The 233,712-nt window shown below is 41.3% G+C and overlaps 2 protein-coding genes across 4 annotated transcripts; both read right to left on the minus strand.

Moving 5' to 3' along the window:
• Positions 1-45,804: 45,804 nt before the first annotated feature.
• LOC109895031 (leucine zipper protein 2-like) lies at positions 45,805-205,857 on the minus strand. Of its 2 annotated transcripts, XM_031830656.1 has the most exons (12): positions 205,614-205,856; positions 113,686-113,803; positions 110,830-110,900; positions 109,230-109,311; positions 99,138-99,200; positions 90,656-90,718; positions 85,057-85,119; positions 70,963-71,037; positions 68,988-69,155; positions 65,189-65,296; positions 56,237-56,311; positions 45,805-49,574 (listed from the first exon to the last, which is right to left on the minus strand). In XM_031830656.1, exons 1-12 carry the CDS (start codon positions 205,673-205,675, stop codon positions 49,470-49,472), a joined length of 1,053 nt encoding a protein of 350 aa, XP_031686516.1. In that variant the 5' UTR covers positions 205,676-205,856; the 3' UTR covers positions 45,805-49,469. The 2 variants fall into 2 exon arrangements, with proteins under 2 accessions (XP_031686516.1, XP_031686517.1); XM_031830657.1 differs by lacking the exon at positions 56,237-56,311 and having other exon boundaries at positions 205,614-205,857.
• Positions 205,858-226,219: 20,362 nt separating this feature from the next.
• mrpl21 (mitochondrial ribosomal protein L21) lies at positions 226,220-231,496 on the minus strand. Of its 2 annotated transcripts, none has more exons than XM_020489302.2 (7): positions 231,363-231,496; positions 230,948-231,005; positions 230,676-230,764; positions 230,258-230,421; positions 229,901-229,953; positions 229,655-229,758; positions 226,220-227,310 (listed from the first exon to the last, which is right to left on the minus strand). In XM_020489302.2, the coding sequence occupies exons 1-7, from the start codon at positions 231,457-231,459 to the stop codon at positions 227,246-227,248; spliced, it is 630 nt and encodes a 209-aa protein (XP_020344891.1). In that variant the 5' UTR covers positions 231,460-231,496; the 3' UTR covers positions 226,220-227,245. The 2 variants fall into 2 exon arrangements, with proteins under 2 accessions (XP_020344891.1, XP_020344892.1); XM_020489303.2 differs by having other exon boundaries at positions 230,676-230,761; positions 231,363-231,490.
• Positions 231,497-233,712: the final 2,216 nt, after the last annotated feature.

Here is a 233,712-nt window from a genome sequence, read left to right on the forward strand (position 1 = left end):
AATAAACTTGCTTGTAACACAATGAATGGTCTTTTATTTGATAAAATCCATTTTTATAGATTTGTTGTGAACCGCTTGTGTCGTGAATTCAGTCTAATTCAATTTTCGATGACACATTCAATGTAAATACACACACTAAACGTGACTTTTCAAGTCATATTTGGATTCATTGGAATCAACTGGTTTGTTTGTAACACAACCAAATGTGATGGGTCATTTCGCGGGACGTATTGACTGAAAGAAACCGATTTGAAGACAACAAGTAATGACATCATTGTGCACCAATGATATGACCGCCGTTTCGTTGATTGACTGTATTTTAACCCAATGACCACTGATCGTCTCGAAATCTAGCTGGGTAGATAGCCAATGAGCTGAGGTAAACGGCAATATGTAATGGTTATGTGTTGGAAGACCAACCCATGTAGTAAACTCCGGCGTAAAGAGGGTCATTCGCCATTGAAGATTCATACCGGAAGGAGCCACGCATGTTACGCACAGCATTGTTTTGGTAAAGCGCATCTTCAGCTGTTTATATATCAGTCAGTATGGCGACTAGGTCAGGGAATGCTAAATCTAAGTCTAGATATACAGATGTACACACAATTTTAGAAGAAATTCATCGGGAAAGTGAGACAGAGATTGTTGGAGGACGATTCATTTAGCGATTCCCAAATGGAGGAATATTTTTTGAACGGAGAGGACATCGTTTTGGACTGGTAAGTTCTTCTCATGCTAATGCCGTTGTTTGAAATTAATCATATGAAATATTATTTGTGATTTCCCCCCAAAATTTTGTAGCAATATATACAAATGTAATGAAATGTGTAAAGTACACGTTGGCTATACATTGTGGGTGGGGGTATGTTTGTATGTATGTGTATGACCCATAGCCTATGTTTGTGTGTGTATATATACATATTGTGGATAAGAGGAAGCATGGCCGAGATGCGCGTGTCTGCCGCTCCACCCCACCCCCACATGAAATAGCCTATTTGAGGCTGTTGAGGGGAGGGCAGGCCCACAACAATGGTCAAAGTGAAATGGAGACAGTAGATAGAGCTGGTCTGTTGTAATATAATAAAGACAGTATATCTAGCTGGTCTGTCATAATATAATAGAGACAGTAGATCTAGCTGAAATGTCATAATATAAAATAGACAGTAGATCTAGCTGGTCTGTCATAATATAAATGAGACAGTAGATCTAGCAGGTCTATAATAATATATTCAACCGTATGTTCCCTGTACTCTATACAGTGCCTTGTGAAAGTATTCGGCCCCCTTGAACTTTGCGACCTTTTGCCACATTTCAGGCTTCAAACATAAAGATATAAAACTGTATTTTTTTGTGATGAATCAACAACAAGTGGGACACAATCATGAAGTGGAACAACATTTATTGGATATTTCAAACTTTTTAAACAAATCACAAACTGAAAAATTGGGCGTGCAAAATTATTCAGCCCCTTTACTTTCAGTGCAGCAAACTCTCTCCAGAAGTTCAGTGAGGATCTCTGAATGATCCAATGTTGACCTAAATGACTAATGATGATAAATACAATCCACCTGTGTGTAATCAAGTCTCCGTATAAATGCACCTGCACTGTGATAGTCTCAGAGGTCCGTTAAAAGCGCAGAGAGCATCATGAAGAACAAGGAACACACCAGGCAGGTCCGAGATACTGTTGTGAAGAAGTTTAAAGCCGGATTTGGATACAAAAAGTTTCCCAAGCTTTAAACATCCCAAGGAGCACTGTGCAAGCGATAATATTGAAATGGAAGGAGTATTAGACCACTGCAAATCTACCAAGACCTGGCCGTCCCTCTAAACTTTCAGCTCATACAAGGAGAAGACTGATCAGAGATGCAGCCAAGAGGCCCATGATCACTCTGGATGAACTGCAGAGATCTACAGCTGAGGTGGGAGACTCTGTCCATAGGACAACAATCAGTCGTACATTGCACAAATCTAGCCTTTATGGAAGAGTGGCAAGAAGAAAGCCATTTCTTAAAGATATCCATAAAAAGTGTCGTTTAAAGTTTGCCACAAGCCACCTGGGAGACACACCAAACATGTGGAAGAAGGTGCTGTGGTCAGATGAAACCAAAATTGAACTTTTTGTCAACAATGCAAAACGTTATGTTTGGCGTAAAAGCAACACAGCTCATCACCCTGAACACACCATCCCCACTGTCAAACATGTTGGTGGCAGCATCATGGTTTGGGCCTGCTTTTCTTCAGCAGGGACAGGGAAGATGGTTAAAATTGATGGGAAGATGGATGGAGCCAAATACAGGACCATTCTGGAAGAAAACCTGATGGAGTCTGCAAAAGACCTGAGACTGGGACGGAGATTTGTCTTCCAACAAGACAATGATCCAAAACATAAAGCAAAATCTACAATGGAATGGTTCAAAAATAAACATATCCAGATGTTAGAATGGCCAAGTCAAAGTCCAGACCTGAATCCAATCGAGAATCTGTGGAAAGAACTGAAAACTGCTGTTCACAAATGCTCTCCATCCAACCTCACTGAGCTCGAGCTGTTTGCAAGGAGGAATGGGAAAAAATGTCAGTCTCTCGATGTGCAAAACTGATAGAGACATACCCCAAGCGACTTACAGCTGTAATCGCAGCAAAAGGTGGCGCTACAAAGTATTAACTTAAGGGGGCTGAATAATTTTGCACGCCCAATTTTTCAGTTTTTGAATTTGTTAAAAAAGTTTGAAATATCCAATAAATGTCGTTCCACTTCATGATTGTGTCCCACTTGTTGTTGATTCTTCACAAAAAAATACAGTACAATACAATACAATACATACAATCTTTATGTTTGAAGCCTGAAATGTGGCAAAAGGTCGCAAAGTTCAAGGGGGCCAAATACTTTCGCAAGGCACTGTATATATCTGTTTATTATACCTGTTGATACAGGGCTCATATGTGAAACTATTTTAACTGAACATTTTCTTTCACAGTGACACTGACTCCGAATGGGAGCCCCCAGTGCCAAGGTGTCCATCCCCCACTGAAGCTGGTTCATCCAGCCGGATACCTGTGAAAGAAAATAGACCGCAAAAAATGTCCCCATTCCAACTGCAATAAAGGACTACAACAAGAGCATGGGAGGTGTGGATCTGTCAGATGCGCTGATAGGCTATCACAATGTTCTCTATAAGACGATGAAAGGATACAATACCTTCTTCTGTCATTCCATCAACATTGCTGTGGTGAATGCATTCATCCTACACAAGGAAATGGCTAAGAGCTGTGGAAAGCCCCCCCATCTCACAGCTAGCCTTCAGAGAGCTGCTCATCAAGGAGCTTGCTGGCTACAGCACCACTGCACCACATTCTGGCCCCTCCACCTCTGTCACTTCTGCTCCTGCCACAAGTGGTGTTCATCTGCCCAAATTAATTTCTGCAGGCATGGATGTGCCTCAGGGCCAAAGGGCACAGCATGGAGGAGTCGCTGTGTTCTTTGTGAAATGAAGTCCCCCATCACCTGCACCACATGCTTGGTGACCCTCTGCTTTACAGCAGAAAGAGACTGCTATGGCACCTGGCATCAGCAGCACAATATTGTGTAGAGGACTGAGGTTCTTCCAAATATTGAAAGTGTTATTTTGTAAATGTATATATATTTTTTTCATATTTTCTCTCCATTTTTTGGGGGGGTGTGTTAGAATACCATTTTGGTATTTTGTATATAGTTATTCCATTCAAAATGTATAACTTCACCAATTTGGCCACTTGGGTACATTTTGGCCACTTGTGTGGGACACCTGGGTGACTTCATGATAAATGTCATGTAGCACACTCATTTCGGAAGTTATCATTCTGAAACTTTGCACAGGTACTGTTGCCCTCTATCTGAATGTTTGTTTTGTCTTGTTCATTTTAAAGATGATGATACAACACTAAAAATGAAAAAACGTATGGTTTTTTCATTGTATTATCGACCCCAGATCTATTGTGTTATTTACATTTACACAAACTTCAGTGTGTTTTATTTCAAATGAAACCAATAATATGCATATCATTGGTTCTGGGCCTGAGCTACAGGCAGTTAGATTTGGGTATGTCTTCAGGCGGGAATTGAAAAAAGTAGGGGGGTAGCTGTAAGAGGTTTTAATGTGTTGAAAATAGTTTGTATAGTCAACATACACCTAGCTCTGACACACACACTTATCCCATCAGACATGACACCAGGGATCTTTTCATAGTCTCCAAATCCAGAACAAGAACAAATTCAAGAAAACCTACATTATACCTTCCTTCCATCTCATATATGCTCAAATAAACAGCAAACCTGGTTTCAAAACACAGATAAAGCAACACCTCATGGCATGTTGCGTCACCCGTTGTGTGTATGCATTGATATGTAGGCTACGTGTGCATTTAAAAAAATGTATTTAGTCTGTTCTTGAATTGTTCTTGTCTAATGATGTTCTGTATTATGTCATTCTGTATTGTTTCATGTTTTGTGTGGACCCCAGGAAGAGTAGATGCTGCTTTTGCAACAGCTAATGGGGATCCTAATATAATACCAATAACAGTTCTTGGTTGGCTTGCTCCGACTGGCCTTTGGACTGGTGGTGAAATCAGGAGGACAGGCTGGCCGACGACCCAATGACTGTGCAGAACGCCTTCCAGAACCGGGATGAGAACTGAGGAACCCCATCGGAGTCCATGAATCCAGAAGACGTGCTGCACAATGAACTTGCCCGTCTCTTTGGCAGAGGGTAACTTGGGTATAGGAATGAAGTGGGCGGTCCACTACTGTCAGGATGGTGGTGTTGCTATCAGATGTGAGGAGACCTGTGACAAAGTCCAGGGATATGTGAGACCAGGGATGGTGAGGGACAGGCAGAGGTTGAAGGAGACCAGCCGGAGCTTGCCGAGGAGTCTTGATCTGCGCAAAGATTGTGCATGCGGCGACGAATGCGGAGACATCAGGAACCATGGTAGGCCACCAAAAGACGGTGTGGAGATATTCCAGGTTCTTGTGGTCAGTTAACACAATGAATGGATGTTCGCCCCCTCCAGCCAGTGTCTCCACTCCTCCAACGCCATCTTCCCCGTGAGAAGCTCACGATTCCCCACATCGTAGTTCCTCACCGTGGCGTTGGGGTGATGGGAAAAGAAGGAGCAGGGATGTAACTTGAGGTCCAGGAGAGAACGCTGGGACAGGTCGGCCCCGGCCTCCACAACAAACTAGCATGACGGGTCAGTATGAACCAAGATGGGAGCTGTGGTGAAACGTTGTTTGAGATCCCGGAACGCCCGGTCAGCAGCTACAAGGGTGCTTGTACCCCCGGATAAAGCGGCGATAAATGTTGGAAAATCCCAGGAAATGTTTCAGCTGTGTCCTGGATGAAAGGCTGGGGCCAATCCACCACCGCTCTCACCTTCCCGGGATCCATCTGTACACTCCCTGAAGCGATGATGTAACCCAGGTAGGAGATAGTGGAGCGATGGAATTCACACTTCTCTGCTTTCACAAAAACTGGTTCTCCAGGAGGCGTTGGAGAACCTGTCGGACGTGGAGCACGTGTTCTCAGGTGGAGCGTGAAAAGATGAGGATGTCGTCGAAGTAGACGAAGACGAACCAGTTCAACATGTCGCAGAGAACATTATTAACCAGAGCCTGGAACACAGTTGGGGCGTTTGAAAGGCCAAATGGCATGACCAGATACTCGTAGTGACCACTGGTCTTCCACTCGTTCCCTTCCCGTATCCGCACCAGATGGTAGGCGTTCTGTAGGACCAACTTGGAGAACACAGTCGCCGCCTGGAGCGGCTTGAAGGCCCGAGGAGATGAGTGGTAGCAGTTCTTCACCGTTATGTTGTTGAGGCTTCGGTAGTCTGTATCACATCCAGGCTGTATCACATATGGCCAGGGTAGGCCGTCATTATAATTAAGAATTTGTTCTTAACTGACTTGCCTCCTTAAATAAAGGTTAAATACTTTATTTTAAGTCGATGCATGTGCGCAGGTTTTTGTCCTTCTTTACAAAGAAGAACCCTGCGCCGCCGGGGGAGGCAGAAGGACGGATACACCCTGCAGCTTGGGAGTCTTCAATGTAGGTCTCCATAGCCTTGGTCTCCGGACCCGACAGAGAGTACAGTCATCCCCGGGACGGTGTGGTGCCTAGGAGAAGGTTGATCCCACAGTCATAGGGTCAGTGCAGAGGAAGTGAAGTGTCCTGGGCCTTACTAAAAAAAACCTGGAGGTCCTGGTCCTGGTACTCCACGGGAATGGTGGAGAGGTCCGGGGCAACATCCAAGCCCACAGGAAGACGTCCCAGGGCAGGCTAAGCTGACTTCAGACAATGAAGGCACCAGCACTCCAGTCTATGAGGGGATTATGTCGCTGGAGCCAAGAGAATCCCAATACCACAGGAACCTGAGGAGACTTAATTATCATAAATTGGATTGCCTACTGTGGTTCCCTGACACTAGTAGGTTGATGGGAGTAGTATTGTGGGTGACCCGCCTATAGAGCGCACGTCCAGCTCTCTAACGTTCATGGGAAGGAAGAGGGGCTGAGTGGGGATGCCCAGCTCGGAGGCCAGGGTGGCCTCCAAAAACTCTCATCAGTCTCAGAGTCGATGAGGACCCGGAGAGAATTCAACCGGTTACCCCACAGCAGGATGCTATTCAAAGGGGTGCGAGTAAGGGGAGAGGAAAAGTTTTCCGTATGGCCCACCAGTGTACTCGCCCCTACCAGTGAGCCTCGTCTTTTAGAGGACAGGATGACACAAAATTACCAGTAATACCACAATGCAGACCACTCTTTGTGTGAGCAGGTGTAGACATACGGCTGGGCACAGCCTAGCTCTGCCTAGTTGTATTGGCTCGGGAAGAGGTGAATCGGCAGACTTCGGAGACACTCGGTGGAACTCGGGTAGCCTCAGGTCCTCTCGCCAACGGAGACATTGGGGACTTCTGGGATGCCTCCTTCCTCCAATAATACTTGCAGGAACATGTCGAACAGTGATTCCGGGTTCCAGACACTCTCAGCTGCCAGCGTGTGGAAATCCACAGCATAGTATGACACAATGCGGGAGTCTTGCCCAAGCTGGAGTAACCTCCGGGCAGCCTCACTCTCTGACGAATGGAGAATCAAAAACCTTCTTCACCTCTGCCACGAACTCCTCCATACTGAAGCATATGGACGACTGTTGTTCCCACATGGCCATAGCCCAGGCGAGAGCCCTCCCGGACATCAGTGTGATGAGGTACGCTATCTTCGAGTGGTCCGAGGGGAAGTAGGAGGGCTGCAGCTTGATAATGAGAGAACACTGTGTGAGAAACCCCCAACAGGTTCCCGACTGCAGCGAAGCATTCCGGGGGAGGTAAACAGGGTTCTTGGGAAACTGGGGTGGCTGGGGAGGCCGTGCTGCTAACAGCCGGGTTACTGAGGGGCTGAGAGGTTACCATCGTGGTAGGCTGCCTGACAGACAACCCCCGGAATTGCTCCACCAATGTGTTCAACGTGCGGTCCTGGCGTTCGGTCAAGGTCTGGAACCCTTCCATAAGACCACGAAGCAACTCCTCGTGCCTTCCAATGGTGGCTCCTTGGGAGGAGACGACATTGCGGAGCAGGTCCGAGTCTGCTGGGTCCGTCAGGACCAGTTCGTACTATCAAGGCTCGGGAGAAGGCCCAGATACAGAAAATTCCAAAGTAACAAAAGTTTATTAGAGAAATAGAGGGGCAGGCAAAGGACAGGTCAAGGGCAGGCAAAGGTCAGTAATCCAGGGAGGTGTGACAAGGTACAGAATGGCAGGCAGGGTCATGGCGGGCAGAATGGTCAGAACCGGGAAAGCTAGAAAACAGTAAGTAGAGAAAGACAGGAGCATGGGAAAAACGCTGGTAGGCTTCACGAAACAAAACAAACTGACAACAGACAAACAGAGAACACAGGTATAAGTACACTGGGTATAATGGGGAAGATGGGCGACACCTGAAGGGGGGTGGAGATAAGCACAAAGACAGGTGAAACAGATCCGGGTGTGACATTATGATATGTAATGTATTGTCATAAAGAGTTTAATTTTACACTCGGAAATATGCAAATAAGGTAGAATAAATTCTGACTTTGAATTGTATCTTCATTCAACCAAAAATTAAAACTTGAGTGAACATACAATTAAGCTTGAAAATGTATGTTGGTTCAGCTATATACCCAAATGTTGAGCAACCTCAAAATCCTATTGCAGCTGATTGCCTTACAATTGTACATTGAATAAAAATTATAATTTTTACAGTGTAACAGTTGGTCAGTATGCTGCTCATAGTATATCTTCCTCCACTGTTTCTGTCCTGATACAGGGTTCAAACCAGTGATCCTCTGCTCACAAACAAACATGATCGCCTTCCTTGACACCGTGCGAACCGATTGAGCTATCCAAAAGGTACCAATTGGATAGCTCCAACGGCAACATTTCAAGCTAGCTGTGGAGTGAGCTTAACTCTGTTACAACCAAGCCAATGTAGAGGAATTACACATTGGTGGGGGAAATGTCAGCCTGCTCATCTCCTTACTTGGAGGTATCATTCACCCTGTGTAGTAATTGTGCGAAAGCCCAAAGTGAACCTGATGCTGAACCACTGAAGTAGATACGAGTAGGTTGGATGCTGTGCTATTTAGAATAAGCAGGTCGTTTATGGGAGAATCCATTTTCCACCAGGTACTAGATTACAGCTAGATCTATTTGGGTCACAAACAAGATCAGGGAGGATGTTTGCGACACACACACTGGAGCAGGGGGATCTATTTGTTAAACCATCCGTCAGAGTGGCACTATCACACTGAGGATCCATTACCATGGAAGAAAGAGGGCCGTCTGGCATTCTCTAATTTGTCACTTGGCTTTTCGACGACGGAGGACAGAGAACCTGTGTGCTAAAGAGTCGGCGGAAAGAAATCTGACAGCGAAATGAAATGTCCCAGATATGACATTTTGGACTCATGAATAAGCAAAGGAATTCAGGACTTTTGGCATGGACCTCCCCATGTTTGGGATGGCCTCATTCGAATAAGCCAAGCAATGTCTCACTATGTCTGTCTTGAGAGTTTGGACTAAAAATAGTGACACACTAAAGAAAAAATTGAAACAAAGACCTGAAGAGTGTCCTCATACAAGGTCACAGGTATTCAGGATTGGTTCAGGTGTTCTTCAACAAACTGACCTCTCACACTGTAGAACTATCAGGCCAATAATTTACTGGTTCCTTTTACCCCGCCAACACATTCCAGGATCACAAGTGTAAAAATTGTGCTGGTATTGCAGAAATTCATCAACAGTCCTGTAAAGAATATCGGCTTGGAAGAAGTTGGTCCACTGCAGCATTTGCACAGCTGTAAATCCAAGCTGTTATGTTATGTGGGGAATTTTAACAATTGGGCAGTGGTAAAATAGCCATAGTGGTGCCAATATTCATGATATTGAAATCTATTTGTAATGCATGCATCCACTGGGGCCAAACAGTTAGCGACAAATGCACCCAACTGTTGTTAGGTGGGAAGAAAATGTTAATTTAATGTTTGGCCCCTATTCAATTAAACATGGACTCCAATTTAACCACAAAACATAATTAATCTAGCACATTCAGCAGTAATAAATGTGTAGATACATGTAGACAAACAAAACAACATTTACAGTCATTAAGGGAAACCCAGCTGTGAGCTGCCCAGTGACTCGAGCCTGCCAGACAAGCTAAATCCCTTCTATGCTCGCTTCAAGGCAAGCAACACTGAACCATGTGTGAGAGCACCAGCTGTTCCCGATGATTGTGTGATCACGCTCTCTGTAGCTGATGTGAGTAAGACCTTTAAACAGGTTAACATTCACAAGGCCACAGAGCCAGACAGATGACCAGGATGCAAACTCAGAGCATACATTGACCAGCTGGCAAGTGTTTTCATTGACATTTTCAACCTCTCCCTGACCAAGTCTATAATACCTACATGTTTCAAGCAGACAACCATAGTCCCTGTTCCCAAGAACGGCAAAGTAACCTGCCTGAATGATTATCGCCCGTAGCATTCACATATGTAGCAATGAAATGCTTTGAAAGGCTGGTCATGGCTCACATCAATACCATCAAGCCAGACACCCTGGACCCACTCCAATATGCATACCGCTCCAAGAGATCTATTGTACTCCACACTGCCCTTTCCCACCTGGACAAACGGAACACCTACGTGAGAATTCTGTTAATTGATTACAGCTCATCATTCAACACCATAGTGCCCTCCAAGCTCATCATTAAGCTAAGGATCCTGGGACTGCACATCTCCCTTTGCAACCGAATCCTGGACTTCCTGATGGATCGCCCCAGGTGGTGAGGATAGGCAACAACACATCCGCCACGCTGACCCTCAACACGGGGGCCCCTCATATGGGTGTGTGCTTAGTCCCCTACTTGTACTCCCTTTTCACCCACGACTGCGTGGCCGTGCACGACTCCAACACCATCATTAAGCTTGCCAATGACACAACGGTGGTAGGCCTGATCACTGACGACGATGAGACAGCCTATAGGGATGAGGTCAGAGACGTGGCAGTGTGGTGCCAGGACAACAACCTCTCCTTCAACGTCAGCAAGATAAAGAAGATGATTGTGGACTTACAGGAAATGGAGGGCCGCGCATGCCTCCATTCACATCGATTGGGCTGCAGTGGAGCGGTCGACATCACTAAGGACCTATCATGGTCCAAACACACCAACACAGTCGTGAAGAGGGCACGACAAACCTCTTCCCCCTCAGGAGGCTGAAAAGATTTGGCATGGGCCATCAGATCCACAAAAAGTTATACAGTTGCATCATTGAGAGCATCTTGACTGGCTGTATCACCGCTTGGTTTGGCAACTACTCGCACCGGCTTTATGCACACTCAGTGGTCTCTACTCACACACTCACTCACACACATACACACACACACACACTACATACACTCACACACACAAAACACACACACACATGCATATTGACGACACACACAAACACACACTCAATTATAGACACACTTTCACACTCTTTCACACACTTCACATACACTGCTGCTACTCTGTTTATTATCTATCCTGATTTCCTAGTCACTTTTAACCCTAGCTTGTATAATTGTATAATTGTTATTTTATTGTGTTACTATTTAATAAATTTTTTGCAAAATTTGCAAAAAATAGAAAAGGACATTGCAACACAAAATTAAATGCTTACTTGATGCAAAATGTAATGGGTCTTCCTTTTTAACTCTGCATTGTTGGGAAAGGGCTCGTACCTAAGCATTTCATGGTAAAGTCTACACTTGTTGTATTGGGCGTATGTAACAAATACAAATGTATAGGATTTGATCTACATATGGGCATCTTGGCATTGTTCCAATGCTCTTCTAAACAATAACTGTAGTAACTGTCTTTCCTTGTCTCCACTCCTTAGATGTTTGATCTCCTGATGTTTGATCTTTTGATAGCAATATGGTGGAGACCAATCCATGAAGAAAAGGAGGCAAATTCTGCATCAATGATGTCCTGGCTCATGTACTGTCTATTGGTTGGAAATTGAGAGCCTTCAGGCCTTTAATAGTCTTTAACACAGTGTAAATGCCATTACAGACCTCCTGCCTGACTTCTCCATAGATGAAAGTTGTACATGATCATAGGCCTTTTAGATTATCAGGAATATCTTAGACTTTGTGTTAATGTGTAGAATTACTGTGTAGATATGACATTTTGGACTCATGAATAAGCAAAGGAATTCAGGACTTTTGGCATGGACCTCCCCATGTTTGGGATGGCCTCATTCGAATAAGCCAAGCAATGTCTCACTATGTCTGTCTTGAGAGTTTGGACTAAAAATAGTGACACACTAAAGAAAAAATTGAAACAAAGACCTGAAGAGTGTCCTCATACAAGGTCACAGGTATTCAGGATTGGTTCAGGTGTTCTTCAACAAACTGACCTCTCACACTGTAGAACTATCAGGCCAATAATTTACTGGTTCCTTTTACCCCGCCAACACATTCCAGGATCACAAGTGGAAAAATTGTGCTGGTATTGCAGAAATTCATCAACAGTCCTGTAAAGAATATCGGCTTGGAAGAAGTTGGTCCACTGCAGCATTTGCACAGCTGTAAATCCAAGCTGTTATGTTATGTGGGGAATTTTAACAATTGGGCAGTGGTAAAATAGCCATAGTGGTGCCAATATTCATGATATTGAAATCTATTTGTAATGCATGCATCCACTGGGGCCAAACAGTTAGCGACAAATGCACCCAACTGTTGTTAGGTGGGAAGAAAATGTTAATTTAATGTTTGGCCCCTATTCAATTAAACATGGACTCCAATTTAACCACAAAACATAATTAATCTAGCACATTCAGCAGTAATAAATGTGTAGATACATGTAGACAAACAAAACAACATTTACAGTCATTAAGGGAAACCCAGCTGTGAGCTGCCCAGTGACTCGAGCCTGCCAGACAAGCTAAATCCCTTCTATGCTCGCTTCAAGGCAAGCAACACTGAACCATGTGTGAGAGCACCAGCTGTTCCCGATGATTGTGTGATCACGCTCTCTGTAGCTGATGTGAGTAAGACCTTTAAACAGGTTAACATTCACAAGGCCACAGAGCCAGACAGATGACCAGGATGCAAACTCAGAGCATACATTGACCAGCTGGCAAGTGTTTTCATTGACATTTTCAACCTCTCCCTGACCAAGTCTATAATACCTACATGTTTCAAGCAGACAACCATAGTCCCTGTTCCCAAGAACGGCAAAGTAACCTGCCTGAATGATTATCGCCCGTAGCATTCACATATGTAGCAATGAAATGCTTTGAAAGGCTGGTCATGGCTCACATCAATACCATCAAGCCAGACACCCTGGACCCACTCCAATATGCATACCGCTCCAAGAGATCTATTGTACTCCACACTGCCCTTTCCCACCTGGACAAACGGAACACCTACGTGAGAATTCTGTTAATTGATTACAGCTCATCATTCAACACCATAGTGCCCTCCAAGCTCATCATTAAGCTAAGGATCCTGGGACTGCACATCTCCCTTTGCAACCGAATCCTGGACTTCCTGATGGATCGCCCCAGGTGGTGAGGATAGGCAACAACACATCCGCCACGCTGACCCTCAACACGGGGGCCCCTCATATGGGTGTGTGCTTAGTCCCCTACTTGTACTCCCTTTTCACCCACGACTGCGTGGCCGTGCACGACTCCAACACCATCATTAAGCTTGCCAATGACACAACGGTGGTAGGCCTGATCACTGACGACGATGAGACAGCCTATAGGGATGAGGTCAGAGACGTGGCAGTGTGGTGCCAGGACAACAACCTCTCCTTCAACGTCAGCAAGATAAAGAAGATGATTGTGGACTTACAGGAAATGGAGGGCCACGCATGCCTCCATTCACATCGATTGGGCTGCAGTGGAGCGGTCGACATCACTAAGGACCTATCATGGTCCAAACACACCAACACAGTCGTGAAGAGGGCACGACAAACCTCTTCCCCCTCAGGAGGCTGAAAAGATTTGGCATGGGCCATCAGATCCACAAAAAGTTATACAGTTGCATCATTGAGAGCATCTTGACTGGCTGTATCACCGCTTGGTTTGGCAACTACTCGCACCGGCTTTATGCACACTCAGTGGTCTCTACTCACACACTCACTCACACACATACACACACACACACACTACATACACTCACACACACAAAACACACACACACATGCATATTGACGACACACACAAACACACACTCAATTATAGACACACTTTCACACTCTTTCACACACTTCACATACACTGCTGCTACTCTGTTTATTATCTATCCTGATTTCCTAGTCACTTTTAACCCTAGCTTGTATAATTGTATAATTGTATAATTGTTATTTTATTGTGTTACTATTTAATGAATTTTTTGCAAAATTTGCAAAAAATAGAAAAGGACATTGTAACACAAAATTAAATGCTTACTTGATGCAAAATGTAATGGGTCTTCCTTTTTAACTCTGCATTGTTGGGAAAGGGCTCGTACCTAAGCATTTCATGGTAAAGTCTACACTTGTTGTATTGGGCATATGTAACAAATACAAATGTATAGGATTTGATCTACATATGGGCATCTTGGCATTGTTCCAATGCTCTTTTAAACAATAACTGTAGTAACTGTCTTTCCTTGTCTCCACTCCTTAGATGTTTGATCTCCTGATGTTTGATCTTTTGATAGCAATATGGTGGAGACCAATCCATGAAGAAAAGGAGGCAAATTCTGCATCAATGATGTCCTGGCTCATGTACTGTCTATTGGTTGGAAATTGAGAGCCTTCAGGCCTTTAATAGTCTTTAACACAGTGTAAATGCCATTACAGACCTCCTGCCTGACTTCTCCATAGATGAAAGTTGTACATGATCATAGGCCTTTTAGATTATCAGGAATATCTTAGACTTTGTGTTAATGTGTAGAATTACTCAGTTTTGTAATGACATGCATAAATCCAATGATCATATGGATCCCACTGTTGGCTATTTTATATGAATATGAAAGGGATCACATGCTTTTCTTTTCTCTCAGTACAAGCACACATACACACACCGCCATGGTACATCCTGCGTGCAATCGCTTCTGTCATGGGGGCGCTCTGATCAACACACTCCTCTTGCCAAGAAAACTCAGAAACAACATAAACACAGGAAATGATACAATCTCACTGACACATTCACCGATAGCTGTTGAGATTGGAGAAGGCAGCCGCCTGTTTTCTTGCTCAACAGAACCACTCCTCGTCACCTTCTTCTCCCAGCTTGGGATGATGATGGCGCAAGCTATAAAGGCTGCTTTGAATAAAAAGGAATATGAAAAGGAATTGGATATGAGGCCCCGTGAAGAGAGGAGTGTGGAGCTGGAGAGCTCCCCGAAGCTGTCATATAATTAGATAAAGGTAGATGCTGCGATGCCGGTCCAGCCCCGTCGAGAATTCCCGTGACCCCACAGGTCAGCCTGGAGATAGCGCTGCGGGGAACTGTGCAGTGTTGCTTGATTTTTGTCAAGATCACCTCACAACAATTAGGGGGAAAGAAATAAGTGCCTTGAATATTCCCTTTGAGTAATTGACCGCTGCGTTCTATGATAAAAGAGATGTGGAGTCATCTATGTGGTATGGTTGTTAAAACGTACACGTTCCTAGCTACTCTCTTCTAACCTTCCTGCTAGCAGCCGAGCTACATGTCCCAGTTTGCTGAAAGCCATGTTGGGAATAGCAGAGTATATGTTAACTAATTTGACGAGGAAGTGCATATGCTTTTATCTGGTACTTTTATTAATACCTTTGTTCCAGTGCTGTTGGTAGTGCGAACAAAGTGAATCAAATCATTTGTGCTTTTGATATGAAATAGCTACTAAATTAAGTGAGGAAATACCATGATAGTTGTTTCTACAGTACAGTCTAAGAAAAAAAGGTGCTATCTAGAATCTTAAGCGGTTCTTCGGCTGACCCCATAGGAAAACACTTTGAAGAAACATTTTTGGTTCCAGGTAGAACCCTTTTGGGTTCCATAACCCTTACACAGAGGGTTCTACATGGGAACCAAAAAGGATTTACCTATGGGTACAGACGAAGAACCCCTTTGGAACCCTTTTTTCTAAGAGTGTAGATACGTTTTAGTTGTATTGTTGTTTTGGACTTTCTTGTTGTATTTGGTCATAAAGGCTGGGATTCAATCCGAGCCCTGCTATAAGCACAGGTCACTATACAGCTGACAATGCAGTCTAAAGGCTTTTTCCCAGGGAGATTACATTTATGGTACATGCTGCATATAGTCAGGTTAAAACATTATTGGGACCCTTGATAAATTCGAGTAAAAAATACTATAAAATAAATCAAACAAATACTCAGCTGTAAAAAAAAATGGGGGAAATGATATTATTCTCTACTGATACAATTGATATTTTGTAATAAATTAAGTAATTATCACACCCTGATCAGTTTCACCTGTCCTCGTTATTGTCTTCACCCCCTCCAGGTGTCACTTGTTTTCCCCGGTGTATTTATCCCTGTGTTTCCTGTCTCTCTGTGCCAGTTCGTCTTGTATGATTCCAAGTCAACCAGCGGTTTACCGTTTTCCTGCTTTTTGCAATCTCCTTTTACTATTCTTTCCGGGTTTTGACCCTTGCCTGTTTCTGGACTTTGTACCCACCTACTTGACCATTCTGCCTGCCTTGACCACGAGCCTGTCTGCCACTCTGTACCCCCTGGACTCTGAACTGGTTTTGACCTTTTGCCTGTCCACGACCATTCTCTTGCCTACCCCTTTTGGATTAATAAACATTGAAAGACTTCAACCATCTGCCTCCTGTGTCTGCATTTGGTCTCGCCTTGCGCCCTGATAGTAATAATTTTATTTCAATACCTCACCTTGTACGGATAACAGCACTGAGCTTTTTTCAAAAATGTTCTCTGAGATTGGAGAACAAATTTGGAGGGATCTCAGACCATTCCTCCGTACAGAATCTTTCCAGATCCTTGATATCCGTCATGTGCGCTAATGGACTGCCATCTTCAATTCAAATCACAGGTTTTCAATAGGGTTCAAGTCCGGAGACTGAGATGGCCATTGCAAAATGCTGATTCGTTTTTTTTGGTCAATGAACCATTTCTTTGTAGATTATTATTATTATTATTATTATTATTATTATATATATATTATAAAAATAAAAAATGTAACCAGATGTTTAATCGGTTTATATTTTTTCAGAAGGCGGTTACAGGTATAACATCATATGAATTCAGATATCTTCATACATACAGTTGTATTTCATACTTTCCTGTACCTGTGGACTGAGACTCGAAAGAGTTCCCCTCCCACCCATCCAGCCCCTGAGTCTCTCCTTAAATTCCCCCCAATCCCCCCACCCCACAACGAATAGAGAACTCTCCAAACCCTGCTGGAGAGAAGAATACCCATAACATGATGCCACCACAATACTTGAAAATACAAAGGAATCAACAACATTGCATTCACTCCACAATACTGATCTGTATGACAAAGTGAAAAGAAAGAAGCCTGTGTTAAAAATCGACTCCAAATCATCCATTCTATTTTCAACAGCAAAGACATTCACTTATTGAGTAAATTAAAAACGACATTTTTGGGTCGTATCCAAAAAAACTGTGTAACCCTCTGTATTTTCAAGTATTGTGGTGGCAGAATCATGTTATGAGTATTCTTGTCATCACCAGGGACTGGGGAGTTTGTCAGGATCAAAATAAATATGAAAGGAGCAAAACCCAGTTAAAAGGTTGAAGGAAAGCTCACCTCAGTCTTTTGAAAACCTAACCCTGGGATATAGTTATATTTTTCAGTGAGACAATTACACACACTTTTATGCCAAAGGAACACCAGAATGGCTTTCCATGAGGTGTTGAGTGTTCCTGAATGGTGGAGTCTGAGTCCTGACTTATAAGTTTGAATATAGCTGTCCATCAATGATTCTCAACCAAATTTTCTGAGCTTGAGTGACTTTGACAAAAACAATGGGCATAGGTTGCTCTAAGAGTTGTGCAAAATTGGTAATATTATTCCAAATGATTCACCGATATAATGGATGCCCGTTGTAGCGATGAGACAAGATCAAAATTGGGGAGCAAAAGAGGGGGGTAAAGATGTTATATAATATTTAACTTTGAACATGTGGAGTAGGTTGTGTAGATCTGTAGGAAATGTAATTTTAAGACAGACAATGTGAAGACTGTGAAAAGGGTATATAGACTTCCACTAATCACTGTACCTCAAATAATTTAACACAATATTACACCTTGTTCAGGGCAGTTCTACCTCAAGGCCAGAAATGAATGCAATTGTTTAAGTAAACAATTTCAGCACATCACAGGGGTATGTGAAGGCACGAGGCCAAAGGACACAAATAAAATCTTCTGGATTGAAACATTTTATTTTTTTCCCTCTGAGAATTATTATTTTTGCAAAATAATCAAGTATTTTGGGGTCGCGAGAGTTCGGTTTAACTTCTGACAATTACGTATCCCCCACCACTCTCTGTTGCGGTGTCACTACACCACAAAACAAGTTGTCCCATTATGCAGATGTTGACAGAACAATAAGCCTTAGTATTCTTTAGTTGCTAGTAATGGATAAGTGCTACATACCCTCCTGGCTAGCCAGTCATTGGAGCAGGAAACGTGCTGCAATTGCATGGCTTCACCTTGTCCTCTCTGTGTTGGTTGCTATGAAAGCTGGCTGAAGTTCTTGTCACTTCACCTGCTAGTTAGTTAAGTTTCTTCAGCAGAGTCATGTCAGACTATACAGCTGGAATGGAAACTAACTATGTTTGCCTAGAATTGCAATGACTGCTACAGTACCAGTCAAAAGTTTACTCAGCTACTCATTCAAGGGTTTTTCTTTCTTTTTTACTATTTTCTATGGTGGCATAATAGTGAAGAAATCTGTAGTAACCAAAATGATGTGAAACAAATCAAAATTTAAACTGCTCAAAAAAATTAAGGGAACACTAAAATAACACATCCTAGATCTGAATGAATGAAATATTCTTATTAAATACTTTTTTCTTTACATAGTTGAATGTGCTGACAACAAAATCACACCAAAATTATCAATGGAAATCAAATTTATCAACCCATGGAGGTCTGGATTTGGAGTCACACTCAAAATTAAAGAGGAAAACCATACTACAGGCTGATCCAACTTTGATGTAATGTCCTTAAAACAAGTCAAAATGAGGCTCAGGAGTGTGTGTGGCCTCCATGTGTGTGGCCTCCATGACCTCCCTACAACACCTGGGCATGCTCCTGATGAGGTGGCGGATGGTCTCCTGAGGGATCTCCTCCCAGACCTGGACTAAAGCATCCGCCAACTCCTGGACAGTCTGTGGTGCAACGTAGCAGCGATGGTGGATGGAGCGAGACAAGATGTCCCAGATGTGCTCAATTGGATTCAGGTCTTGTGAATGGGCGGACCAGTCCATAGCATCAATTTCCTTCCTCTTGCAGGAACTGCTGAGACACTCTGAGACACTCCAGCCTACATGAGGAGATCCCATTGCCTTGCATTAGGAGGAACCCAGGGCCAACCGCACCAGCATATGGTCTCACAAGGGGTCTGAGGATCTCATCTCGGGACCTAATGGCAGTCAGGCTACCTCTGGCGAGCACATGGAGGGCTGTGCGGCACCCCAAAGAAATGCCACCCCACACCATGACTGACCCACCCCAAACCGGTCATGCTGGAGGATGTTGCAGGCAGCAGAATGCTCTCCACGGCGTCTCCAGACTGTCACGTCTGTCACATGTGCTCAGTGTGAACCTGCTTTCATCTGTGAAGAGCACAGGGCGCCAGTGGCGAATTTGCCAATCTTGGTGTTCTCTGGCAAATGCCAAACGTCCTGCACGGTGTTGGGCTGTAAGCACAACCCCCACCTGTGGACGTCGGGCCCTCATACCACCCTCATGGAGTCTGTTTCTGACCGTTTGAGCAGACACATGCACATTTGTGGCCTGCTGGAGATCATTTTGCAGGGCTCTGGCAGTGCTCCTCCTGCTCCTCCTTGCACAAAGGCGGAGGTAGCGGTCCTGCTGCTGGGTTGTTGCCCTCCTATGTCCTCTTTCAGGTCTCCTGATGTACTGGCCTGTCTCCTGGTAGCGCCTCCATGCTCTGGACACTACACTGACAGACACAGAAAACCTTCTTGCCACAGCTCGCATTGATGTTCCATCCTGGATGAGCTGCACTACCTGAGCCACTTGTGTGGGTTGTAGACTCCGTCTCATGCTACCACTAGAGTGAAAGCACCGCCAGCATTCAAAAGTGACCAAAACATCAGCCAGGAAGCATAGGAACTGAGAAGTGGTCTGTGGTTATCACCTGCAGAACCACTCCTTTATTGGGGGTGTCTTGCTAATTGCCTATAATTTCCACCTGTTGTCTATTCCATTTGCACAACAGCATGTGAAATGTATTGTCAACCGGTGTTGCTTCCTAAGTGGACAGTGTGATTGACTTGGAGTTACATTGTGTTGTTTAAGTGTTCCCTTTATTTTTTTGAGCAGTGTATTATACATTTGGGATTCTTCAAAATGCAACCCTTTGTCTTGATGAAAGCTTTGCACACTTTTGGAATTCTCTCAACCAGCTTTATTCTACAATATAGAAAATGCAATGTGTTTCAATTAACACATGTGCCTTGTTAAAAACATTTGAGCCAATCAATTGTGTTGTGACAAGGTAGGGTGGTATACAGAAGATAGCTGTCACATCTGCTCCCGCTCTCTGGCGCTCCAGGGCACCATGCTGCCCTTCATAACGCACAGCTGCACTATATTGGACTCGCCTGGACACCATTACTTTGTTGATTACCCCCTCTATATTTGTCTGCTCCTCAGTTTGTTCCCTGTGTCAGCATTCATGTTGTTATTTTTCCCCTGTCCAGACTCTGGTCCTGTTCTGTTTCATGTCCATTGTTTATTAAATGTTCTCCCTGTACCTGCTTCCAGCGTCGATCCTCACAATAGCCCTATTTGGTAAAGACCAAGTCCATATTATGGCAAGAACAGCTCAAATAAGCAAAGAGAAATGAGAGTCTATCATTACTTTAAGACATGAAGGTCAGTCAATCCGGAACATTTCAAGAACTTTCAAAAAGTTTCTTCAAGTGCAGTCGCAAAAACCTTCAAGCGCTATGATGAAACTGGCTCTCATGAGGACCGCCACAGGAAAGGAAGACCCAGAGTTACCTCTGCTGCAGATGATTCCCGCATGTGTGTTTCCCACCATGAAGCATGGAGGAGGAGGTGTGGGGGTGCTTAGTTAGTGACACTGTCTGTGATTTATTTAGAATTCAAGCCACACTTAACCAGCATGGCTACCACAACATTCTGCAGTGATACACCATCCCATCTGGTTTGCACTTAGTGGGACTATAATTTGTTTTTCAACAGCACAATGACCCAACACACCTCCAGGCTGTGTAAGGGCTATTTGACCAAGAAGGAGAGTGATGGAGTGCTGCATCCGATGACCTGGCCTCCACAGTCACCCGACCTCAACCCAATTGAGATGGTTTGGGATGAGTTGGACCGCAGAGTGAAGGAAAAGCAGCCAACAAGTGCTCAGCATATGTGGGAACTCCTTCAAGACTGTTGGAAAAGCATTCCAGGTGAAGCTGATTGAGAGAATGCCAAGAGTGTGCAAAGCTGTCATCAAGGCAAAGCATGGCTACTTTGAAGAATCTGCTGAAATCTGAAATATATTTTTCTTTGTTTAACACTTTTGGTTACTACAAGATTCCATATGTGTTATTTCATAGTTTTGAATTCTTCACTATTATCCTACAGTACAATGTAGAAAATAGTAAAAATAAAGAAAAACCCTTGAACGAGTAGGTGTGTCCAAATTTTGACTGGTACGGTATGTGGCTAGCGAGCCACAGTAGTGGGGCAAATTGTCTGCAATTTGTGTAATCCAGTGCTTCTTGGGTTGATCACGCAATCACAATTAGCTGACTCACTTGGCTGCTGCCTGGCCATTGAGCCAGCATCCTTCTAAATGCAGTGGCCAGTGAGTAAGGTAGCTATGAGTTGAACATACAGTATTTATATGAACTAGTCGGCAGTTGTTGTTTCCCATGGTGTATAAACATAGATAATCAGCTGGTTGTAGCCCATGTATCAAACAGCAGCATAAACTCAAAGTCCATTTGAATTAGCTTGCTAGCGTTGCAAATTATCCAGCAATAATCCACTGCACCATGCAGACCTTACTTGCTACGAAGTTACAGAAAACTGGCCTCCCGGGTGGTGCAGTGGTTAAGGGCGCGAACCCAGGGACTCTGATGGCACAGCAGACTCTGCACAATTGGCCTAGCGTCGTCCGGGTTAGGGAGGGCTTGGTCGGTAGGGATGGCCTTGTCTCATCGCGCACCAGCGACTCCTGTGGCGGGCCGGGCACAGTGCGCGCTAACCAAGGTTGCCAGGTGCACGGTGTACCCTCCGACACATTGGTGCGGCTGGCTTCCGGGTTGGATGCGCGCTGTTTTAAGAAGCAGTACGGCTGGTTGGGTTGTGTATCGGAGGACGCATGACTTTCAACCTTCGTCCCTCCCGAGCCCGTACGGGAGTTGTAGCGATGAGACAAGATAGTAGCTACTACAACAATGGGATACAATGAAATTGGGGAGAAAAACTAAAAAAATATATAAAAAAAGAAGTTACAGAAAACTAAACCAACAATCAAACAAACCAAAATTGGATACATTCTAAATGCAGGACCCTCGAAGGAAAATGTAGCTAGCTAGCTAGCATTCCTTTGTTTATGCAGAGACATCTTTGTTGCATAATCTTATGGTGAGTCACGAGTTGTTGTTGTCCATGTGAAATCATAGCTAACCAGTTGGTTAATGTAGCTACAAGCTCCTGAGTCTAGCTGGATCTAGGTAGCTGGCGTCGTCATGAACTAGAACTTCACATAGACTGAGCTGTTTTATTAGAAAACGTCTGAGATTACTCAAATCCTGTAGCTAGCTAGCAAGTCTACCTTGGTGACAGTGTTATTGGGGTGTGGGAATGTTAGATGAGTCTTTAAGTATGTGGTTTCTACTGGTTATGGATCCAAGACGATTCCTTTTCCGACATGTTTTTTTGTTTTGTTCAGGGCTCTGAGTTGGAATATTGATATTTTGAAAACTGTCACTACTTCCATAGTGCGGATAACATGGAATAATCAATGGCTTGGAACCCCATTTCATTCAATCAGATTGCAGATGTTCTAAGTTTAGGCAAGTTATTCCAATCAGTTAAAGTTAGAGTAAGGAGTTGGGTTAAATTTACTTGCAACCAGACTTTCCGATAACTAGTTAATTTAATTGAATCCCAAAGAAACACACAAAAAAACTTTATTTCATGATACTGAATATACTATTTTTCCATGTCATTTCAAATATACATATTACATTGGCACTTTAAAAATGTCATCCTGGAAATTGTTTGATGTCGCAATCATGTGTTGTGTGTAGACAATGCAGCATTCTGGAACCTTGTTACAAGGACAGGTTTTGTCTGCTGCGGGGTTACAGCACGTTGTGGGGAGGCAAGAACGGTGGGTTCCTGTTTCCATGGCAACCATGTGAGTGAGGGAGAGAGTGTGTCGTTCAGCGGATGCCTGAGGTGAGTTCAGGATGTAGAATCATTTGAACCGTGCAAGATTTTCCATTAAATAATCTGCACTGTTTATGCCATTTTAGTAGTGTGTAAAATCCCTCTATGGTATCTTATTCAGAAAATCATGGCTTGCGTTTGACCCACTCTCTGAACTGTTCGCTAACCACTAAGTACAGTAAATGTGAAGGCTTTGGCTGAATGGATGGATACAGTGATGAAGGCCAATGGACTTCATCTACTTTTTTGGTATATCCTTATTTTGCCCAGCTGGCCATAAAAATACCCTCAAATAAAAGTTGACATTCTGTACTGTCACCTCATGCGAAATATTTTATCTAAAATACAAAATGTTGGAGTATAGAGCAAAGTTTTTAAAAATGTGCTTTAGTGTCTGAATACATATGGAGGGGAGTGTAACCTATGAACACAGATAAAAACTGTATGACTGTGGAAACTAGTATTTAAATATTCATGGTGAATTGAACCCATAATATATGTAGCACCTTGGTGAGTACAACACTAAATCTCCACCCCCTGAGGGAACAAATGTCAGTTTTAATTGTGTGTGCATAATATTTGTTTTAGTAATTTACATTCCCACCTTTCACGTTTTATTGGGTAATTAGTTGCAGTGGCACTGCAGTGGCAGTGCCTTTTAACCTTTGGCTAGTGTTACTCTGTAACCATGTGGCTTCAAGTCTGGTTCCACCATTGTTTTTGTTCATCCATACAGCAAACAGCCCTCACAACCAAACATCACTGAATAGAAAAGGTGTGGAGGGCACAGGCTCTTGCAGGCCTGAGGGAACATGCGGAAAGACATGGCAACCACAGTCTCGCCTCCAGCTAAGTACTTGTGCTTCTCTATGATTGACACCTCATGTTCTCGACAAAAAGTGATCTTCTGAAATGAACCACAAAAGCCATTTAATGGATTGTCCTTCTCTGGCGACCATTATAACCTACAATTGGTGGTAAAACATCTTTGTCCCTCTGGCATTTCCTCTACCACTACTCCTTCTTGGCCTCGTTATTGGCAGATCTCAACTGCATGGTTTCAGCGGCAATAATGTCAGACAGGACCTGAGGTTGGGAAGATGCTCAAGGCATGTTTAGAATATTCCATACCTGCCCAAGGCCTCTATTAAAAACTTCATAATTGCAATGTGAACAAACCAATAGTTTTCAATTGAATTGGTTGTTTGCATGTGCAGTGTTCCAAGGTCTCTTCCCACGGATCGATTGATTTAGGCAGTGGTCGCCCACCAAATATGAACTTGACATAGGCCTGTGTCTAGTTTACATACTTTGATTTCCTAAATAGAGACCTATGGGGAACAATGTTAATTATTAATTTCTCATTCTCAGAATTCTTAATAGAAGATGAGGAAGATCAAAAATGTTCCTGGCTAAGCAGTTAAACTAATTAATGACACTTCTCTTAAAATGGCCCACTATTCTTTTCACTGGTTCATCAATTAAAATGTTTATACGCAAGTCTACCTTTCATCATATATCTGTAATTTGGGGGGGAACAGATTCTCCCAGTATCTCAGTTTTGAACACACATCTAAGATGAAACATTCCTTGGGCACAAATAGTGTCAGTACTAAGAGTTGCAAACACAAGGTTCAGTTTTCTTCCTTCAATTAGCAGTTCTGCTGCGCAATATCTTTACCTCAGGCTGTAATGTCATGCGGCTTAGTTGACAGGCAACTTTTTCTTCCCCACACAATTAATGCCTTTTCAATTGCTGCTGGCAAGTTGATCCTCAAAAAATAAAATGGTTGATGTTTATTATTTGTTTTTGCATATCACTATTTTCTATTTTTGCATATTACTAATTTCTGTCTTCCTTAGATTCAGGGGGATAAGGGTAAGGATAGATGTTTATTTTATGTGCTGGTGTGGTCCATAAACAAGAATTGATCAGCCCTTGATAAAACCTAATGGTCATATTGTAATCCCAAAATATCTAATATACTAAAAGAGGCAAGACAATTTTGGTGTAATAAATGCTGGCTCTACCTGGTCCAAACAAGAACGACAGAACAAGCTTCTGCTGTTAAAAATGGATTGTCACTCACACCGCTCATGAGAAATCAATATGCAGCAGAGTGAGCGGACTTTGTCTCCAAAGCAAGTTCAGCAGAGGACTCTCTTTTCACCAAGCCTATAGGGGAGGTAGAGTGTTTGACATTCATTTTTGCCTGAAGCTTCCACTGAGAGTGACTCGCAATTACTGAACGCAATTGAGAGTTCAAGGAACGCGTGAGTGCTCAGTTGCTAGTTTCATCGGGGATTTTGCAAGCAGGTGGAAAAGGAACAGCCAAAAAAGGACTTCTAAAGAAGGCTGCAGTGGGGACTGCTCATTAACTAGGCCTAACCTTAGCCAGTATTGAGGCTAAGGAGAGTTTGTGTCTAATCTCAGGAGGGTGGGAATTTTTTTTCTTCTTAATTAGGTTTTCAAGTTTGTTGACAACTAGGTGAAAGCAAACAGCAGCTTGCTCCTGCCAAAATGAATGAATACTGATCCACTTTTAGTACGATATGACAAGCTTTTGACGGTGTCCTTATAACCATAACTCTTAATTAGTGTAAAGTGGTTGAAATGCCCTATAGTGATGAGAAATTCAAGCCATGACAAATAATGCAAATGTTGAAGATCTGTAAATACTGAAAGTACAAATGCTTTCTTACATTGTTGGTGATTGTTTTGGTATCTGTGTCACACCCTGACCATAGTTTGCTTTGTATGTTTATAGGTTTTGTTTGATCAGGGGGTGATCTGAGTGGGCATTCTATGCTGTATGTCTAGTTTGTCTGTTTCTGTGTATGGCCTGATATGGTTCTCAGAGGCAGGTGTTAGTCGTTGTCTCTGATTGGGAACCATATTTAGGTAGCCTGTTTTGTCATTGTGGGTTGTGGGTGATTGTCTATGTGTAGTGTTTGTATCAGCACGATTGTTCATTAGATTCACGGTTGTCACGTTGTTGTTTTATAGTGTCCAGTGTTTCCATTAAAATTACGAACACTTACCACGCTGCACCTTGGTCAAGCCCTTCAGCCAGCCGTGACAATCTGTTCATATTTGATCACATACAACCAAATTACAGACGTGGAATGGGAGTCAATAATAATATTCTTCCCGCACAGCGAGAATGTTGAAATGAATATGCATTCAGGCTTCTATTTGTTTTTCACTGTAAACATTGATCATTTGAATCGCGATTAACATTCGTGCAGCACAGGGGGGCTGATTGCTTTCATTCTGAGAGCCTAGTTTACTTCATATAGGGACCATTTTTATCATACTTTCTCTTGATGGATCATGCACTCTGTCTGTGATACAGGCATTTAGTGTTGGTTTGTCATGTGGTTTGTGACATGCATTATTTTGCATGGTGTATAAAGCATGAGCTGGGGTGATGGCCATGTGTTGGAAACAAATTCTGAGTACACCCATTACACATGAACGTAATGTAACAGAGTACAATTCTGTTCTGCCCCAAGGGGGGCTTGAAGTCCGAACCTTCTGCACAACGTCACATAATCAAATTCCAAGCCAACTATCCTAGCCAGCAGAGCAAGAGGCATATTTGACATTCTGTGAGCTACTGTTGGCTTTCAGATCTCAGGGAGGGTGACATCACTGATGTACTCCGGCCAACATGCTATGGGTAAGATTGCAGTTAGTGAATGCAATTGTAGGTTTGTCTAGAAGTTGGAGGACAATACAGTATGTTCTGATTGTATAAGATTGGGCTTGGATATGTTGTGTACTGTACTTAATTAATTCAGAGTATTTTTGTCCTGAAACATGTCTCTTCGGCAGTTGTTCTCTCAAGGTTAAATATTGGGGATGCAACATTTAAAAGAAAATGCAACATGTAAAAGAAAATGTTGAGGTTGTGACTTTTCAAAACAAGGTTTGAACAAGCGTTTTCAGGTGCAAGTCTCATTAAATGTTTATTCAGCATTGCCAAATGTATGCTGAATTCGGCTACAGGACGACAAAATCTGTCTCAAAGAGATCTGAAATGTATTCCCTTTCTGCATAAGCAGTGGAAAACACTGTCACTCATATTTCTCGTGAGACGATGAAGAGCAACCCCTTCTCTGAGGGAGCTTATTGATGTCTCCCCGCACCTTTAATGCGCTATTCTAAAAAGGCCTGTCTTATTCCCGGAGTGACATTTCTGCTGTCGCTAGTCATAATGTGCACATGCACAGGCTAATATCGAAAACATGAATGTACAGTAGAGAGGAATGCCAGCGGCAATTCCCATGTGTTTCTCATTTGGCTTGAATACCGGTGAAAAAAATAACTGCTATTTTACAGTCGCTGAGTACTGTCCATAGTAATAGCCTCGTGTCATGACGTTGGCCTGGGGGGTAGGTTTATGACAGTCATAAATATCTCTTTCCCCCTTTTTCCTCTCTCTACCCTACTGATGTTACATTTGCAAAACCCTTGGTTAACATAGAGATTCTGGGAACATCAGAAGGTGGGGGGGAAATGAACTATATTCTGGTAATCCGACCAATGGAACATATGCGGTTGTACTTAATGAATACGATGTCAGTTCGGTTGTCAGCTGAGACATTCTCATCAATGATAAGATGAAAAACTCTACAGTGGAGAGTCTACACATCAGAGTTATCGGATTCACATGGAATTGTTGTTCAATTTAAATATTTTGAATATTAAATTATTCGTGATGGGATGAAATGTGATTTTAGCTTCTAAAATGTGAGATTTGGGTTTTCATGAGATAGGGCTCTGCTCAATCAGTGGCCCGCCCCTGTGAAGGGACATGGGCTATAAAACTTTTCAAACACGCCCTCCTCTCCCTTCCTATATAAGCCGTTGACGACAATATAACCTCCGGTTCCGAGGACGTGAGGACGACGGTCCTATGTCAGAATGGTTCAGATAATAACTACAGAACGAAGCCAACATCAGCGTGAGCTTTGGTTGCGAATGGTATGAACTTTGAACTCTTATTCACTACAGATGTGATACCTCCTAGCCATTGAGTTAGCAACAGCAGATGCAATCTGCTATCACACAACGACGTTACTACAACGTATCCAATTGACCACCAGAGACATTCTTCAAAGGACTCGGTTGGGCAACACGGCCTTCCATCTACCACCAACCTACCGAAGCGCAGCTCAGAGTAAATATTTATTGCATTTTCCTTTTACAAATGGGTGGTAATTTAGAATGCATAAAATACTGTATTTACGATAGCACAGCTTCTTCTCTTTGTTCCTCAGTCTTCCCGCTCCTTCACTCAACCAACCCCTTTTCTTTTATGTAATAAGCTGTCATATCTGTTCCGCCCGCTAGGGACGTTTTCCTTAATGATGTAATTTGTAATCAAGTTATGATTTAATTATGTGTATGTGTAATTCTGTGTGATTAGTTAGGTATTTAGTAAATAAATAATTAAACCCAATTTTGTATTGCTGATTCAAATTGTTTGCCAGGGTTCGTGCAGATAACCAAGAATTTACACCTTTCAGATGAGACTGAATTAAGATGCCGATTAATATTGACTGCCATTGATGTAAAATACTACTAGGTCTTTAAGAGTTTATTCGGAAGACAACAGCTCTATAAATATTATTTTGTGGTGCCTGACTCTCTAGTTAATTACATTTACATGAATCAGGTAATATTAATTACGGAGAAATAATTTTATAGAATAGCACTTAATCCGGCATAGCCAAAGACACGACACTAGTAAGTGATAGATTGCAATGCAGGAGCATACTTAACATTGCACTTGTGTAAACTGCTGAGACTGCAATGAAAATAAGGTCATCTATTAACATTCTACAGTAAAAACAAACAGCACTGTTATTTTGTCTCCTAAGCAATTGTTTGTGACAAATCAGTGTTTTTCGATCTGGAAAGCAACTTGTTTGCAGTGGAATGGAGAGGAAGGCGCACAGCATGTGGGCTACTGATTAATAAAACATGTCAGTTTCACTGATTATCACATTTGTGCCACAAAATGAAATATTAACAGGAAATGTGTTTTATGTTATGAAATGTTTCTTCAGTTACACTGTAGACTACTTATGAGTTAGATGTGCCACACAATAATTTTGCAGAAAAAACTGCTTACTGAAGTGTCGATTGCTTTTGTTTTTAGACAAACTAAGTTTCTTGCTCTATAAGGAATATGAAATGCATCTCAATGCTTTTGGTGACATTCAATACTACAACTTTTTTTTGTCACCCACACAGTGAAATTCACTGTTCATTTTCATGTATTTTGGGAAAAAATTCTCAAATACCAGTGGAAGTGGGACTGTAAAAAAGCATTACTAGCAGACAGGGGGCCAATGATTTCAGTGCCAACCCTTTTTATACATTTACATTTTAGTCATTTAGCTACAGAAAAGTATTTGGGCAAAGTGAAGAGAAAAAATAAAAACGGAAATGGATAGTACTTAAAAAACTCGAAATACTTTGAGAATAAAGAGGACATTTTAATGAAGTCAAAATAAGATGGAGAATAAAGTCGAAATATAATTTTGAGAATAAAGTCATCATATTGACAAATTTGCAATTATATTTATAAATCAAAGTAGGGGATTTGGTTAATTGCATGCCTTCCTGGCTCCCTGTTGCTGTGCACGCCACTGTTGAAATGCCTGGGTTAGATTGCCTGGAGATAATTTCCAGCTATTCTACACATTTTGTCATGATGGTAAGAGAAAATGTTACAGTTTTACAGCTAATTTCTTGTAATTCTAAAAGAAATTGCCATGCCATGTTCATATGCTATCTGTGCATGTGGTTTTCCCAATGTACAGTTTCGGGCAAGGGCACGGCACTGGATAGTTTAGATGACACCCGCAGAGGCACAGGTGGTGGTGGTTCTTCTGTCTGATGGGTTGGTTGGTTTTTGGATGGGGGAACTGTTTGAGTTTTAGCGATTGTGTGCACAACGAGCGCATATAACCCGGAGAGATTACTGCTTCCAAGGTTTTCTTTTTCCAAGCTATACGGAGGTTGCTCTAGCAAACAAACAGCGGAGACCTGAGGACACCATTCCATCCTGGAACTGAGCTCCCAGGCTTGAAAGGACAGATCAGATACAAATTCAATTAGCACTAAGGTGTGAAGTTAAAGGGCTTTCAGCCCAACAAGTGTCAGGAGACTTTGAAGCGTCCCCTGAAGCCCCCTCCTGCTGTTCAAAGACCAATCACTGGCATTTTCTACAAGAAATCTGCCTCCAGAAATAAAAGCTTTTTCCAAGTGGGTGTGACACACACCTACTCCCGTTGCCTGCTGAACTGCTGTTTGGATTCCACCTGGCGATCGGTTCGCTGTCTGCCCTGGCCTGTCTCCCCCTGTCTGGTACAGGTATCCCCACCACACTCACCTATCTCACCTAGCTTTCACCTAGCTTTCGCTCGCCTCCAGCACACAGGCACTGTTGGGACGAGTGACTCTGAACTTACAATGGCTAGCCCCAAGTCATTTAAATATATATATGTTTTATTGTGCATTTAGATATTTTGCTATTTGCCTCATGACTCCTGCATACTTTGTTGACTACAAACTTTCTTTACCCAACCGTGGGATAGACTGTTTGTTCCCACATTTGAGATTCTGACTCTATTGGTTACACAGACTTTTGGCCTATCTTAATCTAACCACCTCTCGCCAGCTTTGTATTCATGTTACCTGATGAAATTGCTGTACAATAGGATCTTGTTGCCATCTGATGCACATTCAGATGTCCTAAGTCAGCACTGCAGATCTCTCCCTGTCCTCTGCCGTGCCTTGATTGTATTACTGTTGATAATATCTGGAAATGTGCAAGTATACCCTGGCCCACCTACTGTTGCTAGTCCCAATTCTGACTCTGATATCTGCTTCACTGATTTCTGCTCTTGTAAAAGCCTGGCTTATTACCTCAAATGGATCAATTGAAAGTGTGGGTGCACAGCTCCCATCCAGATGCCGGGGCGGCAGCGTAGCCTAGTGGTTAGAGCATTGGACTAGTAGCCGAAAGGTTGCAAGTTCAAATCCCCGAGCTGACAAGGTACAAAATCTGTCGTTCTGCCCTTGAACAGGCAGTTAACCCACTGTTCCTAGGCCGTCATTGAAAATAAGAATTTGTTCTTAACTGACTTGCCTAGTAAAATAAAGGTAAAATAAATTAAAATAAATGTGTTGGTCATTACTGAGACGTGGTTAAGGAAGTGTTTTGAATACTGATGTTAACCTTTTTGGTTATGACCTTTTTCGGCCAGACAGATCTTCCATAGGTGGGTGAGTGACAATCTTTACCAAGGATCACCTTCAGTGCTCGGTTGTCACTAATAAGTCTGTCCCCAAACAATTAGCTGGTTTTAAGCACTAAACTTTCAAATAGTTCTTTGTTGACTGTTTCTGGGTGCTATCGCCCTCCATCAGCACCGGTCTGTACCCTTCCTGCACTAAGCTTTGTCCTGTCCCCTTACACTAAATCTGAATTTGTACTGCTAGGTGACCTAAAATGAGACGTGCTTAAACCACCTGACCAAGTCCTAAAGCAATGGGACTCCCTAAATCTTTCTCAGATGATCACAAATCCCACAAGGTATGACTCCAAATACCCAGAAAAGGAAACTCTCCTTGATGTTATCCTCACAAATAATCCTGATAGGTATCACTCTGGTGTTTTCTGTAATGACCTTAGTGATCACTGTTTTACAGCCTGTGTTCGTAGTGACTGCTCAGTGAAACGACCTGTCCTGATTTGTCATAGACGCTTGCTAAAAAACTTTAATGTGCAAGCCTTCCTTCATGAACTGGCCTCTGTAAAATGGTATAGAATCAGCTTGATCCCCTCTGTCGAAGACACTTGTACCTTGTTTTTAAAAATATTTTTAGTGGTATTGTTAAAGAAAATTAGAATTAGAAACAGGTTCAGCCCCTGGTTACTCCACCTCAAGAATTGCATTTGGCGAAAGGCTCGGCACACGCACACTCAGGCTGACTGGCTATTGTTCAGGCAAATGAGAAATAAGTGCACTCATCCTATCCGGGAGGCCAAAGTTAGTTACTTTAAGGAGCAGTTCTCTCTCTGTGGGTCTAACCCCAAGAAGTTCTGGAAAACGGTTAAAGACCTGGAGAATAAACCCTCCTCCTCACAGCTGCCCATGTCCCTTAATGTTGATGATGTGGTTGTTACTGACAAGAAGCACATGGCTGAGCTCTTTAATCACCACTTCATTAAGTCAGGATCCCTATTTGACTCAGCCATGCCTCCTTGCCCGTCCAGCATTTCCTCATCTCCCACCCCTTCTAATGCGACTATCCCCGATGCTTCTCCCTCTTTTTCCCCTGCCCCGCTACAAAATTTCTCCCTGCAGGCAGTCACTGAGTCCAAGGTGCTAAAGGAGCTCCTTAAATTTGACCCAAAAAAAACATCTGGGTCAGATGGTTTAGACCCTTTCTTCTTCAAGGTTGCTGCCCCTATCATTGCAAAGCCTATCTCCAACCTTTTTAAACGTTCTCTCCTTTCTGGGGAGGTTCCCATTGCTTGGAAGGTAGCCACAGTTAGTCCTTTATTTAAAGGAGAGATCAAATTGATCCTAACTGTTATAGGCCTATTTCTATTTTGCCCTGTTTATCAAAAGTGTTGGAAAAACTTTAAAAAAAATAATCAACTGACTGGCTTTCTTGATGTCCATAGTATTCTCTTGGGTATGCAATCTGGTTTCCTCTCAGGTTATGGATGTGTCATTGCAACCTTAAGGGTCCTCAATGATGTCCCCATTGCCCTTGATTCTGAGCAATATTGTGCTGCTATTTTTATTGACTTGGCCAAAGCTTTTGATATGGTAGACCATTCCATTCGGCTAAGGAGTATTGGTGTCTCTGAGGGGTCTTTGGCCTGGTTTGGTAACTACCACTCTCAAAGAGTGCAGTGTATAAAGTCAGAAAATCTGTTGTCTTAGCCACTGCCTGTCACCAAGGCTTAATCCTAGGCCCCACGCTCTTTTAAATTTACATCAACAACATAGCTCAGGCAGTAGGAAGCTCTCTCATCCATTTATATGCAGATGATAGTCTTATACTCAGCTGGCTCCTCCCTGGATGTTGGGTTAAATGTTCTACAGCAAAGCTTTCTTAGTATCCAACAAGCTTTCTTTACCCTTAACCTTGTTCTGAACACCTCTAAAACAAACATCATTGGTTGGTTTGGTGGCCCCTCTTCCCACAGGTGTTATTACTACCTCTGAAAGTTTAAAGCTTGAGGTAGTCACCTCATACAAGTACTTGAGAGTATGGCTAGACAGTGCACTGTCCTTCTCTCAGCACAACTCAAAGCTGCAGGCTAAAGTTAAATCTACACTTGGTTTCCTCTATCGTAATCGCTCCTCTTTCACCCCAGCTGCCAAACTACCCTGATTCAGATGACCATCCTACCGATGCTAAATTACGGAGACATAATTTATACACCAGCAGGTATGGGTGCTCTCGAGCGTCTGGATGTTCTTTACCATTCGGCCATCAGATTTGCCACCAATGCTCCTTATAGGACACATCACTGCACTCTATACTCATCTGTAAACTGGTAATCTCTGTATACCAGTCGCAAGACCCACTGGTTGATGCTTATCTATAAAACCCTCTTTGGCCTCTCTTTGGCCTCACCCCCCCGTAGCTGAGATATTTACTGCAGCCCTCATCCTCCACATACGACACCCATTCTGCCAGTCACATTCTGTTAAAAGGTCCCCAAAGCACACACATCCCTGGGTTGCTAGTCTTTTCAGGTCGCTGCCGCTAGCGACTGGAATGTGCTGCAACAAACACTCAAACTGGACAGTTTTATCTCAATCTCTTCATTCAAAGACTCAACCATGGACACTCTTACTGACAGTTGTGGCTGCTTTGTATGATGTATTGTTGTCTCTACCTTCTTGACGTTTGTGCTGTTGTCTGTGCCCAATAATGTTTGTACCATGTTTTTGTGCTGCTACCATGTTGTGTTGCTACCATGTTGTTATCATGTTGTGTTGTCATGTTTTACTGCCTTGTTATGTTGTTGTCTTTGGTCTCTCTTTATGTAGTGTTGTGTGTCTCTCTTGTTGTGATGTGTGTTTTCTCCTAAATGTATATTGTTTTTATTTATTTATTTTAATCCGAGGCCCCTGTCCCCGCAGGAGGCCTTTTGCCTTTTGGTAGGCTGTCATTGTAAATAAGAATTTGTTCTTAACTGACTTGCCTAGTTAAATAAATGTTAAATCAAAAATAAAAGAAATATGACATGTCCTACAGGAGTTGGGATAACATCAATATTTTTTTTGTGTGGATATGTCCGATTTGAGTCGCTGAGGTTGGTGTTCCAATATGTGAACTGTGTGGTATCATTATCCATTAAGGTGCCACCAACCTCCCGTGTTCTAGAGACATGTTAGCTTCCATCCACAAAGCTGCCTGAGGAAGACCAATCGAAAAGAGTTGCAGTTGGCTATCCTGTTAGCAGGTTGACGTTTGGACGTACTGCCAAATTCTCTCAAACAACATTGGAGGCATTTATGGTAGAGAAATGAACATTCAATTCTCTGGCAACAGCTCTGGTGGACATTCTTTCAGTCAGCATGCCAATTGCACGCTTCCTCAAAACTTGAGACATCTGTGACATTGTGTTGTGTGACAAAACTGCACATTTTAGAGTGTCCTTTTATTGTTCCCAGCACAAGGTGCACCTGTGTAATGATCATGCTGTTTAATCATATTCTTGATATGCCACACCTGTCAAGGGATGGATTGCCAAGTTAAAGTCCACTAACAGGGACGTAAACAAATTTGTGCACAAAATTGGAAAGAAACAAGTTTTTTGTGTGTATTTCCGAGATCTTTTATTTCAGCTCAGGAAACATGGGACCAACAACTGACATGTTGCGTTTCTATTTTTGTTCAGTATACTTTACTTATAGTGCATGTAGACCCCCTCAGGTTGCGCCTATTGTAGTGTGTCTATTGATCTATTGTTTTGTGTGTCATTGAAGCAAGAATTACATTGCTGCATCAAATACAGCTCCGACTCCAAGTCTTGTTTAATTTAGTTGTGTTCATGTGGGTACAAACATGACAAATTGGTGTCGAGATTGAACCTGCTTTTTTACCAATGTGCCATCCTGGTCTGAGATTACAGCAAAACTTGAAGGAGAAGACAGAAAAGTCCAGAGGAGTTGGATGTCGAAATCATGCAATGTCAGAATGCTCCGTCTGTCACGCCCTGATCTGTTTCACCTGTCCTTGTGATTGTCTCCACCTCCTCCAGGTGTCGGATATTTTCCCCAGTGTATTTATCCCATGTTTCCTGTCTCTCTTTGCCAGTTCGTCTTGTCTGTTTCAAGTCAACCAGTGTGTTTTCCCTTGCTCCTGCTTTTTCTATTCTCTTTTGCTAGTCCTTTTCTGGACTCTGTACCCGCCTGCCTGACCAGTCTGCCTGCCCTGACCTTGAGCCTGCATGCCACTCTTTACCTCCTGGACTCTGATCTGGTTTTGACCTTTTGCCTGTCCATGACTATTCTCTTTCCTACCCCTTTTGGAACGAATAAATATCAAACACTCAAACCATCTGCCTCCCGTGTCTGCATCTGGGTCTGGCCCTGAGCCCTTATACCGGCTTAGCTAGCAAGAGGGATGCGTAAGTCAATTGAAAAGCACATAATGACTTTGAAATAAAGTTAGCTTATGAATGTTTATTTTTTTTCACCTTTATTTAACCAAGTAGGCTAGTTGAACACAAGTTCTCATTTACAACTGCGACCTGGCCAAGAATAAAGCAAAGCAGTTCAACAGATACAACACAGAGTTACACATGGAATAAACAAACATACAGTCAATAATACAATAGAAAAAGTGTATATACAGTGTGTGCAAATGAGGTGAGATAAGGGAGGTAAGGCAATAAATAGGCCACGGTTGCGAAGTAATTACAATATACCAATTAAACACTGGAGTGATTGATGTGAAAAAGATGAATGTGCAAGTAGAGATACTGGGGTGCAAAGGAGCAAGATAAATAAATAAATACAGTATGGGGTTGAGGTAGTTGGATGGGCTATTTACAGATGGGCTATGTGCAGTGATCTGTGACTGACAGCCGGTGCTTAAAGCTAGTGAGGGAGATATGAGTCTTCAGCTTCAGTGATTTTTTGCAGTTCATTCCAGTCATTGGCAGCAGAGAACTGGAAGGAAAGGAGGCCAAAGCAGGATTTGGCTTTGGGGGTGACTAGTGAGATATACCTGCTGGAGCGCGTGCTACGAGTGGGTGCTGCTATGGTGATCAGTGAGCTGAGATAGGGTGGGGCTTTACCTAGCAGAGACTTGTAGATGTCTTGGAGCCAGTGGGTTTGGCAATGAGTATGAAGCGAGGGCCAACCAACGAGAGCGTACAGGTCGCACTGGTGGGTAGTATATGGGGCTTTGGTGACAAAACAGATGGCACTGTGATAGACTGCATCCAATTTGTTGAGTAGAGTGTTGGAGGCTATTTTGTAAATGACATCGCCGAAGTCGAGGATCGGTAGGATGGTCAGTTTTATGAGGGTATGTTTGGCAGCATGAGTGAAGGATGCTTTGTTGCGAAATAGGAAGCCGATTCTAGATTTAATTTTGGATTGGAGATGCTTAATGTGAGTCTAGAAGGAGAGTTTACAGTCTAACCAGACACCTAGGTATTTTGTAGTTGTCCACATATTCGAAGTCAGAACCGTCCAGAGTAGTGATGCTAGACGGGTGGGCAGGTGCGGGCAGCGATCGGTTGAAGAGCATGCATTTAGTTTTACTTGCATTTAAGAGCAGTTGGAGGCCACAGAATGAGAGTTTTATGGCATTGAAGCTCGTCTGGAGGTTAGTTAACACAGTGTCCAAAGAAGGGCCAAAAGTATACAGAATGGTGTCATCTGTGTAGAGGTGGATCGGAGAATCACCAGCAGCATGAGCGACATCATTGATGTATACAGAGAAGAGAGTTGGCCCGAGAATTGAACCCTGTGGCACAACCATAGACTGCCAGAGGTCCAGACAACAGGCCCTCCGATTTGACACACTGAATTCTATCAGAGAAGTAGTTGGTGAACCAGGCGAGGCAGTCATTTGAGAAACCAAGGCTGTTTAGTCTGCCGATAAGAATGTGGTGATTGACAGAGTTGAAAGCCATGGCCAGGTCAATGAATACGGCTGCACAGTAATGTCTCTTATCGATGGCAGTTATCATATAATTTAGGACCTGCTCTGAAACCAGATTTTCATAGCGGAGAAGGTACGGTGGGATTCAAAATGGTCTGTAATCTGTTTGTTAACTTGGCTTTCTATGACCTTAGAAAGGCAGTGTAGGATAGATATAGGTCTGTAGCAGTTTGGGTCTAGAGTGTCTCCCCCTTTGAAGAGGGGGACGATCGCGGCAGCTTTCCAATCTTTTGGAATCTCAGACGTTACGAAAAAGAGGTTGAACAGGCTAGTAATAGGGGTTGCACCAATTTCGGCAGATCATTTTTAGAAAGAGAGGGTCCAGATTGTCTAGCCTGGCTGATTTGTAGGGGTCCAGATTTTGCAGCTCTTTCAGAACATCAGCTATCTGGATTTGGGTGAAGGAGAAATGGGGAGGCTTGGGCGAGTTGCTGTGGAGGGTGCCGGGCAGTTAACCCGGGGTAGGGGTAGCCAGGTGGAAAGCATGGCCAGCCATAGAAAAATGCTTATTGAAATTCTCAATTATAGTGGATTTATCGTTGATGACAGTGTTTCCTAGCCTCAGTGCAGTGGGCAGCTGGAAGACGGTGCTCTTATTCTCCATGAACTTTACAGTGTCCCAGAACCTTTTTGGGTATGTGCTACAGGATGCAAATTTCTGTTTGAAAAAGCTAGCCTTAGCTTTCCTTACAGCCTGTGTATATTGGTTCCTAACTTCCCTGAAAAGTTACATATCACGGGGGCTATTCGATGCTAATGCAGTATGCCACAGGATGTTTTTATGCTGGTCAAGGGCAGTCAGGTCTGAAGTGAACCAGGAGCTATATCTGTTCCTGGTTGAACATTTTTTGAACAGAGCATGCTTATTTAAGATGGTGAGGAAGGCATTTTTAAAGAATAACCAGGCATCCTCTACTGACGGGATGAAGTCAATATAATTCCAGGATACCCCGGCCAGGTTGATGATGTGAAGTGTTTTAGGGAGCGTTTGACAGTGATGAGGGGTTGTAATTTGCCCGCAGACCCATTACGGATGCAGGCAATGAGGCAGTGATCGCTGAGATCTTGGTTGAAAACAGCAGAGGTGTATTTGGAGGGCAAGTTGGTTAGGAGGATATCTATGAGGGTGCCCGTGTTTATGGATTTGGGGTTGTACCTGGTAGGTTCATTGATAATTTGTGTGAGATTGAGGGCATCAAGCTTAGATTGTAGGATGGCCGGGGTGTTAAGCATGTCCCAGTTTAGGTCACCTAGCAGCACGAGCTCTGAAGATAGATGGGGGGGCAATCAATTCACATATGGTGTCCAGGGCACAGCTGGTTGGCAGAGGGTGGTCTATAGCAAGCGGCAACTGTGAGAGACTTGTCTCTGTAGAGGTGCATTTTTAAAAGTAGAAGCTCGAATTGTTTGGGTGTGAAAACACTTAGATGAATACAAATGTTGGGATATATTGGATCTATTGGGCAACCTACATTGAAAGAGTGGAACTTGTTTGTGACATTAAAGATGTCGCTGATGGGAAGAAAGTGTCTGTTGTGCTTAACATTATGGTTGCAAAGACATACAGCTTGCTACGCAGCTTGTTTACACCAGAAAAGCCAGCCGACATGTCATTCGAAGACATTGTTGACACATTACAAAACCATTTAAGCCCAAAACCTTTGGTAATAGCAGAGAAATTCTGATTCCATAAACGGAGCCGGTCAAAAAGTGAGACCATATCAGAATACATTGCAGAGCTGAGGAAAATATCTGAATATTGCCAATTTAGGGCAGGGCTGTCAGATGCATTGAGGGACACGCTTGTATGTGGCATGTAAAGAGAAAGCATACAAAAGTGGTTGCTAACAGAAAAGGACTTGACATTAGGACGTGCACTGAACATTACAATTCCAATGGCGAGCGCAGCAAAGGATGCATCTGAATAGCAAAGAAAGGGGCTTGAATGTGGTAACAAATAAAATGTAATTTAAAATATAAAGGGAGAAACATGTTTTCCCTGTGGCAAGACATCACGTGATGCAAATTACTTTTGGTTTAAATCAGTGATCAACAACCGGTAGATTGCACTCGACTTGTCAATATCCAAGGCTTTCTAGGTGATCGCCAAACATTTCTGAAAAAAACATTCCTATTTGTTTTGTTTTTTTGCACTTTTGCACTTTGGGGTAGGTGCACTTGATTCAGCTGCCCTGTGCCCCGGGTAGTCAAAGTTCCCCCGTTTTGAACCATTTTCATGTGTCTGAAGGTACAAACTCAGCCTACCCAGCGGGCCCGAAGAGCAAATCAAGTGCACCTATAGGTCTACCACTGGCCAATCAGAATATTAGTTATTGAACCTTTATTTAACTAGGCAGATAGCTTAGAGCACCATGTCTGTAGCTTTCTTGAGCCCACAGCAAAGTTGATAGTTGACTACTGTGTGACTCAAGTAACGGCCGTTGTTGGTGGAAGAAGGTGAGGACCAATGCTCAGAGTGGTAAGTGTCCATATTGATTTAATGGAATAAATGAACACTCAACAGAAAACAATAAAGTGACAACGAACGAAACAAAACAGTCCTATACGGTGAATACACAAAGCACAGAACAGAAAATAATCAATAAACAAAGGTGAAATCAGGCTACCTAAGTATGGTTCTCAATCAGGCACAACGATTGACAGCTGCCTCTGATTGAGAACCATACCAGGCCAAACACAGAAATCCCAAATCATAGAAAAAAAGAACATAGGTAACCCACCCAACTCACGCCCTGACCCATAATAAAACAAAGACATAACAAAAGAACTAAGGTCAGAACGTGACAACTCAACATGACTGGAGACACACTGTCAACGAATAGCTGCTGTTTTTATCAGTTAGCCATAAGCCATAAAACGCCCTCTTCCTATCCACCTGCTCTACAAAGTATATTGATAGACTTGCGTTGTTCTTAGCGGCTTGTGTCTTTCTAATATTGCGGAGTAGCCTATTTCACGCTCTCTGGTCATACCAATAACAACAAGAATTGGTGCATGAGTCAGAAATAATGAAGGGCGACTCAAGTTTCGCCATCAGCTGGAAGACAGTGTCCCCTTTTTGGTCAGTTAAAGGAGGGAGGAAGAGCTGAGGGACATTGAGAGGCAGCCTCTCCGCCTCTCTCTTGCTCTCTCCCCCTCCCCTCCATCCACCATCCATCCACGCATCAGATTAGTAAAGAAAAAAATTGTTGTATTTCATAACTCACAAGTAATACAACAACTGATCTATTGTCAGTGAGATCTTACACCTCATGTTTTGAAATAAAAATGTTAAATGGTCTGAGAAGAACAACTTTGGCAGGGCAATTCAATAATAACCAATATGCAGTGCTAACGTATTGAACCTTTAGCCTACTGCACAAACCTCATTGTTACAACACTGGTTTTAATAGGTTAAAGTTTGCGTAGGCTCATGTTTTTTAAAGTCATGTTTAATAAAAGATCTTAGCGGTAGATCTTGGCCTGCATTTTGACTCAAAGTGATCTTGGTTTGTGCCACAAGCAGGAGAGAGTGTGTAAAAGCAAAACAAAAAAGCACACACAAAGCAAACAGAAATTGCATAGAGAGAGAAACGCAAAACTACAAATGTACACAAAGTGACTGAGAGTGAGTCAGACTCAACTGGAAACAACACAAACTCATAGAAAGATGCTCTGTCATTCCTTGAACTGCATAGCATTACAGAAACAGACCGCAGAGTAATATGGATTACTCCAGAGAGCTGACAGGAGTCCATTTATAAATGGAGATAGACACCGGGTCAGCGTTATCAGTAATCTCAGCTACAGATTACAACAGACTCTTTTCAAAAATACCATTACAGAAGACAACAGTGATGCTCAAAACACACACTGTGGAAAAGGTTTCTCATTTGGGAAAAATGAATGTACATTTTACAAAGGCAAAACACAGCAGCTAGACCTGTACGTACTACAAAATGGAGGACCAGCACAGCTGTCAACTGGACAGGCACACTATCAAAGCACTGCACTGAATGTGTCATCACTAGGCAGCAGCAGCACTGCTAAGAGGCTATCCAACTGCTCACAAATTCCCAGGATGTTTTCAAAAAGGGAATTAGAAAACAGAAAAGAATGAAGGCCAGGACTGAGAGAGATGAAAAGGCTACTCCAAAATTTCACAAGGCCCATCCTGTGCCATCCTGTGCCATATCTGACCTAAAGTGGAGGCAGAGTTGCAGATCTTAAAGAATTCTGGGATTCTGTCCAAGGTGGACTGGAGTGAGTGGCCATTGTTACAGTTTTGAAGAAAGGGAATGCTGGAATCTGGAAACGTACGCATCTATGGGACTTTAAACTGACAGTTAACCCCGTATCCACTGTCTCGCATTGAGGACATAGAGTTGAAGTCGGAAGTTTACCTTGGCCAAGTACATGTAAACTCAGTTTTTCACAATTCCTGACATTTATTCCTAGTAAAGATTCCCTGTCTTAAGTCAGTTAGGATCACCACTTAATTTCAAGAATGTGAAATGTCAGAATAATAATAGGGAGAATGAGTTATTTAAGCTTTTATTCTTTCATCACATTCCCAGTGGGTCAGAAGTTTACATAGCCTCAGTTTGTATTTGAAAGCATTGCCTTTAAATTGCTTAACTTTGGTCAAACGTTTCAGGTAGCCTTCCACAAGCTTCCCACAATAAATTGGGTGAATTTTGGCCCATTCCTCCTGTCAGAGCTGGTGTAACTGAGTCAGGTTTGTAGGCCTACTTACTACTACTACTACTTACACACGTTTTCAGTTCTGCCCACAAATTTTCTATGGGATTGAGTTCAGGGCTTTGTGATGGCCACTTCAATACTTTGACTTTGTTGTCCTTGAGCCATATTGCCACAATGTTGGAAGTATGCCTCGGGTCATTGTCCATTTGGAAGACCCATTTGAGACCAAGCTTTAACTTCCTGACTGATGTCTTGAGATGTTGCTTAAATATATCCACATAATTTCCCTCCCTCATGATGCCATCTATTTTGTGAAGTGCACCAGTCCCTCCTGAAGGAAGCAGCCCCACAACATGATGCTGCCACCCCTGTCCTTCACGGTTGGGATGTTGTTCTTTGGCTTGCAAGCCTCCCCCCTTTTCCACCAGAGATAACAATGGTCATTATGGTCTAATAGTTCTATTTTTGTTTCATCATACCAGAGGACATTTCTCCAAAAAGTACGATCTTTGTCCCCATGTGCAGTTGCAAACCATAGTTTGGCATTTTATGGCGGTTTTGGAGTAGTGGCTTCTTCCTTGCTGAGTGGCATTTCAGGTTATGTCGATATAGGACTCGTTTTTACTGTGGATATAGATACTTTTGTACCTGTTTCCTCCAGCACCTTCACAAAGTCCTTTGCTAATGTTCTGGGATTGATTTGCACTTTTCGCACCAAAGTATCTCTAGGAGACAGAATGCTTCTCCTTCCTGAGCGGTATGAAGGCTGCGTGGTCCCATGGTGTTTATACTTGCGTACTATTGTTTGTACAGATGAACGTGGTACCTTCAGGCGTTTGGAAATTGCTTCCAAGGATGAACCAGACTTGTGGAGGTCTACAATTTTGTTTCTGAGGTCCTGTCTGATTTCTTTTCATTTTCCCATGATGTTAAGCAAAGAGGCACTGAGTTTGAAGGTAGGCCTTGAAATACATCCACAGGTACACCTCCAATTGACTCATATGTTGTCAATTAGCCAATCAGAAGCTTGTAAAGCCATGACATAATTTTCTGGAATTTTCAAAGCGTTTTAAAGTCATAGTCAACTTAGTGTATGTCAACTTCTGATCCACTGGAATTGTGATACAGTGAATTATAAGTGAAATAATCTGTCTGTAAACAACTGTTGGAAAAATTACTTGCAAAGTAGATGTCATAACCGACTTTCCAAAACTATAGTTTGTTAACAAGAAATTTGTGGAGTGGTTGAAAAAAATGAGTTTTAATGACTCCAACCTAAGTTTATGTAAACGTCCGACTTCAACTGTATTTGCTTTCCTATCAGGAGCGGGACGCTTCACGGGGATAGACCTAGTGCAAGCTTACTTACACATGGAAATTGAGGAATCGTCATAATAGTTTTTGACAATCAACACACAAAGGCTTATTCTCGTACAACCATCTTGTTTTCGGGATAGCCTCAGTACCAGTTAACTAACAAAGCAATGGACCAAGTGCTTCAGGGGATATCAGATACCGCTGCTCCCGAGAGGCGCAGGGGTTTAAGGCACTGAATCTCAGTGCAAGAGGTGTCACTGCAGTCCCTGGTTTGAATCCATGCATGCAACGTCTGAGCAGGGGACCATTGTTTGCTTATGGCCCCCACCCCACAGAGGGTGTGCCCGAGTGAAACATGCCAGTGAGATGTTTCGCTCTGGGGCACCCCCTTCGCGGCAAGGGGCAATAAGCAGACCAGAGTGGCCCCACCATGACCAGAGAGAAATTAAGGGCTTTCTCTACTGCCCCTGCCTCGGATTTGATACCTGTTGTTCGCTAGCGATAGCAAAGATGATCTATTATATTGACAAGATATATTGACAGTACATGTCTTCAAAGGGAGGAGACGAGGACAGGTGGGACCATTCTAACCAATGAGAGGGCAGATATGGGTGTGAACCACAGGCACAACTAAGTTGTTTTTCTCAAAGTTAACGAATGCCACGTCCATATATATCAGTACATTTGTAACAACCTAAACATGAATCTATTTGATGAAATAAGCCTCACGTAATTTGACACACTCTCATAGACCTCCATGCAAAATGGTCTGCTTAGCTCGTGGGGACAGATTTTGGGTGGAGATAATCCTCCCTGGTGGTAGCCAGTCATAGTGATGCACAAGCTAGGTCTATTTTAAACACTACCATCCATAAAATTATGCCAGCTGATTCATGATTTCGACTGGCTGAGAAACGCTGCCTGCCTGTCTGTCTCGTCCTGACTCCCGACACATTCATTACTATGGCACAGGCTGGAGATCGAATTTGAATATTGAAACAATGTTGCAAATGTCAGAGAGACAGACAGGAAGGTTTATACAAGTCTCTGCTGTTGAAAACTGAATGTCAGTCTCAAAGAAATGTGAGATAATGTCTAGATGCTTTTATATAGTGGAGATCAAGTTTATAAATGCCTGGCTGGGCTGATAAGACAGTGGATTATGCAGTCAGATGGAGCAGAGTAAATATGCATTTTAATGTCATAGATTTAGCCGGTGGTAACTTGTGGAATAGACACTGTCTGGAATGTGGTTTTAACCAATCAACATTCAGGATTAGATTTACCCGTTGTATAAAAAGGTAGAAAACACGACGCCGCCATTTAAATCCCTGTAAGGATACTGACGAGTTCATTCAGATTTCTTTGAAAATGTAATAAAATTGTTTGAATTGGTAAACTGTCGTTTTTGTAAACCTGCCAAATGTTTTTGACTAAACTACAGTATGATTCTCAAAGTACAATAACTATTCCTCTCTAGCAAACACATGGAGAGAAATCAAAGCAATACTAATTGGACAAATTGAAGGGAAAAGTTCAACATGCTTCATTACCTTTCACAACCTTTGTTTTGCCATGCCTAGGGAAATGCACACCACAAATCCACACACATACAATTTGAACTGCTGTTAACGTGAACAAGTGGGAGTAGATAGTGAATGTATGGTACACCCACCTAACCATCCTCCCAATTGAATTGTTTGCCCTCTCAGTGCATTAAGCATAGCTTTAAAAAACTGGGAATAAATAGTGGATGAAGTCAGCAATCTCGACACACTCTCCGGCACACTATGTTCAAAGATTTTGCAATTGCTCATGCGCGCCTAGTTTGAGTATCAACTGACAGCTGAAATACAAAAAAGGAGCTGGGGGAAGCTGTGTAATTAATGTGAGTGTTTAATTGGGTTGTGTGTCTAGTGTACCGAATGCTATTCACACGGATATTACCGCTGACCTTCAATATCTAATGCGGGCATCCCTTCAATTTTCTATTGTGTAAGGAACTTAAAATCTTCACAATTGGCTCGAAAGATTCTTGAACAGCGTTTGTCATTCTGACAGTTGGCTGTCTGCCAGATACAATACTGCCACATACATTGTGGGGACTCTTATCTTGAAGTGGCACCGTAAAGTCTCCTCAATACAAATGTGTTTCATTACAAAAAGTAGTTATGGTGTAATTATTACATAGTACCCACAACAGTCATACCTGTTTTCAGTTTGTGTAATTACACTTTTGTATGAACATTTGCATTGCATTGCATTTATGTCATAAACGTGTGTATAGGTGGCAGGGAAGTCAGGCGCAGGAGAATCGAACTTGGTAAAATGGAGTAGTTTAATAACTTAAAAACATAGCTCCAAAACCATGACAATAAATCAAAACAAAGTGGGTACGAGGACCAGTCGCGCACCAATACAAACAACACGATAAATGAACAACAAACAATCTCTGACAACAGAGGGTTAAATACACAACAGGTAATGAATGGGATTGGAACCAGGTGTGTAGGAAGACAAGACAAAACAAATGGATCAAATTATGGCTAATAGACCGGTGACGTCGACCGCACCACCCGAACAAGAAGAGGCATCGACTTTGGCAGAAGTCGTAACACATTTACTACAATTGTGTCTGAGCAACCACCTAAAATTACATTGCTAAGCCTTGTTTATACATCGTTTGTCCTGATCTTGCCCACATTCTGATTGTACCCACATTTTCCGAAATATGTCTACACGTGTCTCATATCCGTCCACAGTGTCTGCATTGTGACCACATTTCCTGTTCCCTCCCTGTATGCAAGTTATTTGACAGTTATTCTTTCAAAATAATATTATTTATTTATTTGAAGACACATATTGATGCCATAAGTCAATGGTGCCACCTGTCAAAGATTTAATGATGATTTTAAATGGTTTCACTGTCCAGATCCGTCTACACTTGTAAGACACAATGCGTGACTGACTTCCTCCGGAGGTGGTCAAGACCTGATCACAATCAGACCACAACTAGTCTTTTAATTGTCTACACTTGTCTGAAAATGTGGGCACAAACAGAATGTGGACAAGATCAGGACTAAATATGAATGTTAGAATCAGAACAGGGCATAAGATCACTCAATGTTCAATCTCTGTTATTGTGCATGCTGGAAACAGGAATACGAGGTACTATGGTACAGTATGTAACAATATGTTATGTAACTACCACATTAGTACATAGATATGGGGAGTGACCCAAAAGTAAAATCTGAATGTGCTACTTTTGTTTAGCGTCTAATTACATGACATACTGATTGCAGCTCTTGTTTCCTTAGAAACGACATAGTTACACCAGCACTGCCTCTGCCCTCGGCACTCATGGAATCTTTTTCCAGCCAAATCATGGGGAGGAACCCTTGTTGCTTTGTTGGAAAGCTATCCACTAGACCCCTGGGATATGCTATAACCTGCCACAAAGAAGGATTAGAGGACCAAAAAGAGTTGTACACCTGTCATCCCATATTTTCCTGCTCGGTCACACTCGGATCCTGCTGACTGTACCAAATATCACAGGGAAAGGGATAAAACATTTTTTTTTTTTAAAGATGTGATACAGTAGGCCTACTGTGTCCAGTATCACAATTACTGACAACTAACTAACTATATACTTACTTATACATACTGTCATGTTCCCAACATTTTTGGGGGCGCTCAGCAGATAAAGGGAACTAATCAATAAGTTACTGATAACCAAAATGAAACAGGTGGGGTTTTAAAATGGGTTCTGAAAGGCATTAATTGGGGGGGGATTTGCCTGAGAACAGACAAACTAAAAGAAAATCCCACACCAATTTAGGTTAGGGCAGGGGGCCTTCCCTGGGTGCACGTTTTTAGTTTCATGCACTAGCACTACCACAACTGATTGAAATAACTGACTCATCATCAAGTTTTGTTGATTTGAATCAGCTGTATAGTGCTGGCACAAGACCAAGTTTGGGAAACCCTGGGTGAGGTAGGAAAAAAAACTAAGCCTGTAACACATACTTACGTACTTATGTATCATAATGGTTAGTGTCATTGCTATTTGAATGATGAATATATTTTCCATATTACATGTAATTGACAAGTCCTCATCAGCTGTATACCGATGTAAAAATTTCTTCGGGACCCACTCCTAAATTACACAGTAGTTCACGACACTGCTATTGCAATATCTAGGTTGCTTATAAAGGTGTGTAATTAAAATCATGTAAAATTACACACCTTTTGACATTCATAACACATCTGTTGTGTATCATTCTACTTCATTTCAAGTGACGCACATACATTCATAACAGATCCGTGATGCTGTTGTATCATGTCAACAAGAGACTCCCCACAATCTGTTCACTTTGTTTTTAAATTACCCCCCCAAAAAAATTATATTCAAATGGTATTCCTAATGATTAATAGCTCTAGCTTCCTTGCTGTCTTGTTTTGATTCATTTGAGAAAGTCAAACAGGGTATCTGGCGCATGTTGTCGCTAATGTCATTGGTCATGGATATGCTAAAAAAGGCGATGATGGTAGCCCTATAACGGTAGCGGCATTAGCATATTATAAGCAGTATTTTTATGAATCATTACGTTCCAGTTATATTAAGCGGTCAAACATAGCCTAGCTAATTAAAAAAATCACACCAAGACTGATTAAATACTTGACTGCTTTACTTTTCTTTTTAACTCTGCTTCTTTTTAAAGTCTGAAATAATTACTAGCTGCCCTCCTTTGAGATTTCTTCCATAATGAATTAGTATGCAACTGCCAATGCTGGAGTGAACATAACTTGAATAAAAATATATATTTTGGTGTACAGCGACAAAAGAGTAAGTATTTGCTTTAATGACAACGGTTGGTTTTGTTTTAACCTCACACAAAACAACAACAAAAATATCAGTTGCAGTGTTTTCTTCAGGTCCTTCTTTATGTTTCATTGACCTTATGCCATAACATTATAAATACCCTTGGCCTAAAAAATCGTATATAGTAACTACTGTGATACCTAGTTGAATTTTCTGTAATTAACATGTCATTTGTTATACACATATTATATTGGCAAGCAAACTGAAATACATTGTTTGATTCTCCCCGTACATTTCCGGCTACCTATGCTGCAATTACACTGCACTTACAAGGGTGTGATACATTTTTTACGGAAGTGGTATAAAGTCCACATTTTGTAAATTGTTCTTCACACTAAAGGTTAAAAATAGACCAGTCGATTCGTTTTCTCCACAAATATCCATTTAATCTTCACAAATTTACTGAAAATCACAGTTTATTGAAAGAAAGGTCAAATAACACAGATCAATGTAGCTAGGAGTAACTACTCAGTGCATGGCACATTCTCAGGGAGACGACTCATTGTGAGTCTTTGGCTCTTCACCTCTAGCATGTTAAAGGCAGAAAGAGCTCTGCAATATTAAATGTTGAAAGAAGTTGGCCAGCCAACTTGAGAGCCTATATACTTTAAAATATGGAGGAGATAGTAAATTAACCTTGCTACAATGAGTGACAAACCATATTTGTAAGTTTGGTGTTACAGCAGTTTTTGTTAATGGGACTACTTATATTACAGAATATCATGACCTCACCAGTGCAAAGGGATTTATTTAGAAATAACACACATTTACTGTAGAAAGTAGTGTCCTCGCTCTGAAAAAAAACAACAATGAACAATCATAAAACAAGTTACCAATGCCATTGCTACCTTTTAAAAGAAGTCTAGAATGCATGCCATGTTATTATGCAGGTTTTCAATCGAAAAATTTAAACATTTCACGGTTGAGAAGTTTGTTTTCGTCCAACAATTCCTGTGTCTCTTTTGCAAACTGTGTGTGTGTGTGTGTGTGTGTGTGTGTGTGTGTGTGTGTGTGTGTGTGTGTGTGTGTGCGTGTGTGCGCACAAGTATGTGCTCTGAAAAAGATCTCCAGGTAACGCAGGTGTTCTGCATCTCCAATGATATCCCATCCATTCAGTTGTTTTTGTGTAGTTTCGTGTTTTTGCTGCCTCCCTCTACTTCCTCCCTGCCATCTGAGGGCTTTGCATTTGATTTTCCAATCTGCGCTGCAGGCCTTTGCTGTTGACAATACAAAAGACAAGAATGTATAGTTCATAAACAACAGCGGCAGAGTAACAGAGAAACAACGGTCTACTGTACAGAAACAATACTGGATTGATCACAGTAGTACTAACAATACAGCAGTATTACTTAAATAATACAGCAGTATTACTTTAACAATACTGCAATCCTACTTCACACTCATGTTGATTAGCCTATCCCTTTTACTGGAAATATACACTCCACATACACTTAGGTCTGGGACAATACCAGTGTTGCAATATATATTTTGTTCCATGGCAAAATAGAAAACTTGAAGCTGTCCTTTAAAAAGCTGCTGTATGTAAAATATTGTGTGATTATAACTACGTTTCCATCCACAGTTTTTATGCAAGTAAAATCATACTATATATATATATTTTTTTTACAGCTGTGATAGAAACAGGTAGTTTCGATACAATTTAATAAATGCAGACAGATCATTTGAGATTAAATCTTTTAGTGTCGGTTAAATTAATTATGCGAGAAATGCTGGTGGAACCACTTTTATGTACAAATATTGATATAATAACAAAAGTTGAGCTTTAACCAAAATGTATGTTATTTTTCATTTTTTAAACAACTAATTGACCAACATTAGTAAAAAATTTGAATTCCATTTAAAAAAAAATCTGAGCTGAATGCGCAGTTTCTCTAGAGATGAATTAGATCAAGCCCGAACTGTGCTATGTGGTAGGGGGTATGTAGTTTCCAACAGGCTAATATTCTACATACAGTACCAGACAAAAGTATGGACACACATACTCATTCAAGTGTTTATTTTTTATTTGGACTTATCAAAACTATGAAATAACACATATGGAATCATGTAGTAACCAAAAAAGTGTTAAACAAATCTAAATGTATTTATATTTGAGATTCTTCCAATAGCCACCCTTTGCCTTGACAGATTTGCACACTCTTGGCGTTCTCTCAACCAACTTCACCTGGAATGCTTTTCCAACCGTCTTGAAGGAGTTCCGACATATGCTGAGCACTTGTTGGCTGCTTTTCCTTCACTCTGCGGTCCAACTCATCCCAAACCATCTCAATTGGGTTGAGTTCGGGAGATTGTGGAGGCCAGGTCATCTGATGCAGCACTCCATCATTCTCCTTCTTGGTCAAATAGCCCTTACACAGCCTGGAGGTGTGTTGGGTCATTGTCCTGTTGAAAAACAAATGATAGTCACACTAAGCAAAACAGATGGGATGGCGTATCGCTGCAGAATGCTGTGGTAGCCATGCTGATTAAGTGTGCCTTGAAATCTAAATAAATCACAGCAAAGCACCATCACACCTCCTCCAAGCTTCACGGTGGGAACCACACATGCAGAGATCATACGTTCACCTACTTTGCATCTCACAAAGACACAACGGTTGGAACCAAACATTTAACATTTGGACTCATCAGACCAAAGGACAGATTTCCACCGGCCTAATGTCCATTGCTCGTATTTTTTGGCCCAAGGAAGTCTCTTCTTTTTATTGGTTTCCTTTAGTAGTGGTTTCTTTGCAGCAATTCGACCATGAAGGCCTGATTCATGCAGTCTCATCTGAACAGTTGATTTTGAGATGTGTCTGTTACTTGAACTCTGTGAATCATTTATTTGGGCTGCAATTTCTGAGGCTGGTAACTCTAACTCTCTTATCCTCTGCAGCAGAGGTACCTCTCGGTCTTCCTTTCCTGTGGCGGTCCTCATGGGAGACAGTTTCATCATAGCGCTTGAAGGTTTTTGGGACTGTACTTGAAGAAACTTTCAAAGTTCTTGAAATGTTCCGGATTGACTGACCTTCATGTCTTAAAGTAATGATGGACTGTAGTTTCTCTTTGCTTATTTGAACTGTTCTTGCCATAATATAGACTTGGTCTTTTACCAAATAGGGCTATCTTCTGCATACCCCCCACCTCGTCACAACACAACTGATTGGCTCAATCACATTAAGAAGGAAAGAGATTTGCCAAATTAACTTTTAACAAGACACACCTGTTAATTGAAATGCATTCCAGTTGACTACCTCATGAAGCTGTTTGAGAGAATTCCAAGAGTGTAAAGCTGTCATCAAAGCAAAGGGTGGTTACTTTGTAGAATCTCAAATATAAAATATATGTTGTTTAACACTTTTTTGGTTACTACATGATTCCATATGTGTAACATCTTCACTAATATTCTACAATGTAGAAAATAGTCAAAAAGAAAAGAAAAGTTGCAGTTGCTTTGCGAGGTGTTAGTACCTGAAATCGAAGTGGATCGAAGTGATTGATAGTTGGTATTCAGTAGTCATAAAAGTGTTCCTTACAAATACAATTTTTATTTTGTCAGACAGGATAGGCAGCAGCTCTATAGAGATGAGATGATGACTTGGGATGAAATAATGTCAGCTAGCATCTGTTTACTGTTAACCAACACTGCATTGGGCTCCCGAGTGGCGTAGTGGTCTAAGGCATTGCTTCTCAGTGCAAAAGGTGTCATGGCAGTCCCTCGTTCAAATACAGGCTGGATCACATCCAGCTGTGATTGGGAGTCCCATAGGGCGGCACACAAATGGCCCAGCGTCGCCGGGGTAGGCTGTCATTGTAAATAAAACTTTGTTCTTAACTGACTTGTCTAGTTATGTAAAGGTTAAAAAAAAGAACAATTGCTGGATACCTTGAGGCTTCTGCATCTCACTTTCTGTCAGTGGCCAAGCCTTTCATTGTCTGAAGTAAAGCCAATACAAAAAAAAACATATACAGTGGGGCAAAAAAGTATTTAGTCAGCCACCAATTGTGCAAGTTCTCCCACTTAAAAAGACGAGAGAGGCCTGTAATTTTCATCATAGGTACACTTCAACTATGACAGACAAAATGAGAAAAAAAAATCTAGAAAATCACATTGTAGGATTTTATATGAATTTATTTGCAAATTATGGTGGAAAATAATTATTTGGTCAATAACAAAAGTGTATCTCAATACTTTGTTATATACCCTTTGTTGGCAATGACAGAGGTCAAACGTTTTCTGTAAGTCTTCACAAGGTTTTCACACACTGTTGCTGGTATTTTGGCCCATTCCTCCATGCAGATCTCCTCTAGAGCAGTGATGTTTCTGATGTTGAGGGAGAGGTTGTGGTCCTGGCACCACTGACCTCCTCTTTATAGGCGGTCTCATCATTGTTGATGATCAGGCCTACCAACATCATGTCATCAACAAACGTAATGATGGTGTTGGAGTCGTGCCCCAGTGTTAAGGGTCAGCGTGGCGTATGTGTTGTTGCCTACACTCACCACCTGGGGGCGACCTGTCAGTGTTCAGTCCCAGGATCCTGAGCTTATTGATGAGCTTGGAGGACACTATGGTATTGAATGCTGAGCTGTAGTCAATGAACAGCATTCTCACATAGGTGTTCCTCTTGTTAAGGTTGGAGAAGGCATTGTGGAGTGCAATAGAGATTGCATCATCTGTGGATCTTTTGGGGTGGTATGGAGTGGGGTGATGGTGTTGATGTGAGCTATGACCAGCCTTTCAAAGCATTTCATGGCTACAGATGTGAGTGCTATGGGCGATAGTCATTTAGACAAGTTACCTTGGCGTTGTTGAGCACAGGGACTATGGTGGTCTGCTTGAAACATGTATTGTAGGTATTACAGAATGGGTCAGGGAGATGTTGAAAATGTCAGTGAAGACACCCGACCAGCTGGTCAGTGTATGCTCTGAGTACGCATCCTGGTAATCTGTCTGGCCCCGTGGTCTTGTGAATGTTAACCTGTTTAACACTTTGGCTACAGCAAGCGAGATCCGAGATTAATCCAGAACTGCTGTTGCTCTCATGCATGGTTCAGTGTTGCTTACCCCGAAGCAAGCATAGAAGGAATTTCGCTCATCTGGTAAGCTTGTGTCACTGGGCAGCTTGTGGTTGGGTTTCTTTTTGTAATCCGTGGTCGGTTTTAAGGCCTGCCACAGCCGACGAGCATTAGATCCGACTTAGTAGAATTTAATCTTAGTCCTGTATTGATAGCTCGTCGAAGATCGTAGCAGGAAAATGGTAAATTCCTCAATGCTATTGGATGAATCCCAGAACATATTCCAGTCTGTGCTAGCGAAACAGTCCTGTAGCTTAGCATCCTCTTCATCGGACCACTTCAGTATTGAGCGCGCCACTGGTGTTTCCTGTTAGAGTTTTTTGCTTGTAAGCAGGAATCAGGAGGATATCTTTATGGTCTGCTTTGCCAAAGGGAGGGGGAGGGAGGGCCTTTAGTGCATTTCTGTGTGTGTACTAAAGGTGATCTACAATTTTGTTGCCTCTAGTTGCACATGTGACATTCTGGTAAAAATGAGTTAAGACGTATTTCAGTTTCCCTGCATTAAAATGACCAGCCACGAGAAGCGTAGGATAGTCTTCAACGGAGCTCGTCCAGTTTCTTCTCTAGTGAGTCTATATTGGCCAACAAAAACAGAGGATATGGCAGTCTAGATGCTCGCCGACGTAGTGTAATGATGACGCCGCCGCTTCCTCTTTCAAGACCTGGGGATCATAACGTCCAGAGCTGCTGACTTACTGAATTCAAAATCTTTCTCCAAATTGAGGTTAGTGATTCTGCTCTGATGTCCAGAAGCTGTTTTCGATCATAGGAAATGATGCAAAGAAAGTTAAAATCATCATAAAAAAAACATAATAACACAAAATAAATGCAGAATTGGTTAGGAGCGTGTACATCTTTAGGTCACCTTTAGTGATGAACAAACTAAAATCCGTTTATCAAGCAAAACACACCCTGAAAGGAATATACATTTAAGAAAAAAAAATACAAAATCGTGTTATTCTCAGTGTTTTCGAATAGTGACTACCCAACATGGCAGTGGAATTTAGGTTGACGTAAGGTCTATTTCGCTCCCTCAGTCAGGCAGTTGAGTATCACATGCTCTGGGTGGCTGGCTGCCACATGGCCTTATCAGTGAGGGATCAGCCCCTTTGTGAGCACCTCTCCCTTATAATCAGTCAATTTGACAATGACCACAGGAGGGAGAAAGCACTGGGCCTTTGCTATTCCAAAGCTTTCCCGTGACCTAATAATATTGTCATGTTCATTCCATTCAACCTTTTCTCGTCCCAGGTTCGTCTCTATTATAATATAATCTCTTTTACCAGGGACCCTGGTAAAAGACTCATAAGGTTAAGAATGAGGTTAAAGAATAAACACTCGTTTGAATGTGGGTGGTATTACATAGATCATACTGTAGGCACGGTATAGGTATTAGCCATTTCCCCTGCAAATGGTTATAGAATCGATGGTAGCTGATCCTATTTCAGCATGACAGAGATGGAGAAATCTCACTTAAAATGCATGACAGCGGCTCAGTTACACAGTGTTATACTACATTCCAATGGGATCTGTTTCGCTGTACCATCTGCCACGTCCAAACAGGTGTGACACTGCTTCCTTATGATTGAGTGAGCCAGGCGTGGATTTGTTTGGCAGAGCGCAATACAATCAATATCACAGTTCAGTAGATTGTGGTGGTATTTGCTGTAACAACGTGTATGTGCATGCAATGTATTAATTTCACCAAAATATCCCACACTGCCCACATTGTTATTCCCATGGGGAGAAATGCAAGAGGCACCTTGTAGAACGGTTCTTATGCTTTGTACACCACCGCTCAAAAGATTGGGGTCACTTAGAAATGTCGTTGTTTTTAAAAAGAAAAGCACATTTTTGGGTCCATTAAAATAACGTAAAATTGATCAGAAATACAGTGCAGACATTGTTAATGTTGAAAATGACCATTGTAGCTGGAAACGGCAGACTTTTTATGGAATATCTACATAGGTGTACAGAGGGCCATTATCAGCAACCATCACTCCTGTGTTCCAATGGCACGTTGTGTTAGCTAATCCTAGTTGATCATTTTAAAAGGCTAATCGATCATTAGAAAACCCTTTTGCAATTATGTTAGCACAGCTGAAAACTGATGTCCTGATTAAAATAGCAATAAAACTGGCCTTCTTTAGACTAGTTGAGTATCTGGAGCATCAGTATTTGTGGATTCGATTACAGGCTCAAAATGTCCAGAAACAAAGACCTTTCTTCTGAAACTTGTCAGTCTTGTTCTGAGAAATGAAGGCTATTCCATGCGAGAAATTGCCAAGAAACTGAAGATCTCGTACAATGCTGTGTACTACTCCCTTCACAGAACAGCGCAAACTGGCTCTATCCAGAATAGAAAGAGGAGTGGGAGGCCCCAGTGCACAACTGAGCAAGAGGACAAGTACATTAGAGTGTCTAGTTTGAGAAACAGATGCCTCACAAGTCCTCACCTGGCATCTTCATTAAATAGTACCCGCAAAACACCAGCCTCAACGTCAACAGTGAGTTCCTTTGTCCTGTGTTTGTGTTCTTTTGCCGATCTTAATCTTTTCTTTTTATTGGCCAGTCCGAGATATGGCTTTTTCTTTGCAACTCTGCCTAGAAGGCCAGCATCCCGGCCTCCCACTCCTCTTTCTATTCTGGTTAGAGAGAGTTAACAATGTTTACACTGTATTTCTGATCAATTTGATGTTATTTAATGGACCAAAAATTATATTTTCTTTCGAAGATAAGGACATTTCTAAGTCACCCCAAACTTTTAAATGGTAGTGTATATAAATATTTAAATGCTAACCTTCTGTTCAAGCAGCTTTTTACTGTCGAGAGAGGATTCTGTCTCCGTCTGGTTTTGGAAGCAACCCCCGCCAATCTGTTGTGATACAAAGAAACACAAACTTAAATGTATTTCTTTATTTGACGGGGACAGTACACATGAATCAAAATGTCATTGTAAATCTATGTAACTGTACCAGAGTTAGCTAAAGAGATCAATTTCATAAGGCCTGAACAAACAAGCTGGTCTAATGAAAATGCATGAGTTGAAAATAACTATTATGCTGCAGATTAAAACAATTTTCACGGTGTGTGTCCGTGCATTCATGCGTGAAAGTCATACAAGGACATCATTAGCGCCAGCGTGAATATTTCAAAGACCAACTTCAATAAATAGAGGCGGGATCCAGATCTCTCACAACCTGCATCCTTTCATTGTTGGACGAAAGTAGAATCCAACATTTCCCTTTGAACAGAACTCTACTCATTACACCTACAGTGCTGTACTGTGGCTAAACGACCACAGATAATATAAAGACATACACCATCATCTCTGTTTCTACCCTCCAGTGTGGGTCTTGGCAAATAGTATTTGAATGATGTGAATGCCCCATAGTTTTTTGCTTTTGTGGACGGTTGCCACAGAATTGATATAGATCAGTGGCAGTTACATTTGCGAGTACTCCTCAGTTTACAAACACAAATGTTATTGGCTCTGTGGCCCATCTCTTGGTGGCGGAGAGAAAAAAATTGCAGTATTAATGTTAATGTCCTGCAATTCTACACATTTTACCATGGGGCGTAGAGATAATGTTGCAGTTTTATAGCACATTTTCTGCAATTCTATACATTGTGTCATGGGCCAGAGAGAAAATGTTGCAGTTTAAAAATTAATTTAATGCAATTCTACTCATTTTTGCCATGGGGAGAGAAAACATTACAGTTTTATGTCATGTGTGCTCCCTCTCTGGCCTCTAGGTCACCAGGCTGCTTGTTATGGCGCACACCTGTCACCATCGTTACGCGCACCTGCGCGCCATCAGGTTCACCTGGACTCCACCACTTCCCTGATTACCTTCCCTATATATGCCACTCCCTTTGGTTCCTTCCCCCAGGCGTTATTGCTTCTGTTTCTTGTCTCCGTGCTGTTAGTGTTTCTTATTATGTTCTGTTTATTTTATTAAAAACACTCACTCCCCGACTCTCAGCGCACATTGTTACATTTTAAAGCAAATTTCCTGCAATTCGACACATTTGGCCATGACTCATGTCATGTTAATATGCTACATGTATCTGAGTATGCATGCCCAGTCAGTAATTCGGCCATGATTAGGACAAGGTTTAGATACCGGGCTAAACTAACTTACCTAGCAATCTATAAAATGTTAGTTGACGTGGGCTAATTCAGTGACTGACATAACTACAGGAAAACTGCTGATGCACTACCAAATGTCAAAATTGCACCTTTCAGAACTTGGGACCAATGTTCCCTCAAATGTATTTTGTCACTGAGCAAATGTCAGGTCTGCTGAGCTCAAAGTTGAATGTTGTGAAAATTCTGTGTGAGTTTACTGTGAACATTGATGATGTACCTGCTTTGATGTACTGTTTTAACAGCCGCTACAGTAGCAGCCAATGTGTGGTGTTCCATGAGACTTGAAACAAACATGCAGGGCTTGACATTAACCTGTTTTTCCACAAGGAGGTGACTGAACATTTTGTTGTGTTGATAGATCCACTTTACAAAATAAAATGTATTATTATTCCCATATCATTATTAGACAGAATTAGACAAATTATGCTACCCACTGCCTATTGGCTACGCATGAGATGAAAATAACTATTATACTACAGATTAAAACAAATTTCACGGTGTGTGTCCGTGCATTCATGCGTAAAAGTCATACAAGGACATCATTAGCGCCAGCGTGAATATTTCAAAGACCAACTTCAATAGAGGTGGGATCCAGGTCTCTCACAACCTGCATCCTTTCATTGTTGGATGAAAGTAGAATCCAACATTTCCCTTTGAACACCCCAATGGGCTCGGGAGGCGAAGGTCGAGTCATGCATCCCCCATAATGTGGCTTGCCACCCGCCCGCACCAATGTGTCGGAGGAAACACCTTTCAATTGACAACGAAGTCAGCCTGCAGACGCCCGGCCCGCCACAAGTTGCTAGAGCACATGAGACAAGTAAAGCCCCCCCCCCCCGACAAACCCTCTCCTAACCCAGATGACACTGGGCCAATTGTGCACCACCCTATGGGACTCCCGGTCATGTCCGGTTGTGACTCAGCCTGAGATCGAACTCAGGTCTGTAGTGAAGCTGTAGACGGCTGCGCCACTCAGAAGGCCAACACTGCCCCTTTATAGCGCGTTATCTGACTCGCTTTTCAAAGATGGCTAGAAATGTACACCTTTTGTGCTCTTGTAAGAAGAAATCACTCCCACATTGCTGACTACAGATGAGCTATAACTGGGCTAACTCACTATCTAAAAAAGAATATGAATAAATGTGCACACCTGGCTACATGCAGTTCTCGCTTTGTTCTCAAAACAAGCGCACAATAATCGCGACTGCTCATGCTGTAAAACAGTCCAGTTCAAAGTAAATGGCACAAATCTATATATGGCAATGGTCTATTTGTATATAGACCTACTGTAGCTCTGATTGGTTATAGCGCACCCGTCTGTGTAGAGTACTGGCCTGAGTTGTGCCTGTCAATGCAATAGAATCCTACTCCGAACAAAATCTCTTGCATAGTTTGTTTTGTTTTGGTATGTTGAAAGTGGCTAATATTGCGTTTATTCGATCACAATTCCCACAGTAAAGGGAAAACTCTTGAAAGTTGAGTGAAGTTTAATCTCGAGCTTCTCTGTGCGGACTGATATTTCCTCTTCTTGCTTAGGCATAGTTAGGCAAAGCATAGTTCTGAGATATTGAGCATAAATGTTTTCATATCCCAGATCTCAAAAATGTATTGAATTTTTCTTTCTTAACCCATTCATCTCATGACTTAAGATTGCTGTACATCAGCGGACAAAAATACCAGTGGCTAGATGTGCCAAGCTTATAGAGACATACTCCAAGAGACTGGCAGCTGTAATTGCCGCAAAAGGTATGTCAGCATGCTCAAGTTCTATATTTTGTGTTATTTCTTGTTTGTTTCACAATAAAACATATGTTGTATCTTCAAAGTGGTAGTTGTTGTGTAAATCAAATGATACAAACCCCCCCAAAAAATTTATTTTAATTCCAGGTTGCAAGGTAACAAAATAGGAAAAATGCGAAGGGGGGTAAATACTTCACAAGCCACTGTATTTATTTGTTTTCACCATAAACAGCTTACATTATGGCCATTCAAGTAATTGAAAAAGAGCACATGATATATATGATATAAATAATGGGACTACAATGTTCTATCTGAGAAAAATGTATCGTTTGAGTCCTAGATCTCAGAACAGTTTTGTGATGTCTTCCTCTTTCATGACTCAATAAGTACATCACCTTATATCACAATTATTTTTGATTGATAACCATCATTGTGTGATTGGATTGGATTGCAAATAGAACCTTAAAACACCCAGTAACATTTTTTTTTGCGCAGATAGAACTTTGATGTAAAAAAATATATATTTGTAAATTGACTTTAAATATCTCACATTTAAAGGGCCACCTAAAGAGCAATTCTATGTGAATAACTTATTTCTGATCAAAATGTCAGATAGAAACTTATAGTCTCAAAGTCACGCATTGTGTATTCTACTATTCTTACAGTAATACTGACTTGTATTTATTTTATTTTTGGGAGCCCGAAGCCGCATAAATGGACTCCTTTCAGGAAACTAGGTGTATGTCGCATGTCACTACTTCACAGGAGAGGCATTTGAACATAAACATATTTAAAAAAAAATCTACATGAGTTTTTGGACAGAAATGCCTTCTGGAACATGTGAACTTTCATGTGCCTTTATAACAAACTTGTATGCCATCTGTAAATACAAATAAATTGTTAAATTACGAGCCTAGTTGGTTTAGCCACGGAAAAAGACAGGAACATTTCCGCTAGCCATTGTCACGATCGTTATAATGAGTGGACCAAAGCGCAGCGTGATCTGGGTTCCACATCTTTATATTACTAGATGAAACTCACAGCAAAACAAAAACAATAAATCTCAAAATGAAACGTGAAGCTAACAATAGTGCTAACAGGCAACTATACATAGACAAGATCCCACAAAACACAAAGGGGAAATGGCTGCCTAAATATGATCCCCAATCAGAACCATACCAGGCCAACATAGAAACATAATTATCTAGATGACCCAACCTAGTCACACCCCGACCCAACCAACATAGAGAATAAAAAGCTCTCTATGGTCAGGGCGTGACAGTACCCCCCCCCCCCCCCCCAGGCTGTATCACAACCGGCCGTGATTGAGAGTCCCATAGGATGGCACACAATTGGCCCAGTGTCGTCCGGGTTTTTACCGGTGTAGGCCGTCATTGTAAATAAGAATATGTTCTTAACTGACTTGCCTAGTTAAATAACAAACATTTTTATAAAATAACAAAACATTCCTGTGCATGTGACAAATAAACGTTGATTTTATTTGATAATGTGTGTGTTAACCAGAGACAGTAATGCGAAGAACCACATGACCTGCACCAAAGTCAAATTAGGATATATAGTTAGGCCAAAGAGACCGTGTCCAAGTTAAAAAATTCTCCATTAGAATGTCCTGCTTATATTTTGTCACACTTAGAACCGTAAGCAATTTTCTGTAATTAGTTCACCATTAACTTGTAAATAATGATCTTGTTGTGAGTTTATTTTCCTGTACTAATGAATAAAATGTGCTAAAGTTAAGACGTTGTCAGCTATGATATCGTCATTATTTGAACTGGCTAGCCAGCTAACTTAACATTAGATAGCTAGCTAGCTAGCTAGCAAGCTACAAACTAACCAAATCAATGTTTAGAAAGTTGCTTTTAGTTGCCTGGTTTGCTAGATTGACATATCCTAAAATAATGTTTAAATGGATGGGTTTGTTGATGTTAAAATAGATCAGTTATGCTATTTTGGACCACCAGGCATGTCGGTAGACATATAGTATACCAAAAAACATTCAAGGGCCATTTTCTCAAAAGTGGGGTTACAAGTTTATTAACTTTCAAAGCAGAATTACTTTCCCATTTCCCCTCAACCGTAGTGTATGATATACCATTTTCTAGCTCTGAGTCTCTACTTTTATCCAATGTAAAAAACACAATTTCATTTTTTTCTACATACTGTGTACTCTGAAAGTACTCAGACCTCTTCTTTTTCCACATTTTGTTGCATTACAGCCTTATTCTAAAATCGATTAAATAAATATTTGTCTTCCCTCAATCTACACACAATACATCATAGTGACAAAGTGAAAACAGGTTTTTTGACATTTTTGCAAATGTATTAAAAATAGAAACAGAAATCGTATTTACATAAGTATTGAAACGCTTTGCTATGAGACTCAAAATTGAGCTCAGGTACATCCTGTTTCCACTGATCATCCTTGAGATGTTTCTACAACTTCATTGGAGTCCACCTGTGGTAAATTCAATTGATTGAACATGATTTGGAAAGGCACACACCTGTCTATATAAGGTCACATAGTTGACAGTGCATGTCAGAGAAAAAACCAAGCCATGAGGTCAAAGGAACCGGATGGAGTTTCTCTGCGGAGATGGGAGAATCTTCCAGAAGGACAACCATCTCTGCACCAATCAGGCCTTTGTGTTAGAGTGTAGAGTCCTACACAAGAATACTCTAGGTTGTAATCGCTACCAAAGGTGATTCAACAAAGTACTGAATAATGGTCTGAATATGTGAATGTGATATTTAAACTTTTTATTTTTAATAACTTTGCAAAAACGTCTAAAAACGTGTTTTTGCTTTGTCATGATGGGGTATTGTGTGCAGATTGATGAGAGGGGGAAAAACAATTGAATCCATTTTAGAATATCGCTGTCATGTAACAAAATGTGGAAAAAGTCAAGGGGTCTGAATACTTTCTGAATGCACTGTAGGACCAAATCCAGGTGGTTGGTCACAAATGAAAAAACACAAGGTGATAGAAGGTTATGGGAAGTTGCATTTCACCTACTGTATATATACCTCTAGAAACTATAATGTTTATGCCTTTTTCTTCACAGTATATAATCTTAAATAAGACCTAATAACATAACACCTAAAGAACATGTTTTGGCTGAAGCCTGTCAGTAAAACCAATTATTCTAGTCTTCTGGTTTTTTTCGATTCTCAAATAGCTGATATTTCTCCAACACTAGCCTGACCGACTATACCAGCCAACACAACCATCTACTGAAGCTGATTAAGTGAGTACAAATACATCTTATGATATTACCTGTGTGCAGAAGTTTGAGCCCTATAATTTCAGCTGGAGGCAGCTTTCTCCTATAGAGCTTCATTTTTATGGAATGGTCTGCCTACCCATGTGAGAGACGCAGACTCGGTCTCAACCTTTAAGTCTTTATTGAAGACTCATCTCTTCAGTAGGTTCTATGATTGAGTGTAGTCTGGCCCAGGAGTGTGAAGGTGAACGGAAAGGCACTGGAGCAACGAACCGCCCTTGCTGTCTATGCCTGGCCGGTTCCCCTTTCTCCACTGGGATTCTCTGCCTCTAACCCTATTTCAGGGGCTGAGTCACTGGCTTACTGGTGCTCTTCCATGCTGTCCCTAGCAGGGGTGTGTCACTTGAGTGGGTTGAGTCACTGACGTGATCTTCCTGTCTGGGTTGGCACCCCCCCTTTGGGTTGTGCCGTGGCAGAGATCTTTGTGGGCTATACTCGGCCTTGTCTCAGGATGGTAAGTTGGTGGTTGAAGCTATCCCTCTAATGGTGTGGGTGCTGTGGCAAAGTGGGTGGGGTTATATCCTGCCTATTTTGCCCTGTCTGGGGGTATCGTCGGATGGGGCCACAGTCTCTCCCGACCCCTCCTATCTCAGTATTTATGCTGCAGTATTTTATGTGTCGGGGGGCTAGGGTCAGTCTGTTATATCTGGAGTATTTCTCCTGTCTTATCCGGTGTCCTGTGTATATTTAAGTATGCTCTCTCTAATTCTTTCTTTCTTTCCTTTCTCTCTCTAGGAGGACCGGAGCCCTAGGACCATGCCTCAGGACTACCTGGCCTGATGACTCCTTGCTGTCCCCAATCCACCTGGCCGTGCGGCTGCTCCAGTTTCAACTGTTCTGCCTGCGGCTATGGAACCCTGACCTGTTCACCGGACGTACTACCTGTCCCAGGCCTGCTCTCTAGAGACAGCAGGAGCGGTAGAGATACTCTGAATGATCGGCTATGAAAAGCCAACTGACATTTACTCCTGAGGTGCTGACCTGTTGCACCCTCGACATCCACTGTGATTATTATTATTTGACCCTGCTGGTCATCTATGAACATTTTAACATCTTGGCCATGTTCTGTTATAATCTCCACCCGGCACAGCCAGAAGAGGACTGGCCACCCCTCATAGCCTGGTTCCTCTCTAGGTTTCTTCCTAGGTTCTGGCCTTTCTATGGAGTTTTTCCTAGCCACCGTGCTTCTACACCTGCATTGCTTGCTGTTCTGAGTTTCTGTACAGCACTTTGAGATATCAGCTGATGTAAGAAGGGCTTTATAAATACATTTGATTTGATTTGAGCACTCTGCAGAAATATTGTAAACACTCATCGCTTCACTGAAAACATCACAGAACTTGGTGAATTAATTGTCTGTTTGGATAAACATGATGTACAAAAATGTTTATTGCTCTAGGCTTCTTTAGCTGTAAAACTGTTGGGATGCATGTTCTTAAGCTCAAACTTTGACTGGTTAGAAGGATCCTAAAAAGAGTACACGGTTGTTTCAGAACACCATTTTGCAATCCCCAAGCTCATTCATTTTGTATGATACAGGAATAATACAAGTGCTAACGGTGGTTGGTGAAGCTGCCTATGAAGAAGAGATTTAAGGATTGCAGTAAAACAATTCCTAAATGTGCACATTGTAAGAGAACACATGATAACACTTTCTATGAGGCGCGGGGCACACACACACACACACACACACGCGATGCCTTATAAATCCATTTATCATGCCTTGATGTACACTTACAGCGCATTATAACGGTTGTTATAAACTGTCCTCATTTCTAATCTCTCTTCCCTTTCTCCATCTCATCCAATCACACAGTGGAAGAAAAGTAGAACTTGACGGTGTCTGTGGGGGACAGGTCTCTTTGCTGCAGGATTTCCACTTTTACGGGCCCGCCAAAAATGATATCATCAATAACACGACAGGAGCGAACATTGTTTTTGGCACACGGGTTCATTATGGGACTATCTTTTTGACACGTTTCTCCATAGAGGGTCATTTAGTCTCTGGAAAGGATCCCTCTGGACAGTGCACTGTCTCTCCCCAGCATCCCCCCCGCCTCATTTCTGTCATGGTTATTGATAACCACACGTCAAGGAGAACCTTCCTCCCTGGAACTGTCCCTTCCCTGCCGCCCAATCCAATAGAGTCGGGGCAGTCGTAATTTGGCTTCCTCGTCCACGGATCATAACCATACTAATAAAAATGGCTTGAGTTTGTTTGTTTGTGTCTTCAGCGAAGACCGGCTGTGTATTTCTGGTTTCTTGAAAATACAAACGTTTACAACAAATTATTTTTCTCCAATTTCTCCAATGACACTGAAAGCCTGGCCCAAGCCTCACAGACTAGTTGTTGATTGACCCAGATCCTGTGACCTGAAATTAGCCACAGTGCCGGTGTAACACTGTGCAACGGAAAGACGTTTTTGGGTTAAAAGTTGCCAGTGATCCATAATGACTGAAGGATTAAAAGGAATTTAATGAACAGATGAACCTGCTGGATTGGGGCCTGAGGGTCACAAATAGGCTATTACAGATTAATTAGTCCAAAGGTTCTCACCTTTTCCATCTGGCAGTCCTTGACTCCGGGACTACTGTCTCTCCTCATTACCCCAATGTTCGCAGGCGATTTACTGGCTGTGATGATTCTCTGAACTTTCGGGATATCCTGTGAGAAAGAAGTGCAGGAGAGAAAAGGAAATTCTAAATATGGAAGGTGGAACATGACAGGTATGGATAAGATTGGTATAAGTCATGACACACAGTGCCTCTCTGTTGAAATAGACCATGACAAGAGATTCGGTACTGAGGTGCATTTAAAGTGGTTTGTTTTTCATTGAACTGGACAGAGCTGAGCATTTTATTTTGCTTATACCACAGCTACTTTCCAGAAAAAGAAAAAGACAGATTTTTTATTTATTTTGAATTTCCTCTTGAAGTGACCTATTTCAAAGTACGTATCATGAATTATTTCAGTTCTTTTTGACAGAATCCGTCAGGGCCAGGACAATTCAATGGAACAGCGATGGGGTATGAGTGCCTGCTGAAATGGTTTTCTGCTCACAACGGTCCTGCTACTCAAGGGACACAAGAGATGTCATGTCTTTAGAAATTCATGCATGGATGGCTGGCCTGGAGAGTTCATTTTCTGTTCTCTTAACAGCTCTCACAGCACATAGATCTTACCAGAAATATTAACAAAAACATCTAGAACATTTAAAATAGACAGAAATATGCAAATGGCAGAGATCTTACCAAACTCAACCAAAACATTTAAATAGTTCTCAATACTTCACTCTGCAGTTTCATGGCATGTTGCACACTTCCCTTTCAATCCGCATTAATTATTCCTGTCCATCTCATGGACTTCGTTAAAAGAGAAATTTTAAGTCATTCAAATGAATGTTGCATATTTTAAGAGATCCAATGCGTTCTGATCATAGCAATACTTCTCTACACTGTAAAAAAAGGACAAAAACAAACTCACTATTTAACCCCACAACTGATTTCAGCTGGAGAAACCATCAACAAGTCAAAAGGGAAGCTTAGAGAGGAAGCCAGCAAATAAATATCCAGCTGTTTCTTTAGGCAGTGAATTACTGCCCCAAGCATTCCACAGAATCCACATTCCACACATCATCTTCCTTTACTTGGTTGAAAATTGCATGCTATCACCACCACATGACTTGGCTTCCTCCCTCGGCCTGTTAAATATGAAGAGACTTCCACCCTGATCTTGCTGATCCCGGCAACCTCTCACTAATGAATCTTTCACCAACAGGGGATTGTGTCTGCAGCCAAAGACTGGAGTCTTATCCAGTAATTGTTGTCTAGTGGAGCTTAAGGCCCATTACGTTTAGAAACTCAAACACCAAACATGATGCTGAGAGGGTAGCTGGTACACACAAATATCCCAGCACTTATCCACTTTGGAATCCAAAGACAGAAAGTGGGTTTTAGCATAAGAGTGCTTATATAAGCATTATATTTTGTAAAGCTGTAGAGGAAATAATGGTAGCCCTTCAAACCTTTCTCATTTCAATGATGTAATATCATATTGCTTTCTGTGCAAATTAATTGTACCTTTTTAAATCACAGACAATAATGGCCCTTGTCAGGCTAGTCAGGCATACTAACACATATCAGCATGTCCAGCAGAATGTTTTTAGTAGCTATTCATTTCTATTAAATACCTAATAGATAACCAAATATGCAACGGAAACTGGGCCACAAAAGGGCTGATGGAATACATTTGGTTACATTTGTAAGAGGCCCAGCTTGCCTTAGAATATTGAGCCCATTCGAGTTGTCCTCCCGCAAAAGGAGGCGAAATGTGGGGTGGTGTTAACGTTTGTCAGTGGTCCCCAGTTTTTGTCCATCTTTGACAGTGATTTATATTAGATGTGGGCCCCTTTACATTGAACAGACAGCGAAAAACAGATGGGCAGGTCTAGTTGTCTTTACAGTGAGGAGAACCATCTTTGATTCACCCCGCAGACAGTATCCGTGGATACAGCAGCGGATGGCCGTAGTGAGTGCTCAGGATGGAGTGGAGCTATCTGTATGCTAATCAAGTGAGAAGTAAACACTTGGTTTGCATAATCAGATCCCTAGCACCCGTACGTATGTTTTCCCTCAGTTGTCTTTCCTTTTGTCAGATCCCCCCCAACCTCAACCCCCACACAACCCCCTTAATTTGGCTTGGAACATGAGACGACGCCCAGAACATTTCACTCATATCGGCTGTAATAGAGTCATCTTCTGCCATTGTGAACATTGACTATAGTTTATAACTTTGGAGATAAAGTCTCCATTACATCTTTTGCTTTATGTGATGCTTCCGTGTGGAGGGGTATTGGAGCGTTCTCTGAAAGAGCTGTAAAGTCCTCTGGGTGGCACACAGCTAACGTCAAGGCTCTTAGCTTGACACCCAACACACAGAGAGGCAGAATGACTTCCGACAGCATCAGGGATTAAAGCCTCTTTGAAACAGGATTGCTCACTAGGATCAGGGCCAATAAGAAGCCGCAACGGAGCTGTGATTGACTTCGAAAATTCTGATTTTGATATGACTGCAGTAGTTGACTGATATGACCTGTGATTAGGTCCGACATGACTTTGCACAGCGTATAAAGAAAGTGAATGGGATGTAGAAGACGTGGATGTCAATTATGGCAGTCCTCCGCACCTCTCTGATTCAGAGGGTTTGGGTTAAATGCCGAAGACACATTTCAGTTGACTAGGTACCCCCTTTTCCCTTTAGTTCAGAACAGATGAATGTGCCGGAAGAATTGAGCTCAATTTCGTTTTCATGTGAAAAAGTACAGTCACTGAGAGGGAGGCCGTAAATCTTTAAAAATAAATTAAAAAGCTGTGCCCTCAAAGGGTTCATCCTCTTGGCAACGCTGCTGACAAACTTTTCTACATATCCTTGGGCAGAGTGAGTAAGACACAAACCTTCATTTACACTCTTTATGAGGTAAATCACTTTTCTATTTACTGTGGAAAGCTACTAATGATAAGCTACTCATCATCTAGAAACCTGCTCCATTACAATTCCTATGTTTATTTATTTATCATCCATTTTTGGGTGGGTGGAGGATGTTGAGGCCTATGTCTTGTGACAGTACCTACTCAACTAATCAGGGTGACAGCCAGGTGTCAGCATAACAAATCAGCTGTCAATCCTGTAAGCTAGTTGCTAATAGCGCCCCTCAAAATAAATCCTTACTGATCTTCTCTATAAATCACTCACGACATATCCAACTTCGAGTTATTGTGGCCTGTAGGTGTTTCACTGTGCACTCTGTCATGGTGACCGTTTTGACTGAAAATGTGCGTATAGAGGTTCCCCAGGTTAGTCCTCCATAGATATAATCCTGTTTTCAATAGATAACCTTCCCCTTACCACTGTCACCCTTGGTTTGCTCCCAGGGGATTAAGTCATTTTGTTAAGTGCTCTACAAAGATGACTTTGAAAGACATTCAACAAAGAATGTGTCACATTTAATTACGGTTTTTATTGAAAACAAGTGCCGATAGCACACCCTTACATTTCAAATAATTGGGTCTTATATTCCTGGCAATAGAGTGTGAAGAGTAACATAAATTACACAAAAGCCTGCTGTATTTGGACATGTTATTATTTTGAACAACTTCTGCAATCCTATTTGCCCGACTATAGTCTTTAGTAGTAATTATGTTCGGAACGACTCCTCCACAGGGAGTGACACTGGGTGCATTCGATTGAGAAATCGGTACTTTGCTCTGTGGTCGTCACCCCCTATAATCTGCTGCAATGTTTATGTTGCTGTTTCTCTTAACTGGCGGGAGTTGCATGGTGTCAGAATGTGCATTACCTTAGCGTGTGGCTGCTGAAAGGTGACTCTGGAGCTGTTGACGAGTGAGGAGTATCTGAACAAGTGGGTGGGGGTGGCGGGGAACCTGTGGCTGCTGGTGGGCTGGTTGTGCAGAACAGCAGAGAAGCAGATGTGCACTGTGTCCTTCAGTGCCTTCAACTGAGACTCCTGTTCCAAACAACAGAAGCAAACAGATATGAGTCTTTGACCATCCATCCATGTAACAGCAAATAACAATCACTGGGGCTTCCCTTTCTACATTAATCTGACAATTCCCTCAATTACACACCAATTATTGTATATCCACCCATTGATAAAATGTAACCGTCTTGAGATGTTGCTTCAATATATCCACATCATTTTCTTATCTCATGATGCCATCTATTTTGTGAAGTGCACCAGTCCCTCCTACAGCAAAGCACACCCACAACATGATGCTGCCACCCCCGTGCTTCACTGTTGGGATGGTGTTCTTCAGCTTGAAAGCATCCCCCTTTTCCCTCCAAACATAACAATGGTCATTATGGCCAAACAGTTCTTTTTTTTCATCAGACCAGAGGACATTGCTCCAAAAAGTACGATCTTTGTCCCCATGTGCAGTCGCAAACCGTAGTCTGGCTTTTTTATGGCAGTTTTGGAGCAGTGGCTTCTTCCTTGCTGAGCGGCATTTCAGGTTATGTCGATACAGGACTTGTTTAACTGTGGATATAGATACTTTTGTACCGGTTTCCTCCAGCATCTTCACAAGGTCCTTTGCTATTGTTCTGGGATTCATTTTCACTTTTCGCACCAAAGTACGTTCATCTCTGGGATACCGAATGTGTCTCCTTCCTGTATATAACAGCTGCGTGGTCCCATGGTGTTTATACTTGCATACTATTGTTTGTACAGATGAACGTGGTACCTTCAGGCGTCAGGAAATTGCTCCCAAGGAAGAACCAGACTTGTGGTGGTCTACAATTTTTTTTCTGAGGTCTTGGCTGATTTCTTTTGATTTTACCATGATATCAAGCAAAGAGGCACTGAGTTTGAAGGTAGGCCTTGAAATATATACACAGGTACATGTCCAAATGACTCAAATGATGTCAATTAGCCTATCAGAAGCTTCTAAAGCCATGACATAATTTTCCAAGCTGTTTAAAGGCATAGTCAACTTAGTGTATGTAAACTTCTGACCCACTGGATTGTGATATATTGAAATAATCTGTCTGTAAACAATTGTTGGAAAAATTACTTGTGTCATGCACAAAGTAGATGTCCTAACCAACTTGCCAAAACTGTAGTTTGCTAGAACAAACTTTGTGGAGTGGTTGAAAAACGAGTTTTCATGACTCCAACCTAAGTGTATGTAAACTTCCGATATATAATAAACAGAGTAGCAGAGGCGTGTGTGAAGACTGTGAAAGTGTGCGGCTTCAATATGCATGTGCGTGTTAGCGTATGTAGTGTGTGTTGGAGTGTCAGTGTAGTATGTGTGAGTAGAGTCTAGTGAATGTGCATAGAACCCGTGCAAGAGACGTCAGTGCAATAAAATAAAGAGGTAAAAATAAATCATAAAGGGCGACAATATAAACAGTCTGGCCATTTGATTAACTGTCCAGCAGTCTTATGACTTGGGGGTAGATGCTGTTCAGGAGCCTTTTCACCAGCCATTCCACAATTACGCATTCATCCCTACACCTACTGTAGAATAGCACAATGAAACTCCTTCTCCAAAGCACCCATAAATATAGATAGAGCCGTTGAAAACTGTAGGGCGCAAACGTCGTCTCATGCCATCCATTTATTCATTTAGTAACTAAGGAGTAAAAAGCTACACTTAAAATAGTTTGGCAGAGCAAAGCATTTCAATAGGTTAGACTGAGAACACTATCCCCAGGAAGAAATGAAGAGGAGAAACACAATACACCAAATATCAAAGTGAGAGACTGAAAAGTGATGGATTACAAGGAAGTAACAGTTTAATGACATCCACCTTGTCCAGTGCGGCCTTTTCCAGCTCTTCTTTGGCAATGGTTAACTTGTGCTCCAGATCCATTAGCTGCTGTCCCTGCGGAAAGACAAGATACTTGAGCTGAAACAGTTGAACTCTTGCAAAGACAGCAATTTCCTAAGCTACCGTGTCTTGACTACTAAATACAGGTTAGGCGGTCACTTCAGTCAGAGGCGCTTGCTCAGACTTGCTCTGCGTGGGTTCATCACTTTTGGCTGAAAATCCCAGTGATTGTGTTCCTCTCAAAATTATTACCCCCAAAAGCCTACGATAAAAACGTGACAGAATCAAGAATATTTGATTGAACATGGCTCAATTACAGTACATACCAAACTGTTTGAGCAATAAGGTGAATTGGGGTAATGAGTTTTACTTTAATCGACTGATATATCACCAAACTACCTTTTTTTTACAATCCATGAAAAAGGCTGAATATTTCTGCAATTGCAAGTTCCAGTATTCCAACATAATGAAAATGTAGCCTACAGTCTGGCTTTTAGGATTACGAATACCCTTCTGCTTTTAACAAAATATATACATATCCACGACTTATCCCTGTGCGATGTGGTAACTCTAAGCCAAGCTATAGACTGCTAGACACCTTCCCCTCAAAAGCGTCTCAATGTGTAGACCAGTACATTTCAAGGTTCAAACTTCAGGGTTACATACTATAGGAGGGATAAGGGGGAATAAAAGGATCCACCTAAATTTATTCAAGACCGTCCCGACTAAAATAAGATGGCTCTTCACCAAGGGTTTGATCTTGTCAACGAAAAAAAATGCCACCGGTGAAACCATCACGCGTGCTCGAGAGCAGGGTTGAGGCCAACTCGATCTCAACGCAATTAAAATTCCATCCATAAATTGAACATTTCAAAAAGGCTTGTTTATATTCGCCCTATGAACCAATTTAATCTGATTCATTATGTGAATTGACTGAGTTAAAAATGAATTTGATTCATGAAGGACTCATTACAATATTGAGGAAGTCATCAGGGAGGGAGGACATGCTTAATAGGAGGGGATTTACAGAGGGTGTGTAAAACAGCCCGGGTGATGGACTTCACATTGTGAAAGTTTATAGCGCGCCTTTTACAGGGCTCTCCGACTGATATACTGTACAGGCGTACGTTCACAAATTACAAGGTCAACGTCTTCTGGCATGGAAAAAAACTCACGTCTAAATGATCGACCATGAATATGTGTAGGAGACTATATGTGAGGGTGTCAGTTCACGTAAGACCTATGGCTATTATGGAGATGTGGAGTGTTGCATGGTGTACATTAGCACATACATGCTACATCAGACTCTAATCGAAAATGTCCTAATATGTCAAGGGACGGCGAAAATATTTTTTTCATAGGATTGCAGGATTTTTTAAAAGCCTAGATAGTTATGTTTCTGCTTATAATTTCAGACATTTAGGTGGCTACTTATTGCTCAACTTGGCCTCGCTAGACATTTAGGGACCGGGGCGAAAATCTTAACACGGGAATGAATATTCCCACGCAAAAGGACATCCGTTTAACTGCTTTTGTTTTTAAGGAAATGAAGGCTGTGAAAACGATCCAACGTGCTTCTGATAATATTTCAGTTTGTCTTGGATGCATAATGTTATGTATCTTCCCCTTCCCCCAGGAGACTGAAAATATTTGGCATGGGACTCCAGATCCTCAAAAAGTTCTACAGCTGCACCATCGAGAGCATCCTGACCGGTTGCGTCATCGTCTGGTATGTCAACTGCTCGGCATTCAACCGTAAGGCGCTACAGAGGGTAGTGCGTACGGCCCAGTACATCACTGTGGCCAAGCTTCCTGCCATCCAGGACGTCTCTACTAGCCCCCCCCCTTTGTTTTTACACTGCTGCTACTCGCTATCTATTATTTATGAATAGTCACTTTACCCCTACCTACAGTACATGTACAAATTTCCTCAATTACCTCGACTAACGTGTACCTCCGCACATTGACTTGGTACCCCTTGTATATAGCATTGTTATTGTTGTTGTGTTACTTTTTAAAATCTATTTGTTGGTTAAGGGCTTGTAAAAAAGCATTCCACGTTAAGGTCTACACCTGTTGTATTTGATTTGATTACATATTTCTCCACTCCTGTTCCCGAGACAAAATTGACATTTGCAAGAAATACTTAATTTTGATCATTTGTTCAAGTTCATTTTATATTTGACTACATGTGAGAGGTTGGCCTACAGTCATTGTCCAGTTCAGTCCAGTTCATTTAACCCATCTTAAATTCAAAGGTGCGGTAGACCATGGGGTGCTGCCGCACCTGCTACACCCCTACTTCCACCATCGCTTAATTGAAACTTCTAGAGATAGCACCCTTTTTTCAATTTTTGCCTAAAATGACATACCCAAATCTAACTGCCTGTAGCTCAGGCCCTGAAGCAATATTCTTGGTACCATTTGAAAGGAAACACTTTGTGTGAATTGAATGAAAATAATATAACACAATAGATCTGGTAGAAGAAAATACCACCATCTTTGAAATGTAACAGAGAGGTCCCAGTTCTAGCCATCACACTGTTTGTAATTCTGATGGTGTCCACAAGAGGGCAGCAGTGTAAGTGCAAAGTTTCAGAAGGATAACTTGAAGTATGAGCGAACTACATGACATTTAGTGTGAAGTCACCCAGGTACATTTGGGCAAATCGTGAAGGAGACATTTGCATTCATATTACATTTTTCTGCAAGAATATCGCCAAATCTGTATACTTGGACTTTGATTTAGCTTTTTCAGTATTAGTAGCCATATTATAAGTTCAACATTTGCAAAACATCCAGTTTTCATAACTCTGAATATTCTTCTAATTTTTGCCCAAAAGGAAAAGGCATGCTGTTGCACAAGGTTAGCAAATACATTTTACGACAGATACAGGGTTTCCGGATACTCCCGTAAAGCCCAGCTCATTGGCTATCTAGCTAGCTTTGTTTGACCCCAATTGGTGATTATTTGACAAAGTTAGTCGATCAAGTGTCCTATAGGATATACCACACCCCTAATGATATAATGGAGTCCGGTTACGTTCTAGGATCTCTGAGGAATACATACGAATGTGATTTGACTGGTTGAAACAACTTTTTGGGTTAGATTTTCACAGATTCCTTTCTTTGCAAATTGAACAAGTGGAAATACAAAATCAATCGTGTGTGCTATATGGACCTTTTCAGGATATGAAAAAGGATTTTATCTAACAAAACAACATTTCATGTTATCTCTGGGACCCTTTGGATGATAAATCAGAGTAAGATTTCAGAATGTAAGTACACATTACACCTTCAGAGGTGAATTTATCAAACTTATCGCTGTGAAAAAAAGTGTTTTGTTGTTAGGAGCTTCCCTCAAACAACAGCATGACATTTTTTCCGCTGTAATAGCTACTGTAAATGGAACAGTGGAGTTATATTAACAAGAATTCAAGAATTTCAGCCGATACACATCACTTATATGTACCGACATTTGTTGTTTCTCTAAAATCTGTGATCGTGACACAAGGTGCTGCATGATTTACAACTGTCCCATTGACGGGACACCAATCCTTAAGAAGTTTTTAATATGTCCACCATACTGTTGTGGAACATGTTGTTTCTTATCTTCCCCTCCTCTACTCTAGAATCTTAGAAAAAATTACTTTCCGTGGAAAAGGTTCTACAAGGAACCCAGAAGGTGTTTTCAAAGGCTTCTCCTATGGGGACAGCCAAAGAACCCTTTAAGGTTCAAGATAGCATTTTTTTAAAGAGTGTGTGACCTTTCTGAGTTGTCTAGTGTCTGAATGTATCCTGTATTTTCCTGCTCTTAGATCATACAGAAATGCTTACACCTTATTTCATGTTTCAACTGTCATTGGCATTATAAAGGCGCGTTGAACTGCACCTGTGTGAATGCACCTGTGTTGTGTTGATTATGTTGATTATTAGGTTGGTTTACACCCTCCTTTGTAGTACATTTACATGTTGGGTGTTGCATCAGTAACATTGTGTAAAAGTGAAATACTCAAATTCAGAGTGCTGCTGAGATCACCCAATTGATCTGATCAAAGAGAAGAAGTAGTCCTATTTTGTATTTGCCTTCACATGGTAAGAAAACAGAGCAAGTACACTCAGGCTGAGGCCACAAAAAGACATATAAAATACACATACGCATTCATCATTATCCGTTTTTGTCCGTCAAAAGCTCAACTCACCTCAAACTTTTCAGTCAATATTGACTGAGAGCTTCAAGTTTCAAACGTACAAAGGCGGACATCTTGGCAGTGTTTTTGACAGGCAAGCATCTCTGTTGTCCATCATCCGTCAACAGAAAAACTATTGACTAAATACATTTTTGGAGTAAACAAAATCTCTGTGGTTGTACTGTTGTCAAGTTGTCTCCAGGTTTCAGTGAGCGAGCAAGGACATTAACTGTTGTGCTATTGAAGGCATCACTGAGATGTAGCAATGCAACAAGTCAGCCTTTCGAATGAGGCATTGCAGAAGTTTTGTTTTGTTATTGCGTGGATTTCTTGCAGAGCACAGTCATGGACAGAACTGTGATTCAGAAAGAAACGTTTACACTGAAACCAAGGAATCAAGCAGAACACCATAGTCCCTGTTCCCAAGAACACTAAGGTAACCTCGTAGCACTCACGTCTGTAGCCATGAAGAGCTTTGAAAGGCTGGTCAAGGCTCACACTAACACCATTATCTCAGAAACCGTAGACCATCTTCAATTTGATACCGCCCCAACAGATCCACAGATGATCCAATCTATATTGCGCTCAACACTGCCTTTTCCCACCTGGACAAAAGGAATACCTGTCTGAGAATACTATTAATTGATTACAGTTCAGCTTTCAACACCATAGTGCCCTCAAAGCTCATCACTATGCTAAGGAACCTGAGACTAAACAACTCCCTCTGCAACTGGATCCTGGACTTCCTGACGGGCCACCCCCAGGTGGTAAGGGTAGGTAACAACACATCCGCCTCTCTGATCCTCAACACGGGGGTCCCTTAGGGGTGTGTGCTCAGTCTCTTCCTGTACTCCCTGTTCACTTATGACTGCATTCCCAGGCACGACTCCAACACCATCATCAAGTTTGCTGATAACACAACAGTGTTAGACCTGATCAATGATGAGACAGCCTATAGGGAGGAGGTCAGAGATCTGGCCATGTGGTGCCAGGACAACAACCTCTTCCTCAAGACAACGGAGATGATTGTGGACTACAGGAAAAGGAGGATCGAGCACGCCCCCAACCTCATCGACAGGGCTGTAGTGGAGCAGGTTGAGAGCTTCAAGTTCCTTGGTGTCCACATCACCAACAAACTCTCATGGTCCAAGCACACCAAGGCAGTCGTGAAGAGGGCATGACAACGTATTTTCCCCCTCAGGAGACTGAAAAGATTTGGCATGGGTCCTCATATCCTCAAAAGGTTCTACAGCTGCACCATCGAAAGCATATTGACTGGTTGCATCACTGCCTGGTATGGCAACTGCTCGGCCTCCGACCACAAGGCACTACAGAGGGTAGTGCATATGGCCCATTACATCACTGGGGCCAAGCTTCCTGCCATCCATGACCTCTATACCAGGCGGTGTCAGAGGAAGACCCTAAAATTGTCAAAGACTCCAGCCACCCTAGTCATAGACAGTTCTCTCTTCTACCACACGGCACCGGAGCACCAAGTCTAGGTCCAAAAGGCTTCTTAACCTCTCTGGGATATGCGGGACGGTAGTGGCCAAAATCCAGTGAAAATGCAGAGCGCCAAATTCAAATAAATTACTATAAAAGTCTAACTTTCATGAAATCACACATGCAAGATAGCAAATTAAAGCTACACCTTTTGTGAATCCAGCCAATATGTCAGATTTACAAAAGGCTTTTCGGCGAAAGCAAACGCTGCTATTATCTGAGGATAGCAAGCACGAGAGTGAAGCATATTTCAACCCTGCAGGCGCGATACAAAACGCAGATATAAAAATATAATTCATGCCTTACCTTTGACGAGCTTCTTCTGTTGGCACTCCAATATGTCCCATAAACATCACAAATGGTCCTTTTGTTTGATTAATTCCGTTGATATATATCCAAAATGTCCATTTATTTGGCGCGTTTGATCCAGAAAAACACTGGTTCCAACTTGCGCAACGTGACTACAAAATATCTCAAAGGTTACCTGTAAACTTTGCCAAAACATTTCAAACTAGTTTTGTAATACAACTTTAGGTATGTTTTAACGTAAATAATCAATAAAATTGAAGACGGGATGATCTGTGTTCAATACAGGAGGAAAACAAACTGTAGCTAGCTTTCTGGTCACGAGCCTCTATCAAACAGTACACTTCAAGTGACCCTCGTTCAAGATGGCCGTACTTCTTCATTACACAAAGGAAAAACCTCAAACATCTAAAGACTGTTGACATGCAGTGGAAGCGATAGGAACTGCAAGAAGGTCCCTTAGAAATCTGGATTCCCAATGAAAACGCATTGAAAAGAGAGTGACCTCCCCAAAAAAATATGAATGGTTTGTCCTCAGGGTTTCGCCTGCTAAATAAGTTCTGTTATACTCACAGGCATGATTCAAACAGTTTTAGAAACTTCAGAGTGTTTTCTATCCAAATCTAATCTTCTGGCGATGAGTAGCAGGCAGTTGAATTTGGGCATGCATTTCATCCGGACGTGAAAATACTGCCCCCTGTCACCAAGAAGTTTAACAGCTTCTACCCCCAAGCCATAAGACTCCTGAACAGCTAATCAAAGGGCTACCCAGACCCCTCTTTTACGCTGCTGCTACTCTCTGTTTAACTCTCTGTTCATTTACCTATGCACAGTCACTTTAACACTACTGTACCTACATGTACATATTACCTCAATTACCCTGACTAACCGATGCCTCCGCACATTGACTCTGTACAGGTACCCCCTGTATATAGCCTCGCTATTGTTATTTTACTGCTGCTGTTTAATTATTTGCTACTTTTATTTTATATTTTTTACTTACTTTTCTTAGAACTGCATTGTTGGTTAAAGGCTTGTAAGTAAGCATTTCACTCTAATAGCTGTTGTATTCGACGCATGTGACAAATAAAATGTGATTTGGTTTGAAAATAATAAACAATATGACAGGTTTATTCTTTAGATCCCCATGGACCATTCTTAACATTCCTATCTTTTATGAATATTGTTCCAAAGTTCAAAGACTGTTCCAAAGTATCACAGGCATAAAGGCTAGTATATCATTTCCTCATATCAAATGACGTTTGAAAAGAGAGGTAGTCATTGCTCCCTACACTAAATTACTCTGAAGAAGATGGTGGATATTGAAGTGTTTACAAACTATTTAAAGCGGTCCTTTTCGAGGCAATTGGACAGAAAAGATTATCAAACATTGCTAGTCAATAACAAGTGGGGTTATTTTCATGCTGTAAACATCTCAGCTGTATACTGTATGCAATGAAGGCTTTGTTCCCTTTTATGCGGGCTATACAGCCTCAATTTAAAAATGTCAATATATGGTTTTTTATTGGACAATAATATGAGTGCAGGGAGTTAAAGACTATTGAGTGTTGAATTTGCCTCTTTGAAAGAATTGACCACTAAAGAAAGGCCATCGAAGGCTCACAGTTTGTTTCCGTGGGGAATATACAATAAGGGTGTGGGGTACATACGGTGGAGAGTAGAACCATTACAATAGCTGTCATCATTCGAGAGTGCTCTGAACACTATACGGGCAAAGTGACCCATATATATCGAATTGTGTCTATAAAAGAAGTCACAAAAGGGAAAATCTTCTACAGTATATCCAGAGATATCCAGGCAGGGGGGAAAAAACCTGGCATCTTCAGGATACACAAGCCAGTGATGCGTGCCTTTGCAACATGTACATTTAAAAAAAATATAAGTAAATGTAACATATACCATCACAATAAACCCATTATTTATTTTAGGCAGATCTAAAGAAACATTGATGATACTGTATGAAGAAAATGTATTTCAGAAGCACAGAATATGAGTTGGCCTACTGTATGTTATCTGGCTATGCGTCATGCCGCACGCTGGAAGGCTTGTTCATTTAGCAGACAAGATATTCTTATAAATCCCATGTCATTGTTTTATATTAGATGATTTGATAGTATGAAGAATATAATTGAACTAAAGTGCATAAAATAGAAAGGATATTTTTCCCATCCTGGAGTGCGTGTGCATGTGAAGTGGCTATGTTGGAGCATAAAAGTGATCATTTGAAACAGGTCCTATATGCTAGATTTAGAGTTATTTGACCATGTTAATTGTGAATGATACAAGCCTTAGAATGTTGTAGAAATCCAAACAAATATGGGCTGCGTGATGCGACTAAAGGCTTTTGATGATTTGAGAAAGTCACCCCAAAAAAATTTGCGCTCTGTTCCTTGACTCCGACTGCACATGCTGTTCTCTCATCAAGTAATCATGTTTTTCACCCATCAGACTATTCTCAATGTAATCTTGTCTTTACTAAGATGTCAAATTTGTTTCGATTTAGAATGGCCTATTATCAAATTGTCAGGAACAGGAGCAGGGAAAAAAAATACATGTCAGTCATATGCACCCGATTAGCGAATGGAGACCACTTTCCCGTCAGTTCGTTTTTCATTCAAGCAGGTAGGCTACTCAGGTTATTTCACTCCACACATCAACCTCTGTTCGAGGAGCAATGCAGCCATTCATAAGCCATGGGCTCTCGAACCCTGTTCCTGCAGCTATCCAGTGCTTAATTTGGGAAACCAAGTTAAATCTGCTTGGGAACATCAATAGTAACATGTTTTCACAACTAAACATATTTTATTTAACTGTTGACAGCCCCTCTCTCTGGAAAGGAATGAAGGAGGGAGGGGAGGAGATGGAAATGCACGGTGGTGGGATATTCTGTAGCTAAAGGTCATGTCAGCCTATTAACTATGAAAATATAAAAAATGCACTATTACTAGGCTATTCAAAATCAAATACAAATTCACTATAATTGTAGGCTAACTCTGTAAGCCGCACAAGATGCACAATCAATGAACCAACAGCATTGCCTAGACCTATACCTTCTTTCCCAGACTCATGTTTGAAGCAAGGCATAAGGTAACGAGTCCATAAGTATGCCTAAAAATACAGTCCACACTCAAAGGTCATTACTAGAATTTGTTTCATTTTGAAGTAAAGGCTAGACCAATTCTGTACCAAACACATATTAAATCAGTTTTTTTTTCTTTTTTCTGCCATGCATAATATAAGTAGGCTATGTAATTGTATAAAGGCACCATCATCGGGCTTGGACTCATATATAGGCCTATGCTATGCATAAGCTCTAATATGCATGAGGGTTTTGAATTAATCATCCCCTTAGAAAGCGCTGTCCATTTCGATGTGTTAGGCTTTTTAACAACATCCCAAACAACCTTGTTTTTCACTCAGTTTCAACCTGTTATTGAACTTCTTTCTTCAAATTCATCAATCAAAGTGAAGTGAGTTTTAAAAGCACATAGAGTTTTGATGATAAGTGTTTGATGTGATGTTCTATTGCATTTGCATTGATGTCAGAGTGGTTAGAGGGACAATAAAGCCCGGAGTACCAGGCCATAGGCGACACGATGGTCACTAGTGAGTTGGGCACTACCAACGCATGTCCATAGTGCATATGAGGAGATTACCGTTGTCAACGGTCACGTGGAATTTTACTGCGGTCATGACTCATGACTGCTGGTGTGGCAGTAATACGGTGACACCAACAGCCCTAGCCACCACCATGCTTCACGGTAGGGATGGTGTTAGACAGGTGATGAGCTGTGCCTGGTTTTCTTTGCATTTAGGCCAAAGACCTCAATGTTTGTCTCATCAGACCATACAATCGTTTGCCTTATGCTCTCAGTCTTTCACATGCCTTGTTGAAAACTCCAGGCGTGCTGTCATGTGCCTTTTTCTCAGGAGTGGCTTATGTCTGGCCACTCTCCCATTAGGCAAAGATTGGTGAAGTGCTGTAGAGACTGTTGTCCTTGTGGCAGGTTCTCCATCTCAGCCAAAGAACTCTGTCAGAGTGGTGATTGGGTTCTTGGTCACCTCATTGCTCCGTTTAGTTGGATGGCCAGCTCTAGTCAGAGTCTGGGTACTTCCATATTTTTTCCATTTCCCAATGTTGGAGACCACCGTGCTCTTGGAAACTTTCAACACTCTAGAAATTGTTTTATACCATTCCCCAGATATATACAATTATATCTCGAAGATCTACAGACAGTTCCTTGGACTTCGTGGTATAGTTTCTGCTCTGACATGCTCTGTCAACTGTGGGACCCTATAGACAGGTGTGTTTCTTTCTAAATCATGTCCAAACAATTGATTTGGCCACAAGTGGACTCCTATCAAGTTGTAGTGACATCTCAAGGATGATCAAAGGAAATTGGATGCACCTGAGCTCAATTTGGAGTGTCACAGCAAGGGGGTGTGAATACTTATGTAAATAAGATCCTGTCCAAAAACATGTTTAGACTTTGTCATTATGGGGTAATGTGTGTTGATGGGAAGGGGGGGGGGGGGGGTCTATATTTAATCAATGTTGAATTCAGGCTGTAATACAACAAAATGTGGAATACCGGTAAGTCAAGGGGTATGAATACTTTCAGAAGGCACTGTGTTGAAACACAGTAACAGCTTCTTTCTATAATGACCAAATAAAATATATACCCTAATCACCAAATGATGAAAACATCAGTAGCCTAAACATCATTGAAAATGACAAGTAGCCTTGATAAATAGTGAAAATCATCACAAAAGCAATATGTGTCGAAATGCCCATTATTGTTAGCTCATAAAATAGTCAGTTATTGTCAGATTGTGTTCACATTGTGTGCATCTTCATGCAATGTTGGATTTCATTTAGCTGTTATCCCTTGTCCTAACAGTTGACACAAATATTCGCACCTTTCACTTGCTTGACACACTTTGACATACAGTACCTTTGTTTAGTTGTAGTGCGTAATAGTATCCAGTTCTCTCTTTATTGTCTCCATCATCTTGTCATTCTTCAGCACTGTTGCACAACCGCTGTGCAGGTGCCTTATTTTGCGCAGAGGGAGGGAGCTCCCAACTCACTTTGTTCATGATGCCGGCCAATGACGGCACCAAGAAATTGTCCATTGTGAAATTTCCAAGAAATTGTCCATGGTGACATTTCCAAGAAATTGTCCAAGGTGAAATTTCCAAGAAATTGTCCATGGTGACATTTCCATGGTGACAATGTAAGGTTCCACAAGCTTCATCACCACATTCTCCAACAGTCGCTCACCTGATTCCCGATGTGGATCTTTTCCCATATATTGAAAGTCCTTCAACATGTACAATTATGCACACTCTCACTGTAGCCTAGCGAGTAGACTGATAAGACTGTTTGGATTCTGTGGACTGATATAGGGTACATACACTAACCGGTTCGCCTGGAACCTACTACCATACCCCGTTCAAAGCCACTTAAATCTTTTGTCTTTCCCATTCACTCTCTGGTACACATACACAATCCATGTTTCAATATCTCAAGATTTAAAAATCCGTCTTCAACTTGTCTCCTCTCCTTCATCTACACTGATTGACGTGGATTTAAAAGAGTGACATCAATAAGGGATCATAGCTTTCACTTGGTCAGTCTATGTCATTAAAAGAGTTCTTAATGTTTTGTATACTCAGTGTATGTGTGAAATTAGTTTTGGTTTAGGTTCAGTTTCGAGGCAAGTATCGGGGTGATTATCAGCTGGGCACTGCACTTTCAACTGTCGGAAGGGGAAGGGGCAATGGGGGACCTCCTAAAACTGGTTATAACTCCAGTTCTGTTTGTGAATCTAAGCTTCTAACACCGACAGTGTGTTATATATATACTTATTTAGGAAATATCAAGAACAGAGGGCATGTAATGAAAGATTAATACATGTTTTAAATTCAAGAGCAGTCAAAATGACTGCTTTAGCAGTTCTAGTGTTAAAGAGCAGATGAAATGTGTCCTGGAAATGCTCTTGTAAACACCAGGTGAATCTATCTTTTGTGACGTCCTCACAATGTTCTCACCAGACTGTTCCAACAACCTAATGAAACATTCTGGGAACATTTAAAGAGCACATTAAATGTCTTACAGGAGCGTTCTTGCAACATCAGGCAAATGTTTTATTATAACATGCTATAATCATCACCAAGAATGGACAGTTGTTGTGTTATGAGAACATTTGCCGCAACCTAACAAATGCTCTGAGAACTTTCACTGAACCAATTTAGGTTTGCTGGGAAAACATTACTGGTACATTGTGGTAACACATTACCTGGAAACCTAATGAATGTTTTTGAGACCTTATCATCCTAATGTTAGATAAAAACCCTAACTAGAACTTAATTAAAATCTTCAATGATGTTCTGGGAAGGTTCCCAGAAAATGTGTTTTTCTAGAAAGCAAACCATGAAAATGAGCCACACAATTGGAATGGTGTCTTCTCATCAGTTACAGTAAAATGCTATCATGTATGAATCATGTGAAGCATTAGCAATAAAGTATTTTTGTATTTGTACATTACAATGCCCAGCCCTTATGTTCACTGCAAAAATCACTGCAGTTCTATAACAGTCACGCCCAGTGGCTTATTGGCAAAGTCATCAATAACTACATTTATTGATTAAACCTATAGCTGACCTCAGCATCACCACTGCAAAGCTGAAAAAACATTGTCAGTGAAGTGTCTGCCTCTTACTTTCTGTTGAAGTGAATGCCTTTGGTCAGGTCTTACACATGACTAAACAAGAACTGAAGACTGGAATTAAATGAAAAGTAGACACTTTTGTCTACTATATCGCCTGTGTTTAATTTTCTAAAGGCCATAATACTTTTTAGGTTGAAGATTTTGAAAAATAAGGTTGTTCTGGATGAGCATCCCTGAGAGATTTGGGGACAACGATTTCCAACCCCCACAAAAAGTCCATGCATCCTTGAGATTGAAATTGGACGGTCGAGAGGACCAACTGGACAATATATTCAAACAATTTGCTATTGGAAGCATTAAACCCAGCGGGGAGGATTGAGCCCTTTTCTAGCCACTGTCATTATTCCATATGACAGAGCTTAAAAAATGACAGGTCTGAGGGATCAAATCTCGCATTTATGAAATGGTAATAGGAGGCACTGTGGCAGAAATGTCAACTGACATTTCTCGACCCAGCCCTCCAAACAAAAACCGAAAGGTCAGCCTATGTCCCCGTAAATGCCAATGATTATTACATGAATTCTTAGATACAAAAAAATACACTTAAAAAGGTCAATTCTTCCAATTAGAATGGGATTATAATGTGTAGTTGTGTGTAAGCGTATAGTTTACTTTATGTGATAGACCTGTGGATTTTTTTCACTGCTGTGGGTTACATTTTATTGTAGATGGTTTATGATACCAGAGCTTGTAAGTCTTGTCCAGGTCTCCTTTATTTCAATAGGTCTTCATGGATTGCATAAGGATTCATTTATATATTTAACACCATATACTGATTTATGTATACTACTTTCCAAGGAATTTGGCAATGCAGCATAGATCAGACTTAAATTTCAACAATATCTCAGAAAAGGTTTGACATCGGATAATGTACTTTTTGGTTGTGGAAATGGATGCAACACATGACAAATTAGATTTATTTTTGGAAAGGGGCTTATTCACTTCGGGGATGTGACAACAGTGTAAATAATGTGTGGCATGTCAATGACAATAGGAGTTGACAAGACAGCACAAACAGATCTGGAACCTGCAACTTATCTGTCCAAAGCTGTACACATCATGAAACCAAAGGAAACCTTCCAGGGTGGTAACAGAATAATGCACGTTGCACTGACTACAGTATAAGAGGGGAAAGCAATTGTGCAAAAGCCTGTGAGTCCTCTGTGTACTGGCCATCCCTTCCATTGGGAACTTACTAATCGCAGACTCAATTAAGCCAAGTGGCCCCAGATAGGATCTTCTTTTCAGGGTGGACTGGAGCACCTGTTTACTCCTGATCTGGTACCATAATAAAGCAGCCCCTTTCACTTTGCGCTTACCTTGAAAATTAAATCCTTTTTCCCGTACCGCAGCTCTTTCAGTTGAGCCTGGATTTTTTTGGACTGCAAGTAGAAGATAAGAAAATAAGTGTTAGCTTATTCAAATAGTGAAATTGGTTTTAGATCACGTAGAAGGATTTCGCCGGATGCAGCGGAGCACACCTTTGTGCGTGTTACTTGGGCAAAGCTCCGGCTCAAAGGAGGGACCTACAGAGAGCAAGAACATGTAAAATCTCCCATTCAGTGAACTGCAAAGCCCACACAATTATTCAGTCATGCACTGGCTACTTGCCCACTGTCTAAAGCCCTATTCCCACTCCACACAACCTCTACCACACATGCAGTTCCCTGGTAGCACCGCTCCCTTCTCATCTGGATGGCGACACACACTCACACATACAGGCACACACAGAGCTCAGACAGTCTGCAAAATACATGGCTTTACCTGGCCTCCGACTTTAACTGCAGCACACGTGTGCACAAACACACACGGTGCCCAGCTATCCCTGCCATTACACTACTATTGTTACACATCGGTAAGCTCATGGAAGCACAAGGGGGTTGGTTCCCTGATGCTGGAGATTACAGTCAGTCCTCTTGGGGCCTTTGCACTAATACGAGTTTAACAGGTGTTTTCGTCCTCCGGGAAAGTAACTTCTTTAAACAAAAGGTGGATAGCGTGAAATGGCAGAAAGCCCTATTTTAAAAGAATAAATAAAAAGCACAAGTTTAAAAGACGACATAAAAAGGTGAGAGTGAAATGAGGTAAGGGACAGATCAAATTTTACTGGGGGGAGGTGTGGTCCAAAATAGTGAAACTTTTATTTTTGCTTTGGGGGCACAGGGAAGGGTAATGCATTTTTTCCCCCAGGTTTACTTTTACTCTTCTGCTCATATTTCCCCTATAAACAATGGCTTGACTTACTTTTGATATTACCCTAATAAAGATTAGATACGTTTGTGAAGGTTTGGTATGGTGTGGCTATTATTCAGCTTAAACGACTTTAGGTCTATGATATGAATATCATATAGTGAACACCTAAGCCTATTGGCCTTTGCATGCAATGCCCTCATACATTTAGTGCTAAAGTCTTTGAGAATTGAACAGTGAGTTGGACAACTATTGTTTTAGGAAAGTAGCCTAAACCCCTCCCAAAATATAGGCGATAAAGTTTTGCAAATGCTACACAGTAATTTTGTAATTTTGGCTGTTTTTATAGGACACGTAAATGTGGCTCATTTGGCCAACATCCCTTGTTTAGTGTTGCTGCTGGCTGCGCCAGGTTGGATCTGAATGCATATGGATGTCCATTACATTTCTCAAATGTCCGGAAAATGTCCATATTCCCTCTCATGTTGTCCGGCGCCAAATTTTCCTAAAGGAAATTCTGAAAGGGCATATTGTTTTCATTAAGATTTTAGAATACTCACATGAAAATCTGTCGCCAATTGGATGGAAACCGAGCTATAAACACCGTAAAGACTCTGATAAGTGTGCAAGTCCAGTGTCACTTTGATTATGCCTGCACTTCATGGTTCACCAGCAGCCCCAAACATCTAAGCTACCAGCCAAACAAGCTTGTAAGAAATGTACTCTCCCCACATACTCATCTGGAGGTTGAGCATTTTCATCATCTCTATCTCTGTAATGTGTCTATGTAATTGTATATGTATTTATGTATAGAATAGGGACCACAATAAGTCCCTGACTGTATTGTGCAATCACGGTCACTTAAAAAATCTTTGAGTATACAGTTAGAAGTTTACATACATGGAATCATTAAAACTTGTTTTTCAACCACTACACAATTTTCTCGTTAACAAACTATAGTTTTGGCAAGCCGGTTAGGACATCTACTTTGTGCATGACACAAGTCATTTTTCCAACAATTGTTTACAGACAGATTATTTCACTTATAACTCACTGTATCACAATTCCAGTTGGTCAGAAGTTTACATACACTAAGTTGACTGTGCCTTTAAACAGCAAGGAAAATTCCAGAGAATGATGTCATGGCTTTACAAGCTTCTGATAGGCTAATTGGCATAATTTGAGTCAATTGGAGGTGAACCTGTGGATGTATTTCAAGGCCTACCTTCAAACTCAGTGCCTCTTTGCTTGACATCATGGGAAAAAAAAGAAAAAAGATTGTAGACCTCCACAAGTCTGGTTCATCCTTGGGAGCAATTTCCAAACACCTGAAGGTACCACATTCATCTGTACAAACGATAGTACGCAAGTATAAACACCATGGGACCACGCAGCCGTCATACCACTCAGGAAGGAGATGCGTTCTGTCTCCTAGAGATGAACGTACTTTGGTGCAAAAAGTGCAAATCAATCCCAGAACAACAGCAAAGGACTATATCTATATCCACAGTAAAACAAGTCCTATATCGACATAACCTGAAAGGCCGCTCAGCAAGGAAGAAGCCACTTCTCCAAAACCGCCATAAAAAAGCCAAACTACGGTTTGCGACTGCACGTGGGGACAAAGATCGCACTTTTTGGTGAAATGTCCTCTGGTCTGATGAAACAAAAATACAACTGTTTGGCCATAATGACCATCGTTTTGTTTGGAGGAAAAAAGGGGAGGCTTGCAAGCCGAAGAACATCATCCCAACCGTGAAGCATGGGGTGGCAGCATCATGTTGTGGGGGTGCTTTGCTGCAGGAGGGACTGGTGCACTTCACAAAATAGATGGCATCCTGAGGTAAGAAAATGATGTGGATATATTGAAGCAACATCTCAAGACATCAGTCAGGAAGTTTAAGCTTGGTCGCAAATGGGTCTTCCAAATGGACAATGACCCCAAGCATACTTCCAAAGTTCTGGAAAAATGGCGTAAGGACAACAAAGTCAAGGTATTGGAGTGGCTATCACAAAACCCTGACCTCAATCATATAGAAATGTTGTGGGTAGAACTGAAAAAGTGTGTGCGAGCAAGGAGGCCTACAAACCTGACTCAGTTACACCAGCTCTGTCAAGAGGAATGGGCCAAAATTCAACTAGCTTATTGTGGGAAGGTTGTGGAAGGCTATTCGAAATGTTTGACCCAAGTTAACCAATTTAAAGGCAATGCTACCAAATACTAATTGAGTGCATGTAAACTTCTGACCCACTTGGAATGTGATGAAATAAATAAAAGCTGAAAAAAATAATTATCTCTATTATTATGTGACATTTCACATTCTTAAAATAAAAGTGGTGATCCTAACTGACCTAAGACAACTGTATGTGTATTTTTTTAAATGACAATTAAAATCAATCACTCAATCAATCCAAACTGTACAGCGGAAAATTGACGAATGCAAAGAGACATCTGTTACAAAACACCAAAATGTCTAAAATACTGGGTAAGCCTACAAGGTAGGGATGTATTTTCTGTTTGTCGAGATTGAAAATGCAAACAATGATATTGAAGTGCCCAAAGTCAGTATGCTTTGTTTGTTGGTTGTGTGGTACATTAGCACAGAAACCTGTTGATGGAAAATTAGTTGCCTATATTTTATATAATTATCAAAATCTTATCAAAATGTTGAAAATCTGATTTCCCCCTTGCTGATCATTGTCTGCAGCCGGATCTGATCATAGTGTAATGAAACAGGCAGGGAGAGTGAGCTCGTCTGTGGTGGTCGAAATATCAACCTTCTGGCCAGTAGCCCTCCGTGGCATCGAATGTGCCACAAAATCATGCTGATGTGGCAAAGTTGATATCCATGTCTATAAACACAGGGTTGCAGTTACTGTTATTTGTTATCATAAACATTATTTTGAGTTAATTCTATGAGTGGGGAGGAATTTAAATGTATTTGACAGTACAAGGGGAGGATAGTGTGAAAATATTTTTTCAGGGGTGCAATTTCTTCTTATGACGACCTTGAGTTGGACCAGTCCAACTCAAGGTCCCCCCCCCCCCTAGTACATTTCGATCTGTCCCTTAGCGTTCCATGTTTTGTCAGTTTGTTTAAGCTCTTCAAGTTTGTTTCAACTAGAATAAACTGTGCACTGAATGTCAAAAGTGGGTTGAAATGGTAACCCAAGGACAGTTAACTTTTCATTGGTCTTAGACTTGAGTGATTGTTATTAACAACCAATGTTGTTAATCCATTTTGTAACATGTCGAAGTGCATGCTCTGAGTACATGTCCTGGTAATCTATCTGGCCCGCGGCCTTGTGAATGTTGACCTGTTTAAAGGTCTTGCTCACATTGGTTATGGGGAGTGTGATCACACAGTCGTCCGGAACAGCTGGTGCTCTCATGCATGCTTCAGTGTTGCTTGCCTTGAAGCGAGCATAAAAGTAATTTAGCCCATCTAGTAGGCTTGCGTCACTGGGCAATGCTCAGCTGATTTTCCCTTTCTAGGCCGTAATAGTTTGCAAGCCCTGCCACATGTGAAGGGAAATCTTAACTCTACAGCATACAATAACATTCTAGACGATTCTGTGCTTCCAACTTTGTGGCAACAGTTTGGGGAAGTCCCTTTCCTGTTTCAGCATGACAATGCACAAAGCGAAGTCCATACAGAAATGGTTTGTCGAGATCAATGTGGAAGAACTTGACTGGCCTGCACAGAGCCCTGGCCTCAACTTCATCGAACACCTTTGGGATGAATTGGAGTGCCGTGCCCGACCTCACTAATGCTTTTGTGGCTGAATGGAAGCAAGTCCCCACGGCAATGTTCCAACATCCAGTGGAAAGCCTTCCCAGAAGATTGGAGGCTGTTATAGCAGCAAAAGGGGACCAACTCCATATTAATGCCCATAATTTTGGAATGAGATGTTCGCCAAGCAGGTGTCCACATACTTTTGGTCATGTAGTGTACGATCAGCTGATTGGCCATTGAAAGTGTCCATTGACAGCCGGATCAAGATGATAGGAAGTGTACCGGTCAAGCTTTGAAGGGTTTTGGTTTCTCTTCAGTGAGTATGTTACTGAGGAAAGAAGTATATATGTCACACCTCCCTCAAATAACTGGAGAAGCTGCTGGGACTTGAAAAAACATTGACTTTTTGAATAGACAAAAATACACACAGGGAAAAGCCTAATTGCACACAACATATTGTGTTGCTTATCGTCAGCATCCTCGAAAAACCTTGTATGTCCATATTTGCCCATTTTTATCCTTTTTACATAGACTGAAAGTAATCATTCCCCTCCATGTGCTGTGAAAGTTTCATGACTGTAGGACCAATCAAAGCAATTCCAAAATATCACACTGCTTTTTCAATTGCTGAAAAGTGAACTGTACAAAGTTATCCAAGGCGCCGCTGGTTGTTTTTGCTGGGTAGGCTGTTCTAAGGGGCTTGTGTGCAGGAGAGATTCAGCCACTTGGGATACTATTAAAGTTAAACAAAAAGTGATTATTCATTATTAAAAGCTAAAGATTTTTGCCAGCCTTCATGACAAGCACTCTTATGAAGGCTGCAATGCCAAAATATATATATTTTTAAATAATATATGCATGATCAGAGTAAATGCATGTAAAGTGAGGGACAGTCTAATCAATGAAGACTTGGGCCCCAATTCAATCCAACTGAATTATGACCTTTTTAATTTTTTAAAACCTGTTCATCGGTGTGATTGAAAGGGCTTACCTCTTCTGCATGGACATCACACAGTTTGTTGCCAGATAGCAGTTTATTTTTCAAGCTCTTGTTCTGCAAAAAAAATACAAAAATAAAAAGGTGGTATTAGTTAAGGGTTGATGAGAGAAAATCATTGATAACATTTAGTAATGGCTTGCACTGCTTTTCTGTTTCTTCCGCAGTGACAAATGTAATTACATTAGACGCTCATACAAGCCAGTTTCGATTCATCAGGCCTAAGTATTGACTACAGAACACATTTACAACAGCAAATGCATTCATCAATAATCTAATTAGCTAATCCAGAGCCGATTCTTCAACCACTCTCTGTTTAACACATGCAGTACGAGAGTAACACGACTCAACATTGACTAATCACTCATGAACATGAAGCAATAGAAACGACTGATAGCATGAGAGAGACATATACAGGTGCACTATTGTACAACATTGTTCCTTCACTCACACAGATTCATCAGAACAACATGTGCAGGGACACAACTCAGAGCAGTGGTGCTGACTGACTGGCATGCAGTAAGAGGTAAGAGGTGGCCTTACAAAGAACACGTTTTCTGTACCAGGGAATAGCCCTCTTCCTTAGAATTGCTACATATGTTGGTCATAGAAATATAAAACATGTTGGTTCCAATTTTGGTTTTGGGAAACTGGTCAGAATTGAAAAAATTATGGGTGGCTCTAAATACAGGGAATTCTTGCTGGAAACCTGTTTCAGTCTTCCAGAAATTTGAGAATGGGACAGAGGTTCACCTTCCAGCAGGACAATGACCATACTGCTAAAGCAACACTCGAGTGATTTAAGGGGAAACATTTAAATGTCTTGGAATGGCCTAGTCGAAGCCCAGACTTCAATCCAATTGAGAATCTGTGGTATCATAAAGATTGCTGTACACCAGCGGAACCTATCCAACTTGAAGGAGCTGGAGCAGTTTTGTCTTGAAGGATGGGCTAAAATCCCAGTGGCTAGATGTGCCAAGCTTATAGAGACATACCCCAAGAGACTTGCAGCTGTAACTGCTGCAAAAGGTGGCTCTACAAAGTATTGACTTTGTGGGGTGAATAGTTATGCATGCTCAAGTTTTTTTTAATATTCTTGTTTGTTTCACAATAAAACCTAATTTGTATCTTCAAAGTGGTAGGCATGTTGTGTAAATCAAATGATACAAACCCCCCCCCAAAATAAATTTTAATTCCAGGTTCTAAGGCAACAAAATAGGAAAAATGCCAAGAGGGGTGAATACTTTCGCAAGCCACTGTATCACTTTTTCATTTATTTTACTATCTCTCTCCCGCTTTTCTCTTTCTCTCTATGAAACACACACACACACACACTCTCTTACACACAGAGTTAATGAGGTGGAATGACAGCGCTATGTGATTCAATGAGCTAGAATTGGCCGGGATTCCAGTCCAGACACTTACGCCTCCTCTCCTCTCTAAAGAAAGGGTACTGTGGCTGGGAGAAATGGCAGCTGTCATACAAGGTGACGTGTGCCTGCCTGGGAACAGACCCACAGTGAAATTTTGATCCAGTAGAGCTCATATGTCATGGAGTATTATGCTAAATGAGATCCAGTGAACCACAAATGTCATAATATATTATGAACCAACTGTTGCCATATTGGGAACCATGCATGAACTTTATGATAAAAAAGTGTGCGAGACATTACTGATTATGATCATACTTTCCTCTATATTTGTTGTTCACACTTACGCCGCAATATCATTTTATTTGTATGTATCCTTTTCTCTCTCGCTGTATTAATAAAATGAATACAGATTTTTGTTTGACCTTTTAAGCTGTTCAGTGTGCTTATGTATTGGTCATCAAGCAAGCAATGCAGCATGACTATTGTAAAGCACAACTAAGACATAACATTAATAAGTGCTTTAGGGGGTGTCTGTCCAAATTATTCTGACAATTTTGTGAATGGAGGGGTAGATAGAGGACCACCTTATTTTCTTCCTCTTCAGTATATTAAAGAGATACCTCAGGATTTTGTCAAGGAGGCCCTTTATCTACTTCCACAGAGTAAGATGAACTTGCTGATACCACTTTTATGTCTCTGTGTACAGTTTGAAGGAAGTTGCTCACTAGCGTTAGCTAAATTGCTAAATAGCATTAGTGCAATGACTGGAAGTCTATGGTAAATGCTAGCATGCTAGTCGATACCATAGTCTTCCAGTCATTGCACTAACGCTAGTTAGCATTGGTGTGGGAAACTACCTCTAACTTCCTTCATACTGGATGCAGGAGACTTAAAAATGGTATCCATGAGGTCTGACTCTCTGGAAGTAGATAAAGGGCTTCATTGCCAAAATGCCAAAGTATCCCTTTAAGGTTTCATACACAATATGACAAATTTTGTGATGAGATTTGACATTTGGACTTATATATTATAATTTGCTACAACAAAAAAGTTTGAAGGTCAGGGAATCCAGGCTACTCAGCAAAATAATGCTGCGGAAATGCCTCAAGGTATCTCTCTCGAACTTGTTAAAGTTGCAGGTGCAGATGCTCGCTAGAGGATGATTGGACGAGACACGTGTCACCCTCATCTAAACGGTCACCAATAAAAGCATCTGGCAGACCATACTAAACTTCCATTTACCCCTCAGGACTCTTCATACACTGTTTCCGCCTGTCAGAGTGATCTCCTTCACACTCGCTGCAAAGAGTTTGAGCAGCTTATGGATCAGCTGTCTCCTACAGAAGCTCCACTCTTAGCGACTGTCATATCAAAGCGGAAGAGTGGTCTGTGTCGATCACTCAATCATTCTCTAGCCTTAATCCTAAAATGCACATCCTCAGCCCTAAAAGTCAATTATAGAAGATGAGTTTACAGCGAATTGCAGCCATACAGATTTTCTGGTGACATGATCGATTGAAACGGATCCTTGGAAGGGCTGATGTGAAAGGAGCATGGTTTGTAAATGACTGCAACAAAGAGTTATCTGCAAATGCAAATGACCGCATCACACTCACGGACACCATATTTTAATTCCGTTGCAGTGAACAATCGATCCAAACTCAAGTCGAAGTTTAAAAAAGAAGAACAAGAATAAGATCAAGAACAAGACCTCTACGGGCTAATATTTTATTCAAAAAGGAAAAAACATGTAGCTCAGCTGAGGTCTGATTCTAATTGGAGAGGAAAGCGTCAAACCTTTTAAGGGAATTGGCGGAGTCAAGGTCTTTACAAAGAGCTCATCAGAGCACAGGATCAAGTAGAAACTCAGACGTCATTGTAAATAAGAATTTGTTCTTAACTGACTTGCCTAGTTAAATAAAGGTTAAATAAAATACATCTAATTTATACTCTTAACAAATTCTCGGAGAGAAATACAAAATGGTCGCACTTTACACAAAGGGGTGGTTTCCTGGACACAGACTAAGCCTAAAACGCACATTTATTGGAGAATCTATTGATGGTTTTTAGTGCATGCTTAATCTGCATCTGGGAAACCACCTCCTTGTGTGCAAAAAAAATGTAAATACAGTATAGTTACAGCGTACCAATTACTATTACTATTACCAATTGAAATGTATATGGCGATACATAGTTTGCCACAAAACAAATCTTTAATTAGAGGAAAAGCTGATGGCCTTCAATGCCAGACCTTTCTAGCTACGGTATCAACATGGGCCCTGCCTACAAAGTGTCCCTGATATTGAAGAAAAACAAGGCTCAATATGAATCAGCATCTGCAAGGCCCCATATTACTCATTAATATGGTAATAGGGACAGATGCTCAAGCCAGGGTGGCCCACTATCTACTCTCCTGTTTGCATATTGATCTCAAGCTCCTTGCTAATTCAATAAGGTACTGGCGATAATAAGGGAATAAAAATAGTAGCCACAACCCAGTTAAAGTTGAAGTCAGAAGAATACATATACATTTAAACTCAGTTTTTCACAATTCCTGATATTTAATCCTAGTAAAACCCTGTCTTTGGTCAGTTAGGATCACCAATTTATTTTAAGAATGTGAAATGTCAGAATAATAGTAGAGAGAATAATTTATTTGAGCTTTCGTTTCTTTCATCACATTCCCAGTGGGTCAGAAGTTTACATACACTCAATTAGTATTTGGTAGCATTGCCTTTAAATAGTTTAACTTGGGTCAAACATTTCGGGTAGCCTTCCACAAGCTTCCCACAACAAGTTGGGTGAATTTTGGCCCATTCCTCCTGACAGAGCTGGTGTAACTGAGTCAGGTTTGTAGGCCTCCTTGCTCGCACATGCTTTTTCAGTTCTGCCTACAAATGTTCTATAGGATTGAGGTCAGGGCTTTGTGATGGCCACTCCAATACCTTGACTTTGATGTCCTTAAGCCATTTTGCCACAACTTTGGAAGTATGCTTAGGGTCATTGTCCATTTGGAAGACCCATTTGCAACCAAGCTTTAACTTCCTGACTGATGTCTTGAGATGTTGCTTCAATATATCCACATAATTTTCTTACCTCATGATGCCATCTATTTTGTGAAGTTCAGCAAAGCACCCCCAAAACATGATGCTGCCATCCCCATGCTTCACGGTTGGGATGGTGTTCTTTGGCTTGCAAGTGTCCCCCTTTTTCCTCCAAACATAATGAGGGTCATTATGGCCAAACAGTTCTATTTTTGTTTCATCAGACCAGAGGACATTGCTCCAAAAAGTACAATCTTTGTCCCCCATGTGCAGTCGCAAACTGTAGTCTGGCTTTTTTATGGCGGTTTTGGAGCAGTAGCTTCTTCCTTGCTGAGCGGCATTTCAGGTTAGGTCTCGTTTTACTGTGGATATAGATATTTTTGCACCTATTTGCTCCAGCATCTTCACAAGGTCCTTTGCTCTTGTTCTGGGATTGATTTGAACTTTTTGCACCAAAGTACGTTCATCTCTAGGAGACAGAACGTGTCTCCTTCCTGAGCGGTATGACGGCTGCGTGGTCCCATGGTGTTTATACTAGCATACTATTGTTTGTACAGATGAACGTGGTACCTTCAGGCATTTGTATATTTCTCTCAAGGATGAACCAGACTTGTGGAGGTCTACAATTTTGTTTCTGAGGTCTTGGCTGATTTATTTTGATTTGTCCATGATGTCAAGCAAAGAGGCACAGAGTTTGAAGGTAGGCCTTGAAATACATCTACAGGTACACCTCCAATTGACTCAAATGATGTCAATTAGCCTATCAGAAGATTGTAAAGCCATGACATTTTCTGGAATTTTCCTTGCTGTTTAAAGGCACAGTCAACTTAGTGTATGTACACTTCTTACCAACTGGAAATGTGATACAGTGAAATAATCTGTCTGTAAAAATTGTTGGGAAAATTACTTGTGTCTTGCACAAAGTAGATGTCCTTACCAACTTGCCAAAACTATAGTTTGTTAACAAAAAATGTGTGGAGTGGTTGAAAAACTAGTTTTGATGACTTCAATCTAAGTGTATGTAAACTTCCGACTTCAACTGTATATATGCAGATGACATTTCATTATTTATAACAGGACAGGAAGGATATATATCTGTTCTGTACTGTAATTGATAAAAAAAATGTATTTCAGCAATCAATTTCCCCAGACTTAAGACACATCCTAAAAGACAGGAACTTCTGTTATTATACGGTTATTTTAGAGATCCATTTATTTAAGCCTTTAGAAAGTCAATGCCAATGGTTTGTCACAACGAGATTACAATGTATCTGAAATCTAAGAAAACGACTTCCATCTAGCCTCAATGGCATTGCAGAGTGTAGTAAAAACAATAAGAGTGGACAAATTACATATGTTGTGTGATGGGATATGACAAAATTAGGATACCACTCTGACTTACACAGTAGGAATGCACAACAGATGAACCCTCTGTATCTAGTGAAAAAAGACACCCAAAGATGTTGAGATATTTTTCATGACACACCCGGTAGGATATAGCCAAGACTTGAAATGTCAAATCTACAGCCGTCAAAGTAGTTCTCAGACGCCACTATCCACTACTGATGACCCCTCTGTATCAAGCTACAATGACACTCAAATCTGGAGAGATAGATCTGGCACAGGAAAAAGCCAAGACTTCAAATGTCAACACTACAGTGACCAACTGATAGGGAAGCGCTGGCTCTACATAATGTACTTCCAAAGTGTTCACAGAGCCCATTTCCAGTGCTTCTGACTGCCAGCAGAAATCTCAGAGGTTCTGCCCAAACACAACTTCAATGAACTGTGTAAAACATTTTCAATTGTAACTCTCCCAAAGACCCATGTTTATTTTGAGCTTGATTTAAGTACAATTCGACTCCCTCCTACATAGGTCATGCTACTGGAAGCCTTTGTTGGCATAGTGATTGGTGTGATTCTGTGCCTTGCAAGTATTTTTAAAGACGCGATTGAGGATTTATACTGAACAAAAACATAAACGCAACATGTAAAGTGTTGGTCCCATGTTTCATGAGCTGAAATAAAATATCTCAAAAATTTTCCATGCGCACAAAAAGTGTATTTATCTCAAATTTTGAACATACATTTGTTTACATCCCTGTTAGTGAGCATATCTCATTTGCCAAGACAATCCATCCACCTGACAGGTGTGGCATATCAAGAAGCTGATTAAACAGGATGATCATTACACAGGTGCACCTTGTTCTGGGGACAATAAAAGGCCACTCTAATATGTGCAGTTTTGGCACACAACACAATGCCACAGATGTCTCAAGTTTTCAGGGAGTGTGCAATTGGCATGCTGACTGCAGGAATATCCACCAGAGCGGTTGCCAGATAATTACATTTTTAATGTATCTACCATAAACCACCTCCAATGTAGTTTTTGACCAACCGGCCTCACATCTGCAGACCACGTGTAACCACGCCAGCCCAGGACCTCCACATCTGGCTTCTTCACCTTCAGGATCGTCTGAGACCAGCCATCCAGACAGCTGATGAGTATTTCTGTCTGTAATAAAGCCCTTTTGTGGGGAAAAACTCATTCTGACTGGCTAGGCCTGGCTCCCCAGTGGGTGGGCCTGTCCCCCAAGTGGGTGGGCCTATGCTCTCCCAAGCTCACCCATTCATGTGAAATCCATAGATTGAGCCAAATATTTTTTTTTCAATTGACTGATTTCCTTATATGAACTGTAACTGTAAAATCATTGACTGTGGCATACAAAGGACTGTATCCTTTCATTGCCTCATTTACAAGTCATTTAGACTAATCTGTTGTACAACATTACTGTAAAGAGTGTGCTGAGAGTCGGGAAGCAAGTTCAGGGAGTGAATACGTTTAATAATGTTGGTGACAGGTGTGCGCCATAAAGAGCAGCCAGGTGACCTCCTGGTGACCTAGAGGCCGGAGAGGGAGCACACGTGACAGTACCCCCTCCACGACGCGCGGCTCCTGCCGCAGGACACCGACCAAGATGAAGATCACGGAGATCAGGAGCGGACCGGTCCCCTCTGCCAAGGCACGGGAACCTGTAGATCCGGCTGATGCGCGGAGGCATGACAACCTAGAGTGCCGGAGAGAGAGCATACGTGACAGCACCCCCTCCCCGGCGCATTCGGCTCCAGCCGCAGGACGCCAACCAAAGGGACGACCCTGGGGATCAGGAGCGGACCGGTCGCCTCCACTGAGGTGCAGAAACCTGGCGAACCGGCTGAGGCGTGAGAGCCTGATGAGCCGGCAGAGACCTCCCCGGTTCCCTTGGTCGAGGCACAGGAACCTATCGAGCCAGCTGAGGCATGGGAGCCTATTGAACCAGCTGAGGCAAGGGAGCTTGTCGATCCCGCTGAGATGTGTAAACCCGTCGAGCCAGCTGAGGCAGGGGAACCTGTCGAACCCACCGAGGCATGGGAATCCGACAAACAGGCTGAGGCCTCCCAAGTATCTCCGGTTTTGACAACCGGAGCCGACATCACCTCCAAAATTATGAATATTGTGGTAGCTTCTGGTCCAGGGCTACTATGCAGCTGTGGTAGAACATCTTCCAAACCTTCGTGACTCCATTTATGATTGATTACTTTCTTCTCCTCTGCTCTGGGGCATTTGCCCTTAAGCTATAGGATTTTGCGCCAGCCACGCTGCAGCCTGTACCTACCCACTGACCCCAGGTTAGCCAATTAGAAGGTCCCACGACACCAGCCCAGCTCAAAGCCCCGAGGCTCTGACGAATTCAGCGCATCCAGTGGTATTAGTGCTCATAATAGGCCTCTCCACCAATTACATCATTCAACACTGACAGTATAAGGCCCTTAGTTGCCTATGGCTATCTGTGACCTTTGCAATCCAAAATGACAGCATCATATTGATTTAGAAAAAAGGATATCAAAACTAGTTCACGTGATGTCGATGACCATAGATATTGTATGATACGATTACTGAGGCATTACTCTTATTACAGTAACATAACATTTACAGGTCATGGTGATCATGAATTAGGAATGTGATCATGAATTAGGAATGAGTCAGTCATTGGCGGTAGGTGAGGAGAACAAAAGTACCTCCTGTTGCAGGTCCTTGATTATTTTGGTCTTTTTCTCCATCTCCATCTTGAGGAACTTGATCTGTAGGCAAAATAAATCAAAGTAAAGACATATATTTTCTTACAGACTGTCCATTTTTTACAGACTGTTTCTTACATTTAAATTATGACATTTACGTTAAGCTATCATGAAGGTAGTAACTGTCACCAACCATGCCACCTGCCTAGACTGGATTTCATCATACAGTATGTTGTTGCACTATCTTCAAAACAGATCTATACATCCCAAGGTCAAACAACTTAAAATGATTCTCTGCCTTTAAATCAGACATCCTGCTAATGCTCCAAGTACCTCTGTGTGGTTATATTACACGTTTTACTGCTATTCTAGTTAGTTTTATATGTGTTTTTGTGAATCTTTAGAAGCTAAGTAAAACATTATGATTCACTGCTTGTTTTAACTATGATTTATCGTAAATGTGTGTATCTAGAAAAGGAAGGTTGACTGTTGGTGGGGTTGCTGTTTCTCATATTGGATGCATTTATGCCTGTGATGGGCGACTGACTATTTTCCACTGTGTGATTAATTTAATAGCCATATGCTCATTGTGTCAGAGTGATATCATTGTTTATTGCAATCCCTATATCGCGAGCTCGGCATGTCTCTGTAGTGCAGCCATTCCCCATGCCCTGTATTTTAACAAGCAGTCAGGCCTTAAACGGCTGATGCAGATAGCGGCCAACCGCAGCGCAGGACTACAACTATAAGACTGGATAGCGGTGGGGGGGGGGGGTTATTCCAATCCCGATTCTGCTTTCTATTTCACCTCTGCGACGAAGGATTCTGAGGGAAAGGTTGTCCTTCAATGAGGCCATTGAGATTGTCCCAGGGAGGAAGGGGAGAGAATTCATTGCCCAGGTGACCTCAGCTCTGAAGGCACCCGGGGGACTGTAAACTGGGGCTAGGCGGTTGACACACGAATAACATCACAGTTCATGTTGATGCATTTGTAGTTCATGGCTCTGCCCATGGGCACGTCGATAACACATCCCAGCACAACGTTCCCTTTGGGCTGTGGCACGACACACTGAAATGATGGATAGAAAATAGAAAACTGTAGCATTCTACATGGTTAAGATTTGACATTTTTAATTGTGTTATTACAGTATAATTCATTCATATGACGTACTGTTTAAATCAAAGCAATAAGCCTGAGTAATGTTGGGAAAGTTTTGTGTGTTTCCAGAGCTGTTATACAATTAAACGGTATATTGCAATGCACAGCATGTGCAACTAGTGTTACAAATACGATGCCATATTTGTTATGAAAGTGATTAAATAACCAGGTCAATCTTTTTCATCATGATGTAATACTTTTTGGAATAGCATGCCTCCCACTGGGAAATTCAATCATGCATTTTTGTGTGTGGTTTATCTATTGGAGTTTTTCTTGGCCTACCTAAATTTGTTCATCTTTTAACGTTTGTTTACAGGCTGCATAACTTTACTGATGCCAGGTTCGTAGACCAGTCATACAGAGGTAATACAATTGGATCTGTGTTTAATTGACAGGCACCACAGAACCTTTTTGCTAAGAAAGTTATGATATTTGGGCATCTAGTGTTGATGACACAACAGTGGCAGATCTGATCACCGACAATGACAAGACAGCCTATAGGGAGGAGGTCAAGACCTGGCTGTGTGGTGCAAGGAAAACAACTTCTCCCTCAACGTGATCAAGACAAAGGAGATGATTGTGGACTACAGCAAAAAGGGGACCGAGCACAACCCCATTCTCATCAAGTTGCAGTGGAATAGGTTGAGAGCTTCAAGTTCCTTGGTGTACACATCACCAACAAACTATCATGGTGTGAACGGCCCAGTACATCACAGGCCAAGCTTCCTGCCATCCAGGACCTCTATACCAGGCAGTGTCAGAGGAAGGCCCCAGCCACCCCAGTCAAAGACTGTTCTCTCTGCTACCGCACGGCAAGTGGCAAGTCTAGGTCCAAGAGACTTCTAAACAGCTTCTACCCCCAAGCCATAAGACTCCTGAACACCTAATCAATTGGCTACCCAGACTATTTGCATTGCCCCCCCCCCTTTTTTTTAACACCGCTGCTACTCATATGTTATCATCTATGCATAGTCACTTTAATAACTCTACCTACATGTGCATATTACCTCAACTAAACGGTGCCCCCGGACATTGACTCTGTACCGGTACCCCGCTGTATATACAGTTGAAGTCGGAAGTTTCCATACACCTTAGCCAAATACATTTAAACTCAGTATTTCACAATTCCTGACATTTAATCCTAGTAAAACCCTGTCTTTGGTCAGTTAGGATCACCAATTTATTTTAAGTATGTGAAATGTAAAAATAATAGTAGAGAGAATGATTTATTTCAGCTTTTATTTCTTTCATCGCATTCCTAGTGGGCCAGAAGTAGCATTGCCTTTAAACTGTTTAACTTGGGTCAAATGTTTCAGATATCCTTCCACAAGCTTCCCACAATAAGTTTGGTGAATTGTGGCCCATTCCTCTTGACAGAGCAGGTGTAACTGAGTCAGGTTTGCACATGCTTTTTCAGTTCTGCCCAAAAATTCAATAGGATTGAGGTCAGGGTTTTGTGATGGCCACTCCAATACCTTGACTTTGTTGTCCTTAAGCCATTTTGCCACAAGTTAGGAAGTATGCTTGGGGTCATTGTCCATTTGGAAAACCCATTTGCAACCAAGCTTTAACTTCCTGACTGATGTCTTGAGATGTTGCTTCAATATATCCACATCATTTTCCTACCTCGTGATGCCATCTATTTTGTGAAGTGCACCAGTCCCTCCTGCAGCAAAGCACCCCCACAACATGATGCTGTCACCACCGTGCTTCACGGTTGGGATGGTGTTCTTTGGCTTGCAAGCGTCCCCCTTTTTCCTCCAAACTTAACGATGGTCATTATGGCCAAACAGTTCTATTTTTGTTTAAACAGACCAGAGGACATTTCACCAAAAAGTACGATCTTTGTCCCCATGTGCAGTTGCAAACCGTAGTCTGGCTTTTTATGGCGGTTTTGGAGCAGTGGCTTCTTCCTTGCTGAGCGGCCTTTCAGGTTATGTCGATATAGGGCTCATTTTTACTGTGGATACAGATACCTTTGTACCTGTTTGCTCCAGCATCTTGACAAGGTCCTTTGCTGTTGTTCTGGAATTGATTTGCACTTCTTGCACCAAAGTACGTTCATCTCTAGGAGGCAGAACGCGCCTCCTTCCTGAGCGGTATGACGGCTGCGTGGTCCCATGGTGTTTATACTTGCGTACTATCGTTTGTACAGATGAACATGATACCTTTCAGGCGTTTGGAAATTCCCCCAAGGATGAACCAGACTTGTGGAGGGCTACAATTTAGTTTCTGAGGTCTTGGCCGATTTATTTAGATTTTCCCATGATGTCAAGCAAAGAGGCACTGAGTTTGAAGGTAGGCATTGAAATACATCCACAGGTACACCTACAATTGACTCAAATGATGTAAATTAGCCTATCAGAAGCTTCCAACGCCATAACATCATTTTCTGGAATTTTCCTTGCTGTTTAAAGGCACAGTCAACTTCTGATCCACTGGAATTGTGATACAGTGAATTATAAGTGAAATAATCTGTCTGTAAACAATTGTTGGAAAAGTGACTTGTGTCATGCACAAAGTAGATGTCCTAACGGACATGCCAAAACTATAGTTTGTTAACAAGAAATTTGTGGAGTAGTTGAAAAACTAGTTTTAATGACTCCAACCTAAGTGTATGTCAACTAAGTGTATGTCAATAGTCTCACTATTGTTATTTTACTGCTGCTCTTTAATTACTTGTTACTTTAAAAATATATATATATTTTACCTTTATTTAACTAGGCAAATAAGAACCAGTTCGTATTTTCAATGACGGCCTAGGAACAGTGGGTTAACTGCCTGTTCAGCGGCAGAACGACAGATTTGTACCTTGTCAGCTCAGGGGTTTGAACTTGCGACCTTCCGGTTACTAGTCCAACGCTCTAACCACTAGGCTACCCTGCCATCCCTTCTTTTATTTCTTATTCTTATCCATATTTTTTTAAACTGCATTGTTGATTAGGGGCTTGTGAGTAAGCATTTCACTGTAAGGTTGTTGTATTCGGCGCATGTGACTAATATAATATAATTTGATTTGATTTGTAGATAGGAGGCCTACTTAAGCCTCAACTAGCATAAGCAGCCTCCCAGTCCCGACAGAGGCCCAGAAATGACAGTAGCCTTGCTCCTCCTCATCTTCCTCCCCTTGAGAATAGTAACAGTTCTCTAGTGATGGTGCCGGCCTTCCTTATCCGCCTCCTCTCCCAGAAAACCAAGTTGATGACTGCCAGAGACCCAGCGGTGCTCATGAGAGCAACCCCCCCCCCCTTCTGTGAACACTTGTAAGCCTACGAGTGATGAGATGGATAGCCCCGACAGCGTGGAGTCCACGTTCCAATGTGTAATATAACTAGGCTGCCAGCTACGCCTTTTTGTTTTATTCCCGCAGCACTACACAACTGCTTCAAATAATCAAAGCTTGATAATGAGTTGGTTATTTGAATCAGCTGCGTAGTGCTTGGGCAAAAAACAAAACGTACACCCAGGGGGAACCCAGGACCGAGTTCAGGAAACCTTGGGCTTGACTGCATTGTCTGCATAATGAAACAATCCCTAGTAAGCTATTGTTTTGAAGGTGGACTGATTGTATTATTTGGAATTAATAGACTGGTTTTATGTAGCACAAACCTTCTATCCAAGCTGCAAGAGAGCATGAGGACGGCTAAGGTAGGCTATAGGTCTACAGGACAGTTGTATATACTTAAATGTTTAATTGGTTACTGATTAGTATACGCAGTTGCATTCAACATTCATTTTACAATCTACAAGTTTGACTTTCCCACTTTAATGACTTAACAAGGAAATACATTATTGCCGCCGGCCTACATTCTAAATAGCAGCATTGCGACAGCGTAGGCCTATAGCTTCGTAAAACATAAACGTTTGGCTTAACATGAGAAAATGACGACCAAATAAAAATAAACATGTACCCATTAAAGCAAAGCTACAGGATACTTCAAGCACTAGCACCACATAATCTGATAGCTATCGACTGGCAGCCACGCAGACGTCACAATTTCAGAACAATTGACCGCGATCAATAGTCGAAACTTTGTGAGTGGCTGACGGGCTCATATTTTTTTAGGGGGGGGGGGGGGGGGGGGGCAAACTTCGAGAAACTGCTACGCCTGTCACGCCCTGACCTTAGTTTTCTATGTTTTCTGTATTATTTTAGTCAGGTCAGGGTGTGACGAGGGTGGGTATGTGTGTTTTCCCTTGTCTAGGGTGTTTGTATATCTATGGGGTTTTGATATGTCTAGGTAAATGTAGGTCTATGGTGGCCTGAATTGGTTCCTAATCAGAGGCAGCTGTTTATCGTTGTTTCTGATTGGGGATCCAATTTAGTTTGCCATTTTCCATTTTGGTTTTGTGGGTTATTGTCTATGTGTAGTTGCATGTCAGCACTTGTTGCAATTAGCTTCACGTTTGTTTTGTTAGTTTGTTTAGTGTTCTTCATTTATTAAAGAAGAATGTATTCTTATCACGCTGCGCCTTGGTCTCCTCGTTATGACGAACGTGACAACGCCAGTGAACTTACATTGAATATGTGAACCCAAACAAGGTTTCTGAACCACACATTATGAACATTTGAATTAAATACAAATAAAATAAAAAGGGATCTTTTGAGGGGAACCACAGCTTCACGGTCATCAAATTCTCTACATGTTATAGGCATTTATGATGTGTATGTGTTTCCCATCGCAAATGTCAATTTCCAAGTACAGCTACAGCTGAGCGCTGTATGTGGTCCACTGGGGGTACTAAATTATAGTTTTTGCATGTAAGGAGAAGGAAGATACAGATTCAGCTCCTAAATGATTTATTTATTTCTTGCATCACATTCCCAGTGGTCAGAAGTTTACATACACTCAATTAGTATTTGGCAGCATTGCCTTTAAATTGTTTAACTTCAGTCAAACGTTACTGGTAGCCTTCCACAATTCCCTTTAACACCGTATTGATAATTGATTATCGGTTGCACTAATTTCATAACATTTTCATCAATTCCAAATGAGGCAACCCAAGATTATGAAATGTATGAAGTGAGAACTGCTCATTAAATCATAAGCACGTTTAAAAAATAACGTTGATGTTTTCGTACAGTATCGTCCCGAACAAATTCAATTCACTGTGCTTGTTACTAACCCTGGTTTCCACTTTTGCTGCTTAGTAGGTTAATAGAAAACAAACTCTAGAGCTCCCTAGGGGCAGATTATAACTCCAATCAAACAATGTCTTCTACCCAATGCCTCACATCAAATTCGCCCAGCGACGGAGATGTCAAATAACCTCAACTCACACTCTGTTTCTTCACATAGAGCTGTAGGCATGGTCTCAATTGAACATAAAAAACTGCACCTTATTACAAACAAGACAGGTATTCATGTAGCATCATCGTGCATTTTCCAAAACTCTATTAGCACACTGAATAGTGGCAGTAGCAGAGTTATGCTGTATATGATACAACCAAGAAATTCAACTTTACAACACATTCTTGTGTTATACCAGAAACGTCATAACTGGGCTGGTAACATCATAAAAAAAATACCGATTATTTCCCCTTGTGAAAACACAGGCAATTGATTTGATGCATTGCAGTAGCCAATACAATTTCCTTTAATATAGATAATTAACTCCCTTACACCAGGGACTTGTCACTCATCTGAACATGAAAATGTCAACAACGACAGTTTGATTGTTGGCTACCCACATCAGCCACCCTTGTTCTGTGCTGTGGAAATAAGACGGACGACCATTTTAAGATATCCATGTTGTTCTTATTAGCATATATTGAATATCTCAAAGCCATTCCACAGTCTGTTTTGAACTTTAATTAGGCCTCCCGTTGATTTTCTGATCATTTGTTTTGAGGGGGAATTAGATAGCTATAAGAGATGTGGCAGTAAATATCAAGGCACAAAACAAGGCACAAAAAACCTACGGACTAATCCACAGAGTTCTTTATGGATGAAAAAGGCTCCACATGACTATAATGTTAATTACTGACATTATCATGGCTTTTGTAGCTGTTATAAAAGCTTTATGTGGGCCTACAGTAAAGTTCAGTTATACATAAAGGGCATACAGTAAACTGTTACCTATAGGTTTCATTCATACAGAAGGTATAAACATGACTCTGCATGTGTGGTACCGAAGTTCCCTTGTAGCCTGCTATTCTCAGACGTCTGTATAGATTGGCAATGTAATAACGTCTGAATAGAACAGAATTTATACTAGAACGACAGCCAGGTATAATTGAAAAATGACTGAGTTGCATGAAGGATAGAGGCCTGGATTACTGGGCAAATGAAAAGGAATGTTTATGACAGGATGATAAAAGGAACAAAATGTAAAAAAGGTGCCTGGTGTATTAAGTTTTTATCAGAAACCTATCGTTTAAGGAGAGAGCGAAGAGTGGACCAAACTCCCTCACTATGCTTCCTATTTCTGGGTTACACCTACAGTTGAAGTCGAAAGTTTACATACACTTTAGGTTGGAGTCATTAAAACTCGCCTTTCAACCACTCCACAAATGTCTTGTTAACAAACTATAGTTTTGGCAAGTCTGTTAGGACATCTACTTTGTGCATGACACAAGTCACTTTTCCAACAACTGTTTACAGACAGATTATTTCACTTATAATTCACTGTATGTAGTGGTGTGGGGGCTGTGCTTTGGCAAAGTGGGTGGGGTTATATCCTTCCTGTTTGGCCCTGTCCGGGGGTGTCCTCAGATGGGGCCACAGTGTCTCCTGACCCCTCCTGTCTCAGCCTCCAGTATTTATGCTGCAGTAGTTTATGTGTCGGGGGGCTAGGGTCAGTTTGATATATCTGGAGTACTTCTCCTGTCCTATTCGGTGTCCTGTGTGAATTTAAGTGTGCTTTCTCTAATTCTCTCTTTCTCTCTTTCTCTCTCTCGGAGGACCTGAGCCCTAGGACCATGCCCCAGGACTACCTGACATGATGACTCCTTGCTGTCCCCAGTCCACCTGGCCGTGCTGCTGCTCCAGTTTCAACTGTTCTGCCTTATTATTATTCGACCATGCTGGTCATTTATGACCATTTGAACATCTTGGCCATGTTCTGTTATAATCTCCACCCGGCACAGCCAGAAGAGGACTGGCCACCCCACATAACCTGGTTCCTCTCTAGGTTTCTTCCTAGGTTTTGGCATTTCTAGGGAGTTTTTCCTAGCCACCGTGCTTCTACACCTGCATTGCTTGCTGTTTGGGGTTTTAGCCTGGGTTTCTGTACAGCACTTTGAGATATCAGCTGATGTACGAAGGGCTATATGAATACATTTGATTTGATTTGATTTGATGACTGTATCACAATTCCAGTGAGTCAGACGTTTACATACACTAAGTTGACTGTGCCTTTAAACAGCAATGAAAATTACAGAAAATGATATTATGGCTTTGGAAGCTTCTAATAGGCTAATTGACATCATTTGAGTCAATTGGAGGTGCACCTGTGGATGTATTTCAAGGCCTACCTTCAAACTCAGTGCCTCTTTGCTTGACATCATGGGATAATCCAAAGAAATCAGCCTCAGAAAAAAACTGTAGACCTCTACACGTCTGGTTCATCCTTGGGAGCAATTTCCAAATGCCTGAAGGTACCACATTCATCTGTACAAACAATAGTACGCAAGTATAAACACCATGGGACCACGCAGCCAACATACCCCACAGGAAGGAGGCGCGTTCTGTCTCCTAGAGATGAACGTACTTTGGTGCAAAAAGTGCAAATCAATCCCGGAACAACAGCAAAGGACCTTGTGAAGATGCTGGAGGAAACAGGTACAAAAGTATCTGTATCCACAGTAAAACAAGTCCTATATCGACATAACCTGAAAGGCCGCTCAGCAAGGAAGAAGCCACTGCTCCAAAACCGCCATAAAAAAGCCAGACTATGGTTTGCAACTGCACATGGGGACAAAGATCATACTTTTTGGAGAAATGTCCTCTGGTCTGATGAAACAAAAATAGAACTGTTTGGCCAAAATGAACATCGTTATGTTTGGAGGAAAAAGGGGAATGCTTGCAAGCCAAAGAATACCATCCCAACCGTGAAGCACGGAGGTGGCAGCATCATGTTGTGGGGGTGCTTTCCTGCAGGAGGGACTGGTGCACTTCACAAAATAGATGGCATCATGAGGTAGGAAAACGATGTGGATATATTGAAGCAACCTCTCAAGACATCAGTCAGGAAGTTAAAGATTGGTCGCAAATGGGTCTTCCAAATGGACAATGAATCCAAGCATACTTCCAAAGTTGTGGCAAAATGGCTTAAGGACAATAAAGTCAAGGTATTGTAGTGGCCATCACAAAGCCCTGACCTCAATCTTATAGAACATTTGTGGGCAGAACTGAAAAAGCGTGTGCGAGCAAGGAGGCTTACAAACCTGACTCAGTTATACCAGCTCTGTCAAGAGGAATGGGCCAAAATTCACCAAACTTATTGTGGGAAGGTTGTGGAAGGCTACCCGTAACGTTTGACCGAAGTTAAACAATTTAAAGGCAATGCTGCCAAATACTAATTGATGTATGTAAACTTCTGACCATTGGGAATGTGATGCAAGAAATAAAAGCTGAAATAAATCATTCTCTCAACTATTATTCTGACATTTCACATTCTTAAAATAAAGCGGTGATCCTAACTGACATAAGACAGGGAATTTTTACGAGGATTAAATGTCAGAAATTGTGAAAAGATTAGTTTAAATGTATTTGGCTAAAGTGTATGTAAACTTCCAACTTCAACTGTAGCTCTCTCACTCTCCCAGGCTGGTTATTAAGTGGTGGGAGGGAGGGGGCCAGCCAGGAGAGATGACTGCTGGGTAATGAGATGGGTGACGGGCGCCCACAGGCCCGGATGACAGGTGACAAGGGGGAGGTTAGAGGAGTGAGGTGTAGACGAGGTGAGGACAACTGAGGGCTCCTACTCACTGTGGCCTGCTGTTTCTCGGCTTGCTCCGTTGCCTCGTCCAGCTGCTTCTGCAAGGCAGCCTGGAGGGACTTCATCTCTCCCCTGTTGAAAGGAAAGGTGAGAAACTTTCAGTTAGCACATATCCTTCTCCTCTCCAACTCTTCTCTGACTTCCCGCAGTGGCGAGGCAGTAGTAATAGTATCTCAAGCACTGGCTGACTGACTGACTGAGCACTGAGTAGGATCAAGCCATCAAATCAATTCATGCTTACTTTTTCTACCAAACATTTGTGATAGAATGCGTGACGAAATACCAAACTTTAATCCAGAATACCAGTATACGATTACAGCAGCAAAGGAATTATTCCCTTTGACTGGGCTTAGTGTAGGTTTAGAGTTTAATTACATATGACTTGGTCATGGTCCATCACTTGTGCAGTCGAGGAGCAGCATCTGCAGTCAACAGCACTGTTTGTCAAACTCAGAAAGAAAAGTCTCTCTTCACTGCTGTGCTGCCCTGTCATATTTCACATGCCAATGGTTGTGCCTGTTGGCATGAGCCCAGCCAAGCAAACATTTTTCTTTTACGCTAGTTGGCATTTCATTTTTCTGATCTCACCCTAAAACCAGCAGTATGACGTTTTAAAGGGAGACAGAACGATTTTTTAGAAGTTAGAATCTGAGGTTGACATTTAAAGGGAGCGCAACACCATTTGGTGCTGTAAGTGAGCTTCAAGTCAACACGTTGAGTCAACATATTTTCACCAATATTTAGAGACTTTTGCCTATGGGCTAGAAACAACCAAAAATTATTCTGAGTGACATTTTCCTCAGGCAACACAGCACTAAACTGTGAATAAAATAGTGTATAACCCATTATGGGTATCTGTGGAAAGGCAGTTACTATTTTAACCAAAGCACAAAAGTAAATGTTTGACTTTCAGTACTGTCTTCCCCTGCCCCTCCTTATATTTCATTGGCCACTCAAGTTGGCTGTATTTTTGCAGTTTTAAATATAGTAATTGGTTATGCCCAGGATTAGGTCAAATGTGGTGGTAAAGACGAGGGTTAACATTTTTGTTTTTTCATCTTGTAACCCTCACGTTTGTAATTATTCGACATGTGTTGACCTGAGGATATGGCTACCATGGTTTCACATTAAAATAGTTGCTAGTTATTACTCCCTCGAAGCAATCATAAACATGCTTAAAAGCTGTCAAAAACAAATGATTTTCCATAAATCAGCAGCCTGGATCGCTTGTGATGAAGTCATTCGATAATCATTCTTGGCAATGGAACGAACCAAGAGCAGGATTCATTCGGATTTAAAGTGGAAAACAGGTGGCTGCTCAAATCGTCTGTGGACCAGGAGCCATTGCTCCAATAAAACATTGTTTTATGGTTTGTTTATGATTGTCATGTGTTATTGATATGTTGGTTTGCTATTTATAAAGCAGTAGGATATAAGTATATACTGTGTATACCAAAGGCTGAATTTCAGGTAACATCACATTGTTCCTGCACCATAAAAGGAATGAAAAGTAATGTTGCTCTTCGAAAGAATCCATACGGTAGGAATTTGCAATAGCAAATGGTTAATGGTTAAGAAGCTTAGATCTACCTCTGCTTGTGGCTGAGCGCCAGGATTTTCAGGACATCCGCCTTGGCCACGGAGTCGTCATTTTTCAGTGTCTAGAAGAGAGGAATGAGAGCTTTTTAAGTCTCACAAGAGAAATTGGTTTATTATATGACCACTCACAGTCTCACTCCAACACTCCAATGTGAAGGAGCTGATTCAAAGCACTCATAGGAACATAAAGAATACAACAGTGCCCCTTTCGAGTGTAAATGCACACATTGCTCCAAGCTGTCATACAGTAGCCTATCTATGCTCGGGCAAAAAAAGATGTGAATAATTATTAGAATTTTTCATACATATTTTGTAACGCCTCATAGATTATTGATGTGTATGCTTTTATGAGGGTAGTCAAATACTTTTTGTGGTCCAAAAAGTATTAGTTCATTTGTAAGCTTGTAGGAACTCATATAGTTTAGATTCAGGTTTGAGGGTAATTATGAATCTTTTTTTATGACACTTTTTGGGGAAGAAAATTGAAGTGGTACAGTGTCTTGTTAATAATAAATTAGATCTTCATTTCCATAAATACACTAATTTGAGTTCAATAATTGCAGCTCTGCAAGATTACCAAACGGTTTTAATATGTGCTTCAGTATAATAATGAGAAGAGACATTCTGAAAAATACCAATATTTTTTTATCACAAAAACTTTAACCTGGGTGCATCCAATCAGGGTTTGATTTAGAGGGATGCTGGCACTACCACAACAAACCAGGGCACCTCCGTAAGCAGTTAAGTTGCAAAGGAATGGCCCACATTAAACCATATACTAGCACACCACAGAGCAACTGCCAAGAATCAAAGCTCTATCATGCAAAGTTTAATTATGAAGGGTTGACCCAGCACCCAAGGGTTGTCTAATTAAAATAATAAACACTTAGGACAGTAAATCTCCACCAGAAAGGTTAATCAGTTACACATACATAATTGATTACTCTAAAAAGTTACTGTTGGTCGTTTTCACCCCTTTTTTTGGTAAGAGATCCATCCCCCCTCGCTTCTCCCTTCATCTCCCGCCCCCTGCTTTTCCCGGTACATTTGCACAAGGCACAGGGTACACTGCCATCCAAGTCTGCACATAATCACATAATATACAGTAGTTGACTGACGTCAAAGCCTGCACCGGGGACATTGGTAGCGTCGACTACACACAGTGCCAGCCAGCCCTGACCAAGGGACAATGGATGCCACTGAAAACTGTCAGGAGGACAACACCATGAACCCAGGTTGGCCAGGTCACGTCATACAAGTAGACAGGGTGTATTTGGAAAGTCATTGATTAAAACTGAAATGGGCTACAGCCAGCCAAGCCTACTAAAAAGAACACAGCGGCCCAGACTAATCCAAGGAACCACTGCCTACCACAATTGGCAAAAGAGATTCCATTCAAGACTGACTAGAGGGACAATGATACTCTGGCTAACACCTGAGAGACAAATTTGTGTCTGCTGGTTCTCTGTGGGCCACAGGATGTTGAAAGTAGAATTTTGGACTGAAAATACTCGTCAAACCAAACGTCTTTTTCAATCTATTTGTTCAATTCAATTCATTCCCTACTTGTTTGACGAGAACTGAAATGGAATCGACCGCAGCCCTGGCGATATACAGATGTGTCAGAGAATAAAAAAAAACGTATTGCCCTGCTGCGGTAAACAATTTAACAACCAAATTACACTGGATTCACAAGACCTAGGATGAACTATGTTTATGTGGTCTTCCATCCAAGCCGTGCCTTCCCCAATTCTCTACGGGAGTGATGATCATACACTTCTGTCTTTTACCTCTCATTACCTGTCATTCCCCATTCCGTCAGTCCTATTCTGCACTGTGCTCACAGGAATGAGTAACGTTGTAGCGTACATGTACACACAACATCCGGTCTATACAGCGTTTGCGGATCTGTATGTCAAAAAAACGGATGACATTAAGTTGTGGTAGATATCGAGGGTCGAAGCAGAGATACCATTCAAATCATTTCAGTGTTTGCTCAAGTCCGCCTGGACTTCAGGTGAATAGGGTTTGCACCATTGGGACAATTCCATTTGTTCCATTGAGACAGGCAATTTCAAAATCGAGCACATCTAAAAATATTTGAAAGATGTAAAATGACGTAACATAAACATCCTCCGGCAGCATCACACATGCACATCCTGTCACGATAGTTATTAGATCCTCTGGTAAGAAAAAATATATTCCGCAAGTAAACAAAAGGGTCGCTATCTAGAACCTAAAAGCGTTCTTCGGCTGTCCCCATAGGAGAACCTGTTGAATAACTTTTTGGGTTCCAAGTAGAACCCTTTTGGTTCCATGTAGTGCCCTTTCCACAGAGGGTTCTACATGGAACCGAAAAGGGTTCTAAAAAAACCTGTGACCAAAAAGAGTTATACCGGGAACAAAAAATGGTTATCTTATTGGGACAGCTGAAGAACCCCTTTCGGGGCCCTTTTTTCAAAGAGTGTAGGGACAGATTTCCCAACACCGTCACCTTGGAGTAATTTTCCAGTTTTTACAACTGTACCTCAACTACAGGAATTCCACTTCCAAAACAGCTTTGCATTCGTATTCATATCAGGGGGACTGATCGTCAAAACGAAGGACATATCGCTTATTTGCTTTTGATAAATGAGGCCCCAAGTGTGTAGTGGCTCATTATACGCTAGGACAGCGGATGAGAACGAGTGAATCACAGGCTGAGCTGAATTCTTAAGCCATTTTTTTTTAAGTCCTAAAACAGAGCCCTTCGAAATAACCTCAGTGTTCCAAAGGCACTCAAAGCCATCCACCTTTCTTTAACATCCCACTATAATCTGTCAGAAAAGGAAACAGTGGGGCTCTAACCTGAAGGTTGCCTTTTATGCTGTCCAGTTCCTTTGAAGTCTTGGAGAGTTGGCGCATGATGCCAGTCCGCTCTGTGAAGACCTCCTTCAGCTTCTGCTCCAGCCCCTCATAGCCATGTCTGTCAAGGGGGAGAGAGAGAAGAGAGAGAGAGAGATTTCACTACTTTATGTCCGCCTGAGAGAATCACCCTTTATTGGCACCCTTGGGAGTAGGAGACGGTGTTAAGTGGATTAAAAGTGTTGTCATTAGAGCAAAAATGTAAAGAAATACAGACAAACTAATATCTACTGAATGCTCAGTCCTTGGTTTCGAGATAAAAAAGCACTTCACTCACCCTATCAATTTGGGAAAGTGTTTTACTCCGATGTGTCATTTGGCCAGAGGTCCGCCTCTGCATTTCTATCAAGTAATCCAACTGTCAAAAAGACTGAAATATCCACAACACCAATTTGTCAAATGGCTTTTCTATTTCTATATCAATCCAACTATTGGAATGTAAATTAGGACAATTTTTAATGGTGACCTTGCCAAGAGGCAAACATGACTTTTCGTTCACATGTGCATGCAAATTTGGTCATTACAGACTCTTGTCTGAGAATCCTGAATGAATGCATTCCATATGATGGAATATGTGTACCCAGCAAACCGGGAACATTACAGAACTAAGATTCCCATTAAGTTCTAATTAGGGTTTTATCTAATATTAGGATGATAACATCCCCAAAACACTCAAAGAATGAAAAATATATATATTTGGGAATGTTCACAAACATTTTGTGCACAACATCTGAACAACCACCACAGAACATTCTGGGGAAGTTCTGGGAACTTTCACATAACCAATTTTGGTTTGCTGGGTATACTGATAAAAGATTCATTGAAAAGTAATTTTTTATGAGTCCGTTTGACTTTGTCTATACCTTTCGCCTACTATTTTAGGGGTTTGCGTCTCTGACCTTACTAGCCTACCAATTGATAAAACAGACATGTGGCTCTTGAAAGACAAGCACACTCGTCAGCCAAGTGAAGTAGAGTTAGGGGACAAGTGAAGTAGAGTTAGGGGACCCAGTGGGTGAAAGCTCAGGAGTGGCAAATAAAGAGCTGGAGAAGAAACTGACAGCTCTGGCCTTTTGTGGCCACGGTTGGCCATGTGAGCTCTCTCTCTCTCTCTCTCTCTCGCTCTGTCTCTCTCTCTCTGGTCAGAGATAAAGACATTGCAGCTTGCCTACATCTTCCCTAGTGCCAACTGCCGATGTCAGATTTAAAATCTATTTTTATTGAATGCAACACCCTCATTTACAAACACAAATAAACTAATCAATCTTTTGGAAGCTTCCTCAAGATCAAGCTGGTCAGCCTGTGGTTTTCAATGTAACCGGTCGTCCATTTTATATCGACATGCTGTGCATCACTGATTGCTTTCAACTCCGCACAACAGAATCATTATTTGCAAATGTTGTGCGTTACAAAAAAAAACATTAAACCACTCCCCCCTGTTTGACCCTCCCCTTAATTTGACATGCTAAATAGACAATAAAAGCACTATCTCTACAAGTGACAAGAACATCAAGGATCTTCTACAATCAAAACCAAGAACCAGGAAGTGTAGGGGGGAAAACAACATCCTTCCCACACTGCAGAAATGCCTGTTAGACCAATACCCAAATGACATTGCTTTGTCTTACGTTAGAAGCTCCTGAGGAAAGAGTAGAGCCGCCGCAAGTGCAAGAAAATGAGACTTATCATCTGGAGAAAAACAACAACACGCCATGCAGCTTAATGAGCTTCACTGTAAACCCCTCTGAGAGTGGATTTTGGGGAGCAGGTTTGAAACAAAATATATATATACTTTGTAATTGTTTTTAATCAATGCACTTTTAAATGCAACACTGCTGCCGTCATATTCTGGCTGAATCTGGCTCCCCACCTGTTTCGACCTGGGGCCTTGTTCCAAAAGTCTCATACACATCATGTCCCAAATCCCATCACCGGATCAAGCACAATAACACATAAATCAGTCATAGAAAAGCAGTTCTTAAGAAATAAATAACATGTTGTAATGTTTTCTTGCGCATGAGTTGCCACCGTATGGCATCTGTGAAATCTATTGCTAGCTCACGCAACAGAGAGAGGTGAGGAAATCACTCCCAGTCTGCCAGCTTATTCATTACCCAATGGAATTGGCCCATCCGCGGCAGGGGAATGAATAAGACTCGTAATTTGAGGCCCACTGAAACAGCTATATATCATATGAAGAGTCACAGATAACAGTAAAGAATTTGGTCCGACATTGGTGCACATGGTCCGACATAAATTGGTAATTAATGCCAAAAATGGCACCAGATACATAATAATGTTATGACCTTTCTCCGACACCAGCGTCCTGGCAACCTCTCGGTTTCACGGCTCCATTGGACGAGAGAAAAGTGTGCTAATGAGAATCGGGTTGTCTGACAAACTATGATCAGATACGAGGCCGCTGTCCTCAGAATTCTGCTGCCAGTGATCACATAATAACATATTTTTTTATTTGGGCCTCTGCAATTCCCACATTCTTTTACATCCATCTTGATCTAGCATCTTAAAGTCAAGCCAGTAAAACACGACCAGCTGGAAATAATGAAAAGTACCACACACACAACAACAAAAAAATCCAGACAAATGAGCTTTCTCCTACATGAGGAGCATGATCATTTATTGGTGGATACTGCGTAAAGTTCTTGCGGACAAACATTTCTCCAGCAAATCACGTTTCTGAGTAATATGAGGTTGACCCTGCCATGTAAAAGAGAAGTGCTGAGCCGTGGGCCTGGAGAGGGAAAAAGTGCTGAGGTCCACAAACAACAGCAAAACAACAGCTCAATAAAGGGAAGGAGGCAAGGCCATGCCACTTTCCCTCTCTACATAGAGAGCAGCTGCAGAAGCAGCTTGGTCTTCAGTTCAGTTGACAGGGCTGGCCTGGAAACGCTCTATCGTAGCACCGGTTAACAGCTATTGACCAGGGCCTTTTTAGAAATAATGGCTAATAGCTTATGAGATCATTCAGCCTCTCTTTGCAACGCCACGGCAGTCAAAGTGTGGAAATTATGTGTAGGAGGTGAGGGAGCGAAGCCATCTGTGAGTGTACATAAAAACAGTATGTAGGCCTGGCTCGCTTATACACACTGGTGTGTGTAAAATCAAGAATGTCCACGCTTGTTGAGGGCACAGTTGTTAGTTGTGATTCATACATTTGGCTATCTACTAGAGGGATTAAAGGAGAACCAGAAGTGAGCGTGGCTTATCTGATGGGGATACTTCCATCCAGCTACTGGGCAATGCTTAATAAATCATTTAACGAAGACATTTCTAAATATTTATATCTGCATTTGACAAAAAATGACAATTAAATAAATCCCTTCTAATCCAACTTTGTAACAATACAATTTGAAGAAATCCAAGGGGTCTCTAACAATGTGCGCTGAGAGTCGGGAAGCAAGTTCAGGGAGTGAGTGTTTTAGTAAACAAACACAAAATAATACAAAATAAGAAACACAAACAACGCGCAGAAATGTAAACAATGGCGCCTGGGGAAGGAACCAAAGGGAGTGACATATAAAGGGCAGGTAATCAAGGAGGTGACGGAGTCCAGGTGAGTGTCATTATGCACTGATGCGCGTAACGATGGGGACAGGTGTGCCCCATAACAAGCAGCCTGGTGACCTACAGGCCGGAGAGGGAGCACACGTGACAGTACCCCCTCCACGACGTGCGGCTCCAGCCGCAGGATGCCGACCAAGATGCCGATCCCGGATCAGCAGCAGACCGGTCACCTCTGCCAAGGCGTGGGAACCTGTAGATTCGGCTGAGGCGTGGGTGCATGGCGACCTAGAGCGCCGGAGAGAGAGCATACGTGACAGCACCCCTTCCCCGGCACGCGACTCCAGCCGCAAGATGCCAACCACAGGGACGATCCCGGGGATAAGGGGCGGACCGGTTGCCTCCTCCGAGGCGCAGAAACCTGACAAACAGGCTGAGGCGTGAGAGCCTGTCGAGCCGGCTGAGACCTCCCCGTGTTGCCTCGGTGTCGAGGCACGGGAACCTGTTCACCCAGCTGAGGCATGGGAGCCTATCGAACCCGCTGAGGCATAGGAGCCTATCGATCCCGCTGAGGTATGGAAACCCATCGAGCCAGCTAAGGCAGGGGAACCCGTGGAGCCCGCCGAGGCATGGGAATCCGGCAAACCGGCTGAGGCCTCCCAGGTAGCTCCATTTCTGACACCCGGACCCAACATCACGTCTAACACACACACAAAAAAAACACTCTTCGGTGAGGCGTCATTCTGTAACGATGTGCGCTGAGAGTCAGGAAGCAACTTCAGGGAGTGAGTGTTTTAATAAATAAACAAACATAATACAAACTAAGAAACACGAACAACGCACAGACATGACACAGTAACAATGACGCCTGGGGAAGGAACCAAAGGGAGTGACATATAAAGGGCAGGTAATCAAGGAGGTGACGGAGTCCAGGTGAGTGTCATTATGCACTGATGCGCATAACGATGGTGACAGGTGTGCGCCATATCAATCATCCTAGTGACCTAGAGGCCGGAGAGGGAGCACATGTGACAGGGTCTCAATACTTTTGCAGACACTAACTGTAGCTGGCTGGCAATGCTTCATATTAATAGGTATTTGTCAATGACCTATTCACAATCCATAAATCCTTATTTTAAAATAAACTAGGCACTCATTGATATTAATGGATGTACTTACTTGAAAGGATCCTACTCACACCAGAAGTAAGGATGTATGATAATAAAAGGAATATGAATAATAAGGAATTCCCATGGTGCCCCATGCGAGGACAATACATAGATAGTATATGAACACAGTGTGGAAAACATTAGGAACATCTTCCTAATATTGAATTGCCTCCCTTTTGCCCTCAGAACAGCCTCAATTTGTCAAGACATGAACTTTACAAGGTGTCAAAAGCGTTCCACATGGATGCGGGCCTATGTTGACTCCAATTCTTCTATTCTTGATACATATGGGAAACTGTTGAGCGTGAAAAACCAAGCAGCATTTCAGTCCTCGACATACTCAAACCGATGCGCCTTAAATCTTTTGTTTTGCCCATTCATCCTCCGTATGGCACACATACACAATCCAAGTCTCAATTGTCTCAAGCATTAAAAATCCTTCTTGAACCGGTCTCCTCCCCTTCATCTACACTTGACTGAAGTGGATTTAAGGTGTCATCAATAAGGGATCATAGATGGAAAGAGCAGGTATTCCTAATGTTTTGTAAACTCAGTGTATATTAAGCATGGCCCGGTAGCAGGAACGATGAAACCCCAGCAGATAACCCTTATTTAAGAATGCGCTCCGAAACCAATATTGCGTGGCGAACAAACTGAAGGGGGACATATTTTACGACGAACAAGCTACAAAATCAACAGCAGAAGTTATTTGTAAGTGCTAGCATTTAATCAGTCAAGTTTAAAAGGGCTTTATTTGCTGTAATGCAGATTATGAGGAGACAGCAGTGTATGTAGTGCCTCCAAGTTCAGGCTGGATTATTTGTGTCATTAAGAGGGTGCAAATAAATAGTCGTAATAAGGGGAAATGCCCAAGGCTTGTCGAAAAATGTACATATTTCTTTACCCAAGCATGACTACTACTGACTCTTGTCTTGTATAAACATAGCAGACAGCAGGGAATAGGAATTGCATTGGTTGTCAGACTGACACAAAATCTTTGGTTGACGGACATGGTAAAATGGTAAAACAAGCTGGTGCACGATATCTAAGTAAGCCTCAAGGTTTGATAAGCTGCAGACCACACTATCTACCTAGAGAGTTTTCAACTGTACTTTTTGTAGCGGTCTACATACCACAGACCGGTGCTGGCACTAAGACCGCACTCAATGAGCTGTATTCTGCCATAAAAAAAAACAGGAAAACTCTCATCCAGAGGCGGCTCCTAGTGGGCGGGGACTTTAATGCAGGGAAACTTAAATCAGTTTTACTACATTTCTATCAGCATGTTAAATGTGCAAGCAGAGGGGAAAAAAACTCTAGACCACCTTTACTCCACAGTGTGTACAAAACTCTCCCCCTCCCTCCATTTGGAAAATCTGACCATAATTCTATCCTCCTGATTCCGGCTTACAAGCAAAAATTAAGCAGGAAGCATGGTCAATAAAAAAATGGTCTGATGAAGCAGATGCAAAGCTACAGGACTGTTTTGCTAGCAGAGACTGAGTATGTTAGAATATGTTCCGGGATTCATCCAACGGCATTGAGGAGTACACCACAACAGTCGTTGGCATCATCGATAAGTCCATCAATGACGTCATCCCCACAGTGACCGTATGTATATACCCCAACCAGAAGCCATGGATTACAGGCAACATCTGCACTGAGCTAAAGGCTAGAGCTGTCACTTTCAAGGAGTGAGACTAACCCAGAAGCGTATAATAAATCCCACTATGCCCTCCGACGAACCATCAAACAGGCAAGGCATCAATACAGGACTAAGGTCGAATCGTATTACACCGGCTCTGACACTTGTTGGATATGGCAGGGCTTGCAAACAATTACAGACTACAAAGAGAAGCAAAGCCGAGAGCTGCCACAGTGACACAAGCCTACATAAGAGCTGAACCGCTTTTAGGCAAATAACACTGAAACATGCATGAGAGCACCAGATGTTTCCCGGACGACTGTGTGATCATGCTCTCCGCAGTCAATGTGAGTAAGACCGCAAAGCCAGACGGATTACCAGGATGTGTACTGTGAGCACGCGCTGATCAACTGACAAGTGTCTTCAATGACATTTTCAACCTCTCCCTGTTCAAGTCTGTAATACCAACATGTTTTAAGCAGACTACCATTGTCCATGTACCCAAGAACACTAAGGTAACCTGCCTAAATGACTACCGACCCGTAGCACTCATTTCTGTGTGGCATGAGATTTGGCATGAGTCCTCAGATCTCAAAACGTTCTATAGCTGCACCACCTGGTTGCATCACTGCATGGTATGCCAACTGCTCGGACTCAGACCACAAGGAACTACAGAGGGTAGTGCGTATGGCCCAGTACATCACTGGGGCCATGCTTCCTGCCTTCCAGGATCTCTATACCAGGCGGTGTCAGAGGAAGGCTCTAAAAATGGTCTAAGATTGCAGCCAGCCTAGTCATAGTCTGTTCTCTCTACTACCGCATGGCAAGTGGGACCGGAGCACCAAGTCTAGGTCCAAGAGGCTTCTAAGCAGCTTCTACCCCCAAGCCATAAGACTCCTGAACATCTAATCAAATGACTACCCAGACTATTTGCATTCCCCCTCTCTCTTTTATGCCGCTGCTGTTCTCTTATTATCTATGCATAGTCACTTTAATAACTCTACCTACATGAACATATTGCCTCAATTACATTTGAAGTCGTAAGTTTACATACACCTTATCCAATTACATTTAAACTCAGTTTTTCACAATTCCTGACATTTAATCCTCATAAAATTCCCTGTCTTTGGTCAGTTAGGATCACCACTTTATTTTAAGAATGTGAAATTTCAGAATAATAGTAGAGAGAAGGATTTATTTCAGCTGTTATTTCTTTCATCACATTCCCAGTGGGTCAGACGTTTACATACACTCAATTAGTATTTGGTAGCATTGCCTTTAAATTGGTTAACTTTGGTCAAATGTTACGGGTATCCTTCCACATCCTCCCATAATAAGTTGGGTGAATTTTGGCACATTCCTCCTGACAGAGCTGGTGGAATGGCAGAACTGAGTCAGGTTTATAGGCCTCCTTGCTCGCACACACTTTTTCAGTTCTGCCCACAAGTTTTCTGTAAGTTTCAGGTCAGGGCTTTCTGATGGCCACTCCAATACCTTGACTTTGTTGTCCTTAAGCCATTTTGCCACAACTTTGGGAGTATGCTTGGGTCATTGCCCATTTGGAAGACCCATTTGCAACCAATCTTTAACTTCCTGACTGATGTCTTGAGACGTTGCTTCAATATATCCACGTCATTTTCCTACCTCATGCTGCCATCTATTTTGTGAAGTCCACCAGTCCCTCCTGCAGGAGAGCACACCCACAACATGATTCTGCCACCTCCGTGCTTCACGGTTGGGATGGTGTTCTTTGGCTTGCAAGCCTCCCTCTTTTTCCTCCAAACATAACGATGGTCTTTATGGCCAAACAGTTCTATTTTTGTTTCATGAGACCAGAAGACATTTCTCTAAAAAAGTATGATCTTTGTCCCCATGTGCAGTCGCAAACCGTAGTCTGGCTTTTTTATGGCGGTTTTGGAGCAGTTGCTTCTTCCTTGCTGAGTGACCTTGCAGGTTATGTCGATATAGGACTCGTTTTACTGTGGATATAGATACTTCTGTACCTGTTTCCTACAGTATAGTCACAAGGTCCTTTGCTGTTGTTCTGGGATTTGCACTTTTTGCACCAATGTACAGTTTCTGATTGAGAGGGGGTCAAATACTTATTTCCCTCGTTAAAATGTAAATCAATTTATAACATTTTTACGTGCGTTTTCTTGATTTTTTTGTTGTTATTCTGTCTTTCACTGTTCAAATAAACCTACCATTAAAATTATAGACGGATCATTTCTTTGTCAGTGGGCAAACGTACAAAATCAGCAGGGGATCAAATACTTTTTTCCCTCAATGTACTTTCAACTCTAGGAGACAGAGCGCGTCTCCTTCCTGTGGGTATGACGACAGCGTGATCCCATGGTGTTTATACTTGCGCATTTTGTTTGTACAGATGAACATGGTACCTTCAGGCGTTTGGAAATTGCTCCCAAGGATGAACCAGACTTGTGGAGGTCTACAATTTTTGGCGCTGATTTCTTTGGCTGATTTCTTTGAATTTTCCCATGATGTCAAGCAACCAAACAATAATTGTTTGAGAAATTACTTGTGTCATGTACAAAGTAAATGACCTAACTGACTTGCCAAAACTATAGTTTGTTAACAAGAAATGTGTGGAGTGGTTGAAAAACGAGTTTAACTTTTTATGGCTGCAGGGGCAGTATTGAGTAGCTTGGATGAAAAGTTGCCCATTGTAAATGGCCAGCTCCTCAGTCTCAGTTGCTAATATATGCATATTATTATTAGTATTGGATAAAAAAAACACTCTGAAGTTTCCAAAACTGTCCAAATATTGTCTGTGAGTATAACAGAACTGATATTGCATGAAAATCAAAGCAGGAAGTGGCTTTTATTTTGAAAACTCCACGTTCCATAGCCTGCATTTGCTCCATTTAAAGGGATATGAACCAGATTCCTTTTCCTATCGCTTCCTCAAGGTGTCAACAGTCTTCAGACAGAGTTTCAGGATTTTATTTTAAAAATGAGCCAGAACGATAACATCGCGTCAAGTGGTCACATTAGTTTTGCTCTCGCAACAGAGTTTGGATAGGTATTGCTTTTCCCTCTCCTACTGTGAAAGACATTTGCGGTTGATATATTATCGATTATATATTTTAAAAACAACCCGAGGATTGATTATAAAAAAACTTTGGCATGTTTCTGTGGACATTATGGAAACTATTTGGAATTTGTCCACGTTGTCGTGACCGCTCTTTCCTGTGGATTTCTGAACATAACGCGGCAAACAAACTGAGGTATTTTGGATCTAAAAATAATCTTTATGGAACAAAAGGAACATTTGTTGTGTAACTGGGAGTCTCGTGAGTGAAAACATCCGAAGATCATCAAAGGTAAACAATTAATTTGATTGCTTTTCTGATTTTCGTGACCGAGCTACCTGATGCTAAGTGTACTTAATGTTTTATCGTGCGATCGATAAACTTACACAAACGCTTGGATTGCTTTTGCTGTAAAGCATCATTTCAAAATCTGACACGACAGGTGGATTAACAAAAGGCTAAGCTGTGTTTTGCAATATTGCACTTGTGATTTCATGAATATAAATATTTATAGTAATATTTATTGTATGAAGCGCTATGCTATTCAGCGGTTGTTGATTACACTTATCCCGATATCGGGATTGCAGCCATAACAAGTTAATGACACCAACCTAAGTGTATGTAAACTTCCGACTTCAACTGTACCTCGACTAACTGGTGCCCCCACACATTGACTCTGTACCGGTACCCCCTGTATATAATCTCGCTATTGTTATTTTACTGCTGCTCTTTAATCCCTTGTTCCTTTTATTTCTTATTTCTTATTTTTTAAACTGCATTGTTGATCAATGTCAGTATATTGATCTACGTCATATTCAGTGACAGTATCCAAAGCCAGCTAAAAAGAGTTGTTTGTATCTCCCTCCAAGGTCTTGCATGAGATGAATGTTATCTCTTTTCGTATTGATTTGTTTTTCTTTGTGTTTTATATTTGAAATTAAAGAGTGGGGGTTCTGAGATTAAAAGAGAAAATAAAAATGTACATTTGCATACCAATGGGAAAAAAACAAATTAGGTTTCTTAATTATTTAGGAACTTTAAAAGTGTTGTGTGTCTGTAGGTGTGTGTTTTTTTGTAATGTGATCCACTACCCAATTTCTTTGTCAGGGACCTACTATGAAAGGGCCTGAAAACTTTTGATTAACGAATTGATTGATACATTTTTCACTGATACAACAGTAATCTGATTATATTTCATAATTAAAAAGTAATTAGCTGTTCTGAGAAATATGTTGAAAAAGTTCAACTACCTTAATCAGGTGCAAATAAGCACATTTCACATTCATTCGTGTTAACACATTGCTGACTAGTTTTTTGAGCAGATAATGAAATATTTGACTTATCATTGGGAATGGATAGATTGCGGTGTCAGTTCCATTGATTCACTTGCCCCAGTCTGCTGCCCCCACATAACTGTGACAAGTCTAAATGGAACTTGAGATTGATGGAGTATTCTATTGAGTCCTAGAAGCCCTAGTTTAAAAAAATCTTAGACCTTTCCTTTTAAGAGGCCACCCAAATCAATTCCCTGAGGTAACGCTGTGTGTGTATGTGTGTAAATTCCCTGACTGAACTGACCTGGCCTGCATCTTCAATGATCATTTGTTCTGGTTGATTTCAGGGTGGACCTTTGGGGACCAGCACGACCCAAAAATTCCCCCTGCTTATACATGTGTAGGGTAAAGATGCATTGCAGATATATGAGACCATTTTCAGTGTCACCCAACCCAAGCTGGTACACAGCAACTGATGCAATGGACTTTATTGTGTAGAAGTTTTACAATAAACTGAGCAAGAAAGTGAAACATTATTCTACAGTGAACAGGAATCTCTCGCCATATGCTTTTTCTTTCACGTAAGCAAGGCCAGCTAATTTGTCCATCACTTAAATTGCATACGATTCTACAGTGTTCGAATTTGAAGACATTGCAATCGAAATTACTTAGCATAATAAATTAATCAATTCAATAATTTCTTGCAGGCATTTTCATGCATAGATTTATGGCAATTACTTCCCTTGACGTTAAACACTCCGTCATTCTGTTATTTCCTCTTGGAGACAGCATTATTTTGTGGACATTCATTTAAATACTGTTTATGAATAACGCATCAAAGGATATAATGATATTTAAAGAAAAAGTCCACCCCACTATCTTTGCTATTTGTTTCATTAGACCATTGTTCATTTGTTCCCATAATGTTTCGTATGTCAACAATCAAGTTTTCAATATACAGAAATACAGCCAGCAATTTATCAAGTAAGAATTTTGCTAGTCTCCCGGGTGGCACAGTGGTTAAGGGTGCTGTACTGCAGCGCCAGCTGTGCCACCAGTGACTCTGGGTTTGCGCCCAGGCTCTGTCGCAACCGGCTGTTACCAGGAGGTCCGTGGGGCGACGCACAATTGGCCTAGTGTCGTCTGGGTTAGGGAGGGTTTGGCCGGTAGGGATATCCTTGTCTCATCGTGCACCAGCAACTCCTGTGGCGGGCCGGGCGCAGTGCGCGCTAACCAAGGTTGCCAGGTGCACGGTGTTTCCTCCGACACATTGGTGAGGCTGGCTGGTGCTCGCTGTGTTAAGAAGCAGTGTGGCTTGGTTGGGTTGTGTATCGGAGGACGCATGACTTTCAACCTTCATCTCTCCTGAGCCCGTACGGGAGTTGTAGCAATGAGACAAGATAGTAGCTACTAAAAACAATTGGATACCACGAAAAAGGGTTCACAATAACTAAATTTAAAATAATTTGCTAGGAGTGGTTTGACTCGGGTAGGGGGAATACTTAAAACGTCCTGTTATTGGAAGAGGTTTGGAACTCTCTTTCTTATTGGTCTATTTACTGCCTCACTCTATTCCACCAACAGCTTTTACCAACAGCTCCAACAGCTTTTACACTAAAATGGCATTATCGTAAGGTTCACAATTTCACAGTATTATTCCAACCTCATAGTGTGGAAGTATATTGTAATGAAAACAGCAAGGAGCAGGTCTCGAACCCTCGACCTTCTAGCCCGAGGTCCGGCGCGCTATCGACTGTGCCGCAAAAGCATGCTCGTGCGGCAGGGTCGATTTCCGCGCTTATAAACCCAGGGTCGTTACAATATATAAAACACAGGAAAATCGTGTTCGCCCCGGGGCAAAACAGAGGTTGGGAGAGTCCAAATCGCAGTACATATTCTCCTGTTCTATTGATCGCGCAACGATGTCCGAGAGAAAAAAAAAACTGTGTTCGCAGTTTGTAGTAACTTCTTAGTAATATCCCAAATGGATGTGGCTGTTTCACCATTAAGGATTCCAGCTTTAAGCCTATCTTAAGGTGTAAACCAAATGTACTCGCTTGGAGGTGAGAGCTTGTCAGCATTCGGCCTGCTCTCTCCTCGGTCATGCACACTCTGAATCGTTTTCACAGTAGACGTTCAACATGAAACCATCCTCCCAGCTGTGGCCGCGTCTCGAAACGGCATACTTTATTTAATAACACTTGGCCCGAGTCGTCTAGACGCGCAGCCTGCATTAAAGTGTCACCTGGCGAAGGGGAAAAAAACCTAGGGGGAAATCGCTTTTTCAGGCAACTTTAATATCCGGACTGTGTTTGTGCGCACCATATCACTTCTGTGCCTTTAATAAATATGCCCTGGTACACAAAGAGACAAGGAGCGCCTTGCTCCTTCCCGCCTGATTTACACATGAGTTGTGACTCACTCTCCCTTCCCGTGATAGGAGGCAGAAGCTCTCAACTGGGTCCTATTTTACAAAGAGGGCGTTAAAAAGATAGATTTGAGCAAGGTTGCCAGCTCCAATGAAATCTTTGACATAGTGTTTTCGAATTCTAGCTCCCACTAACATCCAGTTCCTGTAATGTGTTGTGAGCCCCTGTGCAAATCTTGTGTTCCAATCAAGCTGAATGCCATTACACTCTTTTCTTTGAAAGGCACACATGCCAAACATAAAAATCTACACAGTATCTCTCTATTGAGGCTATAGATAATACACTTCCACTGTGTGGGAGAGAGAGAACACCTTTTCAGTCGAAGAAATTTGAAAACGACTACAAAATTAATTTGGGCTGCTGCAAAGGCAGTACACACCTACAAACCAGGCAGAAATGTGTAGGATGAGAAAGTCAGAGCGAGTAACATTCAGCCCCATTTAAAAATATAAAAAAATCCACATAACATCTTATATTCCGTTGAAATCCGCTGTTTACTCTTATTCATTTAGAATGCTGTTACGGCCTTGTAAAACATGTGCCATATAGAATAGACTGTAGTATGATTATTCTATACTCTTTTATATGGTTGTATGATGTCAATATCTTCTCAGTGTGCCAATGTAGAAAGAAAGCAAACAAACACATATGTACATGTGCGGTTTGCCAGAGCATGTGAGGTTTTGCAAGCCTTTCGAGTTAAAGCTCACATCTTTCACTCCTACTAATTAAAAATTGATCCTGCTGTCGCAGAAGGACGATAACTGCGTCCATGAACCCAGACACACAATGGAAAACTGTCACGACTTCCGTTGAAGTCTGCTCCTCTCCTTGTTCAGGCAGCGTTCGGCGGTTGACGTCACCGGCTTTCTAGCCATCGCCGCTCCATTTTTCATGTATCCATTTGTTTTGTCTTGTTCCCTGCACACCTGGTTTTCATTCCCCAATCAATTCATATGTATTTATTCCTCTGTTCCCCATCATGTCTTTGTGTAGGATTGTTTGTGTTTCGTGTATTTTGATATTGTGGATATTGTTAACGCGCATTACTTTTTGTCGATGTTCCGTGTTTGGAGCATATTATGTTCCGCGTTGAGTTATTTTGTGCTGTCATTTTGACCGGAAATAAAAAAAAGTGTGCCTGTTCACTACACTCTGCTCTCCTGCACCTGACTTCGCCTCCAATACACACTCCGAACAAAAACAACTTAATTTGAAATGCATTATTTGAGAATGGTGGACAAAAACAGGTTGGATAGAGCACGATAACAGAGCATCAGTGTAATAGGCCGTAGTGGTAAGATGGGATAAAAAGGGGATGATGCGAGCAACCAAAGCTTCTTGGTCAGACCACATGAGTATTTCTCGGTTTGTAAATAAGTAAAGGCTGTATAATCGCCTTAGACACACAACACAATAAGCAGATATGTTTGGAAGCAGCACTACATCTCAAGAAAAACATTCGCCTCCCATGAATTCTGTTCCTTTGCAGAGAGAGTAGAATAAACAGGAAAAATACAATGCATTGTGTTCCTGCCTAATCACATGTAAGTGTGGAATAATGACCGATCAAAGATGTGTTTTGAGATCTACTGCATTGCATTGGGGGTTTTACAGCACCACTGATCTACAAATCATGATTCTGCTCCTCACCTTGCTCAAACTGATCCCCTCAAGCAAGCCGGTTATCTATGGCAGTGGTTCTCAAACATCTCCTCGGGGACCCCCAGCCATTCCTTGTATTTGATCTATTTCAGGATTTTCAAAGCTAGCACACCTGATTCAACTTGTCAACTAATCATCAAGCCTTTGACAAGGTCAGTCAGGTGAGCTAGTTCAGGGCTACAACAACATTGTGAAATGTCTGGGGGTCCCCGAGGAGAGGTTAGAGAAGCAATGATCTACATATGAGAGCTATAGTGGCTCTGTGGGTCCTTCTGACCAATAGCAAAGGATGAAGTGAAGTTGGCAATAGGCAAGCACATGCACCTGATTCACATCAAGGGCAATCAGTGAAGCTTCTGCCCCACTTTCAAGTGTAATTCAGAGAGAGGGAAGAAGAATGAGCCGAGAGGGGAGGAAGGAGAGAGCGAGTGAGTGAGTGAGAGAGGGTGGGGAATTTGGAATTGGATGACGGATGGGACTTGATTACTGGTTAACGACACTGCTGGTGCTCCATTCCGTTTTGGATGACAAATCCTCTGGCGGTGGGATGATCAATTTAGAGTAGGCAAGACCCTGTTTGACTCCATTGTTTAGGCACAGTCGGACATGTCTCTGGGAGTGCTTTGAGTTTGTTTTCTGTCACTTATTTGCTACAGTGATTTGCCACTTCACCAACTCCTCAATAAAATCCCCCAATCAGGCTTTTCATTAAATTTGTTTGTGTTCCACTGGTCTACTGTGTAGAACACCGTCGCAGGGTTAGACGTCTCTTCTCCACACTATCTTGGCAGAGTTGCAAGACGGACATGATGAAATGCAAAGTCGAGCATGCAATATGGATCTTTTCACAAAATCGCAGCTTAACAAAGAGGAAAGGCTCAGAAAGGATGACTGACACGCTGAAATGAAACTCTTGACAGGTTTGAAATTGACATTCACACATCAACAAACATTTTGAATTATAAACATCAGGGAGGAGTGGGCTAAGATGAGACACCATACATTACTGTTATGAAGAGAATGTGGTTATATTACATTGATGTGTAATATAAATTGTTGTTCAACGGTGACCCAACCCCTCAAACAAACCACATCTTTAATAACAGTCCTACTCAGATATTCCAAGATGAGCTATCTTACATGCTGAGAATACAGCATATTTTGCTACCAATTTTTAAGCATCTGTGAGACTGTCGTGTAGTTTCTCTTTTACATTGCATGTAATGTCAGCTGACTGAATTAAAGCCAAAAAAACAATATATACATTGATTAGGCTGGTCTGAGAATTAAGTTGAATGCAGATGTTTTGTCCATCAACGCCAATGTCTGTCAGATATTGAAATTTTTTTTCTCCAGAAATATGGGCAGGTTAATTACCTCAATCCTAACCTCGAAAAGCCCTTACTTCTCCCTAACCCCATCCTTCACCTCAACCACAAACTTCATTTCAGAATCATAACCCTCACAATGATGGAAATAAGATGAAATTGGAGGGTTTGATAAAAATGTAAAATATGGCATAGTCAGAGTTCTTTCAAAACGTCAATACGAGATGTTGGCCTACCCAAATACTGCACATTTATCTGACCTTTCCCCAAAATGTCTGCATGCGATGAAAAAGGCATCACACCAAAAAAGCTCTTATTTGTCCTCTATAGCCCATCAGTCAGTTCAGCCTGGAATATAAAACAAACCAACATTCAACGATTCACCACATTCTTGTTAAATAATTCCAATTGCTTCAATGTCAAATTCATTTTGAACGGCATAAAACCTCTGACTACACTATAGCACAGACCCTACCAGACAACGCCGTCTGACATACATTTGATTAAATTAGCAGCTAATGTGTTGCTTTTTCTTTCACAGCATTGTTAACAGGAACCCAAACACGTTACAGTGTAACACTGCAATTTTATTCTAAAATCTAGTTCATGTATTTAATAAGAACCTCGACAACGGGAAAAAGTCCAATCCTATCTGCATAACATGTTCATAACAATAGACATAAAATATACTCTGCCAGCCCCACAAAACTAGATCCTTCACATCAAGCCCCAGGCGTGTTTTTATTTTACACCATGCAGTCAACATGCTGAATTAATAGATGAAGGAATCCATACACCCATAGTGTGGAAGTGCCCATGATGTTTTCAAGCTAATGGAAAGATATAACCCCCTGAATTTGAATTACAGTTCTATAAACTCCTTGCATCCAGAGAATCAACAGTGGTATGCCAAATGCGGAGTTGCTTTCGATCTCGCTGAGAAACACAGTGTTGACGTCTCTCATTTATAGCTGCTGTGTGATCACAATAAAGACAACCAACCATTTGGGAAGTGTTACATTAGAGGAGATGTTTGCACTTTGAGTGACTCACGTTGTGGTTTTTGTTGACTTTTGCTGTATGGGAATCATCTTACCTTGGTGAGTCCTCCTTCTGCAGCAGCAGTGTAGCACACACATTTGAATTAAGGCAGCTAGATTACCAATAAACAAAAAAGTCTTTGTCTCATTTCAAAGAGCAGCGCAACATTCAGAATCAATCTAAATTCATCACACTCGGGGCACCTGCTTTCACAACTGCGCGGGGGTCCTGGCTGATGAGAGAGAGACGACAACGGACAGCAATCTGACAGAAGCATCCAAGTCAAAAGACCTCCTCTCGATTTAGCTGTGCGAAGCAGGCTAAAAAGCCACAGAAGGTCACTTCAAGGCTCCACACCCCCACACAAAGCAATTTTCCCAGAGGACCAAATCCACTTGTGCCCAGACAAACGTTTGTGAAAACAGGCTAATGCGATGTTACTGTACCTTGTGCCAACCTGGGCGAGCCTGTTTTTGATAATGGCAAAATTCATTGGAATTACACATCGAGTGAATGAAAGGCATTACCATTGGAGGGGGGGGGGGGGCTCGACATTAACGTGTGTTCCCTTGTCCGGAACAACAACCCCAAAAAATGTTGGGCAAGCAGAATATAGATTTACTTCGATCAGAATTGGATCAGTGTCCTCTGGATGCAGAGTTTTGCACGCTCTTCTCCCAATTACTGCACAGTGCATCGGGGTAGAATTGCATTGAACTGACAGGCACAAGAGGTCTTTTTCAATTACCTTTTGTGATCAAAGTGCAGAGCCATGTGTAAACTCGTGCACATCCGTTGTCATTCCTCGCTAGCTTGTGAATTATTTGCCCTATTAAAGCACATTTCTGGTCAGTAAATAGTGTTCGTATGGCCATGAAAATCATGGAAAAGTTAACGTGTGAATCACATGCTTGTGTGTCAGTGCGAGTGGGCCTAAGGAGTGGGAGAGAGACATTGCAGCAGCAGATTGTCTGTTGTCTATTAGATAGCCAATTAAAAAAACACTGTGCTGCCTGGTTAGTTATCTCGGCAGTTAACTTTCCAGCAATTAGCATATACACTGAATACAAAATATAAATGCAACATTTCTGCACACAATTTGAGAGAAATTAGCTTTTTTGTGCGTATGGGACATTTCTGGGATCTTTTATTTCAGCTCATGAAGCATGGGACCAACGCTTTACATGTCACATTTATATTTTTGTTCAGTTTATTAATGTCATCGTGTCACGTTCGCGAGGAGAGGCGGACCAAGACGCAGCGTGATATTGGGTTCTACATCTTTTAACAAATGACACGTGAAGACAATGACGTGCTCACAGGCAACGACACATAAAACAAAGATCCCACAAAACACAGTGGGGAAATGGCTGCCTAAATATGATCCCCAATCAGAGACAACGATAAACAGCTGCCTCTGATTGGGTACCATACCAGGCCAACAGAAGCAAACACACTAGATTACCCACCCTAGTCACACCCCGACCTAACCAAAAGAGAATAAAAAGGCTCTCTATGGTCAGGGCGTGACGCAGTCATGTCCGGTGTCCTAAAAAATTATTCACTGGCAATCCCGCAAATGGCCGACATGCAATTGATGAACAGGGGTGCGTTAATCAACCAATGCAGCAAACTCCGGTTGTAAAAAAAGTCTCTCAAGCGCTCAATATTGGGAGGTGAGAAATAAAGACATAAAAAGTATTTGGTTGTAATTGTAATGTTGCCATATTTTATAGGCCACTAAGGTTGAACAACCATCCGCCAAGAGCGCCTTAAAGTGGTTCTTTGCGTCATACCCTTTTTACAGGATTGTGTGAACAATCAGTCCCACTTGTCCAAAGGACAAGTGGCTTAAAAAGTTAATGTCAAGCCCTGATTAGGCATTAGTGTTAATTTACTGTAGAGTAATTTAGTCTTACATTAACTAAATTGCCTAAGCTCATGGCTAGCTTAACTCAAGCTTATATACATGATTAACACTTTAATATTTTATTTGTACTTAACCTTTATTTCATCAGGGAGTCATACCGAGACCAAGGTCTCTTTTACAGATAAGCCCTGAATTACACACAAAATGTATATACAAAATGCAAGCAGAAAGAAAAACTCGGTCATAATTTTTTTACAATTTTAAACACATTCATCAGTAATAGGGTCCTCAAATCAGCTTTCTGAATTACCCTCGAGGCACCAGAAGATCAAATGTAAGAACATGTTTTAGATTGTTCCACAAATAAGGTGCAAGAAAGCTGATTTAACTAACTCATTAGAGACCAAAGGAATTTCCAGAGTTAGCCATCCCTGAGACCGGGTGTGGTAACTCGTATGTCTAAAGTAGTAATGGTGTTAGGTACAGTGGGACTTTTAGTAAAAGGGCTTTATAAATAAATAAACATCAAAGGAGGCACACCAACTTTCTGGTAGAGAATGCAGTGATGATGTCACGCTTATTAAAGCGTGACATCATGAACTTCATATAGATCATGAAGTTCATATAGATCAGTGGTTCCCAAATGTTTTATAGTCCCGTACCCCTTCAAACATTCAACCTCCAGCCTCAAATGTTTTTTGCCATCATTGTAAGCCAGCCAGACACTATACGATACATTTATTAAACATAAGAATTGAGTGCGAGTTTGTCACAAACCCAGCTCGTGGGAAGTGACAGAGCACAAATAATTATAATAATCAATCATTTTGCTCTTTATTTAGCTCTGTAAGATAGCTCTTTATTTATCTTACATATAAAACCTTATTTGTTCATAAAAAAAGGTGAATAACTCACCACAGGTTAATGAAAAGTGTGCCTGAAAGGATGCACATAACTCTGCAATGTTGGGTTGTATTGGAGAGTCTGTCATAGACATTTTCCACACAGTCTGCCTGTATTTAGTTTTCATGCTAGTGAGGGCCGAGATCCACTCTCACACAGGTACCTGGTTGCAAAGGGCATCAGTATCTTAACAGCACAATTTGCCAAGGCAAGAAACTGAGCGCAGCCCAATCCAGAAATCTGGCAGTGGCTTCTGATTAAACTCTATTTTCACAGAACCGCTTGTTGCAATTTATATTGGTGTTACGTACGCCTCTAGGAAGAGGGAACGCAGCACCCTGCTACAACTCAACTCCCCGTGGAGTGAAAGAGGTATGGGACTGTGGATGACAAAGGCAGAGACTTACCGCTTACTGGGAATTTATTCCTTCACACGGTAATTTGGAGAAAAATACAGGGGCTGGTCCGCCCAGGTCTTACCTAGTGTGCATAGACAGTGAATACTACGGGTTATGTATGCCCACGGGCTTCTTGCCTAACCACTCCCTAGGTGCCTTCCCCTTCCCCCCGGGGAACTAATGAAACAGAATAACACAAACAATGTCAATAATAAAATAAACTGCATCCTATTGACAAACACAGGACAGACTAATAAGCGCTCTCTCAGCAACAACCAACATAGGACATGCCAATCAGCTCTCTCAGCAACAACCACAGAACATCATCTCTCTCTCAGCAACAACCAACATAGGACATGCCAATCAGCTCTCTCAGCAACAACCACAGAACATCATCTCTCTCTCAGCAACAACCAACATAGGACATGCCAATCAGCTCTCTCAGCAACAACCACAGAACATCATCTCTCTCTCAGCAACAACCAACATAGGACATGCCAATCAGCGCTCTCAGCAGCAACCACAGAACATCATCTCTCTCTCAGCAACAACCAACATAGGACATGTCAATCAGCTCTCTCAGCAACAACCACAGAACATCATCTCTCTCTCAGCAACAACCAACATAGGACATGCCAATCAGCTCTCTCAGCAACAACCACAGAACATCATCTCTCTCTCAGCAACAACCAACATAGGACATGCCAATCAGCGCTCTCAGCAGCAACCACAGAACATCATCTCTCTCTCAGCAACAACCAACATAGGACATGTCAATCAGCTCTCTCAGCAACAACCACAGAACATCATCTCTCTCTCAGCAACAACCAACATAGGACATGCCAATCAGCTCTCTCAGCAACAACCAACATAGGACATGTCAATCAGCTCTCTCAGCAACAACCACAGAACGTCATCTCTCTCTCAGCAACAACCAACATAGGACATGCCAATCAGCTCTCTCAGCAACAACCACAGAACATCATCTCTCTCTCAGCAACAACCAACATAGGACATGCCAATCAGCTCTCTCAGCAACAACCACAGAACATCATCTCTCTCTCAGCAACAACCAACACAGTACACACTAATCAGCTCTCTCAGCAACAACCACAGAACATCATCTCTCTCTCAGCAACAACCAACATAGGACATGCCAATCAGCTCTCTCAGCAACAACCACAGAACATCATCTCTCTCTCAGCAACAACCAACACAGTACACACTAATCAGCGCTCTCAGCAGCAACCACAGAACATCATCTCTCTCTCAGCAACAACCAACACAGGATACACTAATCATCCTCCACTCTTTCTAAGAAACAACCGACACAGACTATCACCCTCGGCTCTCTCCTAACAAAGGAACACTGGCTTATATAGCTGAAGAAGGAGTCTGTAATGGGATACAGCTGTGTCCTCTGACGAGAGGGCAGGGTCAGCTCCAATTAGCAATGGGGCCGACCAATCAGCTGCTTGGGGGAATTTCAGGAAGCCATCCTGAAACACACATACAAACAAAACCACAACACAGAAACTGGGGAACGTAACAATTGGTAAGTGGACTGGAGCCAGTGCATGAAAGGGATAACGAATCCAGTTCTTTGTGTCGTCCGTTTCGGGAAAGTACCTGCGTAGTTGCGCACCCAGCTCACTCAGGTGCTTCGAAATATCACATTTGGCGTTGTCCGTAAGCTTGAGTTCATTTGCCCACAAAAAAATCATACAATGGAAAGACCTAATTAATCATAGCCTCAAATTTGTCCCGCACATTGAATATAGTTGCGGAGAGTCCCTGTAATCCTAGATTCAGATCATTCAGGCGAGAAAAAACATCACTCAGACAGGCCAGTCGTGTGAGAAACTCGTCATCATGCAAGCAGTCAGACAAGTGAAAATTATGGTAAACTCAAAAAAACGTGTCAGTACTTTGCCCCTTGCGTTACCACTCCACTATGTCTCCCTGTCATGGCTTTTGTGCCATCAGATCATATAGCAACACATCTTGACCACCAAATTCCATTATATGTCACAAAGCAGTCTAGTGCTTTAAAAATATCCTCTCCTGTTGTCCTGGTTTCCAGTAGTTTGCAGAAGAGGATGTCTTCCTTAATTGACCCCCCCATAAACGTAACGGACATATACCAGGAGCTGTGCCAGGCTGTTGACCCATCCAGCTGTAATGCACAGATTGTTGCACGTAAGTCATCGTCGGCTGCGTACATGCCAAGCACTCATTTCTGTTCCAGCAGGCTCGCCCATCATGTAAAAACTACGGATTCTTGAGCATGCAATACGGCTTTCCTCCTTACGAATTCCTCATCGACCCTCTGTGCTGTCAGACTCAACATGCTCATGGGGCTGACATCGATGGTCCAAATGTCAGTTGTGAAGCTAATAGCAGTGACGCCCATAGCAAGTAGCTCATGGATGTGAGTTTCAACAATACTGTGTAACTCCAGTAGGGCAACATCTGAAAAATAGCGCCTACCTGGTAGTTGTGTACCGGGGCTCAAGGTGCTCGACCAGTCGGCGAAAGCCAGCATCATCCACCGCAGAGAACAGTTGATTGTCAAGGGCAACGAATTCCATTATCTTGGCGCTAATGGATTTTGCCTTTGAGTTGTCTCCTGAAATGTTCTTACTCTTTCATATGACTGCTCGACTTGAGCTTGTTTAGTTGTTGCAAGTGTGCGCTTAGTTTTTTTTCTGCTTTTGTTCGAAGTAGTCGCTGAACATCTGGGGGTGATGCACTTTCAAATGAGTAATTTAGTTTGTGGTATTGAAAGATTTCACTTTCTCTGCTCCTCGGGAAATAATAGCAGCACAAATGTTGCATATGGCCTTTTTGTTATCTTCCTTTGAAACTTCAAAATAGATCCACACCGCAGACATTGTGGGCCAGGTTAGGAATGCTGTGTTGCACATGTAACGTCATCTACCTACATTATACAGGTATGCACATCAGCTTTGATATCGGTTTTTGCATATCGGCATTAAACTACACATTAATGCCTGATTTAACACCATCAGTAGAAAAACATTATCTTCTATCTGTCAAGTAATTGTTAAACCAGTTATATGCAGCCTGGTCTAGGCCAATTGAGGAAAGCCTCTGAATTAGCAGTGAGTGACCAACAGTATCGAAAGCCTTTGACAGGTCAATGAAGAGGACAGCACAATGTTGCCTTTTATCCATACAGTTAAGCACATCATTTATAACTAGGGATGCAGCAGAGATAGTGCTATGACCTGGTCTAAATCCAAACTGATGTACATTTAGAATACATTTAAAGGATTTTAATATTTTAACTAGGCAAGAAAGTAAAAAAATAGGCCGATAATTATTTAGGTCACATGGGTCACCACCTTTGTGAAGGGGGATTACATGGGCCGTCTTCCATACCTTGGGGAGGGTACCAGATATAATCGTCAGGTTAAAAATATAGGTTAATGATTGAGCAATCAGCGAAAATGTATCAAGCATATCTGCTCCCGTGGATTGGTGGAGTGCTGCAGAGATGTTTGTCCTTCTGGAAGGTTCTCCCATCTCCACAGAGGAACTCTGGAGCTCTGTCAGAAGTGACTATCGTGTTCTTGATCACCTCCCTGACCAAGGCCCTCCTCCTCCGATTGCTCAGTTTGGCCGGGCGGCCAGCTCTATGAAGAGTCTTGGTGGTTCTAGAATTCTTCCACTTAAGAATGATGGCATCAACTGTGCTCTTGTGGAACTTCAACCATTCCCCAGATCTGTGCCTCGACACAATCCTGTCTCGGAGTTCTACAGACAATTCCTTCAACCTCATGGCTTGGTCTTTGCTCTGACATGCACTGTCAACTGTGAAACCTTATATAGACAGGTGTGTGCCTTTCCAAATCATGTCCAATCAATTTAATTGACCACAGGTGGACTCCAATCAAGTTGTAGAAACATCTAAAGGATGAGCAATGGAAACAGGATGCACCTGAGCTCGATTTGGAGTCTCATAGCATACTCATACTTAATGTAAATAAGGTATTTAAGTTTTATATTTAGAATACATTTGCTAAAATGTAGGGGGGGGGGGATCCCAGCAACAAATAAATATGTATTCTGGTTTATGGACACATCAACAACCAGTGGCAAAAATGTATTCAGAACATAAATATTTAAAGATTGGGACACCATGAAATTAGACTTGACATATGGCCACTCCCTCCCCCTTTCTGTAGTCTGTCACATCTAAATACATTATAATAATGTACGTCAATGTTTTTTATCACAGAACCATTTCACCATGTTTCCCAAGAGAGCCAGAATGTCAGGACATGAGTCCTGTACCCAAATGTCAATTGTGTCCATTTTATTTTTAAGCTCTTTCCCATGAGAGCCAGCAGGCATATTCAACTACTATTACGATGATTAGACGCCCTAATTCTTTTGAGTTATGTCATTATTGGAGCTTATGAGCTTATGTAAGACGTACAATCGTTGCCACCCACAACCATTTGCACAAGTGTGATTGTAAACAAATAATCAAAACTTCATGGCAGCTGACCTGGAATGTGCTCACACAAGATTATAAGAGAGCAACATCAAACCACCATCAAGTGCTGAGTCAGTGTACAGTGAGCAGGAAAGCTGTGTAGCAAATGCCAAGACGAGCTACTAAAATATGTAATGCACTCAATGAAGGTGACTCAAATCTGCTCTTTTCAAGTGTATCACCGCCGAAAGCCATTAGTCTATGTGCCAATTGACTGGATCGTCGTTGATCTGAAATAATCGGAAGACATGTTTAGATAGAGAGAAAAAACACGAGGCGTGGAAGAAAACTTGTTGCTGAACTTACTTCTGGAACCAGCCCATCATTTCTGAAGAACGTTGAAGATTTGTCTAAAAAACACTGAGACACCTCCTTGAGTTGTTACATTTGGTTAACTTGGGGGAAACGGATGGCCTGAGGGGAAACCGAATGAGTGCAGATCGCCCAAAGGATTGGGATGAGAGGGCTAATGTTGTCTCATGAGAGCTTCAATCAACGAGTAAATGGAAAAGTCAATCTCACCTGCATGTACTGTCCAAATGTATACACGCCATCGTTTACAACAGGGGTTTACAAACGTTTTTGGTCCGCAACCCCATTTTGATATTCTCATTTTTTTGGTGACCCCACCATAGAAATAAAGTGACGTAATCAACGGCCAATGTTTACGTTTTTAATTGGGGCTATGGCAGTCTATTACAAATCAGTCTGACAGTACCTTTGACAGTATTTCAATCTGAAAGAAGTATGGTTTGAAGTGACTGAAATGTACCAGAAAGCTATTGGGAAGTTCAGGAGATCATCAGAAGATGTGTAGAAAAAAACAGCATCAACGTTTCCCCCCCCAGGCTGATTGCCTGGTCTTGTCCACTCTATGAGTCCTGCACGGCCTGAGGGCATTGCAGAGGGAAGACAAATATGTGTTTGTGAAAGCCTTATATTTCAGTGATGGAATCATAATATTTTGTAGCTTAAACCATTCAAAAGATAGGGACACATTTGTAGGAAGAAAACAGAAACCGATCTGTTTATTACAACCGCATTTAGCAGCTACCGGAGGTTACTGACTTAACCCTAGTTCTATGAACCAAGCACAATTTTATTTAAAAAAATTCAGTTTCACTCACAACCCCATTTTCAAATTGTGACCCGTAATTTGGGAAATGCTGTTTTAGACTGTGGGAATTCAATAGAATGCTTTACCTACTTTGCCTCCTTAGGGCTGAGTAATTCTCAGGGGGGCCGAGTAATTTTTCCCACTTGAATCTAAGCATTCTGAAGAATGCTCTGAAATGCTCACGTATAAGTGGGAGGAGTGTTTTTTTTCCATGAAGAATAATAAATAGGGGTTTGAAAGACAGACTCCGCGCTCACAATTCGACATGCGGTATCCAAACATTTCCTTTTCTTTAGAGTTTTGAGAACAGACTGTGCACTTTTCCCATGTTCATTTGGAGCGGGTTCTATTTCTGCATTGTGCGGTCCGAAGAGAAAGGTTCAATCTTAAGTCTCTTCTGTTTGCCAGATTGGCTTAGCATCAGCCTGTCTCCTACCATGGCCTCTTGAAACGCTCACTCATACAACACTCAGCTCATGCATAATAACAGACTGACTCAAAGGACCTTGCCGTAGCCTGACATAACTGTCTTTCCTGAGCTACACTGTAATACACAAACACTGTTTCTTGGTTTGATCCCCCCCCCCCCCCCAGGCATTTGGATGCACTTGCTGAGCTCTCTACCAATCTGCCAGTATTGCTACTAGGAACCGGGATCTCTTGCACGTCGTACCCGTTTCAAATCAGTTTCCGTAATGTCTCTGCGAAGACACATCTCACATTTCGCACCCCACTTTCGTTGAGTTTTGTTTGCTGTCTGTAGTTGCTATGAAGTTGCTCTTAAATTGCTTGTCTGACGAATAAACCACAACTTGATTATGTTTGTTGAGGAAGGGCAGTGCTCTTGCACTCCCTTTGCCCCGAGGCACAGAAAGGTTTTAAATGGGGTTCATCATTCATTTCACAAATACTTCAGCAAATACTTGTCGATGAATAGTAATGGTATAAGCAAACAGTCATATCTCTAAGCCAAATAAGGGTGAAGAACCTTTTGAAGTGACTGTTTGCATATGGGGTGAGGTGAGGTTGGGGTGCCTTGCGCAATCCCTAATTTAGTATAAAATATTATGCAGACTAATTTCTAGGCGTATGCTTTGTGGTCATGGCAATTTATGGGATTGCAAAGCCAGTATTTAAATCCACACTTATATGGTTATTGAGGGGGTTCATATGTTTACGTGTAGCTATCCTCTCCAGAGGATACAGGATTTCTGCAATGATGATCAGTCGTGCTCTAATTAAGCAATATGGCGGTGGAGGTGTGTTATATGGCCAATATACCAGGGCTAATATATTAGCCATATACCACAAACCCCTGAGGTGCCTTATTGCTATTATAAACAGGTTACCAACATAATTAGAGCAGTAAAAATACATATTTTGTCCTACCATGGTATACGGTCTGATATACCACGGCTGTCAGCCAATCACCATTCAGGGCTCGAACCACCCAGTTTATAAGAACAAAGATGACATTAACTCAAGACAAATAGGCATTTGGACTTATCTTGAATGAGTAGGTTTGCCAATTTAGTTAAAATCTCAATATAATTTCACCCAATTCCAATCAAAAAATTACTCCACGAGATGTCCATGTGCAGAAAGTCTCTCAGTGCAGGAAACAAACACAAACAGAATATAGAATGATGCATCCCAGCAGGCAAAATTTGGCTGAAATTGTTTTTTTTTTATAGAGTTATATCAATTAGCCAGATTACAACCAGGTAATGACGTCTTTGGGTTGTTATTTGGGTATTGTTATTTGACCAGCCCATGACATCATAAAATATGTCAGCCTTATGTGTTTTAAACCAGTTTTGCATAACAGGGCTTGATTGACAGGACCAATGGATTTTCTCAATATTAAAAAACAACCAGGATCTCTTTAAGGCTCAATTATGTTTCACAGTAGGCTATGACGTCAAGCTAATATCAATCTACTACCCTTCAATCACTTCCACACTTCCATCAAGTCTATTACCAAATGTTTAAACCCGGCAAATAGAAGAAACCCAAAGTCATTTTTATTAGGAAGGAGCCAGGTGTTTGCACTCTTAAGCCAATTAGTATGTTTAATGACTCAACTTAAACTTTAATGTATCAATTAAGTGTCAGGGAGAAATGAAAAGCAGCATGACTGCAGAATTATAGGGCCTGAGTTTTGGAGGCCGATCCTCTGATATAGACTGAATAAAAACCATTTTAGAGTGTATTGTCCTTAGATTGATGTACAATGAGGTAAAGGCGCATGACACAGTCACGCCAGTGTGAAACGCTGATCAAGGACCACTTTTATCACTTAGGAACAATTCCAAATTGAGTGCTCTTAAAATTCCAATATGGTGAACCTGCTGGTCTTTGATAATTCTGCTTTTATGCTGTTCTAGTATTATCAGGCCCAAGGACCGTTGAGTGATTAAATGGAGCATAGCAAAGACAAGATTCCTGTATGTTTGAGTTTGCCTCTTCCTATCTTATCCTGCCTCTTTCCTATCTTTTCTGATTATACCAGCCAGTGGGGTTTATTCGCAGACTAAAGTAACTAAACTTGGAGTTCTACAGGGAGCTAGAAACACTTAATATGCAAGTTGGTAACTTCATATCTACTTTAGTAATTACACTGTAATTGCACAGTAATTGTTGTCCCACATACAACGAGAAGTGGACAACTTAATTTGATTCCATATTAACTGTAGATATAGTTACAACGTCACAGATAATTAATTAGCAATGGTTTAGCTTGATTACAATAGGTAATTCGATTGAGAACACATTCTCATTTACAATGACATGGGGAAAAGTTGAAGTGGAGAGGGGAGGGGTTTTATGAGCCATTTGGAAGCCGGGGATTATTGACTGGCCAGGCAAGTATACGGGTCCAGGTTGGAATGTAACCAGGACACAGGAGTTACATCTTCACTCTAGATGCTGAAAGGCAAGACCTGCTGGTATCATGGCAACTTCACAAAGAGGAAGATCAAAATAATGTTATTGAAATATCCCTTCTTGCAGTCTCTCACATATCGTTGCTTTAATTCCAAAAATACAAAATGGGTCAAACATCATGCCCACACATCCATTTACAGTATCAATAGTGTGCCATTTTTTTTCAAATAATGATTATGATCCAGAGATTAAAAGAGCATAAACACATTCTGAGACGGGTGGCAAAAATATGGGCACTAAACGTTTGAATATATATATTTGAATATACAGTGGATCAAAATGTAATGTCATTGCATAGGGTAAGTATATGCCCTCATCACTCCAGTGTAAATGAGATCCTGTACCCTTTTGATGGTTACTCCTATGTTAATTCTGACACAGACACATGCATATAACATGAGGAATGAACGGTGGATGAATGTGTGACTGAATTTTAATTCACAAACGGTATTCCGTGTCATACTTGAGTTCTATGCAAAACCTGCACAATGAATGATGTCTGTTGTCCGACCGCCTTGAATATAAGCAGGGCAGAGTAGAAGGTTGCACTGAGATGTTTATTCACACAAAAACAGAAGAGGTCCTACCCTTTTTAGCCAATAAACATCAAATAAAAATGTATTTGTCACATGTGCCGAATACAACAGGTGATATGCTTACTTACAAGCCTTAAACCAACAATGCAGTTTTAAGAAAAATAAGTATTAAGTGAAAAAAATAGATAAGTTAAAAAAAATAAAAAAATAAAAGTAAGAAATAATTAACGAGCAGCAGTAAAATAACAATAGTAAGGCTATATACAGGGGGAACCGGTACAGAGTCAATGTTCGGGGGCACCGGTTAGTCGAGGTAATTGAGGTAATATGTACATGTAGCTAGAGTTAGCTAGAGTTCAAATCTATTCAGTCTCCTGAGGGCGAGTAGGTTTTGTAGGTTTTGTCACGACCGTCTTGGACCATGATAGTTTGTTGGTGATATGGACACCAAGAAACATGAAGCTCTCAACCTGCTCCACTACAGCCCCGTCAATGAGAATGGGGGCATGCTTGGTCCTCCTTTTCCTGTAATCCACAATCATCTCCTATGACTTGATCACGTTGAGGGAGAGGTTGTTGTCCTGCACCACACGGCCAGGTCTTGTCGGTGATCAGGCCTACCACTGTTCTGTCATCAGCAAACTTAATGCTGGTGTTGGAGTCGTGCCTGGCCATGCAGTATGAGTGAACAGGGAGTACAGGAGGGGACTGAGCACGCTCCCCTGAGGGGCCCCCATGTTGAGGATCAGCGTGGTAGATGTGTTGTTACCTACCCTTACCACCTGGGGGCAGCCCGTCAGGAAGTCCGGGGGATCCAGTTGCAGAGGGAGGTGTTAAGTCCCAGGGTCCTTAGTTTAGTGAAGGCACTATGGTGTTGAACGCTGAGCTGTAGTTAATTAATAGCATTCTCACATAGGTGTTCCTTTTGTCCAGGTGGAAAATGGCAGTGTGGAGTGCAATAGAGATTGCATCATCTGTGGATCTTTTAGGGCGGTATGCAAATTGGAGTGGGTCTAGGGTTTCTGGGATAGTGGTGTTGATTTGAGCCATGACCAGCCTTTCAAGTGTTCTTGGGCACAGGGACTATGGTGGTCTGCTTGCAACATGTTGGTATTACAGACTCAGACAGGGAGAGGTTGAAAATGTCAGTGAAGACACTTGCCAGTTGGTCCGCTCATGCTCGGTGTACATGTCCTGGTAATCCATCTCAATGTTGACCTGTTCGCAGACACATTTAACTGAAGGGTGGAGCATCAGCTCTGTGCACATCCCAGACAGGGATAAAAGCACTTAGCGTCAGGGTTTTCAGCTGCAGATTACCGGTTTACCCATAGCTCCTCTACACAATGACTAGATGTATTGTCTTGTTGCCATGGTAGGAGACTGATTTTCTTTTAGTTTTTAGTTTGTCACTATAAGTAGATAAACAGCCTCCCTCTGTCTGAAGACCTGGTTCTGACTGCCATTGCTAAATCCACCTCCTTGTTTGTGGAGGATTTGCTGGGATCTTTCCTGTGCCACTGCTGTGTTTTATACCCACTAACACTATTGATTGTTACCAGGAGGTTTGAACAAATGTAGGGTGGAAAAGTGACAAATCAATAATGGTACAGTTTAAAGTAGCAGCCAGATATTTATTTCTACAATGCTACAATTCATTCTGAGTTTCCGTCTTTCTTGGCACGTAGGGCATTGCAATACTTGCAACAATCCATCATCTACATCCAAACCTGACAGCAAGGTCAAACGGTGAAACTATGCCTCGATACTCTGATACTCGATACTCCAGTCTGTACTAGCAAAACAGTCCGGTAGCTTAACATCACCAACATAAAGGTTACAAGTCGCTATATAGTATATATAAACAACAGCCCTGTGAATTATAGGCTTGTGTAAATCTCATACCCAGACCTTGCAGAATTCCTTGGATCAAAACATTGTCTCTTGCTGGCTTGTCACATGGCTATGGTTGGCGAGGGTCCACCGAGAGCAGTACTCCATGCCCTCCACCTAAATAGAGGTGATGTATGCTTGACCAGGAACATTCGCCGTACCAAATTGAACAAATGAAAGGAGAATAGTGTGCTGCCCATGAGAGACAATTTAATCAAAGGCCACTCTTAAAGGATATTTCATCTGCATATTTTCAATTTGAGCTAGCTCACCAGTCGACTCAGTTGATATATTAAAGTCATATTAAATGAATGGGGAGACTTGTGAGCACTCATTTGGGGCTCTCACGCCTTCTTCGAAATGCGTTCACTTCGTCTATTCATTCATATTACAGTTCTCGCAAGTTTTTGTTAAACCAAAAGGGAACAAGTGGGCGTAGTAACCTGGGGTTTTCTATTTCTCTGTGGACTTGAGATAAAAGTGTTTAGTTTAGTAGGGGCGAGAGACTTTGTTGTTGTCTGGAAGGCAAGAAGAGGAAAAGATGAAAAACAAAACATTGAATTGACTTTTTCTAAGAATCTGTTTACTATGACTTTTTGGGGGGACAGTAATTTGAGCTTTTCCCAAGCACCCGTAAGCAAGGCACACTACATATCCTATTTAAATCCTCTTTTCCAGCTCTAAACATTTTACAGGAAAGGGGGTAGTTAGATCTCTTCATGAAAAGCAAGCTACACAGGGGAAGGAGAAGCTTGGAAAGATTATGCTGTTGATTTGATTATTGATGGCTCAACAGCTAACTGCAAAGACCATAACACTCCCAAGGAGCTCCAAATCATACCATGCAAACATCAACAGCGTTATGAGCCTCTTGGCCTGTGTTCAAGTCCAGGACTCTGACTCAAGTCACAATTTTCCGAATACAGCTATAGCTACAGTATATCAATGTTCCAACTCCCTGCTGAATAGGGCTTCTGGAGCAGTTTAGGGTTAAGTGTAAGGGTACAACGTTGGTGGTACTAGCCCCTGAGATGCTAATGAGGTTCCAAGCTCACATCCTGCAAAATATTTCCAATCAGACATGGGGATTTAAACCAACAATTTCTAACCTCTTAAGCTACCTGCCACCTCAAGAAAAGAAAAGTTCACACGATGCATATAAAAATTGGAGACATTGTGAAGTCTCACATTTAAACTGTAGCCATACATTCATAAATGAATGTGGATTTTTATCATGCATTTTTTAAATTACTGCAAAAAGCTTCAGTCATTACGTTGTCAATTGCAATAATTAGACGCAAACACAAGGCATTAATTAAGACACATTCATCTAGCCTGATTAACACAAGCAAAACCCCAGGTCGTAGAACATGCAGGTCCCTGCTTATTGCTGACAAGCCGGGTGCATATTAGCATTGCATAAAACATATCTCCGTATTCTTTGTACATGTAAATTAATAAAGTGTTTGAATTTGATATGCTGCATATCGGGCAATAGGTAGTCACAATAATTAACATACCGTATACCCAAACAGTCTTAACCTAAGTGCAGTAATCATAGTCAGTCTGCTTGATAAGCTAATGAATGTTAGCTTGACCCAAGACTTCAGGAAATTGGCCCGGCCAATGACAACACAGGAGCATCACTGTCGCTGCCCATCCAAGCTTATAAGGCTTGGATAAACTCTGCTTTTAGACTGGAGGCTTCAGTGGCTTAAAATGAGGCCTCTGATGAGATGAGACAGAAACTGGTTTAAAATCACGCTTGCTTAGATGCAGGAGTGTTACATTTGTCTCTCTGAATTACGTGCACTTCATCTCTCTGCAACGACGGCATGCTGAAGGCACTGGGTCCCAAACACCCCTTCTCCTCCTCCCACCCCCGTCCCTGCTATGACAATGTAAAGAGCATGGGCCCTTCTCTCTCCCATTTCCCTCCCTGTCACCTCTGCTATCCTGTCTCTTTGTATGAGATGTCAAAGTCAGGAGGATCCCTCATTCCTGCTGCTTTGAGCCTCAGTTCCTTCATGACCTTTTCAGATTAAAGATGAGCCACAAACTCTTATCTTCGGCTCAATTCTCTTTTTTTACACTGGTGGTTTTGATGAAATATTTAGAATGGCATTTGAAGGTGCTTCAAAGTGGGACAATGTGCCAATGAACAATTATATTCTGATTAATAGGCATTGAGCACTGGGTGTGAAGGAGCTGATTCAGACATCTGTGAACTACTGATTTTGTTATTTAAAAGTGGGGATGGCACATTCCCATTATTCACAGAAAAAACCTAAAAGTTATTGCTAATTTAAGGCTGCACACCTAGTTATATCAGAGGAACAGTGACATAAAGGGATAGTTCACTCCAAAATCAAAGTGTATCAAACATTTTCAGACTTCAACTTTTGGTGCAGCTACACAGTTATACAGTATGCCTCAATCCAAAAGTAATGGGAAAGATAGATACCATTTGAAAGATAAAACTAGATGGGGGCCATTTTTCCCATTCTTCTGGAATCCTGGCATAACTGGATTTACACCAAATACTGTAAGATAACCGCCGGAGGGGAAGAAGGCTGCCGTCTTATTGGCTCTTAAACAACCGTGCTATTTTGTTTGTTTTTCGCATTGTTCATAACTTGTTTTGTACATAATGTTGCTGCTACCGTCTCTCATGACCCAAAAAGAGCTTCTGGTCATCAGAACTGCAATTGTTCACCTCAAACTGGACGAAGAGGTCTTCTTCAATGAGTCGGACGGAAGGGATATAATAAGGATCCCCATCATTTGCTGAAAAAGAAAACAGAGATTTTGCGGAAAGAGATCAGGGTGCCTTGTGAGGATCACGCGACGAGTGGCTAATCTGCCCTTGCCTTCCGTCCTGCTTGCTAACGTTCAATCCCTGGAAGATAATTGGGATGAACTGAAAGCATGTTTGTCCTTCCAACGGGACATAAAAAACTGTAATATCCTATGTTTCACTGAGTCGTGGCTGAACGACGACAATAAGAACATAAAGCTGGCGGGTTATACACTGTATCGGCAGGACAGAACAGCAGCGTCTGCTAAGACACGAGGCGGGTACCTATGCATTTATGTAAACAACAGCTGGTGCACGATATCTAAGGAAGTCTCAAGGTTTTGCTTGCCTGAGGTAGAGTATCTCATCTCATCTACCTAGCGAGTTTTCATCTGTATTTTTCGTAGCTATCTACATACCACCACAGAACGATGCTGGTACTAAAACCGCACTCAATGAGCTGTATTCCGCCATAAGCAAACAGGATAACGCTCATCCAAAGGCGGCGCTCCTAGTGGCCGGGGACTTTAATGCAGGGAAACTAGAATTAGTTTTACATAATTTCTATCAGCATGTTAAATGTGCAACCAGAGGGAAAAAAATTCTAGACCACCTTTACTCCACACAAAGAGACACGTACAAAGCTCTCCCTCACCCTCCATTTGTAAAATCTGACATAATTATATCCTCATGATTCCTGCTTACAAGCAAAAATTAAAGAAGGAAGAAGCAGTGACTAGGTCTATAAAAAAGTGGTCAGATGAAGCAGATGCTAAACTACAGGACTGTTTTGCTAGCAAAGACTGGAATATGTTCCAGGATTCTTCCGATGGCATTGAGGAGTACACCACATCAGTCACTGGCTTTATCAATAAGTGCATCGAGGACGTCGTCCCCACAGTGACTGTACGTAAATACCCCAAACAGAAGCCATGGATTATAGGCAACATCCGCAATGAGCTAAAGGGAAGAGCTGCCGTTTTCAAGGAGTGGGGCTCAAATCCGAAAGCTTATAAGAAATCCCGCTATGCCCTTCGACGAACAATCAAACAGGCAAAGCGTCAATACAGGACTAAGATCGAATCGTACTATACCTGCTCCGAGGCTCGTCGGGTGTGACAGGGCCTGCAAACTATAACAGGCTACAAAGGGAAGCACAGCCGAGAGCTGCCCAGTGACACAAGCCTACTAGACGAGCTAAATAACTGCTATGCTCGCTTCGGGGCAAGTAACACTTTAACATGAGCATCTGAGCATCAGCTGATCCGGACAACTGTGTAATCACGCTCTCTGCAGCCAATGTGAGTAAGACCTTCAAACAGGTCAACATTCACAAGGCCGCAGGGCCCGACCGATTACCAGGACGTGTACTCCGAGCATGCACTGACCAACTGGCAATTGTCTTCACTGACATTTTCAACCTCTCCCTGTCTGAGTCTGTAATACCAACATGTTTCAAGCAGACCACCATAGTCCTTGTGCCCAAGAACACGAAGGTAACCTGCCTAAATGATGACAGACCCATAGCACTCATTTATGTAGCCATTAACTGCTTTGAAAGGCTGGCCATGTCTCACATCAACACCATTATCCCAGAAACCTTAGACCCAGTCCAATTTGCATACCGCTCTAACAGATCCACAGATGAAGCCCTTTCACACCTAGAAGCCCTTTCACACCTTTCACACACTGCCCTTTCACACCTAGACAAAAGGATGTGACAATTCTATTCATTGACTACAGCTCAGCGTTCAACACCATAGTGCCCTCAAAGCTCATCACTAAGCTAAGGACCCTGGGACTAAACGCCCCTCTCTGCAACTGGATCCCGGACTTCCAGACGGGCTGCCCCCAGGCATTAAGGGTAGGTAACAACACATCTGCCATGCTGATCCTCAACACGGGAGCCCCTCAGGGGTGCGTGCTCAGTCCCCTCCTGTACTCCCTGTTCACCTATGACTGCACGGCCAGGCACGACTCCAACACCATCATTAAATTTGCTGATGACACAACAGTGGTAGGCATGATCACCGACAACAATAAGACAGCCTATAGGGAGGAGGTCAGAGACCTGGCCGTGTGGTGCCAGGACAAGAACCTCTCCCTCAACGTGATCAAGACAAAGGCGATGAAGGAAAAGGAAAGGAAAAGGAGGAAAAGGAGGACCGAGCACACCCCCATTCTCATTGACAGGGCTGTAGTGGAGCAGGTTGAGAGCTTCAAGTTCCTTGACGTCCACATCACCAACAAACTAACATGTACGGCCCAGTACATCACCGGGGCCAAGCTTCCTGCCATCCAGGACCTCTATATCAGGCGGTGTCAGTGGAAGGCCCTAAAAATTGTCAAAGACTCCAACCACCCTAGTCATAGACTGTTTTCTCTGCTACCGCACGGCAAGCGATACCGGAGCCCCAAGTCGAGGTCCATGTGCCCAGCTATACCGGAACCCCTGTATATAGCCCCGCTATTGTTATCTACTGCTGTTCTTTAATCATTTGTTATTCTTATCTGTTACTTTAAAAAAAAAAAAATCTGAAAACGACATTGTTGGTTAAGGGCTTGTAAGTAAGCATTTCACTGTAAGGTTGTATTCGGCGCATGTTACAAATAACATATGATTTGATAACAGGAATGGAGTGGACTGATCTCAACACTACACCACTTTTGATGTCTTGAAGGACTTTGATTTTGGAGTGAACTATCCCTTTAAACTGTGGTTTCCTCAGTTTGCTCTATTACAAGCTGAGTAAAATACAGTTTACCTCATTAATAAATGGAAATCAGTTTAACAACTTATTTTTTTAATTGGTATACATAGGGAGTAGGCTATACTAATATTCAGCACTGCAAAATACATTTCTCGTGTTGTGTGTTTACATACAGTAGCTTGTAAGAGTGTGTATGTAAAGAAAACAAGCTCAGTAACCTACTAAAGTATTCCTGGAGAAGTCAAATTATATTATTTCCAAAAGAAGAGTTGTTTTAGCCATTGTGAGGTAAGTGCATTGTGTTCTTCATCACATTGGTGCAGACAGGCAGCTCGCTCAGACAATAAGTCTAAGATTAAGTAAACTGGCAAAGTAGATTTGGTAAATGTACCTGACTCATGTTTCCAAACGTAACCTTTCAGAGCGTTGGTTAGTTTGGTACACAAGTTGTTGACATTTGGTCAAATGTTTGTAAGCTTAGTAAAATAGAAGGCTAGTTCGGTTTGTTTATCTTTCCACTCCTGTTTCTCAAGATTCCTGACATTTAATCCTAGTAAAAATTCCCTGTTTTAGGTCAGTTAGGATCATCACTTTATTTTAAGAATGTGAAATGTCAGAATAATAGTAGAGAGAATTCCCAGTGGGTCAGAAGTTTACATACACTCAATTAGTATTTGGTGGCATTGCCTTTACATTTTTTTACTTGGGTCAAATGTTTTGAGGAGCCTTCGAGTTTACACACAAAATGCTAACTAGCTAGCTTGCAACACAAGACATTCAATATTTTTTGCAATATACTTTATTTGATTTACTACCTTAAAACGAGAGGAAATGGACCCCACGTATTGTTGTGACTCATGAGCAATGGAGATATGGCCTCTCATCGTAATTTACGAAGTACTTCAACCACGTCATCCTGATTGCATAGAAATAAGCACCGTTGCACATTCAAAGGTCTTATAATCATTATGAATTTCTACCAGCATTATATAGTCAGTCATATGGCAGCCAGAGCATTAAATATTTCAAATTTCCTCAGCAAATGAAGGACACTGTATGTACACTTCCACAACAGAGATTTACCAAACTGAAACTGATATGCATGCAATTCTGAGCTCATAAGTCTCAGCTCGAGCAATTGTTAAGCTAACACGTCCCGCTGTTTAATCGTCAAATCGGTGTTAAGTGTTTGGTCAATTACTCTCTGTATTCCCACACTCAACCCCATGTGTTGTTTAACCTTCACTGTGAATTCCAGCTTGACCTGGTCTATCTCTCCAACTCATCTGCCTAATAGAGCGTTTCAGCTCCTCTTCAATATGCACCACTTCCTATCATGTCAAAAGGAGATTGTGTATTTTGCATGAAGTAGTGTACAGAATAGATCCTAATGAAAGACAATGGCATTAAAAAAAGAACTGAGCTTTCAATAGGAGTTTTGCATTTTGAATGCAATCATATTCAAAATGTGTCTAAGGGGTTAGAATTGCACAGCCTAAGGATGTCAGATAGATTTGAAATTGAAAACTTATTGGAAAAGTGGAACAGTAGTAGTAAAATAAAGCACCAGTAAACCAATATATTTCCCTTGATCATTATGGCATATGAGGTAAAGAAGGAAGTCATGTAAGGGTATCCTGCTCTAGGGAACTTACTTTTTATTTAATAAAATCACATTTGCCTTAATGAGAAATTCCTCTACTACTGCCTCAAATTACGCGAATATGGGCCAAAAACTGTGTGGAGGTACGGTATGTGCTCTTAGCCAGAATACTGAAATCACAGCCACCGTGTGTCACGGATCCCTCCGGAACGTTCATTATGCACACCTGGCCACTATTCCCAATGATTAGTAATTGTATAAGTGTGTCCTTGGTTTACAAGTGTCCTGTCGATTATGGTTAAAATGTCCGTTGGTGCATGTGAGTACCTGTGCTGTGTGTTTTGGCTTTCGTGCCATTGTGGATTGCGCAGATGATTATACGTCTTGTCCTGTGTGTTAATCATTGTGCGCATGTGTTATTTATTCGAGGCACTCCTTGCTCTTCTGTTTTGGGTTTCTACCCTGTGTTTGTAAAAGTGTTTGTTTGGTTTTCGTCCCTGTGCCTTTACACGGCACGCCGTAATTTGGGTGTAATAAAAAAAAAAATATTACGCATTCCTGCGCCTGTCTCCCGAATCATTCATACCAACGTTACACTGTGTTCATTGGTATGTAAGAGCATGATAAACAACATGTGAGGTGTGCAGTCCATTTATTACAGTGTATTAATGGCCTGGAGAAATACGGGAATTATTGGGTTGAGAACCCAGCTCATAGCTGCATTGATTGTGTTGTGGAGGGAAACTGTAGGGCAACGATTCTCAAACTCGGTCCTGGGGACCCCAAGGGGTACACGTTTCGTTTTTTGCCCTAGCACTACACAGCTGATTCAAATAATCTGAGCTTGATGATTAGTTTATTCTTTGAATCAGCTCTGTAGTGCTAGGGCAAAAAACTAAACATGCACCATTTGGGGTCCACAGGACCGAGTTTGGGAAACACTGCTGTAGGGCATTGTTTAAGAGCTGAGGCTTTAGACAAAGAAGTGATATAACAATGTGTAATTATACAGGCGCTGTCTGCCAATCCAAATTGGCCGGCGTTGTCATAGCATTGCAGCAGAGGGGCGGACTGACTGCAGTGCACAGGGGGAGACTGACTGGGGCACACTCATTAACGCTGCTCCTGAGTGCTCTTCTCCTGACATTGGCGATTTACTGTCTGGTGTGAACTCTCAAAATTGAATGTTGGGTGGCTTTTCCCCGAGACCCAGAACATGGGAAGCCTCTAATAAGAAGTGACGAGTGTGCGCGTGCGTACGTGTTTGTGTGTGTCTGTGTGGTGGGGGGCTAGGTGATCATCAGAGAGCTGAGTGGGGTGACTGGTGAGAGGATGCATTGTGAATTTCAGACCCCGTCCCCATCCACCAGTAGCTCCAAGCTAAACATATTATGTAAAACACTGCACAGCAAGTGAGCCAAGACGCTTTCGCCCAAACTCGCATTGAGGATGCTCTTCATGCTTAGAAAGCCCTATTTTAAGCTCAGTGTGTCTGGTTTTCTCCTTTGAGGACAAGCTCCATCGTCTTTGACATTGAATCTCTCCCTCAAACTGCCATGTCTCATAACATAGCACAGGTAACGCACATCTGACTGCCTCCCCTGGGGGATGAGAGAGACACAGGGAAGGAAGAATAAATTGCACAGTCCCAAACATTGAATACATAACACTCATGGCTAAAATTATAGCAGAAATAATGATGGCTGGGAACACTGAGGAACAGATGGCTCAACCTAAAACGGGGGCGAGTGCATTTGCTGTAAAATAACTTAATCAAGCTATTCTGTTGCAATACAAGTAGAAAAGTAGAAAATACGACCCAGTACATTACATGGCTGTTTTGATAATTGAACATGCTAATTTACTGCAACGATGCTGTAGTTAAGACTTATGTTTCCATTGTTCATGGTTATTATAATGCCAGTGAAGGAACTACCCAACAATCCACAATAAAGTAGGAGAAACATCTGTGTGAACCCTCAATTGACCACAGTTGATTGTGTACAGTCAATGTATGATTTGCCAAAGGTGCTAAATACACAGCTTAGCACAACCACACACTCCACAATCTGATTGGTCAACGAGAGGACATCTCCACATCTACAACCCAATATTTCAACTCCACTGCAACCCAGGTTTTACATCCGTACATGTATCCCTGCCAGGAAATTGCTAAATGATTTCGGACCTCTGACAGCTAAAATTGACCATTGCTTTTGCATTGTCAGAAAACCAAATGTGGGAATACTGAGTACTGTCTGGGAGAGGTCTAGTGCTGGTTAAAATGGATCACAATGACAAAACGTACCCAGCACCGTCAGCTAAAATGAAGCCGAGGGACCGTTTGATCTTTGAAAAGGATTGACAGTGATGCCGACACAGATCAAGCCCTCATGAGCTGAATCTGTGCGAGTGTTTGCTGGAACCTCGGCCTTTAATGTTTGTCGTCTCTAGACAGTAATCCTCCATCACAGCTGGTGTGACGTTGCATGAATCTCATGGCCTAACGCCAAAATCCCTCAAAGTGATTCGCCATTAACCTTGCAATGGTGACAGACTTTCGGTAGCTCGCAGGGTAAGCTGGGCCATTTCTCCTGCTTGCTGTTCTATGGAAAAGTAATGGTTGGCATTTCACATGTAATCTATCACTGTACAAGAAAAACGATGGCAAGGATCAATAACTATGAAATTGGCTGAGGGCATTAGTAACACTTAAACCCTGTGCCATTACTACACCTCAGACTGAGTCAGGAGGACTCGAGATGTTGTGACGATACGATCGAGATTGAACCGTGCAATTCGGGCACCGACCTTTGGCGACCTTCAGAATCAAGGTCTGCACATTCGAGCAGGATGCTTTTGGGAAGCGTAATACACGTGCGATGTGATGGACGAAAGGAAATAATATTTCACGTCACATTCGAAAAGGACACCTGGAGATCAAACGAGCAATAATATGTTTTAAATCAATGCTCCGCTGCCTGTTGGAGAGTTCCCCTGAAGGTCAACTTCACTAAGTCCAGGAATATGAATAGTCTGACCTTCTCAGCTGCAGCAGAATCGATAGAAAATTCAATCAGGTGGTGTCTGCTTGGAACTCAAAATCAAATGATGTCCAAATCAAGTAGCTATAGATCCCTGGTCAGCATGTATGATGGAGACAGAGTGCCAAATACAATCTCATTAATTGGCCAAAGCTTTAATGTTTACCCAATCTCCCCTGACAACATATCTTGTTCTAATTATATTTTTGGACCCCTCTTGGTCTCCTGATTGACTGAATAAGCAACAAGCATAAATGCTCATTAAAGGCCCAATGCAGCCCTATTTATATTCATAAAAAATCATTTCTGCGTAACAATTAAGTACCTTACTGCAATAGATTTCTATTAAAATGGGCAAAAATCGCTAAAAATGATGATGTCACCATGGAAAGCCGAAACTCCAATCCATGAAAACCTGCTAATTAGAAGGTCCTGTGTAGATTGTATTTTCAACCAGGAACTATAATGACATAACACTGAAACATTGTTTTCACAGTTTTAGTTTCATCGGCTGTTGTACAATATTATATAAAACACAGGGAAAACACAATTTTATCTGCACTGGGCCTTTAATGTTTAACTTTCTGAGAACCCAAAGCTCTTTTCCAAGCACTCCTATGCAATACTTGTAATTGTCAGAGGATTCTTATTAAACAGTCAGCCAAAGTCATTCTACAGCAGTCTCTTATGGTTAATATCTCAGTGTTATGGAAGATTTACACAATAACTAACATGCTTACTGTTGTTCATTAGTTTATTAAAATTAGGGGAGGGATAGTAGGATTAGTGGAAAAAATATATTTTTAAAGATGTGTATTTATATATGTATATGTATGTACAGTGCATTCGGAAAGTATTCATACCCCTTTACTTTTTCCACATGTTGTTACGTTACAGCCTTATTCTAAAATGGATGAAATAGTTTTTTTTCCTGATCAATCTTCACACAATACCCCATAAAGACAAAGCAAAAACAGATTTTAGCAAGTCTGAGGTCCTGGTAGCTCTGGAGCAGAATTTTGTGCTGTATCACCACCATCTCTTTACAACACAAACAATCCTACTCTAGCCATTATCTGGCAGCATCCTCACTCATACCTGTTTGTGTTTGGCTACGCAGACCCTCTAGCTGAGGTGTTTCAGGCAGCATGTCTGTGTTGTTATTGCTACGAGAATGATCTCTTTGATCTGGGGCAACGATCGGCTCAAACATGAAGGGCTTCAGTAGGTTTATTGGCTCCCTAACTAACATTATTTCATTTTCTGTAATAAACTAATTCTCAGACTCAGAGTTACTCTGTTCTCTCCTGCCAGTGACACAACAATGCCAATATGGCGATTTACAGTTACAGTTAGCTGGCGTTCTAAATCCTAGTGTTTCCATTCCCCTTTAACAGTCTGATGGTCTTGAGATAGAAGCTGTTTTTCAGTCTCTCGGTCCCAGCTTTGATGCAGCTGTACTGATCTCGCCTTCTGGATGATAGCGGTGTGAACAGGCAGTGGTTGCTGTCCTTGATCTTTTTGGTCTTCCTGTGATATCGGGTGCTGTAGGTGTCCTGGAGGGCAGGTAGTTTACCCCCGATGATGTGTTGTGCAGACTGCACCACCCTCTGGAGAGCCCTGCGGTTGTGGGCGGTGAAGTTGCCGTACCAGGCGGTGGTACAGCCTTACAGGATGCTCTCAATTGTGCATCTGTAAAAGTTAGTGAGGGTTTTAGGTGACAAGCCAAATTTCTTCAGCCTCATGAGGTTGAAGAGGCGGTGTTACATCTTCTTCACCACACTGTCTGCGTGGGTGGACCATTTCAGTTTGTCAGTGATATGTACGGCAAGGAATTTAAAACTTTCCACCTTCTCCACTGCTGTCCCGTCGATGTGAATGGGGGGTGCTCCCTCCGCTGTTTCCTGAAGTCCACGATCATCTCCTTTGTTTTGTTGACATTGAGCGAGAGGTTATTTTCCTGACACCACACTCCGAGAGGCCTCACCTCCCTCCTGTGTCCTGTCTTGTCGTTGTTGGTAATCAAGCCCACTACTGTTGTGTTGTCGGCAAACTTGATTATTGAGTTGGAGTCGTGCACGGCCACACAGTCCTGGGTGAATAAGGAGTACAGGAGGAGGCTGAACACACACCCTTGTGGGGCCCCAGTGTTGAGGATCAGCGACACTGGGGCCCCACAAGGTGCATGCTCAGCCCCGTCCTGTACAATGTATTAGCTGTGCACCAGTGCTCTCTGAAGAGGAAACAACGACACAATGTAGAACAACATCACTCGCAAACGGCACAGATGTGGGATTTTTCTCCACACTGGTCCTCTTAAATTTGAATTCTAAATTCAACATCAAAATATGTAGGGTCACATGACGGTCTGCTCTGCCATTCCTCTCCTTCACAACAGTGTTGCCAATAATATAGGGTTGCTATAAGATGTAAATGGGAATATAATGGACCTGTTGAAAAAAATACATAACAGCTCCCCACTACCATGAGACGTTTATAATATTTTTTTATTTTTTATTTTATTTAACCAGGCATGTCAGTTAAGAAAAAAATCTTATTTTCAATGACGGCCTAGGAACAGTGGGTTAAGTTCCTGTTCAGGGGCAGAACGACAGATTTGTGCCTTGTCAGCTCGGGGGTTTGAACTTACAACCTTTCGGTTACTAGTCCAACGCTCTAACCACTAGGCTACCCTGCCACCCCAATATAGGCCTATCCCATTTCAAATTTGGCTCCCAGTGCGACTTTACTTCCAGCCTATTATGATGCATTTGGCAATTCCTTCTCTGTATGTTCCTAGACTACTAGTAATTTACAAATTGCATCTGAGGTTGCTACTGATCTTGACATAATACATGGCTATGGTGATATTAATAATATATCATTAACACACACTGAAAAAAGTGTTATCTGTTATTGCAGATTTATGAGCAGCAAACCGGAAGTTTACATACACTTAGGTTGGAGTCATTAAAACTCGTTTTTCAACCACTCCACAAATTTCTTGTTAACAAACTATAGTTTTGGCAAGTGGGTTAGGACATCTACACATGACACAAATGATTGTTTACAGGCAGATTATTTCACTTATAATTCACTGCATCACAATTCCAGTGGTTCAGAAGTTTACATACACTAAATTGACCATGACTTTAAACAGCTTGGAAAATTCCAGAAAATTATGTCATGGCTTTACAAGCTTCTGATTGACATCATTTGAGTCGATTGAAGGTGTACCTGTGGATGTATTTCAAGGCCAACCTTCAAACTCAGTGCCTCTTTGCTTGACATCATAGGAAAATCAAAAGAAATCAGCCAAAACCTCAGAAACAAAATTGTAGACCTCCACAAGTCTGATTCATCCTTGGGAGCAATTTCCAAATGCATGAAGGTACCACGTTCATCTGTACAAACAATAGTACGCAAGTATAAACACCATGGGACCACGGAGCCGTCATACCCCTCAGGAAGGAGACGCGTTCTGTCTCCTAGAGATGAACAAAAAGCTAATCAATCCCAGAACAACAGCAAAGGACCTTTCGAAGATGCTGGAGGAAACCGGTACAAAAGTATCTATATCCACAGTAAAACAAGTCCTATATCGACATAACCTGAAAAGCCGCACAGCAAGGAAGAAGCCACTGCTCCAAAACCGCCATAAAAAAGCCAGACTACGTTTTGCAACTGCACACGGGGACAAAGATGGTACTTTTTGGAGAAATGTCCTCTGGTCTGATGAAACAAAAATAGAACTGTTTGGACATAATGACCATTGTTATGTTTGGAGGAAAAAGGGGAGGCTTGCAAGCCGAAGAACACCATCCCAACCATGAAGCACGGGGGTGGCAGCATCATGTTTTGGGGGTGCTTTGCTGCAGGAGGGACTGGTGTACTTCACAAAATAGATGGCTTCATGGGGGAGGAAAATGATGTGGATATATTGAAGCAACATCTCAAGACACCAGTCAAGGTATTGGAGTGGCCATCACAAAGCCCTGACCTCAATCCCATAGAAAATGTGTGGGCAGAACTGAAAAAGTGTGTGCCAGCAAGGAGGCCTACAAACCTGACTCAGTTACACCAGCTGTCAGGAGGAATGGGCCAAAATTAACCAAACTTACTGTGGGAAGCTTGTGGAAGGCTATCCGAAACATTTGACCAAGTTCAACAATTTCAAGGCAATGCTACCAAATACTAATTGAGTGTATGTAAACTTCTCACCCACTGGGAATGTGATGCAAGAAATAAAAGCTGAAATAAATCATTCTCTCTATTATTATTCTGACATTTCACATTCTTAAAATAAAGTGGTGATACTAACTGACCTAAGACAGGGAATATTTACTAGGATTAAATGTCAGGAATTGTGAAAAACGTATTGCCCTATCAAAAAATTGAACAGAGCATGAATGCGAGTGTAATGTCAGAGCTCCGTTTTATATAGTTTTGTCGATCCACATAAGCCTTGTGGGTGTTGCTTCTGTTTCTATCATCTACTGTATAATGTCAGATGTCAAATGTCACTACTTATAATGTTTTATTGTGAAAATGAACATGAGGTCCCATGAGAGAATGTGCCACTATCAATCAGATTATTATTTCCTCTTACTGATGTTTTCCTTTTCCTTTGGATATTAAGTAATTTGGTCATATAAATAGGCCACTCGGTAAAATCCTATGAGGTTGGAGTGCACTCTTACAATCCCTTCGGATCTCTCTGCAGGAACTGATGGCCAAACAAAATCAAAGTCACTTCTCCTGTTGTCACATCTTGCAGATGAATCACACTTATTTTGAAGAAAACACACACACGCAGACACAGGCACTTCCACATGAACACACACACATACACACACACATACACACACACACACAAACATGCATGCACACACAGACACACACTAAATAGTCAAACAAAATGATCCCTATCACTCAGAATTGATGGGAATGCTAGTCTACCTCTACAGTCCTGTAACCTGGGATCATTCCTGTGGTGTCACCTTGTGTTACAAAAGCAGGTAGACGCAGTTTTATCACACCAACAGGAAACATTCCAAGTAAAAGCACTCAAAATACCACACAGCCCCTAGGAGACCGATATCCCACCGGAATTCATTGTTTAACTTAATGTGGGATTACCAACAGGACATTTTTGCAAGGTTACCCAAACATGTTAAAAGAAAATCCAAAACCGCAACATGCCGTGACTCCAAATTCAACAGAGAGAGCCAGGGACAAACAATAAGCCTTGACCAAGTGATTAAGACATATACAAAAGAGCCAGTGAAACAGCAATCAAACCATCGTTGAAATATGACACGAACCATTTCGGTAAACATTGCTCAACGTTGTACAAGACATGGTTGTCCAGCATTTGCAGCACGATCCATATCAATCGATTACGTGCCCTTATTCTGTCCGTCGACACTCAGGGTTCCATTTCGCACCCTGGATTCGTTTAGCAGGATTATGAGGCAGACCAAACCTCTAGCGAGGCTTAGATGATGTGCCAAGTACAGGCTAGGGGATAATTAACTCTGCTTTACAATTAGGACCAAGCAATCCATTGAGAATACAACAACGGGACAGGGATAAATACCCAGCCATCAGTAAGGCAGAGGAAGAAGGATAGGATAACTGCCAAATAATCAGGGAATACGTATACAAAGTGTAAGATTAAAGATATGTGAGCAAAAGCCAAAGCCGGAGATTGATGCTATTTTGGTATGGTAAAAATATTGTGCTATTTTGATGGCATCAACAGATCAATCATCTTTTGAGATTTTGTCATTAGGTGTCATTAGGTGATAGGTCGCAAAGTTTCATTAAAGGCTCAACGGGATTTCCCTGTGTTTTATATACAGGTAACTGCCAAAATAAAGGAAACACCAACATAAAGTGTCTTAATAGGGTGTTGGGGCACCCCAGCCAGAACAGCTTCAATGCACCTTGGTATAGATTCTACAAGTGTCTGGAACTCTATTGGAGGGATGCGACACCATTCTTACACAAGAAATTCCGTCATTTACAGTTTCGTTGATGGTGGTGTAAAACCCTGTCTCAGGCGCTGCTCCAGAATCGTTCATAAGTGTTCAATTGGGTTAAGATCTGGTGACTGAGAAGGCCATGCCATATGGTATACATTGTTCCCATGCTCATCAAACCATTCAGTGACCACTCGTGCCGTGTGGATGGGGGCATTGTTATCCTATGGGAGCAAAATGGGTTGCCAAAATAATGCCAATTTTGTAATAGGACAACAGGACAATATTTTCCATAACCAAAAATATAAATAGCACACATAAAACAGATCTACTGTTACGTCTACTCCCGCTCCTCCCCTCCGGCGTTCGACATCGCCGGTATACTAACCACCGGTCCTGGGATCCATCATTACGCACACCTGGCATCAATCATTACGCGCACCTGCACGTCATCATGAGGCACACCTGGACTCCATTACCTCACTTATTACATCCCCTATATCTGGCAGTCCCTTGGGTTCCTTCCTCAGTCAGTATTGATACTGTGTTTATGTTTGTTATGTTGTTTCGGCCCACGTTTGTTGTTTTATTAAACGTTTCACCGGCACCTCGACTATATTGACTCAAACAATGGAAGCAGCAGGAGAACAAAATATCTCCCAGACAATCGACGATTAGGGATACCTTCAACGTCAACACCAGGACCAGATGGCACAACTGGGCACGGCTATGGGAGAATTTCTTTGCATTTGTGCAACGTCTCGAACATACCCGGGAGAATTCCTTGTCATAAACTAGAATCCCACCCAACACCCAACACTAGAGTTATTTGTATATATTAGATGATGCCACGGCAGCAGCTACTCTTCCTGGTGTCCAAACACATTAAGGCACTTACATAAAACAAAAGATAAAACAGTACATCATTTAACATTATTACACCACTATATATCTACAATACAAAATGTATAATTCCATCTGTGTAGAGTGCTTGTGCTAGCGTTTGTGTGCGTATGCATGTCTGTACCTGTGTGTGTGTGTGTGTATCTTCATTGTCCCCGCTGTTCCATAAGGTATTTTTGTATCTGATGTTACTTGATGTGGAATAGAGTTCCATGTAGTCATGGCTCTGTGTAGTACTGTGTACCTCCCATAGTCTGTTCTGGATGTGTTTTTAGTTTTAGTTTTTGAAATATTTAGGACTTACTTATTCCTTGCCTCCCATTCTGAAACTGACTGTGGATCTTTGTGCCTGAGGGCACACACTTTCTAGTAGGCTTAAATTGAAGATATAGCAAATAGGAGTGGCAATATCATCCACTATCATCCTCAGTAATTTTCCATCCAAGTTGTCAGACCACGGTGGCTTGTCATTGTTGATAGACAATACTTTTTCACTTCTTCCACACTCACTTTGTGGAATTCAAAATTACAATGCTTGTCTTTTATAATTTGGTCAACTATACTTGGATGTGTAGTGCCGGCATTTGTTGCTGGCATGTCATGCCTAAATGTGCTAATCTTGCCAATGAAATAATCATTAAAGTAGTTGGTAATATCAGTGGGTTTTGTGATGAATGAGCCATCTGATTCAATGAATGATGGAGCAGAGTTTGCCTTTTTGCTCAAAATGTCATTTAAGGTTCTCCAAAGCTTTTTACTATCATTCTTTATATAATTTATCTTTGTTTCATAGTATCATTTCCTCTGATTTTTTATTCAGTTTAGTTACCTTGGCTGTTACATGATAGTTCCTTTTTAAATCCACCACCAGTATGCAATAATTCTCTGTGATCACTCCTTGTATGGATTAACATATTACCTGCCTCCTCACAGATACAATTATTTTACATTTGATCACAGCGTCTTTTGTAAACCCATGACCAAGTTGACACAAAGCTGTGCACTTTGAAGCGGTGCTATTTTGGTCAATTCTACCAGAACAGGAAGTCACTATCTGAGCAGCTACTCTTTAGAGAGAGGTGGGAAGGGGCGGTTAGAGATAGCAGGAGTGACATGACAGCAAGACAGAGGGAGAAAATGGAGGTTCAAACTCGCAGCCCGAGGGTTTGTGTGGTGTGACAAACTGTCCGTGTCTATTGTTACACCTATTTCCGGCCATCGTCATTTATAGCATGTCATCGGTGACTCTCGAAATGTAAAGTGTCTAATTCTTAAATGTTAAGCACACAACCATGATGTTGTGGCAGAAGAAGCGTCACATTAGATTTGAGAAATGTCACAGGACAGTGATTTTCATGTTGTCATCTACACACCTAATCATTAAGTGTTAGCCAATCCCTGAACATGTATTAGGAGCGCTTAACAGTGTACAAAACTTGCTAATTATCGAGTCACAAACATTTATTAAAACATTAAAATACATTTTGTTTTTATTTTTTACTTTTAGTTGTTCATGCATTGGTCTATACTTTCCTCAGACATGGTTGCAATTGTATCTATCATCCAGTGACCTTCTAGGCAAGGGCATAGGCACGGGTAGGCCCAGGCCCACCCACTGGGAGCCAGGCCTACCCAACCAGATTGAGCAAGCCCCCCCCCCACAAAAAAAATATATTTATTTTTTATGGTTTTGACAGTTCACCTCAATGGAGCCACATATTTGATGCCGCCACACATTCAACATGTTAAAGCATTTCTACTACACCAAAGCAAGCTCCTTATCAATCTAGCTCCATGAAGAATGATGGGTGTGGAACTGTGGATATCTACTCTATATAGGTCAGTGAGAGACTATGGGAGTTCCCATGGTGATGAAACTGTGTAAATCTTGTCTTTACTTGAGTGTACCAAACAGAACGTTATTTTTCCCTTTAACAAAACATTTCAAACACCATCAAATAGAATTCAGAGCAAGCAGTGCACTGGGTTAGTCAAATTTGATTAAATATAACAGAACAGTTGTACTGGAATGACATTCACTCTCACAGAAAGCCAAACCCCCAATAAGCCACAAAAATGACTGCATTGAGGCATATGACACTGTGCTTCTATTGCTTTATAATAATTTGTTAACATTATTTTTTTATTTAACCTTTATTTAACCAGGTAGGCTAGTTGAGAACAAGTTCTCATTTACAACGGTGACCTGTCCAAGATAAAGCAAAGCAGTGCGACAAAAACAACAACACAGAGTTACACATGGAATTAATAAACGTACTGTCAGTAACACAATAGAAAAGTCTATATACAGTGTGTGCAAATGAGGGAAGAATTAGGGAGGTAAGGCAATAAATAGGCCGTAGTAATTACAATTTAGCAATTTAACACTGGAGTGATAGATGTGCAGAAGATGAATGTGCAAGTAGAGATACTGGGGTGCAAAGGAGAAAAAAATATATAATAATAACAATATGGGGATGAGGTAGTTGGATGGGCTATTTACAGATGGGCAATGTACAGGTACAATGATCTGTAAGCTGCTCTGATAGCTGATGCTTAAAGTTAGTGAGGGAGATATGAGTCTCCAGCTTCAGTGATTTTTGCAATTTGTTCCAATCATTGGCAGCAGAGAACTGGAAGGAAAGGTGGCCAAAGGAGGAATTGGCTTTGGGGGTGACCAGTGAAATATACCTGCTTGAGCGCGTGCTATGGGTGGGTGCTGCTATGGTGACCAGTGAGCTGACATAAGGCGGTGCTTTACCAAGCAAAGACTTATAGATGACCTGGAGCCAGTGGGTTTGGCGACGAATGTGAAGCGAGGGCCAGTCAACGAGAGCATACAGGTCGCAGTGGTGGGTAGTATATGGGGCTTTGGTGACAAAACGGATGGCACTGTGATAGACTGCATCCAATTTGCTGAGTACAGTGTTGGAGGCTATTTTGAAAATTACATCGCTGAAGTCAAGGGTTGGTAGGATAGTTCGTTTTACGAGGGTATGTTTGGCAGCATGAGTGAAGGATGCTTTGTTGCGAAATAGAAAGCCGATTCTATGTTTAATTTTGGATTGGAGATGCTTAATATGAGTCTGGAAGAAGAGTTTACAGTCTAACCAGACACCTAGGTATTTGTAGTTGTCCACATATTCTAAGTCAGAACCGTCCAGAGTAGTGATGCTAGGCGGGCGGGCAGGTGCGGGCAGCAATCGGTTGAAGAGCATGCATTTAGTTTTACTTGCATTTAAGAGCAGTTGGAGGCCACGGAAGGAGAGTTGTATGGCATTGAAGCTTGTCTGGAGGTTAGTTAACAGTGTCCAAAGAAGGGCCAGAAGTATATAGAATGGTGTCGTCTGCGTAGAGGTGGATCAGAGAATCACCAGCCGCAAGAGCGAAATCATTGATGTATACAGAGAAAAGAGTCGGCCCGAGAATTTTACCTGTGGCACCCCCACTGAGACTTCCAGAGATCCGGGCAATAGGCTCTCTGATTTGACACACTGAACTCAGTCTGAGATGTAGTTGGTGAAACAGGTGAGGCAGTCATTTGAGATACCAAGGCCATTGAGTCTGCCGATAAGAATTAATGTTTTAATTGTCTCTTGTAGAATTTACTTGGCTTGGCGTAACTTGATATGCACCAGATTCATCCTTGTAGTGTATAACTGACCAAATTTGATATTAACAGCGTTTGGTGGGAAATAGGCCGCCGTTTTACCAATTCCGTGTGCCTCAAACCGGAAAGACGTCACAAACCGAGAGTCAATCTTTGAAGATCATCCACCATCTGTTTAGGAGGCATCAAATGATATAGTCATCTGTTAAAATGTGAGGGAGTAATGTGTGCAAATGTTCTCATACTTTTGTTTTAGAACATATTTTATTGCAGACATTGATTATTCATGTGTTGCTAACGTTACTTGTCTTTCATTGCGTTGTAACCTGTAGCTAGCTAGCTAGTTCATTCAGCTAGCGCTACTCCGGTGAGACTTGCTAGCTTTTGCCATCTGTAAAAACTCAAAAGCGACAATCGTGCTTTTACAATTTTCAGATTACACTTTATTGAAGAGCATGTGTATCGTTGTGTGCACTCATTGAATTGTGTTTCGTGTGTAGCTAGTTCATTTAACTGCATTTTTGCACTTGCTTATCAATTTGTGTGGCTCATGTTAGAGAGGGGAGGGAAGAGAAACACGAGGTTAGCTAGTTGGCAAAGTGCAGCTGGTTATATGCTACCTAGTAAGAATGTTGTTCATATGCTGAAGTGTAGTTGTTCCTGCTGTAGCCTATCTTGTATTTGGTATTTAGCTAGCTAACGTCGTCGTTGGATATTCAGTGATGACATGATAGCTAATAATACCACTAGGTAGCATATATGTTTTCCAGATACATGTAGCTAGCTAGGCATAAGTTAAAGCTGTTTTTTGCATTGTGCCGATTTTGACAAGAAAGAATATCACATTGCAATTTCCTGTTACCTAGGGATAGTCTGCAATTTAAATACATTCGGAGCAATTGGAATTGGCTGTACTAACCCTTTTTGTCCTGTAACCATTTTAACTAGACATTGGAGGGACAGTCCACCCCAAATTGAACATTTCCTTTCAGACCTCAAAACTGAGTGTGTTATTAAAGTGGTTGACATGATACACCATGCCACTGCCTATTTCATTTGTTTATTTAGCAAACAAGACAGCTCATAATCCAGTGCCTTTATCACAGTCATCACACCTATATTTGAGCTTTAATTAACTTTAAAAATGCAACACTGTCTCAGCCTCATGGCAAAATGTGTAGAATAGCATGAAAGAGCTATAAAACTGCACATTGTCCACTTTGCCCCATGGCAAAATGTGTCAAATTGCAGGAAATTAGCTTTAAAACAACATTTTCTCTCAGCCTCATGGCAAAATGTGTCAAATGTGTAGAATAGCTTGAGATTAGCTATAAAACTGAACATTTTTATCTTTGCCCCATGGCAAGGATTGTTATAATTCTTTGGGGGGGGGGGCCTACTCGCGAATTTGTCATTGCTTCACAATCATTTGAAAGTAGACATGTAAACACCTAACCACCATATACTGCCGGTAACAAGTTGATGTGATTGGTCTCTCAGACACAAAATGTTCACCCCAAAGAGCCATTCATAAGATTAGTATCTGCACCTCATCAAGTGACCATGGCTTTTTATTTCCCCGTTGACAGCATTTTATCTTCCCTCTGTTGTGCGCTAGCCACCTTCTACGACAGCATTTTATCTTCCCTCTGGTGTGCGCTAGCCACCTTCTACGACAGCATTTTATCTTCTCTCTGTTGTGCGCTAGCCACCTTCTACGACAGCATTTTATCTTCCCTCTGTTGTGCGCTAGCCACCTTCTACGACAGCATTTTATCTTCCCTCTGTTGTGCGCTAGCCACCTTCTACGACAGCATTTTATCTTCCCTCTGTTGTGCGCTAGCCACCTTCTACGACAGCATTTTATCTTCCCTCTGTTGTGCGCTAGCCACCTTCTACGACATCATTTTATCTTCCCTCTGTTGTGCGCTAGCCACCTTCTACGACAGCATTTTATCTTCCCTCTGTTGTGCGCTAGCCACCTTCTACTACAGCATTTTATCTTCCCTCTGTTGTGCGCTAGCCACCTTCTACGACAGCATTTTTCTTTTACGTCACTGGGTCACTGGTGTCAATAACAATATTACATCCACCATCCTCCCCTAAACCTGAATATAATCAAGGGCGGTACCTGCCGCCATAGCTACCATCGAGTCACTGTCGAAGAATGACAGTTCACCTTAATGGCGCCACATATTTGACACCGCCACACATTCAACGACATGTAAAAGCATTTCTACTATACTAAAGTAAGCTCCTTATCAGTCTAGCTCCATGAAGAATGTTGGGTGTGAAACTGTGGATATCTACTATATATAGGTCAGTGAGAGACTATGGGAGTTCCCATGGTGATGAAGCCGTGTAAAATCTGGTCACTGGCCTGTTTGTGGCTTTCACACTGCCAAGCCACACAGAGTAGTCGCTAGAGGACAGAAGCCCTGAGAGCAACTAGACATGAGAACAAACCAGACTTAACCAGACCAAGACTTAAAGGAAGATATGCTCTGTTCAATGTTAATTGAAATGAATGCCATATAGAAGTGAAATAAAATCGCTTTGCATATTTAATGGTTCTTTATACCAGTATTTCGGTCAACAGTAGAGGATTTTGATAATACAATCTACGGTATGTTATGATAGGAGTGCGATATAGGCCTACTTTTGAAATGAATTGTATATATACCAATTGATTCTTGAAGAATATAACTAATACATGCCTTATGAGTATAGTACAAAAGCCTTACCATGATCTTAACCCCCAAAATCTATATGGGTTTGGTGCATATCTGGACATTCATATTAGTGTATATGAATATTATTTCCCTTTGCTGCTTTTACGAACCACTGTTCCCATTGTGGGGGAATTCTGTTTTTACTCTGTTTCACGGGGTATTCTCACCCCTTTCCTCGGCAGTAAGTCTGTGTGAGACCAAGTTGTTGCTCTGGGATATCTACATTGTCGCGGTGCCGACACAATAGGTGTTTATTGCTTTCAGGGCCAAAGCACTCGGCAGGGTTTTGACATATCCCGGCAGTCCTTTTTACTGAGCTCAATATTAAAAGTCTGGCTAGCACAACACTCTCAAGCCTGAGTGAGTCGACTGAGTGAGTAGACCTGCAAGTCAAAAGGTTATGTCACATTTAGCTATTGTACAGAGTAGTTAAAGAGTAGGGATCCTGGTATATTCAAGACAACTCTATTTATCCCCTCAGTGGAAATTAAAAGGCCATTGCCGGGTTAGAAATGATATAGTCCTCGTGTCAAGAACATACATTTTTACACATATGGCATTATGTACAATGGTAAAGTGTCATAGGTTATTGTATAGTGCTGAAGTAGAACAATGAGTAGGTGTTAAGCCCTGGGTATAGAAGTGTAATATTATGGTGAAATGGGATGGAGTTCTATGCATGAGGGAATAGGCTGAGTGCTGTTACATGTTGCCGGGTGGCCTTAGGGATTCATGTTGCTTTCCTTCTGTGTGTTTTGTACCTGGGGCATGTTGAGTTTGATGGACAGGATATGAGTGTCAATCAAATAAATGGAGTCAATCAAATAACATTTTGAAGAAAATGTGGTGTATGAATAGGAGTGGGGTGTATTTTACAGACACAAATGTTTGTTCAGATGCTGTTGCGAAGTATAGCATACGTGAATGTAAGGTCAGTTACATTGTTTTGCTTACAGCATTTTATATGTCATCTATTTTCATGACAAACTGGCGCTGTTCATTTTCCTTTATGCAAATGTCTCCCTCTCTAGATAGTAGTTGTGCATGTAGCTCAATGTAAATGTGTGACATTTCCACTTATCCCTGTAGCATTATGGAATGTTGAAGTAAGGTGATTCAAATGCCAGGCCAATGTGGAATCATTTCCAGTAAGCGTTTAGTCAGGTTAATGGGATAATTCAGACAAATTACAAACGTACAGATTTGTTTCCTTGAAAGCAGTCTATGGACAAAGAAATACTGCAATCCACACTTAGTTTTTATTACTAGTCACTGCCACCAACTGCTAATAATAGTATTTTGTAACCAAAAAAGGTTAGCATGCTTTAAATATCATACCCTGTTAGCATGCTTTAAATGTAATGCCCAATTTATCTCTGGATGGGATTATGTAGCTCAATAACCAGCGGTGTAAAGTACTTAAGTAAAAAATACTGCTTAAGTTGTTTTTTGGGGTATCTGTACTTTACAATTTATATTTTTGATATATTTTTGAAACTTTTATTTCACTACATTCCTAAAGAAAAGAATGTACTTTTTACACCATACACCCAAAAGTACTTTTGAATGCTTAGCAGGACAGGAAATGGTCCAATTCACACACTTATCAAGAGAACATCCCTGATCATCCCTACTGCCTATGATCTGGAGGACTCACTAAACACAAATGCTTTGTTTGCTTGGTTTGTATATTACATTTACTTTTGATACTTAAGTATATTTAAAACAAAATACTTTTAGACTTTTACTCAAGTAGTATTTTACTGGGCGACTTTCACTTTTACTTGAGTCATTTTCTATTAAGGTATCTTTACTTTTACTCAAGTATGACAATTGGATACTTTTTCCACCACTTGTGTGTAAAGAAATAAATATATACATTTCATTTTTGGCTGCACTATCCCTTTAATCTTGGGACAAAATATCACAGATTTAATTTGTGAATAATCAACTAATCAACTAGAAATGGCATGTTAGTTGTCCTTGATGTTAGGCCATAACATTGGTGTCAATTGATGGATAGACTCTTGTCTGCAACATAACACAATTACCCATCAGGCCATGGGCCTGTGATTAAGATATTTTTGGAAACCGTTGTCTTTGACAAGCATTTGACATTGTAAATCTCATTATGCAAATTAAATTGACTGGAGGGACATTTAAATCACTGTGGGGTCTCCGAGGTCAAGCTTATTAACTAATTCAAAGTGAATGTAGATTTTGAATACAAGAAAAGCTGATGATGTGGGCAGTTTAGAAGCCTCTCTTGGGAGGGCCACACTTCACTGTCAAGCCGTCTCACCGGCCCTCTTCATGACAATATTCTTAAGGACAGCTGTCCACTGCAAAGTAAATATGTACCCTAGCTCCCTTAGGGATCAATGTAATCAATGTCCCCCTGTGAGTTGGCTGTCACATTAGATATAGGGGTGTAACATGTACTTAAATGAATAGAGTGGAGTGCTAGGAGTAGCTCAGAAGGTGCTCAACTGATTTCTTTCTCCTGCGGGATGAGAAGAATGTCAGCCATGCAGTCAATGGTTGGTTGGGAAAAGTCCATCACAACCAAGCAAAACTCACCCTCAACAACGTGACGAACCACGACTGCTCTGTCTACTGCCTGCACTTCCTATATACTGGCAGATAGGCGAAAAACAATGCTGCTCGGCACGGAGCATATGAACTCTGTATACACACAGAAAATAGAGCTGTGTTGCGTGAAAGGCAGGGAAGGGAGCGGGGCGCCATATGAGCATGCTGAAATCGGGAGAGGGTAGTGTACCCCTGTAGGTATAAGCGCATCTGACCTGAGTATTGACTGCTGTTCTTCCAGATTATTTCTTCATTGGGTTGGCAGTGTCGGGACACTCTCCCGCAGTGTGTGCTCCCGTGAAGAGTTTGGACCCTGCCGGGTAGGTAACTGGCTCAGAGAAACCTTTTCCGCATCCCTGGAAGGAACACATATGTCTACCTATTTGGTATGGCCACATCACCTGCAGGCATTAGTTAATTGGGGTCCCGCTATTTCACATGGGCATTGTGCCGGCAATTGAGGCACTAGAGATGCTAAAGGGTCCTGTTTGCATGATACACAGCCAATTTCTTACTGCTCGCACGACCCACAAAGTCCAATTAGCCGAAATGACAGTCTCATACACATTCTCATATCCAATCTTATGCACACCCACTGTCCAATAAACTAAAGAAGCTGTGCCCTCGTGCACTGGGTATTTCATACCTCAGTGAAGCTTCCCTAACATTAACCTCGTTAGCCATTGTCTGGTGACAAGTTATCTCCAACAGGGATAATTACCGAGTTGTGAAGAAAAAAGAAAAGAATATGGTCAACTCTTAACAACACGTTATAGTACTATGAATTTCATATCAGTAGGAACTAGCCATTTCATGTCAGTATGAACTAGCCATTTCATATCAGTAGGAACTAGCCATTTCATGTCAGTAGGAACTAGCCATTTCATATCAGTAGGAACTAGCCATTTCATATCAGTAGGAACTAGCCATCTCATGTCAGTAGGAACTAGCCATCTCATGTCAGTAGGAACTAGCCATCTCATTGTCAGTAGGAACTAGCTATTTCATGTCAATAGTAAGAACTAGACTTAGCCATCTCATGTCAGTAGTAACAAACCATTTTACGTCAGTAGGTACTAGCCATTTCAAGTCAGTAGCAACTAGCCATTTCAAGTCAGTAGAAACTAGCCATTTCAAGTCAGTAGGAACTAGACATTAAATCAGCGATAAATTATGATAAACCATTTTTGGGGGAGGTGCTAGAGCTGGGCGATGTGGACAAAAAGTAATATTGCGACACATGTAACTATTTTGCTCGATGACATCGATAACACACACATACACACAAAAAAATCATTTTATTTATTTATTTTATTTCACCTTAACCAGGTAGGCTAGTTGAGAACAAGTTCTCATTTACAACTGCGACCTGGCCAAGATAAAGCAAAGCAGTGCAATACAAACAACAACAGAGTTACACATGGAATAAACAAACATACAGTCAATAATACAATAGAAAAAAATACAGTGTGTGCAAATGAGGTAGGATAAGGGAGTTAAGGCAATAAATAGGCCATAGTGGTGAAATAATTACAATATAGCAATTTAACACTGGAGTGATAGATGTGCAGAAGATGAGTGCGCAAGTAGAGATACTGGGTTACAAAGGAGCAAAATAAATCAAATAAATAACAGTATGGGGATGAGGTAGTTGGATGGGCTATTTACAGAAGGGCTATGTACTGGTGCAGTGATCTGTGAGCTGCTCTGACAGATGGTGCTTAAAGTTAGTGAGGGAGATATGAGTCCCCAGCTTCAGTGATTTTTGCAGTTCGTTCCAGTCATTGGAAGCAGATAACTGTAAGGAAAGGCGACCAAAAGAGGAATTGGCTTTGGGGGTGACCATGCTACGGGTGGATGCTGCTATGGTGACCAGTGAGCTGAGATAAGGCAGGGCTTTACCTAGCAAAGACTTATAGATGACCCGGAGCCAGTGGGTTTGGCGATGAATGTGAAGCGAGGGCCAGCCAACGAGAGCATACAGGTCGCAGTGGTGGGTAGTATATGGGGCTTTGGTGACAAAATGGATGGCACTGTGATAGACTGCATCCAATTTGCTGAGTAGAGTGTTGGAGGCTATTTTGTAAATGACATAGCCAAAGTCAAGGATCGGCAGGATGGTCAGTTTTACGAGGGTATGTTTGGCAGCATGAGTGAAGGATGCTTTGTTGCGAAATAGGAAGCCAATTCTAGATTTAATTTTGGATTGGAGATGCTTACTGTGAGTCTGGAAGTTACTTTACATTAGCGGCAGGGCTCTAGACCATTTTTATTCCGTGCCAAGTAAGACAATTTAGATGGTAGCCTATGATTTAAAAAGTAAGCTATTTCATCTAATATATCCAGGAAATGCTTGATATTTTGATGTGCAACCTGTCAAAATAGGATCCAGAATTATCGGAATTATTTTTGTCTCTTCTGAGAATTTGCTGATATCTATTGGCTATATTATTCACTAGCCGAGGAAGTCAGTACAATTGCTAACTCTAAATATGATAGTTTCTAGATAGCCATGTGGGCTAATTGATTCATCTATCAGTAAATGTAGTGTCTTACAAAAACGTTTCACCACTAGACCTAGACTAGTCTTATTCACTGCAAATGGCGTGCTCCACTGGCATATCTGAGACATTTACTGGACCCATATGCATTGGGTGCATAACCTGATTAGGGCTGTCCACATTTACTTTTCCTCAGTCAACAAGATAAGTAACAAGCAGCAAAATCACCAGAATATGTAAATCTACTACCCCCCCCCATAGTAGAGAAGTGTACCTATTCTATTAGTCAGCTTGTCGTTCTGTGCGAGAAAAGATAAAGAAAGCATCACCGGTCAAATGTATTTCCATCGACTAGAATATCCATCAATGAATAGGCTAAAAAGCATTATACCGCAATGGGATTTTCTTCTTCCTCCTATCTGCTTTCTATTACCGGCTCACGTAAACCCTGAACTACAGCCTACTCCGTTTGCAAAGTTGTACCATGAACTCAATATTAAGAGGTGAGCAATACATGATATACTCACAGAAAGCTGTGACTTTCCTCTGTGTTACTACAACAACAGTAGTTGCTTTGAAAACGGTCTTTTTCCCCTCAATAGCAATTTGAGCAATGGTCATATGCTTGTGCTTCTCAGAATGCATCGCTCCCTCCTCAGTGCGCACAGTCGGGAGAGGGAGTGAGAGTCAGCAGCCGACAGTGAAATAGGGACAGACAGATACTTTCATAGTAGGAATCAACATTATGCATAGGCTATCACTGTTTACCAAATATTGGTTTAAGAACAATCTACAGGAACGTTGTGTATCAAAATAACAGAAAACTACCAACTTAAGTAAAATCGTCCCGGCTCTACGTGTACCTCACATTGAGATCAATGTTGTTATGTGCTAGGGGGCTCCAATTATGACATTGAACAACACCATGTTTCACGTCACCAGCAATAGTCCATAGCCTCTGAGGCCCTTTGATGTGGCTTTTTCCTCATTCAAGGCTCCCCAACAACATAGTTTGACATGTTTGTTTTTTTGTCAGCATGATAGGTTTGTAGTAGCTGAATTTCAATCAGCTATTTGGGTGTGAAACATCCCTGTGCCTGATAAATAATGTGTCCAAAAATAGAGGCAACTGTCAATCAATAGGTTGTCAAGGAGTGATGTCTTGACTTTGTCATTCCTCTTGGCTCAGTGATTCGTCAATAATACAATTCCAGCACCCGACAGAAGTCCGTGTCTGTTTTCAAAGTGACGGCGAGACATATGATGGAAATAATTTCCCGTGGGTTTCCAACTTAGAGTGCATTATTCTAATATCACTAGAGAACGAGAGTGGATGAACAATCCAACTGTGAATGAAAATACTTTCACAAGACAGTTAAGTGGCCAACTGTGATCCTGTAGTGCTATAGTCAACTGCTTCCCCACTGGTTGAACCAACGTTGCGTCAACATATTGTGACGTGCAATCAACGTGCAAAATGCATTGGATTTGAATAAAGTCATCAACCAGCACTGTTTTCATCTCATTTCAACCAGCGTTTGTAAACATTGAAATTAGGGTCAAACTTAAATACATTGTCTTAACCTGACTAACATGTTGTTACATCAATCTAATTTTAACATAATCATCAGAACTATGTATACATTGAAATTGCATAGAAAATATCACACAGTGCCTTCACACCGCTTGACTTTTTCCACATTTTGTTGTTACAGACTGAATTTGTGGAATTATATTTTTCTATTTTTTTCACAAATTATTTAAAAATGAAAAGCTGAAATGCCTTGAGTATTCAAGCCTAAATAAGTTCAGGAGTAACAATTTGCTTAACAAGTCACATAATACATTGCATGGGCTGGGTAGACATAAAAACAGCACGGTGAAGAATGGTTAAGTTATTAATTACAGTTTGGATGGTGTATCAATACACCCAGACACTACAAAGATACAGGCGTCCTCCTAACTCAGTTGCCGGAGAGAAAGGAAACCACTCAGGAATTTCACCATGAGGCCAATGGTTACTTTAAAACAGTTACTGAGTTTAATGGCTGTGATAGGAGAAAACTGAGGATGGATCAATAGCATTGTTACTCCACAATACTAACCTAATTGACAGATTGAAAATAAAAATATTCCCAAACATGCATCCTGTTTGCAACAAGGCACTAAGGTAAAACTAGAAAAATGTGTCAAAGCAATTCACTTTTTGTCCTGAATACAAAGTGTTATGTTTGGGGCAAATTCAATACCACACATTACTGAGTACCACTCTCCATATTTTCAAGCATGGTTGTGGCTGCATCATGTTATGGGTATGCTTGTAATCGTTAAGGACTAGGGAGTTTTTCAGGATAAAAAAATAAACAGAATGGAGCTAAGCACAGGCAAAATCCTAGAGGAAAACCTGGTTCAGTCTGCTTTCCACCAGACACAGAGAGATGAATTCCCCTTTCAGCAGGACAATAACCTAAAACACAAGGCCAAATCTACACTGTAGTTGCTTATGAAGAAGATAGTGAATGTTCCTGAGTGGCCGAGTTACAGTTTTGACTTAAATCTGCTTAAATCTATGGCAAGAGCTGAAAATGGTTGTCTAGCAATGATCAACAACCAAATTGACAGAGCTTAAAAAGCATGGGCAAATGTTGCACAGTCCAGGTGTAGAAAGCTCTTAGAGACTTACCCAGAAATACATCTATAATTGCTGCCAAAGGTGATTCTAACATGTATTTACTCAGGGGGTTGAAGACTTAGCTAATCAAGATATATTGGTGTTTTTAAACTAAATAAAACATCCTAGATCCTGTATTCATATATTGGGTGGTTGAAATTATGTTGAACTCTAGATTTGATTAGAAATATTTGATTTGATCTTGTTTCAATGTTGATAGTAAAATGCTATGTTTGAATCAACGTCATTTTTTCACCTTCATGCTATCAACTTAAATAAAGAGGTATATGAAAATAAAATGTGAAGCCACTGTCCAACGATTTCTGCCTGATCAGTAACTCCTACTGGTATATGAGGGATAATGCACTTCAGTGAGAACAAGCCTGTCACGCCTTGGTCTTAGTATTTTGTCAGGTGTCAGGTGATTCTCGTGGTCTCTGATTGGGAACCATATTTAGGTAGCCGGGGTTTCCCTGTGTATTTTGTGGGTGATTGTTCCTGTCTCTGTGTAGTGTTCACCAGATAGGCTGTATATAGTTTCACGTTCCGTTTGTTGTTTTGTATTATATAGTTATTTTCATGTATCGCACTTATTTTCATTAAAGATCATGATTAACCACCACGCTGCATTTCGGTCCGACTCTCCTTCAACAAACGAAGAACGTCGTTACAAAGCCTACCATCCAGATGCCTATGTCTATGTACCCTGATTAGCTTTCTTAACAAGCTGGTTCGTTTCAGCGGAGGTATCATGTCAACACATTTAGACACCTATATAACATTGGATAGTTGGAAGTAACTCATACATTTTCATACACATGAAAGTAATTCGGAGAGAGTTTGGATTTATGTAGGCTGCATTGACATCAGATTTGCCCATCAAAGGACACTATCATTTGAATGTGTAGCTAGATATACTATCCTTCATCCATGGTTGATTGGATCTTTGGAAGATTATAAATTCATTATTTAATTGAGATGTGAATCCAACATATCTATCATTAATTTGTAGACAAACTGGATATTGAATTGGGAACGCAACCAAATATCAACATTTGAAGGAGTTGTATCTTCTGCATGGATAGTGTTCAGACACCTTGACTTTTCCACATTTTGTTACGTTACAGCCTTTATTCTAAAAATTTTATTTTATTTATTTTAAATCTCTCATCTATCTACACACAATATCCCATAATGCCAAATCAAAAACATGGTTTTAGAAATGTTTGCAAATGTATTAAAAATAGAAAAATATCACATAAGTATTCAGACCCTTTACTCAGTACTTTGATCATTGGCAGCGATTACATCCTCAAGTCTTCTTGGGTATGATGCTACAGTACAAGCTTGGCACACTTCTATTTGGGGAGTTTCTCTCATTGTTCTCTGCAGATCCTCTCAAGCTCTGTCAGGTTGGATGGGGAGCGTCGCTGCACAGCTATTTTCAGGTCTCTCCAGAAATGTTGTATTGGGTTCAAGTCTGGGCTCTGGTTGGGCCACTCGGGGACATTCAGAGACTTGTCTCGAAGCCACTCCTGTGTTGTCTTGGCTGTGTGCTTAGGGTCGTTGTCCTGTTGGAAGGTGAACCTTCAAACCCAGTCTGAGGTCCTGAGCGCTCTGGTGCACGTTTTCATGAAGGATCTCTCTGTACTTGGCTATATTCATCTTTCCCTCAATCCTGACTAATCTCCCAGTCCCTGCCGCTGAAAAACATTCCCACAACATGATGCTGCCACCAATATGCTTCACCATAGGGATGGTGTCAGGTTTCCTCCAGACGTGATGCTTGGCCAGAAAGAGAAGATGGGTGAGCTTCCTCATTATGAAGGAGTTTGTGCAGGCCAAGGCTCCTCCTGAAGAAATGAGCTCCAGATGGAATAGCCGGTTTGAGGCAGTGAAGTACCATGCAGAGCATGTTCATCTGTACGGAGAGTTTTTGTTGGCAGAAAAGTAATCATCCCAGGCAGTCACAAACATCCTCGGCCAGCTGGAAACAGAGAAGGTCAGGCCCTCACTGTTAAGCTAACCTTCACCTCGGAGGGCTGCTCCAAACTGATGACAGCTCTGTCAATCCTGGAAGGAACCCACCGTCCCACAGTGTCTGCATACAATGTCATGGAGTATCTGGGCTCTTACCTAGTGAATGGAACGGCAAAAACATGTGGGTATGGTGCCAAGACAGATGAGCTATTGAGAAAGATGGGGATTGGAGAAAGGAGGGAGGTGCTTGACCATCTCCATGATGCATTCCACTTGGCCTTCACAAAGTTCTCAAAGCACTGCAACACACATTCAGCCAGAGAGGTCTACAGGCTGGCTAGGGTGTTCAATCCTAGGCAGGCTCCCGCCGCCTACACACAACTGAAACCCATGGCAAGCCCATCAACAGAGCTCAGTGAAGAATGGATTGCCTATCAGCACAACGTGTCCAGGGAGCCCTCACCTGCTTTGTAGCTTGCTGATTACTGGATGGGCCTGAGTGCGAGATTCCCAAGAGTTACAGAAGTGGCAGTGCCCTACATCTACTTCCCAGTCAGCTCAGTCGACTGTGAGAGGAGTTTCAGCAAATATAAGACTCTACTCACAGACAAGCGAGAGGCACTCACCGAGCTCAACACAAAGAGGCTGACAATCATGTACTTCAATGGAGATGTCTGTGATAGATGGAAGACTTACAATGGACAGATAGGAGCTCATAAGGTAGTTCCACAGGTTTTGCCTATTGCTGCATTATTGCCTAGATTCTTGCATTAATCTCTTTATTATTTTTTCATTTATAATGAAACACTTAGGTGAAGCCCTTTATTTTACAAAAAAAACAAATGAATGCAATGTTCTTTTTTAAGTAAGTATAACTCGAGGTTTTCCCTATCGCTTGCTGCATTGTTGCCTAGATTATTGCATTACTTTTTTTCATTTATAATGAAACACTTAGTAGAACTCTGAACTCTTGCCTTGATAAAAAAAATAGTGCACTGTCATGTTGCATCATTACAAATTTACTGTTATATCTTATTAAATTGTTGACGTTTTATTCATTCAAATTATTAGACACTCTTTCTGATGATAAAATCAATCGTAAAACACAGAATTCAGAAGAATGTCAACTGAAAAAGAGGAATTTGGGAATAAATAAAACGGATTTCATAGGGCCCTAATAACCTTCGGGCCGACTGGAAGCTGAAGGCTGCTTAGGAGACACCACTAGAGATACTATTATGTAATTGTGATGAACAGAGAGAATATTAGGGTACCACTGTGATTCATTAATCATATGCTGCTCCAGTGTTCTTACCTCTCCTTTCTGTCTTTAACACTTCTTTCGCAAACTCATTCTTCCTCTGTTTTTATAATGCACACCAGATGTGAATTGAAGTACAGATTGAACTTAACTTGTATTTATAATATAATATTACAATTAGAATATTTATAATGCATGTATTATGTATTTATAACACTTGAATAATGAACTTCTTTCAATAAAGCATTTCACATTCTCTACTGGTTGAAATTAAGTCTCTCATTTGATGAAATACTACACCTGTCCTGTGTTTATCAGATCAATGCAGATGAAGGAAATTAGATATTGAGATGAACCGGTTTCAGAGTATTTACATGATGCATAGGAAGTGTAGTGTACTGTTTTTTAAATTATATTTCTGTATATATGAATTACAAATCAGCCTTTAACTAGTTAAATCAATCATGTTTCTAGCTTATTGCATAGTTACAATGTGTAACCATTGATGTCCCAGGACCAAGATTGGTAAACACTGTTGAAGTGTATAATTGTAATACATACATGTAGACACAGCGTCATTCAAAGACTACAATTTGATACTCCTGGTATTGGATATGACTGAAAAAATACCTGGACTGCACCTTTATTTGCCAAAGTAGAGTACATGATCATTGAATATATTAAATGTACAAGCTACAATGTGGGGATCTCATGCATGGTACTAACTACATGTATATAGGACTTGCATCCTTGGCACACAGTTATTATATATATATTCTATTCTACATTAATATTATTCAGACTGTTTTGAAGTTGACTGGCTATGATAGTTGAGGTTCATAGCTAGGTTCTGAACTAATATGTATACCAAACGTGTTCTGTTCCATTCACATATCGGCTACATAGCTAGCTACACATCCATAGGCATACAGGTATTTCCATCCTCCACTGCACAATAAGCAAGAAAATAGTTAGCTAGCTACGTTACTTCATCTATCTGCATTGCAAGGCAAATATCAGCAAAGCACGGTTACAAAATTGTACATTCAATTTGCAGTAAATGCTTAAGCTAGCTAGATTCTTCACATGCATTGTTTCACAAGATGACAGCCTGGTTTGCTGGTTGTTTCAGGAGTCCCTAAAACATTAACCAGAATTACACCTTCGCACCGCTTTCCTTCCATTGAAAATGAATGGGAAGCGGTGTATCACCGCGCGGCACCGCTTGCTAGTGAACAACCTCCGTAACACCTCCTCCTCCATGCTTTACTGTGGGAAATACACATGCAGAGACCATCCTTTCACCCACACCGCACCTCACAAAGACATGGCGGATGGTACCAAAAATCTCAAATTTGGACTTCCTCAAATTTCCACGGGTCTAATGTCCATTGCTCATGTTTCTTGCCTCAAGCAAGTCTCTTATTCTTATTGGTGTCCTTTAGTATTGGTTTCTTTGCAGCACTTCAACCATAAAGGCCTGATTGACACAGTCTCCTCTGAGCAGTTGATGTTGAAATGTGTCTGTTACTTGAACTCTGTGAAGCATTTATTTGGGCTGCAATTTCTAAGGCTGGTAACTCTAATTAACTTATCCTCTGCAGCAGAGGTAACTCTGGGACTTCCACTCCTGTGGCGGTTCTCATGAGAGCCAGTTTCATCATAGCGCTTGATGGTTTTTGCAACTGCACTTGAAATGCATAAAGGAAAGAAATTCCACCAATTAACTTTTAACAAGGTACACCTGTTAATTTAAATTCATTCCAGGTAACTATCTCATGAAGCTGGTTGAGAGAATGCCAAGAGTGTGCAAAGCTGTCAAGGCAAAGGGTGGCTATTTGAAGAATCTCAAATATAAAATATATTTTGATTTGTTTAACACTTTTTTGGTTACTACATGATTTCATACGTGTTATTTCATAGTTTTGATGTCTTCAATATTATTCTACAATGTATAAAATGATCATAATAAAGAAAAACCCTTGAATGAGTAGGTGTTCTAAAACTTTTGACAGGTAGTGTATATGCTATCTAACTAACTACCCAACGTTAATTGACTTGATTATTCACATCATTCTTAGCTTAGCTAATTGGTATAGTTGTGTACATTCTCAATGGCCATTGTTAATTCTGTCTATCTACTCCAATTTCAGAGCGATCTTGTCTGAGTGTGCGCAGAATAACTGATGAATTTATGAAGGTTCAACACCCGTTGAATGTGGCCGGTGTCAGTAAATGTTGACAAAAAAAGTGTAATTAAATTGTTGCCAGCAGCACAGTTACAGTCACCAACACTCTAGATAACATGAAAACAGCCTAACAAGCTCTGCTAGGGCGAGTAAAAGTGTCAGAGTGAGGTGTTCTCTCATTTGTGTCTGGAAATAGCTAGCAATCTAGCCAATGTTAGCCAGTTAGCTTGGGTGTTTAATTGCTGAAGTGAGGTCAGAAAGCTTGGATCAACCCTACTCCTCGGCCAGAGCATCCAGTGTGTGCTTTGAACGCTCCGGTAGTGAAACGCTCTGAATTTAAGAATTAACAATCTGACAATGCTCTGAATTTACAAAAGCCCAGAGCGCACTCTGGCACTCCAGATTACATTTATGAACACACCCGAAATCGTAAAATGTCTAGCTAGAAATCTAACAAGCTAGCAAGAGGTTGCATAGCAACAGCATTAACTTCCAGTAGACAGGTGAAGCGCTAGTACACTCAACTGAATGGATACTGGTTGTTTACAGTACACTAAAATGAAGTAATAGTATGTAGTATATACTCATTAAGTATGTAGTATACAGTATGTTAATATGGGTATTCGAACACAGCTATAGTTCATGGCAGAAATCATTATAATTGTGGATTCACATTTTATTTTAATACATTTCCAACAGTCAGTTCATCACATTTCTGCCCTGCTAGAGCTGCCCCAGTCAACTGTAAGTGCTGTTATTGTGAAGTGGAAAAGTCTTGGAGAAACAACGGCTCAGCCTCTGAAAGCAACATTAGCACAATAACTTTTTGTCAGAAGCTTAATGAAATTGGTTTCTATGGCCAAGCAGCCACACATAAGCCTAAGATCACCATACGCAATGCCAAGCGTCAGCTGGAGTGGTGTAAAACTCTCCGCCATTAGACTCTGGAGCAGTGGAAATGCGTTCTCTGGAGTGATGAATCACACTTCACCATCTGGCAGTCCGACAGACAAATCTGGGTTTGGCGGATGCCAGGAGAACGCTACCTGCACGAATGCAAAGTTTGGTGGATGAGGAATAATGGTCTGGCTTCGGGTTAGGACCCTTAGTTCTAGCGAAGGGAAATCTTAATGTTATAGAATACAATGACACTCTAGAAGATTCTATGCTTGCAACAATTTGGGGAAGGCCTTTTCCTATTTCAGCATGACAATGCCCCGTGCACAAAGAGAGGTTTATACAGAAATGGTTTGTCGAGATCGGTGTGGAAGAAGTTGATTGGCCTGCACAGAGCCCTGACCTCAACCCTATTAAACACCTTTAAGATGAATTGGAATGCGAGCCATGCCTAATTGCCCAACATCAGTGCCTGACCTCACTAATTCTCTTATGGCTGAATGGATGCAAGTCCTCGCAGCAATGTTCCAACAACTAGCGGAAAACCTTCCCAGAAGAGTGGAGGCTGTTATGGCAGCACATGGGGGACCAACTCCATATTATCCATGATTTTGGAATGAGAAGTCCGACGACCAGTTGTCCACATACTTTTAGTCATGTAGTGTATCATCGCGTTACTCTAAGTTTACTTCGATATGATGGTTATTATATCAATATTTGCACATACAGTTATTTCCACTGCCATTTCTCGCAGAAGTAATTTTAACAACACGAAAAGATCCCACCTTGTCAAGTTTACCAACAAATTTGCTGTTTCCATGAGGCCTGTCGTGATATTTTTTATCCGACATGTACTTTACTCGAAGAATAAGATTGGATGGAAACCTGGTCTGGTCATTGTCTATTTTTTCTTCTGGTTGTTGTTAGTTCTCAAAGATTATCTTGTTTAAAAATATATAGCTCCATTATCTTTACTACATACAGTACTTTATATCTGGTTTTAGTTGTTTAAGTTTACACTGAAAACGTTTTCTCCTATGAATATAGAGGAAACACTGATAATGCTGCGTTTGAAAAAACTCTACAACAGTGTGTCTCACTAGGATTTTCTGCCTGGCTAAACATGTAGCTACAGTAGCTTCTTGAGCTCCAAAACTTTACTGAGCTCAAATGATCCCTGTGAATTGACATTATCAAACATGTGCAAGTTCATCCCATGAACTTAAATATTGAACTTTTTGAATAAGCATACACTAATGCATATTAAATGCATACAGCTAATCTAAATTTCAGCCTCTTTTGGTGGGTTGGAGTTTTGGTCTACCTGGTGACATCACCAGGCTTTAAATTAGTTAATAGACCAATAAGAAAGAGTTCCAAACCTCTCTGCCAATAACAGCTAGTTTTATGTTTTCCCCTCCCCCACTAAGAAGCCTTTTTTTTCTTATTTTTGACCATTTTAACTGAAAACAATCACAGTAAGGTACTTAATTGTTAACCAGAAATGATTTGATATTAAGATGAAAATGGCTACATTGTACCTTTTCATGTTTTTATTGTCAACATAGGCCTTCTTCATATAAACAACTTAAAATCAGTAAATACTACATCATTACGATCATTTGGAATTATTTTAGCTATATTTCATATTTATTTCCTGATGCTCTCACTAACAGTATCTAACTAGATATGGATACATGGCTACACATGGATCAGAAAAACATTGGGAAAAACATATTGGGAGTAATATCCTGTTTCTTAGAGCCTCCCTTATGATTCATCATTGTTGTGCATTATAAAGAATGGAGTTTTTCTACAGTACAATTTTTCTTATTCAATGTAATGCAATATAAGAGTTCCCCCTGTATCTCAAGGGTACTCTGATGGCACAGGCTTATGTAAGCCTTTTCTGGAATGTTGTCCCACTCCTCTTCAATGGCTGTGCGAAGTTGCTGGATATTGGCAGGAACTGGAACACGCCGATCCAGAGCATCCCAAACATGCTCAATGGATGACATGTCTGGTGAGCATGCAGGCCATGGAAAGAACTGGGACATTTTCAGCTTCCAGGAATTGTGTCCAGATCCTTGCGACATGGGGCCCGTGCATCATCATGCTGAAACATGAGGTGATGCGGCGGATGAACGGCACGACAATGGGCCTCAGGATCTCATCATAGTATCTCTGTGCATTCAAATTGCCATTGATAAAATGCAGTTGTGTTTGTTGTCCGTAGCTTATGCCCTGCCCATACTATAACCCCACCGCCGCCATGGGGCACTCTGCTCACAACGTTGACAGCTAACTGCTCACCCCCACACAAAGCCATACACGTGGTTCTGTGGTTTTGAGGCCGGTTGGACGTACTGCCAAATTCTCTAAAGCGACGTTGGAAGCGGCTTATGTCAGAGAAATGAACATTTAATTCTCTGGCAACAGCTCTGGTGGACATTCCTGCAGTCAGCATGCCAATTGCAAGACATCTGTGGCATTGTGTTGTGTGACAAAACTGCACATTTCAGAGTGGCCTTTTATTGTCATCAGCACTGTGTGGGTGCAACTGTGTAATGATCATGTTGAATCAGCTTCTTGATATGTGACACCTGTCAGGTGGATGGATTATCTTGGCAAAAGAGAAATGCTCACTAACAGGGATGTAAACAAATTTGTGCACAGAAAATTGAGATAAATAAGCTTTTTGTGCGTATGGGATCTTTTATTTCAGCTCCTGAAACATGGGACCAACACTTTATGTGTTGCGTTTATATTTTTGCTTAGTATACATCACACAACACCTGATTTTATTGTTGATTAATTATGAAATTATGAAAAATATGAATAACATTCCACCCATGAGGACCCACTAGAGGGCATTTTGGTCATTTGACTGTAGGAAAGTGGTACGACCAATACTGAAAAGCGCATCTTGCTGTGTGTTGCTTCTTAATATGCAACCTATCAGCTAGGTTGCCAGAAAACTGTGGCTGAGATGTTGTCTATGTGTGTTATTATATGTTTTTAAAAGTATAGGACTCAGGCTCGGGAATGAGGAAGTAGGGGCTTTTAAGTCCAATACTTAAAAAGTGCATCTTGCTGAAGTGTTGATTCCTATCCAAACTATTAGGTTGATGAAAAGCGGTGGCTGAGATGTTGTCTGTGTGTTATTGCAATAAGAACGATAGCTATGGGTCAATTAGACCTTAAGGGGGTCTCTGTTTAACAGTAAACATGTCCTCTGCTCTCTGCTGTCACTCGGGTGTCGCAATACATTAGTGTGTACCTCTGTTCTCTATCGAGTAAGGTGCCGGTGTAAGCACATATCAATAGCCAAAGCATCCTTTTTTAAAGCATACTATTTTCTTTCACCTTATCTGTCCGGTGTGCGTAATTCGCCCTCGGTGCACAATGCGGCAAAGTGAACGCGAGTTGCTGAAAGGCTTTGTACATAAAAGGCATTTACGTAGAGAGGCAGCTCAACAGATCCCTAGGAGCACGTGATCATTACTAATCCGGTTGGGTTAGAAGTAATGTTTTATCATTAGACCCATCCATTTAGATAATGGGATTCCTTTCACCATGCTACCAGGCTCTATATTCAGAATGCTGTTGTTTGTCAGGTCGGCTTGGTAGTTGGATTAATGGAAGTTGTATAAGGCGTTACACAACCTTTCAGTCAACTAAACGGAATGAACGTTCAGGGGAAGGAACACGAGATTCGGATAAACAAGCTGCCGTGAAAATCCTTCTCAAATATCCATGAAAGCAATACTCAACCGAACTGTTGATGTTAAAATAATAGATTTGGTAACATAATACTATTTATTACCAAATTGAGGGATATGTTATTGAAAGTGAATTAACTCTCCCAAACAAGATGATCAACTCCTAAAGCCATTTTTCTGAAGTTGAATTACTAAAGTTACTAATTAAATAGAGTTAGCTTATTGTTGATTTACATATGCAGAATCTGTCATGGTGCAAGTAAAGATCCTCTCACATTCAAGGACAGGAAGGAAACAAGGAAGAACTGTCCAGCTACAGAGGGTGAAGTCAATGCCCATGACAGCTGACATGGGGGACCCTTTGTCTGAAAGATGCCATATATGGTAGAGAATTGACAAGATCATGTTCTCTGGAGACATTTTGTCCACAAGTGAGACAACCTCTGTATTTACACCTTTAAAACCAAATCAAATGTTATTGGTCACTTACACATGGTTAGCAGATGTTAATGCGAGCATAGCGAAGTGGTTCTAGTTCCGATAGTGCAGTAATATCTAACAAGTAATCTAACAATTTCACAACTACCTAATACACACAAATCTAAAGGGGTGAATGAGAGTATGTACCTATAAGTATATGGATTAGCGATGGCCGAGCGGTATAGGCAAGGTGCAATAGATGGTATAAAATACAGTATTTACATGTGATGTGAGTAAGGTAAGATATGTAAACATTATTAAAGTGGCATTATATAAAGTGGCATTGTTTTAAGTGACTTTAGATCCATTTATTAAAGTGTCCAGTGATTGGGTCTCAATGTAGGCAGCAGCCTCTCTGAGTTAGTGATTGCTGCTCAGCAGTCTGATGGCCTTGAGATAGAAGCTGTTTTTCAATCTCTCGGTCCCAGCTTTGATGCACCTGTACTGACCTCGCCTTCTGGATGATAGCGGTGTGAACAGGCAGTTGCTCGGGTGGTTGTTGTCCTTGATGATTTTTTTTGCCTTCTTTGGGTATCGGGTGCTGTAGGTGTCATGGAGGGCAGGTAGTTTGCCCCCTGTGATGCGTTGTGCAGACCGCACCACCCTCTGGAGAGCCTTGCGGTTGAGGGCGGTGCAGTTGCCGTACCAGGCTGAGATACAACCCGACATCAACAGCCAAAGCAGTGTTTTTGTTACGTTGCAAAATACCACAGTTCCACACATCAGTGTTTCACAGACTGTTCAGGGTTGAATTTTCTGGCCGTACATTTGTTTTATATCTTGCATTTGGATAGTTTATGGCCTTAACATATTGCATGGACTTTCATGGTCATGCTGCTCTTCTGTGTAAGCACAATGGCCTTTGTGAAATGAAAGGGATAGTTCCCTGAAAATAACAATCTACTGGTATTGACGTCATGCAGGGTGTCATCTGGGGACTTTCAGTTGCACGACTAATTCTTTACAGGTTAAGTAATCAATCGATCAACCAGTGATCAAGTGACCCATAAAAATGTTCCGTCATGGGTGCCTGTCTATCCATTAGAGCTCCCTCCTTGTCAATTTCACCTCACCGACACTCCCACAGATCACACATGTGTCAGTGATGTACGATAGTGGCCGTGCAATAATGTCCCCTTCTCTATCATGACTGGATGTCGCTAACTGATTTAGACCACATAAACACAAAGTGGGTGGACACTTCGGTAAACTAATGACAAAGCCATAAGGCACTGAAGCTCTGTTGGACTTGAATCATGACGCAACTCTGTTGGATGAAGAGCGAGACTTAAAGCCTTGTGGCTTGTCTGTAACATCATGTTGTGAGGCCAAGAATGCATTCCGATGTCCATTTTAGCAAACATATAGAATGTATGTATGGATATTGGGACGGAACCAGAACAGAACCCAAGTTCCCAAAATGTTGCTCTACCTCCACCCTACCGGGGAAATTGTCAAACTGTCAAATCCACAGCCTGTAAGCAAACCGCTATTTAGCTAACCAGGATACACAAGCAGATTGTGTGGTGACTCAATAGACAAACATTTAAGGACAAGCACTGCTAAACCAACTCCATCCACTTAAAGTGGTTGCATACAGGATTAAGGCTCATATAGTTCTTCCTTGATCTAGTTCTATACTCGTCATTCTACCCGGTAAACTCAACAGTCTCCGATTCCTATGACATTTATTCATAAAAAGGCATTCATATTCATAATGTGCCCCCAATTATAAAGATTATAAGATTATAAGCACATTAGAACGCTTTGCTAATCCTCCATGTTAAATCAGAACATTAGACTGGGCTACCTCCCGAAAAGAAAAGTCTCGAAAGCTTCAAATTACAAAGAGCTGTGTCAATAGCTACCATGGACCAGTTTCCTGGGTAAGCCCTATTATTGGATTCATGATATTGTTGTTGAGCAACCGTCCTACTTTCCTTAGTTTGCTAAACTGCGGAGGCTTAGCTGAGCTAACAACAACTCTGTCACAATCGTAAAAGGTTTGACTGTTTGTATCAGTGTATTCAATCATCAGAATCACTGCAAATAATATAGTTAACGATTGCTATTGGAATGCTTTGAGAATGTGTGCCTCTGTGCGTGTGTGTGTGTGTGTGTGTGTGTGTGTGTGTGTGTGTGTGTGTGTGTGTGTGTGTGTGTGTGTGTGTGTGTGTGAGGTGTGTGTGTGTGTGTGTGTGTGTGTGCCACAGCTCCACACAGCCTGCAGCCTGCATTGCTCTCTCTACACATAGCAGCACTGCAGATCTGGTAGAGCAGGGAGCCTCTATGCTCCCTGGGAAACAGTGCTTGCATGCCAAATTGACATTCACTGGAGTATGCTCACTCCTGTCATTTTGTCAACACCGTCACTGTGTGGAGTGCAGCCAAGCAAGCCTTCTGACAGACAGGCAAATGGGGAGGAGGTGGACTTCAGCAACATAACACCCTCTCACCACCCCTCAGCCCAGTGGCGGGGTTCAGTGCACATGCTCATAAACACGCGAAGCATGGCGTGTGCACACATGCCAACATCAACGCTTTTCTTGGACACAAATGATCTGTAAGGTACAATTACCAAGCTATGATTCGCCTCAATGACTTCCCATTAGTCCAGATTTAGGAAAACTTGCACGTAGAATTCAAGGATGCCACAAATGTGTGGCAAATACCAATGGCCTCTGTTTTTTACCCCCTTACAAGCTAAGTACCCCCTGAAGTACTGAGCTTGAAACTATTCAGTTTGCCTTAATGACGATTGTACAATCGATAAGGTGTTCGAAAGGTCACCATGGCAATGTTGTTGTGTAGGAAATAGAATCTTGAGGCAGGGCCTGGCATAAGAAGAACCACTGCTGCCTCTTCACCATTCCATTAATCCAATACTCCATTTGCCGGGAATATAATAAGCGTGGTATCTGAAGCGCCAGCATATTGCTGAATTCTCCGCCGGGCATGAAGGCACATTGAAATAGTTTTTTATAAACATGGCCGTCGCCGAAGATAAACGACCTCCACAGCATCATTGAATGGTTTATCCATTTCATTTGTGCAGGTATCCCTTGTAAAACACTCCCTCTCCAGACACACAGGAGGATGCACTTATCAGGAGTCAGGTGTCATGGCAAAACACCGGTGAAACACAGGAGATAGGGACTCAAATGGAACCAGCACTTGTCAGCTAAGATGGATCCCAGACACTGAATATGCTTAGGGAGAAGAGATTAGATAAAAAAAAATAACAGAATCCATCCAAACGTTGTCAGAGGTGTGCAGGTGACTGATAAAGGATTCAGATTTATGTAGCCCTACCAGAGGAAAAGAGCAAATATAATTTTGCCTGAAAATGAACGCAGGGCACTGGCAGGGTGTATGCTCAGTGGGAGAGAGAGCGAGAGGGGGGGGGGGGGGTTAACTAAAGGCAGGAAATTAAAAAGGAGCCGTCTGTTGTGACTAAATGTGACCCCTAAAATCTATTCTGTTATTTGAGTTTTCGCTCTTGCCATGGAGAGAGACCGTTCTTGTTTGTCCTTCAAACAGTAACAATACATCTCCCACCCACTACTGAGCTTGCCACCTGCCTTTGTTCCCAGATATAGATCTCATGATACGTCCCCCCCTAGTGGTACCAAATCCATCTGCGGTGTGGTCTGGGTGGGAAACAACTCTTATCCCCCCCACCCCCATCATCCAGAGGCGAATAGTCCGAATCAGAGATACGTAGCTGCCGATAATACAGAAACAAATACAGGAAGAAGAACAAAAACGATACTATAAAAACACCCTGCTTTCATTCTAGGCTGTATTATTTATGATTCCGCTCTTTTGTTCATGCCCAGACACATCTCTCTCCACACACTCTGATCTCTCAAATCATTTGTGAGTAATGCCTCTGAGCACTTTGGTTTGTTCCATAGGGTACCAATCACGGGCCATTAGAAAGCCGAAAGAGAAAGAGGGAGGAAGGGATAGATGCAGAACTCAGGGAGTGGGAGACAAGATCATTCTTCAGATAAGTCTGATACTGTAGGATGCTGCCGTACTGTCATGATTATAGTGTAGATAAAAAAATTTAACACCGGAGTAGTGATTACTGAAATATCCATCTTTGTATGCTGTATGATTTTTGATCGGAACCATCGTACAACCTGTAGGCTATATTTGAACTAATGTTTCAATAATGATAAGAATATAAATTATAGGGGTGGCATAGAGTTGATCAGACCATGTCATGCATTATACTGGTATTCCATCTCTCAGAATTTCTCTGTCGTTTCTGCGTATTGACGCTCGACACGTCTACTCAGATCCTTGAGGTCTACAAACTCCAAATGTAAAAAGAAAATGGAGGCGGTGCTCCTTTGAATTGACTGTCTTTTTCAGCTACTGCCAACTCTAAATATTTTACTTAAAACATAGTTGTTGTATTTAATATATAAACTTAGGCAAAACCCAGTGTCTACAACACAGCTTTGCCCTTCAGGATTTGACACATTGGAATGACATTAAGTGTCACGCCGAATGTCAGAAAGTGCATTCAACCTCGCAGGGCCTCAGGAGTGACACTGATGGGTTGATTAATGTTAGACTAAACACAACTAACGACTTGCCTGTGTAGTCACTTGCCCCTGTGGTGTTTGTATGCTGCCATGAGATCTGAGCGACATACTCTAACAGTAGAGGTCGACTGATTATGATTTTTCAACGCCGATACCGATACCGATTATTGGAGGACCCAAAAAAAGTCGTTTATATATATTTTTAATAATGACAATTACAACAATACTGAATGAACAATGAACACTTTTATTTTAACTTAATACATAAATAAAATATATTTAGTCTGAAATAAATAATGAAACATGTTCCATTTGGTTGAAATAATGCAAAAACACAGTGTTGGAGATGAAAGTAAAAGTGCAATATGTGCCATGTAAGAAAGCTAACGTTTAAGTTCCTTGCTCAGAACATGAGAACATATGAAAGCTGGTGGTTCAATATTCACATTTATTCTATATTCCCAGTTAAGAAGTTTTAGATTGTAGTTATTCTAGGAATTAAGACGCGTCGACTATTTCTCTCTATACCATTTTGTATTTCATATACCTTTTGACTATTGGATGTTCTTATATGCACTTTAGTATTGCCAGCCTAATCTCAGGAGTTGATAGGCTTGAAGTCATAAACAGCGCTGTGCTTCAAGCATTGCTAAGAGCTACTTGCAAACGCAGTAAAGTGCTGTTTGAATGAATGCTTACTAGCCTGCTGCTGCCTACCACCGCTAAGTCAGATTGCTCTATCAAATATCAAATCATAGACTTAATTATATTATAATAAACACAGAAATACGAGCCTTTGGTAATTAATATGGTCAAATCCAGAAACTATCATTTAAAAAAAAACTAAAAATGTATTCTTTCAGTAAAATACGGAACCATTCCAGTCTAAATCTAAATATTTATGTCTAAAGTCTATATAATGCTGTTACATTGCACAACCTTTAATGTTATGTCATAATTATGTAAAGTTCTGGCAAATTAATTACGGTCTTCGTTAGGAAGAAACACAGTTCGCAATGAGCCAGGAGGCCCAAACTGTTGCATACACCCTGACTCTGCTTGCACTGAATGCAAGAGAAGTGACACAATTTCCCTAGTTAATATTTCCTGCTAACATGCATTTATTTGAACTAAATATGCAGGTTTCAAAAAATATTCTTCTGTGTATTGATTTTAAGAAAGGCATTGATGTTTATGGTTGGGTATATTTGTGCAACGAATGTGCTTTTTTCACAAATGCGCTTTTGTTTGATGATAAATGAACAGGCACCGCATTGATTATATGTAACGCAGGACAAGCTAGTTAAACTAGTAATATCATCAACCATGTGTAGTTAACTAGTGATTATGTGAAGATTTATTGTTTTTTATAAGAAAAGTTTAATGCTAGCTAGCAATTTACATTGGCTCATTGCAGCCACAAGGTCCTTTTGACGCTGCACTCGCGTAACAGGTAATCGGCCATAATCGGCGTCCAAAATGGCCGAATACCGATTGTTATGAAAACTTGAAATCTGCCCTAATTAATCGGTCGACCTCTATCTAACAGACAAAGACATGTAGCAGTGTCTTGAAGGAGTCAAGGTTGTCTGAATTCTCCCACCGTGCGAGCACAAAGTGGTGGGAGTCGTTATCTCAAAGTTGCCTGCTCGTCAAATATGACAGCCATGATGTGGTTATACTGATAAATATATACAGATAAAACTATGAAACACACTGTCTTTACTATAACTGCACATGTTAAGGGTATGTTGAAGCAATTGTACACGAGAGGGCCTGGTGTACGAATGCTTTAGCCTGGCTGTGCTGCGGTCGTAGGTACGAGGCGATAGCCAAATAACGAAGAGTTGCTAAAACGTTTGCAGTGTAAATTTAAACAACTAATATAAATGTATGTAGAAATGATAATGGAGCTGTATATTTTTTTATAAGATCCTCTTTGAGAACTAACAATAACCAAATGAAAAACTATACAGTCATGGCATTGATTTTGTTATAATGTTTGAGTCACTCAGCCTAAAAACATGGCAAAAGCCATGGAAAAATGTGTAGAATTGCAGGAAATTAGCTTTAAAAATTGTTTTTGTCCTCCGAAGCACCATGGCAAAATGTCTAGAATTGCCAGAAATTGACTTTAAAACAGAGAAAGGTCCTGTGTGGCTCAGTTGGTAGAGCATCGTGCTTGCAATGCCACGATTGTGGGTTCGATTCCCATGGGGGACCAGTACAAAAATGTATGCACTCACTATTGTAGGTCGCTCTGGATAAGAACGTCTGTTAAATGACAAAAAACAACAGCATCCATGGCAAACTGCACAAACCTGGCTATGCTTGAAGTATCAAACTTTTGCCATTGTTATGAACATTCGAAAGAGCAATAGTGGCTTGTCGAGCCGTGTCTAGTCATTCCTAACGGGGGCTAATAACTGTTTAATCTAAATGACACTTTAGTGGCCTGAAAATACGATGACATTGCTGAAGAAGGCAAATAATTAGTAGGAAACTAATTTGGCATCATTATGATGTCGTCAAATTGATTTAAGATGGATGGCAATGTTGCCATTAGCTAGCAAAGTTGTCAAAAATACTTAGCTAAAAAATACTATTTGCCAGAGTCCCACTTGGTCTTTTACCAAAAAGGGCTATCTTCTGTATACCGCCCCTACCTTGTCACAACACAAATGATTGGCTCAAACGCATTAAGAAGGAAAGAAAGAAAGGCACACCTGTTAATTGAAATGATAATGGAAAGAGTGTACAAAGCTGTCATCATAGCAAAGTGTGGCTACTTTGAAGAATCTCCAATATTAAATAGATTTTTGATTTGTTTAACACTTTTTTGGTTACTACATAATTCCACGTGTGTTATTTCATAGTGTTGATGCCTTCACTATTATTCTACAATGTAGAAAACAGTCAAAATAAAGAAAAAACATGGAATGAGTAGGTGTGTCCAAACTTTTAGCTGCTACTGTATGTCACAACGTTCCTTCCCTGGCAATAGATGACAGTAGAGCGTCAGCCAACGTGTTTAAAATGAATCACTCCCCTCTTTTTCATAGCTTTGTTTTGATAGCATTTAATGAGCAATATTTAATGAGCAATATTCTCCTTGAGCAGGGCTGTTCCGACATTACATTTTGAATGCACCATTCACTGACTGCGAGGAAAAGCTCCCAGCATATTATTTCCTCCCTTTTTTGCCTCCTTTCTTCCATCTTCCTCCATCTTCCTCTCTTATTTACTTGACCCTTAAAATCCTATAATTATGTTATTACACTCCGCAGCAGCATGGAGAGGACAATCCTGCTCTAAAATATGTATTGATCTTAGCTTACACCTTCAGCAATAAAGTCTGCTTGGCACTTCTGCATAGTTCACATCCATATTTCAACACCGAGCGCACAAGAAAAACATCATTAAGTGTATCATAGAAGCAAAAGCAGATGCAGATAACGTTTGACGGGGGAAAAAAACTCTCGTTTCCCGGAACTAGATGAAGAGAAAACGAGTGATTCACTGGAACTTTATTTGAGGAACAAAGACATATGAAATGTCTTGCAAGAAGAATGGGTGCAAACAAACATGGAGTGCTACGTCACGTATGGCCTTGAATACCAACTTATTGTATCATGGTGGCCTCTAATTAATTTCTCATTGGTCGGGATTTACCCAAGGTTCTGTTTATTGTAGCCCACTTCATTACTGTCATGTGGCCAATGTGGTTGCCATGGCGCACCGATTACACTGTGTCCTTCGAATTTCAATTATTATTCTCATCCTGCCTCACACTATAAGGACATTACCGTCTTACACAAATGTAATTTTTCTCATCTCAGGGCTCGAGACCTACCCTACCTCTGCATTTATGAAATAATTTGACGACAAGACAAAAATCAGGCCGTGGCACTGGTTAAAAGCTCTTGGGCTTCGTTTACAATGGTGATGATGCGCCTAGCATTACAAATCTAATCACGAGGGCAATTTTGTATCTAATTAACCCTCTACTGCATGCATTATGATAGAACCATTGTCATTTAAAATGGGCCCAAATAGACAAATGTAAAATACATTTTCGATTTTTTTTTTTTTTAACATTTTGTGGGATGTGTGCGACAACATTGTTTTTATAATAGAAATATGGGGTTTGAGTTATAATTGTCTTGTTTTTATTTCTTCACACTATCTGAAATTATGTTTTGTTGTAAAAAAAACTCTGGACATTTACTTTTATAATGCTGTCATTATTATAATGTTATGAATATTAAACATAATTGTTTTATCCACGCATATATAACAAATATTGTTTGGCCATATGTTATCTTTTCAAAAATAAGTTTAAATCATATTAGTCATGTGAATGTTGCCCAAAGAATACAGAAAATGTGGATTTCATTGTAATTTGCCTATGACCAGGCCACTCCCATCACAAATGTTTTGTGCCCAGGAAAGGAAGCCCCACAGAGTGGGTTCTTCTCATGACCTTACCAAAGCGCATCATTGGCTAGTCTAAACCCCTCCTCACCCCTACTTCTGTAAAAAGTTATGGTGCTGTATTTTTTTCATTCAGGGAAACAAGGGGGTGAAGATAAATGATATGTTGCCATATGGCAACACCATGCAGTAAAGGGATAGAAAAATATCTCCCCATTCGACAACTTATCCATTAGGACAGGTGAATACCAACACTGAACAGTTCCCATGCGCAAGTTGTTCTTTAACAGTAGTGTTTCCTTCAACGCTTAATCCCTAGTCTTTTGACACACTGGTGTGTCAAGCTTAGAAAAGAAAGGTAGAACCCTTTCTACAGAGGGTTCGACATGGAACCCAAAAGGCATCAACCTGAAACCAAAAAGGGTTCTCCTATGGGGACAGCTGAAGAACCCTTTTGGAACCCTATTTCTATGAGTGTAAGTAACATAATAATAGAAATCCACAACAAATTCCGTCAATTTAAAGCTAGCGATTTTTGCATGGGCTGTGTCTCAATCCAATGCATTCGCCTGTGTCGCCCTTCCACATCTGCGGTGGAAAGTGGCAGTCTTCACACGAAAAGGTTTGAAGCATCCGAACGACCTATAGGAAAGGGGAGACTCTCACGATGGTGTGTTCTCCGTTTTGCTCTATGATCCCCACAAGTGTCACGGGACTTGTCTAAAGGTAACCCATACAAATGAATGGTAGTATGGAGGTAGTTTTGTGCCCCCAAAAAAGTGGTTAAATATGTGAGCTAGATATAGGACAGACACGTCAAAACCTTATTCCTTATGATACATTGTTTACTGTTTTTTTAACATGTGTTAATGTGTTATCCAGTGCATTTCTATGGGCTATAGTAGTAAAGACCAAATACAATATTTTATAAAACCATTTAAAAATATCATTTGCAATACCTAAAGAGGTCTTAATATTATCTTCTTAAAACAATTACTTATGTCAACTTAGAACCCCCCCCCCCCCCCCCAAACAGCTTAGACTTTTAATAATGAATTTGTCATCGTGACCAACCATCTGAAATCGTCCACCGTTATCCCAAATTGCTACTGTGCAAAATACAGTTTTTTTGAGCAAGATGTCAATCCAACAAACCAGGCTCCGATATGCTTGTGTTACAAATCAAGCAGAGAATTTAATTAAAATAATGATGGACCCTTCACTCCATAATCACAAATAGCCCGACTTAACTACTTGGCAGAGGAGCCAAAGCCGCTTCCTGATGATAGACAAAGAGCAAGCTAGCAAACACCACTACACTCACATTTACCATTAAATACCTCAGGTGCTAAACAATAGCGGTGGATAAGACGAAATGGTCTCTTTGGTCATTATCCCCAGCCAAGCATGCACAGTCCATCAATGCATATAAATTATTACCATTACCATCTTACCCCTGTCAATAGTTCAGTCTAATTCCCAGGATGCCCTGCACTTGACCCTCTGGTCTAGTCAATCACTGTTTAACTTCTCAGTCAAACATTGCTTAGAACTATTATCCAAGACTTCAGGGGGAAAAACATTAAAGCATTTATAGTAACAGAATAACATTCTTGGGGTTTCTTTTGAGTCGAAAAATTGTACTGTTTTATTAAATGACTTAATAGCACCATTCCAGATAAGTTTGAATATGTCTTTGATCTTTGTTTGATCAATATCTTTGATCTTTGTTTCACAGAGAGTTTTTCCTCTTAATCTCTAACACGGTCAAAGGTGGATACTGGGTCAATATTTCTAACATAAGAATGTGGGGAATGGTCAGTGGGGAGCAATAGAAAACTAATGTGATATGGGTTTTTATTTTGTGATGTCATTAAACATTGTATGGACAAAATACTGTAACTTGGAAAGTATATCCCCTTTATCTGTCAAGTTTCCATCAAATACGTTGTGCATATAATATTACCAAAGTATTTTTGTTAAGATATGAATGTGATTTTAGGAGGGATAAGGGAATCTATCTCCTATAAACTGTTCATAGTAAGTAGCCACACCCCGAATGAGGTCAGAGAGCGTGTCAGACTGGCGAAACAATCCCCTTTTGACGAGAGTGCATAAAAAGCATTGCCAACAAAATTAACATTAGACCAGGAAAGACAGGGAGTTGCAGGCCACGTCTAAAAGGGTTTAAACGCTGAATCTCAGAGACCAGGAAACATAAGGCATGTTTGAAATTATTGCAATTTTGAACCTCAACATGAGGTGAAGAAATAAACTCACCTTCCTTTAGACCAGAGAGATGGCAAGCTGCAGCGCATGTCCATAGTGGTCTGAATCCTGAACCCTGAATAATCAACACGAGGAGGAAGAGCCGACAAACTCCTCTTTCAGACAATCACTGGTACAGCTGATTAGCTGTCCTGAGTAAAATAGCTTGAACTCTTCAAACCATCCTACTGCCCTTGTCAAATCACCGTAGTACACTACTCACATCACCCCACTGGAACCATTGATCTTCATATAAGCAGCTTCAGGAGCGAATGGAACAGAGTGAACTCTGTAGTTCTGTTGAGGACTACACAATGGACAAAGACACCCACACGTAAATACATGAATGATTTCTTATTCCAAACAGGCGGTGGTTCGTGTGCAAACTATATGACTAATGTAAGAATAATTTTGAAATGTATCGACGATAAGTGTCTTTTTCTCTTTCTTTCTCTCTCTATGTCGTTGGGTAAAATGCCATATTGTAAAAGTTTGCTAGGGACCTTTGTCTCATGTATTAAGTGTGTATGTTATCCTGTTATTATTATGTTTGCTAGTAAATAAATAATTAACCAATTTGTGTAGTACTGAATCATGATCAAGGCTGTTTTTTTTGCAGATGCATGAGATTACGACTGGTCCCGAATGATGATATGATAAGAGGTAATGATTAATAAGATGACTGTTTATCGATGAAATAAATATATACCTTATAGAGTTTAATTCGGGAGATGGTAACTCTTTAAAAAACCTCTTTCGTGGTGCCCCAAATCCTAATGAGATAATTGTTACATGATGAATTTACTCAGGTAACAATTAAACATAGTTAGTTAATTAAATAAATAACAGCCATCAGATGAATGAAAGTAAAGTCACGACAACTGCTTGCTGTTAGCCCTGAACATGACATGGAACGGACATGGACATGGAACATGACATGGAACATGACATGGAACGGACATGGAACGGAACACACACAGCGGGAAAACAATTAGTTATGAAATAAGTTGTAAACCAAAGAAAAGCAAGACTAAACAGAATATAATTGTCTCAATTTCTAGTTAAATAAGATTTATCTCAATTATATGATCTCAACGAGTATGAAGCATTCCACAAATATGGAGGATTCTGTAATGGTTAGACGACCAACAAGGACTTTCGGGGTAATAGACTTGCAAATTGGGGTTTATTCTCAGAAAGATTACAATTTTCCAGAGATACAGAAAGATACAGTATTTCCTGTGGATGAGAAATGTATCTTGGCAAATTAGAAATGTAGTCCATCATTTCAACGGGAAGCTTCTGAATCCCATCAGTTGAGGAGCCGCCGACTGTCATGTATAGCTGCTAAGTCATTATGCTCTCATTACAAAGGACCTATTCAATTCCCCATCACCTTTCAGCAAGATGACCTACTGGATATTAGCATGTATTATCAGGCTATTACAACAATTGCCAGGCTCCCATTGTTAATCTCCAGAGTCATAAACCTCATTCCTCTTTAATGCACTACCCCAGCCAACATCAAAGAAAGACTTTCAAATGCAATGTGCTTAGTATTTACAGCCAGATGTGGAGACGAAGCAATGCAGGCCCTGTCTGTGTGATATGTACAGGATCATCCAAGGATTTCGTCAGTCTTTAATTGCGGGCCAGTACCTAAATATTTAATGTTACGGAGTTCCCAATGGACACCGGCATTTACCAGACATGGTTGCGTAGGTAGGAAACATCAAAGTTAGTGTCAATAATAAAGAACATTTGTGAATATCCCATATAAAAGAGACGTTGCAAAGACATGAATGGTGAATAGGCTGGACTGCATTGTTGTGAGTTGTGAGCAGACACAAGAGCTCATGCGTGCACACACACACACTCAGAAACACACAACCAGAAACAGCCACACACACATATGCACACACACACTCACACACATTAACACACACACAAAGAAACAGCCACAGTACTCTAAGCCTAATCAGATGCAAGGAGGAAAAAGTAGGTTGAATTTCCCCTAATCAATTCTATACAGTTACTTTCTCCCTGGTCAATTATGTGCCAGTTTTGATATCAGCCAACAACTCTTGTAGTTGTGAAAAAATTTATGAACAACATCCTCTCTAGCAGCAGTAATGTACTGCTTGGTAAAAGAACAAAATAGATGTCAGTAAAGCGGCATAAGCCACTGGTCTGGATGTATTTGATCATAAGAAAACCGCTAGTATTGTTTGTTTGTGGGGAGGTTTACTAATAAGGACCTTTTTGAAAAACATTATTACAATTTGCGAGTTTGTTTAGACTACAATATAATACATCCCTACATCATTGTATTTCAATTCATTGTATATACCAAGAAGTCAACATGACACCTTTCATGTCAATTTGCAACCAGAGGATAATACCTCTGGTAATATTACTCAGGGTATTGAGAGCAGTTTATTCAGAGGTTGTGTCTACACTTGACACTTAGATGCGACTTCGGCTGTCAGATTGCAAAGATCGCATTGAAAAGATGGGTCTAGACTAGAGGACGACCGATTATGATTTTTCAACGCCGATTCCGATACCAATTATTGGAGGTCCCCAAAAAAAGCCGATGCCGATTAATTGGACGATTTTTATTTATTTACTTGTAATAATTACAATTACAATTACAACAATACTGAATGAACACTTATTTTAACTTAATATAATGCATCAATAAAATCAATTCAGCCTAAAATATGTTCAATTTGGTTTAAATAATGCAAAAACAAAGTGTTGGAGAAGAAAGTAAAAGTGCAATATGTGCCATGTAAAAAAGCTAACGTTTAAGTTCCTTGCTCAGAACATGAGATCATATGAAAGCTGGTGGTTCCTTTTAACATGAGTCTTCAATATTCCCAGGTAAGAAGTTTTAGGTTGTAGTTATTATAGGACTATTTCTCTCTATACCATTTGTATTTCATATACCTTTGACTATTGGATGTTCTTATAGGCACTTTAGTATTGCCAGTGTAACAGTATAGCTTCCGTCCCTCTCCTCGCCCCTACCTGGGCTCGAACCAGGAACACATCAACAACAGCCACCCTCGAAGCATCGTTACCCCTCTGCAAGGGGAACAACTACTCCAAGTCTCAGAGCGAGTGACGTCACCGATTGAAACGCTATTAGCGCACACCCCGCTAACTAGCTAGCCATTTCACATCGGTTACACCAGCCTAATCTTGGGAGTTGATAGGCTTGAAGTCATAAACAGCTCAATGCTTGAAGCATTGCGAAGAGCAGCTGACAAAACGCACAAAAGTGCTGTTTGAATGAATGCTTAAGAGTCTGCTGCTGCCTACCACCGCTCAGTCAGACTGCTCTATCAAATATCAAATCATGGACTTAATTATAACATAATAACACACAGAAATACGAGCCTTTGGTCATTAATATGGTCAAATCCAGAAACTATCATTTCGAAAACAAAACATTTATTCTTTCATTGAAATATGGAACCGTTTTGTATTTTGTCGAACATGTGGCATCCCTAAGTCTAAATATTGCTGTTACATTGTACAACCTTCAATGTTATGTCATAATTACGGAAAATTCGGACAAATTAGTTTGCAACGAGCCAGGTGGCCCAAACTGTTGCATACACCCTGACTCCGCGTGCAATGAACGCAAGAGAAGTGACACAATTTCACCTGGTTAATATTGCCTGCTAACCTGGATTTCTTAGAGCTAAATATGAAGGTTTAAAAATATATACTTCTGAGTATTGGTTTTAAGAAAGGCATTGATGTTTATGGTTAGGTACAGTCGTGCAACGATTGTGCTTTTTTCGCAAATGCGCTTTTGTTAAATCATCCCCCGTTTGGCGAAGTTGGCTGTCTTTGTTACGAAGAAATAGTCTTCACACAGTTCGCAAAGAGCCAGGCAGCCCAAACTGCTGCATATACCCTGACTCTGTTGCAAGAGAAGTGACACAATTTCCCTAGTTAAAAGAAATTCATGTTAGCAGGCAATATTAACTAAATATGCAAGTTTAAAAATATATACTTGTGTATCGATTTTAAGAAAAGCATTGATGTTTATGGTTAGGTACACGTTGGAGCAATGACAGTCCTTTTTCGAGAATGTGCACCGCATCGATTATATGCAACGCAGGACACGCTAGGTAAACTAGTAATATCCTCAACCATGTGTAGTTAACTAGTGATTATGATTGATTGATTGATTGTTTTTTATAAGATAAGTTTAATGCTAGCTAGCAACTTCTGGATTCGCGTAACAGGCAGGCTCCTCGTGGAGTGCAATGTAAGGCAGGTGGTTAGAGTATTGGACTAGTTAACCGTAAGGTTGCAAGATTGAATCCCCGAGCTGACAAGGTAAAAATCTGTCATCTGCCCCTGAACAAGGCAGTTAACCCACCATTCCTAGGCCGTCATTGAAAATAAGAATGTGTTCTTAACTGACTTGCCTAGTTAAATAAAGGTGTAAAAAAAATATATACCGGTTTCCGATTGTTATGAAAACTTGAAATCGGCCCTTATTAATCGGCCATTCCGATTAATCGGTCGACCTCTAGTCTAGACATGCAAAAGTCGCTTTGTGGTCAGATTGTGTTCAGATCTGGCTGACAACTTCAGGAGGTGGTCTGGGATGCATTGTTTGCGGATTTCTCTTCAGTCTGGACTGGATCAGGCTACCGAAAGCTAATGCAGTGGGCGACGTCATCAGCCCTCCTCCTCCCACAAATCGCCAGAAAACTTTAGTTTTGGGACCGAAAGGCACCTTTCATTATAACGTTGGAGGAAATACATTCCTAGAGTGTGAGGAACATGCTTACTGGTCTCAAATGCTAGCCAGCTAGCTAATATTTAGAACAACTATTATGCTTACCCATTTGAAATCCCTTTAGCGTTGTTTGCTAGCTTGCTGGCGAGCTACAGAAGTTAGCTGGCTAGTTGGCTATAGTAGTTAACTACTGCCATCAGTTGTTGTTGTGTTATTATCATATTTTGCCTATTCCAACATTTGTAGAATGCATACAGGAAATTGAATATAGCATGGGAAAAGGGAATCCAGACACACTGTGGACACGGTAGAAACATTTCAAATGTAGGTGTAGATAGATGCATGACGCATTCAGAATTCCCTGATCAGAACTCTATGATCAGAACACTAAAGCTGCATGAACTGTCAAGTCTAGAAACGGCACAGAAACAGCACAATGCTCAGGGACCATTGAATTATTCTAGGTCAGAGCCATATACAGAAATGGACTGGCCATAAGGTAGTTCTGGCAAATCCCAGATGGGCTTCATCTTTAGCAGTGTGCCTGTCTAAATTGTTTTTTTTTTGCACAGAATGGTCATTATTTGGCCAATTATGGGAGCCTCTCAAGGGAAGAAAAGGGCATGGTGTCAGGGCCTCAACGAAGAAAATAGGCTGGCCGATTTCTGGTCCCAGTCCATCCCTAGCCATATACAATATATATATCTTTATATATTGGCTCTGGTCTAGGTAACTGGGGAGCAACAGAGCTTAACACATCAGTTGAGCCTCTGACACATTAATGCCACTTGTTACATATAAGTCATTAGTAAAATCAATCAATCAAACAGCCAGTCAGTCACTCACTCAATCATGACTTCACGTGTCTCATTGGGGTCATTTACACGTATATATACAAAAGTATGTGGACACCCCTTCAAATTAGTGGATTCAGCTATTTCAGCCATGCAATCTCCATACTACATACTACTCCATACTCCTACATTGGTAGTAGAATGGCCTTACTGAAGAGCTCAGTGACTTTCAACGTGGCACCGTCATAGGAGGCCACCTTTCCAACAAGGAGAATGCTAAATGTCTCAATGCCATAGTGCCAACTGTAAAGTTTGGTGGAGGAGGAATGGTCTGGGGATGCTTTTCATGATTCGGCCCCTTAGTTCCAGTGGAGTGAAATTTTCACGCTACAGTATACAATGACATTCTAGATTATTCTGTGGTTCCAACTTTGCGGGAACAGTTTGGGGAAGGCCCTTTCCTGTTTCAGCACGACAATGCCTTGATGCACAAAGCAAGGTCCATACAGAAATGGTTTGTCAAGATCAGTGCGGAAGAACTTGACTGGCCTGCACAGAGCCCTGACCTCAACCCCATCGAACACCTTTGGGATTTTTTTTTATACCTTTATTTAACTAGGCAAGTCAGTTAAGAACAAATTCTTATTTTCAATGACGGTCTAGGAACAGTGGGTTAACTGCCTGTTCAGGGGCAGAATGACAGATTTGTACCTTGTCAGCTCTGGGATTTGAACTTGCAACCTTTCGATTACTCTAACCACTAGGCTACCCTGCCGTCCCAGAACGAAGACTGCGAGCCAGGCCTAATCGTCCAACATCAGTGCCTGACCTCACTAATGTTCTTGTGGCTGAATGGAAGTAAGTTCCCTCAGCAATGTTCCAACATTTAGTGGAAAGCCTTCCCAGAAGAGTGGAGGGACCAACTCCATATTAATGCCCATGATTTTGAAATGACATGTTCGACGAGTAGGTGTCCACATACTTTTGGTCATGTAGTGTATCTCATTCAACTTTGTAAAACGCAACCCAAACTTCTAACATTCATCAGCATATTCATTATCCAATATAAAGTGTGCTTTCAACATCAAACGGAATCTGACTTTTTAAAATCTCCAGCGTCATCAAATTAGCTCATTCAAATCTCTCAGGGCTCTGCAAGATGTGCAAATGCATTGATTGTCTATGTGTATGTGTATGTCTCTGTGCATGTATATTCTGCCCCTACATTCATCACTTAGGAGCACACTTGTAGAGGTCTACCAACTAAAGCTGAAATTCCATCATGTCAAACTAGACAACTGCAATGAGAGGAGAGCAAGTTTCATAATGTGCAGCTGTCTTTAAGCCATATTTAAGACTCTCTAACAACCTTGACTTTTGTTTCACAAAGACCCCAGCACTGGGAGTAGTGCTTAGGCACTAGTTTGAAAGAGGAAAGATTTTATCAATGGTTTAATTAATCATTAAAACCTCCCTCCGCACTGCACGTCGCCTCATCTCTCAATTTCTCTCGCCTCTCCTCTTCCTCCCCTCATCCTACTATTCCCCTCAATGCATTATTCTGCGCGCACACACACACACACACACACACACACACACTCTCTCCCTCTCTCTCTCAAGACACTGCAACATTCTGGGCAGCCCCAGTTCCTTCTTTAGCCGGCTCAGACTTAACTTGCTCCCTCCCTTCCAGCAAGCAGGAGACAAGACCTACCGCAATCCCAGTAAGCGATGCCTACACAATTCCAAGGCATTATTAGCCAGTGAATGTCACCACCAAAGACATATGTCTTTCAGTTTGACAAAGAGAATAGTTCAACAGAGAAACCTTTATTTTGCCTACAGTCTACTGCCTTAGAACGTCATGCTCCGCACACGGGCATCTCCCGCCAGAACCCAGGCTGCCTCAACCTATTTCGTAGGACCGACCGGAGCTAAAGATGAACGTTAGTATCTTCTATGATTAGCCATTGTGCATTCACCCCCCCCCCCCCCCCTTCTTTCAGAATCACTGAAGGTGAAGGAAGAAGAATATACCCTTCTTACTTTCGACTTACCTAGTGTTGAGGCTCAAAGCTGGACAAAGAAGCAGGAGGCAAATAGCCCGTATTAATTTCATAGCTTTGTCTTGCACTCGCACTCCGATTCGCTCTCTCCCTCTCGATTGCTTTCCTTCCCCTTTCTTTCTCTCTCTCTCTCTCTCTCTCTCTCGCTTTCTCACTCACTGGCTCGATCGCTTGCCTGCGCGCACTCACGCACGCACACACAGGCAGAGAGAGAGACAGACAGATGCAACCCAGTGGCTCTAACAGAGCAAGGGAGGATCTCTGGCTTTAAATAACACAGTGACACAGACAGACGTATTAATGAGGAAATTAATGGGGGTGGTAAGAGGGGAAGAAACAGACTGGAAAGATGAGAGCAGCTCCCACTGAGTATAGCAGGGACGTAGGCATGGGTGGGCCTGGGTGGACACAGGCCCACCCACTAGGGAGCCTGTCCTTGCCAGGCCCATCAAATTTGATTTAGCAAAAACAAAACAAAAATACTATTATTATTAAAAAATTCAAAGCAAAAAATGTATTATTACAAAAATACTCCTCAGTATTTCTGGCTACACAGACTTTAGTTCAATGTCTATTTTTGATTTACATTTGGCTGAGTTCACTAATGTGAATTCAACGTGAAATCAACAAAAAAATATCACCATGACATTTGATTTCGTTTAAAAATTGGTTGAACGGGGGATCACGTGACCCTTGAACGAGATGGCCGCGTGAACTAAGAGCTCTGCACAAGTAGTTTCCAATTCCTAATCTTACCTGAAATTCAAGTTTAAACTCCTTTAGCTTTAGTAAAAAAGTCATGGCGGCTACAAAAGGCGACACTACAGGTGACATTTTTACCCGGACTCGAGCATTAGCGACGGAAAAAGCCTCCAAGAAGAAGTTAGCTTCAGAAAAAGCTAGCGCTATTAGCCAGGTGCAAGAGGACCCGTTCCCCCCCGAGGCCCAACGAATGCCACTCTGTCGAAGACACCCTTTCTGAGTTGAGATCCCAACGTACAGAACTCAACATTAAATTAGATGCCATTAACTCTCAGCTCAGTGCGATAGGGGGCAAGGTGACAATCCTGGAAAACGCTTTGCCTGACATCAACAACAAGATAACCATAAACGCGGGGCGCCTGGATGAGGCAGAGGGGCGAATCCTATCCATGGAAAACTTATTGAAAGATGCCATGGAAACAATAGCTTATGCTAAAAAGAAAATGGAGCATCTGGAAGAGAAAACAGAGGACCTGGAAAACAGGGGGCGAAGGAATAATTGTGTTCTATTAAATCTGGGCTAGAACGAGGGAGAGAGAGAGAGAGAGAGAGCCCCCCGAGCACTGAGGCCCCCACCAGCAGCCAGACAACCACCGCGCCCAATCACCATACGTTTCATGAGATTCACCGACAAGGAACGAGTCCTACATGCGGCGAAAATCAACACCATCACAGTGGGAAACGCCAAACTCCCTTTACACCAGGACCTGTCAGCTGGAATACGCCGAAACAGTTGAGAGATTGACGAGGTGAAGAAATACTCCATTGACCGAGGCATCTTCAGGGGATTCAAATACCCAAACGAGCTCAGGATTCTTCACCAAGGAGCCCTGCGACACTTCAAAACTCCCGAAGAGGCAAAAAGTTTTTTTGAAAGACAATCCTGGTCAATGAGAAACGGACCAATGACTAAATGCGATTAATGCTATTACAAAAGGAGGTAAGACAACATATAGCCGATATCCAAAGACCCACCCGCCCCGCTAAATGTTATTATAGCCGTCCAATCTATATTTATTTTCCTTTAGCTGAGAGGGATAGGCTCTATAGCCTAACCTAGGCCTACTAATGTTTCAGCCTACTTTTATTTCCCCTTTTTATTTGCGATTATTACTTCTGGTTCTCTATGTCCCTTGGGGAGGTATATTTAGGCTGGGCTATTGATTTTATTTTCTCCCTCTTTTAATGTGGTCTGGACGGTGGCTACGTTGTCATTTACTCAATGCGGGGCGGAGAGGATGAGGCATTTCTTTGCTGGGGAGACGTTGTGCGTTGCTAACTGTTCCTGTATTAGTTTTTTTCAGAACACAGAATTGAGACTGAGGGTGGGAGGGCGGGCGGGGGTAATAGATCCAACGGGATGTGTCGAGTTGTTTGGGAACTCGGCTGGGGTGTTCAGAGATTGTTACTTTATGTACACCATTTATTTTTCTTTTATGTGAACGCAGCTGTAACTATTATCCGCTTTTACCCAGAGATGACTTGCACTAAAGTTCATTTACTGTTCGATGACGATGACTAGCACCTTAAATCTATTGACATGGAACTGCAATGGTCTAGGTCATGCAATAAAATGGAAAAAGATACTATGTGCTCTAAAAAAGGAAAAACAGACATCGCGCTATTACAAGAGACACACCTCTGTGATGCCGAACATGCCAAACTCCGCAGAGCTTGGGTGGGACAGGTGTATTTCTCATCTTTCGAATCAAACGGTAGAGGTACAGCCATACTTATCCATAAGAATGTTCCATTCATAATTGACAAAAACATATCTGATCTGGAGGGGAGATTTATTTTGATAACTGGGTCACTGTATGGTCAACCAATTACTATCTTAAATATATACGCCCCGAACACAGATACTCCTGCTTTCATGTCAAAAATGATAACCCTGTTCAATGAGCATTGTGTTTCCTTTGGCGTGATGGCCGGAGATTTTAATTGTACCCTTAGACAAACCATCTCTAGACAAATCATCTCAAATCCCCACCACAAATCCTAGATCTGCAAAGATGTTGAACTCTCTTACTAAAGCGATGGGACTGATAGATATCTGGAGAGAGACTAATAGGTCATCTATGGACTATACATACTACTCTAATGTCCATAACACCTACTCCCGTATAGATTACATATTTATCCCAAAGAGTTTCATAAATTCAGCCACGTGTACAGTCGGACCCATAGCACTTTCAGATCACGCCTTTGTCCACCTCCGCTTTGACCTCTGCAAAAACATCCCGAGGTCAAAGAGCTGGAAATTCAACACCTCCATGTTATCAAATTAAGTGTTCCATACATTGGTAACTACATGGATAGACAACTACACACAAGACAACAAAGATTCTCCTGTTTCCCCAGCCACAATGTGGGACGCTGCTAAAGCCACACTAAGAGGTCATCTATTTGCATATGCTTCCTCTAAGAAAAATGCAAAGGAAGCACACAGGCTAGATCTCGAGAGGGAGCTGGAACGCTGGGAAAAAGTACATAAACAATCCCCAGACAGCACCTCCTGGAGTCAACTGAAAGCAGCCAAAACCAAACTGAATTTGGACTACACTCGGGAGATTACAAAAAAAAGTTTTCTTTACTTTACTAAGCAGAGTATAGCAATAGGCCTAGAAGATTGCTTGCTTACCAATTGAAAAAAGAGCATGGCTATCCAAACAGCAGAGGAAGAGGTCACATATGACCCCAAAAATATCAATTTAACTTTTCATGATTTTTACTGCAAACTATATACCTCTGAGAGAAAACACACAGAGGCAGAACTCTACCTAAACTATCAGAGACCGACCAAGAAGATCTCAACTCCCCCTTCATTCCTGAGGAGATCCTGGAGGCAATTACCTCCATGCCACCTAATAAGTCCCCAGGCCCAGATGGATTCCCCAGAGAGTTCTACAAATCATTTTGGCCCCAGCTCAGTTCAGTTCTCCCAGACTCAATGCACACAGCTCGCATTACAGTGTTGCTCATAAAAGACAAGGACCCTCTATCCTGCACGTCCTTCCGGCCCATAAGCTTGTTGGATTTCGACTACAAAATAATTCCCAAATTGCTCGCCAAAAGACTAAACACTCTTCTTCCCAAAATAATAAAAGCGGATCAAACTGGATGTATTAGTGACAGATACTCTTCTGATAACATTCGCCGTCTTTTTGATATTATTGATCAAGTAAACGGACAGAAGACCCCTGTCCTGCTGGCTTCACTGGATGCTGAGAAGGCGTTTGACAGGATGGAGTGGAGCTTTCTGTTTTCAGTCTTAGAAAAGTTCAATATGGGCCCACGTTTTATTAAATGGATCAAATCACTATACTCTCATCCAAATGCCATGGTAACTACTAACAGACTGAACTCTGACAGATTCCTTCTGGAACGGGGCACAAGACAAGGGTGCTCGCTGTCCCCCCTGCTCTATTTGTTGGGGGCGGAGCCTCTGCAGAGTTGATAAGGAGCAATCCAAGTATTATGGGTGTCTCTGCAGGCGGCCTGCAGCACAAGATTTCGCTTTACGCTGATGATGTCTTGCTCTACATATCCAACCCTGAGAAATCCCTCCCATTTTAGACCATTGTTCAGTATGGCAAGTTTTCAGGTTATAAGATCAATTTGAACAAATCCACTGTCTGCCCTCTCAATATTACACTCACCAGCTCTATGAAGACACTATGTCCTTTCCAATGGACGACACAGGGGTTTCAATACCTTGGGATCTTCATAACACCAGATCTGAATAGCCTTTTCAAGGAAAATTATCTCCCACTCCTGGATCGAATCAAGAACGATCTCCAAACCTGGATCTCCCTCCCAATCAGCTTAGTAGGAAGAATTAATGTAATCCGTATGAACACCCTCCCTAGACTGAACTATTTATTTCAGATGCTCCCATACTATCTCCCAGTTTCCTTTTTCAAAACAACTAACCAAAGCATCACCACATTTATATGGGGCAATAAAAAACCTAGGATCAAGTTCTCCACTCTATCGAAACCTGAATCTAAGGGTGGTCTTGCCCTTCCCTCCCTTCAATTGTACTACTGGTCTGCCCAACATGCTAACATGGATCACAAACAGGCAAGAGTCAACGTGGATTCAGATAGAAGCCCAATCCTGTGGTTCATTGCCCCTAAGCTCAATTATATTAATTAATAACTTTAGTGAAGTGGGCAACATAGCCAAAACCTTTGTGATTTACAGCACCCTACTAGCGTGGAGAGACTGTAAGATATACCTGGGCATTTCCTCCCAAATATGTTCTCTAGCAATCAAGACCTTTTCAGACCTATTTCATCAGAAAACCACTACACTGAAATCCTTTCAAGAGCTCTGCAGTGAATTCAATGTACCAAGATCCCATTTTTTTTATATCTTCAAATTAGACATGTAATTTCCTCATTTACTTCCAAGAGGTTTAGAACTCAGTTGAATGAAGTTGAAACCCTTCTTGTCACAGCACAATCCATTAAAGGCTAAATATCTTATATCTATAGACTCCTTTCTGAGAAAGGAGGCTCCTCCTTTACTCCTTTGAAAATAATCTGGGAAAAGAACCTAGGTCTGACTATCAGTGATGAGTTATGGGCGGAGGTTTGCGACAGGGTATACTGCTCCTCTACTAATGTAAAAATGAAATAATCTAATTACACATTTTTGTACACATTTTATTACACTCCTTTGAGACTCCATAGAATGAAAACAGACATGTCTCCTAACTGTAAAAGATGTACCGCTGAAAGTGGAACCTATATGCATGTATTTTGGAGCTGTAGAGAGATTGCCAGATTCTATACATACTGCTGCACAGAAAATACTAGATGTACAGTTTGATATGACCCCGTGTATCTATCTTCTTAATGCCCAGCAGGACTTTGTTCTTGATCCTGACAGAGAAAATGTTCTTATGACTATTACATACTTTGCTAAAAAATGTATTCTTCTATTGTGGGCCTCTAATACCTCTCCTACATTTAAAATGTCGATTGACCAGATTGTCGACTTTCTCCCTCTTGAAAAGCTCACTTATGACCTCCACAAGAGACAGCCCAAGTTTGATAGACTCTGGTCTCCACTACTCAACTATATTTCAAATTGGACAGAGTGAATGGGGAAATTAGGGAAATGAGCAGAAGGTGTGTAAGGTGCTGTAAAATCTCAAAACGAATTATTTGCTCGTTGTCTCAGTGAAGGCTAGAAATAGCTAATAAGAACCTTGATAGTGCTGCTATTGTTCTTTGTGTGTATGTGTATGGACATGTATATATAAAAAATTATTATTATTATTATTTTATTTTAAGACTGTCACATCTGTGAATGTGGAATGTGTTATGTTGGTTGACTTAAACATAATAAAACCTTAAAGTGAAAAAAAATTGGTTGAACAAATTACGTAATTCCCTTACGTTGAGGAATTTTGGCAAATCCAATCAGTTTCTCACCTTGGTTCAACGTCATCACATTTCTTGTTGTTGTTGAAATGATGTGGAAGCAACATTGATTCAACCCGTTTTTGCCCAGTGGGCTGCCACTGGTGGTGAGAGCTGAGAGGCATTCTACCTCATTGTGGATTGAAGAATCCCCGCCTCTCACTCAGCACCTATTATTACCTGCACTCTAAGGGACTACAGGAGCAATTATGCGAGGATGGGAGTAACAGGGTCATCAGCATAACAACCACAGGGTTCACCAGCAGCCTCTGTGAATCAGCCATAATAGGATGTGTCCTAATTAATCAGCATGCTGAATATGACACCTGTAAATGCTACAAACAAAATGGTCTAATTTAAGTGGCGTGTTGATAGAAAGGGGGATGGAAATATCAAGTGATAAATGTATCATTCCTTCAACCCCGTTTCAACCTCGTTTCCTTCAACCCCTTTTCACATGTAGAGGATTCAACCCCGTTTCACATGTAGAGGATTTTGTGCATGTTTTAAATTAGGCATAGAGCGGTGTGTAACACAGGCAGAATATTCAACACGACAACACAAAAAGGTAGAGGTCATACGCCATAGGCATGATACATTATTTCCATTAAGGATTTAATAGAGTTTGGAGTCCATTGTCCACGGGGTAGTAACCTACACCTCGTTCTGCAGGACTTCCACCCATTTATTAGGGTCGAATTAGTCTAAGCCCCATGCATGGAAACACACAGTGACCAGTTCTTAATGAGAGCTTTGGACCTCATCATGCTTCGGTGACCAGAGAGTGTCCTAAAAGGGGCACTATAATCCGTCTCAATTACGTAGCACATCAGCCAGAAAGCGGAAGTGTCACTGATTGTGAGAGTATACCTGTTTTGTGCATTATTATGGGAAAATTAGATCATTGCAATGCCTGATGAGTTAATTGTATGTTATTTATAATTACTTCTAGAACTACTGTATTCAATCTGGAACTTCTTGACGTAAAGCATGATGATGATTTCATATTTGGTCTGAGTTAACTTGTGAAATCAAAATAGTAGGATTGCTTTTACCACGACCATTTAATTACATGTAGGTCAAATCAATATACACCGTGACCATTTTATTTTACAAGAGCAACATAAGTTCCCAATGACCTTAACACAGTGTTATATTCATATCAACCTCTATTTGAGTTTCTGTATTATATTTTCCAGATATCTAGAAATGACTCAGAGCTCTGAATAATACACACAAAAACATTATTGTTCTAAATAGTACCAGATAAGCGTGACTTGGCTTGTAACCATAGCTATATAGAACCCTTTTTTGAAGGTTCAATGAAGAACCATGCTCAATCGGTTCTAAATGGAACCTGTATGTGGCTATAAAGAACCATTTCCTAAGGTTCTATAAGGAACCATTAAAAAAGGTTATATATAACACCAACAAAAAAAAGAGTCCCACTATGGTTACAACAACCCTTTTTTATGGTTCTTTAAAGAACCTTTATGGAGAATGGTTCAATAAAGAACCTCACTTGAATCAAGTGAGCTACCTCTGGAACAGCTGGCGGTCCCTGGGGAGAGAACTGAGAAGCACTGACTGACTTAGTCAAGTGTTCTCAATTGACCCAAGGACATACGTGAGTCTTGAACAAGACACTCTCACTGTCCGTAGCCATATATAACATGTCATGGAACAACACAACACATTAGTTCAACTGGAATGACACTCCCTCACGGTTGCTGTGCGCAAACCCCGCTCCAACATTTTCTAATGAGCCACCTCCCCTATATTTAAATGATCACTAAAAGGCCCAAGAACCCTTTTGTGAACTGTAAAGAACCATGGAAGAGCTCCAAAGGGTTCTTTGAGACATTATGGTTCCTTCCACATAGAACCCTTGAGGAACCCTATGTTTTTTTGTGTGTGTTGTAGTTTATCTCCTCACATCCTCTTGCATTGCTGCGTTGTCAGTGAGTCAATGTCACAACCTCTAAGGGGCTGGGTGTCACATGTGCTCCCTCTCCCACCTCTAGGTCACCATGCTGCTCGTTAGGGCGCACACCTGTCACCAGCATTAGGCACATAATAACACTCACCTGGACTCCGTCACCTCCTTGATTACCTGCCCTTTATATGTCACTCCCTTTGGTTTCTTCCCCAGGCGTCGTTGTTTCAGTTTCTGTTCCATGTCGGTGCGCTGTTTGTGTTACTTGTTTGTTTCATTTATGTATTTATTTATTAATGAAATGTATTCACTCCCTGAACTTGCTTCCCGACTCTCAGCGTACACCTTTACACTGGGGAAACAGACGTCTTACACTGCTTTTTTTATTATAGTTGTACGTTCCAGGTCTGAGACGTTTCTTATTTTTTGGGCCATTTCTTCAATACCTTTTAGTATCTGCTCGGATACAGTGTCCATCTTAGGAACGCATTTGAGTTGGTCAGAGTGGGACAGCATCAAAACAATGCTGATAGAGGCACAATAATGCTAGTTTTCATTAAAAATGTGTTTTTAGCTTTCAGACGTTGCTACTTGTTTGCTTGAACGAGGAAGTGTAAACCACCCCAAAACCGAATCAGCTTGAGATCCACTCGAAATTCATCACCGAACTGTGTGGGGGGAAAACATGGTAAACATTGTCAGAATGATGGACCCGGTGTGATCAAAGCACCATAGTTCCCTCTGAGGATTCTATGTCTTCAACCTCAGCAGCAGCAGAAGGAGCTACAGCCTCTACTGTAGCTGCTTCTACAGCTCTCACTGACCCTACAGCGACAGCCCCCACTATCCGAACCCCTACCTCTCCTGCCCCACAATCCCTCCAGCCTTCAACCATAACCGTATAAAACTCCCACTGCTGCTGCCACAATACCCTAATAGCAACCATAATGACACACATACACACAGCAGGGGTTCCTGCAGCCTATAGTCCCTTAAGTGCTAAGTGGGTCGACGTGATAGAACTACTCAAAAGTGAGTCCAAACAATAACAACACAATGACCAAACAATATGTATCTTCTGGAGATGTTTTATGCTTCTTTTTCTTTCAAAGAAAATAACGTATTTCAACACAATTGTTTTCTCCCCGCAATAAATATGTATTATTTAAAGGGAAAAAAAGAGTTGGAGACTAATATAATTCAACAGCAATCCAAAATGTCTGAATATTCTTTCACTTGAATGAATGTGTGAACAAACGGATAATCATGGTTTTGATTTTTGTAACAAGTAGGTGCCAGTGCACACACACAAAGGGGATCTAGAGTACAGTATGTGCTTTGTTTACAGTACCTACGGAGTAATATCTGAGATATTACATGACAACCAAAAATGCAACTTTGTAACAAAACTAAAAATGTATTGCATGTTTAATTAAGTTGAGCCTGTTCTCTGATTACCAAAGTGTGAACATAGCAGGTGTTTGAGTCCTCACTTTAGTCCGTTTTGATCTGACCTTTTTTGTAAGAAATGGACAGAATCACCAGACTGCACAGTAAAGCCCACTATAAACTGGAAGTTGGCAAGAGTATTGAGGCCCAAGGCAGTTTTCCAGCCTGGCAATATGAAAGCATATGGCTGAGCAAGGAGCACACTGCAAACGATGTGTCTTCCCTACAGAGCCATCAGTGTGGGCTGATAGAATACAGAACTTGTTGAGAGACCCTGAAACACTGGTAATGGACTGCCTCACAGAGCCACCAGTGCACTGTGCCTGAAACCACTGATAGAACCTACCGGGAAGGCACAATTGTCATGTTAATAGATGGGTGTATTGACTACACTTTTGGGATATAGTGAGTACATGGCAAACATCAATACAAAATAATGAAACAATACAAAAAATGTTGGTCCAAGTTATAATGCCTGTATCCTGTAATAAACAGATACAGCAGGAAAGCAACACTCCTAAAGATGCACAATCAAATCAGAAGACAAAACAAATAAAAAAGCATGATCATATATTTCTTTTGTCCACAAAGATTCACAGAAATGTAAAACATAGGGAAAGACAGTATTTCTGTGACGTGTATTTGAAGAAACCCTGATTTGTTACAAGATACAACAAATAACGTTGTTGTTGTTGTTTTTTTATCTTCAAAACACTCAAGATCTATATTGTGGAAGCTTGGAATCTACAATTGTTTATAAAACATATGTAAAAGGTATTTTCAAGAGGTTCAGAACATAGCTATAGATGTGCTTCTATCATGGATGCCACGCTTGTACAGATATAGGATCTTAATTTGATCACCTGTTATGTATACGCTGGGAGTCTGAAAGCAAGTGCAGGCGGTGAGTTTAATAATAAACTGAACATCGAACAATGTAACAAACACGAGTAGCGTACAGACATGAAACATAAACAATAACGCCTGAGGAGAGAACCAAAGGGAGTGACAGATATAGGGAAGGTAATCAGGAAGGTGATGGAGTCCAGGTGAGTCTCATGAGGCGCAGGTGCACGTAATGAGGGTGACGGGTGTGCATAATAATGAGAGTACTGGCGACAACGAGAGCCAGGAGGGAGTAGACGTGACATCACCCTGTTGCAGGAGAACTTTCCTGCAATGCAGATTTAAATTTGAGGTTTAAAAAGATTTCTGAAGTTCGTCATTTCCACTTTGAAATTTCAGACCTGATTTACCCTTAAGAAACATTTATCAGCCCCTACAAAAATGTCTAATATTATAACCCACGTAAATATTTAAATTTCCTGATGCTGCCGGATGATTTTTCTGCTATAGCAAACTGGCTCAAATCTGTGCCACGACCAGAAGACAAATCTTTGATCTGAATCCGCAACAAAATCCAAATAATCTGGCCAGGTAAGGAAAGGCAGCTTCCATCATCTTTTAATAATTGATGGTGGTTAGACTTCCTACCTATACCCCGGTCAAGTGATCTATTGATTAGAAGCCATAGATAGAGACGTATCCCATTCGAAGGACCCCTGGCACATGCGTGCCAGGTCAGTAATACACCCATGACTACTACAAAGCTTAGATAGCTGGCTAGCAGTTGCCTGATGACTCAACATGAATTCTTCCGGTGCTCTATCGTCCACTACATACTTAATTGTGGAGGGAAAACTATTGTTGGTCTGAGTGGCATGGCAATTGGTCGGCGTAATAAAGCTGAGAAGCCAGGCAAAGCTAGTGGCTAGACCAACTTATATATACAATCTTAGCTGACATTGGCTAATTGAGTGACTGTCAGTGACTGACATAACAAGAGGGAAAACTGCTGATGCACTACCAAATTTTGACATTGCACGGTGCGAATTCTGCTATCCTAACTAACAGTAAGTTGACACACCAACTGACTTCCTGGTTGGGGCCCCCTAGCGGCCTCTTATATCGCTTATGACTCGAAATGGCACTGATCAGTTGTGTATATCCAGCTATATACCTTAACCCCAAATGAATGGAATAAATATGGGAAAGACATTTTGGATTATGGTATAAAGTTAGATATGCACACCCGATGGTGTGGGGCATGGGTTAATCCTGACATTACTTTTGATATCTGAAACCCTCCAACAAACTTTGATTTTGGAGTGTAATGTCCTTTTAATGGTCAACATTTTGGTAGTCTGTCAAATAACATCTGTTAGTCTGTATCAATTCAGTTACATACATAGGTTACCTTTGCCCAAGTGTTCTTTACTTCAACCTGCCTGCTGTAAAGGAACCTTTGCTATTAGTTGGCCTATGCTGCCATCTAAGGATATACAGTACCAGTCAAAAGTTTGGACACCTACTCATTCCAGTGTATTTCTTTATTTTACTATTTTCTAGATTGTAGAATAATAGTGATGACAAACTATGAAATACTACATATGGAATCATATAGTAACCAAAAAAGTATTAAACAAATCAAAATATATTTTAGATTCTTCACTCTTGGCATTCTTTCAGCCAGCTTCACCTGGAAGCTTCACTTTTCCAACAGTCTTGGAGGAGTTCCCACATATGCTGAGTACTTGTTGGCTGCTTTTCCTTCACTCTGGGGTCCAACTCATCCCAAACAACCTCAATTGGGTGGAGGCCATCTGATGCAGCACTCCATCACTCTCCTTCTTGGTCAAATAGTGCTTACACAGCATGGAGGTAGGTTGGGTCATTGTCCTGTTGAAAAACAAATGATAGTCCCACTAAGTGTAAACCAGATGGGATGGCGTATCGCTGCAGAATGTTGTGGTAGCCATGCTGGTTCGGTATGCCTTGAATTCTAAATAAATCACTTAGTGTCACCAGCAAAGTACCCCCACACCATCACACCTCCGACTCCATACTTCACTGTGGGAACCACAAATGTGGAGATCATCCATTCACCTACTCTGCGTCTAACAAAGACAAGGTTGTTAGAACCAAAAATCTCAAATTTGGACACATCAGACCGAAGGACAGATTTCCACCGGTCTAATGTCCATTGATCAAGTCTCTTATTCTTATTGGTGTCCTTTAGCAGTGGTTTCTTTGCAGCAATTCGACCATGAAGGCCTGATTCACGCAGTGTCCTCTGAACAGTTGATGTCAAGATGTGTCTGTTACTTGAACTCTGTGAAGCATTTATTTGGGCTGCAATGTCTGAGGCTTTAATGAACTTATCCTCTGCAGCAGAGGTAACTCTGGGTCTTCCTTTCCCATGGCGTTCCTCATGAGAGCCAGTTTCATCATAGCGCTTGATGGTTTTTGCGACTGCACTTGAAGAAACTTTCAAAGTTCTTGAAATGTTCCGGATTGACTGACCTTCATGTCTTAAAGTAATGATGGACTTTCATTTCTCTTCTCTTATTTGAGCTGTTCTTGTCATAATATGAACTTGGTCTTTTACCAAATAGTGCTATCTTCTGTATACCACCCCTACCATGTCACAACACAACTGATTGGCTCGAACGCATTAAGAAGGAAAGAAATTTCACAAATAAACTTTTAACAAGGCACACCTGTTAATTGAAATGCATTCCAGGCAACTAACTCATGAAGCTGGTTGAGAAAATGCCAAGTGTGCAAAGCTGTCATCAAGGCAAAGGGTGGCTACTTGGAAGAATCTCAAATATAAAATATATTTTGATTCGTTTAACACTTTTTTTTGGTTATTATATGATTCCATATTTGTTATTTCATAGTTTTGATGTCTTCACTACTATTCTACAATGTAAAACATAGTACAAATAAAGAAAAACCCTTGAATGAGTAGATGTCTAAACTTTTGACTGGTACTGGATATATTTTTACATATTGTTTTCCAAACTAGAATACAAATCTTAAAGACCTGAAATGAGGCATTACAACACACACGCACACACACACACACGTCTGTTGAAATTCTACTTGTCATCTCCTGCCGTCTGGTGGATTTTCCCTCCCAGTACTATCCAATTTGGAGGTACTAGTTGTGTCAAAAGGCACCCGACAAAAGTAACGGATCTGAGCGTATGGATTTGCTGTTTATACGTTAGGGAAAGATCAGATATGTATCAGATTTTCCAAATAATTGGCAAAAGACCAGAATTCAGTTGCCTGTGTTCAAGCAGCCAATTTGTGCAAAAACAGCTCCATGATTTTTAATGTAAAATGGTGGGCCTCCAGAGTGGCGCAGCGGTCTAAGGCACTGCATCGCAGTGTTGTGGCATCACTACAGCCTGGGGTTTGATGCTAGGCTGAGTCATTACCTGCCGTGACAGGGAGTCCCGGCCGTGACCGCATGACTTGACCTTTGCCTCTCCCAAGCCTGTTGGCAAGTTGCAGTGATGAGACAAGATCATAATCATGAACTTGGGGAGAAAAAAGGGGTTAAATAAAAATGTAAAATGGTTAAGGTTAGGTAAGAGTTATGGTTAAGGTGAGGGTTACAATGAAACTCATGTTTAATGACTGAGTGGAATTTCCCATTCAACTCGTGAGTTGAATGAGAGTCAATTACAAAATGTTGAGATGAGCCCAAGCCTGGTTTATGTTACTGTAGTCTATCTGCTGCCGCTTGCTCACCTGTAAAGCATATGGAACAGCTTTATTATTGGAAAAAGGGATATTTGGCAAAGTTAAGTGTAAGGAATACTCAGGAAGAAAAAGGTATAGATTCACACGCAGAGTGCAGCAGGTGTTTATTTCCCCTTCACAGAAGGCAGGAATCGTGGTCACAAGCAGGCAATGGTCATACACAGGTAGACAAACAAGCAGGTGAAACAAAACTAGGACTGAAGGCTATCACTGGTTCTCACAAACTAACTAGGAAAAGGCTGAGTAGAGTCAAAACAAACAATACCTCACAAAGGCACAAACAGAATGAACTGAACTAAATAAGGAGCTGATGAACACAAGGTTGACTAAGAAAATAAATACAGAACCTTACAGTAAGTGTTTTGGAAACCTCAGAAGCAGCTTTTTCTGATACTACACAACAAAAATATAAACGCAACATGTAAAGTGTTGGTCCCATGTTTCATGAGCTGAAATAAAAGATCCCAGAAATGTTCCATATGCACAAACATTTTGCACACAAATGTGTCCTTTGCCAAGAAAATCCATCCACCTGACAGGTATGGCATTTCAAGAAGCTGATTAAACAGCATCATCATTACTCAGGTGCACCTTGTGCTGGTGACAATAAAAGGCCACTCTAAAATGTGCAGTCTTGTTACACAACACAATGACACAGATGTCTCAAGTTCAGAGGGAGCGTGCAATTGGCATGCTGACTGCAGGAATGCTTTTGCCAGAGAATGACAGGTATGGCATTTCAAGAAGCTGATTAAACAGCATCATCATTACTCAGGTGCACCTTGTGCTGGTGACAATAAAAGGCCACTCTAAAATGTGCAGTCTTGTTACACAACACAATGACACAGATGTCTTAAGTTCAGAGGGAGCGTGCAATTGGCATGCTGACTGCAGGAATGCTTTTGCCAGAGAATCCTATTTTAATTTCTCTACCATAAGCCACCTCCAACATTGTTTGAGAGAATTTGGCAGTACGTCCAACCGGCCTCACAACCGAAGACCACGTGTAAACACGCCAGCCCAGGACCTCCAAATCCGTCTTCTTCACCTGTGGGATTGTCTGAGACCAGCCATCCGAACAACTGATGTCACAGTGGGTTTGAGCAACCGAAGAATTTCTGAACAAACTGTCAGAAGCTGTCTGAGGGAAGCTCATCTGCGTTCTCGTCGTCCTCACCAGGGTCTTGACCTGACTGTAGTTCAAGTCGTAAATGACTTCAGTGGGCAAATGCTCACCTTCGAAGACCACTGGCACGCTGGAGAAGTGTGCTCTTCAGGAATGAATCCCGGTTTCAACTGTATTGGGCAGATGGTAGACGTGTATGGTGTCGTGGGGGGGGGGGCAAGTGGTTTGCTGATGTCAACATTGTGAACAGAGTGCCCCATGATGGCGGTGGGGTTATGGTATTCATAAGCTACGGACAACGAACACTACTGCATTTTATCATTAACTATTTGAATGCACAGAGATACCGTGACAAGATCCTGAGGACCATTGTCGTGCCATTCAGTCAAACCAACTCATGTTTCGGCATGATAATGCACGGGCCCATGTCGCATTGTAAAATAAGAATTTGTTCTTAACTGACTTTCCTAGTTAAGGTTAAATAAAAACAATTTTAAAAAAGGATCTGTACACAATTCCTGGAAGCTGAAAATGTCCCAGTTCTTCTATGGCCACATACTCACTAGACATGTCACACATTGAGCATGTTTGGGATGCTATGGATTGACGTGTACGACAGTATGTTCCAGTTCCCGCCAATATCCAGCAACATCATATAGCCATTGAAGAGGAGTGGGACAACATTCCACAGGCCACAATCAACATCCTGATCAACTCTATGCAAAGGAGATGTGTTGTGCTGCATGAGGCAAATGGTGGTCACACCAGATACTGACTTGTGATCTGATCCATTCCCCTACCTCTTTTTTTTAAAGGTATCTGTGACCAACAGATGCATATCTGTATTTCCAGTTGTGAAATCCATAGATTAGGGCCTAATGAATTTATTTCAATATTTAAATTGTCCTTATATGAACTGTAACTCAGTCAAATCTGTGAAATTGTTGCATGTTGCATTTATATCTTTGTTCAATAGCACCCATAAGCTTTGTTTAGTCATCTTCTCCCTGGTCTTCACAACTATTAATCTTTCCATGTGTATTAACATCATCATCAAAGCACCTTTAGAAGCCATTTCTATTGCAGGTGCCCCTAATCGTAAAGGCTTGTATCAGGTTTAACAAATTAATAAAAACATTCTGCAGGATCCTTTTAAAGCCCCCTTTAACTCAAAAGTCCTAAACTGTGATGCATGTATGAAGCCTCATATACTTATATATAGGAGAATATGGTTAACAGTAATATTTGATGGGACCAATTAAGTTCCATGTTATTTTCTGTGCATTTGCAGTACTTCAGATAGTAGGCGTTGTTTGTGGCTTTCAAAGAATATACTTAAACATTAATAAGCAGGTAATGCTTTCTACTGCCTTAAAGATTGATCTTGAGGAAAGATCAAATACACCTGCCTCTTCTACTTTCAAAAATATACTCTCTGTCTACTAAATTAAGAACATCTGCAGAATGTTCATTTTAGTCACATGATACTGCAACATTTTATATCTAGATGCAGGTAGGTTACTTTCTAAATGTAATCCGTTACAGTTACTAGTTACCTGTCCAATATTGTAATCAGTAATGTAACATTTGGATTACCTAAACAATGTAACCTGATTACATTCAGTTACTTTTAGATGACTTTCCCCTTAAGAGGCATTAGAAGAAGGCAAATATATATGTTACCAATTGAATTACATCCATTGCAGGATAAACCTATGTTAAAGTTTACATAGCTGGCCATATATGGATGTCAACTTTTACTGTATAGGTTGGTTATGTAGGCTTCTTGTAACCCATTGATTTCTACTAAATATAATAATACAATTAAGTCTATCAGAATTCCAGTCATTCCAATAAATAGTAAACCCTTTGGTCTTCAAGAATAGGACTTGGAAATATGGAAGCATAGATGAGCCAAATTGTTTTCCCTGAGCATAATCCCAAAACTAAGGACTTATTTGCCAGCCCTGTTTATGATCATGTTGTCATGGAGGCTCATTGATTCGAGTTGAAAAATAAATGCTGCGCTCATGGAATGGCATGCTTTGAGCACCACTGAAAAGTGCTATTTACATGTGAAAAATGAATGCCATATGCTGCGTTTGCTATAGACCTGTTGTTTACCTTTTTGTTTGTGACACGTTGATATCTTGATAATATGCAGCTGTTTAAAGGACAAATCTACAGATGAAACAATAACAAAATGGCCGCCCCGTCTCTGTTTTGGTAAAAAAAAATGAGGGATGGGCCTGGAGAAATGTAACCACTCTCAGATTAATTGACATAGCTATGGATGTAAGGTCTGACCATCCATGATATCAAAATTATTATTTTAACCATATTATGAGGCTACACAGTGTTTGCTTACATTTACAATGTTTACAAACATTGGAGAAAAACAAGCTTATATTTTGGGTTCTCATGGAGTGTGACAGTTGAACTAAGCTCATGAGGCATTTATAAATTATATTATTCAAGAATAATTGGATATACAGTGCCACATTTCAGGCTTCAAACATAAAGATATAAAACTGTATTTTTTTGTGAAGAATCAACAACAAGTGGGACACAATCATGAAGTGGAACGACATTTATTGGATATTTCAAACTTTTTTAACAAATCAAAAACTGAAAAATTGGGCGTGCAAAATTATTCAGCCCCTTTACTTTCATTGCAGTAAACTCTCTCCAGAAGTTCAGTGAGGATCTCTGAATGATCCAATGTTGACCTGAATGACTAATGATGATAAATACAATCCATCTGTGTGTAATCAAGTCTCCGTATAAATGCACCTGCACTGTGATAGTCTCAGAGGTCCGTTAAAAGCGCAGAGAGCATCATGAAGAACAAGGAACACACCAGGCAGGTCCGAGATACTGTTGTGAAGAAGTTTAAAGCCGGATTTGGATACAATGCAAAACGTTATGTTTGGCGTAAAAGCAACACAGCTCATCACCCTGAATACCCTATCCCCACTGTCAAACATGGTGGTGGCAGCATCATGGTTTGAGCCTGCTTTTCTTCAGCAGGGACAGGGAAGATGGTTAAAATTGATGGGAAGATGCATGGAGCTAAATACAGGACCATTCTGGAAGAAAACCTGATGGAGTCTGCAAAAGGCCTGAGACTGGGACGGAGATTTGTCTTCCAACAAGACAATGATCCAAAACATAAAGCAAAATCTACAATGGAATGGTTCAAAAATAAACATATCCAGGTGTTAGAATGGCCAAGTCAAAGTCCAGACCTGAATCCAATCGAGAATCTGTGGAAAGAACTGAAAACTGCTGTTCACAAATGCTCTCCATCCAACCTCACTAAGCTCGAGCTGTTTTGCAAGGAGGAATGGGAAAAAATTTCAGTCTCTCGATGTGCAAAACTGATAGAGACATACCCGAAGCGACATACAGCTGTAATCGCAGCAAAAGGTGGCGCTACAAAGTATTAACTTAAGGGGGCTGAATAATTTTGCACGCCCAATTTTTCAGTTTTTGATTTGTTAAAAAAGTTTGAAATATCCAATAAATGTCGTTCCACTTCATGATTGTGTCCCACTTGTTGTTGATTCTTCACAAAAAAATACAGTTTTATATCTTTATGTTTGAAGCCTGAAATGTGGCAAAAGGTCACAAAGTTCAAGGGGGCCGAATACTTTCGCAAGGCACTGTATATATATATATATATATATATCAGTCCCACAATGGATGTAGCAACTACAGATTGCCCCTTTAAGTCTATCAAAAGTGTGCGAGTTTGAGCATGTGTCCATTAGGCCTATGGATGTATTTTTTTATCAGCATGAATTAGATTACATCAATGCACTATGTAGATATCAATAATAAGTGATATCCGTGTCACCGTAGACTACACCTCTGCTTTCATCATTACCTCCAAGCGTTTATTCAAGTTGGATAGTATTTGGATGCCGACAGCAGTCGCACCACTGGAAGACATTGCTTGGAATGCAGCCTACAAAAGAATATTCCTTCTCTTTTCCCGCGATCCATCAAACAGATTTGATGTGTCATCATAGTCTCTGACTTGTGGTCAGACTCGCTCACGTGGAAAAAAATGTAAACGTACGCCTTTTTTTCAATGCTGATTTGAATGTCATTGTGAAAACAGAAGTGTCAAGGATTTTTTCCCCCATAGAGCACTAACACAGCTATTCTAGAGGCACGCTGCCAAAACAACATGCTTCACATTTCCCCTGTGAATACCCAAATCATAACCGCTGTTCAAAGCCCCAACCCATCCGGCTCAGTCAAGCAGGAAGTCCCTGAAGGAGCTGAAGCCGAAGCTGCGGTCAGGCCTGCCAGGAGGGTTGGAGATGATCCTGGGGATCTTCTGCATCAGCTTGGAGACTGCTCTCCTGCAGAATGAGGCTGGGGAAGTGTCAAGTTGCTGGATCACATCTCCATAAAGAACACTAAAGATGCCCGCTGTCTGTTCCCATCCATCACGCAACGAAATCTCATGGAAGGACAGTTTTAGGCCCTGTGACAGGCCTTCTCCATCCTCAGTGCTCACCATTCGGTCAAACTCAAGGTCCTTCTTGTTGGCCACAATAACTATGGGAGGAGGCTCAGGGCAGCACTTGCGGGCGCCTGAAGAGGAGTGGATGTGATTGACGAGGAAACAGAGGCACACGACCTTGTCAAAGCTGTCTGTTACAGAGTACACAATGACAAATCCATCTCCCCACTTTATCTTCACTTCGATCTTCCTCCTTACAAGAATCTATATTTAGTTATAGAATGTCAACCCCCCCCCCCCCCCACCCTTTGCCCTCAAAACAGCCTCAACTCGTTGGGGCATGGACTCTTCAAGGTGTTGAAAGCGTTCCACAAGGATGCTTCCCACAGTTGTGTCAACTTGGCTGGATGTCCTTTGTGTGGTGGATCATTCTTGATACACAGGAAACTGTTGAGCGTGAAAAACCCAGCCGCATGGAAGTTCTTGACACAAACAGGCGTGCCTGACACCTACTACCATACCCCGTTCAAAAGGCACTTAACTCTTTTGTCTTGCCCATTCACCTTCTGAATGGCACACATACACAATCCATCTTTCAATTGTCTCAAGACATAAAAATCCTTCTTTAACTGGTCTCCTCTTCACCTACTCTGATTGAAGTGGATTTAACAAGTGACATCAATACGTAACCTTTGCGTTGCAAGACGTTTGCGTTATTCGTCCACCCATCCACCCCGAAATCCATCCACCCTGACCAATCACCCTCTGAAGACAGTAACAGTCTTACAGTCGTGAAAAAGTACAGTAATTATAATCGGAAGATACTAGTAACATGTACATTTGATTGGTAACAGAATACATAGTAATAGTACAACTGCAGAATAAATAATGCTGTCATTGAAAATTGTACACCCAAGGTAGGCTACTGCCCCTTTAAGAGCAAGAATAAATTGCGTACCCTATGTTGCGATTCTCACCAAATATGTTGTCTTCTCACTATTGAAACTCCACAAACAATAAACAGCTTATGAAGCTCTCAGCCAATAGATCCATTTTTTTTGTAGATTACTTGTTTACAATATTGATTATATTGAATAAAACTCCTTGACAAATCACTAATCAATAACCAAAATGAGCACACATTTTCTTCCATGGAACCTGCATCATCTCTCTTTGTGGCACCAATGTGAGGGTTTATAGCAGGGGAAACGGTGTTGCAGTAGTCTAGTGTGTGGTGCGCGAATAATGACAAGCAAACTTGGGGAGCTTTGTTTTCACATTGTCCTAAAAAAGGGAACCGAACTGAGACCACCTCTCGAGACGGTCTCAGTTCGGTTCGGGGGACCTTTTGAAAGGTCTGAGTTATTTTGGAGTATTCACACTGCAAAAAAAATTAAGCGAACCACACTGAGTTCACAAAACTTGGCTGAAAGGGACCAAGTGTGAAAACACACGTGTCCCAGATTTTCACTTACTATATTATGTTATCCTTCTTTGCTGTCTTCAAGCTAGGTTTCTCCGCTGTGCAACATGATATCATAGGTGTCCTATGGCTATTTGTCATATAGGTGAGAAACTGCACCTGGATTTCACTAATTTCATAACAGATTCATAAACAATTGACCTATGACAGTTTGCTTAAATTGTACTTAAACACATCTGATTACATAAAAAGGCACATTTACAAAGATTCACTTGAAAGATACCAAATGTTGTCCATAACTATGTTTTCCCATTTATATTTTCAACTGAGCATGTGTTCCAAATTTCAGTGGCACATTCATTGGCCAAAAGTTTATTTACAATTCAAAACATATACCATCATGTCAATCTGGGAGCAACTTCAATTGTGTTGATCCGAAGCACTGTTTGTGGTTGCACAATAACTGAAAAAGGAAAAGACAATAGTTAGTCTTGCAGCAGCCACACGTACGCGGCATTATTCTGAAACACACACACTGTCAGGTTATTCATACTGGTTTTACAGAATTTACTTCAGAGGATGAAAATAATTTATAATGTTTGAACATTTAATGAATAAAAAAATGCTATTACAACGCAAGGCCTCAAGTGTGCCTCTTTTCTGTTGTGATATCCTGGGGAATTTCCACTCTCTGGAGAGATTTAATGTTCCTGTTTACTCCAAGAAAACAATATCAAATTATACTTGACCAGTAATTGGCAGGTGTGGACAGAGGAATTCAGGTCATTCACTGAATCTAAAAAGATAATCTTAGAATTGATGATCAAGTGATCACCCAACTACAGTGTATTCAGAAAGTAGTCAGACACCATGACTTTTCCCACATTTTGTTACGTTACAGCCCTACTGTAAAATTGATTAAATTATGTCTTCCCTCAATCTACACACAATACTGCATAATGACAAAGCAAAATCAGAGTTTAGAAATGTTTGAACATGTATAAAAAAAAAATCTAAAACAGAAATACCTTATTTACATAAGTATTCGGACCCTTTGCTATGCGACTCGAAATTGATGCTCAGGTGTATCCTGTTTCCATTGATCATCAATGAGATGTTTCTAGTCCACCTGTAATCCACCTGTGGTCAATTCAATTGATTGGACATGATTTGGAAAGGTACACACCTGTCTATATAATGTCCCACAGTTGACAGTGCATGTTAGAGCAAAAACCAAGCCATGAGGTCGAAAGAATTGTCTGTAGAGTTCAGAGACAGGATTGTGTCGAGGCACAGATCTGGGGAAGGGTAACAAAAAATGTCTGCAGCATTGAAGGTCCCCAAGAACACAGTGGCCTCCATAATTCTTAAATGGAAGAAGTTTGGAACCACCAAGACACTTCCTAGAGCTGGCCGCCCAGCCAAACTGAGCAATTGGGGTAGAAGTGCCTTGGTCAGGGAGGTGACCAAGAACACGAGATGGAGATGGGAGAATCTTTCAGAAACCCAACCATCTCTGCAACACTCTACCAATCAGGCCTTTATGGTAGAGTGGCAAGATGGAAGCATCTCCTCAGTAAGTTTGCCAAAAGGCACCTAGACTCTCAGACCATGAGAAATGAGATTCTCTGGTCTGATGAAAGCAAGATTGAACTCTTTGGCCTGAATACCAAGCGACACGCCTGGACGAAACCTGGCACCATCCCCACGTTTATTTATTTGTATTTAACCTTTATTTAACTAGGCATGTCAGTTAAGAACACATTATTTACAATCACGGCCTACCCCGGCCAAACGCTGGGCCAATTGTGCGCCGCCGTATGGGACTTCCAATCACGGCCGATTGTGATACAGCCTGGAAGCAAACCAGGTTCTGTAGTGATGCCTTTAGCACTGAGATGCTGTGCCACTCGGGAGCCCCAAATTGGTGAAGCGTGGTGGCGGCATCATGCTGTGGGGATGTTTTTCAGCAGCAGGGACTGGGAGACTAGTCAGGATGAACAGAGCAAAGTAGAGAAATCCTTGATGAAAACTTGCTCTGGAGCAAAGGTTCACTTTCCAACAGGACAAAGAACCTAAGCACTCAGCAAAGACAATGCAGGAGAGCTTCAGGACAAGTCTTAAAATCCTTGAGCGGCCCAGCCAGAACCCTGACTTGAACATCTCTGGAGAGACCTGAAAATAGCTGCACAGCAACGTTCCCAATCCAACCTGACAGAGTTTGAGGATCTGCAGAGAAGATTAGGAGAAACTCCCCAAATACAGATGTGCCAAGCTTGTAGCGTCAATACCCAAGAAGCCTCGAGGCTGTAATCGCTGCCAAAGGAGCTTCAACAAAGTACTGAGTAAAGGGTCTGAATTCTTATTTAAATGTTATATTTCAGTTTATAATTTTTACTAAATTTGCACTAATGTCTAGAAACCGGTTATTGTCATTACGGGGTATTGTGTGTAGATTGAGGGGGGAAAAAATATTTAACCAATTTTATAGTAAGGCTGTAATGTAACAAAGCAAAACAAAAAACTACCTTGGAATGTGTCATTTTCCCACACAAACTCTTGCAGCTTTTACACACTTGTTCATGCTGACAATTCTCCCAGGGAAATTATACTTGACATTTACATTAGAGTATTGTTGTTTAGATTGTTTCCCAATTTAAAACATTTCATTTACGTGCCATAGGAATATTAAGGGAATAAAGGAATAGTGTTGTTGCTAGCTTTGATTTGTACATTACACAAGGTTCAAATATTATTTTAACTTCATTGTTTAAATATCAGGAAAAACATGTAAAAAAACTAAATACTTCTTTTCTTCTGGTATCTGTGTCTTTTCCAGAACCGCATGTGAACTTTGGGCCAGGATTCAGTCTTCTCAATGACAGTTGCCTCTACTCTGACCAAATTACGACTACATGTGAAAAGAGGGGAAATGACTGTTAGAAATATGACAAAATTAGAGCAGTATATTATACGCCTTACTGCATACATTCAAAACCCAAACATGCATAATCCCCCACCCAGTTGAGATAATATAGAACTAGAAAAGTTACCCGAGTAGGGGCCTCCCAATCAGCGTGAACTCTTCTCCACCAACCAGCAGCACCTATTAGATGGAAGGATTTGGCCATAAAAAAAGTGCAGCCTTGATGCTAGGGTCTACCAACATTGCAGACTTATTTGTGACTTATTTGAGTGGCAAAAATAGGACGAGTGAAAATATGTTGTGGTTGAGAACTGTAATTTTGTAAAATACATCAAATAATTTACAGATGTTTGGGTTGACAATGACAGCAATGGAGTTGGTAAGAGCATAAAAAGAACTGGGACAAGGCTAAAAAGATTTGGCATGTGTGGAAAATGTCTCCCTTCCAAATAGTAATGACACTAAGAATATAAAGCACACAGACCTTCTCAAGTCTAATCCTGTCACCACATTCAGCATCAATGTGGTTTTCAATGAGGATCAGGTCTTCATTTGTCACTTTCCACTGTCGACTTGCAAAATGGACAACTGCAAAAAGCCTTCCATAGTCTTCCTTTGCAAGAAGGGTGTTCACATTTTCTAGAACCACTGAAAGGCAATGGGAGAGTGATCGTTCAGACACAGTAAATTAGAAAAACACTGAATCTAAAGATTGATTTAGTCCTAGGCTGAAATTGTATGTCTCTTTCACTACAAAATAGGCCTGTGTTAAAATGTTTTAAAGGACAATTATTTCACATAAATAGTCTTTGATGTGTGTTTAATGTAGGTTTTGCTTGATCAAAACTAAGAAAGCATTCAGAAAGCAACAATCAGTGTACATCGGTCATCCTTTCCCCCACCTTTGTGCTGCCTCTCCTCTTCGTCACTGCTGATATAGGACACTTCTGGCCACGGTGGTCTGGATAAGGACGTCGGTGGTACATAACTGCTGGGGAACATGAGCCAAAATTGCGTTATTTTGATTCTATCATATTTTAGGTGGGTGAAGGTGTTCTCTTTAAATGATTTGAGATCTGACATCACACAGAATTAATTGTAATCTAGAATCAATATGGAGTATGAAGTAATACATAATCATTTTACATTATGAAGTTGAGTGGATATACTGTACCTTGATGGTAATTTGCTCTGAGAACTTCGATGACGTGCTATTGCAGGATACAGAAGTCCTGAATGACAGATTATTCAGTGAGTTAATTCCCTCTGAGAGAGATTGATCATATTCATTGTCTGAAATACAAGCTTGTTGTGTAACTATTCACTGGCTATAAATTATTTACACACCAATATGTTGCTCAATACATTAAATTGCGACATATTTTAAACACATGAGACATATTAATGAAAGCTGCTGTTTTGCCTTTGGATTTCAACACAACATACTCATCAAGCTTGTGAGATGTAGCTTGTGAGACCGGCTAATGGTTAGCTGATGTGCACATTTAGCTTGATCTATTCCAGAGATAATACATCGCACGGATAACTTGACCAGTTTAGATTTGTCGACATAAGGGTGAACAACCTACCCATTTGATTAAGAACAGGAATTTTCACATGACGTGCTTGTAATCTCCAACACGTTCTCAGCATCTCCAGATATCCACTTCTCAAAGTCAGCGCCATCTTGCCTATCAATATTAGGTGTTACAGTCATTGCATTCCCCGGATTCCTATCAAATAAAAACAGTTCCATTTAAAAATTGTTATTAGGAAATTGAAGATGCACAATGACCATACAGATTTCCTGCTTGCTAAAATTCTAATAGATCGCCTAATTTCATGCAATGTGACAAAACAAGCAAGTATAGTGTAGAGATGTATTGTACCATCTAAACCGTGTGAAATATATTTCCCATAACCAAAAATATTGTATTTTCAGCTGTTTGAAGCTGGTGTACAAAACCGAAATTAAAAGGAAAAAAAACTAATTAAATTTAAGAACAGGAGGCATATAAATAGCGCACATAAAACATATCTACCGCTTTCAATTAGATGTATAACGCACATTTCTATGAATTTGGTCATCGCCCCAAAAATTACATTTTGCAGCTTTAAGACCCCAACATTTCACTTTTTTGTGCAAAATAAGTATTGAATACATCAATGTAGTGTAAGGCAGAAATAAGTGTGAATAAATGAGAAATATACTGCCACATACCTAAAGAATAACATATACCATTAATAATCTTAGATTGTCAAAGACGCCAGCTACTCAAATCATAAACTGTTCTCTCTGCTACCACACAGCAAGCGGTACTGATGCACGAAGTCTGGAACCAACAGGGCCCCGGACAGCTTCTACCCCAAAACTATAAGACTGCTAAATAGTTTACCAATAGCTACCTGGAATATCCGCATTGACCCTTTTTGCACTAATCTGTTTGACTCATCACATACTCCGTATCTATCCTGTTGCTAGCCACTTTATCCCTACTTATATGCACATTTATAAACTGGGTGGTTCGAGCCCTGAATGCTGATTGGCTGACAGCCTTGGTATATCAGACTGTATACCACAGGTATGACAAAACATTCATTGTTACTGCTGAAATTACATTGGTAACCAGTTTATAATAGCAATAAGGCACCTCAGGGGTTTGTGGTATATGGCCAATATACCATGGCTAAGGGCTATTTCCAAGCACTCCGCGATGCGTTGTGCACAAGAACAGCCCTTAGCCATGGTATATTGGCCATATATCACACCCCCTCGTGCCTTACTGCTTAAATCTACCTCATTTACCTCATACCCCTGCACATCGACTTGGTACTGGTACACAGTGGTCATTTGATTTATTTTTATTTTTTCTACAATTTCATTTTTTCTTGAATTGTTTGGAAGGTTCCGTAATAAGCATTTCACTGTTCGTCTACCCCTGTTGTTTACGAAGCATGTGATTTGATAAGGCATACTTTTTATTCCAAAATAAATTACATTAAAAACTATATTTTTGTAGGTTCCCGTGAGGACTTTTTCCAAGCCTCTCAACACTTTGGCAAAAACAAACAGAACACAGTGTCTGGAGACACCTCTGTGGAAAAGCAACAGCTCATTGTTTTTTAGGGGGGACTACCAGTTGGTCAAATAATGAAAGTCACAGTGGGGTGCCAAAACACAGAGTTGGCTGTGAATTGTCTATTTACAGTTTAATATTACTGTATTGAATGGCCATTTCCTTGTCAAGATTGTGTGACATCTTTTTTTTATGTACATTGGCAGAGATATTTATAATAACTAACAGAAGCAGACTCCAGTGCTGCAACCTTTGAAATACCTGTCCTGTCACACCCTGATGTTTCACCTGTCTTTGTGCCTGTCTCCACCCCCCTCATTATCCCCAGTGTACTTATACCTGTGTTCCCTATTTGTCTGTTGTCAGTTCATTTTGTTTTGTGAGTTTGTTTGTCAATTTCTTTTGTTTTCCCATTGCTCCTGTCTGTTCTAGTTCCTGTTTTTAAAAAAATTCCCGGTTTTTGCCTGCCCTGAGTCTGCCTGCCGTTCTGTACCTTGCCACACCATACTGGATTATTGACCCCTGCCTGCTCTGACCTTGAGACTGCCTGCTGTTCTGGACCTTTTGAACCCTATCTGGATTACTGACCTCTGCCTACCCCTGACCTGTCATTTTGCCTGCTCCTTAATTATTAATAAACCTTTGTTACTTTGACACTGTCTGCATCTGGGTCTTGCCTGAAATGTGATAGTACGAACTGGCCATGACTGACCCAGCAGACTCGGACCAGTACCGCAACGCCATCTCCTCCCAAGGAGCCACCATTGAAAGGCACGAGGAGACCTTGGCCGAACACATTGCTGGAGCAATTCTGCGGGTTGTCTATTAGGCAGCCTACCACAAAGGTAAACTCCCAGCCCCT

Source organism: Oncorhynchus kisutch, linkage group LG8 (assembly GCF_002021735.2).
Source record: "Oncorhynchus kisutch isolate 150728-3 linkage group LG8, Okis_V2, whole genome shotgun sequence".
Classification (NCBI taxonomy): domain Eukaryota; kingdom Metazoa; phylum Chordata; class Actinopteri; order Salmoniformes; family Salmonidae; genus Oncorhynchus; species Oncorhynchus kisutch.

Excerpts from the sequence above, each read along its gene's own strand:
- LOC109895031 (XM_031830656.1), bottom strand. The coding sequence starts at position 205,675 with ATGAAATTAATACGGGCTATTTGCCTCCTGCTTCTTTGTCCAGCTTTG. Across the intron at positions 90,719-99,137 it reads TCAAGGACCTGCAACAGGAG|AACAAGAGCTTGAAAAATAA; the intron begins GTACTTTTGTTC and ends TTTTTTTTGCAG. Across the intron at positions 71,038-85,056 it reads AAAAGGATTTAATTTTCAAG|GGACAGCAGCTAATGGATCT; the intron begins GTAAGCGCAAAG and ends GTCTTTCCGCAG.
- mrpl21 (XM_020489302.2), bottom strand. The coding sequence starts at position 231,459 with ATGGCGCTGACTTTGAGAAGTGGATATCTGGAGATGCTGAGAACGTGT. Across the intron at positions 230,765-230,947 it reads CAGAGCAAATTACCATCAAG|CAGTTATGTACCACCGACGT; the intron begins GTACAGTATATC and ends CATGTTCCCCAG. Across the intron at positions 230,422-230,675 it reads AGAGGAGAGGCAGCACAAAG|TGGTTCTAGAAAATGTGAAC; the intron begins GTGGGGGAAAGG and ends ATTGCCTTTCAG.